At 40.9% G+C, this 254,893-nt stretch overlaps 1 protein-coding gene, 1 non-coding gene and 2 pseudogenes across 7 annotated transcripts; 2 read left to right on the top strand and 2 right to left on the bottom strand.

Annotated features, from left to right (window-relative positions):
- Positions 1–1,690: 1,690 nt before the first annotated feature.
- LOC141569124 (U6 spliceosomal RNA) lies at positions 1,691–1,802 on the bottom strand. The gene has a single exon (XR_012492516.2). It is a non-coding gene; the product is annotated as a U6 spliceosomal RNA (small nuclear RNA).
- Positions 1,803–11,397: 9,595 nt separating this feature from the next.
- SPECC1 (sperm antigen with calponin homology and coiled-coil domains 1) lies at positions 11,398–252,917 on the bottom strand. 6 transcript variants are annotated; one of them, XM_019757420.3, is made up of 15 exons: positions 252,799–252,917; positions 175,144–175,313; positions 165,539–165,677; positions 99,761–101,340; positions 86,018–86,225; positions 82,508–82,581; positions 81,961–82,139; positions 69,300–69,445; positions 67,686–67,786; positions 64,717–64,798; positions 61,464–61,620; positions 56,960–57,062; positions 28,588–28,704; positions 22,689–22,748; positions 11,398–14,930 (listed from the first exon to the last, which is right to left on the bottom strand). In XM_019757420.3, the coding sequence occupies exons 2-15, from the start codon at positions 175,288–175,290 to the stop codon at positions 14,841–14,843; spliced, it is 3,183 nt and encodes a 1,060-aa protein (XP_019612979.3). In that variant the 5' UTR covers positions 175,291–175,313; positions 252,799–252,917; the 3' UTR covers positions 11,398–14,840. The 6 variants fall into 6 exon arrangements, with proteins under 6 accessions (XP_019612979.3, XP_074175457.2, XP_088658022.1 ...); XM_074319356.2 differs by lacking the exon at positions 252,799–252,917 and adding an exon at positions 200,668–200,822; XM_088801895.1 differs by lacking the exon at positions 11,398–14,930 and adding an exon at positions 18,228–18,302.
- LOC141569128 (U6 spliceosomal RNA) lies at positions 156,552–156,646 on the top strand (annotated as a pseudogene).
- LOC109461301 (ras GTPase-activating protein-binding protein 1 pseudogene) lies at positions 238,820–240,168 on the top strand (annotated as a pseudogene).
- Positions 252,918–254,893: the final 1,976 nt, after the last annotated feature.

Here is a 254,893-nt window from a genome sequence, read left to right as displayed (position 1 = left end):
ATGGGACTTTGTACACACTATTCCCCAGCCCATCAGGCTCTGCCCCACATTTCCACATGACTTCCTTTCACATCTCAGATATCTATCCAAATTTGTCACCTACTCAAAAGAGACTTTCTCCAACTATCCTTCCTAGAATAGCACCTGGTCTCACTGGCACACTCAATTTGCTCTCCCTGCTCTGCTTTTCTTCTTGGCACTTATCAATACTTGTCATCTTGTATATCCGTTTCTGCCCCCTCCCCTACCAGAATGTGAGCTCCGAAAGGGCCCGGGCTGCGTCTGTCTTACTCAAGGCTGTAGCCCCGGCACCTGGCACACTGCCTGGCACAAAAGAGCTGTGTGGGATATTTGCAGAAGAGTCTTAGTGTTGCTCAGAAATGTGAGGCCGAAAGCACTGAAGTAGAGAAAACAAGCACTGGGTTGTCATTTATTCAGAGACAAATGTAGCCAGCTATTTCAAACAATAAGACTGTGGGAGTAGTTAGAAAAAAAAATGCTTTGGAGAAAAAAATAAGGAGTATCCCACTTCCATGTCTTACCCGCAAATTTGTTTGGTTTTTATACTTTTGAAAAGGGGATGATAATTACTAAATCAGGTCACTTATTGAAAAATGAAAAAAGACATTTTGAAAAGAGAGAAATGGAAGACAGTCAAATCCCAGTACCAGATGCCCGGTGAACAGTCTGTCAACACTGACAGATTTCACCGGCATTTGTATTCAAGGGTCTTGGGGGTGGAGGTGTAGCACTTAAATTTTCATGTAACATAACAACACAGCATGCTTAAAATAGATAAAGTGAATACAGAGCAGTGCAAGTTACTATTTATAAATATGGAGGTAAATATCAAAAGAAACTTTAGAGACTAGAAAGTGGCTAACAAGGTCTGGGGCGACAGTCAGAGCATAAGACTTCTTAAGTACAATTTGACTTTTTAACTATGAGCTTGTATTATTATACTATGGAAAAGAAGTAATATACTTATTAGAAAGTATATAAATCCATACCCCACATGCACACCATGAGAAATCCCAAATGTATCAAGGATTTAAAATAGAAGAATGAAAGTTGTAGAAGAAAACATTGGAACAGGGAAGGGCTTTCTAGTTTTGACTTAAAATCCAAAGGCATAAAGGAAAAAATAAAAATAAACCTTTGTGTGGCAAAAACAAACCAACCACTATAAGCAAAGACAACCAAATATCTGGGGAAACTATTTGCATCTCAAATTACAGATGTCATCTCTCTAATGTACGGAAAGCTTCAAGATAAGACTTCTAAACACTCAGTAAGAAATATAGGCAAAGGATACAAAAAGGCAATTCATAGGAAAAAGAACACAAATAGGATTTTAAAGCATATTCAGCCTCATTCATAACAAAATGCAAAAATTTTTAAATGCCTCTTTTTTCATTTATTTTTGTTCAATTACAGTTGACACTCAAGATTATTTTATATTAGTCTCAGGTGTCCAGCACAGTGGTTAGACATTTATATAATTTATGCAGTGATCCCCTGACTAGTGATTCCCCACCTGACATAATACATAGTTATTACAATATTACTGAGTATATTCCCTATGCTGTACTTTACATCCCTGTGACTATTTTGTAACTACCAATTTGTACTTCTTAATCCCTTCACCTTTTCCACCCAGCCCCCCATACCCTCTCCCATATGGCAACCAAAAAATATGGAGCACTTCACAAATTTTCGTGTCATCTTTGCTCAGGAGCCATGCTACTCTTCTCTGTATCACTCCAATTATAGTATAATATATGTGCTGTCAAAATGAGCACACAAAATGCAAATTAAAACTAAATTCAGATGCCACTTCTCACCTATCAGATGGGCAAAAATCCAAAGGTCTGATAACATGCTCTGTGGGTCAAGCTGTGGGAAAGAGATACCTTCATACGTTTCTGATGAGAGAACAAGTTAGTTCAACTCCCACAGAGGCAATGTGGCAGTTTCTATCCAAAGCACAAATGCACACACCCTTTGACCCAGCAATTATATGTTTGACACTTATGCAGATGAACCTATCCATACATGTGTACATTAATTACAATTCTGTTGTAATTGCAAAAGACTGGAGAGAACCCCAATGTTTATCACCCATGGAGTGTCCCTACATCCAGATTGCATGGGACAGTTTATACCTTTGTTCCAGTATAATTAATAATAGAGACCCTCACTTTCACACTTGAAAGTGTCCCAGTGTGGATGAGAGATCATATGGCCACCCCTATAGGGCACTAGATAAATCATTTTTGCTACCCACATACAATGGAATACCAGGCAGCAGAAACAAAAAGTGAGAATGTTCTATATGTATTGATAGGGAAATGTCTCCAAGATACAATGCTAAGGAAAAAGAAAGCAAACAAAACAAAACAAATGAAAAACAATATATAGACCTTTTGTGTTAAAAAGAGCAGAAGGATATTAATATTTACATTAGCTTGTAAATAAGACACTCTGGAAGAAAACACATCATAACTGATAACGTGGTCACCAATGTGCATGCATATGGGGAGGGCAGGGGAGAATGTGTGGATGGGGACTTTTCACTGTATATCTTTTCATAATTTTTTTTATTTTTGAACCAAGAAAAAATAAGTTTTTGAACATATTCAAAGAATTAAACTTTAACATGAAAAACTATGTCTATTGTCACAGAGCTTTCTAGATGCCTACACACTATTGATTTTTCTCTTCCTTTTAGTAACAGAATCCCAATTTTAAGCCAGCTTTACTGCTGTTCACCTAAAAGATTTCATTTCCCAGCCTCCTTTGCAGCTAAGTGTAGCCATAGGACTAAATTTTACCCAGTGAAATACAAATGAAAGTGTTATAAGGGCCTTCAAGGAAGTCTTAAAAGGGACAGACCACTCTTCATGCATCCTGTCACCTGGAACACAGTTATGACGACTAGAACTCTGTTAGTCATATTCAATCATGAGGACGACTACCACTCCCTCAGGGATGTCAGAGTGGAAAGGGGCCTGAATCCCTAATGATTTTATGACTCCAACATACCAGCTTGGACTTTCCACCTCTGGATTTTTGTGTGTGTGTGAGAAATAAATAAGTTTCTTGTCTTGCCTAAGACAGTATTTTTCAGGTCTCCATTCCTTGCAGCTTAAGCTAATCCTAACTGATACATAAATGTACTGATAAGATACTGACAGGATATTAATTTTGGTAATCCATTTTTGATGTGATGCCAAGAGAGTTTTATTTTCTTTGTCCTTTTTGATATTTTCTGTACTGAACATGTATTTTAATAACAACTATGACTTTAACACAATGATATTTACAGAATTACAGGCAATGGATCTTCCAGCTTCTAGTCTTGTGGTAGGAGAATTTCATTTTCAAAGATGATGGTGATAATGAGGGGGAATATCTCTCAAAGCCACTCACTGCAGCCCTCTTCTAACAGCAGAGACCCCACTGCCTCTCTGCTGTTGCAGGACCGGCATCGAGTCTGCAAGTGTAGGAAAAGCTGCCTGTTGCTTTAAATTATAAACGGGACCTAGAAGATGCTTGGAGCCAGGTCTGATCCAGATTTGCCAAATCCCCAGGCTCTGCTTGTCTGCTTTCTGCTGGGAAACAGGTTTCCATTGTCTACATACTGACGCAGGGGAGAAATCGTCCATGGCCTGGGGACATGAACAATGAAATTTCACGTGGGTTCCCGGCTGACTCAACCTGGGAGGACTGGAAGGCCAGCAAATGATCCTGGAATTCAATGTTGGTTTCCCATATTGCCATGTACAAACAATTCCAGACAGAGAACCTTTCCAGAAACGTGTTGAAAGGGGGTCTGAGGAGGCTGGTTACGACTGTGCTGATTTTTTATTCCCAGATACCTGCAGTTATACAATTTGTGATTCACCTTTTTGGCCTATTGCGGTGCTTCTCCAGCTGGGCTCACATCCCCTGAGAGGTCTGGCACTCCTGTGGGTTCTCAGCTCCACGGGCCATAGCTCTATGATGATGTGATGCAACTTCCTGGCATGTCGATTGTACTCAAAGGTATTTTGGTGGAAAAAGTCACCATTTTTATATTAAACTACCACTGATATGTTATGAAGAGAATATAGATCCTAAATATTTTTAAGACTTCAAATAAAAATTTTAAGCCTTTAGAAAAAAAGATCTCAAAAAGTCCTGTAGTGCACAGCTTTAAACTATGCTCTGAGACTCCTGAGGTGGCATCTGGGTGCGTTGGTCTAGGGGAAAAGGTCTACGACTCTGGCTTAAAGGATTTCAAGCTCAGATTAACTGAAAATGTCCCTGGCACTGTAATACAGCCAACCTTGTCTACACAAATTCACCCAATTCTTTCATAAAGAGAGGTGTTTATGTGAAGTGACTGGAGAAAGTGGGTCTTTCCTTTCTGTACATCCAACTAGCTGCCAACTAGCCTCCTTTGTTGCCCCCACCCCGCAGGCCTCTTTTCCCTTCCCATCCCTACCATCTCCAGTGTAATGCCTGCCGGCCACTTACTGACCTCGAGACTCTCAGCCCCTCCAGTGTGCCTGTCAGTGAGCTCCCAGGCACCCATTTCATGCTGAAGAGATGGTGCCAGGACAAAGCGGCAGACCAAAGAGTCATGTTCCCTGCCCTGGGATGACTTGTAGTCTACGGAGGTTGGGGACAGACTAATCCAAAAGTCACACCCATGGTTGGATAGTTACACATCTGACAGTGACCCTGGAGGAAAAGTGAAGGCTGCATTAAGAGGTTATTTAAGGGGGACACGATTTCATTGGGGTGGGAGGAATTGAGGGAGTGCTTCTCGAAGGCATCTTATTAAAGGTGACCCTACAGGTGAGCAAGAATCAGGCAGGTGGAGGATGGAGGCAGAACTGACTATGGTGGGATGAGGAGATGCACCTTCGAAAGCTTTGGCTGGACAGTTTGGGTCAAAAATCCCAACTGGCTCCAAATGTGGCCAGAACAGGTTGCTGTGCATTTAAAACAAGACACCTCCAGGCTCTACTGTGTTTGTAAGATAAAATGTTATGTTTTCCTTCCTGAGGAGGAGGAGCTGGGACAGCCACACTGCATTGAAATGCATGTGTTCATAGCTGCTGTCAGGTCTAGCTCAGCACCTGCATTAGCCGCCCAGATAACACAGAAGAAAATAATCTTCCCACTGAAGACCCGGAAGGGACACAAACTGGATGCCAGTGGTGGCCGAGGGCCCTATCTGGTTTGGCTAACTCTGGGTTTCTAATTCATTTAGGTGGAGTGTCTCCAGGCAGCGCGGGACCCTCCCTTCCCCGAGGTCTCAGCACTGCCAGGACCTCAGGTCACCTGTGGCCACACCTGCAGCCACCTGTCTGCCTGAGGCTCTTAGAGGGCTGCAGGACCAAGCAAATAAAACTGCAGGATAGCCAATGAAATTTGAATTTCAGATAAACAACAATAACATTTTAATATAAGTACGAGGTCCCAAATATTGCAGCAGATGTACTTATGCTAAAAAAATTATCCATTGTCTATCTGAAATTCAAATTTTACTGGGCATTCTGTATTTTATCTGGTAACTCTACTCGATCTACAGACCAGGCTGTCTAGGCCTTTCATCAGGGGACTGGCAGAAAACACTCTTTTGGAAGCCTCACCGTCCCTCGATGCCCCAGGCCTCACATCCATCTCAGAGGAGTGATGGAATGTGCACTGCAAGGCTCAAACTTGGTGTCCCCACCTGAGGACAGGTTTAAGCTAAGACTTTTAAGGGGCCAAAAGTGGCAGAAGAAACAGGTCCAGAGAGGAGACTGAAGAGATCCAGGAGAGTGTCTCAGCAAGGGGAGATGCAGATGGTGTGGGGCACGGCATGGGGGACCACGGAGAGCGAGAGCTGGGTTAGGGTTGAGGACCCACCATTGGCCTGTGCAATGGGGTGCTGGGAGCGCAGGTGGAGGAGGAGGTGGGCTGCTGCAGCGGCTCCTGCCATCTGCCCACACAGCTCTCCCTTGCTCTTTCTTGGGCTGGGGACAAGCCATCAGAAAGACCTGGAAAGAGAGGACTCAGGGCAGGAGTGCTGGTGGGCAACCAGGGCCCACTCACACCATCAAATGCCACCTTCTTCCCAATTCCTGTGGAAAAAGAGCAAAGTAATCCCCAAATAATAAGGGTACCCCCTCAGCACTGGCCTCCAGGGAAGATCGTCCAGGAAATGGAGACCCCTCTAGATGCAGCCGGTGTGGGCAGGCTGCCCCAGACCTCCTCCAGCTATCAGCGGGTTCCAGGATCCCTCGTCGGGAAGAGCCATTTCACACCTGATGTCCAAGTACCATCGAGAGGTCATCTCACTTCCGCCAGCTGTGGTGTTTGGTTTAGCTTGGCCAGCAGGCCCAGCAGGAGGACGCAGGAGCCCAGAGTGCGCAAGGGCCTCAGGTAGACCTGGCATCAACATTGTGGGCCAGCAAGGTACAGTCTATGGGAAGGTCGTTTGGCCCCTCTGGGACCCCTCTGAAAGTGCCCCCCACTTCTGGGGATGGTGAGGATTATAGGGACCATTCCTGTGCAGGCTTGGCCTGTACCTGGCAGGTGGGCCCTCAGACATAGCTGCTGTTCCTATTACTTGCATTTATATCTTTCCAGGAAGGCTGCTCCGTGGGAACTCCGAAGGACACAACCCTTGAGGATCTGAAGATGCTGAAAGGTATCACTCTCCCCACTAAGCATGCCGTCTTCTTGAGGAAAATCCCTGCAGTGATGTTGGCATGTTGTGACAGAAACCATTGATCACCCGCTTAGCACCCTCCAATATTCCAGGCTAACAGAACTCCAATTTTGTTGGGGTATGGGGTTCACTGTCAGGGAAGGTGGCCCCTCTCCCACCCGAGACAAGTCATGGCAGCTCACCCTGCACCCCTTTGTGACTGGTTGGGTGGGGAGATTTGACACCATCTTGGCCAATGAGATGGAATCTGAGGGGGTTGGAGGAGGGTTCTGGGGAGGGCTTTTGACCGTCCTTTGAACACAGATGTTCTGAACACAAATCTTGTGACCTTGTTTAGTTTGCCATTAGAAAAAGAAACCTACGCACAAACATCTTTTGGCTAAGATGCATCTGAGGTCTTGATGCACAATTTATTTCTAACCTTCACCAGACAGGAACATGCAGTTATTTTTCAAATAAGAAATTACAGCAACTGCATAAAAATGGCATTATCCCGAGGAGAAGCAACGCTCTCCAGCATGCTCTTCCTTCCCTGTAACAGGTGGCAGAGGGTGGAGTATTCAGTGGTGGCTGGACATGCAGGCTCTGGTGTCAGACTGCTTGAGTTCCAATTCTTGCTTTGCTTTCTCCAAGCTGAGTTACCTTCATCAAATTATTGAACCTTTCTGTAATTGTTTGCTTGTCTGTAAAATGGCCTAATATTTACCTCAGTCAGTGGTGTCCCACGCCCTTTGAATCAGGGACTTTTTCAGCTTCACGCTGGCGCTGGGTTTCCAGTTATAGTAGCAGAAGGCTGTCATCCATAAAGTCAGGCTAGTACAGCAGAAACCTGGTTTCCATCCCATGGAACACATCAGGGCATGGTCTTCCCCTGTCATCACTGCCTTTGGAGGGAGACAGCTCTAGTCTGCAAGAGGTTTGGCTAATTTTTGAGCAGGGTGGCTGTATTTTGGTATTACATGACACCCATCCCCGCTGACTGGTCAGGGATACGTCACCTGACCAAGGGTTGGTAACCATAGGCTGGTTAGTGACTTGCGAAAGAATCTCGTATGAAAAACAGTATCCAAACAGACAGGATGGGGAGGCCCAATCCTGCCTCTTTAGCTTGGTAATTATAAGTAGGATATAGGAAGGTTCCGTTGTTAATGGGAGGACATAGAAAAGATGACTGTGGTGGGTAGAATAACGGCTCCCAAAGACATCCACTCCCCACTCCCTGGAACCTTTGAATGGGTTACCTTACATAGCAAAAGGGACTCTGCAGCTGGGATTGAGGGTATGGGCCTTGAGATGGGGAGAATAGCCTGATTACCCAGCTAGACCCAATCTCATCACATGAGTCCTGAAATCAGAGCTCTTCCCAGCTGCAGAGAACCAGAGTGACACAGGACTGCAGAACAATGGCCAGAAACACGCAACAGTGCTGGCTTTGAAAATGAAGGAAAGAGGTCACAAGCCAAGGAAGGGGGGATGACCTCAAGCAACTGACAAAGTCAATGAAATGGATTCACCCATGGAGCCTCCAGAAAGGAATTCAGTTCTGCCAACACCTTGATTTTAACCCAATGAGATGAGTGTTGAACTTCGGACCCCAGAACTGTAAGATAATCCATTTGTGTTGTTCGAAGCCACTAAGCGTGTGGTCATTTGTTACAGCAGCAACGGGAGCCTGATACAGTAGGCATGTAGGACAGCAGCACTGGAGGAAGGACCCTCACCCCGGCCTTGGGAGGGGCATCAAAAAAGTGCTCCCTTGGGCCCCAACAGATCTGAACTTTGAAAGGTGCCTCTCTTTAAGGAGTTAGGACCTGAAATCAGTGTGGAAGTTTGAAACCTCTTTGTCAAAGTTACCCTTAAAAACGCCTTAAAAAATATACCATCTTGAACATTTACAAATTCTCTCTCAAATGAGCCCAACACGATCAAGTTGTCGTCCAGGGGTAGGTTGAGCATCAGATGAAGTAGTTGGCTTGCAGTTAGAAGCCACGTTGTACCCCAAACATAGCTTTAAACACTGAAATCACGTGTTTCAAGTGTGATTTCAGTGTCATAAGACATTCACACAATGACTGACCTGTAGGAATGGAGGCAGTTGGAGGGGAAAACACACATCTACCTCATGCTTGCTCTGGGGCACAAGATCGTGGGCTGGAATGGCAGGTGGCAATAGTCATACTTTGTTTTTAGCTATTTTTTTTCTGCAAACCTAAGTGGTTGACTGTGGGAGTTAAATGTGAGTTTGAAATGCCTCCCCAGGACTGGGTATGACTTGTCTTCGTCTACCCCATGCCTGGAACACTGTCTGGGGTTGTTCCTGGCAACTGGAAGAGGCCAGTGAGGTGCTAACAGCCCAAGAAGTTCTGAAACTGCCTCGGTCCTGCTGGATGTGTCTTCTAGGATAAGACTTCTCAAGATACGGCCAAGCCTCCTGAGGTCACATGCAACAGAAAAGAGAGGCTGTGGCTTTCCTATGTTCCCTTTTCTGTTTTGCTTCATTTTCCTGATACGAGGATAATGATACGGTTTAAGGAGTGGTATAAATAGTGTCCCAGATGGATGAGTGGGAGGTGGGTCAGGGCTCCTTGACCAACCCTGCTAGATGTCCAGGCCAAATGTTTTTATGGCTTATTTTTCATAATCCAGAAAAATTTCACTGAGGTTTTGGTAGGGCAAGTGAGTTAAGTTAGACTGAACTCATTTGAAGAGTTTGGGAGGTTGAGATTCTGCTCAGAAATGTGCCATTTTACTCATGATGACAGAAGTAATGTTAACAAAGAAAGAAAGAAAAGTGATGACATCAGGCCACCAGGTTTCAAGTTTCTCCCAGGGGTCTTTCTGGGATTTTTACCATCAAGTAGAAAATGCTGGAAATGGCTGTGCACAAGCCTGCCCTCAGCAGTGAGATCAGGCTGGATGCTGAGGTGTCTGTTCTTCGGAACTCAGTGGGAAATTCCAAGTTGGAACGAGAGTTGTAGTTGCTGGATGTTTCCACCAATTAAGCAAAAATGATGTATCCAGTAACAATTCCGCAGAAGGTGGAGGCGTCGTTGAGCAAATGAGTATGTGGCTCTGCCTTCAGGGAGCGAAGTGTGGCGTGGGAAGAGCGGCAGCACCCCGTGCACTGAGAGAAGGGGGAGCTGGCTGTGCACCCAGGGAGCCCGGCGGCCGAGGGCATGGCCTGCAGGTAGTCCTGTCGTCTGTGGCAGCAGATGGCCACTGACCTCATGACAACAGACGCTACAGCGAGCACTCCCCGCGCATCAGGCTCCAGAGGGAACCTCTTGCTGACAACACATATGGGCCGATATTCCCAACAAATATCTGGGGATGTGCTTCTCTCACAGAGGGGTCCAGGCCTGCAGAACAGGGACTTCCCTGATGGGCCCCAGACAACGGGAAACTCTAGAAGGGATTGATTTGCAAGTGCAGAGACACTGGCTGTTCATCAAATGCCCATGCGTGTGTACATATGTGTGTGCAGACTGAGCAGCTGAGCACGGCTGCAGGTAATCAGATGTTTCTTCCCCCCACTTCTTCCGCCTCCCCCCGCACTGTCCCCCCCCCCCCCCCCCCCGCAAGCTGTTGTTTCTCAGTCTAGTTGTGTAGGACACAGCTCCCTGACCCATGCTGGTATTATGAGCCTTGTGCTCCCCCTGGCTGAGGCAGTCGGTTGCCGGTCGGCCGCTCACAGCAGCTCATGGCAGCTCTCGCCGGCTGCTGACCGCTAATGATAGCTGCCGGCCACTCACATTGGCCACTGGCTGCTCATGGTGGCACACGGCAGCTTATGCCAAAACTCCGGCTGCTCACAGCAGCCCAGCTCCAGGGAGAGCCATTGTTCACAATCTTAGTTGTAGAGGGCGCAGCTCACTGGCCGATGTGGGAATCGAACCAGCAACTTCTCAGCGTTAGCAGCAAGGAGCTCCAACCACCTCAGCCACCAGGCCTCGTGGGTGCAGTCCCGTCATCTGTCCACAGAGGAAAGTGAGTGGTGGCTGGTGTCCTGGCTCAGCATCTGTTAGGCTCTTATCACAGACTGTGGCATTCTGAGAAGATGGAGAGTCCCTCAGGAGAAAAAGACCAGTGACAGTGGAGCTTCCCTGGAGGAGGGGGAAATGATTCTAGGATGGGCAGCCTCCTTTCTTCTTTCCTGTGGGCAGCACTGGGTACCTAAGATATCAGTGAAAGTGGCCTCCAAGTGATACCTGAACAGCACGCACAACACACTGGTATCAGAACACAGCTGCATCCCCTGTCCATTAAAGTTCCTGTTAACTCTGCCTCCATGATCTTCGCATAATCCCCTCCTGCTTACCACCACCTAGCGTGTGCTTTCCAAGACTTCAGTTAGCATTCAGTCACAGCACACATGCTGAGTGGGGGCAGCCTGTGGCATGGGCGCCTATCGTGTGCACATGTGAACAGCTCTGTAGCATCCTGCCCGGGATCTGAAGGGTGATTTTCACAGGAGACCATAGTCACAGCAAGAGAACTGCGAAAGGGAGGAGCCAGCAGGACTGGATCTCAATCGTCACCAGTAACTTCCAGTAATGCCAGCCAATGGCAGCTGCAGTGCGGATCACAGTCCAACAAGAAATAAGGACATAAGGATGCTTGTTTGAAAACACTGAACGTAAACTTGGCACTTTGAGAAAATGTTAATAAATATCACTGGGAAAAATTCATAATCAGACAGAAACAAAATATATTTATTAGAAATCTTATAGTCACACATCACACACTTTCGTGTTCATAGTTCAGCACCACTCTGTTGGCACATCATGTCCTGACAACGCTCGGTACCCTGGTGTGCTCTGTACACAAATGAGGCGACAGATGTATCAACTGCATTCGACTAGTGTAGTTCAAGTTAGTAGCTACTCAGGATGGAACAGCCAACTCTAACCTGGGTCAGAGAAGTGAAACATCCAGGGAACCTGGGCAACTGAAATATTAAAAATACTTCAAAAAAAGTTGCTAGGTTACATGCTTTACTGCATATCATTGGTAGTTCATTTCAAAATGGCACTCAGGCTTTGGAATGGGAAGAACTGCTGGATTTGGCAAATAGGTTTGTGTTTACCGACTAGGGTCCTCTATGTCCACACTCCAGTGAAATGCCTGCCCTCCCCTCAGTGGGGAAGTGGGAGTGAGGAGATTGAGAGAGTCCGGCCAATCTTTCTGCGGGGAGAGAACACCACAGACATTCGTCACGCCAGGTGGCTGCTCACTTTGGGAAGTGTGTTTTGTGTCACACCTGCGGCATCTATTTTGGATGTTGTCAATAAAAGCTGTAAAACAACAGAATGAAGAACGAAAACCAAAGGCTAACGTGGTTTCTGAAGTGAGAAAGGACGAGGACCAGAGAAGTGTGAATGTGCTTGGTTCCTCAGAACGCTAACCCGGTGGGACAGGGCCCATGGCAGAATTATCCATCGATTAAATTTCAAGTCCACGAAACAACTCACAATGCAGAGAACCATGTCTCTTTATGTCTTTCAAAAACTCCTCCACTCTCTTGGGTCTTGAATTTTGCACAAGTATTTTACATAATAAAAATAACACATGAAAAAAAAAGGCTCTGCAGGACAACCATATAATCCTAAATGTCTGAGTACTGACCGAAGGAAGATGGGAAGAAACATGGATAGTGTAGCTTCTGAAAACCTCAGGACAGAAAACTGGGACTAATACAACTTGTTGATGCTACCTTGTTTTCTAAGTTTATCAATTTTCCACATTCGCCGTGTTCTCTGACCTCTCCAATTAAAAATGGATCTAAGATCTCCACTGTGTGGCCCCACCTGGGTTGGCACAGCGTCCCCCCAGGCCCTGCGGTGCTGGGAGTCTGACCTTGCTCCCCAGCTGCCTTCAGTCCCTCTCCCAGGACCCCGCAGGGCCAGACAAACCTGTGTTTCTCTGAATAGGACACACTTCCTCTCCATCCACGCCCACTGGCAAAGAAAATGGTAGTCAAGGAACTTCCTTGAATTATAAAACTAAATTGTCACATGGCCTTTCTTTTGTATGACATTTGTTTCCTTTTTAACCTGAAGGGAATGGTCCCCAACACAGAGAGAGACTGCTTTGCCCAGAGCTCATGCTGAATCATTTATCACCAAAACAGGGCGCTGGTAATGCTAAACACCCCCTCCAGGTATCCCAAGACCTCAATGCCTCTCCCCCATAAAGCCCAGTATAATCCCCGCTTAAACACAATCACCAACAGCCCAACACAACTACTTGGCATGTCACTTTCCCCCACCGTAAAGGTGAGCAAGGCAGAAGCACAGGAGAAAATGAAAGCCAATCAGTTATGTCAACAAAACACAGATGCATGAAGCAACACAAGTAATAACTTTCAATTGTTCATCAGGAAGGAGTGAGGAGAATTAGATCAGACTGTGCCTCTACCTCCCAACTGAGAACAAAGGGCCAGTTATGAAATCACTGTCACCACGCTGCTCAGAGCTCGCTGCCCTGCGGGCTGATGGAGGCGGCTTGCCCCTCAGTGGATCTCGGCAACTCCAACGACACATAGAACACATCCCTGGTCCCATCCCAGATATCTGGGTTCCACTGATGGGGCAGGTGGGCAGTTGAGTTTTTAACCAGCTCCCCAGGATTGTGATGTACAGCCACAGAGGAGAATCACTGGCAGGGCAGCATGGCAGCCTGAGGAGGACAGATGGGCCCGCAGAGCCGAGCGGCCAGCTCCACACAGGTGAGTACAGGGAGGCCCCGCTCACAGCCACTAGGCCCCCAGCTGTGAGCAAGGGCCTGACCAGCCATCAGAGATTTTCTTTAAGCAATGAAAGCCGTATTGTAGCTCTCAGTGACGTATGGTAAGGATGACCCTTTGTCTGAGGGGCACTAACACAGAGCTAAGGGCACCTCGATCAGCAAGGGATGGGTACTGACGAAGTCACCTCAGATTTACCTGTGTGAACCGCACCCCTTTACTATGCCACGCACCTTTATTTGCCCGACAAGAATACCAAAGAGCCACCAGGTGGTTACCTGCACAGAGGACTTCTGAGGCGACCGGGGCCACTCCAGGTGACCGCAGGATAGCAGAGAAACAGAATTTTCCTTTGTTTAATTATAAACAGACCCATCTCTGCCCATCCCTGAGGGCTTCCTTTGGCCATGCGAACATAAAGGCCTCATGAGGTACTAAAAACTAAGCCTAAAGTGGAAGTATTGTTTAAACTCGTTGTCTGCCCAGTATCCTAAGAAATACACATCTTCAGACTGTTTCATTGTGCAAATACCCAAAGACCCTGGCAGTCACAAGCCATTTTACACGAGTAGCTCTCTGTCAAGTTCTGCACATGGAACAAATATGTGTGGGTGTGAATGGGAGTGTGACTAAATGGGAGGGCAGATGGAGGAGGCGGACAGTTACTGAGGTTCCCTTTCTGCATTCCGGTGCTGGCTGAGCACCGGGAGCCGTGTCCTAGCACATAGCTGCCTGGGACAGTGCACACTGCTCTCCGTAGGACACCCAAAGGGACAGTGCAGCAAACTACCCTTTATTATTCTCACATTTTATCTTCCATCCACAGAATCAAATGAGTGATAACGAGGTCTAAAAAATGTAATCAAGTTCTAGGTGTTAAAATCATTACCTCGAATGTAAGCATATTTCCCCAAAAGGCAGGATTTGTGTGTTTCCAGACCGCTTGAGAGGAAATGTTTCTTTGTCTTTTGTTGGGTGTTTTTTGGAGGAGGGTGCGGGGTAGCAAGGGCAAAGTTTTCATAAAAGTAGAAGCCAGGAGTTTTAATAAAAAGATGACTGATTTAGAAGTGCTGTTTGTTGTGAATCTCAGTGCAGCTCAAGTAAGAAGTCACGTGGTGTGACTGGGGTCTCTTGGGTCTGGAAGGAGGAAGGCCCTGGGAGAGCAACGCTTCCCCAACTTACACTCCAAACGTGTCTGGATTCAAGGTGGGTGCATGATGGAAGCCAGCTCTGTTTCTTATTTGCATGTTGGATCCCCCGCATTGAACCTTCCTTTGAAATCCAGACGGCCAAGCTGTGGACAGGCGGAGCAGGGCCTGTGGAAAGTGACCAGGTGCTTCCAGGACAAACCGCAGGCGGCAGTGGCTGCTGTCAGGCCCTCCAGGTTTATGTCTCAAAGTACTTGTAGATCTGGGCCACGTACTGCATGACGCTCTGCCAGTCGGGCCGGTCTGTGTACAGCATCTCACTGAGCTCCTGCAGCAGAAGGGAAGAGGTCACGGGGGCACGCCACAGGCCCCTTTCCCACAGGGGCTAAGGTCCAGGTCAGACCCTGTGCTGCTTAGAAACCCTCCCCCAGGGACGGACAGTGCAGGCAACACCGAGATGGTGTGAATTGTGATTATTTAAAAGAAAAGCTTTTTCTCCCTATTTACTCAGGAGATACTGTCCCTTTTAAAAAACATTAGATGTGACCTCCCGCCCCGCTCATCTTTTAACATGACAGCATCAAAACAAAGTTTTGGAAAGAGAAAGTCACTTATAATTCCATTATCATAAAAGGATTTCTACTTCTCTAAACTACATTTGAATGTACACCTGTTTCCCCACATATGCTTCCAGCACAGTGGACACACTATTGTGTGCTCCGTGCTTTTCTTATATAACATTTTTCATTCACCATTTCCCACTGTTGCACTGTGTCATTGGCTGTCTTTTTAGTGGATACGCTCTGTCCAAGGGAACTGCTGTCCCATCACTGACATGACCACCTCCTAGCGGTCAATGTGTAGTTTGTGTTCACTTCTTCGTATTACAGACTTTGCAATAAGCATCTTTGTCTGGTATTGTTCCCTTCTGTTGAATTAGTGCCTTAAGATATAGTCCCAAAAATGGGATTACCACAAAAGCCAATTTAAAATGCAACCACTGGTTTTACCAAAATTAAGTGTCACTATTCAATGTTTTTGGTTCCCCTGCTCCCCAATTTAGTAGGCAACATGCAAGCAGAAAGTAGAGGCTGGGAAGTGCCTGTCACAGGGCTAGTGCCCTAGAGACGTGGAACACTTGGTCAAGCTTTCCTGAGATCTGTGCCACTTAACGTGTTTAATATTCACTTGGGATTGAATTTGGATTCTTTTGTGGTCACAACAAAATAGTAGGAAGGGACCCTAATGTAAAGCCAAAAACAGAAATGCTGCAGAAAAATTAGGCGGAACTTACTTAGCACATCTGTTCCGGGGTGGTAAGCCCTGGGCTGGCTAACCCCTGTAATCAGTCATTTATGCTCTGTTTCAACAATATCTAAATATATTTTATCGATTTTGCTCCCTGGTTATACTAAAAAATCATCAGCATATCACTGGTCGTGAGAAAGAGGTGGAGAAGGAATAAGTGGAACGTACCACACAGATACACCTAGAAAAATTGACAAAGAAACAGTTTTCACAGAATACAAGGATAAAAAGTCTCCTTCTACCTAAAATACTGCAGTTATGACTGTGCACACAGACTGATGCATGAAAAGCTAAAATTCTTATAGCAGGAGGATTGTTAATAGGACAATAAATACAAAGAAGAAGTAATCAAGAATTGAGCATGCTATTTAGGAGATAAGCAAGTTCTGAGAAATGAAGGAATGCCTACAAATGCATGAGAGACGGCAAACTTTCCTGTACATGATGGGAAGGATGTGTCTTCCATCCCAGAGAGGATTCACAAGTCTGATCAATATTCACAGTTTTACTCAGACTATCTCACATGACTGAACCTAACAATAATTAAATTAAAAATGTTTTGGTACATCGTCAACATCAGATTTAATGAAAGAATTTAGCACATTTCAGGAAAAGAGAGAGTATGCTGCATTAATAAAAATCTGATAATGTATACAATTTATTTCAATTAGCAGTTAAAAACCTGCCAAGAAAGAAAACACCAGGCCCAGGTGGTTTTACTGGTTAATGATACCAAATACTTAAGGAACAAATAATACCAATTCTACACAATTTCTTCCAGGAAATAGAAGAGGAGGAACAACTTCCTAATTCTATGAAGTCAGCACTATCCTAATACCAAAAACAACCAAACACATTGCAAGAAAACTACAGATCAATTTCTTACATTAACATAGACACAAAAATCCTTAGCAAATATTAGCAAACTGTATCGTGATCAAGTGAGGTTCATCCTAAATATGCAAGGCTGGTTCAGCGTCCATAAATCAATCAACGTAATTCATGTTAACAGACTAAATAAAAAAACAAACATATGATCGTATCAACAGACGCAGAAAAAACATTACATAAAATTCAACAACCATTCATGATAAAAACTCTAAAAACAAGTGGGAATAGAAGGGAATTTCTTTTACCTAATATAGGATATATACCAAAACCCAAAAGTTGACATCATACTTAATGGTAAGAGGCTGAAAACTTTTCCCCTAAGATCAGGAAAAAGGAACAAAGCAAGGTTGTCCTCTCTCACCTTTCCTATTCAACACTGCACCAGAATTTCTAGCTAGTGCAACAAGGCAAGAAAAAACAACAGGCATACAGATGGGACAGGAAGAAATAAAACTGTCTTTATTTACTGAAGAGATGATGGTCTACGAAGAAAACTACAAAGAGTCTACAATAAAACTTCTTGGAACTAATATTCAAGTTTAGTCAAGTTTGAGGATACAAAGCCAATATCCAAAAGTCAATTGCTTTCCTATGTACCCAGCAATGAACTGGATTTGTAACAAACAAACAAACAAACAAACAAACAAACAAACAAACCATTTAAAAAGGAAGGAGAAGAAGAAGAAAAAGGAGGAGGTGGAGATGGTGACAGAGGAGGACGCAGAGGAGGAGGAGGAGAACAACAACAGTATAAATCTAAAAAATCTGTGCAGGTTCTATATGCAGAAAACTACAAACCACTGATAAAATAAATTAAAAATCTAAATAACGGAGATGTATTCCATGATTATGGATTGGAAGACTGACTATCATTAAAATGCCAATTCTTCCCAATCTGATCTATAGCTACAACACAATCCCAGTCAAAATCCCAACAAGTTTTTTTGGTAGATATCGACAAACCGATTCTAAAATCTATAAATGCAAAGGTACTAGAACAGCCAAAACAATTCTGAAAAGAATAAACTTGGAAGATTCGATTTCACGATTTAGAAAGCTATATGAATCAAGATAGTGTGGTATTGGCCAAGAAACAGACACTTGGATCATGTTATTTGTATCTTACCACAGGGGTGAAAAATTGAAAAAAAAAGAGAGAAGCTTTCTTGCCCTTAAGAGCTCACGGTCTTGGGGCGGGGGGAGATGGAGATAAACCCTATAATGAGATAAATTACAACAACAACACAGCATGTCATATATGAGTGTGTGTGTGTGTGTGTGTGTGTGTGTGTGTGTGTACTGTGAATAAATTGTGCTCTAATAGTCCAAGGGTGGCTCAGCTGTCCTGGATACAGGCTCACTGAGAAGCTAAGACACCGGCTTTGGAGTCACCCCACCTGCCTGGACTCCTGCCTTTGCTACTCACCAGCCATGTCATCTTTCATTGAATTGCATGTGCTGTACTGGCCCACACATAAGGAGCGTCTACCTCACAGGACTTCTGGGAGCGCCCAATGAGTCAATACACGGATAATGCCCAGCATATAGTAAACATGAAACACTTGAATTAGCTCTTTAAGTATCTTTTATAAAGTTTATACTACAGCGTAGGCTCAGTTATGCCTAAGAAATCATTTCGATATCCTCATAAAATCCTGATTTGCAATCACCTCCCTCCACAGGTGACCTGAAGAACCTAACCTGTGTGTGTGGTACCGTGTTCCCCGAAAATAAGACCAGGCCGGACCATCAGCTCTAATGCTCTAATGAGTCTTTTGGAGCAAAAATTAATATAAGACCTGGTCTTATTTTAGTATAAGACTGGGTATAATATAATATAATATAATATAATATAATATAATATAATATAATATAATATAATATACTGGGTCTTATATTAATTTTTGCTCCAAAAGACGCATTAGAGCTGATGGTCCGGCTAGGTCTTATTTTCAGGGAAACACGGTAACTGTTCTGGTGCACACACTGGCTTACTCAGTAAGCGACACCTGCACTGACTATATGACCCAGGGTGGGAGTGTCCCCCTCACCAGGATACAAACACATCAACCCTCGGAGGACACACATTCTGGCTGTTTTTACAGTAATAACAATGATGTCACATATCCTCTCCCACCTATTCTTTCTATGAGCAGTTGCTCACAGGTGTCACATGGCAGGCTAAAACTGCACTGTAGCTGAAGAGGAATGCTTGCTAAAATTTGTAGAACACGGTAGAGCTTTCACTTTTTAAAAGTATCATTCTTGCTGATATGTTACAGCCAGAAACCTATATTTACTTGAATATACACATACAAGTGAATATTTTCCCTGACTAATTTAACAATAGAACTTGATAAAAAACTTGGGATTATTACTGCTGCCAATTCTGATTGGACATATTTTAAAAGTATCATGTGTAATTAAATATATTATTTTTCAATCCACACCAAGATATCGAAAAGCAAATTTAATAAAACAGGATGGCATAAACTGTTGATGGCATAAACTGGTTAAATGTTTGCTCACAAACATTCCTAAATGCTTTTGAAATTAATTATTATGTTTGTCAGTAGTTGCTCACAGACATCTGTACAAATGAAATCGCTGGCTCTGACAATTAGGTCAACAAGATGATTTCATTCGCTTCCCAGCTTTCCCAACTTCTGAAGTACATTAGATAAAAATTAGAAAAAAATGTTAAGTTAAAAAGAAGCAAATATTAACTATAACACAAAAAGAAAAATGTATTCTTGTATATAATACGATCTTCCAACAAGTTCTCATTGTATCTTTGATTCCTTACATAAACTATCTGTTGTTACTTGTTAGTTGAGTGTTTCAGAAGGGAAGATAAATCAGGTTCCTGTTACTCCACCCTGGCCAGCGGTGTAAGTAGGTCCCCTCATTACTTTTTAAATTCTCTAGACTCAGATATACATGATAGGAATATCTGTTTCTTAAGGGTTTAGTAGAATTTGTGCTTACTGGATCTTTTGTTTGTATCTTTGTGTGTGTGACTACATTTTAAACAATAACTTCAACTTCTTTTACGGTTAAAGTTCTATTTATTTTTGAGTAAGTTTTGAAAAAATATTTACATTTACTATTTGAAGAAATAAATTTATATTTCTTTAGAAAACTGTCCATTCTGTTTCAAACATGTTGGCATAACACTGTTCACAGTACTAAAACTTCTATGATAGTTATACTTTCACTTTTTCACTTCTCAGATTCTCTACATCCTTTGAGGGTTATGGAAAAGTATGTCACTGTTATTTCAACTTAGATTTTCTTGATCATTAATAAGACCAAACATCTTTTTAAACGTTCACTGGCCATTTGTGAGTTGCCTATTCTAGACTTTGACAATTTCCTATTAGGTTGTCTTTTTTTTTAAATTATTGGTAAACGGAAATGATTTGTAGATTATCTGTCTTTACTTTGTTTTTCTGCAGTTTTGCTATGATTGGTCTGAATGAATATTTTGCTTTATTTGTCCTGTTTGGGAATAATTAGGAATCTTTGGTTTTTCATCATTCTGGAAAAATTTCAGGCACCATTTCTTCAAATATTGTCTCTCTCCCATCCTTTTTGTCTTATTTTGGAATTCCCACTTGACATGGGATAGTCACTGTCTGATTTTATCTTTCATTGCTCTTAAGCTCCTAAGCTCTGTGATAAATACTATCAGTTGGTTAACCCAACAGTCATTCCCAACCTCTTTCTCCCTTGCAGGCTTCCTACTAAAAAGGCTGAAAATGTCACATGCTCACTTTCCCAAATTCCATTTCAGCTAGGGTGACCATGAAACAGAGAAGTGCCAATGAGCTGGAGGGAATCTGGGAAGTATTGATTTCCTTATTAAAGGAGAAAGATGTGAGGCACTTGCTCTATCCCTTCCACCTCCTTCCTGACCTGCAGATGAAAGTGGTATTTGGAGCTTGGCAGCCACATTTGCCCATAGAAGAACAAGTGGCCAAGTAGTGAAGAAAAAGCCAACAGATTAAAATGGTGCAGTATAGAGGAGAAACACTCTAGGGTTTTAGTTTGTTTGTTTGTTTGTTTTTTATAGATTTTATTGGGGAAGGGGAACAGGACTTTATTGGGGAATAGTGTGTACTTCCAGGACTTTTTTCCAAGTTGTTGTCCTTTCAATCTTAGTTGTGGAGGGTGCTGTTCAGCTTCAAGTTGTTGTCCTTTCGGTCTTAGTTGTGGAGGGCGCAGCTCAACTCCAGGTCCAGTTGCCGTTTCTAGTTGCAGGGGGCACAGCCTACCATCCCTTGCGGGAGTCGAACCGGCAACCCTGTGGTTGAGAGGACACGCTCCAACCCACTGAGCCATCTGGGAGTTCAGCAGCAGCTCAGCTCAAGGTGCCATGTTCAATTTTAGTTGCAGGGGGCACTGCCCACCATCCCTTGCGGGAGTCGAGGAATTGAACTGGCAATTTTGTGGTTGAGAGCCCACTGGCCCATGGGGGACTCGAACTGGCAGCCTTCAGAATTAGGAGCACGGAGCTCTAACCGCCTGAGCCACCAGGCTGGCCCCACTGTAGGGTTTTTGATTACAACATTGAACAGTGAATCAATCCTGAAACTACTTCTGGATCTCTTGTTTTAAAAAAATAACATGTTTATGGTTTAAACAACTGTTAGTTGGGTTTTCCATTTCTTGAAGTTGAATATGTATTAACTAATAAAACTGTCTATTATATCTTTCATTTTTAAATGTTTCTCTTTTATATTCTGGGTAATTTCCTTACATCTATTTTCCAGTTTAGTAGTTCTCTCTTCTTCTGCATCTAATCACTTTTTCAACCCAACTGGTGTTAATCAATTCCAAATTTTACTTTCTAGCAGTTTTACTTGATTTTTTCCCCATTTTAAAAAATAACATGTTCCTTCCTTATTACTTCTATTCCTTTTATCTCTTTAATATGTTTAAACATAGTCTTTTATAGTCTCTTATTGTTGTTTATTATCTCAAGTTCTGACAGATGATTCTCTTGTTTGTTGTATCTGCTGACAAGTTCAAATAGATCATTTTTTTAGTGTTTTGTACTTTTGGCTTGTGAGCATATTTTCAGCAGCCATTGTACTACTAGCCACAGAGCTTCCTGCACCAGAGACAGTATAGGGGCTTCTTGCAATACAGATATTACAAATTTGGACTCCAAACTTCATCTGGCCATTTTCATTACTTATAGGAGATATCCCCCCTTTTTTGGCCTCAAAAAATCTGAGGAGGGACCAAACTTCCTTATCACTTCCCTGGACTGGCAGGTGGAGTTTTTTTTTTATCCTCTTTCACCAAGAAGAGTAGCATTTTGTGAGCCCTAGTTTTGTGCTCAGTACTAACGCTGTGTTTATGGGAGCTCAAGGCTTTGTCTCTTGTTCCTGTGTGCATTAAATAATATCCATTAGCTACCCATTATTATGAGACCTCTACCATTACCCCCAGACCCACCCCTGGCGATTGCCACAGTCTCGGCTCATGCCTCATGCTCTGGTTTTTATTTCTCTTTTAATTTCTGGCATCTGGTTATTTCCCAGTCTTTCTTTAGAGCTCAGCTATGTATTGACATTTTAAAAATTACATTTTATTCAGATTTCTAGGTGACTTAAACAAGAAGGTTTTAATGATAATTCAGTTCACTGTGGTTCCAGAACTGAAATATATCCACAATGAATCTTATTTGGAAAAAAACTCTAAATCATGTGGTCAGACCAATTGGATAATTTTATATTAGGGGTCATGAGTAACAAATCGTCAGCAAATGGATTTCTATGTTCTGTAACAAATTGTCATGGTATAAAGAAAATGGCATAAAGTTCTTTCTCATATAATTGGACTAAAGTATGACAAAGATACAAAACAGGATACTTACCAGGCTGGGTTTGATGCCTACACTTTCGGCTGCTTCAAATGCCAACAAGAGATTCCTTTTCTAAGTTAAAAAGACAAAGACACTAGAATTATCAACTAAAAATATATAGCTTTTACTAGGAAAGAAAACCAACTGACACTCCATATAATCTATAAAACACCGAAAATTTTAAGTCAAATATGCAAATGATAGTCTCAGTTTAAGGAAAAGATTAACAGTTACAATTGTCACTAAAAATGAAACTATTGGTTGACGCCTTACTATCAATTTTTTGTTAGTCTGGTTATTTTTACTTTGTCAAGATTCATGACACACACTTCTGCTGTGCATTAAGTTGTTTGTTTAATGATAGTGCTACATCAAAAAATTATCAAAGTAATATGTGCACAGTTAAAAAGAATCAAATGAAAAAACTGTCCCTTCCCCCAATCCTGGCTCCTTTGAGAGAACCACTTTTATTTTCTCTCTTTAGTTCTTCTGCTGATTACAACCGTATCTCTGTAATATGCTCATGCTACTGTTTTTTGATTTCTAAAACATTACCTACTAATTTCCTCCCAGAATAAATGAGGACTCGGGTATCATGCACTTCTCTCTCTTCTTCCTTATAGCTATATGGTTAATTTTAGTTATTTTATTAGTTATGTTTGTGACTTTAAATAATATGCTTATTTCTCCATTTCTTGTTTCATGGACAGCATTTCCTAACTCCATTTTGTATGATCAGGAAGAAGTTTCTCTCATCTTTCCTCCACCTTGTCAACTTTCACTCTTAAATGATTAAAACTTATAAATTTAGCTTTCTTTTCTATTTAAGTCTTCTGCCTCTCTTGTAAGGATTCTGAAAACTGCAAACAATAAACAGCATTTACCAGTAGTGTACTACAATTACATTTCCTTCTCTATAGTTCCAGTCATGGTGGTGTGCCACTCAAAACATTTTTTCGAAAGGATTTTCATCTTTGTGACTCAACCCTTCAGCCCTAGAGTCCTTCAGAACCCCATGTCAATTTTTGGATAATATCTCTGTTCTACTACTTTCATAGGTTTCCTTCTTAAGAAAGGATGTGAGAGAGATACATGTTCTGAAAGCATTCATATATAAAAATTTCTCTTCTGTACCATCACACTTAATTAATAATTTGGCTGAAAAAAAATAATAATTTGGCTGTATATAGAAATCTAGGTTGAAAATAATTATCCCTAGAATTTAAAGGTACTGCTCAACAATCATCTATCCCTAATTTGTTGCTTCTTTTAGAGATTCTTTCTGGTTGTTCTCTGATGTTTCTTCATCTGGATGAATTTAAGAATCATTTGGTCATGCCTCTTCCGCTCCCGCTCCATAATACGTTTGAAAGTCATTAGGATTATATTAAAACGTAATTAAGTTGATAAATTAAATATGACTGAGACAAGTCTTTCTGTACATATTCATGTTTTATGCTCCTCAGTAGAATTTTGTCATTTTATACATTTAGAGTTTATACACTATTTTATAAATTTTCCCATTTCCCCATGGCTTCAACCCTCTGTCTTTGCCTGTACATCTGGTGCCTGACTATTAAAGGGTTTGCCCTGACACTGAAACAAACCTTCTGCTCAAGGTACCAGGTTACAGAAAAACACTAAGATGTGGCTATGTACATTTTCTTCTCGTCTGTGGTCAAGGCCTTGGAAAGCTGTTGATCTGTGGTCATCTTGCCCAAGCTGCCAACCTTCTTCCTCCACATTAAGGGAAATTAATGGCGATGGACTGGAAACCTTGCACATGTTTCCACAACACTACTCTCTGTTCTGTTAAGAGGGGAGCTGTAAAGTGGTTCCTAGCTTGTTTCACTTAGCCCAAACTATTGACAGCAATCTCCTATTTGGTGCTAATGAGGCCTTAGTCTTTATTTTTAAAGTCCTTTGGGTTAGTTTTGTGGAGGAGGGGTTTTATAAGCCAGTTTTTAGGCTACCCGTTATTCCAGAAGTCAAGATACACATATTTTTATGGCTTGATACATAATGCCAAATTGCTTTCTAAAATGTTACACCAATTTTCAATTCCAGCAATAATGTATGAGTGTCCATGTTCTCATACCCTTACCTGCATAGAATATTATGATTTTCAAAAGTCTCTGCCAAATGTGACAGGCTAAAAATAATATTTTGTTTTAATTTGTATTCTTTGATTACTAGCAAGGTCTAAGGAAAAGGCATTTCGAAACCCAAGGTGTTATACAGCCCTCCCCCAAGACCCTCTAGCCTGATTCTAATGACACTGCTGGTGTTTTCTAAGCAGATACTCAACAAACAAGGAATGGTTTACACAGAAAAACTGTCTCAAAATTGAACCAGTGTACAGTATGACATGGAATGTTATAGAGAGACAGGTGGTTTTGGTTCATAAAAATGAGTTTTATTCACTTTGGCAGCAGCAGGACAACAGTGACCAGCACCATTATCCTAATTCTTTCTCACTGTCACAGTCACTGCGAGAAGACACCACTCCTGGGGAGCAAACGAGAGTTGTGCTTAGGGCAGAAGGGCCTCACTGCCCTGCACCTGCAGCTGTGCCCACAGAGGCCAGGCCAGGGTGAGAAGGGAGCCCTGCTTCAGTCTGTGCCCTGGCTGGGGGACAACTGTAGGCCGGGAACCTCCTGTTTTCCGGATGGTGAAAGTCCTCAACCCACGGAAGAACACCACCACAGGCTGGGCTAGAAGGGAATCCAACTGAAATCGATGAGAGAAAGAATCCCAAGTCCAGAGTTTCTCTCACATTAATATTTCATTTCAAACACTGACATATGCACACTTCATTCTATCATCTGAATCTGTTTAGCATAAGTGGAAGTGTTATAGAATGATAGATGGATACGCTTTTTATTGAAAAAATGCCCAAACCTTCCATTGACTGTAACTCGCATCCCGTGTTTGTGTGCCTCTGATGTCTTAGAGGAAGAAATTCCCTACTTAATACAGATGTCAAACTCACTTGGTTTAATTATGTCCATCTAGGTAGGAATAGCTCATGATTTCTGAACTTTCTGGGCTATCAACGGCAATATCATTTTTAGTAGATTTTTACAAACACAGGCCTCTCTTGGTGCCCTTTTTGATGTATGTGTATATTCAAACCCCCCAAAACCACCCAACACTGAGAGCTCACCAGAACAAGGCTCTAGGTTAGGACTGGACTTCGTTCATCTGAATGATGTACGTTTCATTCAAATTACCTTGTACCCTTTGAAATGCAACTTCAAAGATGCCTCTTTTAAGAAAACCCTCCCTGCTTTTATCCCTGTCTCTCCTTGAGTCAGATCACCCCCATGCTAACTCTACTCTCACACGTGCTCAGTGTTATACTGTGTTGAATGCCTGTGTTGACGTGTCATTTGGAAAACCCTCATCAGTAACTGTAATACGTATGGATTTCTCTCACCAAACTGACCAAGCAAACTGGAGCATGCTTGTCACACACCAGGTAGTGGTGAAAACTGTCACTTCACCCACAGTGTATCTACATAGGGGCATTTGGAAAGCAGGAAGCCAGATGTTCCTTTAGAGAGTGGTGGGCAGGCGGTGACCAGCAAACAAGAGTCCTAGGCTCTAGGACACAGAGCCACCTCTATCTTGGACAAGGAAGCTGTGAAGCCACACAGACCTTTAGATGAAAATTCCAGCTTCTGGATCTGACTCCTTCATCTCCTCGCAGACCTGCAGTCTCACAATCTGACTATGTGCTCCCCGATGACAGTATTACAGATCACAAAGAAGAATTTCAACCCTACATGTGGAAAATATGGGCGCTGTACCATAAGGACAACGGAAAGTGAGTAAACTGTGACGTCTGTTTGTTTTCCTGAACATTTTCATTCTGCAGCAGGTATCGGGCACCTGGCTGTGCAGCGCGCGGGAATCACCGGGCATCCAGAGCCAGACAATGCAAGTTCAGTCACCAGGAAGTGTGCTCATGAATTCAAAGTGTGAAAGCAAACACTTTTAGGCTCAATTTACCACAGATCCTTATTGAGTCGAGGACAAAGAGCTAAGGTGTGTTTGCATGACGGCAAACATTTCACACTTTCAGGAAGATACCTGTTTTAGACAGTGTGTGTAGACTTAGACTTACACTTACTAGAGTTTTAGTAAGGCCTTCTGATTATTTTGAATTGTTTTATGCCCACTATCCATGACTAAATTAAATCACTTTGTTCATTTATTCTCACCATCAGTGCCATAACCATTCTTTCAACTTTATATCTTGATGTATGATAATCAAAATATATTTATTCCTTCCACATCTCAGAAGATGGGAGATGGGGAAGCTGGTTCTGTCAAGCTGGACACACAGGGTCGTCTTTGACTCTTTCCTCTTCTCTCTCATACAACCAACCACTCACTAAGTCCAGTTGATTCTATATCTAAGATGTATTTCAAATCCCTTTACATCTTTCCACCTACATCGCCACCACCCTAGTCCCAGCTAATGGGTGAAACCAGGGAAACTGAGCTCTCATAGCGACCACTGCAACAACCTCCCAACTGGCTCCTGTTTCATTCTTGTTCCTTTTCCAATTCATTTTTTTCACGTAAAAGCCAAAGAGATTGTTTAAAAACATGAATAATGTCTCTCCACTGTTTACACTCCTTCAGGGACTTCCCGCTATGTTTGGAGCAAAATGTAAACTTCTAACCAGGGCCATTGTGGAAGGCCTGCAGGATCTGGCGCTGGCATCACCACAGGCCACCCTGCCCCTCTCACTGCACTCCAGCTAGCTGGCCTGCCTCTGTTCCTTGGTGGCACCAAAGTGTTTTCTTTCTCTGGCTGCTCCCTCACCTTGGAAAAGTCCCCTGAGCCCTTTGCATTGCTGGCTCCTTCATGTTCTTTATTCAGACGTCAGCTTGAATAGCGCCTCCTTGGAAAGACCTTCTCAGCCTTCCTGATCTCAACTGGATCCCCCACTGTTCACTCTCACAGCCCTTCCACAGTTTATAATCATTTATTTATATTACATGTAGGTCCACTCGCTTGTTGATTGCCTGTCTACCTCATAAGGGCAGAGGACACGTCCACACTGTTCACTGCTGTCTTTATTACTTTATGTTCATGATGTGTGGCAAGAAATACTTGTTGAGTGAATGAGTGCATTTTCCAAAGTACGCTCTGTGGAATATAATTTTGTAGGCTATTCTAGGTCAGCATTTAGCAAACTACAGCCTGGAGGCTGCATAGGGCCTGCAGCCTGTTTTTATAAATAATGTTTTATTGGAACACAGCATGTGCCAATCACCAATGGCCACTTGGGCAGTCCAGTGGTAGAGCTGAATGGCTATGACAGAGACCCACAGACTCACAGAGTCTACCATTTGGCCCTTAACAGCAAAAGTTTGCCAATTCTTCTTACAGGTAGTTAAAAGAAAAAGGTTCTGTGGATCTGATATATGTTGGCTTAAATGGAGTTAAACAGGTTTCTTTAATGAAGGATTTGAAATGTTTACTGTGCTAATGAGCACTGTGAATCTCTAAAAATGTGATATGATATACCATTACCCAAGCTTATTTGAGCAGGAAACTCTTTGGTGAAGTTTGTTGGTTCTTTGGAAAAGACTTTGAAAAAAGGTGGCCAAGGTCTCCACACCATGAAGGTGAGATTCCATCAGGACTTTCTCTGGAAAATGTGTAACAATGGATCTATATCTAGAAGGGAAACTGAGAAGTATTTACTGAGAGTGGGATTCTATGATGTAGTTACACTAGCAGTTATCTATGTCTGGTACCAAATCCTAGTTTTCACTTCAAGTCTATAAACCCCACCCCAGTGAGACGTATTCATATAATAAGGGATCCCCCCAGCCCCAACCCTGCACGTTATAACCTAGATGACAACCAGGGTGAGGGGCAGGGACTTACTTTCTCCTGATTGTTCAGCTCCTGGTACGGGATGTGAGCAGGCAGGTAGGTGTGGAGGAGAGCACAGAAGGCCAAGCCATCACTCCAGCTGCTGCTGAAATTGGTGATATCAATGTTCTGTGGGGGGAAGCAGCGTTAATCACCAAACTGCAGTCACAGAGTATGAATGAGATTGTGGTAAGATGGGGAGCCATCTCTGGGTTTGCTGTAGGCAAAGTAAGAAACTACTCAAGTCTGCGCACATTTAATTCTGATACCAGCTATTGCCCAGATCCATTCACAGAACAGCATGAAGAAAAAGGTGTCAGAGCTCAAGCCACTAGGGAATTTCTGTCTGCCTCTGGTATGTTACAGGCTCTGAAACATCTTATTCTCAAATTTACCCACCCGAGTAGCTCTGTACATCCCAGCATTTCCTGGCCTTATTTGGTCAAGGAAGACTCACTATCATCACGTACAACCCCCTTTAACAACAGCTGGACCAAGCACGACAAAACGAGAAGATCTGAAAGCCCCACAGGGCTGGTCCCGCGGCCCGCTACTGTGGTACACTCTTCTCCCCACAGCGTGAAGGGCTTCTGAGCAAGAGAAAACCCCTCGTGCTCCAGTCTCCCTGCTAGCACACCAAACGCCAGGGGTATTGGGGCTTCACGGGAGAGAAAGGAGCGCCTCCTTCAGGATGGGTGGTGACCCTGGCAGCCACTAGGTAACCAGTGATAAGGACACCCAGCTCCAACTTTACATGGCAGCCCAGAGATGATGGCTTCTGACGGCTCCCAGGCAGGTCCCCTGGGTTCCTAGTAGCTCCAGTGTAACTCCACCTTTTAGAGCCTCATACCTGTAACCTACCTGCTTCTTTCCCCCGGACTGTACTCATCCTAACAGGGGTTTTCCCCAATGAAATCTCACGTTCCAAAGCCAACGAATCCGTGACTGCTCAGGCTGACTGAGGTAGCGGCTGCTTAAATGTACTGAGATAGTCCGTGAAAGGGGACTGCAGAAGCGGCACACATGTAGGACTGTGTTCTAAGCACTTCTGCTGTGATCAGAGGACTCAGGCAAGTGTGGCGCTCCTGCCTGCGATCTCCTCACAGCCACTGCACGCTGGGGAGGCAGTGAGGTGTTCTTCCTCCCCAGGACACCCCATCCTGGAAAGCAGGAGGCCAGCGAAGGTGAGGAGGGGTGGTGAACAGCTAACTGGCTCATTCTGGACGAGTGGACACTCACGACTTGTCGACCTCCCTCTGCCTGAGCCAAACACAGAACTCCCGCAGTAAAACCCTCACTGCCCTGTAGGGTGTTTCCACTAGGAGCAATGGCAATTTAAAAGGAGTGGAGGCGTGAAGAGGAGCAAGACATGAAGTTAAACTGGAATGGGGGAGGGAGACAAGATGGAATTTTTCTCAAAATGTGTAAAGAAGTTTTTAAGAACATATGCAGATGGAAATGTGTAATGAAATATGGTACAATATGTTTCCTGTGGTTTCCTAAGGGTTTTGGAAGCAAATGGCCTATAATCTCATTTGAGCTTTTTAATCTAGACATTTCCAGCATTAGTTTGAACTAGTTTGGTTCTGAGTGATGGGGTAAGTTAAAGGCCTCATTTTACAGTTAAGAAACTCAGTAAAGGCCAGAGGAGGTGGTATTGCAATTTGCACACGTAGTTCACCTGAAAAACGGACACACCAGGAACCCCAGTCCCCAGCTTAAGGTCCTTTCCATCAAGCCTCTTCTGTCTTCTAGCCAGAGTCCAGGATGATCCTGGTGGACAACAGAACTTAGCTCAAAACAGCAGCTTTCAGGAATATGGCCCGTTCTCCAGTTTGCTTTGCAATTACGTTTACCCAGGGAAGGCTATCTGGCAGAAAGCAACGCACAACCATAATAATGTCTCTTCGTTCTAGTTTGCATGACTCAAGCACACCAAATTTTAAGAGTTGCTAAGCATCAGTGTTACATAAAAGTCTGAGAATGCTCCTGTTGCAAGGGGCCCCGGCTCAGTTTCCAGAGTGAATATGCAATAGCTGGGACTCCTGGTAAGCTGAACGTTTGGATTTTTGGCTTCCTAAAGTCTCTTTGGGTCCAACAGCTACCTGATAAGGCCTGGACGCTGCTTTAAAAATGGGAAACACTTTGGTTTTATATTTTCTGGAGAGGTTTGCATGTTAAAAAAGCAGAGGAAGTAACTGTAACCCATCCAGTTCACAAAGTCTCAAGCATTGAAACCAGACGTTGTGGACATCAGACCTTGCGAAGGGGACATAAGGAGCAGGGCCAGGCCAGCCTGAGGAAATCAGGCATTACAGCTCTTATCAAGATCAAATCCCCTTCCTTCCTTTCTTTGCCCTGCAGAGGTACTCTGAGAACCCGTCTCCAAACCTATCTCTACCGTGCCTGTGACGTGGTGGAAGGAAAGCCAGACTTGATTTCCGGGGACCACCTGTTTATGGTTTTTGTTCATGATGAGTCCGGAGGCATCTGCACAAATGGGACAGGTGCGACCTGACAGGCAGCGTCCTTCTCGACAGGCAATGTTGCCATGTATGCTACAGTTTCCAAGAAAGAGGCCCCATTTTAAACAGAAAGGCAAATGCTCTGTGGTCAAGATGAAAGTCCCTTAAATAAGGGTCCCTTAAATGTCACACTCCAAAAATGGTGGCAGTGGTAAAGGTGGTGGTGACATTTGTCGAGTGTCTATGATATGCTTGTCACGGTGCATTTTCTCATTTAATTCTCAGAACAACCACACACAGTAAGTGATGTTGTACATATTTTGTAGACGAGACAGCTGAAGCAAAAAGAAATGTTGTTAGTCTCAGTGCCAGGATTGGACCCCAGTTCCTTCAGACCGCAAAGCACATGTCCTGTTCGCTGTGCTTCCTTCCTTCTTTTTTCTTTCTTTTCTCTCTATCTCCCTCCACCGCTTTCCCCTCCCTCCTTGCCTTCCTTCCTTTCCAAATTTACTTTACATGTAAAGCTTTTAATACTTGACAAATCCTCTTTTCCTAAAACATGAGAATACTTTACATACGTATCTCTTGTACTATGTGTTATAGGAAACATCATTTTCCTTCATCGGCACCATCTTCAGAAACATTTTAAGAGACCAAACGGATCCCAAGGAGCACTGAGTATTTCAGTTATCTGAATGCCATCTAAGAACAGTTTTGGATCTGTAAGTTTGACTAATAGGTCAAGACTATTCTCTAGGATATAAAATCTGGTGGGAACAAAACCACAGTTGAAAAAATCAATCAGAATGACTTACAAGCTCAGGAGAGCTTCAGACAGCCTGACACTTCAGGACAGACTGCAGCTCGTGGGCCTCCCGGAACATGAGACACACCGTAATGCAGACCCTTGCCTCAGAAGCAAAACCATGCAAAAACTATGTAAGAAAAAGGAGGCAGTGTCCTGTCTTTCAAAAAAAAAAGGAATGACGGAAATTCCAAATTTACTCAGGTCATCAAATCCAACATCTAGGTCAGGAAATACTCTTACATGTAACTTCTATTCGCTATGTCTCAGACTGTCTTCATTCTAAGAACAACACACTATCAGGTAAAAACTTTACCCTTCTTTCTTCTGAGTGGAACAACCCCAATTCTAGTTCAATGCCATTTGAAATTATCTGTAATTCTATTTGAATGCAAGAGTATCGACAATTCCCAACTCAACATAGCTGGCAGAACCATTAAAACGTGTGTACACTTACAATATCTCAAATACAGTGATGAAGACCAACCTGCAAAGCATTATACAGATCTCAGCGGTTGCTTTGTTGCTATCATTATTATACAAGTGGGGCGCTGCTGCTCACTGAGGTATATTTTTGGGATCTATAAGGTATGCTTCAGTGACCGAGGAGTGAGCTGCTGTGGCAGCACAATTGTATAACGCTCAACGTTTTTCACACGAATCACAGAAAAGAGAAGAATTAACTTATGCTTCATCAGATCTCGCCCAGATTTCATTTTGGAAAAGCCACACCACTTGAATTACTGTTAAGGGAAGGGAAGGAAGGGAAGGGAAAGGGAGGAAAGGGAAAGGAAGGAAAAGGAAAGGAAGGGAAGGAGAGAGGGAAGAAGGGAGGAAGGAAAGCAGAAAAGAAAGGCAGACCTACCCTGATCATCTTAAGGGACTGAATTGTGGCCGTTAAAAAGAATGCCAACATTTTGGAACTCATGTACTGTAAGATTTACTGGGAAGAAAAAGAGTGACAACAAAAAGAAACGTGCTGATTATTTTCCCAAGGGAAATGATAATTACTGAAAAGTATCTTTAACTTTCTCTAGGATATAAATACCTTAGAGATATTTCTGAGTGAGAGAAAATTCTGGGGAAAGGAAGTCTCAGATATAAAAAAAGGTAACATTCCAAGCATCTCCAAAATAGGTTAAGTTTCTAAGAGTGCTTAGAAGAAAACTTTGTAAAATACAGAATTTTGTCCTCTGGTGCAGCAAAATCATGTGAGAAGAGTGAATACACTGAAAAGCTAAATCCACATGGGAAACTAAAACCCTAACTTTAGTGACTATCCAAGAATAGTCTTTTAGAAAGATTGAGATTGTAGACAAATAAAGCTCTATAAGGATGAATGTAGAGGCAGGACTCTTAACTAACACCATGGGACAGAAGCAAAGCAAAACCAAACCATCCACATTTACTTCTAGAGGGTTGATTTCATTTGCTTTTTGTTGCCTGGAAACACCAGCATTTGGTGAAAACATTAACCACTGGGGAGAGAAGCTGCAGAGCACACACTGAAAAGGGGCCTGTGCTGAATCCCACCAAGGACACAGCTGGATTCTGCAGCTGTTTGACCTCATTCCCACCACTTCTTCAACTTCCCTGGTAATCTCTAGGTTCCTCTATTAGATTTCTATGAATGGGTTGATTCTGTGTGCACTAAGTGTAAAAGTTAAAAAAAACAAGTTAAAAAGAAAAAAGCAAAGCTTCTGGGAAGAAGGCAGGAGACTAATTAGAAAATGCAGTCTTTTTACTTCTGCAGGAACTCGCTGTCTTAGACCTAAACATTCTCACTCTCAGGACGTCTCTGGGGCTTTTCTTGATAGGTCTTTATTGTCACAGCTGTGGAATCAGACCGAGCTTTTTATTTTTGGGGAAAATGTAACAATTTAAAGATCACAGAGGATAAAAGCAGCTCATTCCTCACTAAGGTTTAGCATGTGTAGGAAGAGTCCTGGGAAGACCAAACTTACTTTGAAGATTTGGTGAGAAAAAATGCAGAGCATACGAGTATACACATATAAGTGGGTTCATGTGAAATTTCAACAAATGCTGCCTACATTCCCTTCCCTGCACATGGATTCGGTGTTTCATGTTTCTTATCTCTTTGTTGAAGTTCGCCCTGAGCTCACTGAGCATCCTTATAACCAGTGTTTGGAACTCTACATCTGGTAGGTTATTTATCTCAGTCTTTTTTTTAATTTTTATAATATTAGTTTCAGGTGTACAAAACAACACAATCATTAGACATTTACACCCGTCTTCATTTTGTTTAGTTGTTTTTCTGGAGCTTTGTTCTGTTCTTTTATTTGGGACATGTTTCTTTGTCTCCCCATTTTGGCTGCCGCCCTGTGTTTGTTTCTATGTATTAGGTAGGGCTGCTATGTCTCTGGATCTTAGTAGAGAGGCCTTATGTAGTAGGTGTCCTGTGGGGCCTAATGGTGCAGTTGCCCTGGTGACCTGAGATGGGTGCTCCAGGTGTATTTCTTGTGTGGTTGTGTGTGCTCTCCTATTGTAGTTGAGCCTTGGTTGCTGTTTGCACATCAGTGGGAGGGACTGACCCTCGGGCTGATTGGTTGTAAGGACTGACCACATTGGTTGTGAGGAGCTATGGTGCAGGGGCTGACCATACAGAGCAATGTGTGCGTAGCAGGGCTCTGGTGCCTGCCCCACCTTTCCTTTGGCTGTGTCATCCTTGGAGGTGGCTGGATGATGCTCTGGCCCAGTCTGAAGCCGGCCACTGGGGCTGCCAGTCCTGGAGCCTTCTGGGAGGGGACCCCACTGCAGGCTAAGTCAGACGCAGTCTGTGCCCTGCCTAGGGCCACCTGGCATGAATCACAAAGCAATCCAGAGATGGTCACCACCTGCGCTATGCTTGGAGGTGCTTTGAGAGGCCAAGCCGAAAACTGAGTCTGGCTGTGGCTAGTACTGGCCTTAAGGCTGCTCAGCCAGAGGTATGGGGCATACCGAAGCCAAATGCTGCTTGTTTGGGTTTTGTGAACTTTTGAGAGATTTTAGGAAAGTCTACAGCATGAGCCAAGGCAGGCCGTTTATACAGAAAAGCCACTGGAAGCAGCTTGGCTGTGCCCAAAAGTTAGATGGGGTGGGATGTGAGGGAATCATCAGGGTGGGGCAGATGAAAGACAATAGCCAGTTCGATGGAGACTCAGATATGGTGTCTGCCTGTATCTGCACACTGGGATCGGGGGAGGGCTCAAGAAACAATGGCTTCCACCAGTTCCTCCATGTGGGAGAAAGCTGACCCTCCAGCCCTTACCCTGAAGCCAGATAATTCGATTCCTCCCCGTAAGTCCCTGGCACCTTCTGAGCGGCTGTCCCAGTGCTGGAGCTCAGAGTGAGTGAGTCCATCAGCGAGTAAGTCCATGTGTAGGCTCTTCAAGAGGAGCATCTAGGACTGTAGCCACCCTCTGTCTCGTTCAGCCAGAATCTCTGCTGGTTTTCACAGCCAGGAGTTATGGAGACTTTTCTCCCTGGCATTGGAAACCTGGGCTGGTCTGGGGCTGGGACCCCTCATTCCACCAGGGGCAGGGGACCTCTGCAGCCAAGATACCCCTCCTGATTTTGAATGGTCACATGCAGGGGTGGGACCAACCCCTTCCAGTCTCTGTCCCTCCTAGCAGTCTTGAGGTGGCTTCTTCTGTATGTTCTTAGTTGTAGGGCTTTGGTTCAGCTAGACTTCATAGTCTCAATAATGGCTGTTCTATGCTTTAGGTGTAATTGATGTGGTCCTGAGAGGAGGTGAGCACAGTGTTTACCTACTCTGCTATCTTGACTGAAAATCTCCCATGTGAATTTTTAACATGTTGTGTGCGGATCACGAGAATCTTCATGAGGGATTTAAACCCCGCCGTATGCAATGTGTTAATTAAGTTCAAGAATTAATAAAAAAAAACTCTCTTGGGATTTTAATTGGAATTGAATTAAATTTAGAGATTAATTTGTAATAATGTACTTTTTAAAAATGATTCTTCCTACTCTTTATCCCTGTTGAAGGAATTGAGGGTTTGAAACCTGGAAAAGAGTAGGTCAGAAGGCCATGGTTGGACAACTCTAGGACGGGCCACCCTTTGCTTTACATGGTGAGGACCAAAGGAGTCCTCAAGGGATAAGAGTCCTTACAAGTCCTCACAAGGGATAAGAGAGCAGAAATATCCTCTGTGGATGAGGGCTTTCTGATGACAAAAGGGCTACTCTGTCTCCAGAGATATGTAGGCAGAAGACACTGCACAACCTCTCCCTAGAGATAGAATCAAAAGGATATTGACATCAGAAGAGTGGCTGGAGCGATATCTTTCTTGCTTCCTTCTTTTTCATTTAACAAACACTAGGGAGTCCCCACCCACGATGTTTCCTCCCCGAGGGCCTCTGGCTGTGGCATGGTGACACTTGGGTCTAGTTTCACTGCAAGGGTTCTGCTGCCTAACACTTCCTGAACCATCTAGCTGGGTCCACACCCATGCCAGTGCCCCACCTCCTTCTCCTGCCCAGCTGCTCAAATAGCAGGGCTGGCCTTGCACAGCCAACACCATCAAAAGAAGATGAAATGCCATGGCTCAGTATGGGAACTTTGTGTCTTTACAGCTTCCTGTGAGCAGGCTTTCTCTCTAGCCCTCAGCTTGGCTCCAAAGAGATTCTTTGCAATGTTCTATCCCCAGGCCCTGACCATGTTGAGATCTCTGGACAAACATTCTTCTGCAATTTTCTTCCTCTCCTTTCCTCTATTGCAGGGGTGTCCAAACTTTTTTCAATGGTTTTTACCAAGGGCCATATGCGGTAAAACACACAAACAGCCGGGCCATTCACTCGAGGTGAAGTACGTATTGCCTCACCTGGTTTATTTAAGTAAACTAAATATATTTTTGGAATTTGCTGCGAGCCAATTAACAATGGATTGCAGACCACAGTTGGCCCGCAGGCCGCAGTTTTGACACCCCTGCTCTATTGCCTTTCTGTTGAGTTGATTACCTCATTTTCATTAATTTCACCTGTCTTCTTGGCGTACTTTTTCTTAAAAAAAGGTCAAGATTTGCAGCTCTGCTGGTTTCACTCATCCTAGAATACCTCCATTAACCACTTTCTAGGCTCAGTAATCTGTTAACACCCCTAAATCCCATCTTTCTCCTAGCTGAAAGCTTATCTGTATCCACCAGTCGCCCAAGGAAATATTCAAGAAACCTTCTTATGAACCATCTGCACAAATGGGTCAACTCTCCCAACTGGAAGTAGAGGCCAACACATGGCTCTTAATAAGTAGCTGTATGACTGTGACTTTAGGCAGATGACGCAACTTTTCTGGCTCGTAGTTTCCTCATCTCTCAAATGAAGCGGTAGGATTATATTCGTGATTTAGAAATGATTAGCTATGGAACCTGTCCTTCCAATTAAAGTTTCTGCAGAGCTTTTTCTACAGTAGAGTTTGAAAATCACAAGATTAAATGATCTCTTACCAGCTTGTTTTGCATTCTTCCATATATATTCTATCCTGCATTGCCTAATACAATAGCCACTAGTCTTTAAATTATTTAAATCAAATGAAATTTAAAATTCCGTTTCCCAATCACATTAGCCACCTTTTAAGTGCTCAGGAGCCACATGTGGCTAGTGGCTACCATATTGAACAGTGCAGATCTAGAACATTCCAATAACCACTGAAAGTCCTATTTGACAGCACTGCTGTACACTTATATAAACATGTATATTTATATATATACCTCCCCTCTTTTTATGCAGATGGTAGCATGTTATGCATACTGTTCTGCATCTTGCTTTTTCCCCCACTTACTAAGATCTATAGCGATAGGTCCTTTTACAACATACAGAGAAACAGTTACAGTATAGAGACTAAGAGATTGGATTTGAAGCCAGACAGCAAGAGTTAAATCCTGGCTGGTCACTTACTAGTTGTACAACTGTAAGCAATTGCTTAAACTCTTTATGCCTTAGTTTTCTCATCCTTAGACTGGGTATGGATTCGATACCTCATAGGATTGCAATGCAGATTACATGCACAAACAACAGGTAAAGCACTTAGAGCAATGTCTGCCATATGGTAAATATTAATAAATACTAGCTCACTTTTCAAATGGCTATCTGTAGGTCCATCATGTGGATGGATACAGCAGCCTGTTTAGGTTGTTTCCAACCTTTTGTAATTACTCTGCACACATGTGGAATAAATTATGCTGGATTCTACCAAATTGCCCTCAAAGAGATTTTTCCACATCATACTCCCCCTCACCCCAACATGAATGACTACTTACTTCCCTACAGATTCATAAAAGAATCCACAAAGTTTCAGAGAACATGATTTTTTTCCACACTATGATGCTCTAGCACTCCAAATAGAATATGTTTAGTAAGGGAAACCCTTTTTTAAAAGGGAAATAGCACTTCTATATTTTTGGATATACTTACTAAGAAAATAATATGTAATAACTAAACAATTTGTTCTAAGGAATTTAGTTCCAAGACCAAGTTCAATTTATACTAGACAATCTTCAACCCAATCTTCACTTCCTACCCTGCCCCTCCTCAGAAAGACTGAAATCATAAGCTTCTTGTGGCTAAACTACTTCTTTTTCCCAAATGAACATTTCATGAATAAGAGAATGGAAAAAATATTCTGCAGATTCACTTGGGACTATAATTGTCTAAACAGACTTATATTGTGTCCTGCGGGACAGAGAGAGAATGGCGGCGAACATTAAGGCCTCGTTTTTCTAAGTGATGGCAAGATGATAGCTTTTGGTGTTGGATGGTGCCGTGCTCCAGTACCAGCTGCTGGCATATTTGATCTACAAAGGCTCTCGCCCCGGACCAATGATCCACAAAGAGGAGAGAGGACAAAGGCACTTTAAATCAACCTCAGCCCACAGAAGGAGAAAACATTTTTTTTTTTAAGGTTTTATTTTGAAAATCCTGTTTTTACTTCCTAAAGTTGGCAGGACATCTAACATTTCTATACATAGGAAAAATGTGTGCACTGGCAAGGTCTGGATGCAGATGTTTCCTTTAAATGACCCTTTTGAGCCAGAAGAATCTGCTAACTCATGTCAATAGCCTTTCAGTGGACTCTAGTTCTCTAAAAGCCTGCCTGATTTTGCCCCCTCATTTTCTCCTGCATTTCGTAGGAATTCTGCAGGTTGCAACAAGCAGGAGTGGGTCCCTCAGCCTACAGGGTTGCTGAGCTGAGCCCTGCGCTTGGGATTCTGGTCTTCCCAGATGCACCTGGTAGCCGGGCCTTTGAGCAGTGGCCGCTCCATAACGGCTTGTAGGTCCCTGCTCTTCTTCCCAACCCACGTCCAGCCTCTACCCCAACCCTCTCTCTCTTCTCTCTACCCTCTTATCTGTTACCCTCTTATCGCTAGTTCTTCAACACAGACCTTTATGACTTACAGAACTCTGGAGCCCAAATCCTTGGTGACCAAAACACGCTTTCCTTTTCCGTAAGGACGTGGAGGATTTAATCTCCCAGCCTTTCTAGTAGGCGGTGGTGATTGGCGGTGGGGGTGTACTACATTCCACACCTCTGAGAAAAGGGCGGAAAAACAAAGCAGCTAAATATCCACGTTAGAAAGGCTGATCCTCCCACACAGGCTACAAATATGGGTCTAATTCAGTCTACAGAGCCGTTAAGGGTTTTAAAGCCCTGGGGGATGTGGCCTCCAGAGCGGTGGTTCTGGGAGACTGAAGTCTCCTGGATATGAGTTCACCCGTGAGGAAGACGATGGCCGCAAGGCAGACTGGATGACATGTGCTGCGACACAGATGAACCTTGAAGACATGATGCTAAGTGAAAGAATCCAGTTACAGAAGGACAGATGCTCTATGATTCCACTTCTATAAGATACCTGAAATCGGTAAATTCATAGAGACAGAGTAGAAGAGAGGTTGTCGTGGGCTGGGGGAGGGACATGGGGAGTTGGTGTTGAATGGGGACAGTTTCAGTTTGGGAAAATGAAAAAGCTCTGTGTATGGGTGGTGGGAATGACGGCACAGCAATGTACTTAATGCCAGTGAACTAACTATACACGTAAAAATAGTTAAAATGGTAAATTTTACATTATATATATTTTATCACAATGAAAAAAAAAAAGAGATCAAGGACCACAAGAACAACAGAGCAGATGGGACAAGTCACATTCCATCTTCCCACAAACAATAAAATAGAGAAGTGGCTTTCATTTGACAACGAACCCTCCCTGTGTAATTAAGAGTACTTTCAAGAATATCCTGCCCTGATTAGCAAACTGCTAAGTAATCTTGCCCAAACTGAATGAAAAGTTCCCAAGTGTTCCTTTAAATTGCTGTTCAGTTCTGTTTGGCTGTGTTGCTGTTGTTCTGTCCTATGGAACCCCAGAGCTGCGAGGTGCTCTGCCCAGGCTTGCAGAAGCATCACAGCCCCACTCAGCACCGTGCATGACGGGAATCTGACACCACAAGATGTAGAGCACCGACTCTGGGTCTGGTCCATCTGCTCCTTCTCTCCTGCCCCAGCTTTCTCACTACCCTAACCCTCCCAGGATGCTGTCTGATCCCATCTTCTCCAGCGCACAATGCTCTGTATTTGTTCCTGGGTCTTGCAAGTCTCTCTTTCTCCCAGGCACAACTCTGGCTTTGGACTGATCCCCTGGTAAGTGACCTGTGTGCTCGGCCTGTGCATGGAGCCCTCCCTGTGATGGGCCTGCCAAGGGCAGCTGGGCCTATGCCCTGACTCCACCTCTGACTTCTGACCCCCGTAGGGCTTGCTAAACCATTTCTTATTAATTCAACTGGCTTTTTTTAGCTCTACATCTTAAAACTAATTTGGATGGAAAAAGGACTATTTATTTTACGCAAATTTGGTAAGAACTGACTTTAGCTTTAAACTTCACATGATTACCCCGTTACGCTACTCAGATTCTCAGGCAAGAATGCTGAGCGTTTCCCACCTTTTCAACCCACATGCCTCACCATGGGTGCTGTTCGGTGACTGGAAATCAGGAAAAAGAAAACCAGTTAGAAAAGTATACAAAAACATAAAATAAGATATCTGGAATAAGACTAAATACACACAAATAAGCTATAAGAAATGTGAACAGATTAAATTTCCCTACTAGAGGAACTTTCAGATTACACATAAAGCTATTTATAAGAAATACAAAGAGGGCGGCCGGATGGCTCAGTTGTTAGAGTGCGAGCAAGCTCTTAACAACAAGGTTGCCGGTTCAATTTCCACATGGGCCAGTGAGCTGCGCCCTCCACAACTAGATTGAAACACAAAGGCTTGAACTTGGAGTTGAGCTGCCGGTGGGCGGCTGGTTGGCTCAGTGGTTAGAAGTGCTCATAACTCCAAGGTTGCCGGTTTGAGTCCCACATGGGCCAGTGAGGAGCAACGGCTTGAGCTTGGAGCTGGGCCAACGGTGGCCAGCCGGTTGGCTCAGTGGTTAGAGGAAGGTGCTCATAACGCCAAGGTCGTTAGTTGGAGACCCACATGGGCCAGTGAGCTGCGCCCTCCACAACTAGATTGAAAACAACGACTTGCCATCCTGGAAAAACACAGTGTTCTCCAATATCCCCCCTCCCCGCCCCACACACACAAAAAGGAAATACAAAGCAAGCAACCAAGGAAAGGTTGAAAATGAAGGAAGTACAAAGATACATCACTCAAATAAAAGCTGAACAGAAATGGGAACAGTAATATTAGTATCATAACATGTAAACTTTTAGATCAAAAGGTTTAACTGAAATAAAAGGTACAACCTCCCGAGAAAATGTAAGAGCTACAAACCCTTAAGTCTAGTTTCAAAATATCTGAAGCAGAAACTCTTAGAAATCAAATTTTTGACAAAAACCACAAGACTTCAATGCACCCACCTCAGAACTCAATGGATCAGCTGGCCACACACTGGGAGATGCCGCCTGGTGAGCACAGTGAGACCCACGACCACCGAACCACCGATGGTGACTCAGAGCCATTCACACTGGCTCCCCTGAGAACAAGTGGTGGGACTTACTTTCCATTTATGTAACTATATATATAAGGTCCTTGCAAGGACTTTTGTCAGTAGAAAAGAGCATCCAGTCCTAAGGAAAATTTAAGCCTTTACTTCTAGAGAACAGGGGAAATCAAAACTTCTAAATGAGAGGTTTCCCAAATTCTACTCAACAAAACTTCAGAAAACTTGGGTTTTCATTTGTCAAAAGCAGTGTCAGAGTCTTGTAAGGATCTTTCCTGTACCCCAAAGTATATAATCTGTTCCTTCTGGCAAAGAATTAATTCTGTCACCAATCCTACTGGAGAAGGCAGTGAAATAGTGCATATTTTGACCACATACATGTGATAGAGTTTTTCTGCTGGCTAACTTCGTAACAAAAATCAGGTCTTATTAACACAAAACTTCATTTATACCTAAACCAAACAACAAGCCAAACATCCCTTTATTACTAACAGGATATAAAAAGCAATATACTTTGTATTAAAGAATAACCATAAGCAGATGTTTTCCCCCAGGAATAAATACCATGTTAAGTAGCACATACCATGACCGAGTTGGAATTTTGCCCCCAGTAATATAAGAATGTTTCTCCTCTTAGAAAAAAAAGGTACAATACAGTCAAAGGTTACCACGCTAAAAATATAGTAGTATTCTATGTTAAAATAAGACACTATAGTATTATTACCGATAAAGTTTTACCTTAGCACTTGAATAGTCAGTTATTGGCATAGACCATCCTTTGTACTTTACCAGCATAAAATTACAATAAAAGACTGAATTGCAAAAAAAAAAAAAAAAAAAAAGTTTCTCCTGCTAGAAAATTAACATACAATGTAATACATACATATTAGTTACATAAATGGGCTAAAAGAGAAAACACCTTACAGTTTGCTCAACAAATGCCAAAAAGGAATTTGATACAATTGTTACCTATTTTGGGATTAAAAAAAAAACTCTCAGTAAACTCAGAACAGAAGTTTCCATTAGTTGATAGATAACAGAATACAATACAAAATCACATTTAAAGGCTAGATATTACTGTGAATGGAAAACAAGACAGGAATATCCACCATCAACAGAATTCAACATTTTCTGGACTTTCATGTAGGCAATAAAAAAAGTATAAGAGGCATAAATACTGGAAAGAAGGAAAAAAGTTATTATTTGTAATAGCCTAGCTTGAAAACTCTATAAAATCAACAAATATAACCAAATAATGAAAAATGTTGAGATGCAAAATGTTAACAAGAGATATTGCTAACGAGAGCTAACATTTAGGGAGCCCTTCCGTGGTAAGCACACCGGCAAGTGCCTACTGGTCACCTTCTCACTTTTCTGCACAGCAGCAGTCTGTGGCAGAGGACCAGACTAACAGGTCAGTAGTAGCAATTAGAAAGTCCAGACACCTACTGAATTCCCATTTATGCCTGGATCTATCAAGTGGTTAAACAAAGACTGTTAAATAAATGATGCCCAAACAAATGGCTATCCATTCAGGAAAAAAGTTACTATACTATCTAGTAAAATAAACACAAATTGCAAAAAAAGAAAAGGTTTAAATATTCAAAAAAGAATACCTGGAACCTCATGACAGATGAAGGTTAATATTTTTAAGGTGTAACAAGCCCTGAGACTTCCAGGTAAAGATAGCAGATTGAACACATGAACTTATTTTCATTCCCTCTTGAAGCCCCACCAAAACCATAGAAAGATTTCTTCCTTCCCAAAGGCATGAAGTGATGGGGGAAAAGGGAACAAAATTCTGGCAGCTGAAAAGCAGATGAACCAAAAATGACTAACATAACAGACCAAAGAAAACTAAATTTCAAGCCAGCAGTGGAGAAGAGCAGAGACCCAACCTGATTTTACTGCAAAATCTTCCAAAAGCTCAGGAGGTGGGTCTGAGGTGGTTAAAAAGAGGAGGACGGGGTTGGAAATCTGTTTACAAAGTGGTCAGGGCTGCAGATGCTTTCTCTTTTCTGCACAGAGGATGGCCCTTCCCTTCCTCTGGAGCCTGGAGCGTAAAATAGGGCCTCTGGACAGGGGGATATTAAGCACAATTCTTATCTACTTCTGTATTTAAAAACAAATTCTCAGTAAACTCAAAACAAAATAAGCTTCTTTTAGTTACTATTTATCAGAAAACAATACAAAAATCGCATTTCAATGTGAGGCATGAATGATGTCCTGAAAACAGGGGAATCAGAGGAGGTTGCTGGGTACTGAGGTAGTCAATGGCCCTCCCACTCCTAGTTCTCTTCTCTGACTTGCTCCCCAAACCTTGGCTGCCAGGCTGACACCCACTGGCAGGAGACTGAAAGGTCCGTCTCTGGAAAATCTGACCAGCCCAAGAGAAAAGACCTGAAGACGCTGATATGTGTCTGGCAAGGACATGGCACAGGCACCATGCTCTACACTGAAGACCACAGTCACAAGCCTCACACACTGGTCAGCTTTGTGGAGCCCCCCACTTAAATGTCAACGGACAGTCAAGGACCACTAGTCTTCTGACAAAGCCTCTAGCACACAGACAGAGACCAGGTGATACCAAGAGAAGAAAGGAACCTGTAGGAAAGAATCTAGGCAGGGAGAAGATTTAGGGATAAAAACAACCTACCATTCTCAGCAAGATTAACTGATGATATTACATCAGCGAAAAAAGAACAGGATGCTATAAAAAATTCAGGTCCAAAAAAGAACTCCGAGAACTTAAAAATATGATAGCAGATACATACAATGGAATATTATTCAGCCTCAAAAAGGAAGGAAATTCTGACATGTGCTACAACATGGATTGAGTACATTATGCTGAGTGAAATAAGCAAGTCACAAAAGGACAAATACTGTATGATTCTACTTTATGAGGTCCCTAAAGTAGTCAAATTCATAGAAACAGAAAGCAGAATGGTGGTTGACAGGGACTGCAGGAAAAGAGGGGTGGGGAGCTGTTACTTAAGGGGTACAGAGTGTCAGTTATGCAAGATGAAAAAATTCCAGAGATTGTTGTACAGCAATGTGAAAATACTTAAAACTAGTGAATTGTACACTTAAAATGGTTAAGATGGTAAATTTTGTTACGTCTATTTTACCATAATTAAAGATTTAAGAAATTGAAATTATATAAAAAATATGATAGCAGAAATGAAACATTTAATAGACTTTGGAAGATAAAGTTAAGGAAGTGTCTTAGAAAAGAAAACTGTGAAACAAATAGATGGAAAAAGTTGAAAAGAGATATGATATCATTAAGGGACCAGGCTAGGAGTTTCAGAGAAAGAAAACAAAGAAGAAGAAATTACCAAAGAAATAATGTAAGAAAATTAGGTCATGAGTTGCCTTTTTGAAAAGGTACAGTGTGTGCCCAGTACAATAGAAAGAAAAAGATACACATCAATACACACACCGTGAAATTTTAGAATGCTGAAACACCCAGAAGCTCCTACAAACTTCTGGAGGTGATAAACATTACATACAAATGATTGAAATTATTTTGTTCTCACTGCAACACTGGAAACTAAAAGACAATACGGCAATGCCTACAAAATTATGAAGGAAAATATTTTATGACCTAAAATTTTATATCCAACGAAAACGATCAAGGGTCAGGGTAAAGTAAGGATGCTAAGTCATAAAATTTTACCTTCCATGAGCCCTTTCTCAGGAAGATACTAGAGGAACCAAAACCAGAAAAGAAAAGAAAAGAAAGGAAAGGAAAGGAAAGGAAAGGAAAGGGAAAGGGAAAGGGAAAGGGAAAGGGAAAGGGAAGGAAAGGAAAAGGAAAAGGAAAAGGAAAGGAAAGGAAAAGGAAAAGGAAAAGGAAAAGGAAAAGGAAAAGGAAAAGGAAAAGGAAAGGAAAGGAAAGGAAAGGAAAGAAAAGAAAAGAAAAGAGAAAAGAAAAGGACATGAAACACAGAGGATCAAAAAAAGGGAGAATAGAAGATATTGTAGTGAAGGGAGACCTCAGTTTGGCAGCTGTGCACCAGCACAGAGGACAAGCCATGTTGGAGGAGGCCAGACGCTCCAGGAGAGACTTCCTCAAGGTGAGACTGGTAGAATCCCTGACATGTATGATGTATGGAGACATTTCATAAGGGTCTGGGATTGAATTGGTGATACGTGCCTAGCATGTGTCAGAAATCCAGACTCCGAGAAGGAAAGCGGGTGTTCAGCAGAAACCACAGTATTTGCACCACCTGTTTAGGCACAGAGACTCTTTTATCAGTTCTGGGAATGGTGGGAACCCTCCAGATATCCAAGTTACCAGACGTCAGTCAAGGGCCAACCTTGCAGACAGCCTTTGTGAGGATAGCCACAGGCCTGTTAGTCATTCTTTCCCACACAATGGCTAAAACATGGCTGCCAACAGCACTTGAATTCTGTATTCTAGAGTAATATTTCTTTCAGTTCTATTTCTGAAACTCCTGAGAAGAGGCTGACTGGCTCAGCTCAAATTGGGTGCCCTCCCTTGGACCCATCAGCAGTGATCAGGGTGGTCATGGTTGCTTCGTTGTCAACCATGTACATCAGATGAAGGTGGGAGGTTCCACCCCAGCTGCCGTGTAAACAATCACTGGTATCTATACTCTTTAATTTGATATTTTTTTCATACGTACACAGACAACTGAGAGTGGGAAAGGGAGCGTCTAAGCATGAGATAAAACCAACTGGAAATGTGGATTGCCAAGAGTTGATCTTATGCCTACGACAACCTGGGAAATACAGCCTTTCATCCTAATAAATTCTACTTGCCTCAGAATGTAAGACAATACCTGGTGCCATTTAAAAGGTCTACACAAATCACTGCATTTCATAAACAGCTGCAGAAACCAAGACACGGGGCGAAGAAGGGCCTCAAGAGAGTAGAGGCCAATAATGACATTCATTTTCTATTGAGAATCTGTCTTTATAATGAAGTCAGGAAAAGAACAACTTTAACGACCATAAATAAATCAAAGCGTTTTCATCCTATGAGTTGTGCATGTAGCCCTCAAAAAACCTGTCTCAAAAAAGAAAACAACAACTAGAGCCCCAAATGGCCTGATACAGCTTGCTATTGGACAAGCATGTGTTAGTGCTTGTCTGTGGGAACTCAGAGACAGAAAAACAGAACTTGCCGGCAACGTGGGTGTTCTTTCTAGATGCAAAATAAGGTTTGTTTTGAACAATACAAAGACTGCTTTTTTTCTCTAACAGAGAAGAATATGTAGCTCCTAGCTACTAGGTTAAAAACAGGCTCAAAGATAACTTACTTGTGCCTTTGTGAGGGCACAGCTATGCCCTGCTAGCGGAACTCGTGCAATACAAATTTGGAAACTGAACAGATTCAGATAAATTTTCAAGTAAGTCTCTTCCTATGTGAACACTTTTTCTTGCTGAGATGCAAGAAATAAACATGATTTGAATAACAGGAGATATTTGTGTACATCTTTATCTAAGGGAGGGGTCAGCCGACTTCTGTAAAGGGCAGACAGTAAATTTTGGTTTTGTAGGTCATATAGCCAAAAGGTCTCTGCTGCAACGACTCAACTCTGCAGCTGTAGTACAAAAGCAGCTACAGGCAATATGTAAATGATTGGGTGTGACTGTGTTCCAATAAAATTTTACTTATAGAAAATGTGTGATGGGCTAGGTTTGCCTCCTGAACCATGGTTGGCTAAACTCTGATCTGAGTTGAGATTTAAATCTAGTGTAACAGGATCAGACCTATATTATTATTATTTCAAATGGCAAACGCTTTGCTATAAAATGTTTACTTTTACTGTCTTAAAAAAACAAGATGGGGCCAGGCCAAAATGAAAAAATTCTCAGTTATAGTATGTGAAATTTGGGGTAAAGACATTTTAGGCATATCACCTGGAAAAATGCCAATTTTCTGAAAAATGTTTTACCAGTCTTTTGTTTATATTTTAATTAAAGAGATGCAGGTTAAAAAACTGACTTAACTGTTGCATGGCTTTGCAGTGGCACAGCAGCCATGGGAATGGAGCCCAACCCTGCACGTGCGCCCAAGCCCATTCTTTATACTGGAATTCCTTCGTGCCCAGTTCTTCCACTTTAAACATTTTCTCAGAAAGGATCTGGTTTAATTATTGACTATAATACTCCTTTGTGGCCTTTTCCCTCAGACTTTTGCCCCGAAGTTATATGTATACCATAATAACATTTGATACAAATAATATATTTGGGCTCTAAATCATAAAAATAAAGTGACTACTTGTGAATTCCACCTCCCAAATAAAAACAAAGTATAATACCTTGCATCTCTCCCTTTTACTTTGTTTTATTTAAATTATTTTTTATTATACAAAGAAACACACGGGTATGTTTAAAGTTATAGTTTGATAAGATTTATATTTAAATAGCAGTTTCTACCCCATGTACCCCTAATCTAGTTCCATGATCCCCCTACGTAAGCTCTTCTAACTGCCTTTAAAGAAAATAAAAGCTTTATATAGAATTCACCATAAAGTTTACCCTTTTAAAATGTATAATTCAGTAGTTTTTAGTTCATTTACAAGGTTGTGCAACCAACACCCCTATCTAATTCCAGAACACTTTTATCCCCCCCAAGAGAAACCCTGTACCCAGTCACTCTCTAAACTCCCTCCCGCAGTCCCTGGCAACCACTAATCTACTTTCTGACTATGAATTTGCATACTCTGGACAGAATATGCAAATATTGTTTATATTCTGAATATGTTTATGTTTCATATCAACAGAATCATATAATGTGTGACCTACATTTGGCTTTCCTTTAAAAAAGATGCAATTTAAAAAATATTTTTGTTAAAAATATACATGTTCAATGCAGAAAATGAAAAATACACAGGAAAGCATGAATAAATTCTTAGTACTCATCCAGTGGTTACACTGTTAACATTTGTATAACATTTATATACATTTATTTCTACAGAATTGCAGTCATATTGTGTAGACTCTTTTAAAATCTAACTTTTGACTTAATGTAGTGTGAACACTTTTTCTAGTTCCCAAATATATTTGCACAAAGCATGATTTTTAAGTTTGATTCCCCTATTAGAAATTTGTATCATTTCCAGTTCTTTTAAAATAATTTTAAATAAATATATAAAACTATAATAAACTTGCTTTAAATTATGTCTTCATAGGCATTCATGAATATTTTCTTGAAATAAATACCTAGAACATATTTTTGTGTTAAAGTTTACACTCATTTTTGAGATTCCTCAAACACCGCTATACTTCCCTCCCAAAAGGCAGTATTCACGTACACTCCCACCAATAGTGGAGTAGAATTCTCATTTTGACTATTTCATCATTTAAAACAAAAATCTTCCAGTATAATAAGCAAAGAAAGGGCCTCTCATTTTTTCATTTGTATTTCTTTGATTACAAGTGAGATTGAACAATTTTAATGCTTAGTTTAAAAAACAACTTTAATATTTTTGGATATTTATAACAATCTGTAATGCCTGTGGGTGATTAAAAGAATATTTTAATTTACACGGGATTCACTATAATGAGCTCAAGGATCTATAGCCACAGATGGCTGTCAGAGCCTGAGCTACAGAGAAGATATCCAAAACGCTGGAAGGCAGAATTATCACTTTAAGTTTCTCGGACACAAATGAGGAACGCAATGGAACCCAAGTGTGAAGATGTGCTGACCTTCGGTGCTGTCACTCTCCAGCTGGGACATGGCAAAAGCCAAGTTACCATCACTCTAATGAGCTTGAACTGCCCCCCCAGAAGCCTTGAGTCCCACTGTCACTTGGAAATAAACCTATGATCCAAATATTCAACTCTCTAGTCTTGTCCCAACGCACTCTGTACCTTGCCCAACATTGTTCCCGGCCACACAGGCCTTGTTCCATCCCTCTAGCACAAGGGGTTTGTGTCCCAACCCCTTGCATGAACTGTTCCCTGTGCCTGGTCCTCCTTCCACCCTATCGCCACAGGGGTGCTCTTCCCGTCACTCTGACAGGCCTTCCCCACTGAGACTGTCCCGTCACCACTGCACCCTCCTGCTTAATTCTTGCAAGGCTCTTGGGCCTAGTCCCCTGCCCTTCTCTTTTCTTTCTTTGTTGTCTGTTCCACTACCTTTGACCCACCCACTTCCTGGAGGTCTAGACCTGGCTGCTGAGCACAGTATCCAGCAGCTGTTCAGTATATATTTGTTAAGTGCATATATGTGTGTATGAATAAAATTTGTTTGGTGACTGCACCCCAACCTTGAACTAAAACTAGTTTGGTCATTCCACAATCAACTCACCTAAGTGACTGTCTCAGGTCAGGGTTGGAAGTATCCCTGAGATGTTCCCCCAGAAACTGCCCTGAATCAGAACTGCTGGGGGCCCCTCCTGACGCTGCTGGCCTCAGCCTCCTGCCGCACTGCTCCTAAGGCGACAGTCACCGCTGTCTCCAGCTTCACCCAAGTGCCCACCAGTACTCTGCATCTTCATTCCTCTGGCCTCAGTGCTTGTGAAATAAAATGACAGAGCCCTCAAACTTTGATTCAGCCTTGGTTAAAATTAGGAGATAAAATGTGAATCACAATTCTATGTGATGGGATGATTTGGGAAGAAATAATCTTGTTGACAATTAAATTTTCTTACTAAATTACCTTACTTAAATTATCTTACTAATGGAAAGATAAGGAAGAGATGGTTAGAGGACATTTATGTACCAGTGACTACAGAAGCTCTGTGAAGAAAAACACTAGCCAGGAGGGCAAAGGTCTTATTTGAATTTAAACTATGGAGCTTCTGTTACTTGTCACAAGTCACAGTTATTCTGTTTAAAGGTTCATAAGAAGGAGCAAGGAGCTCCCTGGACTATTCAACTATTGAACACATTTTTGGTTTAATCTTTCAGGAATGATGCCTTTAACTATGAAGCATAGTATGGCCACAAAGCTTATAAAACAGGTTTGTTCCAGGAAATAGCATTTATTTACTAATATGTAGAATATATTACAAGAAAATCAATGTGCACTTAAGTGGTAAATGAACTCAAGTGTCTTGAGATAAATAACCCATTGCTTTCTCTCTCCATATATAGATGTGTGTGTGGTGTACGGCTTTTAAGTTTATCAGCAAGCTTCAGAACCATTAAGTCTAGCCTTGCAGAATGTTTGAAATAAGCAGTGCTGTTAGCATAGCGGCACCCCCTTATCCTTGGTTTCAGTTACCCACAGCCAACCACGGTCCAAGAATATTACACGGAAAATTCCAGAAACAAACAATTCGTAAGTTTTAAATTGTGCGCCATTCTGAGTAGCATGATAATATCTCGGGTTCCTGCTCCGTCTTGCCTGGGACCTGAATCATCCCTTCGCCTAGTGTATCCACACCGTATAAACTGCCAGTTCCTTAATCGCTTAGTAGCCACCCCAGTTAACAGATCTACTCACCCGGTATCGCAGTGCTTGAGTTCAAGTCACCCTCATTTTACTTAATAATGGACCCAAAGTGCAAGAGTAGTGATGTGGCAATTCAGATAGGCCAAAGAGAAGCTGTAAAGTGCTTCCCTTAGGTGAAAAGGTAAAAACTTCTCAACTTAATAAGGTATTTTGTCACCTCACATCATCACAAGAAGGGTGAGTACAGTACAATAAGATATTTTGAGAGAGACCACATTCATATAACTTTTATTACTGTATACTGTTATAATTTTCTACTTTGTTATTGCTATTAATCTACTGTGCCTAATTTATAAATTAAACTTTATCATACTAGGTATGAATGTATAGGAGAAACATAGTATATACAGGGTTTGGTACTACCTGCGGTTTCAGACACCTGCTAGGGGTCTTTGAACGTATCCTTGTGGAAAACGGGGGAGAGGGAAACACTAAATCCAAACCCAACTAGTACGGAATCTCCTTCTCCGTGGTGTCTGCGGACTAACTGGGACTTTCGTAGCACTAACACTTTAGTGCGGAGGTCCTGCCAATACCCAGGAGACGCCATGCGGGGCGCTCTGCAGTTTTGAAGTTGATGTCCACATAGGTGGTGCTGCAGGGTCCTTGTCATTTCTCTCCCTGTCCTCATGCCGTCAGATCTCAGCTAGGCTAAGGATGGTCACTTTGCCTGGTCTCCTGCCTTCCCTTAGCTGAGGGACGCTGGCCTGTAACACACTCTGATGAATGGGTGGAATTAGCTCCGAATCTCTGCAGAGTCCTGGTACCTCCCAGGAAGCATGACTAGGTGGGGCCACCGCACACCTTTACAGGTGGCACCTTGGCTGTGTGCCTAGGGCCTGCCATTTCTGGACTATGTGGCCACACCGGTGATTCAGTTAAGGTCACAGGGCAAATTTAAAAGGGTGAGTTCAGCCAACGCCCTGAGTGAACTTCGAAGCTTGGAAGTAGATTCTTCCCTAGAGCCTCTAGGTGGAAATGCCATTCAGGTGACACCTTCATTTCAGCCTGCAGGACCCTGAGCTGAGAGCCCGGCCATGCCAGGCGGGACTCTGACCTGTAAGAACTATGAGCTCATAAGCAGGTATTTGTTTTAAGTCAATGAGTCTGTGGTAATTTATTACACAGCAAAACAACAAAAAAACGCTAAGATAGTGACTTAAGATGAAAACAATAAAAAATACTTGCCCATTTCCAGCCAAACTATTTTCAAATTACGCTTCCCATAAGAATGAACTTGGGTATCATCTTACATATTTCTTTCTTTCTACTGCAGTACTGCTCTAATGTTCTAATTTTTTTTTTTAAAGATTTTATTGGGGAAGGGGAACAGGACTTTATTGGGGAACAGTGTATATACTTCCAGACCTTTTTGTTTTTCCAAGTCAAGTTGTTGTCCTTTCAGTCTTAGTTGCGGAGGGTGCAGCTCAGCTCCAGGTCCAGTAGATGTTTTCTAGTTGCAGGGGGTGCAGCCCACCGTCCTTTGCGGGACTCGAGGAATTGAACCGGCAACCTTGTGGTTGAGAGCCCACTGGCCCATGTGGGAATTGAACCAGCAGCCTTCGGAGTTAGGAGAATGGAGCTCTAATCACCTGAGCCACCGGGCTGGCCCTAATGTTCTAATTTTGACATTTGAAATCTGAGGCCTCTAAAACTTTAAAACTCAGCCTGTTAGAACTTGCTATAAGTTATGGATTCTAGCTACGAAGAGCTAAGTGAGATGTTAGATAATCCCTACCTATGCCCTCGACCAAATAAATCACCGGTGTGGCCACATAGTCCAGAAACAGCAGGCCCTAGGCACACAGCCAAGGTGCCACCTGTAAAGGTGTGCGGTGGCCCCACCTAGTCATGCTTCCTGGGAGGTACCAGGACTCTGCAGAGATTCAGAGCTAATTCCACCCATGCAGAGTGTGTTACAGGCCAGCGTCCCTCAGCTAAGGGAAGACAGGAGACCAGGCAAAGTGACCATCCTCAGCCTAGCTGAGATCTAACGGCATGAGGACAGGGAGAGAAATGACAAGGACCCTGCAGCAGCGCACTTGCCATTGTCAACTTCAAAACTGCAGAGCGTCCCCCATGGCATCCCCTGGATATTGGGAGGACCTCAGCACTAAAGCGTTAGTGCTAGAAAGTTGAGGTTTCCTGTCAGCCAGGGACCTCCTGGCTCACGTGCTCCCCCCAACTCCAAACCCACCAACACTGCCCTGAGTCCCTTTTATGCTTCAGAGAAAACTTTCAGCTTTTAATAGGTTCATGTGTTAGGTCTGCCCAGATAAGTTCCCTTTTGCCATGTGCAGGGAGGAAATACAAGGGCGAGGGTCACTTGGGGGTCTCAGAATTCTGCCTGTCATATCAACCACCTTGGCTTTCTGCCCTTTCAGAACCCACAGTGGTATTTACATTCAAGGTGGAAATTTCTCTGTCGTAACCTCTATAAGAGGACAAAAAAGGGATATGTAGGGGACCCAGGGGTCAGGTCTACCCCAGTTTGGGATATAGCTAACAGGTATTTAACAAGCACCAAGCCCGGGACTGAGTGTAATTTGCAGGGCCTTCCTGGAAATCTGGCTATTTCCAAAAAATATCCAATGAAATCTGAGATGAGCAGCATGTCTGGAAGGTCTCCTCTGCGATGAGCGCCACTCAGTGAGTGCATGATGATCACGTTCTTTCACGCGATCTAACTCTTAAGACACCAGAAAGCTGAACAAGGACTCAGTATGTGGGTCTGGCCTGCTATGCTAACTCCTCTGTGCTGCTAAATGGGAGAGGCCACCTTGTGTTACTTAAATTTCAACTGATACAGTTGCTAAAGTGATGATATCCTTATTCTGACCTTCCAAGCCTAGCACTTGGTATGCGATAAGCCTTGATGAAAATACAAAAGTCTCCAGCTCCTTCAGGTGAGGTGAGCCAGCGCTCAACTGTCCCGTCCTCGACCTTTTCATTAAAATTGTATCTGCCACCCAATATTCCCAGACCCTGCTTTATTTTTCTCCGTAGTACATACCACCTTCTAATACAGTACATATTTTACTTTTTTATTTTAATTAATTGACACCCCCCCACCGAGAATGTAAATTCCATGAGAGCAGAGATTTTGCCCATTTCCTTCAACACTGATTTTCCAGCACCTGATTTATTATCTGACACTGAATAAGCCCCTCAATAAAAATTTGTCAAATTAATATACGGAGAGTTTTGACATGACCTATCACACTATATATTGGTGGAGTAAGAAGAAAGTTATTTTAAGTAGAAATGCACATGGCTACTGATTTCCAAAAAGATTGTGAACCATCTGAGTTTTCTACAATTTATTTTTGGGTTCCTAAGTCTGAGAGAACAAGATTTAGAAGGCTTATGACGCATCTTGGACAAACAGGTCTAGACAGAGGATATTTTATGAAGAGTAGGTAAGTCAAATACATATGATTTATATTTCTCTCTAAATTTACAGATTTAACAATGAATGAAAAATACTCTCCAGGCAAAATGAATTTTGGGTTTCATCAAATGTAAAACACTTTCAAAAACTAGTTTAAGATATTCACGAAAGAAAACAAAAAACTCATGACAACTGGAAATATTCTGTTAGACTAGAAATATCTTACCATATAATTCCTCCTTGCAATGTAATTATAACATTATATGTTAATGGGCCAATTCCTCCTGGAAATTTTAATCGCCTTTTCATACCTATTCTAACACTTCTCTCAATCGGTTTCTGTGGCATGGGGAAATGACGGTGTCGTCAACCCTCAGTGGTGCCAAGTGGTTCAGCCAGTTAAGACTTCATCCCTGGCTGACAGCTCTTTCTCATCTTCAATTTTCTGTTACCATTCCTACTTCTTTTTCCTTCCTGGAATCAGCTTTCTCTCCCTAACTTCTTATTATTTTCCATTTCCTTGGTGGCATGGCGGGCATGCGGGGTGGGGGGATGTTGTTATTGTGATGGCCTCCCTTTTGGGATGGTTTCAACCCTGAGAATGGGACTGAGTGAGGAGAAGGGAGTAGGAGCTGGCAATTTTAAAGAGGGTGTCTATTTAATGAGAAAGGTAAAATAAGCCAACTTCTAGAGGAAAACACAGAAAAATATTTTCATGACCTTGAAATAGACAAATATTTCTTAAACAGGACACAAAAATCACTAACCATTAGAGAAGAGACTGATAAATTAGACTTAATTAAAATTAACACCTTTGTTCAACAAAAAAGCAAAAATTCAAGCCACACTGGGAGAAGATATTTGCAATAATATCTACTTAACAAAGGACTTATATCCAGAACATATCAAGAACTCCTGAAAGCAATAAGGAAAAGAAAGACAACCTGATTTAAAAAATGGACAGAAGACCTGAGCAGGCACATCCCCAAAGAGACTACCCGAATGTTTAGCATATGAAAAGGCGCTCAACCTCCTTAGCCAGCAGAGAAATGCAAATCACAACCACAACCACTACACACTCATCCAACGACCAAAAGTAAAAACGCTGACAACACCAAGTATTGGTGAGAATGTAGGGAAATAGATCTCTCATACATTGCTGTTGGGAGGTAAACTGTACAACTACTTCAGAAATCTGTTTGGCACTATCTACCATACTCGAATACAAGCATACCCTATGGCTCAGTTATTTGATCAATTATGGATCCAGAAAGAATGGGCACATGTGTTCCAAAAGACATGAACAAGAACATACCAGCACTTTTTATAATAGTGCCAGCCTAGAAATAACACATCTGTCCATAAATAATACAATGGATAAATAAATAATGGTAGGATCACACAGTAGGTTACTAAATGGTGAAGAAAATTAACAAACTACAGCTATATGCAACATGAATATGGATAAATCTATAAGTTTATATGGACATGCATAAAACTAAAGCTATACACAACGAGCTATATGGATAAATCTTAATACTGTGTGAAAAAAGCCAGATGCAAGTATTATTTTTTACTCCATTTTATAGAGTTCAAATGTAGGCAAAACTAACATAGCACTGAGGGAAGCATATTTTTGTAGAAAACTATAAGGAAAATGGAGGATAACAGCTATCGTTGGGAGTAGGGAGTGGTTATGATTAGAAAGTCACATGAAAGGTTTGGGGGACCTGGCAGCGCTGTATTTCTGGATGTGAGTAGTGACTGCATGGGTTTTCACTTCATAATTCATGGAACTAATTTATGTTTGATGCACTTTTATCTTTGTTATGATATTCATAATGAAAAAGCTTACACTTCTGTCAGGTATTACTTTCTTGTCTAACTTTTCACAGAAAACAAATACTCTTCTGGTAAACTGAAACTCCTAAACTAAATATAAACAACTGTTAAAGTAATAGAGTCACTTTGAAGGCTCAGCTATGTGTGACCTTTGTGTGAATTAGGAAAAGAAGCAGTGTTGGGTGCACTGCTTGGGGAGTTTCCATCTCCTCTGTGCAAAGAAAAGGTAGCCCTGCCCACGGGAGACGTAGGTCCACCCTGAGGTACATGGCTTGTTGAATGGAGTGCAGACTGGCTTTCAGTCCCTCTCGCCTCTTTGTCTGGGTGGTACCTCTGCGCAGCACATTGCCTGCCAGCCCTGCCTAGGAAACTAGAAAGATGGCAATAACACGCACATTGGCCCATCCAAGCACATGAACACACAAAACACATACCGGCACAGGACGACTAATGCCCAGAGCTGGCTGGACACTGGCTGACATTGTCGCTTACCGCATAACCTTCTGTCTTCTTCTGGCACCATTTTAGTAGAGCATTGCGCTTGGAGCCGCCATATTCCCGGGCCAAGGCAGCCAGAGGGTCTCTTCTTTCCACACTAATTAGAAAGAAGGGTACACAGTAAAGAGAAGGTGCTAATTTTCAGAACCCTCAAATATATAAGAAACAAATAAGTAGATTAGAAAAGCAAAAGTCTAGGTCATTCCAGTGAGGCTCTAAGGAATAACAACCAAATCAGTCACATTAACAATACATTTTTATGATGTCTCATGGTATAAAAGAAAAATTAAATTGTTTCTTGGATATCAGAGGTCTAGGGAGAGTTTTTTTGTTTTGTTTGTTTTGAATCCACCTGTTGCTCTATCCATTTTGCCTTTTGTTTGTTTACTTTAAGTATCATTTTAATTAAAGACATCTATAGTAAAAAATACTCTCTATGTTTCAAGGCTATACCTATACTTACATATATAAAAGGTAGGTCAGAAGGACATTTTAAAAACACAGATTGTCCGCTTATGGGGAGGTGATGAGATGGGAGATAAAAGGTGAAAATGACTCAAAAGAAGGGCTTTGCACACTCCAGAGGTGATACTCATACTGCTCAGTTCACGACACATTAACTCAATTCTGAGCTCCCAAAGGAGGAGATTTTACTTAATATCATGGCATTCCAAGAGCAAGAGTTTAAGTGCCCCATCCTCAGTTTTCTATAAATATCTATGATCATTTTTATGCTATCTAAAATTATCCAAATACTAAAAAGGGATTTAAGATCAGTTTCTGTTATGATGGATGTCATGAAATGGGAATGATATCCCTGTTGCATTTTGAACAGTACTATATCCCTGCCCCTTGTACAAGAGCGCAGGAACAGAGCAAGAAGAACAGAGGGCGGGCACCTCTGGAGTACCAACAATAGCAGGCAACAATTAAGAGTAACAGGATTTACTCCTAGATGTATATACCTCATCAGGGCACAAATACAAGAATGTTCACAGCAGCTTTTCACAATAGCAAAAATTGGAAAAAAAACAAATGTGCATTATCAGGAAAATGAATAAACTGTGATATATTTATACAATGGAATATACTATGTAGCAATAAAAACTAATGAATTACAGATGTATGAGGTCTGACAATGAAGTTCACGAACTCATCCTAGACAAAGCGCTGTATCCCTCATTGCTGAATATCACTAAGGTCACCTTCGAAGTACTCCCCATGGGAAGCTATGCACTAATGCCAGCACCTAGTCCACTCTTCAAAGCAATTTTGGAACTCTTTCTGGAATGGCCATCAGAGCTGTCGTCTTATTACCCTTGATGTCCTGAATGTGATCAAAATGTCTTCTGTTCAATATTTCCTTTATCTTTGGGTAAAGAAAGAAGTCATTGGGGCCAGATCAGGTGAGTAGTGAAAGTGTTTCAATACAGTTATTTGTTTCCTGGCTAAAAACTCCTCACAGACAGTGCCGTGTGAGCTGGTGCATTGTTGTGATGCAAGAGACATGAATTGTTGGCGAAAAGTTCAGGTTATCTAACTTTTTTACGCAGCCTTTTCAGCACTTCCAAATAGTAAACTTGGTTAACTGTTTGTCCAGTTGGTAAAATTCATAAGGAATAGTCCCTCTGATATCAAAAAAGGTGACCAACATTATTGCAACAAGTTCACAAACTTAATTGTCAGTCCTTGTATGCAATAACTTGAATGAAAGGCAGGAACAATTTTTAATTAAAAAAACACAATGTTTCCATGTATACAAAATTCTAAATATGCAATTTAAATAATATACTGTTTGGGTAAACAAAACACATGGTGAAACTGTAAAGAAAAACAAGGAAAGACATGTAAAGAATTCAGAATGGTGGTGACCTTGGAGGGAGGCAAGGGAGGGGTATGGAGGTGATATAAATGAAAGGGGCTAATAGGAAATTTCAAAGGTAATAATAATTTTCTCTTCCTTAAACTGGAAGGTGGGGTATCCAGGTAGATCTCCATTGTGTTGATATTCTTTATACCTTACACATATCTTATTATTTTGTTTTTATCCATCCAACACTAAATAAAAATATTTTAAATGAATTAAAAAGGAGTAGTAGACCTTAGCAATATGAATCAAGGTGGAGAGATTTTAAGAAAAACTTTATACTTGAATGAAAATTTTTCTTGTATAATCTGATGGCTGCTTTTCCTTGTATCTGGCATATGTGTAAACTCAAGTCCATGAGCTTCTGTGGTCACAGTCGCTGTTAACAATGACGTTATGATGACTTTGCCTGTGTTTACCATGCCTGGCCTCATTTCATTTCTTGGAGCTGAATTTCTAGGCCTGACAAATTAGGGAAGACAGAAATAAAGGTTTGGAAAAGAGTTTCTGTATAAATGGATGACTAAAACATTTACCAAACAGTTTTCTTTGGAAAAACAGAGCTAACTAGGTACGAGTTCAAAAAAATAAAAAAATTAATAATAGGATGAGAATTTCCAAAGTAATTTCTATCCTGTCACTGGTTTGTCTCAATAACATGAATATAAAAATAAATAACAAATTAATTTCACAAATTTAAGCTTTCATGATTAAGGTTACAATATAAATAGCATATTAATATACACATGGCCTTTTGTATGCATTTCTGGCATAAAGAAAAGAGCAGTTTCAGAAGAGCACTAATTTGGGTCCTTAAAACCTGTTTTAATTATTTAAATCTCTTGCACATAAACAAGACTGACATGTAATATCTTGGGCTTTAAATTAAACCTCTGTATGATATGACTTCATCTATTTGGTTTCAAATATAGGCTACACCCAAAGATCTGACAAGAGCTGAACTTATTCAAACTTTTATAAAACCCTCTTATAATACTCATTATGGTAGTTGTGATGTCTGTGAAAAAGCCATTATTCCTAAAGTAGCCAATTCTGTATAGTCATCTATCTACCTATTCATCAGTATTTACTAAGTGAAATGCTAAGTATGTTGTACAACACAAGGGGTTGAGAATATCAAAATGTAAGATTAAGTCCTTACTGTGTACTAAATTACAGTCTAAATGAGGGCAAAGGCATGTACACTATGCAACAGTGAACTAAATATCCAAATGAGGGTAAGACATGAAAGGCAAAGAAAGGGGAGGTTGATCTACCAGGGTAGTTAGATAAAACCTCATGGGAGGTTTGATCTCGAAGGAGAAGTGGTATTTAGGAGTATGAAAGGACAAAAGGAAGACAATTCAGGCCAGAACCTTGCAAACAGTCAGAAATGCTTACATTATGTTGCAAAAGCAGAGAATAAAACAGGCTTTGATGGAGTGAAGGGCTGGGACATTCTGGCAGGTGAACTGGGGTGGACCCAAGTTGTGGAGAATCTAGAAGACTGGGCTAAGAAGTGTGCACTGAAGTGTGGATAACAGAGTCACGGGAGGTTTCTGAGAGGGTCTGCACAGTATGCACTCAGTGTTTTAGAAGACTGACTCAACGTGGAGGAGCAGGAAAGTGACTGGAGGGTGAGGAAGTAGTTGAAAGAGATTTGCGTGGCCTGGGTGACCAGGAGGATTAAAAAGGGAGGAGGTGGCAGAGGTGTGACAGCAAAGACAGGCCCTTGGTGACGAGGCCTGGCAGGCCTGGCAGTCTCTGTCCTCTCCATGTCCACTTCATCCCTCACATCGCCGCTGAAGTACTCTCTAAACACTGATTTTGAAATGTTTCTCCAATCCTTCTTACATGCCACTGTTTACCGTATCACTACCACTACTCAGAATAAAAGAAAAATACATTCCACAATCTTAATGGTTCCCTACGCTTTACCAAAATGAGTTCAAACCTCTCACCTTGGCAATGAAGACCATTTGCAATATGGCTCCAACCTTCCTTTTCAGCTGTGACATTCTAACCATCTATCTACCTCCCAGCCAACACGGGCAGCCTACCATACGTATGTCAGGGGCCCTCACGAAGCCCACAGTCTCGTCTTACCAAACGAAACCACCCACTGTTCCCTGAACATTGTACCAGGCCTCCTCACAATGAGACTTTCAGGCCCCCTGGCAAAAATGCCACTTCCATATAGTTGATGGCATGATAATAGCTATAAACAATGTCAGAGGGGTAGTAGACTGGGGGGGGGGTTATCACTTTGTGAGGGGTGTAAATGTCTAATTATGTTGTTTTGTACACCTGAAACTAAAAAAACAGCTAATGAAAAAAAAAAAAAAACTTAAAAAATAATGCCACTTCCTCTCTCCAGACTCCTTGATCCAACCAACAAGCACCCAAGGACTCTCTGCTTACACTTCTTTTTCTGCACCCCTTGATTTCACTGTGTACAGTACTTCTGTCCAGTGCCCTTCTCTCTTGCTGAAGCCAGGCACTGTGTCTTAATTATTTTCATTCAGGAAATATTTGTAGAAGTAAATTGACTGTACGGGATAAAACAGAAGGAAGAATACAAGGTTATCAGTCCAGTGCTTTTCTGATTTCTCACTGTTGAAAACATGATACCTGAGTTTGCTTTGTGGTTTCAGGCCCCCAGTGGAAGCGCTCAGCAGTCTAGTGTTCCCAAAGCCCAGAGAAGGTGGTCTGCTCAGTGACTCAAGCGAGGGACTCTTACGGAGATAAGGGTCTGGTTTCAGGTCCTCAGCCCTTCCCTTTAGAAGATCTGCATGAACAACAACATAATCATCTATTCCTGGAGAAGAGAAATTTGACTGGTCATCACGCTTTTTCTCTCAAGTACAATACAATTCTCATTTTATTCCCTAGTACAAATAGCCAATAGATATAGATATAGTTTGTGGATTAAAATGCAAGATATAGTTTATGGATTAAAATGCAAATAGGGGCATGGTATTTTCTAGAAGGGATTCTCCAGGCAGGACTGACTACGTAACTCAAAGGGACTAATGCCAAATTAGCCCCTTATTCAAAACTTATTATGAATTTCAAGATGGCACCAGCAGAGCACTGAACCAGGCCCTTTTGAAGAGCCCTGTGCCAAATGCCCAGGCTGCATGCCCACGAAGCAGCGCAGTCCTCAAGTCAAGTACTCTGTTTTAATCGATGGGCACCTGAGAGAGGGCTGACAAGAAGAAGCCTAACGTGATTATCATGTCACAGATGGCAGCAGGCAAAAAGCTGGGAACTAAGAATGAGACTATTTTACAAGAGAAAAAGCCATTCCAATCATAGGCCCTGGCTCACTAAAAATAAGTAAAAATAATTCTTTCAAGGCTCCTCTCTGCCATATTAGTCATATTAGTCTGAGTCAAAACAGGTAATGAAACAGCCTGAATCCTCCAGAAGATATATTTTTTTTTAACTTTAATTTTTTTTAATTAAATTTATTGAGGTGACAATTGTTAGTAAAATTACATAGATTTCAGGTGTACAATTCTGTATTACATCATCTATAAATCCCATTGTGTGTTCATCACCCAGAGTCAGTTCTCCTTCCATCACCATATATTCGATCCCCCTTACCCTCATCTCCCACCCCCCACCCCCCTTACCCTCTGGCAACCACCAAACCATTGTCTGTGTCTATGATATTTCTTAATGGACTACAAAAGTATCGACAGGCTGGTGACCAGGCTGAGCCCACAGTCACATCCTAGGATACCATAAATAGCCACAGGAGAAAACAGTACTTTCACAGCTAATAGCCACCAATTATGGGTAGTAAAATTGAGAGTGAGGCTAATTAGCTTGGAAGAGCAGAGAAAAACAGTGTTTACATCACTAAAGAGAACAACAAAAACAGTGCATTAATCCCCTTCTGCAGCTTCTGATGACCTCAATGTTGGCAAGGGGAGCCTGAAAGCAAGCAATTTTCACCGTGTAAACAGAATCATCTGGCAGACAGGTGCCCAGTGGGGCAAAGCCGGTGGTGTCAACAATGAACTATTTACTTCAGGGCAATAGCTATTGTGGTCTCAGCTCAGTATTTACCTTGTCAATTAAAAGAATGGTTTCTCTAAACAAAAGAAATTTTTAAAGCTGGAGGAACAGAGAAGACACAAGTACTATGTCCAAAAGCTCACCTAATAGACTTGACAATAATACATTTTATGACAGATATTTTACCACAATGAAAAAAAAGCTCGCCTAGATGCACAGCGCTACGCATATAATCAAGTTATTCCCCATTTTACACTATAGAGCACGTGTGGAGAACACAAATCAGGCAGGTTTTCAATACTGTTTTGACCTCCCCTGCATCTTTAGTAAAGATCACTACAAAAGGACCTGCTCTAGGGACTCACTCAGCCCTTCTGTGTTTTCTCTTGTTCTCCTGACCTTAGACACCCACTGGTCTTTGGCCACCATCTCCTTCTTCCTGCAGGTCAGTACCATGACTTGGAGTCCTATGTAAACCTTTATTTATGAAGCTCAGCAATCAGAGCTTATTTAATCAGAGCAATCACCAGCTTCATGACCAAAAGGCCACAGGGTAGAAAGAATCAGGAAAAATCCTATCCTTTTTAAAATCAGTGTGGCTGTTGTAAATCATTTAGCCTCTTTAGGGCTTGAATCTCTCACATGTGAACTACAGGGAATAGGCCCATGTAATCTTTAAATTCTCAGTGTCAGTGTTTATCTAAGTCTAAAATCCTTATTAATTCCTTGAAAAAGATAACAAAATTTGGAAGGGAAAAAAATAAGGTGGTAAGGTAAAAAAATTTACAACCAGAGTGACACTTACCTCATAGGAACTATTTTAAGAATAAACCTGACCACATTTGACCGTGATCTAAAAGAAGTTCAGTGCCAATTTCTTTTAATTCACACCATGTTATAGAAATTTTGTCTTATATTTAAAAACAAAGGACTTCTATCTATGCAATTTAGATTTTTGGCTTTCTCTCTTTCCTATAGGCACCAGTAAATAATCATTTGGTGTCCTTCTTATCTTCTTTGTTTCATTGTGACAGTGACCACACAGACACACACATAAATTGCCAAGTATATATTACGGACAACCTTAACATTCTAATGTCTCTTTGTTCTGGCGCGAACTGTGGATAAGGTGATAACAGCCAAGACTTTTACAGCACTCACCCCGCCCCAGGCCATGTCCACTCAACCCTGGAAGCAATCCTGTGAGGTAGACACCATTATTTCTGGTTTAGAGATGAGGGAACCACAGTACAGAGAGGAAGAATAACGGGGTCAAAGCCAGACTGCAGGTGGCAGTGCCAAGATTCAAACCCAAGCAGTCGCACTGTGTGTCCCCCGCTTCACCGCTCCCTCACAGCAGCCTTCAGCATGGGAGGCGCAGCAGGAGGGAAGATGTGACACTATGAAGACTGCATATTACAACCACCACTTCATCATCAAGATGTGAATTTTAAAAATATATGGTATAACAGGCAGAGGATTAGACTCAAAGACAAAGATATCTCAAAAGACATACGTGTCTTTTAGGAATTATAGAATCAACAGACCTTTGGAATCAGATAAGATTTTTTTTTCTTATAATACTTTTAAAGATTTTAAGATATTCTCCTAAGATTCAGGAAAAAACAAACAAAAAAACCCCCAAAGTTTGACATTTCTGCCCAATATATGCACACTGAGAAGTGCAACTAGTCGGAGACAGTTAGAATCTAATGTTCATAAGACATATACATTCAGAGTCTGAAATCGTTTGGAATAAATGCCACTGATTATTTTTCTAAGCTCTGTTTTATGCAAAGATTAAAAGTTAACTCCACAAAAATGTAAGTCAAAGTACTTCATATTTAAGGTGATTTACCTGAGAGGGGAAGGTCTGGAAGATCCAAGCGCTGAGTTGCTCCTTTGCTGGCTGGCCGAACACTGGTGTAAGTTGAATGCCTCTAAAAAACCAAAGGGCACACCAGCACGGGTGAACTTGTGACATCAGGTCCAGCACAAACAAGTATGCATGCATGTATGTACAACAGTTCTCAAGCTCCTTAGAATCAGCAGCAAGAGCTTTTAAAGCCACTTATTTATTTGTATAGACAATAAATGTAATTGGCACGATCCTCAAAAGGAACAGAAAGGACATATAGTGAAAAGAAAGTCAGCCTTTCACTCCCATCACCCAGTGCTTCTCCAGGGGGGTGGTCATTATTAATCAGCTTTATGAATATCTTCCTGCAATACTCTATGTATCTTCAAGGATATGTGTAAAAATATTGTTTTTTAATGGCCATCAGGTAAATGAAGATACTCAACATCACTAATCATCAGGAAAATGTAAATCAAAACTACAATGAGATATCACCTCACATCTGTTAGGATGGTCATTATATAAAAACAAAAAAACAAAACCCAGAAAATAACAAGGGTTGGGGAGGATGTGGAAAAATTGGAACCCTTGTACACTGATAGTGGGTATGTAAAATGGTGCAGCCACTATGGAAAAAAGTAGGGAGGTTCCTCAAAAAATTAAAAATAGAACTATTGTATGAACCAGCAATCCCACTCCTGGGTATTTATCCGAAAGAATTGAAAACAGGATCTTGAAGAGATACCTGCATGGCCATGTTCATGGCAGCATTATTCACAAGAGCCAAGAGATGGAAACAATCTGACTATCCATCAACAGATGCGTGGATAAAGAAAATGTGGTATTTACACACAATGAAATATTTTCAATCTTAAGAGAGAAGACAATCCTGTCACATGCTACAACATGAATGAACCTTTAGAACATTATTTGTAAAAGCAGTTTCATTGTATTGTTTTTATAATAAGTTTAATCCAAAACAACCTAAATGCCCATCAACAGAGGAGTAGTTAAATAAATCACTACACGTGATGTGATTTAAAATGAATTATTTCTCCAAATACTGACATTTAAAGATGTCTCTGATATATTCCTTCATTCAACAAATATTTATTGAGTTTCTACTACATGACTGTGCCAGTCACTGCTCTAGACAACAGACGTAACAGCAAGCAAAACAGATAACAATCTCTGTCCTCAACATTCCAATGAAAAAGTGAAATGAGACAGTGTCTGAATAATATGTAGTGTGATCCAATTTATAAAATTTTCTCTCCCTCCACACACACACACACACACACACACACACATTTTTAAACTACAGAAAAAAATCTAGAAGGTTACACAATAAGCCATAGACAGTGGTTATTCCTGAGGCTAGGAAGCAAGGGAGATTTTTAACTTTTTCCCTTTTAAACTGAAACTTTTGGGAAAAGATACTTTTAAAATTAACACAAGAGTAAAAAACTGACAATGATCTGAAAGTCAACCATCAGTAGAATGGATACACTGTGGTATATTTATGCAAAGAAACTGCTGCAACAACATGAATGAATGAATCTCACAGACATAAGTTGAGCAAAATAATCTAGTCACAAAAGATACTATATGATCCTACTTATATGAAGTCCAAGATCACACAAAACTAACCTATGGTAATAGAGTCAGAATAATGGTTACTTCTAAGGAGTTACAGACTGGGTGGTGGCATGAGAGGGCCTTTTGAGGTGATGGAAATGCTATCTTGATTTTGGCTGCACAGGTGTATGCATATGGCAACATTCAAGCGACATATTTAAGAGACGTGTATTTTACTGTACATGAATTACAGCCAGTGGTGTGCTGCTGCCAGCTGGTGTGTACCTACTCATAAATAAGGGCCAATTGTTAAATCTTCAGGAATTTTGAAAGCTAGTTGTTAAACACAGCCATTATTAAAATTAAACTTATTAAAAGCAAAAGTAATAAATACTCAAAACTCATTGCTTCCTAATTCTTTTCCTATAGTTTACTATTGAGGTTATTTATACCTACTGTCTCTGCACTGTAGAAATGCTATATAGTGCACATCTCAACTCCATGTTCACTGATGTCATGGCGATAGTTTGAAATAGGCAATGGGGAGAATATTCATACCACAGAAATTGGTAAACAGTACAAATCAGGGTCCCCTCACCAAAGAGGCAGTTGTTAAACATTTACAGCAAAACTAGTATTTATAGCTCAATAAAAATAAGTAAAAATGAAGCATGACCTGTTTGTTTTATTAAATAAATTTGATGATTATCATAAAATAAATAATTGTTTTATTAGGTTTTACATATAAGGTGGTAGAAGATACCTTCAAGGGCAAAATTGTAAACTTAAAATATCCCAAACAATATACACAGCTACAAAGGACACCAGAAAATGACACTTATTAATAATAACATCAATCTTAGCTCAGGAGAAGCAATATGCTGAATATGATTAATAACATCAAAGCCTAGTCTGAGAAAATGCCACGAAGTTTGGTCCAAAACCTCCAGAAGGTGGTGAAGGTGACAGGTTGCATCCAGTGAACTCTAAGAATTTATAAGTTATAAACATTCTCTCTCTCTGGGGGCATTTTTAAAAAAAAACAATTCTTTGAGGAAAACATCTAATTCAATGCGCATTTGTAGTAAAAATTGCAATCTTCATTTAACTGAAAACTTCGAAAGTGTCATCTTACGGGAAACAAAGAAAGAGTTATTAATAAAATTGTATGACGTTTACAATGTCTCTCCTGTATCTTTATTAGGCATCAAAAAGTGTAATTTCTAATGAAGGTTAAACTATTCTTATTTTAGGCCTTATTAAAAATAGTGTTCGACGTGCCTCAAAAAATAAACAAATTGGTTTTCACTTCCCTTTGTGCTTTTGTAGAAGACACTGTTATAATATCGTGACACTGACCACCACCCACACACGCAAGGCTCTTCCAATACCTGCATTGGAGAAACTGCCACAGCGGGGGCAGTCCTCACTGGTATTCCACTCAGAGGACTTCTGGGGGCCTTATGGACAGAAACATTCTGTCCAGCTCCACCTGCCAAGAAAAGAGATGGGAACATTTATATGTTGTTCAGTTCAAAATGGTAAATAATGGTTCCTGATTTGTTATTTTTTGGCGACTCAAAAAAGTATCCTGTGATGCTTATAAAGTGTAACATTTACTCTTTTCTCCTTTTCTTTTCTGCACTAGTGCTGAATTGGGGAATGAGGGGAGGAATCAACTAAATGGGGTTGATCTTAGATGCAGGACACACCTAGAACAACAAAATGTGTAAGGAGCCACCAACAGCAATAACAGGAATTTTTTTTTCTTCTTTCCCCTCCTATACTGTACTTTACATCCTGCAACTATATATTTGACTATAGTTGACGTTCAATATTATTCTACTTCAGCTTCAGTGTACAGCGCAGTGGTCAGGCATCTACACAGTCTATGACGTGATCCCCTGGAAAGTCCAGTACCCATCTGGCACCCTTATGATCTTGACAACATTATTGATTATATCCCCCAAACTGTATTTCACATCCCCATGCTATACTGTGACTACCAATTTGTACTTTCTAATCCCTTTACCTTCTCCCCCATCCCCATCTCCCTCCCATCTAGCAACCATCAGTTGTTTCCCCCCTCCTGTATCTCTGAGTCTATTCGTGTTTTGCTTCCTCATTTATTCTGAGGAACAGGAAAATTCTTACACAAACCATTATTGTTGATTCATTTCCCATCTTCATAGACTGAATGTAGTCACTAGGCCTTCATATCTTTCAATATTTGTAGTCTGATCTTAATCTAAGTTTGCTGAAAATTATTTTAGCAGAGAAAACCAGGTATATCCTAAGGGTAGCTGTTACTACAGTCTTCCAATACAACAAGCATATTTGTTGTAGTCAAGGGAAGAAATACACTGTCATTTTTAATAGATGCACATTCATTTTCTTCTATTTACTATGGTTATGTGCATAGAGTAGAAGTATGAGTTTTTCTCATATATGTAGATAACAGTGAATAAAGGTGACTTGTGAGTCAACCAGACATTTCCAGAAAAAGGCAGGACTATACCAAGATCAAGAATGACAGACCAGTACAAGTAGTCACACACAAGACAAGATCAGGTGAGACGAGTGTATCCACATGTTGCAAGATGAGGAGACCACAGGTACCAACAAGAGAGGTGAATGCGGACTCAACTCCTCATTTCCTGGAAGATGAAGCCTCTGGCTGATCCTGCTCATTCTCATAGGACAGTAAGAAAGCAGAGAGTAGGGAGCTGAATTTAACGGGCACAGAGGCAGAAAAGGATGGTGACAAAGCAGAAATTGGAGGCAAAGAAGAGATGGACAGAAAGAGGAGACTGTATAATATGTGAACCAGACTCCCCATCATCATCTCACTGAAGCTTCCAGCTGGGTAGCAAGTCTCTGTGTACAGTGGCTACATGTGGGGTGATCTAGGAAGAACCCTTGTGGCTGCAACAATTTGAGGCCAGTGTACAGCAGGGACAGCCCTGATATTTGGGCTTTGTTTATGAAATAAAACGCTTAAATACCTGGACATCCCAAGTCAAATGACTTGATAAGGGACTTAACGGTGGCTGCAGACTCGGAAGGTGTTGGCGACGTTCTGTTCACATAGACACCATGCCACCGACCAGGAGCATCGACCTCAGGGGGCGCGGGCTCTTCATGCACAGGTCTGCACAGTAAAGAGCAAATCAAATTGAAAAGGTGGAGGATGTTTCATGGGGGAAAAGATGGACGGAAACAGAACCAGCGTGGAGAAATCAATCTAGAAGGAGAATCCCAAATTTAAAATCCTGTTTTCTGTATCAGCTTTGCATCTTTAGGAAATAATGTAGGTGCGGCTCTCAGTATTTATCAGAGATGCTTTCTTGGGAATGGCCAGAAATAGTATTTTGATATGTAGGGACATTAGCTCTAAATAAAAAGGATGTGAGCCTACTCTGCAAACTGTAAAAAACAAAAAATAACCGCAAATGTTATTTATCATATTTAATTTACTGTCCATGGTGAAAACAATGGATTATCTTGTCAGTATGTATTCCAACCCCTGTCTGGCATGCAGTGGTTGGAAAGATGACAGCTCAGGACTCCACTTCAAGAATTTCGGATGTGATTCAGGTTCCACCCATCAGAGAAGACGTGGGCGGGACCTGGGGCGGGGCAGGGAGGCGGGGCACAGGGTGTTCACTCTGTGGAGACACACTGTGGTAGAGGCTAGATGCTCCTAATAACTGTTCTACTTGGGCAGGCTGCTCCCTGGTGTTAAGGCTCAGGCTCGTGGCAGAGGCCGCAGGTCCCTGGGTAGCCCAGTCCGGTGTTGTAACTTTGGGAGTCGTTCCTGGAAGCTCAGCCTAGATCTGTTTCTTTAGCCCTCCCAACAATCCTGCAAGCCACTTAATACCTTTCCACTTAAACCAACCAGACCACGATCTATTATGTACAACAGAATCCCAACGCATACTGTTTGCCCTGCAAGGGTGAGCACGGTAATAGTATTCTAGAATAAGTAACATGGCAACTCTGCATAAGGCAAAGCTTCTACTCTCACCCAAACTTTCCTGCCAAGTTCTTACTGTGGTTTCTAAATTCGAGCACAGACTCATTGAAGAGTCTTTTAAAGACAAATCATCTGATTCAATCCTGCATGGCTTCCTCATCCAGGGGACTGTACAGCATGTCATTTAATCTCCCTGTGAATGAGCCAAGACAAGATTCCCCCAATCTTCTGATATTTTAAGTCACTGCTCTTTTTATTGTATCAAATTGCAACCGCTGTTTTCCAAGAAGATGACTAATTTATGAGAATGGCTCAAACAGAATATTTCTGGCAGTATATTTTAATAAGGTCAGTGGAAGTTTAAAATATTTATTTACTGATCTTTTTGAAATGAATCTAGCTACTCATAAGCTTCTGTGGTGGAATTTACTTGTTCTTAATTCTCAACGCTTTCTTCTGCAGATCTGTAATCAATGTGAATAGAATAAATTTAAGTGAAACAGAACTTACAACACTTAGATCACATAGCTCTACACTTTTGTCTCCACAGCCCTTCTTTTGAGTGAAAAAAAAAATATCAGTAAACTGATGACTTCTTTGGAAGACAATATTTAGGCATTCAGGAACTGGTAGGAGGATGGGTTTAAAACGTTTTCTGTTTTGTTATTTTTAATGGGCTTGGTTTTTGTATTTTCCCCATTGTGTTACATAGTATAAAATCAGGAAGTGTATATAAAGAAAGAGAATAAAGTCAGGTTATCTACAAGCAGAAAAAGTATATATTTCTGTCCCAGCCATTTTCAGGAAGGTCAGAAACAAGTAAGGCAGGCCACCTTCTTACCAGTCCATTTAAATAACTTGTTACCAAAGAGCCTGTAGAAACTTAGGGCACCCCTCAAAGGAAGCTCATTTTTAAAAATTTGTCATTTCGTTCCTTGATAATTTAATAAGAATAAAATGGAGACTCTTACATTCTACTGAGGTATTCCCTTTAATTATCTAAGTTTCTCTGTGATTCAGAACATCAAATGATAAATAGGAAGACTCCATAAAAAAATTGCAAGGTTGCAGGAACCAACTCCCAGTCCTGCTGCTTTCAGAGAGCCAAAGACAGCATTTCAAATGATCGAGCTGCTTGGCTACAATAATGAAAAAGAGTCAGTATGAGAAAACGCTGCAGGTTGTTTAAGATTAGAGAAGTTACTGGACTAAATACCATGTTATATAGCAGTGGTGTGTGTGTGTGTACACAAAACAAACCCTGAATTGAACCACCATAGCAAACAGTTATTAAGAGTGTTATACCAGCCTGTCTTAGAATTGTTTGGGACCAACCAGTAACAACCCCAGCAATAAATGAAGTACAGTTGACTGTTGAACAACATGGGTTTGAACCACGCCAGTACACTTATATGTTGATTTTTTCCCAATAAATGTGTAAAGTAAGTACAGAGGAAAAAAATGTATTTTCTGTTCCTTATGATTTTCTTAACATTTTCTTTTCTCTAGCTTACTTCATTGTAAGAATTCAGTATATAATACATATAACACACAAAATATGTTATATGTGATATATTATGTTATCGGTAAGGTTTCCAGTCAACAGTAGCCTACTAGTAGTTAAGTTTGGGAGGAGTCAAAACTTACACGTGGATTAGTCATAATAACTTTAACCATAAGCAGACTTGAAATTCCTTATACAAGCCTGTCTTAGAATTGCTTGGGAACAACCAGTAACAACGTCAGCAATAAATGAAGTACCCTCATGTTGTTCAAGGGTCAACTGTATTACATTTCCTCTGTTCCAAGGGAGAATAAGAACTCTGTGTTCTATAAAGGATATTAAGAAATATTTAAGCACTTAAGCAAGTGTATTGTAGCAAATTCATTAAATAAAGGAAAAACTGCAAGGTAGTACTATCAGGTAAACATTTGTGCAAGACTAGCTATTACTGGCTCCTAAGACAAACGTTAGGTTCTAAGGTCAATCCAAATCACCCAAAAATACAAATAGCTTACATAGTTTTTGTAGGTTGGTGCAAAAGTAATTGCAGTTTAAAAGGTTAATAATTGCAAAAACTGCAATTACTTTTGCACCAACCCAATGAATACAAATGCAGCATCTTTCAATAAGCCTAATACATTCATTTTTCCTACAGCGTTTAATAGTTTGCTCTTTCTTCAGATGTATCTCAGAGGAAAGAGCTGCCTTGTGTCTAGGAGCCATGTTTAAAACAACAACAAACATGAGGCATGTTTTCCTTCTGCTCCCAGCATGTAAAACTATGATAATGAATCATTCCCACAAGAATATGTGTATGATAGCACTTCACAGTAAGTATCATGTGTCTTAAAAACATTATCTAATTGAATTTTCCACAAAAACTCTTGTTACTTTAAATGAAAAATTTGACAAAAATCACATGGCTCATAAGTGGTGAATCTGGTATGCAAATCCAGCTGTTTGACCATGCCTTTCTCAAATTTTTGATCCTGCATGGGTGTTCTATGAGAGGCATACAAGAGTTCTAAAAAAAAAAAAAATGCTGATGGTATTTCTTGTTAAAATTTATTTAACATATATTTAAGAAAAACACTAATATTAATTTCATTGCTCTTATTTTTATGCAATAATATGTTCTTAGAAAGTGGCCACCCATGCCTGAGAATGACAGACAATGGTAGGTGAATTGACAAATGCACATAGGACAGGAGAATTCCCAGGGACCATGTCATCTACTTACTGACTGCTGGTCTACCTTACATATCTTTCATTATAATTTAAACATATTATGCACATGTCTGTAATTTTTAAAAATGTTATCTAACCTGAATCATCGCTTTCCTCATTCAGTTATAGACCAGGGTCTGCAAATGTTGATTTTCTACAGCACTTACTTCATCAGACAGACCACAACTTTGCACTGTTGTGTATTTTGATCTAAGAACTTGTGAGCTCTTGTAAGTAATTCTTTTTAAAGTCCTCGCAGGTTAACGACATTTAGAAAACGTCACATTATGCCACTGCTACCTTCACAATTGGCAGATTAATGTTTGTAAAGCAGACCAGTCATGTCAACCACATGCTCACAAGTTCTTTCCTGAACAACGGAATGAAGCCCAGCTCCAGGCCTTTCCGGGTACTACACACCCTTACGTCCTATGACTCCCCTCCACCGTCCAGCTTTCAGACTGTACAAGACACCCGAAGGTCTGTTTTTTTATGTCCTGCCTCTGTGCCTTTGCTCATTCTATGCCCTTACCTGAATTGTAATTTTCTCAAAATATTTCTTATTGTCATGCACGAAACAAATCTAAAAGGACTTTGTAGCTCTAGAGTGAGGCAGAAATTAGTAAGTATTCTGTCGCTCAGATGTCAAACAGTGTCTTCTGAGTTTCACTTTGAATTTCAATATAAGCATACATACGACAAAAAAAGACCAACAGGGTAAAACGGTGATTTGAACATAAGCATCTTAATCTCCAAATTTCAACAGCAAGAAACAAAGAAACATCACAAAGATCCTGCATCAGTACTGGAAACTATAGAAAGATATTATCTACTTGCCTTAGACTTTGAAGAATTTCTGCTACAAAAAGAATAAAGCGGGGGGTGGGGGGACGGAAAGACAATACTACAGGTTTATCCCCAATTCCTTTTCAAAGAAAATGAAGCTATGGGAAAACCCGTTAGTATCACCTATACTGGCAGGCGGGCTGGGAGGGGCACAGGCTGCCCGGGGAGCATACAGAGCGTCTTTCCTGCAAAGCATCAGTGACATTAACATATGGCTGTCCAAGGAGGCCCGGCCAGGGGTGGTTTATCCCAGGCACAAAGGACAGTAGCAAAAAGCGGCAGATCAGGAAAAGCTACAGCACACACCTAAAATAAGACAATGGGACAAGTAAAACTAGACCTGGAAAGCTGCCCTCCTTCCCCCTCCTCTCCCCAGGCCCCCAGTCCAGTTTCAGCAAACAGAGAAGAAATTGGACATAGGTGAATTTCCCCCACTAGTGTCTCTGACAGGTAACATGAATTTACCTTAAAGAGCGAGCCTTCCTTTTAGTTTAAGATCCAAGAATATATTTAAAAGTAGTCAGGCAAAGTGGGAATAGGTCTAAGCAGAGTCTACAGACACTGATCTTGGGCAAATATCAGGCCCTGACACACATTATCTGTTTAAGCAAAATAAGTGATGGGCTAAAACATGCCCTGACCTATTACTATATTTCATAACATAAAATGAATAGAATAATTGCACTCAAGGGAGAAGACATTTGTAAATTTAAGACAGGAAACAGAATTGGACACTTGATAACAATCTGCCTTGAGACCACAGTAAAATTAAAAAAAATAATATAATTTATGAAAGGTGACAACTTAAAATGAAAGGATGAAATTGAAAAATGGTATGAGTAATCTAATAATTCCATTAAAATATTTTAAAGCAGGACCACCTCAAGAGAAAAAGAAATGAAGACATATTGGAAAAGTCTCTCTGAGTATAGACAAAATGAACAATGTAAAGGTGGAATTTCAAGTCAGTGGGCAAAGGATGGTTTTGGTAATAAATGGTGCAGGCCTGGCTATCACACGGAAGAAAAAGACCCATCCCTCACACCAGACTAAATAAGGAGGATCAACTATGACAGAGAGAGGAAAACAGATGAATACAACGGAATAGCCTATTTATACAAGATTAGGGTTGGGGAAAATCTTAAACAAAAACAAAACACCCAGAAGCAGTAAAGAAAAATGCTAACAGTTGTATTACATAACAATACAAAATTTCCATGACAAAGATGATAAAGCCAAAACACCCAAAATATACTGTGATAAATACACATCCCAAATAAAATACTATATATTTATAAACTGATAAGAGAAAAACAATCAGCTCAAGTGCTAAACTAGCAAGTCTCAGAAAAGAAAATGCTAATGGTTAACATATAATAAAAATATGCTCAGGGAAATGCAAATTGAAATATTAATGATATAGCATTTTTTGCTTACCCTATTGGCAAAAATTAAGATTAATACTATCTGCAGCTACGAAGGCTGTGTATAGACAGGCACTGTCATTAAGAGTAAAATGTCCCGGGGCGGCCGGATGGCTCAGTTGGTTAGAGCACGAGCTCTGAACAGGGTTGCTGGTTCGATTCCCACATGGGCCAGTGAGCTGTGCCCTCCACAACTAGATTGAAGACAACAAGCTACCGCTGACCTTCCGGAGGGGAGACCAGATGGCTCAGTTGGTTAGAGGGCGAGCTCTTAACAACAAAGTTGCTGGTTCAATTCCCGCGTGGGATGGTGGGCTGCGCCCCCTGCAACTAAAGATTGAAAATGGTGCCTGGACTTGGAGCTGAGCTGCGCCTTCCACAACCAGATTGAAGGACGAACGACTTGGAGCTGATGAGCCTTGGAGAAACACACTGTTTTCCAATATTCCCCAATAAAGTTTAAAAAAAAAAAAAAGTAAAATGTCCCAAGACTTAGTTAAGTGATCTGGCGATATGTATTAAAATTAAAAGCATGCATATTCTCTAATGTAATAATCACTGAGAACATTGATTACCTTACAGGGTGGTCCTAGAGGGGAAGAAAGATTAATACTTTTTAATATTTTTCTTTATACATCTCCATTTTGTTTCCAATAGACCTAAATATTATTTCATAATTATGAAGAAATCTAAGACATTAAATCATCAAATGATCTACATATTTTTAAATTTCAACAAGACAAATCTAGACTTCAAATTCCATGTGATATATTTTCTGATACTTTAATTTCCTTTAAAAATTAATTTATGCATAATTAGTAATTTTGCTATTTGCCCTCTTGTTCTAATAATCATGTAAAAAAATGACATTCATATTGAAAATCAACTTCCTATCTACAACTTGTAAGTCCAGCTTGTTTCTACCTCAAATTCTAATTATTTGACATGGCTTTAAAGTTCTAACACTATATGCACTAGAAAATTGAGAACAAATGACACAAAGGCCCTGCAGAAACGTGGCCAGTGATAAAAAAAAAAAATCAGGCAATAGACTTTTCTAAATAATATTTATTTAGCACTTCATAAACACTTACATATAAAAATATCCAACAGTCCCCAGAGTAAAGACAGATCAAAATATGGGGTGCAAATACAGCTGTGAAGTTTAAATTGAGGTTGTACTTTCTTATTGTTTATATTAGAAAACACCCAGCAAATGAATTTCGTATCATTCTAATAATTCTCAATCTGAAGTAAAAACCAGTATATAAATTTCTATCCTAGTAGGACAGTTCCAGCAAGTGTCTAAACTACTTTTACAGAGAAGACATCAACCTCTCTTCTTTCTAATGCCAGCCAAATTTTTCTAGTGATTCAGTGCCCTCCAGTGTGACACCGACAACGTCCTCCTGAGTTAAAGAGCATTCCTGTTCCTAACTTTCCTTGGATCGGACAGTAACTCTTGTCTTATCCTTCGGATAACACAGCTGCCAACGACCTGACGCTGTCTGGACTATACACTCACATGCGAGCTGCAGGACGACTTGCTGAACTAGATACAGATCTTCACAAACGTATGTAATTCCAAAAGTTTAAAATCACACTTTGAACTTTATGCTTCTGGATTTAAAGTCTTTAAGTTTCCAGTGTAAGTTTTATTCATGAGGCTTTGGTTGTAGTTCTTGTTCATTAGTTTTCTTGTTCATTAGTTTCATAAACTTACCTGGTTTAACTACATCCTTTATCAACCAAATACCTACTATGTTGAGCCCAACAGAAATTTTTAGAAATCAACCCAACTCAGTGGGTGGCTTGTTTCAGATGAGGAAATGAAGTTAGATCCCAGCTTGAGCACGCTCAATCAAGCCTTGATATAAAGGAAAAAGAACTTTCTAACTTCTTCAGAATGAGACGTTACACAGATAACTTCCTATTTTGCCTTAAATAGTGTTAATTCCAAGATTATCAGATACTGTATTCAAAAGGAAGCATGAAAATAAACTCCAAAAAGTAACACAAAAGCATGGGTTGCATTCACCAGCACTCTGAGTTTGCTATGCCACCGCTCTCTCTGAACATTCTAGTTGCATGTCAAAATGTTTTTCAGAAGACTTGTACTTTGCTTTTTTTTTTTTTCAGAACAATTTATTTCATTTTATGCTCCAAATAAAAGACTGCTGAATCTTCTGAGAATACGAAAAAGAGGGAAGGATCATCTGTGTGCAACGAGTTGATTCCAAAATGTAGAAAAAAGGCAAAGAGACTTGATTGCAATGACTGTGTGTGAAACAGTGGATTTTATTATAAGGAGACAATTTGACTCTCTATAAAGAGGTAATATTCTCCTCTACGTTATTCCCCCTTTCATATAGAAATGGCTGTAGTTTCCCATCATGGCAAGGGCTGAGCTGTCTTTCTTCCATCAAATGCTCTGCTAGCTGACAGAGACCATGGAGCTGTGAAAATAGAAATGGGAGGGGAAAAGCTGGTAAAGGAGTTACTTAATGCAGTGATCGTAATGATCTTAGTCTACAAACATAAGAATTAACAGCTGACACTGTCCCACAGGGAAAAGCTAATACCCAGAATAGGACCAACATGTTTGAAATCCTATTGTTCTAATTTTCTTGGATGTCAAATGTCTTCAGAGAGAAAAAATGCCAAAGGCTTCAAAAGGCCACTACCAGGCTCCTCCACCAGTCCTTCACCACCAGACAACCGGGTGGGTGAAGTGGAGATACCCAGGAGGAACAAATCAGGCTCTCTGTAAGTTACAGAGTAGCTCGTGCTTCCCTCTACTGCCCAGAAGTCAAAGCCACAAAAAAGAAGATTTATTATTACGGCATAAAAATCCTCAAGGCCTAAGGGAAGCTCCTGTCCACACTTTTCAAAGCCAATCTGTAAAGCTGGGGCTTGCGGAGCAGGGAAGGAAACAGAGCTCCTTAGAATTACAGGCTATGTATCTAATGCCATAAAGGCAAATTTAAGCTATGAAAAAATAAGTAATATGAAAGTGAAAGAATTAAGCTTGTTGGGATACCAGAGGACCAGTTTTTACATCAAGGGCCAAATAAAATGCATGGGCCCCCAACAGTCATGGTGCTAATGTGAAGTCTGCTCAGAAACTGCTTAGGAATCCCCATGAGAACTGGACCCCTTCCACCAGGGCCAGGGCTGCTGTATCAAAGCACCCACAGAGACCCGGAAAAGACAACTTAGTGACTCAAGAGGCTGTACCTCCAGCTTCTATACTTTCCCTTGCAGTGACTGCCCCAGAATCTCAGTGAGCAGAGGTGACGCATTACAGCTCTAAGAACAACACAGAGGGTGGCACAGGCACATGACTGACATCAGGGCAGAACACATTTGTGCACACACAGAGTTAAAAGCCAATTCCAGAGAGTCTGGCAGTGAGATGCAGCCATGCCACTTACTTCAGAGGTGACAACGCGAGAACCAGTGGTACAAGCTAAACACAGTTTGAATCTTAAGACATTCTGTCTTAGAAGCTGATACAGTTAATTAAGCACAGATGTTTATAGAGTTTTTAACAATCTCTTTTTTGAGATGTTTTCCACGGGTGCTTATTGGTGTCATATCATAAACACAGTAAAAATCGAGTAAGTCACCCTAAAACTAATGGTCTTTACTGTTTCTGAGTAAGAGGAAAAGCACATAGGTCTTTCCCTACTACTGTTTGAGAAGCCTGTGTCATATACCGCTCATCGACAGTGACTTTCTTTAGAAAGGCTGCGTGTGGCCCATCAAATCACCAAGTCGAGCTGCATGTGTGTTCTCTGCGTCTGCCAGGCCCAACGAGTCAACTTTCAGGAAAAAGAGCTGATGTTTTCATTTCTATGGATGTTTTCATTTCAATGTCTTTCTCTTAATGGTTCAAAATTAGAAGAAGCCAGAGTTGAAAAAATGTATTCATTATCCTTTCATTTATTAATTTGAACATGTCCAGTAAAACATATCACTTTCAGGTCCATAAAAACTACATTGGCTTGTTCAAATTTCTGGAAGAGAAAGATGAGGTCCACAGCCCAGCTAAAATATGGAAATGCTATCGTGTCAAGGAGATTCTAAGGATTGCATTGGAAAGATGGTACTGCTGGCACGTGAGCTCCTGACTCTGCCATCAGAGAAAGGCCAGCTGACCAGCTGGTCTCAGAGAACAGCAGAGCTTACAGTGGCCTTAAAACCCAACTTTCATCTCCTCATTTAAGAGAGGAAGGAGCTAGGTCTGGGAAGGAAACCTTACCAGTAGGTCGCAAAAGTGAGACTACAGCCTCATTTTCCCATATATATTAAAATCAGTTTTCAGATTCCAAAATAAAAATATCTTTGAAAACAAAACAGGACTGATGATCGCTAATTAGCTAACTTTTTAAATTATCTAAAATACTAAGTTAAATAATGTTCCACTTCATTTCAGCTATTGAGTTCTTGGTCACGAATGCTAACTTCATTTGCCCTCTTACTAGCCTAACTATATTCCTTCAAATGCCCACGTATGCAAAATGAGAGTCTGAATCAGTTACTCCCGTGTAACAATCAAGGTGCTTTTCAGATGCTCTTACCTTCTCTCGGTTGTACTTGGAGGACCTCATCAGAGATTTTTCTGCAAGTTCTTTGGCTGTGCCTGAACCAAGAATGACTTTTGAGTTCTCATTATATGACTGTCAAGGTCAAATTGAGTTTCAGTCAAGAACCCATTCAGCCAAGATGGAAACACTACGTCGCTTCAGGACCTTTGAGGGTATGAGCTGGTTTCAGGTCTTGATCATGAGGTAAGTTCAGGAAGTGGCTGAGCCATCAGCTAGCAGTTACTTTCAAATGGTCAACTCTTTAGAAGGTGCAGTTTGCCCTAGAAGTGCAGAATCAGACAAGACACCGGTCCTGGCAGTTGTCTGAAGTCCTGCCCAGTGCAATGATAGGCAAGAAACACACTGAAGCCTACAGGGTTTCAGCAACATGCCATATTCTGGATTGGTGTCAGGTCTAGAATTTGAAATGTTTTGTGACCAGGGATTAAACTGCTGGATTTGGGAGGTAGGTTTGCAAATCACTGCAAAATCAAAAGAGAAACATATTGTGTTAAAAAAAAAAAATGACCCTAAGTGTGAAGATGTAGGATAGAACATATGGAATCCTAAATTGTCAAGATGCATGCAAAGATTTCCTATGATATCAGGGTTCAAGTTGTATAATTGGGCCTGTATCTTAGAATCGAAGAAATGCAGCGTCTCATACAATAACTTGTTCAGTGCCACCAGATAAACTCAAGACTTGCTTTTACCATTTATCTTTAAAGTAACATATAAACAAAGCAACACAGGTTATGATTTGTGTCTTCCAAAGACACACAATATAAAAGCAAGACAAATGGACAAATGAAAGCAGATACAAAAGCAAACAAGAATGGCCTCACAATCATTTTAATAGGGAACACGATCAAATCTAGTTTTCTTATTCTCCTTCTTCCTTAACTTAAAATTCACATGTTTTGGTGGGCAGGGGGTATAGGTGTGACTATAAAATAATGACCTTGATTTTTAAGAGTGAATTGTGGAATCAGCTCCACATCTTATCTTAGGCTGTTTTATATAAAAATCACAAACAAAAAAATGAGGGATTGATTGAAATTTGGTAAGAGAATCAAAACAATTCTGAGAAGAAATCTACTCTTTCCAATGTCATGAAATTCATGGTAATACAAAAGACCCAAAGGCTCGGAATCTAGCCAGTGAACAACCTTCCTGCTCTTGGAAAACATGTAAAAAGGGCAAACTGTACAAATCAGCATTCAGAACCTACTAAATCTGATTTCAAAATACCATTTTGTATTTGAGAGACATCTGGAAATTCAAGATAATTTCCTAATACTCAAGAATCTCAAAGGTAAGGATATTTATTCCTGATTGGGGAAGGATAACACTGCATTAGTTAAAGCCTACAACACTGTTTATAATCTTGTTTGTAAACCATTTGAGTTTTAAATAATAATTAACTTTGAAGTCACTGTGGGAGCACCTCCCTCCGAAACTCTGCTGTTGAGAAAGCTTCCGGGGGCCATCCATACCTTGTTTGTTTCCCTCCCTCAAGAACAGACGAGAAAGTCACATATCAGCCAAAAGTAGGTTTTCCATGCTCATCCTTTTTAACAAAGCGGGTTATTTGAAGGGTTTCCTGAGGTAGCCTACAGGTGCTTCCAGTAAAGAAGCATGTCCCTGGGCCAGAAGGAACGAGCCCTTTATCTAAGGGCAATGCCCACGGGGTCGCATCCTGCTTTGCCTGCTGCTTGAGCGACGTGCGCACCTCTGCAGGTGTGGCTGCTGTCTGCCACAGCGTGCGCCTCCCTGCACTAATAAACACGATGATTTAAGGAGCATCCTAGACATGGCATCTAGTCTTTCAACCCAGGTGACACCTGGCTAGAGCTTTTGTACATATGTAAGTGCAGACTTTTCTCGTCCCCTTAGGCCAGAGGACGGCAGTGACCGGCACTGGATGGACTATTCCTAGTTGTGCAATGGCAGCAGCGGCAGAGAGAGCCTAGAAAAGGGTAAAGATTCGGCACAGAGACACAAAAGCATCACAGAAGGCCATGCGTGGTGACTGAGGGAGAAGCCAAGCACCGTGCAGGAGCCCTCAGCCTCGCAAGGCATGGCTCCGCTGTGACCCACCTGCTGAGGCCCTGCATGTCCCCCAGCTCCTTCTGCAGCCTGGCAGTCTTCTCCTCCTCCTCCAGCAGCCGCCTCTTCACGCTGCGCAGCTCCTGCTGGGCCTCACATTTGATGTCGTTGGCTACCACGACTGCGGTCTGCAGGTCCGCCTGGAACCGCCTCCACTCCTCAGTCTCCTCCTGTAAACGCCAGAGTGCACGCCATAGTCAGACGCCACGGAGGCTGGCGCTGGGGCAGGGGCTGCAGGGTCCCCAGCGCCCATCACCAGGAAAGACTGGCTGGGCAGTACTTAGCGAAGCACCGTAAAAGGCACAGGTGGGCATGACAACTTCGTGTCATGACAGTTCTCTATCCTGAAACTGAATGGTTGCTTTCATTTTACTTCTTGCCAGTACTAACTGGTGGTTCCAGGGCCCGGGCCATGGAAATGTACTATGAGAAAACAGTCGAGAGAGAGTCAGCAGGGTATTTTTCAAAGGTCTCCAAACCTAAGAGGGGGACACATCCAGTAAAAGGATGCCCATCCCCTGCTGTAACCGCATCTCACCTTTATCTGCTTAGTCAGAGTCTTCAGCTGCCTCTCCAGGTCTGATTTCTGTTCCTCCAGCTTTATCACACTGCCTAGAAACAAACAAGTCAGACAGGAATTAGAAGAGGTGTGAGACTGTTGGGAGAAGGTCAGCTAGGCAGCAAAGGAGCAGCTCCAGATTTGGCAGTAGGTTTTCAAATCCATCCATCCTACTATAAATTCCATTCTTAGCCCTGAAAACTGGATGCCAGGAGCAGGCGGTTCTCCCACGTCAGACAATGGGATGAGTTGGAAACAAGTGGTGTTTCCTTAGGTTAGATGACAGGCTGCAGAACTATGAGGCACCATGGGAAGAGACCTCCACAGCCACTCACACCATTACACATGCTCTCGGCCTCCCCAACATTGGCACACGTCATCCTGAATGTCCTTTCATCGCTGTGAGGTAGGGGGCCTCTGTGTAACAGAGGACGTGACTGGTTATTACTATTGCGACTTCTAGGCCCATTTCTAGAGTCACAGTTCTTACTCACAGTTAAACCTCAGAATCACATGCGAAGCTTTTCAAAAACACAGATGTTCAGGCCCCAGACACTGATCCATGAAATCGGAACCTCCAAGGGCAGAGGGGACATGATGTGTGCACTTTAACAGCTCATGGGTGACCTGACTCTCTCTCCCTAATTAAGACCATCTTCAGGCCCTCCTCCTCTCTGTCTCCTGTTCTCTCCAGGTTGCTATCAGTCATTTCTATTTACACCTGATCAGATCCATTACCTAGTTAAAATTCTTCAATGCTTCCTCACGATCCATTTCAGAGCAGAAGCTGTCTATTAAGGATATGGATCAGAATTGTCAGAGAAGCTTCGCAAAAAACCCACAGGGTCAGGTCCTACCCCAGCAGTTCTAATTCAGCACGTGGGGCCTGAGAATTTGTGTTTGGGGTCAATACTGCAGAATGAGAAAATGCTCCTTAATTTTTTATTTTTTTGTCCATTTCTTTCAAGGATCTTATAGGGAGGAGTGACTGTCTCAGGCTAGATTTGTGTGTCCCAGGCCTCCTAGTTGAAGACATCTTAATAACACCTTATTATCCCTGACAGAAGTTGAAAAGCTTCCTAAGAGGCAGCCGATGGCTCAGTTGGTTAGGCTCAGTTGGTTACAGCGTGAGCTCTGAACAACAGGGTTGCCGGTTCAGTTCCTGCATGGGAGGGTGGGCTGCACCCTCTACAACTAGATGAAGGACAACGACTTGGAGCTGATGGGCCTTGGAGAAACACATTGTTCCCTAATATCCCTCAATAAAATTAAAAAAAAAAGGCTTCGATAGGGAGTAGGTTTGACATCTGCTCTGGACTTTAATTATATGCTTCTTTCATAGTGTGTCCATGCTGACTTTTAAGGGTTTGGGGACAACCAAATTCTCAATAGCAACATATCACTAAGAGAAAAACAAAACAAAACTGGACTTCTCTTCTTTGCTTTATACTTTGCAAGTATGGTGCTGTGATTGTAAACACACTGACAATGGCAGCTAGTTTTTTGTTGTATTCTCTAGCACGACTACCAAGAACAGTCTGAATGACACGGACATTGAAAGCCCATCTGCTACAGCTCTAACACCTATCAGGTCTAATGAAGAATGGAGCCTCTGTACTACAATTAATCAAGGTGAAGAATATAGTCAACTCTCATTATTTGTGTGAGTTACATAAACTTGCCATGCACACCGAATTAGCGAACACTAAACTATTGTTCTCACGGGAAATACTGCATTAGGTCCTGGGAACCTCTGGTCACAACATCTTTGTCAAACAAAACCCTATTTACGTTAATATAGGTTCATTTGCCAATGTCCTTTTAAAAATCACCCATCCCATCAGTGCTGGAAACCTGCTGGCCCACATAAACCTTTTCCAACATAACAGTCAACAGGTATGTTAAAAATTCTTCCGTAGCCTCCTGATCTGCAGAACCTGCCTCACGAGCTTCAAGTTTTTAACTTTTTCCACAAGCATGTGGCCTTTTAAACCATGGGAGCCAGCCAGCACTAGCTGAGAAGGGTTTAACACTTTCCCAGCCCTGGGAAATGTGACCGTAAATTTCTTTGGGTTTTGGCTTCACAACAATGCTGTTCAGCACGTTTTTTTTTTTGTTTGTTTGTCTGTTTTTGTTTTTTGGGTTTTTTTTATTGGCTGTCATCACATGAAGCCACAAATTTAGCTGCTTTACCATCTTTTCCACAGTTTCATCACACATCACAGATGTTACTTTAGCACTTTCTGGAGCCGTCTCATATATAGATTGGTGAACTTCCTCTTCCTGTATCTGGAAGTTTTAGTTGACATTGAACGATTCAATGAACACTGTTGATTCATTAACTTTGAACTCATGGCCACCAGCACTATAACTCGTGCTTCAACAAAGCTTATCCAACACACATATTTTCTCCACAAGGCACATCACAGTTTTTTTGCACTTAGGAACACTAAGAAGCATTCTGAGACTACACTTGGGGGTCACTTCAAGTGTTTCAAACAGTCAAATCACCAACAAAAAGCACAAAATGCAAACAGAAAACATGGTACCAAATAAACCATGAAAAGGACACTGGTTTACAGTGTCGGCGCTGAAACAGAAGGTGGAGTATCACGGTGTTTGACCTGCAGTGGGAATGCACTTTGGGAGACTCACATTTTCACCGCTCTGCACACGTCTGCGAATGACTGAAAGTGTGGAATGTACTGATTTTGAGATTATAAATACATTTTAGCTAACAGGGGAATTTGCAAATATGGATTCCATGAATAATCAGGATGAACTGGGCATGTTGAGAAACTTCTCAGGCAACTGACTATGCTATTTCTAGCAATGGTTAGTGTCAGTAAAAGCTCTGTGTATTAATTCTTTTGTTACAAAAGCAAAACACATTAGATGTGGTCATTTCATAAGGCTTATTTGGATAAAGCAGGCAATGTTTAACTAATCTCTTTGTAAATGCCTTTCCCTATTCAAAGAAAACAATGAGTTCATAAATAAGCCACACATTGGTGCCTCTTCAGTAGCAAAGTGGTCAACTTTAAACATTATTTGATATCCTACTGTCAAGGGGACACAAGCTGGAATTCACGTTCAACACCTTTTCTTCTACACCACCCAGTTTTCAACTTAGTTCAAAAGATTAATTACTCTGTTTTTCTTAATTGCCAGTCTTCCTAGGAGATTATAGAATACTCGAAAGACTTTTCATAAACATTCTTACATACCCTCCCACAGTCACTGGTTTCTTTTGTATTCTAATCACTCACCATATTTTTAAATTAAATTTATTTATTTAAGTGTGTTTTTCCAGGACCCATCAGCTCCAAGTCAAGTAGTTGTTCCAATCTAGTTGTGGAGGGCGCAGCTCACAGTGGCCCATGTGGGGATCGAACCAGCAACCTTGTTGTTAAGAGCACCACGCTCTAACCACCTGAGCCATCTGGCCGCCCTTCACACCACATTTTACAAGGGATGAATTTCACTTACTTTCTAGCTCACTGATGAGTTGATTATTATGTAACTTGACAGCTCGATGCTGTTCTACTTGATCTTCCAATTCAAATATGGTTTCCTTCATGTCTTTAATCTCCGCGTCACTCTCTGATGCTTTCTCTTGCAGTTTTAGGCTGGTTCTGCTCAGCTGTTCTGCTTGATGCTCACATACCTCCTTCAAGTAAGAATAATCCTTTTCTGCCTAGAATAAAAGGGAGGTTCCCTGGTCAATTTAACAGGAAAGAGTTTGCCACACATCAGCATCAGGCTCATGGACGCAGCAGCAAAGGAAGCTCCTGGAACATGCCACACCTGGCATCATTTCTATACTCTTAGCCTCAGAAATAGCCAAGGCTATAAATATTCAGAGAAATGTGATGTGTAAATAGACAAATGGGTGGATTGTGTGCCCCTTCCTACCACTTTACTCCTAGCACATTGGGAGGCGGGGTCCTGCACTAGGAGAGCTGGCTGGCTGTGCCTGCCTCACCTCACATCTGTTATGGAGCAGCTCCCTCTGTCGGTCAACCAAGAACAACGCCCCTTACGAACCCCAAATCTCTCTAACCATAAAATGTGGTTACAGTGTTTCTTTAGAGGAATACAACATTAATGTGATAGAGAACATCAGTTGAAGGCATAGAACATAGAACATAGAAAACGCATGCGCTGGAAACAAAAGTGGCACAGTACAAAAACTCACTGTAAAAAAAAGATTAAAAAAAACCTCATTGCACCTTTTCAATTTTTAATCACTAAACATTTAAAACAGAGAAGAGCACCAAAAAACTGAGGAGATAACCATGCATCCACAGACTTAACGATGGTTAAATTTTGCACGTTTGTTTAATTTTTTTTACTTTAACTAGGTTTGAAAAAGTCTCAACTTCCTTCCCACTCTAGAGAGTAATATGTATTATCCTAAAATTGGTGTGTGGTCATTCCTTGAATGGTTTTTACACATATAATTTTTACACAAATGATATTATACTATATTATGCTTTTGCCATGTACTGTATTATACTGCATTGTACTATATGCTAACATGCTTTTGATTATGCTTTTGTAACTTGTTTTTAAGATGTATCCATATTAATACACATCGCTCTAGGTCATTATTTTAAACGGTGCATAGCATTCTATTGTCTGAATATACTAATGATTTTATTATTATGAACTATGTCCCTTTTCTATAGTCCTTTCATTAATGTTACTAAATAGTTGTATATTTAGTAGGTAATGTAAGTTTGATATCTAATAGATCTCTTCCTGGATTTGGAGGGGTTTCCATATACAATAGATGTTTTTTCCAATTGCATTTCATGTGCAAAACCTTCTGTCTGTATGCTCTACGGGGACAGGGACTCTGTGTGCTTTTCTCCCCTTGAACCCCAGGTACCTACACAGTGTCAGACACATGGGAGGCCCAAATGAGTATCTGATGAGTGAACCAAGAGTGGAAGGCAGTATTGCACTGTTTTTCAATTGGGAGATCATGATACAGAAGGAAGGAAGGGAAGGAGGGAGGGAATAAGTGTGGGGAAGAACCAGGATACACTGCCTATGTTAAGGGAGAGCGTTGTTCTGTGAAACTAGTACAAAGCTGTGTGGCTCTGTGTTACAAATTAAATATTGTCACTGAAGGTTATGGTCCTAAGTTTGAAAGCTGCATCACAGTGCACCAAAATGGCTAAGGGTGAGAACCTGGAGCCGGACTTCCAGTTTAAAACCCCAATTCTACCAAACCAAGCCCTGTATTCTTTAATCACTCTGTCTGGGTTTCCTCATCTGAACAATTAAACGAAATAATGCACTTAAAGAGCCTGCCGCAGTACCTCGCACATGATAAGCACGCCGTAAGTTATTGTTTCTCTCATAATTGCCTTATGTCTTAGTGTATACAATATTAGACAATAATATAATACAGGTCCAAGGAAATTACAACACATGTCACAGACCCAAAGTTTTTTATCTGATAGCTGCTGTAATAAACAGAAGACGGCTTTTAAGGAGAAAAGGGGCACTGCGTTTTAGATACTAGAAGGCTTGACGGCAGTTGCAAAGCAGCCTTTGAGGCTTGCGTCCTGAGTCAGACCCTGCTTTTATGCAGGGCTGGCCAGCTTGTGTCATGGACCTTCAGACTCAGGGCTACTCACCTGGAGCCTAGAAACACACACATTACTTGGTTGGGACTGCTGTGGGGTGTGTGTAAACCCTGAGGGTGTAACCAGGTAACCGAAAGGTTGAGAGCCCTGAGGAGGGTCTCTGCATGCAGCTGGGGCTGCTGCTGGCCTCTCAGAGGCTCCTACCTCCCTTTATACCCTATGTGTTGGCTCCTGGTGATCACAGAACCAAACGGTAAGCACAAGGGTGGGCGGGGCCACCGCGACGTGCTGCTGACTGCTGGGGTCGGTAAACCGATGAGGTAAACCTACAAATTTCAAATTACAGACATCATTCTTCCATTTAGTCTCAAGCTTAGCAATGTATTCCAGAAAGACATTTTATTAAAAAAAAAAAAAAAAAGCAAATCCTTAAGAAGCTTCACAACTTCTTCCCTAGGAGCTTGCTAGGTAATAACAGGCAGGTATTTTTATAATATATTCATTTTACAAATTAACATGGAGACGGGGAGAAATTAAATCAATTTAAAAAGAACAATCCAATTTACCAAGTAGGTAAGCAGATGAGACCAACTTCCTGTGCTCTGATGACTGTTACCACGTTTTCCTGAAAATAAGACCTAGCCGGACCATCAGCTATAATGCATCTTTTGGAGCAAAAATTAATATAAGACTCGATATTATATTATATTACATTATATATTATATTATTTTTTATATTATATTATGTTGTATTATATTATATATTATACTGGGTCTTATATTAATTTTTGCTCCAAAAGATGCATTAGAGCTGATGGTCTGGCTAGGTCTTATTTTCGGGGAAACAGGGTAAGAGTTCTAGGTTGCCGTCTATTTCACCAGCCTTTCTGCAGGCTAATTCTTTTGAGTCTAGTTTCTCCAGTTCAAAAATCACACTATCAGACACCCAGCAATGTGATTTTCAATGTTTCCCTTTAAAAAAGGAAATCCCTTTCACGCATTCCAAGCACTTCTCATCTTCAAAAATCAACTTTCTTTAGAAATGGGGTGTGCAGAATTGCATTACAAATAGATTCAAACAAATTTCCTGAGAGAACTAGTCCTGCTTGGAGATGGGGCCAGCAGACCCTATCCTTGCCGCTCTGACAGCCACCAAAGGCAGATGGCAGCAGAGATCACTGAGGACTCCCTGGTAGGACTCAGCCTCGTCACGCACCTTCTAGGAGCTTGGGATGCAAGGGCAGGCAGAGCAGCTCTGAGGTACACTGGGCTACAGTCTCAGAAAGTGTCACAACCTTTCCTCGGGCTTGTCAGACACAGAAATTGAGGAAAAGGCATTGTCACAGGTTTGGTTCCCAGGGAAATGGACTGAGCTGGGGATGTGCACATAAGAAGTTTGTAGGAGAGTGTTCTGCAGGAGTGAAGGAAGCTAGTTGGGGCAGAAAAGAAGGGAACTGCAAGGCAGCCACAGCAAGGGGAGCTCCACACCTAGGATGCCCTTCAGAGCTGCTCCAAATTGAAGTGAGGGCCTGGGCCTCCCCCCACCCAATGGACTGCCCTGGTGCAGCTGTCCTGGGGAAGGGGCAGCCCTGGGGCAAGGCAGCCCTCCTGGCAGGGGGCAAGCCTGGAGAGGGTCTTCAGCTGGGCAGTCAGCAGCCATCACTGCCCCACAGCTGGGGGAAGGAGTGTTCCAGTCTGGGGATCTGGGGGTGCAGTCGCACCCACTGCAGACATAATAGAGCATTCCTGTGTTGGCCACAGAGGTACCACAGACACATCTAGGTTTTCTTCTAGGGAAAGTGAACAAACGGCCATGATGGTTTGACCACTAAATGATCTACAAGGGCAGAGGCTGGTAAAAAAGAAGTTAAGAATCCCACCTACCCATCCTCAACAACATGTCTTCCTCTGATGGGCTTGAGACTCTTTGCAAACCTCAGCAAATATAAAATGCATAGTAGGAGAACATGCTGGTGATACATAGGTTTACTGCTTCTAAAGATACTAAGGGGCAGAGGGAGACCTCAGGCACAAGAGAGGTGGCTCCCGGGTCTGGGGGCACGTTTGGCCTCAGGACCTGTTTGGGGCTGCCTGGCAGGTTCTGAGAGCAGCCTAGTTTGCAGGCCTGGGCATCCTTTCTGGCTGTTTACACGTCCAGTCGCTGACAAGGGTCCCTCCTCAAACCTGCTCCATCTTCTATGATTCCTCACTAGTAAGCAGCAAAACCACATATTCTGTCACACAAGCCAGAGATCTGAGTGAACTGAACCCCTCTTCCCTGCACACATGCAGTATCAAGTCACCAAACCCCACTGAGCCTACACCTTCTAAATGTCTTTCCAGACCACGTCCTCCTGCCTAATCCCTCCCCCCTCCCCCGTTCAGTCCTTCATTCTTGCTCACCTGATTGGGGCCAAAGTAATCTTTCTAAACTGCAAATGTGATCCTGTAACTCCCATTTAAATTTCTTCAGACCAAAAGCACAAGTGACCAAGATAAACGAAAAAAAAAGACAGGTAAATTGGACTTCATCAAAATTAAAAATTTTGTGCCTCAAAGGACACTATCAATACACTGAAAAGATAATCCAACGAATGGGAGAAAATATTTGCAAATCATGTATCTGATAAGAATATATAAAGAATTCCTACAACTCAACAATACTAACACAATACAATTTAAAAAAATAGGCAAAGGATCTAAATAGGTATTTTTCCAAAGACATACATATGGCCAACAAGCACATGAAAAAGTGCGTGATGTCGTTAGTCACTGGAGAAACGCAAATCAAAAGCACAACGAGACACCATGTCAACACCTAATAGGATGGTGACAATATGTTTTTAAATGGAAAATAACAATGTTGGCAAGGATGGGGAAATATTGTGGGACCCGTATACATTGTTGGTGGGAATGTAAAATGGTGTGGGAAACAGCCGGGCAGTTCTTCAGAGAGTTAAATATAGAATTAATGTATGACCCAGCAATTCCACTCCTGGGCATATAACCAAGAGACACGAAAACACATATTCACACAAAAATCTGCACACAAATGTTCATGGCAACATTATTCATAATGACCAAAAAGTAGAAACAACCCAACTGTCCATCAACTGATGAATGGATAAACAAAATGTGGTGTATTCACACAATGGAATATTAGTCACCTATAAGTAGGAATGAATTACTGATTCATGCTACCACGTGAATGAACCTCAAAAACATTATGCAAAGTGAAAGAATCCAGATGCTAAAGGCCCATGTATTATATGATCCCATTTGATGAAATGTATAGAATAGGCAAATCCATAGGGACAAAAAGTAGATTAGTGGTTGCCAGGGGCTAGGAGGGAGGGGTATTGGGGAGTGACATGGTTGCTTTACGGGGTGATAAAAATGTTCTATAATTGATTGTGGTGATGGCCACCCAACTGTGAACATATGAAAGATCACTACTTGTATACTTTATGTAAATTATATCTCAATAAAGCTGTAATTAAAAAAAAAGTCTTCAGTGACTCCACTTGAGGATAAAACGCATTCTGCACGAGTGGGAGGCCCCCTCCTGACACTTCAGGGAAGCACCCTGTGTACTCCAGCAGTTACACACTATTTGCTATTTGCATGGCTTCCTTGATCAGGCCAAGCTTTCTGGCCTGAGAACTTGTTGTTCTCTTCCTGCAACATTCCCACTGTCCCCACCCTCGACCAACTCACCTGGTTAACTCCCATTCCCCTCAAGACTCAGGTTATAAATCAAACAAAAGGAGAAGTCTTGATGATCCAGGTTTTCTCTGTGAATTTCTCTACTGTGTTATAATCAAGTAAAATTCTCGTAGTGCATCGAGACTTGGAAGGGTGCTTTCTTCAAACCAAAAGGTTTTGGCCTTAAGACAACAGTGTATTAGAGGCCTTAGGTCTGCTTTAAATGTCTTCCTATTTCTTCTTTATTTTCATGTAACCAGGAAACAGTGTAAGTTAGTAATTAAGAGTAAGAGTTCTGGGGTCAGACCCAACTTTGAATCCCAGCCTTCATCAATTAATGAATTAGCCTAATAATTTAATCATTCTCTGCTTCAGTTTCCTCAACTGAAAAAAATTAGATGACAGTATCGACACCATAAAATTATGATGATTAAATGAGATTAAATGATCTAAAGGCTCTGAGTACCCAGCACATATAAAGCACTAAAACATTAGTTCCTATTATTAAAATATGATAAACTGAACTTTTTAACATATTGATATAATTATAACAGCCTCTCTCCTAATTCTGTTGCAAGTTTCTCTGACATTCAGTCATTCATTCAACAGGTATTTACTGGATACCTAAGATATGAAAGAAGTCACAATGTTAAAATTATATATAGTATAAAAGTGAATAAACTTGGACTGATTGCGTGAGTAACTTGACCATGAGTAAGAATGTGTTATTTTTGTTGTGTTTGTTTCCACATCTAACTTGGCTACTCTAAACGCCTTCTGCTTAATTCTTGGCCCTGTTCTGAATAGGTACTGGTGATGAAGAGCCACGTTTCATTCATACTGGCCTAAATTCAAACATTTCTCCCCCATTATCTCTATGCCAAGATGGAGGAAAATATGCTAGTTTAGTTTATACTTTTGTTACAGAAAAAGAAAAATGGCTATGGAAAACTAAAAGAAGGTAAAAATCTGTATTTCACTCTGGGAACTCTCTAGGAGACATTTCGTGCTCACCAAGCTGCTCCCCAAGCACCCAAGAGAGACAAATGCTGGAGAGACACCAGGCTCAGAGACAAGTCCTAAGGTCAAGTTAAAGAAAGAGAAAGGTACTCGGCTTCACGAAAGGTATTATCACATCTAAAGAGAAAAACAGGTCCCTCAGGAGAGAAGGGGGAGGTCAGCCAGGGAAACCCAGAAAGGGAGAGGTGACACTGGGTCCACGGGAGACGCCATGGCCTGCTCTTGCGAATTACAGGGGAGCTCCGGGAACGCGGCACAGATTCTGTGGTTCTGGCCCCACTCGCAAGACCACCCTGACTCAAATATCAGATCTCCCTTCATCAAACCCTCAGGTTGAGCTCCCACCTCTCTTCACCTGGTTTCAAGAGCAGAGCCCTGCGGGAGTGGGGGTGGGGGAGATCCAATAGTCGTGCCAACACATGAGTGTCATATCTGACCTAACAAAGGATGAACAGGCACTCTGGCTTTACAGATGATTCTTCCTAAGCTTCAGCTCCTGTGCACAGCAGGCTTCAGGCTTTGCACAAGGTTGGGGCCTGTGGCATGTTTCCTGAGGCCACGGCCCACCCTGAAGGTTCCCCGAAGAGCCTGCAGGCCTTTCCCCAGCTGCCTCCCTGGGCCTCCTCCTCCTGACTTCCACGGCAGCGCAGGAAGACAGGCTCTGTTCACACAGGTTCCTTACATGCCTTCTTCCCAGCATGAAGTCACTGGGTTCTGTTTCACCAAGAGGGCTGATGTATCGTCACCAGCCAAAGATACTGGAGAGAGTGGGGGAAACTTTCTGAACTGAAAATCACTGACATTTCCATGTTTGCGCTGAAACAACTCTCCCAACAGTATCCAGTCCATGATTCGTGGGGACGTGATCCCTAGGTTCCCCTCAACTCTACCAAAGAGATTCACCGACACTTCTGAGCTCCTCTGAGGTGCTGGGCTTGGGCAAGAGTCTTTCACACAAGTCATCCGAGCTGATCCAGACCTGGCAGCCTGCTGAGTCCACAAGACAATGGTCTCACAGAACTGAAGGCCTCTGTGAAGAAGTGACACCATAGTTGAGACCTAAACTTTAAGACAAGACCAGGCAGGTGAAGAATAGGGACTGGACCAGGGAAACAAAGAGAGGCAAGAGCACTTCTGGCAATGACAGCCCTCACCTGCTTCACCTGGTGTTAGGACAAGACCTTGGCCTGGCTGGACCTGGGCAGGGAGGGCGGTGGTGGGACAGAGGCTGGAGGTGTAAGCAGGTGACCCCAGGGCTTCGTGCAGGGTGGAGAGTTTGGTGCAAAGGGAAACTGCTGAAGGCATTACACACTCGGGAGATCCCTGTGAGTGCTTCGTGGAGAACGAACAGGAGTGGAGAAGAGTGAACGTGTGGAGGGAGTCCTGTTGGAGGCTGTGACAACGGTGCCCTTCTCTACCCCAAAAGCCCTTCTCCCTTTTCTTCTCACAAAGAATCCCAACTTTGTTCAAGAGTCAGGATGTGATCTTGTGATTTCAAGAAGGGAGGAGCGGGGAAGGGTGTGTGACCCAGTTCTGACCATATATAAAGGGAAAGCTGCTGAGGTGGCTGCTGGGGAGACATGTTCTCCTGATAGGACTGGGGTGCCTGAGGACCTGCCAAGCCTCCTGCCTGCTGGGACCATAGGGATGAGATGCTGGAGACGCTGCGTTCTCTGCACCCTCCGCAGGAAGGCGGGGGAATCATGGAGCTGCCAACTCAGAGCCTGGACATTATGCAACCCCTGGACCACAGCTACCAACTGCCTATGTCCTGACGTCTGACAACATAAGCACAGTGAATGTGTGCTGACTTAGGCCACTGACAACAGGGGTCCCTGTTCCTTACAGTACAAAGCATCACCTGGGCATTCTGGTGGACCACCTGCTATGCAGGCCAGGTTCCAGGATCTCCTCGGTCCTTCAGAGAGTCTTGTTCTAAAGTCATGGCCACAGGACCGTCTCCTTGCCACATCTTTCTCTCAAGTTCTGGTTTTGCCCTTTATGGCGAGTGGTTACCCTAGTTTGGCCTGGTGACCAACACGGCTCACACAATGATCTTTTCACCTCTAGTTTTCTCTGACCTTTCAAAGCAAGTGTTTCTTTATAACCTCCTTACTCTTCTGGAAAAGACCTGAGTTACTGCAGAAAGAACTAGATTTCTAAGGATATATCACTGATAAGCTTTCAACCTCAGGGGGAAGAAATCAGTAGTTTCTTTTAAAACTTCTAGGTGTCAAGTCTGGGTAAAAATTCTTTAACTTGAAACCAAGATTCCAAACAACTTAAAACTTGAAAGTCAAAAAAATGTGAACCTGAGTTGCACTGTAACCTGGAAAAACAATAATCCCACGTGACTACATGCTGCGTGTTGGTTCGGGCAGGCGCGTGGGGCTTACAGGAGGTCGGCACTTCAGGATTCTGTGGGATTAGGCCCTTCCTTAAGGTCGTACAGAGATATGTTATAGAATCACACATTAAGCTGCCAGCAAAATGTACACGGTGGGTATCAGAGAAGCTGAAAGAATGGAGAGATATCAGCAAATAATAGCTGAAGACAAAGCAACGAGGGAAAAAAAGCCTATAAAACAGTCACACAATTACTGTAAACATCCTACCAACTTTCCATTTATTGTATGAGAACAGACCAACCAATACAAAAAAATTTACACTTTAAGGATTTTCAGAGACTCTTCTAACAGTGTCTGAGTCACTCAAGTAACTTATCTAAACTGGAAATGTATATAGATTTACTAAATCTCTTACACCATGGGATGGTTTGGCATTGCCTTTCCTCTTTGTAAATAGGCTATTTTGTTCTTTTCTCCTAATATTCACCTTCTGCCATAAATGAGAGTGGATGAATGTAGAGCTCAAGGGTAAAAGTCCATCCCTTGTGGTTCGCCTGGCAATTTACATGACAGTCACTCTGACACCTGCTTAAGGTGGTTATGTCTGAAAGTTCTACGCAAGAATGGCAAGTGAGGCAACTGAGAACTGAAGAATCAAAGTTTACCCCAGGAACGCAAAGGTGATTTAACACTAGATTACATTAGAAAATCTGTTATTGTAATTCACCTCAGCAACAAATTAAAGGAGAAAAACATCATTATTACATAAAAACTGTAAGATCATAGTAGATGTCCAAAATATACGGTATAGATCTTACAGATGTATAAGATCTACAGTAGATGTAGAAAAATTCAATTTCCATCTTTTTTTTTAAAAAATAATAAGCAAACAGGGAGACTGGTTGGCTCAGTTGGTTAGAGCTCAGTGCTTGTAACACCAAGGTTGCCAGTTTGATCCCCACATGGGCCAGTGAGCTGTGTGCTCCACAACGAGATTGAAAACAACGACTTGACTTGGAACTGACGGGTCCTGGAAAAACACACTGTTCCCCAATAAAAATTAAAAAATAAAATAAACAAACAAAACATTTCTTAGCAAAATACTTGCATAACTCAATAAAAGGTATACATCAAATGCCCACAACAGTCCTTAATGATGAAATTGTTCAATGCACTCCCTTGAAAGCAGGAACAGGATCCCTCCACCATCACACTTCTTTTCAACACTGATAATCACATTTCTAGTCAACACTGATAACGGAAAGGTGCCTGCCTGAGGCCGCAAAATTAACCCTTAGCCACATCAGAAGGACCCAGGCTTTCCACCTCTCGGTCCAGCACTTTATATCCTTCATTAAGTTTTGTGCTACATCCTTCGGGCATGAGTCTCTTCTGCCTTATTTGAATTCATGGTTGCTGGTGGATTAGTTGACCTTCTGCAGTGGGGCTACAATATGCTGTTAAGTCTGCCTAAGAGGTCTCGGTTTTTCTACAGTAATAGAAAAGTGCAGAAAGATTAGTAGAAGATACAACATCACTGCAATTACAGATCGACGTCCCTGTACACATAAGACAGCACAAAAGCATAGGACCTTGATACCTATAAAATAAATTCTATGTGACACCATGCCTCACACCTTTTACTTATGACTCTTACCTCAAAATACTAGCTAAACCTTTTCCGTCCTAATGTCATGTATTTGATCATTTTAATCAGCAAGCAATGCATAAAGATATGAATGAAATACATGTACATGAATAATATAATTAACAGCTTGATTTAAAACACTTTGTACCTAAATGTCATATGATTTCACTTATATGTGAAATCTAAAGAATAAAATAAATGAATACACAAAACAAAAACAAACTCATAGATACAGAGAACATTTTGATGGCTGCCAGATAGGAGAGGGGTTAGGTGTAGGTGAAAAAGGGGAAGGGATTAAGAAGTAGAAATTGGTTGTTACAAAGTAGTTATGGGTATGTAGGGTACAGCATAAGGACTATAGTCAATAATATTGTAGTAACTATGTATGGTGTCATATTACTAGATTTGTTGGGGTGATGGATGAGAGGGGTTGTGGGCAGGGTGAAAAAGACGAAGGGATTAAGAAGGACAAGTTGGTAGTTATAAGATAGTGATGGGGGTATAAAGTAAAGCATAGGGAATATAGTCAATAATATTCTAATAACTATGTATGGTGCCAAGTGGGTACTAGACTAGTCAGGGGGAATCACTTCATAAGTTATATAAATGTCTAATCACTACGTTGTACACCTTTTAAAAAAAGGAAAAAAAGTATGTTGGACCTTGTACTCTACAGAGAATGTAAATGTTTTTCCCTTTTCTCCAAAGTAGACTTAGTTTATCCCAGAAAATTCTAGATTTTATTATCTTCCTTTAGCCAAAGCTGTAATAATAAAGGACAGAGTTATACCTTTAAATGCTTTCATTATTAACCAAGTAAGGACAAACTTAAACAAAGAATTTTACTCAAAAAACTAAGAAAAAAAACAAAGGAATGTACAAAAAGCAGGATAAAAGAATTGATTAATTAGAAACAAATTATTCAGAAATAGATAAACAGTAGAATTGATAAGCTAATCCAACTGGGTTTTATCTTCATAAAACGTGGAGTGACATACTCCACTCTTTTAAACAGGAAGATTAAACATTGTAAGTATACTGATACCAGTTTGTATGCATGTCCAAAAGTGCATAACCTGGGAAACGTTTGAAAAGACATATAGCAAAATGTTAGTAGTGTTTTTCTCCAAGCAGGGAGATTAAAGGTAGTGTTTATTTTCTTCTTTATACTTTTCTGTATGCTCTAAACCTTCTGTAATGAGTATTAATTTTATGATCAGAAAAGCTATTGTTTTAAGGTGACACATTTTTCATTGACACACATATTTAATGTGATACCAATCAAAATACCACAGAAACAGATGAGGGACTTGACAGAGGACTTTGAGAAGGTCACTAGGGAGATTAAACATTTTGCAATAGAGTAATGGAGGGGGGAACTTATTCCACAGATATTAGAACTTAACGTAAAGCTACAATTACCAACCTACAGTTCAAATGGACCCCCGGCTAGTACCTTCAATGGAATTGCTTTCACAGTTTCAACAAAATGCTGTGAATTTAGGACACAGGCAATGATAAAAGTACCAACACTACCAACACTCAGATCATCAGACAACCCAATGCCAGAATCAGTTTGCAACTCACTTAACTTAAAGGTAGACGAAGCCGTAGAGAAAAAATCCCCTTGGAAGCTCATGGCTAATTTGTTTCTTAAAACAGTCATAACCCCTGAAATGTTTTCAACCTCTCTCACCAAGGAACCCCTAAATCACAGACCCAGAGCTTAGAGGAAATTCGAAACAAGAAGCCACCTGTTTACACCTTTCCAGCACTGCTCTGTGAGTGGGAAGAATATTATACAATTACCAGCCATCTTCATTACATAACAAAGTTCCAGACTAATTAAAGGATTATTTTTTAAAATGAAAGAAGTGATTTATTTAATTTGATCTTGGGTTGGGGAAGATCTTTCAAAGTGAAGAAGGGGAGGGGGGAAAAAAGTAAAGAAGACAAGATTTGAATGATCCAACAACTTGATGCCAACTGTTGGCAAGTGCTTATGATCTGCTGGTGGGAACGGACTGGAATAGCATTTCTGTAGGGCAATCAACCTGGCTAAACGTATTGAAAGACTTTAAAATGGTCACACTCTGACACAACAAGTCAATGTAGAAATCTTGCCTAAGGAAATAATGACAGATCTAAAAAATGTATTTACAACATCAAAAGACTGGAAAAGAACATAAATGTTTGACAATAGGTGACAGGTAAGGTACATATGACATACTGATATAATAAAATACTATCTGGTCTTCAAAGTCATGTTTAAAAGAATAATAATGAGAATATGCCCAGAAAATATTAAATTTTAAAAAGTTAACAATATGTACAGGGTGATTCTGAAAAAAAATTTGTCAAACTTGTGGGACACATACACACACACATATCTGAGTATCTGGAAGAAAACACCAAAATAATGGTTATATCATTAACTTGGTGGAGAAATTTGGGGTGATTTTAATTTTCTGTTATCAGTAGCCCAAAGCATGCTAACCGATAGACATGGATAACTCCCGTGCATTCTTCAAGACTCAGCTTATTGCCTCCTCTTTCAAGAAGTCCTCCTGCACTACTCCCCTTATCCCATGTGTTCTAAGTGCTCCTCTTTCCCACAGGAGTTTGGGCTGCCCTCTATGACATACATTCTTTATCCCTGCATCTTTATCCCCTCACTGATTCCATTCACTATATCCCCACCATAGTTTGAAGAGCCTATAGTCAGAAATCGGGATGTTTCATTTTTGTATCCCCAATCTGCCTGGAATCTAACAGAGCTTCAAGCTGGAATGCTGGATTCATGAATGAAATTGACTAAGCAAAAGATTCTCTGTGTTGTTAATTTAAAGGTCAAGGAGGGAAATGTTGACAAGGATGAGCAAATAGTAGTCAAGAGCTATCTCCTTACCTTGGCTAGTAGGCTGGAGACATGTTTAATTTCACCATGTGCCTTTAGTAATTCTTGTTTGAGCTCAGTGCAAGACAGTTCCAGCTGATCTTTCTCAGCTCGAGCTACTTTCAACATTTCTTGAATTTCACAGCCCTCCACCATCTGCCCCAGGGGACTGGTCTCTCCAGCTCTTTGCTTCTCGTTCTCCAACTGAGCCTTCAAAGACCCATTTTCAATCTTCAGCCCTTCCAGTGTAGCTTTACACTCTTCCAGAGTTTTGGCCATCACACTGTTATTGTGCTGTTCCAGTTCGAGAAACCCATTCAGTTTTTCATTTTCTTCCTTCAGGTGTTTAATAACGTCTAAAGATCCTTGGTTCTCTTCCTCCACCTTCCGTAAACTGCAGGTCAGCTGCTGCTGAATGTGGAGCAGTTGCTCTCTTTCAAAGCGACCCTGTTCAAGGATCTCTGCACACTTCTGCTCCAGTTCTAGGCGTTTGCCTTCTTGGGTGCTGGGCTCTTCATTCTTCACTCGCTCTTGTAAAAGATGTATCAGCTTCTCATTTTCTTGACTTAGCTGCTCTGCTCTCTCTCGATGCTGGTGAAAGGAAGTTTCCAAAATCGTCTTCTCATCCACCAGCTTCTCATTTTCAGCTGTCAGCTCCTGCACCATTTGTTGCTGGTCTGACAATTCTTGTAGCGTAGCCTGCAGTTCTTCGGCGGTGCTGTGGTGATTTTCTTCCATCTTTTGTATCTTCTCCGTCAGAGAAGCCAGGGACAGTTCACTCACATTGTTAGGGGAGCTCCCAGTGGTGGAACACTTGGAACTCTTAAAAGGGTTGCTTGTTGAAGACAGGGGCCGAGAAGGGGTGTCTGCTGTGATGTGCTCAAAATCGGAGGCATCCGGTGACAAAGAAGCTTTGGTAACATCACTACTCGAAGAACCCGACGTCCGTAATGCATTTCCATGACGGCTGTTTTTATACTCGTCGATTTCACCAGACAACTGATTTCCAGTTGGGCTTCCGAAGCTTGACTCTTGGGTTATGGATGTTGGGCAGCTGCTGTCACCAGTGTGACTTGCTCCACCTTCTGAATTTGGTGAATGCTCAAAATCAGTCAGTTTCTCCTTCAAGGTCCGGTTTTCTTCCTGCAGGTCAGCAAGCTCTTTCTGAAAATGCTTGTTCTTCTCCTCAAGAGCTCTTATCAACTGTTCTGAGTCACTTGCTGTGACTGAGGATCCATCTAACTTTGGGTCCAAAGCATCGGTTCCTTCAGTGTTCAGAGTCCTTTTCTCCTTGTATTTCTTAAGTTCACTTCGAAGCCTGTTAATTTCACTATCTTTAGCTTTGGCTTCTGCCAAAAGTTCCCGAACTTGGGACTCAAGCACGGCCTTTTCTCCACCTTCATTCTCTTGCTTGGGTCGTGTGGAAGTGGTCCTCAGATGCTTGGTAGGGGTGGGTGTGCTGGAAGAAGTTGGACTGGACACTGATTTCCTTGGGTTGGAGGGACCACGTGGCACAGTTCTGTCTCTTGAGACAGTTACTGAAAGTTCTCGAGGAGCTGGAATGCCTGTCCGTTTGGTCGTTGTCACAGCCCCTAAAGACAGAAGCAGAAACCAGTGAAACAAAGGAAGCACTTTTATAAATGAAACCCAAATGACTTCAAGGCATGGTGAACATGGTGGCTGTCGCCCTTCGTCCATTTCCTCCACCTCTAGATAATTATCCAGTTTTGGTTTTATTTCCCTTCTTCCGCCTCCGCCCCGCCTCCCACTCCGGTTCAAGCCATTGTTTCTCAGTCTAGTTGTGTAGGACACAGCTCCCTGGCCCACGCTGGTATTATGAGCCTTGCGCTCCCCTGGCTGAGGCAGTTGGTCGCCAGTCGATCGGTGGGCCACTCACAGTAGCTCCCGGCAGCTCTTGCTGCTGCCGGCCACACAAGCTGGATGCCGGCCGCTCCTGGCAGCACAGGGCAGCACACAGCAGCTCACACCGACCTCCAGCTGCTCACAGCTGCGCAGCTCCAGGGAGAGCCATTGTTCATAATCTTAGCTATAGAGGGCGCAGCTCACCGGCTCATGTGGGAATCGAACCGGCGACCTCGGCATTAGGGGCACGGCTCTCCAGTTCTGACTAGGGCTTCTGTACCTCCTTCCACAGCCCTGTATTTCTGGGGAGGCTGACTCCAAACCTGAGCTACTCAGCATAATCCTATCCTCAGCATGGGCACACCCCTTAACTAAGGTCAATGAAAGGTGTTCTGGGTGAGCTTCTAAAACAATACTGGACATGAATGAGAGCTCATGTAAGTCTGGGAATGACTGGCAACCATCTTGTCATCAAAAGAGGAAGGTGAAAAGCAGAGAACAGAGAAAGAAGGAAATCAAATTCTTAGTAGCATTGTAGATTTGCTAAATCAATCATCACTGAGGCTTGGCCTATTGCTGGCCTTCCCATTACACCAGCCAATAGAAGTCACCTTGAATCGGGTTTTCTGTAATTTGCAATTTAATACATCTGAACTGATAACCTTGGCAACTAAAAAAACAGCCTTTTGGCAAAATACAAGTTCATTATGAATTTCTCAATAAACACTTAAAAAATTCATCTGAACATATTTTGACTGAACACACATTTGATTAAGAAATCAGAAGACATAAATAATGCTAAGGAGATACTGATCTGATTCAATAACCTATTGTTGCTTTTAACGTAAGTGGAAATGGTGTACTCATTTGTATCTATAAAGAAACAAGAAAAAATGGGACAAGGACATATTGTATATATCTATGGTACAGCTTTAAATGTTTAAAGGATTTATATAACATGGAAATGATAAGGAATTTAGAATACTTACAATGGGAAATGTAAGGAATTGTTTTTTATACTACTATAATTATTTTTAAATTTTCATCTATGCTGTATTTTTCTTAAATTGTCAGTTATACTATTACTACGGATGATGTTAAAAAAAATTCTAGGGGTGAAAACCCAGACATGGATCTCCTATATGCTCTAGAAATGAAACCCACCTCAGAGGTTAGAGTGTAAATGAAAAAACCTGGACCTGTTTTACAAACTCAAAGACCATTAGATTAATCAAGGCTGATTGCTATGACTTACACAAGTATGCACCCGGGTTGGAGGGCACCCAACTCCAAGCCTCTACAGTGTGGGAAGGGTTGGGGGGCAGGGGATGCAGCCACAGACTGGCAGCAGCCCCCACATGGCACCGTAGCCAAGACTGTTACTAAGACATGAACAAACTGCATATCCTAACATCCTGAAATCTGAGGTGATGATCTTAGGTGACTTAACATCTGTTGCTAAGTCTCTGACAGTTGAGTGCTTTTAAAACTTTGACATAATAAAGGCTAAACTGTCATATTAATATACAGAACGGTTTTTATATTAACTTTTCCTATTAAGTTACTGGAAAGCTAAGAGTACTACAGCACACATGTAATGCTCTCGGGTGTCTAGAGGCCTCACTTGCATCACACTACATACACAGTGAAGAAAAAATGTATTTAATTATTCTTGTAAAATAAAGATTAAAATCACTAAGCAATGAAATGTGTTAGTAACAGCAGTTCTCTAGAGTGAAGTAATCTTGGCCAGGACCACAATAAAACTGCAAGATAACTAGACTTTCACCGTACCTATAGTCAGAACAGGCAAAGCTGAGAGTCCAGGACTGATTATCACGGGAGCATTGGCCATTCCTAATAATGCCACTAAAATTAAGGCTCCTTTTCAATTATTTGTTGGTTTTGAAGATGGAAAGATCTAAAAGAAGGCTGTAGATCAACTCAGTCATCATTGCCAGCTACAGTTTAACTTCTTCCTTTTGCTGCCAAATCTTAGTTTGTTCTCCACTTAGGTGTTACTTAAGCCTCATCCAAACTACTAGGAATTTTTTTTACATCAAACCAAAGTACATTTATGAAATATATCCAGTTGTGGATTATGAGACACGCAATCCAGTTGTATTTCTGACTACATCTGTTCTTTTCTGTTCTTGCCACTTCTTCATCCCTTGAAGAGAGTCCCTAGTTTGTTTTCAATTTTCTAAAAGGTTCTTCCCATTCTGTACACATTATTTCAGAAACTGCAATTAGCAGAGGTAAAATTTAGAGAGTTGTTAAAATTCATCATCAGACCACACTAAGGTTGGTGCTTGGCTGCTCGCTCCCCTATTTGTGCTCAAGTCTGCCACCCAGACACACCTCATCATGGGCACTGGTGGGCAAGAGTAAAGTGGTAAAAAGCATAGGTAACAATGTAATCACTAAGTGGGGTTCCACCCTCATTCTGCTTCAAGTACTGTTGGTTCAGCAGGCTCAATGCTGAACTGAACAATACCTCCTGGAACCCTGAAACTGGGCCTGCTGCTTAACAATGCACCACAGCAGGGGTGACAGCAGGGGTGGGGGAAGGCTGGGGCCAACGGCACAGGGACTGGCTCAGCTGGCACCCTTACTTCTTTTGTCTCCTTCCCATCCTCATTCCAGATCATCACCTATTCCTACTGAGGCTGGTTGTCTTAACTGCAAGAAGTGAAAAGAAAAGCAAGCTCCACCTAATAATTTATTTCTAAAAAACCATGCTTCATGTTACAATTTAAGAGTCCAAATGAAAAATGAATTTATACTGTGGCTGATCACAGGTGCATTAAACTATGTATTCATAGAGACACACACTAGGAAGGAACGTTGAGAATAGATGAGTATTAAGCTGGTTGGATGGTGAGAAATTTTCCTGTTTCTTTTTTACAGTCACATTTATGCAATACATTAAAAAAAACAAAAACAGGAGGTTTTCATAGAACAAAAAGCACGTTCAAAATAACAATAGAACGATCAGTTAAATCATAAATCAGGTGACTATTTTAAGTAGTGATTCTCATGAGCTGAAACTAAAATATTTTCAGTCCCTTTTTAATTTCCTCATCTTACCCAAAGAATATGCTACTGGGGTTGTTCTTTGGAAGGTCTTCTGTCTAACATGCACTGATGAAGGAAATGGTGACATTCTGAAATTAATCACTAAGCTTTCATTTATTCAACAAGAACTCATAGAGTACCCGTCTGTAGAAGAGACAGGTGGGATACACAAATGAAAGTTCACCATCTTCACATTCCGCACAATTGCTGCTTGGCTCATAAACACAAGAGAACTTGCTCATTCTAGTTTAAGAATCTAAACTACTAGGATATTTTTTACTATCACTCTGCATAAATTTTTTTTCAGAAGTTCCAGTAATTGCTTTATTGTCAAATCCAATTTTCCCCATTAATCTTCAATCTTTTCAACTTTTCAGTGGCAGCTAGCTTTCATTATCTGTTCCTTTTTCCCTTCATTCTTTTTATTCATGTCTGAGTGTGGCACCAATCATTTAAGGAACCTTAAAAACATATTTAAAACTTCCTTTCCCCCTTCGTTTTGTAACCAACCAGTCATTAAAATCTATTAACTGTTTTTGGAAATGTTTCCATGTTTTTTCCTTTCCTTTCAGTATGAATCTAGCTCAGAATGCTCCATCTAAATTTCTGAAACATTCTCACAGGTCTTCCTGCTTTTAGCCTCTGCTCACCTTTGAGATATTCTGGATCAAATCCCTTACATAAGCCATTCATTTTTCTGTTCAAGAATCTGGAAGTATTTCTTCTCACCAATGTCAAACTTCTTCCCTTGAATTTCAAGGTCTCACATAACCTCTAATCAACATACCCAATTTTATTTACCGTTTGGGTTTTTTTGCTTTCCGATACACCCATTTAACTCTAGCCAGTATCCTCAATGTCCCCAATATACTTGTGACTTATTGAAATATCATTCCCTTTCCTCTGTATCTTTCTGACTGGCATTTAAACAAGCTTAATTATCTTCAATTAAAAAAACAAAACACAAAAAAAAACAAAAAACAGGGCCGGCCCAGTGGCTCAGGTGGTTGGAGCACTGTGCTCCTAACGCTGAGGTCGCAGGTTTGATTCCCACATGGGCCAATGAGCTGCGCCCTCCACAGCTAAGATTGTGAACAACAGCTCTCCCTGGAGCTGGGCTGCCATGAGCAGCCAGAGGTTGGCCTGAGCAGCCAGAGGTTGGTGTGTACTGCGGCAGACTGCTGAGTGCTGCCACGGGCTACCGTGTGCTGCCATGAACAGCTGGTGGCCACCAGGAGCAGCCGGCAACCGGCGTGAGCTGCTGCGGGCTGCCATGGGCTGCTGTGTGCTGCCATGGGCTGCTTTGTGCTGCTGTGGGTTGCAGTGTGCCGCCATGAGCAGCTGGTGGCCCGTGTGAGTGGCCGGCAGCCGGCAAGAGCTGCCGTGAGCTGCTGTGAACAGCCGACCCACAACTGGGGACTGACTGCCTCAGCCGGGGGGAGCACAAGGCTCCTAATACCAGCATGGGCCAGGGAGCTGTGTCCTACACAACTAGACTGAGAAACAACAGCTTGAACTGAAGTGGGGGGGGGGGAGGCAGATGAAAGGGGAAAAAATTTTAAAAAGAAAAAAATTATATATATATATATATACGTACATATACATATACATATACATATACATATACATATACATATACGTATACATATACAAAACTGGAATCCACATCTTCCTCCAGGTAATATCTGATTTCTGTCTTCTCCCTCGCAGCAGAATCCTCCAAAGAATTATGTTCATTGGTTGTCTTCATTTCTTCCCCTCTCACTCACTCCTCTACCCACTCCCACTACTTACTGTCTGCTGAGGTCACCAATGACTTCCATGGGGTCCAATACAACGGACATTTTTTCATCCTCTCAGCAGAGCTGGAACAATTTCTTCCCTTTTGAAACATGTCTCTGATGATGTCACACTGTTCTAGTTTCTCTCTTACCTTAGCAGCTACCCTCTGTCTGTCTCCTTTGTGGGTCCCTCCTCTTCCTCCTCTCTCTACTCTCTACATATTAGAATTCTTCAGATCTACGTCCTGGGCCTTCTTTCTTCTCTTATTATAAGTGTTTTCCTGGTGATTCTACTCAACCCCATGCTCTTCAATACCACCCTATATACTGATGACTCCCAAATTAACTCTTACATGAACCTCTACTCTGAGCAATATCTGAATATTGAACTACTTACTTGATAAGCATAAATAAATTATCTCAAAAGTACCTCAAACTAGATAAAAGGGAGAAAGGCAGGTTAAAAAAGAGTGAACAGAATGTGCAAAGGCCCTAGAGTGCAGAGAACCATGGCAGGGAAGGGACTAGTGAGGAGGACGGCTAATTTATGCAGGGTACTCAAAGAAGATCTAACTCATTGAGATTCAAGGTGATATACATCCATTAAAACAAGACCAGAATGCTATGGAAAAATAAAAAAGAATAAAGGTAATATAAGAGAAAGCTCTCAAAAATTTTAAATATGCTTGTCAAATTAAAAGAGTCAATACAGGGAGGGAGCGCAAAATCAAGGAACTCAATATGTAGAACAAAACAAAGATAGAAATAGAAAAGATAAACACAGAGGGCCAACCAGCAAATCAAACAATCAATTAACAGAAGTTGCAGAAATATAGATCAGTGAAAACTGAGTGGAGGAAATTATCAAAGAACTGACACAAGAGAATTCCCCAAAGTTGAAGAACACGGGTCTCCAGAATTAATGTCAAGCAAAAGAAATGAAAAAAAAACCCACACAGAGATAGACACATCTTTTATGAAGTTTCAGAACACCAAGAATGCCTCAAAGTTTGGAGAAGGGGTGTGGACTGAGAATGAGACTGGCCATCATTATTCATTAACAATATTGAGCTCTAGAAAACAACAAAGTAAATGCCTTCAAAGTTCTGAGGGAAAATGATTTTCAACCTAGAATTCTATACCCAACCTAACTATAAATCAATCATAGAGGTAGAAAAAAACATTTTAAAACATGCAAGACTCAGAACATTAAACTGCCAACAGTCTTTCTGAGGAAGTTATTTGAGGTCGAGCTCCAGTAAAACAAGGAAGTAAACCAAAGAGGAAGAGGACCAGTGATCCAGGAAGCAGTTGGCTCTATTAGAGGAAAGCAGTCAAGGGAGGTCTCAAGAGAATACCTATTTATTATCTTGCAAATCAGGAGAATAAGTCCGGACTGGGTCGAGAGGACAAAGTGCCTCATAAAGGAGGGCTCTTTGACAGAACACATGATTGGATTAGGAGTATGAAAAAAAATTTAATGCTAGAATAAAAACAGTGAAAAAAACAAAAACCTCATAAAAATAAGAAGCTGCATAAGAAAGGTAACAAAATCATAATATGACTTTACTCTGCCGGGAAGAATATCTGTGTAGTCACAACATTAATACTATTTAAATTGACCTATACACAAAGTATGCAAGACTATTTTATAGAGCATTTGATATTATCATCCTTGCTAGCAAAAAAAGTTGAAGTGCTAATGAAAGAAACTGGGAGGTAGAAGACAAGGTAGAGAGGAGAGTAGTGACAATACCCATCCTCATCTTACAAATGGAGAGTCAAAGATACTGTATACAGCTGACAAAACAAGAAATAAAGATGAAATACATTATTAAAATAAAAGAAGTAACCAAGAAAGGAACTAAAAATAGTGATATTATGACATGGGGAGGGGATGAAAGGTTATGAGTTAAATCCTCATCTATCACAGTAGGAGTCAACAAAATGTCTAAATTTGAAAATAAAAAAACCCAGCAATGTCAGGAGAATGAGAAGACAAGCCACAGACTGGGAGAAAATATTTGCAAAAGACATCTGAAAAGGGACTGTTATCTAAAATATGCAAGAAACTAAACAATAAGAAAATGAACAACGCAATTAAAAAATGGGCAAAATACAGGTGGGTATTAGACTTATCAGGGGGATCATTCGTAAGTCATATAAATGTCTAACCACTATGCTGTACACCTGAAACTAATATATCGAATTTCAACTGTAAATGAAAAATAATTTTTTTAAGTGGGCAAAATATTTGAACAGACACCTCACCGAAGAACACATAAAGATGCAGCATATGAAAAGATGCTCAACATCATATGTCATTAGGGAATTGCAAAATAAAACAACTATGAGATACCACTGTACACCTACTAGAACGGCTAAAACCCAAAACACTGACAAGGCCAAATGCTGACAAGGATGTGGAGCAACAGGAACTCTCACACTTTGCTGATGGAAATGCAAAATGATAGTCACTTGGGAAGACAGATTGGAGGTTTCTTACAAAACTAAACATACTCTTGCCATATAACCCAGCAATAGCTCTCCTTGGTATTTACCCAAATGAGTTGAAAACTTATGTCCACACAAAAACCTACACATGGATATGCATAGCAGCTTGATTCAAAATTGTCCAAACTTGGAAGCAACCAAAACGTTCTTCAGTAGGTGAATGGATAAACTGTGGTAAATCCAGACAATGGAATATTATTCGGCGCTAAAAAGAAATGTGCTATCAAATGAAGAAAAGACATGGAGAAAATTAGACGCACATTATTAAGTGAAAAGCCAACTAGAAAAGGCTCCATACTGCATGATTCCAACTACTATATGACATTCGGGAAAAGGCAAAACTATGGAGACAGTGAAAAGATAAGCTGTCTGGGCTTTAAGTGTAGGGAGGGATGAGCACAGGCAGAGCACAGAGAATTTTTAGGGGAGTGAAACTATTCTGTATAATAGTTAAATGATGGATACATGTCATTATACGTTGTCCACACCCACTAAACGTACAACCCCAAGAGTGGGCCCTAAGGTAAACTCTGGACTCTGGGTGATGATGATGTCAGCATCCACTTCCCTGTGGTGAGGGACTTTGCTGGTGGATGAGGCTGGGGGGGCACATAGGGGGTGCTCTGCGCTTTCTGCTCCCTTGTGCTGCACCAAAGCTGCTCTAAAAGTCTGCTGACCAATAAGCCGGATAAGCATATGAAGAAGTGACCTCTGAGCAGCGGGACCGGAACGTGAAGGTGTAGGGCGGCTGCAGTCCTGCTTTTCAGAAAGGCCTTGTCCCATTTTGTTTTTTAGCCTGTGCATATCCTACTTGGACAGTAAGAATTATGAAAAAGAACTGTGAATGCTTGCAAATGCAGCGTGAAAGCAGGTAATCAGCAATCCGTTGGTTTTATAGGCAGCACTGATCCTTTGGACTTAGAACAAATGAGATAAAAGAAAAAAAGTTTACACAGCGAGCTGAAGAACTGCCACAAGGAACTAAGTCTGTTATGAAATCTAAGAGCCCCACCTTGCCTGTGGAAGAAAGTCATTTTTTTCCATAGCTGGACTGTCCTTTGGGGAGTTTCAATGAAGTGTTTTCTAGAGATCCATGAGTATCTCAGATGAAAGTTATTGGAAACACTTTGCAAACCAAATAGGAAAAAATCAGGCAAGAATTCTACACATACAAATGAACCAAATTACTGCTCATTTTGCTTCCTTTGTTAAAAGCAAATAGTAAGGTCCATGTTTAGAGGGTTTTTGTTAACAGGATAAATAAATGTTCTCTAGCTTATGTTCATTTTACTTTTTTTTCAGAATGCCAAATTAATTTTGCTCTCACTTCTCCTGCTTGGGAACTTGGGTTAGAGTTTAAAACACTTGTAAATCTGCATCCTTCTCTTTCCCAAATACTCATACTGTTCCACGGCCGCAGTGCTCCAGAACGAGGGCGTTTCTGAACAAAAGACCCCTCACATGCAGAAGGGGTTCTGGCCAGGGGAGGACACAGTGACCGCTCTGTGCGGGGTTAAAGATGAGATAAGGCAGGAGACAAAGCAGCAGTGTTACAAGAAGAGATAATGCTATGGTCTGACCAGCTTCTTGCAGGCGGGCCACACAGCCGGCTGCAGTTAGTCACCACCAGGAGAAGCCAAAATGCAAAACAGCTCAGGAAAGGCAGTTCCCTATGTGCCATGTGAAAAGTGTAAAGCAGGCAGGGACATCTGATTTCCATTGAAACCGAAGTGGCCAGAGGAACGGTTGGTCCCAGAATTCGCTCTGCACACTGGTTAGCCTCCTCGCCCATTGTGTGGGCCTAATGAAATCTTCATTACCTAACTCAGAGCTTGGCACCTCTGCATAGGAATCTCCCAGCACTCCCGTGGTCTCTAGGCAGCAAACAGTAAGAATGAGCAGGAGCTCAGGGTAGCAGGGCTTTAGTGAATTAAAAAAACCTGCCTCTCCATGTAGCCTTCTTTCAGTAGAGATGAGAAAAGACTGGCTTTCCAATTTGTGAGGCTTGATCAACTCAGAATGACCTACTCAATCACAATTTAGTTCTGACTCCCTAAAATTATACCCTTGGCTCAGTTATAGCTCTATCTCACAGTGATCACTGAGAAACTTCCAAGTTCTACCATTATAAGATATGAAATTCATCTGAATTTGTGATAGGAGCAATCAGAGAATTAGGTGGACTGGGCATGCTGAGTCCTATTTACTTGGATTAACATCACTTTTTTCTTTTTTTAAGCCACCCATAGGTCTTTAAGGAATTTGTCTACGTTCCTCAAAATGGAGTTCACACTGTAAGAAATGATAAGAGAACTTTACATTTGTGTAGTGCTTTGGTTTTCAAAGTATTTCATACACATTAATTTAAGGCTCACAAAAACCATTTGGAATAGTATTATCTATCTTCACTTTGCGCATAAAGAAACAGTCTGAGAGGCTCACAATTTACCCAAGGGTCACATAAGAAGTATATTTAGATACCTAAGAAGTACAAAATTGCATTATTTCAGAACTGGAAAAACAGAATAATGTAACCATACAAAGCAGTATCAATAGCATCCAACTTCTGTTGTTAGTTACTAAACTCTCATGTTCCAGTTACCAATGAATATTTCCAGTGAAGGAGAACCCAGCATTACAGTCCCTTCCGCTGCTGAGCAGCTCCAGTGGACAATCCTTTAAATTTGGCTGAATTCTATCTTCGTTAACATGGCACATGTTAGTTCCAGTTCTGAAACAATCTGGAACCACAAAGGACAAATGTATTGCTTTTCCCACACGACATCAGAGTATCTGAAGGCAGCTTTGTTTCCACTATTCTTTCAGCAAAACATTTCTAATCCTTCCCACCAGGCCTCACAGGGCCCAGTGTCATTTATTGGATGAACTGCCTCGAGATCCTTTACATTCAGCAAGGTCCCTCTGAACTGTTACCCAGAATCTCAAAAATGCTGCAGATGTGGTCACTATGAGTTAGGAATCTTTTGGTTGCAACACAGAAAACCCAACTCAAGCTTGCAACAATAAAAAGAGAAGTTTTTGGCTCGCCTAACTGAAAGTCTAGGAGCGGGTCCAACTTCAGGTCGAGCTCAATGGAGAGATGACTGTAGGGTCCATTTCTCTCCATGTCTTGCTCCTGCCGTCCTCAAAGGTCACCTTCATCAGTGATCCCAAACAAAAGAACTGGAAAAACTTTTCCCAAACAGCGCAATGCTTCTAGCAGCTGTAGGCCTCACATCTACACACCATCAACTCCAATGAAGAGAGCTAAGTCTCTCCCAGAAGCCCCTACAAATGCCTCCTCTCGTTTCATTCTGACTGGGTCTGTACTGCCTTTGATTCGTTGAGGTCAAGGCGATATGCTGATCCACTGAAAGTGGGGAAACAGTGAATTATCCAAGGAAAATTCCTGAAAGAAGGGGCAACATCAAATGAAGTGTTCATAATGTGGTCCGAACCAGTGCTGAGTTAGTTCCCTGGTACAGGACACTGGTGTAGTGATACAACACACAGAAAATGGTATCGTACACCAGGCGAAAACAAACAAAAAGACTTCAGACCCTCGAAGGGGATATTAGGCAATAATCAAAAATGAAAATTATGTATACTGTTTAGCATGCATATACATAATATATAATCACATGTACATAATACTTAAAACATAATGCTGAATGGAAAAAGACCAAAACGGGATACTGAATTTGAAGACTACTGTGAATTATAACTAGGCAAACATTTCTAATTTATGAGACCATTTATCTGCGTGCAATAAGTGGTTGGAACTGGCTCTATAAAGGCTCTTTGAACATGAGTGAAGGAACATCATCACAGGTAAGATGTTACTTACTAAACCCTCATGTTCAAGTTACCATTGTTTCAGGACAAGTTTCCCTATAAAGTCATACTTAAAACAGCCACTTTATTTTGCTCATGATTTTGCAGGTAAGGAATTTGGGAAAGGCATGGCCAGGCAGCTCGCACTTAGGTGTTCTCAGGTGGTTGCAGTTCAAGGATGGCTGGAGCTGCAGGCACTCGAGGACTTGCCGGCTGGGCCAGATGTCCCAGCGAGCTCACGGACTTGTCTGATGGTGATGCTGCTGGATGGGCGCTCAGGTGGGCTGTTGGTCCGAGCACTGTGGTCTGGCTTCTCCAGCATGACGGACTGGAGGTGGCTGGACTCGTTACAGAATGAATGGCTCAGGGCTCCAAGTGTATTTCTACAAACAAGGGCTGCTGCACAGCCTCTTATAACCCAGCCTCCACAGTCACACAGCGTCACCTTGTTTGTATTCCACTGGTTGAAGCAGTCTTAGCCTGCCCAGATTCAAGGTTCAGATTCCTTGATGGAGGAAGTGGCAAAGTCACACCGTGGAAGAGCATGTGGGGTGGGAAACAGAGTCACAGCCATCTCTGGAAAATATAATTCATCATGCCTCGGTGGGCTGAAGTCAGATTTTTATCTCAAAAAGCCATTAACTGGGTGCCTCTATTTCCCAAACTGATGTGTTCAGCATTGAAATGTCTAGACATGCGAGCCAATGTTAATTCTACCGTGTTGTCCTGAAAATAAGACCTAGCCAGACCATCAGCTCTAATGAGTCTTTTGGAGCAAAAATTAACATAAGACCTGGTCTATTATATAAGACCAGGTCTCATAGTAAAATAAGACCGGGTCTCCTATTAATTTTTGCTCCAAAAGATACATTAGAGCTGATAGTTCGGCTAGGTCTTATTTTCGGGGAAACACAGTACTGACAAATTGCCAGTTCCAAAGAGACAGTGGAGACAGTTGTGAAGTCTCTGGTAAATATAAGACTCGATGTTTTGCATTTTCTTGGGCAAACTGGTCCCACGTTTTCACTACAGTGCAAAGAAGCAAGGTCTAAGATTGATGAAAATAGGTTCAGCTAGCGCTTTACCACAAGAACAATAAACTTTCCCTAACCCTTGACTTACTTTATTAATATTTTTCATTGAAAAAAGAACAAAACAGTGCTCTCGTGTACAATTTATCCTTCATCCAATACTTTACATAAATTAACTCATTAAAACCCTACAGAGCAGGCACTGTTTTTATACATATTTTATCTCGCAGGAAATGGAGGTATAGATGGGTCCAGAAAACTTGACCAAGGTTGCGAAGCTTGATTTGGGATTCAAACCCAGGAAGTGTGGGCTCCAAAGTTCATACCCTTAATCACTAAACTCTCCCCTCTGCATACAGAAATAATAATGCTCTAAAACTGAAATAATCAAATTCCCCTACTTTGCTGAGATAACAATACAAAATATGAAAACAATGTGTTCTTCCATGTTGATACAAATAGGCTTAATCTTTTGTTTGAGATCATAACATTTGCATATATGACATGAGGCTGTAAACATTCCTTTTTGAATTCTATTTTATCACTTTAGAATACATTGTATTTATAAACTTCCAGGATAGTGGGAATAGATCTAACTTGTTCTTTTAATAATACAACATTTAGTAAGAATGATGTACTATTATTTATTCAACCAGTTCCCACTGAGGAACATTTGATTGTTCCTCAATTTGGGCTGCTACAAAAAAAGTACTGCAAGTAACAAACTTTTTCTACATTCACTACATACTTAAGTACTGGTGCTTGTGCCTGTTAGCTCAGCTGGTTAGCGCATGGTGCTAATAACACCAAGGTTGCCAGTTCAATCCCTGCATGGGCCACTGTGAACTGCGCCCTCCTTTAAAAAAAAAAAAAAAAAGTACTGGTTCTTCTATGTCTAGAGGACAGAATCCCCAAAATGAGATGGCTTTGTCAAAAGAATAGATGTTTTCAATCTCAATAGCTACTGATGGATTGCTTTCCAAAAAGACTGGAATCATTCACATGCCTCCAGCAATTTATGGGATTAATTGCTTCTCTACACCCTGACCAGAACTGGGAGTTCTTACTTTATGGGTGGAAAATGGGTTCTTCTGACTTCCATTTCTCTGATTACAATGATGTCCGGTATCTTCTATCTTCTTCTTTTCTTCTCCTGTTTTTTTTTTTTTTTTTTTGCCATTGAATTGGTTATCATACAATTGACCTGTACCACCCCCTCCTTTGGCATTTATAGTTTTTCCTCATTTGTTTATAGGTGTATCTCATATAGTCAGGATATTTTGTAATATAGTCCCCAGATTATTATATGTGTAAGCAGAGGTTGGTTGTACCCCAGTATTTCTTTTCTTTTTCTTCCTTAGTAATGTGCCTTTTTGTTGGGGATGTGGTTTTCAGAATAAGAATATTCTCCAGCCTCTTTTGCAGCAGGGGGTGGCTGGATGACCAGATTCTAGCCAACTGGATGAAGCATTTTCTGGAAGCTTTCCTGAACAAGCAGTGCTCACCGCTTTCCTCTATCCTGCTGCCTGAAATGCAAATGTCACATTTGGGACCATGAGGCCAGGGTCTCACATAGAGGGCCCAGAAATCACCAGCAGCCAAGGTCCCAGCACTACTGAGCCCAGGTGCAGGCCAGCCTGGACTACCTACCAGACTCATTTACATGAGAAGTAAACTTGTGTCTTTTTTAAGCCACTATTATTTGGAGGTTTTGTCACCTGCAGCTAAATTTAATCCTAATATAAGAGTGACTCTGAATATAAAGTGCTACCCATTTCCAAAAAGAGCAAAAAACAAAAACAAAACAAAATACAGGCTTCTTGATCAACCTGAGTAAGCTTTTATTCTACAAATAGTCAAATCCCTATTTTTAATTTATAGATTATTTATATGTAAATACAGTTGACTCTTGAATGATGCACGGTTAGGGGTACCAACCCCCCATGTAGTCAAACATCCTTGTATAACTTCTGACTCCCCCAAAACTTAACTACAGTCCTTTGGTATCCATGGGGGATTGGTTCCAGGACACCACCGTGGTCACGCACATCTGAGGTTGCTCAAGTCCCTTATATTAAAAAAATGGTGTAGAACAATGCATACAGTCAGCCCTCCACATCTGCAGATTCCCAACCTAGGACGGAAAATACTTTCTTTGAACCATAGTTGGTTGAATCTGTGAATGCGAAATCCACTGATACAGAGGGCCAACTATATACCTATTGAAAAACAAATCTGTGTATGAATCCGGGCAGTTCAAATTCTTGTTGTTCAAGGATCAACTGTATACATTTAATATGTAAATATGTGTTACATATTTACATATAAAATATGTACTTTAATAAATTACATCTTTATTTACATTATATATCAATGTTATAATTCTACATGCTTTATTGCATTATATACTGTATACTAATAAACTTATATTTATATGTACATATTTAAAATCACATTATATAAAACATTCATTCAGAAATATTGATACGTACTCATATTTCAAGAACATTTTTATCCAAATTCATCACCTGCAGTTTCTATATCACTGTCTGCATTTATTACTACAGCTACTTTTAAGCTGTCTATTCCAATTTGCCAGAGAACCATCTAAGCTGTTCAAGATTCGCACTTTTTGAATACAGTGACAATAGCATGCAGTCACCGAAAATTTACCATGTCACAAATACATATTTACGTATTAGGTCACTTAAAAAAATTCTCCCTGTGGGTATATATTTGTGATCCCTACACCCTCTTATTGTACTGTCATATAATCTTTCAACACCTCAATTCAACAACATGTAACACCCCATGGAATAAATACTAAATTTGTTTTAAATTTGTCTCCCTTTTCCTAAATCAACTCTGTCAGGTGGCTTCTATAAAACTAAAATTAAAAGAGATTGAGGTTATTTTAGTTTGTCTTCCCCAAATATTACTTTGTTATGCAGAATCAATTAATTAAGAACATGCCCAATTAAAAATGTCACTTTGTAAGGATTGAATGTAAGGAGTTTCCTTTTTCCCTAAGAAATAATTCTGGGGAAAAATTAGTGTCATATCCATCCAGGCATGTAACTTGAGAAGGATTAGTAATTTTATAATATTAAATCTCACCATCCTGGAATGCCTTATAGTTTCTCCATTATTTCAAATCTTGTTTTATAAACCACAATGAGATGTAATACTTTTTATCTTATGTCCTATAATATTCTAGTTAAAATGATTCCTAGATATTCTATGGCATCTGTGAATTTGATTTTTTTTTTCAATTTCCAGTGTTAACCAGTTATTCCTAGTATAGAAAAAAAAGCTATTGTTCTTTTTATATTTATCTTATACATATAAATCACGTATACATTCCCTTATTTGGGGGTTTGTTTTTTCTTTTCAAGATTTAAACCAAAAGATGTTTTTGCCTTATTGCATTAACATCAACATAATGTTGAATAATAGTGACAATACTTCTGTCTCCTCCAGTTTTTCAAATTGTTACAGACTGTATTTTTAATTTCTTTCATACTTTTAACAATAGATTCTTACTCATTTTTAATATTCCCCCTTTTATTTTAATCAGATAATTTCCATCGCTTGCCTTTTCAAAGAACTAGTGTTCGGTCTTTTATCTTCTTTACCATTTTACGTTTTCTATTTCATTTATTTCAGTTTTTATCATTAATTTATTTCTCTTTCATTTTTCTTTCCGTTTCATAAGCTGAATATTTCACTCATATATTTTTCAGTCTTTCTTGTCTTACACTAATAAAAGCATCTATGATTATACATTTTCTTCTGAGTATAGTCCACACATTTTGCTACAAAATTTTCCTTTCTTTGTCTATTTCTAGATTATTTATAATTTCTGCTTTGGGTGCAGAGATTATTTAAAAAGTGTCTCTGAATTCCAAAGTAGTTTTTTTATAATCTTTTTTTTCCCACCACTAATGCCACTGGATTAAGATGACAGATTACATGTAAAATCCTAATTTTTATATTTTACTTTTTGTTTTCCGTAACAAAGTATATGATCAATTACTGTAAACAATTCCTAGGTCTAGAGTAACAATGTCTGTTCCCTGTTGTATAAAGTTGTTGAATGTGTTATTTATAACCTCTGTAATTTTGCTGTTTTTACTTGTTTGTTTCAAAGGTTGAAAACCGGCAGCCTGCAAGCTACAGATATATTTTGTTTGGTTGGCAAAGTGCTTTAAAATGCATGAATCTCAATGCCTTTAGGTAAGGCATGCATTCTCTAGTTTACTGCATCGTCTCTGCTGTCGTATACCCAGTAATTCACATATTCACGCTGCCCAACTGGTCCCCGTGGGCATCCAAGTTGGCAATCGCATTTCCCTGACCTGTCAAATTAGGGAAGACAATTTACATCTCCTAGTATAGTATGGATTTTTAGAAAATTAAATTCTTTTATTTCCAGCTTTTGTTCTATATATTTTGTTGCTTCAAGATTAAAAACGGTTACGTATTTTTGGTTGTTATCAGTACATAATATCCCTCTTTGTTCAATTCAATGTTTTTGTTCTTGCATTCTGCTTTGTCCAATACTAATATTTCTGATCTTTGTTTTTACATAGGTGAATTTAGCTTAAGAATATTTATTGTGGGGCTATTTGGCTTTATTGCTTGTACTTCATTTTGTTTACTGTTTATTTACTCTTGTTTCACCTTTTTTCCTCTCCTCACTTTTGCTGATTTGATATTGCTTTTCTTTATTCCTTTCTGACTTGTTTATCCCTCATTGTTTTGGGAATATTATGTATGCTCTTCTATTACATTTGTGGTTACTGATAGTAGGAACCACAATAATCTTAACCAAATAACTATGTTGTCCCCCAACCCCTTGCCAACAAAGACAATATTAATTTTAGAGTACTTTTACATCTCAATGCCTTGAATGCCCCTATCCACAATCCTTGGTTTTGCTGAGATAATCTAGAATTTTTAGTTCTGGGCTATTTCCTAGATTTTCTCTAAACGTATGATCCTTCTTTTCAAGAATACATTATGAATTTCAGCCATATTAGCTTCCTCTATGTATACAATGTTTCATGCTACAAGATTCACTGCTCACCAGTGTCTTATATTTCTTCAGCTGCCTATAGCTGGACATTTGAATATTTGCTCAAGTAGGATATATAAATCCTTCAGGTCTAAAAATGTCCTTCTTTTGCTCTGATTCATTGAATGATATTTTGGCAGGAGAATTTGTATCTGGTATTCTTTCTGACTACCTAGCTTTTCAACCCTTCTTTTCTATGCTTGGGGATTTCCCCACTCTATGCGTCTAGGTTAAAGGTGGGGTCCACCTCCTATTAAATAAGCTGAAAATGTCAGCTATTTGCTTTCTTACCCCCACGCTCCTTTGTAGCAAGGCCGCAGCTTGGCCTTGACATTACTGATACCTGACCGGACTCTGACTCAGGAACTAGGCTGCAAAGCAAGGACTATGATGGGAAATGCTAACTGGAGCTATGGCAGTTGTAGCAAGATCAAGATCCTGGCGAGCAGTGGTCCAGGTGCCCGCTGTCAGCTCCAGTGCCAGTGTGCACAGGGCAGCAGTGTCCAGCCTGAGCCAATTCTGTGTGAGATTTTGGACAGTGTTTCTGGCTGCATAGTCTCCAAGCCTCACTCTCCAGCCCTTCTGACAATTCCATAGCAACTCAATATCCTTGAAAATTGGATTTTTCTTCCTAAATCAACCAAAATCAGCTTCTGTGGCCTGCAAGTAAGAATCCAGGCCAATATGGCTGGGTACAGAAGACTTACAGTTCTTTAGGGTTAATAGTCCCTACAGACACTATTGTAGCTTCTAGTGCATGAGCATTAGATGCCATCCTATTCTCCTCAAAACTGACCTATCTTCCTGTCAAGAAGTTGGTTGATTTTTGTCTTTATTGCTACAGTCTAACAATTACGTCTTTTCCCAGACTTCCTTGAGTCCTTTTATCTGAAGTCTAAAATTTTCTTCAGCTTAGAAGGTTTTCTCCTTTTATTTACCTATTATGTCTTCTCCATCTGTTCCTTTTTCCCCCTTCTAGGAATCCTTTGTTCAATTACTAGGTTTCCTAGATTGGGCCCTCAAGCATCTTACCTTTTTCACCTCATGATATTGATATCTTTGTATTTTATAAGATACTCCTTACAGAAAACTAATTCAGTTCTCAGGGGCTGTTATCCTTTGTATTTCATCTAGTAAAAGTTCCAAATCAGGAAATAACTCTGAGTTACTACTTTTTCTGGTAAATGCTTTCTTCTGTCTCTGTCATTTACACATAGTTATGTTTGTTCTGAATGTTCAGCTTGAGCTCTCTATCTCAAGTTCTTAAAAGTGGATCACACTTTTTCTTTGCTAAATATGGGTCTGGCCCTTGGCACCCAAACATATCAACAACTTCTTGGGCATTGGCAGATCATCACGCAGAGGACACCATGGAAGTTTTCATTCTAGAACCCAGCAGGGAATGGATCGGTACCCTGGGACCTCCACCATCTAGCCACAGGAAACATGTCTGTCTGATCTCACATCTCTGAGAAAACACAGAGGGGAAGCACTCCTTCCCAACTGCCAGCTCCTTCCCACTCCAGGCTCCTGGGATCTGCAGTATCTGGCGCCCCTTTAAGGACTGAAAGCAGGAAGAGAAAAGGAAGCTGACATACCTGACACACTGTGGCTTTTACTGTGTTAAAAATCAATTCTGTCATAAGCAGTGGCCAAAAGATGGGACCAGGCCTGAGCTACACCATCTCTACAGACTCCTGAGCTAAGGTATGCCAGAGATGAACAGGGCAGGGGGATTACTGACGACTCTTCTCGTTCTGCTCCCTTTTTTCATAATCCGCTTCTAAAGATTCAAATAGCCACTCATATAAATGATTCTAAAATATGAATCTCTAGCTATAAGATTTCCAACCGTCTGTTTACTCTCTCAGTCTCTATGTCCTGGCATGAATATAGTTCAGATTATTTGCATTTTCAAACCTTTCCTAAATATCTTATATGTGCTAAGTACACTGGTATAAAGTATTGATGTAGGAATGTATATAGCAGACACACAAGGAGATGGCTTCAATACAGTGCAGTAAAAGGAATGGAAAGAGTAAACATGGAGCCTTGGAGCACATTAGGACACTGGGTCCAGCCCAGAGGGCCAGAGAAGGTGGTCAAGGAAGGGCTCACAACTGAGTTGGGTCTTAAAGGTAGACCAGTAAGACTGGTGAGGACAGTCACTCCGACAGAGATGGTGGACTTGTGGACGAAGAAAATGGAGCAGACAGATGAACCCACAAACCCAACAAAATAAACAACATGTAATAAAACAACAAAGAGTTACTAAACAACAAAGCTTGGCTAAAATTAGGGAGAAGCCAATCTCACCCTATAATCTTGAAAAGTATTATCCTGAGAGAGAACAATTTAAGAGGATAAAACTCAGAAAAGACTCCAGAAAGACTGAGGACAGTGCAGCAGAGAAAACAGCACGAGTAGAAGTGTGTGTGTGTGTGTGTGTGTGTGTGTGTGTGTGTGTGTGATATAACTGCTTGACTCCTCCTATAGGAAAGGAAGTGTCCTGGTAGAAGGATAGATATTGAGCCTAATAAAAAAATACAGAACATCCCCATTGACCAACAACCACTTTCCCCACTACAAATCAATATCAGCTCAATAGAAGATGGAGGACCACTCAGATGTGCCTGAGGGCTAAAACTCAAAATTTCTAAAAGTGAATTTTGTATGTTGCCTCTCAAATTCTCTTCCTGACTTTCCTGGTGTCTGTCTCTCTGTCTCTGCCTCAATGATATCACCATTTTCCCAATCATCCAATTTTCGTACATAGCCTTTAACGTATTTCTCCCTTTACAGAGAGTTTAAAATTTTACTAGAGAATATGGATGAAAACATTTATCACATTCCTAGAAGGAAAGGCGCAATACTGGAAAATGTGTTGATTCTCCCCTAAAGTACCAATGAAATTTAACCAGAATTCAAATTAAATTTTTTGGAAATCAGATAAAGTAACTCAAAGAATAAACAAGAAAAAATAGTAAAAGTAAAAATTACAATGAAGAAAACTTGATTTACCCCATTCTAAAATATTACATGGCTACAACAATTAAAATCATGTAATCAATGGAGCAGAATAAATATAGAGAACAGCAAACATATCCAAGAATATATAAGTAACATAAGATTTAAAAAATAGCACATTCAAATCAGTGAGGAAAAGAAATCTTGCTCAGTAAATGCTGATTTGCCAAAAGTTTTAAATGTATTTTCTTATGTCATAAACCAAAGTACATTCTAAATGGATTAAAGACATAAATATTTTTAAAAAATGGAATATGAAACCCAAAAACATCTGACCTTAGGGCGAGAAAAATCTTTCTAAGCCTAGAAACAACGTCAGAAATCACAACGGAAAAAATAAATCTGTATCATAACAGTTTCAGACTTCTGTATTTTAAGAACACATAGTAATTAATAAGCTAACCACCCCCCCAAAAAAAACCTGCAGAAATTATCTGCAACAGTATAACAGAAATGAATTTATAATGTTAATATACCAAAAAATAAACAAGAATAACATTAAAACCCCAATGGAACATTGAGGAAAGGAATAGACAAATCCCAGGAGAAATGACCAATAAATACATGCAATTCAGTAGACATGCAAATTAAAACAATGAAGTACTTTTTTTGCCCACCAAATTAGGGATAATTACTTAGCAACAAAATGATACCGTAAAACCAACACTTCTATATCGCTATGTGTATTTTATAATACTTCTAGAAAGAACACAGAAATACATATTAACTATTTTATAAACAATCTTACAGTTTAGCCAAGTACACACCTATCTAGGAATTTCGCCTAAGGATATATTCAGAACTTTAAACATGAATTTATGTATTAGAATTACTTAAAATAGAGAAAAATATTGGATCCAACAATAGGAGGATTAAATAAATCACAGTAATATATAGAATAGAATATTATGAACATGTTAAGAATATTTGGGAATATTGAATGACATGAAGAAATCTCTTGATACTCTGTTGAAGTCAAGATATGAATTTGAATGTATAATATGATTTAACTATGTGAAAGTACACATACACACATGGCTCAATAACCACACCACACAAAAATGTCAAGAGTTATTATTTCTGAGTGATTTGTATTTCCTGCATATATTTCTTTAGTTTCTTCATTTTCTATAAACTGAACATGTATTACTTACACAATCAGACAAAACATGTATACTTATAAAAACCCACCAGAACAGCTCCACTGGTTCCCTTCTCTTCACAGGAGACATTCCATATCCATTATCACAGCACACTCTAGTTTGAACACATTTCTTTGCCTACCATCCCTCCTGAATGTTCTGAGGGATCAAAGACCCAACTAGCCCTCAAAACTGCTGGATCCTTTCACAAGTCCATTGCTTGGCAAGAGCTGTTTCCTCTGCCTAAAACCCTTCCACCCCAGCAAACGCTTCGTCAGCCTTCAGGCTGGGCTTGAACGTCCCTCTTCTGTGTAACCTTTCCCAGGAAAACCCCAGGAAAAAAGACTGCTTCCTGGTCCGAGGGCCCCACCTCTCTGCTTAGGGCATCATGTGGAGTGAGTATGCTGTAAGGTTTATTACCTATCTTCCTCCCTGTGGTACGTAGACTGAATAATTCCCTCTACAGATGTCGGATCACAATCCCTGGAACCTGTGAATATGGCAAAGGAATTTTGCAGGTTATGATTAAGTTAAGGGTCTTGATTTGAGATTATCTTGGATTATCTGGTAGGCTCAATGTAATCACAAGGGTCTTATGATTAGGAGGGAGGAGGCAGGAGGGTCAAAGACAGAAAAAGGAGACATGATGAGAGAACCACAGGCTGGAGTGATGAACTTTGAAGATGGAGGGAAAATGCTCGTTGCCTTTAGAAATTGGAAAAGGTAAGGAACCAGATTCATCCTGAAGTCTCCAGAAGGAACCAGCCCTGCTGACACCTTCATTTGAGACTTCTAATCTCTAGGACTGTAAGAAAATAAATGTGTTGTTTTAAACCAGTAAATTTATGCTAATTTGTTATAGCAACAATAGGAAACTAATATGCTCCCTGACTATACCGAGAGCACCTTGGGGCAGGCATGGGGGGTGAGGGGAGCTGTGGGACACGGAGGCGGGGGGAGCACTGTCAGCATTTCGTGGTAAACGAAATGGTGCTTATCTCAAGGAAAATGCCTGAAAATAAGGCAGGAGGAAGGAAAAAAAAGAGGAGCTAACACGCTGTTAATTTGTTAACATTCATTAATACTTTTGACACATTACCCTCTAGACACTACTCTGAGAACGGCTTTAAGGAAGTGCTCTTATTCCCATTTTACAGAGGAGGAAAACAAAGCAAGCAATTAAGAAACCAGCCCACAATCCCACAGCTTAGTAAAAAGGGAAGCCAGGATAAAAATGCAGGAATTCTAGCTCCTATGCTGTTACATGTTAAGAAGAAAAGGCTTACACATTGAGGGATTTGCTGGAATTTGCACATTTACATAAGCTAAGGGGACTAAATATTGTTCAGAGCAGGCTGAATTTATTAAAGGAATGTTTTCTATTCGATGTGCCATGTTCTGTGTGGTTCTGTTTTCTGTATAGTCTAATTCCCACCTGGATTCAAATCCCTTGGCAGGATGCAGAGGGGGAGCTTAAAGGCTGTGGGAACACTGCCCTGCAGCCTACCCTTCATGTGTATCCAACACAAACTCCCAACCCCATCCTGCAGAGGCCCAGAGGAGGCCGCACAAAGACCTGAGCTAGACAGTGGGGAGAGAACGCCCAGGACCTACAAAAAGCACCCACGTGTTCCTTCTGGTCAGGAATGCTAGTGGGAGAGAAGTGGGTGACCACAGGCCGGCAGCAGCACTGAACTCCCGGGACCAATCAGTCATGGCTCCCAAATTACTCAGCAAGGCCAGTGTGGTAAACAGATCTGTAGAAAGTCTCCCATCCATATTTTCAATTAGATTTGAGAGGAAAACACCTTCATTAAAAGGGGAAACTTGGCATCAGGAAAGGTTGCTTTCACATGCAAAATCTGATAGCCAGCAATATGAACACTATAGAAAATCGAGTCAGTGAATTAGAAGATCAACTAAGGAAATTCACTCAGAACTCTGAGAAAAAGGATAATGAGAATACAGTGTTTTGTTTTGTTTGTTAATAAGAGACAGGAAGGAAGAATGGAAAGATCCAATGTAAGTGTAACAGGAAAGCCAGATGGTAAGAAGAAAGCAATGGGACAAAATTAACCTGAGGTAAGAAAAGGGTAAGACTTAAAGGGCATCACCAACTAATAGGCAAAATTAATGGAGAGGGATTCACATCCAGACATATGACCAAACCCCAGGCTGACTTAGAGCAGATGTTCTCCGACCAGAGGCTGGAGGTGAGGGGTCTGACAGTCTGATGATGGTTTTAGGGGCAGGAGCCCAGGAATGCCCAGGTCCTGTCTGGGGGCTCAACCTTCCTCTCCATGGGGCTCCAGACCGTAGGTGCTGCACCTACAGTGAGTAAGTCGCACCGGAAGAAGCAGGTGTCAGGCCTCTTTTGCCAAAGCTGGGAGGCTCAAGACCTTGACGAGGCCTAAGAAAACAAACTGTTTTTCTCCACTGTACTCACACCAACGTCTGACACCAAAGGTATGGGTTTTCCAAATACTGACCAATTCTCCAACTCTCCAGACACCGACTGGGTGCCCCATGATTCAGTTCTGACACTACTAACTACCCAGAGTTAACACAGACCCCACAGGTTGACTCAGTCCCACGAGTCCCTGGTGGTCACCTGTACTTCTAGGAAACACCTGTTTCCTAGACTGTGAAAAATGAAGTAATGCTATCTACCAGCTATAAATCGGGAGGTTCCTACACCTCTGCCCGAGGTTTGATCATTTGCTATGACTCACAGAACTCAGGAAGCAGTTTACTTACTAGATGACCAGTTAAGCATACAACTCAGGAACAGCCAGATGGAAGAGATGCATGGGGCAAGGTATGGGTATGTGTGGGGGCAGCACGGAGTTTCCATGCCTGCTCCGGTGTGCCGCCCTCCCAGCATCCTGAAGTGCTTGCTCAGCAACTCGGAAGCTCTCCAAATCCCACTGTTCAGGATTTTTATGGAGGTGACATTATGTAAGCATGACTGATTAGATCATTGGCCCCTGGCGGTTAAACTCAATCTCCAAACCCCTCTCCCTTCCCCAGAGGTGCGGGGGTGGGGCTGAAGGTTCCAACCCTCTAATCACATGGTTGGTTCCTCTGACAACCAGCCCCCATTCTCCAAGAGCATAAATTCAAGTATGTTGAAAGGGGTTTATTATGAATAACAAAAGACGCCCCCTTACCCTTATCACTCAGAAATTCCAAGGGTTTTCTGAGCTCTGTGCCAGTAACTGGGGACCAAATATATATTTCTTACGTATCACATCACAAGGTCTCATCCTCCACTCTGCAGGGCAAGCAGTGTGCAAGCCTCCCCACGGGCCACAGGCACAAAGGCGGTGGTTATGAGGTCCTGGCCAGATGTCTTGGGGGAACAGGCCCTGACAAGGGCGGCAAGAAGTGAGTCAGGCCTGGGTGCTGACCTCCTGAGTCAGCCAGGCCGTGTGCGGGCAGGACCTGTGGTCAGCCATGGAGCCAATTCCCTGCAAGTGCACTTTTTAAGGGAGAAAATACTGGGTGAATGTTTATTTGCTTTCAGGATATCAGAACGCCCACTTCAGGGCAGAATTCATAGAGGAAATGAAAGACTGCTGGAAAAAGCAAGGAAGCAGATTCTCCCCTGAAGCCTTCCCATGGCCCCTGTGGGGGAGGTACAAAGGTTTGACCACCTGGTCTTAATTTGGGACAACTGTGGAGGACCATCCTAGCTCAAGCTCCCCTGGGGACAGACAGACAGCTGCTGCGATAGCATCATCTTTCCACTTCTCCCTCTGCCTTCACCCTTCCATAGGTATTGTTTCCATGGGCATCGCCCATAAACTTTCTGCACACAAATCGGCATCAAGGCCTATTTCTCTGGGAAGCAACCAAGACAATTCATTACAACCTCATTTTACATTTGTACTATATTAATTATTTTAATTAATCTGAAAATAATCTTTATTTTAATTTAGTCTTATTTAAGTTTTAATTACTCTTATTATTTGTTTAATCAGAGGACAAAAATTCAACTGCCTACAGAGCCAGACAGGTAAATAAATGTCTGTGAAATGCAAAGTGAAGATGCAAAGGATGTGGTAGGAAATGTGACACGCCAGAGCTCAGGCCCTGAAAACTTGTTTACTCAAAAACTTTAAGACACCCATGGATAAATTAAGTTCCCAATTTGTGTCCTCTGGACTACATTTTTACAAAGATTTCATTAGTATACACTCACTTTTGCATTTGGCTGTGTTCATTCACCTCTATATCAAACATTTCTCATCCTTGGGTGTAATCCCAACAATTCCAATTTGGTGGCAGTCTGTGTACTATCTAATGAATCAAATCACCCTAATTACTGAACCATTCTTTTATGTTTAGATGGCTAAATTGTTGGGAGGTGACCTAGCAATGTCTGTGATAGTATTGAATACGGGTGTTTATTGAATGTCTACCATAATGTGACCCGAGATTAATTTTTCTAAATTTAGCTTTTAAGCACTGCTCTTGGTACATATACAATTAAGCATGGCAGTTTTATATAGATAAAAGTGACCACAGCATTCTCAAGGATAATATAATCATCTCAGTATTACACAAATATCTTAAAAGTCTGAAGAGAAACTTCTTTGGGAATAATGGGCAAAGCTGACCATTTCACCTAAATATGAAATAAAACAGAAACCTTTAGGTCAGTTAACAGTCTGCATTCTTCTCATGCCAGGGCAAAGGCTAGACTTGTATTTTAGTTATTGTTTCCCTTTGTTTCCCAGAGTAGCTCATGCATCCTTATTTGGAAGTTTTCCTTTCTGGCCTGCAATTGGGAAAAAAACATTCTGTAGAAATTCAAAATGCTTTCTAGTCTGGCCTCTCCAAAGCATATGAGAGAATCACACTTCTAGAAGGTGGAAGAGACATTATAGATATTACTCAAGCCTTTTGCCTTCATGAAAACCCATGGGGTGGGGGGGGAACGAATCTTGAATGTCTGTCTCTGATTCCAGGGTTTTGTTTAATATTCCAACCTGTCACCTAGGGAAAACGGAGTTTGCTTCATCTAATCCGTTTATAATCAAGCCTCACCAGAAGTCGCCCTCTGTGCCGGTCCCCTTCAAGGCTAATCGCTCATAATGTCTCATTTCTAACACACTCAAGTCTCACTCTTACAGACTTGAGGGATAGAGTAGATGAAAATTTCTCGAGGGAGGATGTACACAGTAATATTAGTAAGCCGTCCTATAAATCCAAGTCCACAGCTCTTTCCCACATTTCCTCTTTCCTTCTCGCTTTATCTCCCCTTCCCCTCACAAGTCCCTCCCCTGAACATCCTTCCCCAACCCCCCTAGCCCAGTGGCTCTCCTCTCTCAGTCCCTCCCAGTCTAGTCCTGCTTGGGTCCTCATGCCTGAAGAGGCCTAAATTTCTCTGCTTCTCACCAACCCTGGCTCAGCACAACCAAGCCTTGGGGTTACTCAGCAGTCCCAGCAAACAACGGATCTTACCCCGGTGGGTGAAGGGTAAGCCTACCTGGTGGGCAAAAGGTCTACCTAGGGAGGTGACATCTGAGCTGAGGAGGCCTGAAAGGATGAGGAGTAAGTAGGATGAAGTATAATTTATCTTTCAAATGGTGGCACTTTGAAAGTAAAAATAATAGGCATACACTGACCCGCAATGGAAGTTAACTGGGACTATCCTGGACAAAATGGGACTTACAGTCAAGCTACGGAGGAATTAGCTGTGAAGTTCTGTGAGAGGAGCATCCCTGCAAAGGGCAGGAGGAGAGCCTCGTGTGGTTCACGGGAAACAGGAGGCCCGAGCATCTCAGGGGAGCGTCCGGGCACAGTGGACCGCCATTCAGCACCTGAGATATTGTCATTAACCGGAAGTTTACCTCCAGAGAAGTAAAAAATGTCTATGCCCTAAACTTCACACTCTTGTATTATTAGGAGAAGCACTCTGGCTTGGACACAGTTCTGGCAGCTTTCATTACTACTGGTTTCCAGGCACATGGGAACAGGTAGAGGCAGCAGGTGTAAGTGAGGGAAGTCCAGAATGTGGACAAATATACAACCCTGGTGTGGACATCGAGAAGCCCCCAGGGCACCCCAGAGTCAAGGCTGGTAATAGAATTGACATTGACAGTGATGACCTGAGTAATGGGAAAATAGTAAATAAAAGGAGACGATTGTACATGAAATGGTTAGCACAAGACTCTGGATACAAGAAGTTATTATAAAGAGCTCATTTTAATGTACAGTTTACATTAACATGTAATCACTGCTCCAATTACTATCATCTCTTGATTTTCATTCTTCTTTCTTAATCACAATTACTGATTAAAAATCCCTACCAAGGCATAAAGCACAAAAGTAGAAGCCACAGAAGGTGAGGATGTCGGGGAAGTTGTAAGGGACACGCATGCAGCAATACAAATGCCTGTGCAAACAAAACTACACACACGCACACTTTGTTAACCTGCAGAGACTGTTTTACCACTTCTTTGGTCCAGTCTGCAAGCATATGATTCCATGTAACTTTGGTACAATGTAATGTATTCAGATTGAAAGGAAAGCAGAAGAGACCAAAAATAAAAACTATACACATAATTTTCATAATAGTTCTATGACCACTATGAATAGGCTCTTTGTTTATCTGTTGATAAATCAGAAGGTTAGACTGCTGATAATTTAACCTTTCAGGATTTTTTTTTACATTTGGCTGCTTGTGCTAGAAAGAAAAGCAGGACCATTTAGAGGAAGAAGATGAATTCTTTGGCAGATAAAACAAAGGGTATTTTCAAGGGCTCTGGAAGTTTTTGGCACTAGTTCTTTATTGGATATAGTTGTAGGTCAAAATTTATGACTCTACTATTCCAGGTTTATCATAACCCCTAATCTTAACACTTATCCATAACTAGGTTCAATTTGGAACAAGTCGCTGGAAATTAGAGCAAAATAAAGAGTGAAGGAGAAAAAGACTAATTTTTCTTAAGTAACAGAGCAAGGGTTAAAAAAAATAAGCAGAGGCAGTGATATTGGTAACAGAAAATTTAGGAATAGGTATGAGTTGCGAAAAACAGAAGGAAATGGGGGGATGGTGGGCTGTGTTCAGTCTCTCTAATAGTGATGAAAGGAAAGAGTGGGTGGGCAAGTTCCCTGTGCCACCCGCTACCCCCACCCTGCCCCCTGCAACCTCCCCACCCGGTACTCCTCCCAGGATATCTGGGTTATCTTTGTAGTGATGTGGCATGTGGACAAACACTTCCTGCGAAACAAACTTTTCTGAAATTCGTAACATTAAATGATTTTTTAAATCTCAATTTTAAATATTTGGCCAATGACATTAATTTTGTAATATCAAACCTACTTTCTTCTGAGAATTCAAAAATTTCTTAGAAATACAAAGGACAGCTTCCATCAATTCAATAAAACCTTTCTTTTTGCTAGGGCCTCCAAGGAGTGTTAGGGGCCATGGGGACGAGTAAGACCCACAAGGGTTCTTCTCAAGCGGTTCTTACTCAGTTGGAGTAGGATGTACAGTGTCCATGTGAAGGGGGACACCAGAGGGCCTTGATGGCTGAATGGGAAGGTGGCAAACAAACAAGGGAGAGGGCATCTCACGAAGAGGAAGAGGAAGGATAAAGATGCGCCAACCAGTTGGAACTGGTTGGAGGATTTTCCCGGAGGAAGTGCCTTGCAAAGGGAAGGCAAAGTCTTCAAAAGGACACTGAAACTTTCAAAATCCTCAGTGTTTTCATGCTAGGGTACTACAAACAGGCTGGTCTTTTCTGACTGGAGCCATATACACACATTTTTTACACGTAAACAAAATTCAACAGGGAAATCTCACACTTATAGCACATTTGGTCACCACACTCAACAGATGAAATCCAGTCTCCTCCATTCTCAAACACTTCTGAGTTAGAAAAGTCACAGAATGTTAAAGTTAGCAGGGACTTTAGAGCTAACGTTGTGCTCATACACCTTTTCTTATACATAGGCAACAGGGAAACAATAAAAACGTATGCTGCTAATTCACCTTCCATATTAAAAAAAAAAATTCCAATAGGATGATTTAGAAAACCTTGAATTAAAATTTCAGGGTGGCTGGTTAGATCAGTTGGTTGGAGTGTGGTGCTAGTAGCACCAAGGTTGCTGGTTCGGACCCCCTATGGGCCACTGCGAGCTGCGCCCTCCTTTAAAAATTAATTAATTAATTAACTAATTAAATTAAAAATTATTATAAGGTAAAAATTTTCAAATTCATCAAATCATTATTTCTAAAAAGAAAAATCAAACATCAGGATAGATGCCCAAAAGGCGTTTCACAAAATTCAGCAACTATTTCTGACTTTAAAACCTATAATGTATAGGATAATTCCTCCATGTAACAGAGGGCATCTATTTCATCATCACTAGAGTCTACTCTCTGAGTACAGAATTTACAGTTTATCACAAAGGCTTTGCACACTCCTTATTTCTCCCCCAGGTTTTACACACTTTGCTCATGCTGTGACCTTTTAATAAACTTTTGTTTCTGATTATTATTAACACAAAGAAAGCTACTGTTATATATACATCTACGTATACACATATATGCATATTATGCATATTCATACACATATGAATATATACAGAGGGTGCCAAAAAAATGTATACACATTTTAAGAAAGGAAAAAACTGTGTTAATTCTAATACTCAATATATACCGATAACAAAAGATAAATACAAGTCATGTTTACTTCTGCAATTGCAAGAGGTGATCAAAGTGGTTACCATCAGGGTCCAGACACTTCTGATTATGGCAAACTACTGCTTGAGCATAGAGAACATCTCTTAAAATGTGCATACATTTTCTTGGCACCCCTGGTATATGCATTTCCAAGCTGGATACCTTACTGAATTCTCCTTACTTCTAACAGTTTTTCAGTTGATCATGTTGGCTATTCTAATAAGAGAATTACAGTACCTACAAATAATGCTAATTTTGTCTCATTTTTAATAAACTTAAAAAAAAAATCTTACTGTTTTGGCTAGTTTATGTGAAAACAATGTCCTGTAATGGCACCACTGTTTTTTTTCCTGACCTTTATAGGAATATTTTCAGTTTCCTGTTAAGCATGGTGTGTGTGGCTTTCAGACCATTTTATTTATTATCTTAGAAAGGATCCATTTCTTTCTTTTAAATGTATTTATGGTAGATGTTAAATTTTATTAAATGCATTATTGACATAGAGTAAGATGAAATTTTTTTTCTCTTTAAATTTACTGATGTCAAACACATATTAAATTAATTATACAATAATGTTATTTCATTCTTGAAATGAACTAGTTTTACAGTGGTTTAATATTTTAAAATATATGGTTGGGTTAAATTTGGCTTATGTTCCAGTTAGGACTTGTACATCTATACTAGTGAACATGAACTCTCACTTTGTTAGTTCTATCTTTGAAAGGCTTTGGTATCAGAAATAGCATTAATAGTATTAGTACTACTTTTGTTAAAATAAATTGGAATGCGTTCCATCTTTTGTGTACGTCACAATATTTTTCAAGTGTCTACTATCGCCTTGACAATTTTGGCTATATTTGCACTTCCCTGTCTACATATATTTAATTTTTTCTGCATAAGCTCAATATTGAGTTACTTTTTTTTTAAACCTAACTTCTTCCTAGACAACAGACACAGATTCAATGTACTAGTTACAATTTTACTAGCACGTTTAAAACTAAAATGACAAATAGTCATCTGCATATACCTTAAAGCATTATCTGTACCCTCTGTAATATAGTAGTCTTTGGGAAACAATGCATTAGATGACTTTAAATGGCACAGAATTTACATTTTTCTTATATTTGAAAAACTTTACCTATAAAACCATCTGGGTTTAGAATTATTTTTGGAGCTATTTTGTCACTTTGTGATGTCTTCCAAGATTTTTCTGTCCAAGTATTTCATTTCTTCCTGAATTGATTTTCATAGTTTCGTTTTCCGGGAAAATTTCAATTTCATCAAAATTTTCTGTTTTGTTCTTTTTTCAAACCTTCATATCTCTGATTATATACTTTCTTACATTGCTAATTTGGGGTATTTTTGTTACCTTTTTTTTTTTTCCTTTGCCCATGGGTTTTTTTTCAGTCTCGATGTGGCCTCTTTTTTATATCCTTACTTACAGGGGTTCTGTTCAGCTATCTTCAGATGATTCTTGAGGTTGATTGTTCTATAATTTTTTTGTAATTTTGGTGTGATCCTGGGAGGCAGTAGGCATAGCATTTATCTAATCCGCCATCCTTTTCAAGGAAGAGCTCACTTCATCACGTTCTACACTACATTTCAGCAATGGAATCCTTTTTCTTAATTAGTCCAACTACAGCTTTACCTACTTCACAGTTTTAACAAAGAAACTACTCTGAAATTTTTTTTAATTCCAGTGTTTTTTCTTTTTTATTCATTAATTCAATAAATATTTGCTAAGTGCCTACCATTTGTCAGGTGATATGCTAGGTGCTGAAGGTAAGAGAAGAGTGAAACAGACACAGTCAAAATGCTCTTCTTATTAGTCTGCCCTTTTAAAAAACTCCCACCTATCTTCCCAGATTTCTTTGATTTTTTCTAATTTTCTGTGTATAGTAATTACTCCATTTATTTTCATGCTTTTTTTTATTACAAAAGCTTTCAAGGAATGAATTTACTTATTATTTGTAACTTTATGAAGTACTTCAGAATTACTTTCTAATTATTTTTCTATAATTATAGTTTTCAGTTCCTATTTGGGTCAAAATTTCCAAATGGATTAAGTTTTTTTAAATTTTCACTTTTATTACCTACAATTTTATTGCATTATGATAAAAAAGTAACCAGTAAAATTTCCCTTAAGAGATTATAATGAGGTTGGTTTTCTTTCTGTCTAGAACAGATCAATGTTTTAACCATTCCATGAACAGTTAGAAAAATTATTTGTGTAAGACACGTTGTTGAATTTTCTCATTTTACTTGTGAGTTTTTCAATATATTTCTAATAGATTTGCTTTAGTCACTTCCAGTGTTTTGCTAGTTAGTGTATGGGATTTTGTAACTCCTACCTTTTCTTCTTGAATTGTACTTTTATCAAGATAGAGGGTCCTGTCTGATATAAGGTGCTTTGTGGTATTTGTGTGTGCGCGCGCACCCGTGTGTCTTGAACATTGTTTCAGTAGACTGACCTTGTAAGTCAGACAAAGCCATGAGAGATAGTCACAATTAAATCACATTTCATTTTACTATCAAGAAAGATACCATATAATATTTTAGGTTAGCTATATTTTAATAAAAATCTTTAAAAAAATAATCACTATGCTTATGAGAATCAGTACGAAATTTCTAAGACTTAAACTGGACTTGTCAGTCAGCCTAACTAGAATCTAAATACATTTAACCGAAAAACAATTTAAAATACTTAAAACTTATTAACTAAGTTTGTAAATGGAACTGAACATTAATCAAAGATTCCCCTTAATTAATGATAATTAAATTTTACTGGACTTATAAATAAAATAACACGATACTGAACTTGATAGCCTAAAGACCTAGTTTTTTTATTCACAACTTTAACTGACTTAATTTTTAAAATCAAAGTATCACCTGAGTACGTATAGTTTTCTGCAGCATATATATTTTATTTTCTGTCTTAATTTAGAGGAAGGGGCTCTTTTTTAATGGAGAGCTAAACTCATTCACATTTATTACAGTAACAAATATATCTGATATTACTTTCTACCTTTTTATTATTTGTTATCATAGATCATATGTGTATATCTATAAATCCAAAAAGGGCACATTTTCCAAAGTATGTCTCTCAGAACACTAATTCCACTCTGAAATTCTCCTATAGAACAAAATACATTTGAGAAAAATGCGTACTATATTTTCCTTTGTGACTACTGTAAAAATTCTAATGAATTCTTGAAATCTAAAACTAATAGGCAACAGAAGCCACTAACTCACCGGCTCAAGCCCTCCAGCCAACTCCAACCCCTCCCCACTAACTTAACCCCAAATTGATATAAATAAGAATAAAACAGAAGACAAACAAATATTCTGGAAATAGAAAATTTAGTTGATGAAAACTTAGAAGTCAATAGGAAAACCGAAAGAAAAAGTTGAATATAGAGATGATAAAATATATAAAAGTTTGGCAACATAGACGATCATTGGAAATACTCCAGCTAAAGCAAAGGGAATGCAAAAATGGAAAAAGGATCCAAGAAGTAGTGAGCTAACCTGAGACTGAGAAAGGACCAGAAGGCAACCCCAAACTATGATCTAACCCCAAACTAAAACATAAAGTTGGAAGGAAGTCTAGGAATAGTAACAACTATAGCTTACCAGGCACTTTCCATGCGAGCCTATCTGAACCCTTCACCTTTTTTCACCAATTAATCACAACAACCCTATGAGGTATGATATATTACCATCCCCTTTTCAAGATGAAGAAATTGAGGCTCAAACACTTGCCCAGTCTCAGAGCTACAAACTAACAAAAGTAGGATTATGAACAGGCAGGCTGACTCCAAAGCCCAAACTCTTAATCATCGTGTTTTCTATCTTGAAGAATAAAATGAATTCTCTGTAACAATCTGTAAAATCAAGAAGCTGGCTAATAAGATAAAAGCATTTTAAGATACTCTGAAAACTAAATAATTATAATACTTGTACGAATTCCTTTCCAATCTCCTTACCCTTCTATTTTCTTTTAAAGTAATATTTTCTGTCACAGATTACAAGTTAAGCAATGTAAGATTACATTTCCTCCTCTGTAAACCTAAATGCACTACCCGATTCTCCAGTTAATAATACCTATGGGATCCTAATACTTTAAATGCTGATTGGTTTTTGATTTTTAGAATCAATCTGTAAATAATGCACAGAATATTTAATAATCCTAATTACAAAACAAAATGTTCTGAGCCATGTAAAGGTTGAGATGCAGACCAGAAATAAGGTACGGAGGATGCTGGGGAAAAAGCAGAAGAAATACAGGAATAGCATATCTTCATTTAACTAGACAAGGACACTGTTAGTCAAGAAATAGATTTCCTTAGAATTTTTAAGTTTTTTAAATAAAAATTTCATATAGCAAACTTGAAAAAATTTTACAGTGAATGGTATATACATCACCTATATTCCACCATTTGCATTTTACTATACTAATAAGAAAGTTAGAACACTTAAGTATGACTTGCAGAAATGGGTGAGGAGAGGAATATAGTAGTAAAAATTCTTAATTCCTCAACTTTTAGAGTAAGGTTAGCAGATAGCCTCGAAAGCTAATGAATCAAGGAATAGTATAGGTAGAGCATATAATGTATAATTATAGAGATAACCATTTCTTTGAAATGCATAAAAATAAGATGGGATGACGGATGCAGAGAGGGACAAATAGATGGATAGAAATATGAACAAAGCAAATGTAGCAAAATGTTCATTGCAGAATCTAGGTAGTGAGTATATGGGTGTTTACTAGACATGTCTTTCAATTTTTCTGATTAAAATTTTTGTAATAAAATATTGACACAGATGTGGTTGAGAGTAGTCAACAAGACTGGAAGGAGACCACTAGTATTCACCAGCATCCATGCTGTCCTCTGGGCGGCACTCGCAGAGACGTTTTCTAACCTCTTAGCATCCAGGTGGGGTTTGGGTAGAAGCCATGTGCACAACTTCCAGGCCATACCCCTAAAGCCTCTGGCAGTACCCCCCTCCATGTGCCTGCTCTCTTCTCCTGACGGCTGGCAGATCCAGCGCAACTTGGAAGCCAGGCATTGAAAATCGACATTCACCAGCCTGAGTCTCTAGCGTGTAACTCCCCAGACTGCCCCAACTCACATTAGACTATGACGTGAGGGAGAAATCAACTTTTAATGGCTATTTTGGGATTCCTCTTTAACCCAAGTTACCATTAACTATTACTATAACTAATACAGAGTAGGACCTGAGGGGGTATGGAAAGAAGCTTTTTCTTTTGTTCTATATCATTTAAAATCATTGTTTAAACACATACTTGCAAATTTAAAGCAAATAGTAAGCAGCTAGCAGTGATAGTGGGGAAAGCCTTCTAGCTCACCTTCTATAATACTGCCTCCTTTAGCCTATGGAGCACCTTTGTGTGAATATAAAAAGGCAAAATTGCAAAATGGCACCCATTCCTCTGGACTGACACAACCCCAACTGGGCCCACTCATTCCTTTTCCCAGATGCCTTTGAACAGTGCACAACCTACACAACTACACCCAGCAGCCCTCTCTGACAATGCAAGCACTGACAACCCAGTTGGAAGGACTGTTAACTGGGACCTTCTAAGAAGTAAGAGCTGTGGTCATCAACATGTTGATTCGAGCTGCCCTCACTTAGCAAATGTTCACATTTTTTAATCCATTTCTCTTGTCCATTCTGCAATCCCACAATAAATCACAATGACCCAACTCAGGATCACAAGAATCACAAAAGAGGAATCTTGCTGCAACCACAGTCAATTCCAGGGCTAGAAAAGAAATGGCACTTGAGAACCTGCCTTCTGCCTGAGGTGTGCCCCAGAGGGGATGAGGAGCTTCCACCTGGAAGGGATAGGACAATTCCAGCCCTTTTAAGTAAGATGAGGTGGGGGAGGACTGAGATAGAGATTTCACATCATTTACCCTTTAAACGGGCCACTCCCACCCTTGCCCAAGCAACTGAGGTCCTGTGGCCAGCCATGAGGTGTGCCACTTGGATCTCTAGCTGATTAAGAACGTGGCATTTAGATGCAAGGACTGCAGTTGGCTGACACATCCAGCTGTTAATGCCACCAGGATCCCAGAACTCAACTTGGCTTTACACCTGAAGGCACATTCTTTCTAGACAGCCTTCAGCAGTGACAGCTACGCAAGAGGACTAGGGACTGGCCATCTTTTCCCAACTTGGGACTCCTTTAATAGGTAGTCTGCTCTGGAGCTCCCCAATCAGTTGGCCAAGACTTCATCACATCTACCTAGTTACCTGAGGCTCTCCCTGACCAAACCTTCTCCTCCCCCTTTTCCTTTCTTAAGTGTTGGATCTGCATCGCAGTTTAAAGCTTCCGTGGCCCAATTCTGCTTCCCACTCCTTTTCTCTTTCTTAGGTGTCACTCTCTAATAAACCTGTTCATTCCTAATTCTATTTAAGGGTCTGTGTCTCAAAGGACAAAACTGACACAATACAGAAACTGTAAAAATCAGACGGGTACTGCTCTCACCTCGCCCAGCTTCCCTCTATTTTCTCCTTACCTCTACCACGAATCTTTAGGCCCCTTGTTCTGGTGACGCATTGAAGCAGTAGTTCTGATTCTAGTCCAATGCCCAACTGCCAGTGGGAAGGCACTCTGGGATTAGGGACTCTGCCTAATCCCAGTCCCCATGGTAAAGCAGGTTGAAGATAAATTAATCTTTAAGAAAACTCTAATTTCCAGGATCTCAATGATGCATTCTATAGCATTTCATCACAGCATTAAGAGAGCATTTAAAATTATACTCACACTTTCAGCCAACTATAGTCCAGCATTTAAAGTCTTTCCTAAGATTTTCTAATTGGGTATCTTACTTGCGGCAAATCAGACTAAATTCCCATTTTGAAATTATATACACTCTTTGAAAAATGCAATAAAATAAGTCACTGGCATACAAGTGTCCTTTTTCCTATCCATTAGAGTGCTTTAAAAAGCAAGGTCACTTAGAAATTGGAACACAAGCACCCAAGTAAAACTCTTAAAAGCTCTAATAAGGGGGACAGTCTCTTCACAATTTTGACACAAAGGAAATCATACACAGGGGTTTTCACAATACCTGGGCAGTTGTATACTAATGAGAGGTGTTCTTTAAAATATTACATATCCTTTACCTAACAGTTTATCACAGAGCTGTGTATGACAAAGACGTTATTTTGCAAATATTGGTAATTCTGCCCAAAGAAGTTTGGATAAGTGCTGTGCAATTTTGAGAGTAACCCCTATGTAATCTTTGCAGTAACTCCATCTCCAAAACTTTTCTTCACAGTATTCCCATGTGGCAAAGTTTATGATCCTGGTAGTACCAGTCCAATGTACCACAGCTGACAGGGTGGCACCCATCTCAGTCCTGCCCCAAGGATATGGCCTAAGCTTGACTGGCCTCCCTGCCAACACAGGCAGCTGAGACAGGCAGAAGAGCTGAGGCTAAGCAGACCAATGTCTTAATCACAAAACTGCTCCCAATTCAAGGAATAAGTCACTTGGACAAGTCGCTCCACCTCTCAAAACTTCAATTTCCTCATTCAAGTTCAAATTTAAAAGTTACTCCCTTGGAATTTTTTAAAAATCTGGCTGTCACAGAAATAGATACTCATCACCTGCCACCCAGGACTCCACCATCTCTCCCCAATCAGCCAAGACGCAATTTCTGAGGCTAAATTAAATACCATCTGCTTCATGTGACAGTATAAAAACGTTCTGTTTTGTTTTTAAATGCAACCCCGTGGTTATCTGCATCTAAATCTGTGACAGAGGCCAGGAAGATCCACCAGAAGATGAAAACTAGAGCCCAGCTGACTCTCCAACAAGATCGCTTAATTCCTTAAATAAGAATTTTATAAACTGAAGAAGTTCTCGGTGTCCCAGAATAAGCACAGGCTATTTTGCGTAAGAAACAGTCACAATCAAGCCCTTGGTCTGACCATGAGCAACAGATCTGCTGACGGGTTACCACCTTCCACGGGACTCCAGAAAGTGTGTGATATGCAAATGATGCACTGCAAAATGGACAATGAACCAGAAAAATGACTGCCAAGTCACACTTTCCGTTGCAAATGCCTAGAAAGTCTGCAAGAATTGCCTACACACAGAATAGGCGGCAGACAAGAGGGGCAAGTCGGTTTCCACGGGGAAATCTGTACACAAGACACCCACCGCGCCCCCAGACCCCTCTCCATCCGCCGGGCCTGCATGCTCCCCGCCACGGAACCAAGCTCCTTCCCGCCCCACTTGCTGAGTCCGGACGGACCCAGGGTTTCCAGGTAAGTGATTATAGTGAGTGGCATTTCCTTGTCGCGGAGCAGGCACAGGTAATTTCATAACCTCATGAGCGCATTCCAAAGGCAAGAATCACATCCCAGGAACTTCACCTTTCCACTAGCTCCCCCGGCGCCCGCCAGCAGCGCGGCTGCCGCTGGCCCGGGTGGAGGGTGGGGGAAGGGCGCGCGGCCGGGGAGGGGGCGCGGCGCGACCCCCACCAACCGCACAGACCTGGTTCGGGATCCTCAGGCCGCCCAGAGTGGTTGCCCATTCTCAGCCGACTCGGGCAGCGGCCGGCTGGCCGGCTTCGAACACGGTGTCCACCCTGCAGCAGCTCGCGCCGGCTCCTGCTGGCGAGGCAGCTGCGTCCGGCGGTCCGCTCCAGTCAAAGAAAGGGCCGGGCGCCTTCAATTCCCGGCGGCCGCCGGCGGAGCGGCTCTTCCACCGCGCGGGAGGGCCCTGCTCACTCATCTGCATACCTCCCGCCCACCTCGATCCACACAGCGTGCCTGGTGCGGCCTGCCCATCTCATCTGCATACTACCCACCCTCTTCATTTGCATATCGCACTTGAGCGTCCAAAGGGTCCTTCCGGCGGGGGAGGGGGGAGAGGGACGCACTTCTGACCGACTTCAGGCCTCTAGGGGCAGACGCTGAGAACTGCAGCTGGACCAGGTAAGTTGGAAAAACCCCACCGCAGGGAGACTGAATCCAAGTGCCACCGGAAAGGCAAAATCCTGCGGGCAATAAATTATATCTTCTATCAGAGGTTGGCATGGGACAGGGGCCAATAAGAATTTTTGAGGGTAAATGAATGAATGGACGAATAAGCAACTCTTGAGGAGGTGAAGAAAAAGAACGCTTTAACAAAGACTTGCCCATTAACCAAGATGACTACTACCCCTAATAAAACTGCATACCAATCCTAAGTGGTAACTGTTTTGCTGCTATCAGAAATGACTAACTTATGGAAATTACCCCGAACAACTTTCATAGTTAATTTTACAGTGAAAACACTAAGAACTAACGAAATCTCGCAGCGAAAAATACTTAGAACTAATAAAATCATGAGTGGAATGACTGGTTCTATCTCCTGCATCACTTGACTATGGTCCATTCTCAGTTCTCATCCTACCTATCAACATCTTAAGTCATTAATGATCACTCAGCTCCTCAAAACAGTTTATTCATCTGGCTTCTAGGACACCACGATCTCCTAGTTTTTTGTCCATATCCCTGGCACCTCTTCTCAGTCCTCTTTATGGGTTTCTCCTCATCTCGACCTCTAGACCCTCGAGTACCCTAAAGCGCTATCCAAGTTGGTCAGCTCTTCTTTGTCTAACTTGGCCATTACAACCAACTTATGGCTTTTAAATACCATCTATATATCGTCAGTGCTCTCTTCTGAACTCCAGACTCATTTATCCAACTACCTTTTTAACACCTCCACTTAGATATCTTAATAGGCATCTCTAATTTAACTGGAACAAAATCAAATTCTTAATTTTTCTTTCACAGATGTCTCATATAGTCTTCTCCATCTCCATAAACGGAATATGTCAGACTATATATCATAAATGCCACCATAGGGCCAGCCCCCTGGCTCAGGAGGTTGGAGCCCGGTGCTCAGAACGCCAAGGTCAGGGCTTTGATTCCCACATGGGCCAGTGAGCTGCGCCCTCTACAGCTAAGATTGTGAACAACGGCTCTCCGTGGAGTTGGGCGGCCATGAGCAGCCAGAGGTCGGCCTCTGGGGCGGGGCAGAAGGGGGGGGCGGGAAATGCCACCATATCTCAGCACTTCTCACCACTTCCACTGCTACCACCTCATTTAATGTGGTCATCTCCTACCAGGACTACTGCAACTGCCTTCTAACCAGTCTCCCTTCTTCTGCCCCCACCTCTCTATAAAATAGAGTCTAATCTTCACATAAAAACTGATGCTTCTAAAACCTAGGTCGAATCATATCACAACTCCACTTACAGTGCTCCAATGGCTTTCTGTCTCATTGGGAGGAAAACCCAAAGCCTTTACAAGGGCCTCCAAGGCCCTGAATAACCTCCCCCACCGCCACCCTCCTTCAGTGGACTCTCTCCCCCTCACACTGCTTTTGCTACAGTGGCCAACTCGCTGCTCCTCAAACAAGTCAAGCATGCTCTCACCCAAAGGCCTTTTCACTTGCTGTTCCTTCTGTCTGGACCGCTCCTCCCTCACATTCCTACCTTACACAGACCATATGGTTCATGCTCTCACTTCCGATGTCTCTGATCAAACATCGTTCTACTAGGAGGGGCTTCTCTTGTCTCACCACATTAAATAGTAAATGCACACACTTCGCTGCTTTGTTGACCTCCGTGACACTTACCACCACTTAGTATACTATATATTTACTTGTTTATTGGTTTATATTGTCTCTCCATTAGAGTACAAGCTTCATGAGAGCTACAAGCCTCCTCTCAAGGACTTGTTATGTGTGGCTTGGATTCCTACGGCAACCAAAGCTGCCTCCCCAGCTTGGCAACAATATCAATAGCTGTCTTTATAGCTGTATCACTGCTGAAAGAGATGTTTGCAAAGATAATCACCATCGATTGTTTAACACTGGTTGCTTCTGAGAGTTGGCATTCTGGATCATGCTTTAACTTTCTTTGTACTTTTCTTCATTATAAAAAATTTTTAAGCTATCAAATTTCAATCATTCTAATAAAAACAATGCCATTTTTCTTACCGAAAACTATTTATTACTAAAAATAGTAACTAAAGTGGCTTTATGTGCACTATACTAAATATAACAGGAGATGAAATTTTTCCATTCCTTAGAGGGGCTTAGATTGCTTTATTCAATGAATAATATTGAGTATCTGTTTTGTACATGACACTATTCAAGTTTTCCATATTCTAAAGGAGGGGGAAACCTCAACTTTCTTAATAAGCCACAGGCCAACTTGCTAAACAGGGACTAGGTTCACATAAAGAAAACTAAAAGAAACTTCAACATAGGGAGAAAGAATAAAAGAGAGGGTAACAAAGTTTAGTAACTGAATCAGAAGAAAAGTTCCTCAGGCAAATAGCATGTATATTGGTCCAAAAAACACTCCAATGCAGAAAAGGTGGCAGGGAAAGTTAAGGAAAGATCTATAAAGACAGAAAGGAGATTAATGGTTGCCTGGAGTTGGGGGTGAAACAGGCATTGGCTGGAAATGGAACAAGTGATCTTTATGGGGTGACAGAAATGTTCTAAAACTTAGCTGGGGTGGATAGTTGTAACTCAGGAAATTTGCTAAGAATCATTATATTGAACATTTTAAATGGGTGAATTTTATGATACATAAATTATACATCAATAAAGCTGTTTGCTTTAAGTCAAGAGAGATGAATGGATGAGGCTTCAAGACTCCATGTATTATTCCTACTGAAAAGAGCCCCGTCCTCACTCTGCATTGATTAGCATGACTGAAGTCTGGGGGTGCCAGGCTGCCAGGAATAAAGGCCAGAAAGACACGACTTTGAAGAAGATGAAATAAAGGGGAAAAAGAAAGGTACCACCCATACTTAGGATGTATTGCTTATTCCATGTGCTGCCCGCAGGTCCAATAAACTGGGTTCCACTTAAAGCAACAGAGAATTTTTAAGTCAGGAAAGAGAAAAAGTACAAGGCAGGATATGGTGTCTGAACAGATATACAAATGCAGAGCTACAGATGTAAAAAAGAGAAAAAGCACATTCCGTCGTGACATCAAGAACGGCTTTATGAAGGAGGTGCTGCTTTGAGTGGGTCCTTTCCCACTGTCCAGTGTGGCAGGAGGAGGCAAGGGGCAGCGGGAGGGAGGTGCCTGGCATGGACATGCGCATCCTGGACAAGCAGGCCCCAGCAGCAGAGCCTCGTCTTTGTTCATGAGAGTGAACAAAGGCTAGATTGTGGAAAGGTCCTGAGTGTTCAAAGGACAAGCCATCCTGTGGCCTGGGGCTGGAGCTCAAGGCACAAACAGGGGACTGAGATAAGGCTGCAATGGGATCTCAATGAATCAAGGCAGAAAGGTTGTCCTTCGTTCCTTACCCAGTGAGGAGTGCAGAAGGTGTGGGAGCAAACAAGCGGTCTGAGGAAAGCGGTTCTTCGGAAAAATTAGTAATACAAAACCTGCTCTCTTATACACCTTCTACCTACTATTTTACAGATAACCAATTCACCAAAATAACCAACACACTCCATTTTAACAAGACATACTAACTAATGCTCTGGGCTAGATGAATACTGTTGGTTGGTAGGCTCCTCTCCAGAACAACGATGCACTTCTGCTCCCAGCATTTGGGTTGTCTGCATACTACTAAGAGTCAGGTGTATTGTTGCAAACCTGTTTATACTGGTTGTCCTCATGATTTTATTTACATAACTTAATTATTATGTAAATCAATGAAATACAAGTGCAAAGAGAGAGGCGTTATTTCTTCAAAAGGCTCGCTGAATGCTTTGAAAAGATTCAGTGAAGGTGAGTCCTTAAAAAATGCCTGAAGCAACTATAAAAAATTAGGGGAATACTTGTAAACATGTGAAAGGATTCTGCATACCGTCTTCTTCTGAAGTCCATAAGTTCTTGCTCCTATTTAAAGAAACTAAAACTGGAAATCGTGGAAAGATGTAAAAGAATTCCAATCAACAGGTCTGCTCTAAGAAAATGCCTTGGCACTATGACAAGATCAGTGAATACACACTTGTATGTTTTAAGTGAAAATAAAATGTTTAAAGTATATGTGTTACATTTTTTAGGATTCCCTGATTTAACTGACTTTGTCAATTAATTGACCCAAACTGATTCCAATCTCACAGGACAAAAAAGTATGGAATGAGCATTAATAGCAGTACATCTCCAACCAGGAAGCCTCTGTGCTTTAGGTGAGAGATGCTATGCTGGGTGGGGTCAGGGTAACCCACAGGAAATGAAAAGAAGTGGAAAAGATGCGGCTGACAAAGACAATTACACATTAAAGGAAAGGACGCTAACAAAGGTGACAAGAGAATTTATCTGGGTGACGGGAACTGGCACTGCAGCCATGCCGAGTCCAGATGCCGAAAGGAAGCAGTTAAGCAACCCTTGCAATGAGGGTGGTGAGTTTCATTTAGACAAATTCAATGAGAACACAATGTAAAATCCAGGAGAGCTGGGGCTTCCATTGTTTTGTTACTTGCTGCATCCAGAAAGACGCTTGGAAACAGCAGACACTCTAAATATTTGTTAAAGGAATGAATGGATGGATACACATGCAGAACATCCACGACGTGTTTCCAGCAAACAGCTGGAGTGTTTCCAGAATGCAGGGCACAAGTTGGAGCCAAGATGCAGGTTTGGGAGCCATCAGGGACCTTGTCTGTCTTGTAATCCTAGGGCCTGGAATAGTGTCTTCCACATGGAAGGAGACAAGAGAAGATCTGTAAGAAATGGTCTTTGGCCTTAATAGGCAACACCTTCAGGGTTGGGAAGGACTTTAATGAAAATCTAATCACCCTACATCTCCACTAAGGACTTGTTCAGATAGAATGAAAGCCTCTCTAGCAATAACAGGGAATTCTTTCTTTCCTCTACAACACACCCTCTGAACTTCTGTGGCTATTAGAATAGTCTTCCATATATTAAGTCAAACCCTGGCCCTAATTTTACTGCTTGTAACCAAAAGGAAAAACTTGATTTTGACCAGAAAAAGAATTAGTTGACAAAAGGCAAATGATGGTAACTTTGCAAGAAAAAAACATGTCATGTTAGTAAAGCAAAGCTGAAAGAGTCTGGGCAAGATGCCCCAGAGTAAGACAACTGCATTTTTTTTTTTAATTGCCATAACTCCTACATAGGAGATTCTGTAAGTAGGATGGTTTGAGAGGGAAATCACATTTTATAGAAGTATCTACATTTCAGGTTCTGCTCTTGGTTCCTCACATACTCGTATGCCATTTCATTTCATCCTCACAGATGAGATGGGTGTGATTAATCTCGTTTTAGAGATAAAGAAACACACTCAGAGAGGCTAAGCACGCAGCTTTCCAAAGTCACACACGATGCTTCTCCAAAGGTGAGATTCTGACCCCCAATGAATAATGGATACTGAAGACAAAAGGGGGAGGTTCCCAAAGCAACCAGTGTGATTGCACAGGTTGTCCTCCACGTGCTCAGGCAAACTTGAGGGCATGTATAAAACCTGAAAAATAGGACACAGCCTTGGGTGAATATGAGGTTGGCTGAAACCTATCAGAAAATTGTCTGGAAGGCTAACCCTGAAAAGGACCTGAGGTTTGTTGAAAACGTAAGGCCAAAACCCACTCACCCAGAAATGCTCTGCCTGTGTATACACGTCAAAATGGTCTATGCCCTATAAAGAGTAGATCAAACCTTAGTAAGAGGAAACTGGAGTCCCAGAAAACCACCTAATGAGCTTAAATTTCCTGGCCCAGGGACATTACAACCCACGATGCTGAGATAACTGGGGAATGAGGTCATGAACTGCTATCAGTAACCTCTGAGAAACGATGAAACAATGCCAGAGAGATGTAAACCAGAATGAGGAGGCTCTTTGATATAGAATGGTCTCCAAAATGCACTGTTCATAGAAAAAGCACACATGCAGAACGGTGTGTCTGTTTATGTCACATGTGTGTACAAACAGGGAGAGGACATACATTTGCTTCCACACACACTGGGTATCTCTAGAAGGGCAGCAGATTGCCAGACAATGCCGAACAGGGTAGGCTGCACAAAGGGTTACCAGCAAAACTTTTCACTGCACCCTGTGCACCCTGACCCAGGTGAATTGTATTCCTTATTCAAAAGATAAATAAAGTTAAAAAAGTTTTTACCTGATGGAAGACTAGAATTTGGTAGAACAGATTTTTAAAGAAGTGGTTTCTCCTGAAAGGAGACAGAGATCACCAGGAGTCAGTATGGATTAACCAGGAAAAAAATCACTGAGAATAAGCCAAACTGCTCGAGGTCCCTTTCCACTTGCTTTCACTTCAAAATCCACAGACTTGGCTACTCCCAATAGCAGGAGTGGTCGTGGTGGTAGATTGATTAAGGACACACAGCTAGGATGCAGCAAGAAGGACAAAACAAAGCTGTCTGTGTGTTCCTAAGAGACTTTTCTTACGGTCTTGTTTTCACTACATTGACTGCGTTCAAGTCTTGTTTTCCATTTCTCTGGCATCAACCCCACATATAGTTCCTAATGTAATAGCCTGCTGTTGAAACTGACATCTTAAGACGCTTAACCATAGATCTGGGAGGACTATGGGTGGAGCTGGGCCCCCCTGTTGACACTCTAGTCTTGACTTCCTGTTGACCTCTGTGGTGACCTCTGGGGGGAGGGATGTGAATAAAGGGGGAGGCATGTTGGGCTACTCTCGTCTTTCCACGTGGGCTGCGGAGGACAGTCCGGTTGCCGAGTGTGCTTGCACTCTTTGGTGGTTCCAGTTCTTTTTCTTTTTCCGAATAAACCATTTTCTTTTGATGGATTATCTGGAGAATTATTTGGCCAGAAGACACTGCACATAGATTATCAAATATATATTGATTTAATTTATTATAAATCTCTTGACTTAATGTTCCAAAACTTATTCCCACATCATAAAACCACCACAACTGGGCTGTCTTTTGGGATTGATCAAACAAGGATAAATATCCCATCCAAACAGCATTAAGAAAATATGAGCAAATTCAGTTGGAGGGAGGGAAAGTAACAACAGTACATACGTCTACTCTATCTGTACTGTAATTTGCTTAGGAAAAATACTCTCCACAGTATTAAACTGATTTTTGACATAGAAATCTACATGCAAACGAAGAGACTTCAATGGCAAGCTCAGTCATCCAAATATTCAGGAAGAGCGAATACAACACTGAAAATCTACTGTGTGTTGGCAGCCAGGAAAAGCAGCCTAAGAGAGCAGATCTGATCATGTTTTCCATTGAGGGACTTGAACATTTCAGAAGGTCACGGCCAAGTTCAAGGACTGGAACTTTAATATTCCATGAATTCAGTGGAAAGACCTCCAGTTTCCCTTCCATCCAACATGATGATTACACAGAACCAGAAAAACAGACCTTTCTTCTGGAACATAAAACTTGTTCTACGGTGGGACCCTACATTTCCTCCCCTTTTCTCCTCTTCCATAATGAAGCCTGGGGTGCTGGTACAAGGCCGCATCATTCTGACCATGAACCAGCTCGAACTAAAGGAACAACATCCATGATCCTTCTCTTAGAAAAAATTAATTAACACACACATTGAGAAAAAGAAGTTGATCCTATTAAAGGACTTCAGCCACAATATTCTAACAGGAGGACAGTCACAGTGGAAAATGTCTTCATCCTCCAGCTTCTGTGCTACAGTCATATAACACTTGAGTTTTTACACAAACCCCTGCCATATTTATTCACAGTGCATCCTCTACATTTCATTTAGTAGACACCAATCGATTATTAACATAAACATCCATCACTGATAACATAATATCACCATCCCTGAAGTGTATTGACGTATTATTACTCTAACAGATAATCCAATCCTCTTTCTTGGCCCAGGCATAACTTTAAGTACACCGAAATCTAGCAGTAATGTTGTGTTTTTGATTAAATACTGTAGAGAGAATTTATATGTATGAATTGTTTTAATAGTAATAAAGGGGAAAACATTAACATATTGGGTGCTAGTGGGGTGTTCAGCCATATTTTATTTGCTCTATATAGTGACTTTCTTGATTTTATAATATTGAATCCCTTGCGTCCTTCGGTTCCTAAAGAAGACTTTATTTTTTTATGTTTCAGTCCCAGGAACAGTTGTGTGTTTCATCAATAACTGGCTTCTTTTCATCTTGTCACCACAAATCAGGTTTCCCTCTTCCCTCTGGTTTCTAAGATAGTCAGTGCCAAAGACACAGCCCACCCAGTGCACTTTACTTGTGTACCAGCTTTATGTCTAGCTTTTGATTTTTCTATTTTTCCCCCATTTTCTCATTATTTTTTTTTTATATTCTTGCATTTATGTCTGTAAGACTTCTTAAATTCTTTCATACAACAAGAAAGGGTATAATTTTGAAAAATTAAAAAATTAAACTCTTCACTTTTCTTAACAAGTATTTCAAAAAATGTTCTCTCAACCATCTACATTTAAAAAATGTAAATCTAGCTGATCAATGTGTTGAATGTTTGCTGGTCTGCTTTCTGCGTGATAGCTGTGTGCAGTGTAAAATCCACAAGGATAGCGTGCAGGAAATTGGTAGGACGGGTGCTCATTACCTCCACGCTATCCTACGTGCTGACTCTTCCCAGCTAGCTGATTGCGCCCTGGTTGCAGCAGAAGTGACAGGGTAGGTAGACAGGTAGAAATGAGTGGAGAAGGAGGGAACTAGCCTGTAAGGAGGCTCCTTGCAGTTGCTCTCACTTGGGGCGCAAACACCTTGCTTGCTCAGCAGGATACTGGGAACAAGATTACGTCATCGTTGTTAGAAGAAGGAAAAATGCCAGAGAGGGAGGGAAACCATCCACTTATCACAATATACATCCTGCTTTTCAGGACCATTGTAATGAGCTTCTCAAATAAATAATGGGAAATTGACAGGTTCATGCTTACGCCCTGAAAAACAACCTTGAGAACCAGAAGGAAGGACCGCACACCTCAGCAGAGAGAAAGGAAGATAATAGTGAGCGAGAGGGGGAGACAATTCTACCCATGTAGATAAAAATCCTCACACAATGTTGGGTCAGCCCGCTCCATGTCTCAGAGTGTACTCGCTTTTACTAATGAACTTCTTGCTGTCCTATGCTGCACAAACTCTCTGTATCTTGACTGAATTCTTTCTGTCAAGAAGACAAGAACTGAGGTACAAATGTCCTTCCCGGTAACAGAAGCAGTGGGCCCACCTAGTCCTTCAGAGTCACCCCAGAGAACATCTCACACAACTTTCCTTGATCATTCAATATTTCAACAATTTTAGGCAACCAGAAGAACTCTTTTTCATCAAAGAAGGTTGGAGATCCTCTTTTTTGATAGTGCAAACAACTGGAAGTAAGAACCATATTTAATTGACTTTATAATGTACTAAATTAAGAAATCTCCTAGTGAAATAAAAAGAAAGAAAGCTCATGGGCCCATCTTTCCTCCCCTTCCCAGAGCAGAGGAGTTAGCATGGTAGTGAAAGGAGGTTAGGAAGCCATGCAGGGTTGGTGGGCCTGGGGGACAGAAGGTGGAGGCTGGGGAGTTGAGTGGAGGTAGCAGAGAATGATTTCAGACATTGGCTACATTGAGTAAATAAGTAAATAAATTGAGGATAATGAGAGCCATGTTTCTCACTACCAGAGATGTTAGTTACAAACACAGAAAGGAAGAAGGCTAGAAAGAACCCTGAGATGTTGGATTGAAGTATGTAACATGTATAAATATTCTATATAAGTATATGTAACATATAAACATATGTAATGTAATATGTTGTATTAAGTACATGTACACACAGTGAGACTTGTAACCCTAACCATCCATTGGTATGAATGCCACCATTTGGGCCCCTGGAAAACACTTCCCCACATCTCTTTTCCATGTCCTTGAAAGAAAAAGGACTGTGTTTAAATGCTGTGAAATTTTGTGGGGTGTACTGTTGCCCACAATGGAAATGGAACCTGATTTGGAGTGCAGAGTGCAAAGCCAGGAAGGGCATTCATAAGACATAACACAAGTGATTAACTTGTTAAATCCGTCATTTCAGATAGGATGAATCCAAGAGATTATCACACTTGGCCAGAGGTGTCAAGTGTCCATTTTCCATTTTCTGTCTTTAACTCATGTCCCAACAGGTGTTTCTGGAGTACTCATGAATTCCCAGTTTTTGCAATGGTTGCTATTATCTTAAGAAAGCAAAGCCTGAATCTCTGGGTAAGATATTACAGGCATTAGTGCAAGTCGAGTTTTTGTATGCTTGTTTGTTTTACTGTCATAACTCCTAAGTAGGAGGTTCCATTAAGGAAGATAGTTTGAGGGATGAAAGAATTACATTTTGTAAAAATATCTATATTTCAGGTTCTACTCTAGGTTCTTACATATCATTTCACTAAATTCTCATAACTCTATAAGATGGGTAAGATTTGCTTCATTTTACAAATAAGGAAATAATAAAGAGAAAAAATGAGTGAGATTGAAAACAAAAATTACAGAGAATGATTAAACAAAATCAATAAACTGCTAACAAGATGACAAAGTAAAAAAAAAGAGAGAAAATACAGATTACCAATATGGAATGAAATGGGATATCATTACAGACCCTCCATCTCAGAAGGATAAAAGGGAATACTACAAATAACTCTACCTACATAAATTTGACAACTTAGAAGAAATGAATACAACTTAAAAAACACAACTCATCCAATATGAAATAGATCATTTCAATAGCCCTATAACTATCAATTTAAATTTGTAATTAAAAAAAAAACTCTCTCCCCTGAAAAAAATCCCCAAGCACAGAATATTTCATTTAAGAATTCTACCAAATGTTCAATGAATAATTAACACCAACTTTACACAATTTCTTCCAGATATGAGAATAGTTCAGACACTTCCCAAATCACTTTATGAAGTAGTAGTATTCTTTTTTAACCTTTAAAAAAAAATTTTTTTTAGTTATAGTTGATATTCAATATTATTTGTTATTAGTTTCATGTGTACAGAATAGTGCAGTAGTAGTATTCTGATACCTAAAACAGACAACAGTACCAAAAAGAAAACTACAGAACCTCATGAATATAGATACAAAAATCTTTAATAAAAGATTAGCAATATGTAAAAAGAATTATACACCATGATTAAGTGGGATTTAACAGATGCAAGGCAAGTTCAATATGTGAAAAATCAATCAAAGTAATCCACCATATGAACAGGCTGAAAAAGAAAAATGCCATGATCATATCAATCAATGCAGAAAAAGCATTCAACAAAACACAACACCCATTCCTGATAAACACTGGAATAGAGGGAAATTCCTCAGAAAATATTAGAAAAACTGAAATAGAGGGGAAATTCCTCAACTTGATAAAGAACATCTACAAAAAACTGACAGCTAACATTATACTTAATGGTGAAAAATTGAATGCTTTCCCCCTAGGATTAAAACAAGGCAAATATGTCCACTCTCAGAGCTTTCATTCAACATTGTGTTGGAAGATGTAGACAGTGAAATAAGGCAAGAAAAGGAAATAAAAGGCACAGAGATCAGAAATGAAGAATTAAAACTATCCCTACTTGTAGATGACATGTTTGTCTACATAGAAAATCCCAAAGAATCTAAAGAAAAGAAACTCCTAGAACTAGAATGTGAGCTCAGCAAGTTCATAAGATACAAGATAGACACAGAAAAATCAATTGCACTTCAATATTCTAGCAATGAATACCAAAATTAAAAATATAATAACATAATATTTACAATCGCTAAAAACAACAGGTATAAATCTAACAAAACAATAGATACAGGATTCGTATGCTGAAAACTACAAACTGCTAATGAAAGAAATAAAAAATCTTAATAAATGGAGAGACATACCATGTTTGTGTATTGGAAAACTCAATATAGTTAAATACATCAATTCCCAGAAGATTTTTTTTTGTTTATGTAGATGAGATTATTCTAAAATTTATATGGAAGGTCAAAGGAACTAGACTAAATAAAACAACGTTGGAAAAGAAGAATAATGTTGAAGAATCAATGTACTTGAGTTCAAAGACTTATTATACAGCTACAATAATCAAGACTATTGGCAGAGGTACTGGCAGAGGGATAGACCCACAGACCAATGGTACAAAATAGAAAACTCAGAAATAAACCCACACAAATATGTCCAACTGATTCTTAACAAAGGTGCAAAAATGATCCAATGGAGGAAGGATACTCTTTTCAACAAATGGAGCTGGAGCACCTGGACATCCATAGCAAAAAAGTGAACCTCAATCCAAGTCTAACAAATTATAGAAAAATTCACTCAAATGGATCAAATGATTAAATGCAAAATGTAAAACAGTAACACTTTTAGATAAAAAACACAGGAGAAAATGTTCAGGATCTAGGGCTAGGCAAAGAGCTCTTAAACTTATCTTCAAAAGCATGATCCATAAAAGGAAAAACTGGTAAACTAGACCATCAAAATTAAAGACTTTTGCTCTGTGAAAACCCTGTTATGAGGATAAAAAGGTAGAGACTGGGAGAAAATATTTGCAAACCACATATCCAATAAAGAACTAGTATCTAGAACATATAAATAAGTCACAGAACTCAACAGTAGAAAGAAAGAAAGAAAAAAAGAAAGAAAGAAAGAAAGAATCCAAATTAAAAAAAAATGAATGGCATGAACAAACTGAAGAAGACATACAGATGACAAATAAGCACACGAAAAGATGTTCAACGTCATTAGCCATCAGGGAAATACACATTAAAACTATAATGAAATATCACTACACACCTATCCCAATGGCTAAAATTAAAAAGTGACAACACCTCATGCTTGCAAGGATATGGTGAAACTGCATCACTCATACATTGCTCGTGGGAATGTAAAATGGTACAGTCACTCTGGGAACACATTTTGGCAGTGTCTTAAAATTTAACATGCAATTACCTTATGACCTAGCAATTGCACTGCTGGGCATTTTTCCCAGAGAAGCGCTTCCACAAAATATTTACACCAAAACCTGTACATGAATGTTCATAACAGCTTTAATCATGATAGCAAAAAACTAGTAACAACCCAGATTTGTAGGTGAATAGTTAAACTGTGGTACATCCATACCATGAAATACAGTGAAAAAAAAAAAAAAAAAGGAATAAACTCTGATACACGCAACCTAGATTAGTGACCAGAGAATCATGCTGAGTAAAAAAAGCCAGTCCCGAAAGCTTACATACAGTATGATTCCATTTATATAACATTCTTGAAATAATGAAATTGTAGACATGGAAAACAGAGTAGTGGTTGCCAGGAGTTAAGGAGTGTGTGGGGATAGAGGGAAGTGAGTGTGACTATAAGAGGGCCGCAGGAGGGATCCTTATGATGATGAAATGTTCTGTCACCAGACTGTGTCAATATCAATACTAGCTTGTGACATGGTGCAATCTTTTTGTGAGATGTTACCATTGGGGAAAACAGGTAAAGGGGCAGGGGAATCGTTTTCTATAATTTCTTAAAATGCATGTGAATCTTTAATTATTAAGAGGGGGAAGGAGGTCAAATATATGGTGATGAAAGGAGAACTGACTCTGGGTGGTGAGCACACAATGTGAGGTATTGTATTAATTTTAAAAATTATTGAAAAATTAAAAGTTTAATTAAAACATGAAATACATGTTCAACCTTTATACTGTATTGACTTTAATTTACATTTTGTTGAAAATTTACATAAAAACTATACACTTTGAATATCATCACAGTTTTCTTTTTTACTCTTTGAGAATGATTACAAATCACGAAGGGATAGAAATTAGAAAATACTAACATGGAACTCAGGAAAAAAAGCTAAAAAGAAAAAAGAAATTTTGCCACACAAAATTCACCCATTACTGATAAAAACAATGAAAATGAGCGAGAAAATTATTCTCATCAAATCCACAACCTAATAGGTCATGCAAAAATCCCTGAAACTTTGTATTCTTTAGTAGGATATTTAATTACTGATTAGAACATTGAGAACAAATAGTGGGCCCTCATTTGTATTCTTGCCCTAGGTCTTGCAAATGTCAGGGGTGTGCCTGCTTCCTACACCCCACTCTCCTTTCTTAGGATATGCCAGCATTCCTGAAGTTGAAAAAAACTGTTTATAATGATCTGAGTCCAGAATCTAAGCCTACTTTACATAGAAACACAAAAACCAGTTTTTACACAATGTTATTATTATTCACTGAATTTTCAAAGAATGCAACTAACATGTAAATTAAGGGAAGATAGTGCTTTATATTGTTTAGAAGTTTACCCTGAGCTGTCAGCATTATAGAAAGTCACTGGTGTTGGCACCGCCCCTGGTATGTGAACCTGACACTGGGTCCCCTCCTATTTGTAGCATCTATCCTCTGCACTGATAGACAAACATCTGTCTTCTAGTGCAGTCAGCCTCCAGCATTCATACTGGTATGTATATTGAAACAATGTGTTATTTTATTAGAACTTCTTTTTCCTTTTATTTCTACTCTACGTTTATAGGTAGGACATTAAATTGATTTTCTTTTCCTCTTTTCTTCATGACTGCACTTCACTTGGAAAGCCATGGATGAGGAAATAACACCAACAACCAGCTAACAACAACAACAAAAGCCACAGCCCTAATAGCACAGCTAATAGCAAGGGCAGTCATGCAAGCAGAAGGAAAGGATAACGGAACCTTTAGACATTCACCGAAACAACAACAAAAACCAAAGAAAAAATGGCAAAACTTACCTAAGGCTTTATTGCCCTCCCCAATCTCATTCTGGCTGATGCAAACTTTGTTTCCTGCTTCCTTCAATTGGACATAAAATATATGACCTGATATCCTCAATGGAATCCTCTACAATGAAATTTCTTTCAATTTTTCAATTCTGGACAAACACAGACTGCCCTGTGTAAAGATGGACGATCCTAGAAAAATCACTGGATCTACATGGAAGTTTGAGCAGGGGAACCATCTGAGGAATCCAGGTAAACATGCATGTATGAAACAAAGTTACTAGAAGAAACAGGAAATTTTTGAAAATCTCTAATCTGCATCATCATTAAAATTCAAGGAGCTTTTATAGCTATGAAGCCAGAGCAAGAAGTCATGAAGAAGAAACAATCTGAGGTCAGAGAAATTAGACTAAAGTTGAAATAAAGAAACACAAAGCAAAGCATATTAGATGTTAAACTTAAAAAAGTCAGAGGATGAATTAAAGTAATCAAAAGAGTCAAAGAATATATGAGATATAGTAGAAGGCATACCCAAGAGACCAAACATACACATATAATAGTTGAATTTCCTGAAGGAGACTGCAAAGTAAAAAGAAAAGCAATAATCAAAGTAATACCAAAATGAGTAGAGGGTTTTTAATAACTCTATCACCCAATACTAGTAACAACTCTGAGCAAAATAGGAAGGGAAGAACTGAACATGCAAAGCAATATCTCAGCCCAACTTTCTGCATCCTATTTTATGGTGAAACACCAAAAACACTCAGAGTAAACTGAGAACAAGTATATCACTAGCACTTCACACAACTTTTTGTGGGTCACCACTCAATACTAAAGGAATCAGAAATAAAAGGCACAAATACTGGAATGGAGGACACAAAAAGCATTGTTATCTGCAGCGGATATAATTGTCCACTTGGAAAACTCATGAGAATCAGATGAAAACCATTAGCATTAAGAAAACCGTTAGTACTAGTAGGGAAGTGAGTCAGTTACAAATTAAATATTAAAAAAATACAATGAGTGCTCACTTTAGCAGCACATATTCTAAAATTGGAATGACAGAGAAGATTAGCATAGAGGATGACATACAAATTCATGAAGCATTGCATATTTTTAAGAAAAAAGAAAAAAAATGCAATGACCAAGAAATCCCATCCACAATAGCAGTAAAACTCTAAAGTCTAGGCATAATTTCGAACAAAAAGAAGGAGGGAGAGGAAAGCAAACTTTAGGGAAAGACAAAAAAGAAGACTCAGAGAACAGGAGAGACCGCCAGGTTTCTAGATGGAAAGACTGCAAAAATGTCAGTACTCTTGGGGGATATACAGGAAGTGCTCCCTCCACCGGGCCCAGGGACAACCCAGAAGAGCCTCCAAACCCCAACCAGCGCCCTGCCCTGTGCCTCTGCAAAAAGTCAGAGAAAACCCTTGGTGCTGCTCCAAACGCCTGACTGACCGCTAAGCACTCCTGGGAAGTGCAGGCTCTGACACCACTGCAGGTATCGTTGAGCTAAGAATCCAGGACTTTATTAACATTAGTACCAAGTTCAAAACCTCCTCATGTCAGGATTACCCCCAGACACCCAAAATTAAAACTCATTCCTGGCCCATCACTGGTGACGGGATAAAGATAATGTGGTATTTACATACCATAGAATATTATTCAGCCTTTAAAGGAAGGGGATTCTACACGCGTTACAATATGGATGAATCTGGAGGACACTAAACCAATTACAGAAGGACAAATAGTATATGACTCTACTTATATGAGGTCCCTAAAATAGTGAAGCTCTTCTCTGCATAGAAACAGAATAGAATGGTGGCTACCCGGGACCTGGGGAAATGGGGAGTTGCTGTTCAATGGGCATAGAGCTCGTCATGTCAGGATCTGAGGTACAACATTTGTCTACAGTTAACAGCACTGTGTTAGATGCTTAAAAAACTGTTAAGAGGGTAGATCTCATGTTAAGTACACATACCACACTAAAAATAAAATAAATGTAGAAAAAATACAAGAAAAATGAAAATACTGAATCTAAAATGTTATTTTTTTTTACCGTAAAATGTATACATCAATAAAGGAACCATGTAAACTTATGAAAAAAAACAAAACACTTCATTCCTAGCATTCTGTGACTTTGCAGGTCCTCATCTTCAAATGCACTCAGCACCCCCACCTCTGTCCTCAACAACCACAGGGCCATGGATAAATCATAGCTGAAATCGGCACACCCTGTGTTGTGAGCCTCATCTGTGACTGCCCCCTCACTTCCCTGCCGTTTGCGGCCAGTCTGTTTCTCTTGTCATGTTTCCTGAACCTGTGTGCTAGGAGCTGGTGGAAGTGTCCTTCCCACTCCAACTTTCACTTTCCAACTGTCTCTCTTCCACTCACTAAATGAACACTCTCCATCTCTGAAGCTCATGCTCTAAGCCCTGGCATCCTCTTCCTTCCCTGTTGTTGTCATCTACTGACCCCCACCCCAATCTCTCAATTCCCTCACACTCCTGGCTCACTCCTCCCTCAGCAGCACCCATGAGACTGATCCAGACATCTTCTGGACTCTCAGTTCCAAGACCTCCAACCTCTTTTCCCTTCCCTCTCATGCTGGCAAGCCAACCCAAAACATGGTTTTCTCTCAGCCTCAGGTTCCTAAAAGGCAAGTCTTGGTCCCAATACTTGAGAGGCATGGACTTGAATAGTCTACTTACTCTCTTTATACCTCAGTCTTCTGATCTATAAAATGGGAAGGATAATAATGATCCTATGTCACAGGGTTGTTGTAAAGACTAAAGGAGATAATACTTAGTAAGTACTTAGAACAGTGGTTAGCACATAGTTAGTATGCAAAGAATGCTAACGACTGGTAGTAGTAATTCCATTAATAGTCGAAGATGATGGGGAAGAAAAGGAGTCTCCCTCCCTCTGCAGCAAACAGTGTAGCAGAGGAAAGAATTCTTGGAGTCACACTGGGTTTAACTTTGGGAACACCACCTAATCAACTTGCGCCTGCTTCTTCACATGTGCCTTCACATGTCGAAGAGGACAAGTGTCTTAGGTTGGAGCCTAAGATAGCACCGGGTCTCATGTGTGTAACTGGAGACTGGACTGGCAAGTGTGCCGCCGAGGACACGGATACCATCTTGGAAGTGAGCCTGCTTTCAAGTTGGAATCACAGCTGCTTTGTCCTCTGAGGTATCTGAGATCTGTGAGCATTAATGTGGAGTTTGGCCAATGTGCAACTGGCATTGAACATTCATTCTATTTAACTTTTAGAAAACACTGGGATATCAGTTTAAAATAGTGACATTTAAAAAAAATCTCACATGTGCTACATATAGAATAATCTAAGTGAGCACTTTTGTGTATCGCTGGTTTTCATAACGTTCATCTGTGTGGCTACAGGAAGCTCCTCCTGGCCCAGTGCTGTCTCTAAAAGGGACTGGTATTCAGCCCTCATCCCCTGGCTACCCATCAGCTCTCATCTCACCTGCCCCACTGCTAATGGGAGCAGAAAGCTGACCCTACATCTACCTCAAACCCATTGAAGACGATCTGGCAATCCCACTCTTCTGAGGTACCGTGTTTCCCCAAAAATAAGACCTCGCCGGACAATCAGCTCTAATGTGTCTTTTGGAGCAAAAATTAATATAAGACCCGGCTTTATATTATATTATGTTAGATGAAACCCAGTCTTATAGTAAAATAGATGCTTAATGGTAATTTTCATGTCATGTGTATGTTACCACAATTTAAAAAAAAAATCCACAGCAGTGATCAGAACCATTGACTTTCCCCTTCAAAATATACCCAGAACCCGACTACTGTTCCCAGCTCCACAGCTACAACCCAGGCCAGCGATAGCCTCTGATCTGCCTCCTCACTCCATTCGTCCACTCGTAACAAGGAGCCAAAGTTCCTCATTTCAAAATGAAGCCAGGTCATCTCTCTCCTCTGTTCTCTCAGTCCCCCTCGCCTCGTCTTTCTGCCCTCCCTCCGCTCCCACTGCTCTCCTCCTCCTTGCTCACTTGGCTGCAGCCACACTGGCTTCTTACTGTTGGCTGGATGGGTCAGCGCGTCGTCTGCCTGGCAGCCTCCTCCCCTCTTCCATGCGGTGTTCATGTAGCTCCATGAATGCAGATATTTTTGTCCTGTTCCCTGATGATCCCTATTTCCTAGGATAGTGCCGGGCACACAGTAGTCACTCCAAAATATTTGTTGAATGAAGGCATGAGTAAAAGGAGGGTTGTTTCTAGTCTGGTCATTAACCCATTCTTCAGAACCAGGACTCACGGTGAAAAAGCACAGCAGTGTTTTTGATAAGGCTGCCATCTAGTGGCTGGATTCCCTCACAGCTTTGTGGGGACTCAACATTTTGCATGACTCAGCTGAGCAGTTAATGGGGTAAGCCAGGAGGACAACAGCCTATGCAGAAGGGACCACGCCATTCTCTAAAATCTACACCTATCGGGTAAGATGAGATATACACAAAGAGCACCTTAGAGAGAAAAGGAGAAGAACCTATCTGGGCTGTAATGCAGATAGGCTAATAACATTGATTTAAAAAAATCAGAGGAGTGGATGTTGAGTGTGGCAACATGGGGTGGGCATGGGAGATGCAAAGCCAAACTAATTTGAACTTTATGAAGCCACGTTTCCTGATCTCGATAAAACACCACGTTCTTCTTAAGGCTGTTGTAACAATGAAGTAGGGTAACAGACAGATGCCAGCAGAGTGGCGGGCCATGAAGTAGGGCTCGAGAAATGGCAACAGCTGCTCCCTTTGAGACCTTTGCTGCTGCTGTGATCCTGTTATTGCTGAAGCCAATCAACTTTGGCAGAGTCCCAGGGGACAGTGTAAAGCCTGGATATCAGAACCTGGAAACAGCCTGGAAAAAGCTTCCGGAAAGTTCATGCACCCCCATTCAAGCAGTCACTTCCTGTGTTAGATGGTAAACTAGCAGTATCTACAAGTGTGAGCAACCATATAATTGTTATTATCAAAAGACTGAGAATTTTTTGCTGGTACTGGGTTTGAGGGATTCTCTCTGAGGACAGATCAATTCCCAGGAAAGTGTGCAATACAGGCTGATTATAGGTTTAATGATGGTAAGGTTAAAACCACAATTCCTGTATTGTATTATAATTTCATGACAAGATCCTTTTCAAAATTACTAATATAGTTGAAAGGAAACACATACATTACATGTAATATCTGTGTATATAACCATGAATTACAGAAAACTTATCACAAAGCCAAAAGTTCAAAAATTAAGACTTGAGGGCGATAAAGAGAATTCTGTCCCCTTAGAGTCAATATATAATTTACAATCACATCTTTCCTTTAAGAGGAAATCAACTATATATGGCTAGCATTTTCTTCATTTTCTTTAATTTTCTTTCTTTTCTTTACAGCTAAATGTGTAGAGAAGAGATATTAAGTCCAGTGAGCATCCAATGGAGTGTCCTTTCTAACATGAAATCATTTCCATCTTTGTCTCAACAGTACTGAGATTTTAAAACCCACTTATTACTAGTACCAGCACTTTTATTTCCCTGTTTTCCGTGCATATAATATAAAGCCAAAATGTGATGAATATTTGTGTGAACACCTAACTCTATTGTACAACCACAAAAGTCGTGGCACCTACTATAGAGAAGCCCTGGATGATGGACAGAATTGCCACGCAGGCCACTGCTCCTAACAGCTGGCTCATCAGCTGATGCGGGATTCAAATTCACCATAAATGAGGCAGTTTGGGGATACAGGACAATGCATAAAACTGCCAGCTGTCCAAAGCTGATACAAAAGTATTAAGGACTACTTACATTTAGAAATAAAAGTTCCAGAGACAAAAACGTAATTTTCTAATTCAACTCTATATAAAGCAGGTGGCAAAATGAATTTCTATGGTAACTGTAGGAATGAGAACTGCATCTTACATTCCAACAGCCCATTAGAGTTTACGAAGAATTCACAGATCTTTGTCTTGACATTATCACTGTGTAATAGATATAGGTATTTCCTTAATTTGACAAATAAGGACACTAATGCCCCAGGGGGTGTGGGAAGGTGCTCATTTTAGGAGCCAGTATTAAACTGAAGTCTTTCTTTAGACTCCTGACCAAAAGAAGCACATATTGTGATCAAACAATTAAATGACTTACCAACAAATGGTAAAGAAACATCACAAAACGCAAGTCAAAGAGGAAGGATTTGGATAAAGCAAAAAAAAAAAAAAAAAAAATTTCAGGTTTTGACTTATATTTATTGTTTTTAATTTATAAAGCATTTTATGTACCTGTTTTAAAAATCTCAAACAGTATAGAAAGATCTAAAATGAAAAGTCTTTTTCCACACCACTTTTATTTCTGGTAACTCTCCTCAAAGATAACCATTCTTACAACCTTCCTGGAAAAAAGTTATGATTTCAAAAATTAAATTAACATATACTTTAAAAAATTAAAACAAATGAGATCATATTCTATGTACCATGTTATTTTCCCCACTTAGTAATAACTCTGATCTCTCCGTTTTGGTACCTACAAATCTACTGTGTCCATTTTCATGGCTGCATATTATTCCCCTGGACCAAAATCTCATTGTACAACCAGCTCTGTACTGATATACACTTAAGTGTTTTCAATATTTCGCTAATATAATAATGCCACAACTGAACATCTTGTTCATATATATCAACATCCTCTTTCAAGTAAATCAGTATGTTAAATGCTCGATATCCTTGGTGAAAGAATGTACATATTTCAATGTAGCTAAATATTACCAAATTGTCCTTGTACATCAACTATAGGTGGTGTGCTAGCTCCCAATACCCTTAATGACAGTAGAAGTTATCAACTGTTTTAATTTTATCACTCTGTCAGGAGAAATAGTATATCTAGTTATTGTTTTGATTTACATTTCTTTACCTATATAAGAGACAGCATCTTTCTATTGGCTGTCTTTACTTTTTGTAATGTGAACTACTCATTTTTCTACTGTATTATTTTTCTTTCTTATTCATTTATATAAACTTTTTGTAAATAAGCCCTTTGCTACATGTATTGCAAATAATTTTCTCTTTTCACAAAGCAGTTTTGTACATTTATATGATATTTCACCTTTTCCTGTCATGATTTCTACCCATGCTTTCTGTGTTTGTTCCTACCGTGTTTCCCCAAAAATAAGACTTAACTGAAAACTAAGCCATAACATGATTTTTCAGGATGACATCCCCTGAACACAAGTCCTAATGCGTCTTTTGGAGCAAACCTTAATATGACACCCGGTCTTATTTTTGGGGAAACACGGTACTTAGAAGGGCCCTTCCAAGGTCAAGACTACAAATTGATTCTTTGTTTTTTTTTCTTTGTACTTTCATGGTTTCATTTTTTAATACTTAAATCTTCAAGCCACTGAAATTTATTTTGATAGAGGAATGAGATGGGGATCTAGCTTTATTTTTTCCTAAAGACCTAATCAGTCATTATTTTTGAATGAATTATCCATCTTCATATACAATGCCAATTTTACCCTATGCTATATCTTCTGGTGTATTCTGGACTTTCTCTACTGTTCCACTGGATTGCCTATTTCTTCTCCAGTTCCAACGTGTTTAAGGTTAGTTCCTTGATTTCTATTTTTCAGAAATCTCCTGGTTATTCTAGAACATTTATTCTTCTAATCAGGGTAAATCAACAGCAGCACTATTGACGTTTTGGGCTGGATAATTCTTTATTGGGGAGTGGGCTGGCTGTCCTGTGCATTGTAGGATGCTCAGCAGCATCCCTGACCTCTACCCACTAGAGGTCAGTAGCACACCCCTAGTTATGACAACCAAACATGCAGACATTGCCCATTATTTATTTCCTGGGTTGGGGAGAGGGCAAAATCACTTGACTGAGAACCACCATTTTAGATAAACCCAGTATCATTTTATCAGTGTATCCACATCCAAATTCCCAGTGATATTTTAATTGAAATTAAAATGAATTCATATAATAATTTATATATATTTTTATATATATTATACTTATTAAATTTAATCTTTGGTATATTTAATCTTCTTATCCAAGAACCATATATATCCTTCTACTTATTTATGTCTTCTTTTATGTCCTTAAAAGAGTTTTAAGATTTTTAAAATATAGGCTTTTACACTTTAAGTTTACTCCTCGTAATTTTACTTTTCTCATTCCTTTATAAATGAGATCATTTCTTATGTTATCTTTTCCAACTAGTCACTGATAAGAAAGCTATTGATATTTTATATTCTACAACCAACCATATACTGAACTCTTACTGTACCTAATAGATTTTCAGAACATTCTAAGATTTTTTTCTAATGATATAATTTTCAGGAAATTCTAAGCATTTTTCTAAGTATACAATGTTATTATATGCATAAAATCATCATTTTGTTTCCTCATTTCCAATGGATATAGCTGTAGCTCTCCTGTCTCACTGCTTTGATTAATACTTGCAGACGAATTTAAATGACAGTGGTGATAGTAGGCAACCTTGAATCATTCTTGATTTTAATGGGACTACTTCTAGGATTTCACCACTGAGCATAAAGCTTCTTTCAGATACACACATTTTATATCACGAAAGAAGTATTCATATATTCAGTCTACCAAGAGTTTGTTTTTAAATCAGAAAGACTGTTCATTTTGTCAAATGCATCTTCCACCCTTACTGAGATGACCATATGGTTCTTCTTCCTTAGTCTATTAATATTGTGTGATAGATTATATACCTAGATTTCCTAATTAAATCTACTTGGTTATGATGTGCACTATTGTTCTTTTAATTTCTTGTTGAAGTCTATTTGCTAATATTTTGAGCTCACATTTTTGCATCATTATTTGACAGTGAGATCATTCTGTCATTTTTTAGTGGTGCTTTGTTAACTTTTGGAATTATTGTTAGGTGGATTGGTAAAACTAAACTGTACTTTCATTTGTTGTATTTTAAAACCAAATCTGTGTATTTAGTATGAAACCAGTCTTTAAAATAGTAAAACCATTGTATAGAAACACCACGCCATTTCCCCTATTTTAAAACCAAATCTGTGTATTTAGTATGAAACCAGTCTTTAAAATACTAAAACCATTGTATAGAAACACCAGGCCATTTCCCCTACATCCCAAAAAAGGCTACATATACTCTTCATAGATTCAACTTTTTGAAAACTGAATAAATTAAAATATACCCATGGAAAGCTAATCTGGATTGTGATATTTTATGTAAAGAGTGCAAAAATCATAAGTATGCTACTAGTTAACCCTATTATAAATTAATAATGACATATTTCAGCTATTTTCCCATCTCACACAATTTAGCGATACATAGAGAGCTGCATTATAAGACTAAAACCATGGAAAGCTTAGCTTTCTTATTTATGTGCTCCAAAAGAAAGTTAAATACATTGATGTTTGAAGTTTCCCATGCTCTGAACTCAAATATAATGTTTAAAAAAACCTTTTCTATTTCTCAAAAAAAAAAAAAAGTAACACTGAGAAAGTTCACAGTTTCAATGGCCACTGCCATCTACGTGATTCCAAGTAGTGTTTATGTGAGAATCGTCCTAGTTTTCCACACAATGTTATTATACACCCACCTCCGCGTGGGACCTACAGGGTTCATTCACTCATCTAATGTACTTTGCACCAAGATGAATCCAGAACATACACCATCTTGCCTGGATTTCACACACTCCTGGTGACAGATGGACAACTAGAAGGACAGTGGGAACCACAACCCTGTTACCTTTTTGTTTCTCATCTGTCTCCCCACTAGATGCAAACTCCCTGTGGGCAGGATGTTGTTATCTAAAACAGTTCCTGGCCCAGAGTAAGTACTCAGTACATATCTGATGAAGGAAAGGGATGCACCAATCACTGAAGGACCCTCCTGCCTGGGTCCCTCCTACCTGGGTCCCTCCTGCCTGGGTCCCTCCTGCCTGGGTCCCTCCTGCCTGGGTCCCTCCTGCCTGGGTCCCTCCTACCTGGGTTGCTTCTCAGGCGGCTCTCAGTGAGCTCGGAGATGGCTCCTGCTGTCGAAGTCTTTTTCAGTCGAACTACCCCAGAAGCGATGGTGGTACTTCCTGGTTTGTTGAGCATGTCTTCACTACTGGCCCTCTTGAGCTAAGAGAGAAGTAGAGGGAAAGAGAGAGGAGGAAGAGATACGTTTTCAGTAAGGAGTGCTACAAACCAAGAAAGCATCTGCGCAGAACCACCTGCCTGGTGGGTACGACACAGTAATGGCACGCTGAGGAGCACGACAGTGCAAAGTGGACAAGTGAAAAGCTAGACACACCTGTATGTATAATTTACAGGTCTGAGTATGATCTCCCACTACTGTTTCAAAGAATATTATACGATTATGGGTGAATATTACCCATCATGTCACTTCAAATAATGAATTTTTTTTTAAAACCCTGCTTTGTTGGTTAAAAAGAAAAATTTAAAGAATGAGAGCTGAAGAAAAAAGAACTGTGAGATGCACAAAAGGCAGGACAGGGCAATCAACAAAAAAACTCAAGGACAACAAAATTAACTTTAAAATACATGACTGGAGGAAGTAGAGGAAAGAGATACAAAAGACCCGAATATCTACGATGTGCGCAACACCAAGCACTCTATATGATCTTGTAGAGAGAACGTGTTCAAAAGGAAGAAAGGAACTTTTTCGGAGGCCAGAACACTGTTAATGAGTGACCCCTCACTCTTCTTCTGCTTTCTTCTCTGTCACGAAAGGGGTGAACAAACAGTTTTTGAAAGGAATTGAAGTCTAAGAGGGAGGCCCCTAAATGATCTTACACTTCTGGTCCAGGTAAGTTACATTCAAGGTTAATGAGAAAAGTGCAAATAAGTTCCCTCAACCATTGTAAGTCTTCTTTAAAGAACAATGTTGAAGAGGAATAGTTCTAGAAGACTGGAGATAGGGAGATGCCCAGAGCCATCATGAATATACCTAACATTTGGAGAAAACAATATGAAAAAGCCTTCAAAGCAACAGAGACATGGAACAGGCAGCCCCTGCCCAGCACACTGGCTGAGGGCCAGGAGGCCGGCTCCACTCCACGCCACTAGCTTCACGGTCATTTACTGAGGATTAGGGGTTTAAAGATTTGCACAATTAAATTTTCCCCCCACTTTTGCATAGTTTAAATTTCAGGGTATTACACACCCCAGAATGGCTTGAAAGAGCAAAAAATGCCAATATCAAGTGTCAGTGAGATGGCAGAACACCCAGAACTCTCATCTCTGCTGGTGACCGCTTTGGGAAATTGGCAGCTGAATATCTGCAGCCTGTGATTCAGCAAGCCTACTCCTAGATCTATGGCCAAGAGAAGGGGTACACAGGTCCATCAAAAGAATCTTCACAGCAGCTGTATTTATAACAGCCCCAAACTATGACAACCCAAATGTTCTTCAACAGGAGAAGGGGTATATTAAATAGTGGTAGAGGATACAATAGAAGAGTACACACACACACACACACACACACACACACACACACACAAGAATTATGAATACACTAACAAATGGATTGATCTCAGAGACATTATCCTAAATGAAAGAAATCAGACATAAAACTGTATATACTGCCTGATTCCATTTATATGAAGTTAGGATCAGCAAAACTAAACGATGGTGATAGAAGTCAAAACAGCAGTTATCTCTAGGGGAGTTATTGATTAGGAAGGAACCTTCTGGAATGTTCTACATCTTGACTGGGAGTGATTAAACAGATATAAACATGTGTAAAAATTCAATGAGCTGTACAGTTGAGACTCAGATTAATGCACTTTACATTTTTTATTGTAAATATGCCATGCCTCAATAAAAAAGAAAATGAGGGGTGTTATAATTTGGGCAAAGCTTTGGTTCTACCCCTTCAAATGCCAGTCTACTTTTTTTTCATTCCCCCCCCACTGTTATTTAAATTTTTTTATTGTGGTAGAATATACATAACATAAAATTTACCATTTTAATCATTTTAAGTGTGTAGTTCAGTAGCATTAAGTAGATTCATATTGTTGTGCAATCATCAACCGCCATCCATCTCCAGAATTTTTTCATCGTCCCAAACTGAAACTCTACACTTTAAACAGTAATTTCCTATATCCTATTTTCTAAGAGGGAAGATGGTAAAAGTCTTAATATTAGTCAAGCAATCTTGGTCAATATCTTTAAACAAATTATTAATTTAAAAAACAAATAGCTAACATTGAAAGGATGATTTGCATGCACTTCCAGTTACTAGATGGGAATATAACCACGTTTTCTAGCCAACAACATACCCCTAGTTTAACAACAGGACTAAATATGACTCTTGGGTTGACAAAGAAGTCACTCAATTGCCCTTACAGGGACTCCAGACTGTTTTTCCACTTTCCGTGTCAGAGTAATAAGAGTTCCTGCACCCAAGCTCTCCAACCTCTCAAATTATCCATCAGGTCACCAGTGTAATATTTTTCATACTAAATGATAATAGTTCATGTCAGCAACCTTTTCTCAACACACAAAAAAACTATTATTCACTCTGCCTAGAAGCATGCCCAGGTACATCCCTGGGTCCCAAAGGAAAATCAATTGTGATTTTAGACTTTGAAAATTCTCTAGACAACATCTCAAAAAAAAAAAAAAAAAAAAAAAGGAAATCATTTCAGTTAGGGAATTCTTAATGCAATAATGCAAATGATATGCACTTAGTTCTGCTTTCCTCTATCTTATTCTCCATTGTTACTAAGATCAGTAAATCTGACCCACAAAGTGCAAATTAGCAAACTCTGCATCGAAAGGTCCAGTGTGCAAACAAAGGCTCAGTCCGTAAGCCAGAACAAGGAATCCAACGAATGAGAGGACAGTTGGGGCCAGAGGTGAAGTTGCCTCTGCAATCCCACCGCAGCCTCCACCCCAGTGGTGCCAGAGGGTAGACGTTGCCCCCGCCCTCCCCTCCACAAGAGGTTGGTTCTTGGTGAAATATCAGGCAGAGGCAACAGAGGACAGGGGGACCAGAGTCGGCAAGCAGTGAGAAGGCTTCCCACTCCACGGTCCCAGGCTGTATTATACACAGATCCTGTCCTATCTAGGCAAAAGGTTAATTAAGACGTCCTACAGGCCAGTCGTGTGCCATCTGCTTACCAGCACGGGGAGTTCAGGTGGCAGCAAAGCTTTCATGGGGAGCACTTCACTTCCCTTGTACCTTCCACCAGGAATTCCATTTGAGAAAGATTTATTGCTTAGAAGCTTTTGCAGGAAGCAGGACATAAAGACTAAGAACTGATTCTCCCTGTCCTAAGCCAACAGCTGGAGCTACTCTTCCTCTATGATTATTTTTTAGACACAACATCAGATACAGAAAGCTACTAGCCTCAGTTATTATTTTTCTATTCATGGCTGCATTTTTGGCTTGGTTTCCTGGTCGTCAAACGCAGCTTCAGTACCACTTGAGATTGCTGGTTTGTGATAGAAGATCCCTATGAAGGTACCCGCTTCGGTGTTGCTTTGGTATGTTTAGTAAGTCTTTTCACTGACTCTTTCACTGGTATTTAAGCTGCCAAGCACCTGCACAGGAAAGCTTACGAAAGGAAAATGTTTAAGTAGCTCACAGATAAAGTAACTAAGAATTTCTTTTCAATACCACAAAAAGAGTAGGGGAAATCCAAAACCCTAAAATCATCACACACAACAATCATCCAGTCTTTAAAGGTAATGTTACGGTTGGAGCAGTGGTTCTCAAACTTGAGTGTGCATCAGACTCCTTGGAGGGTTTGTTAAAATGCACCCTGCTGTCTACACCCAAGCCCCAGTGTACCCACCACCACCACCACCGAGTTTCTGATTCCCTAGATCTGGTGTGGGGGAAGGAGGCAGGGCTGAGATTCTGCGTTTCGAACATGTTCCATTCCTGGGTGATGCTGATGCTGCTGGTCTGGGTCCGCAATTTGAGAACCAATGGTTTAGAGCAACACTGTCAATGGAAATAAAATACAAGCCACATACAGAATTGTATACTGTCTAGGAGTCACATTATAAAACTAAAACAAAACAGGTGAAATTAATTTTAAGAATATATTTTCTTAACCCAACATATTCAAAATATTATCAATCAATGTAAAATACCTCAGTGAGGCATTTTATGGTTTTTTTTGTACTAACTCTTCAAGCTCTGGTGTGTATTTCACATGTACAGCACATCTCAGTTTGGATTAGCCACATTTCAAGGGCTTAGTTGCAACGCATGGCTGTGGGTCCTGGGTGGGCAGTGCAGGTTTAGAGCACTCCAGCAGAATGGGTATGTAATTCTGACTGGGTCCCCAAGACTTACACAGAACATGCCTAAACTCTAAGTCTCTGCTTTCTGGCATGGGGGGCCCTGGAACCCTGGCAACAAGAGACTGGGCAGGGTCAGTACAGGACTCATGCCTGACCCAGCAGACTTTTCCCAATTTTTTTTACTTGATTTTTAAAAAAGCAAGTCAGAAGTAAGCAAAGCAGCAGCCAGGCCTTCCAAGGGAAGTGAGAGGCTTGGGCATGATGGCATCCAGGCTTCATACCACACACTGAAGAAGACGGGATGTCAGCAGGTGACAGAGAAGCAGGGGCAGGCGGAGATAAGCAACAGAGAGAGTCCTGGGTGTTCCAGTCCCTGGTCCCTGCCTCTCTGGGCTCCAGGTTTGTACCTTTGTCCTGCACAGTGACATGGGAACCTTAGGATTTATTCAGTAAATTTCCTTTCTGCTGAAGCTAGCTTAAGCCATCTGCAACCAAGAAGGTCCTGACTAATAGACTTGGGCCTTACAAACGGCCAGAATGAAGCGGCCTGCCTGCCTCAGAGCACTCTGGGAGGTAGCCTCTCCTGGACTGGGCTTGACAGCACAAGGAAGATGTACCCCCATCCCATCTGGCTCCTGTTCCACTTTGTTCTTTCACTGCTCCTTCAGATCAGGCCAGTACGTGAAGCTGGGCATTTCAACCTACTTTGGTGGATTTGTTTCAGTTTTCCTGTATTTGACCAGTTAAAACATATCTATCCATCTCATATGTATCCATTTACTACAAAGCAAATATAACAATATGTTCATGGTATAATTCAACCTCCCCGCACGCTTGGGCTCTGCAGGCCTAAGTGTATAAGAGAGACCGACAGGGTTTGAGGGAGGAATCGGCAGGAGGAGCCTGCACTATTCTAGCTCTTGTCATGTCCCTCTGTTTTGACCATTCTCTCCTGTCCACCTGCAGTTGTGAGCTCTGAACAACAGGGTTGCCAGTTCAATTCCCACATGGGCCAGTGAGGTGCACCCTCCACCACCAGATTGAAGACAATGAGCTGCCGCTGAGCTTCCGGAGGGGCGGTCAGATGGCTCAGTTGGTTACAGTGTGAGCGCTCAACAACAGGGTTGCCGGTTCAATTCCTGCATGGGATGGTGGGCTGCGCCCCTGCAACTGATTGAAAACGGCGATTGGAAACTACCGCTTGAAATCGATGACTGGTCTTGGAGCTGAGCTGCGCCCTCCACAACTAGATTGAAGTACGACTTGGAGCTGATGGGCCCTGGAGAGACACACTGTTCTCCAATATTCCCCAATAAATCTTAAAAAAAAAGAAAAGAAAAGAAATGGGAGCAGAAAGTCTCTAACATGAGTATTTACTTTTTTCCTGTGGAACAAGTTTCCAAAATGCTTACCTATCAATGACAGAAGTGACCAACATTTCATTGTCCTCGGGCAACTCCTGAGCTTCAGACTTTTATTTTTTTAAACACTGCTTTAAAAAATATTGTAACATATTCCAGAAGCTCTCCTGGTATGTTACTGGGGGAATGTATGTATTCATTTAAAATTTAAAGATGTCTCCCAAATGTGCTATAGGTCAAAGACAATAAAAACAAAAATCATGGAAATTATGGTCAAGTCCAGTATAATAGAATAATCAACAAATTTATGTGCAGGACATTTTATCCACATTTACTGTTCTCTCAGAGCTCAGGACAGCTACATAACCTGCTTGGGGTTTCACAGCTAGAAGGAGCAGAGCCAGGGTCCCCACTCTCAGCCAGGTCTGACCCACTCCAAGCTCAAGCTGCTCCTGTTCCAACACCCCGTCTTACCACCCCGGCCGGAAGAACTGGTGGACTCCGGCATTCAGTAAACCCCAAATGCTTGCCAGGTAGCAGGTGATTTCTAAGCAAGAGGGACAGAGCTGTACAACAACCAGAAAAGTCCTCATGGGGCTTACATTCTAGTCATGGGGAGACAGACACTAAACAAGTAGGTGGGTGTGTGATGGTAGTAAGAGCTGAGAAGGAAAACCAGGCAGGGTGAGGAGGGTGTATGGAGGTCAAGGTACTTTACATAGTGAGGTCAGGAGTGATGTCCGATAACGTGACACACTAGCATACATTTAAAGCAGGAGAAGTGGCAGATGTGTGGGAGGGAGGAATGCTCCAGGCAGAGGGAGCAGCAGACATGTAGGGACTGCTGCAGGAGTGTGCCTGGCTCACGGAGGGGCACACCACCGAGCACCACCGTGTGGCCCATGCTCAGGGAGCCAGGGAGAGGGGAGGGAACACCGCACATAGTGTCTGAGAGGGACTGGAGCTGAGTCTCCAGGGTATCACTGGTCATTCAAGGACTTTGTTTTCCACTCTGAGTGACTGGGGAGAGCCTCTAAGGGTTTGACGCAGAGAAGTGATGTGATACATGTTAAAAGGACCACTGTGACTTCTGTTGAGAATGGACTGTAGGGTGCAAAGACAAAAGCAGGGAGATCATTTGGGAAGCTCGTGCAACGAAGGGGGTGGCATGATCTAGGTGGTCCCAGGGAAAGCAGTGGGAGTTGCTTGGAGTCGACAATTTAATTTTAAGGTAGAAGTGATTGCATCTTGCTGACGGACTATAGGATATGAGAAAAGACGTGTTCAAGGATGATGCCATGGGCTCTGGCCTGAGCGACCAAAAGGATAGAGTTGCTATTGACTCAAAAGAAGATTCAGGAAGAGCAGGTTTGGGGGGACTGAGACATCAATGGGAAGGAATCAAGATTCAGCTTTGGCCATGTTACATTAGGGGTACCTTTTAGGCATCCCAGAGGTGATGTCACAAAGGCAGATGGAGGGGTCCTGGTTAGAGACACAAATTTGGACGTCAGACATATATGGTATTCATGGGAATAGATGCTATGACCTACAACAATTGGTCTCAGTAGGGACTGTGCTGTCTCTCAAGGAGTGTGCTGGAAATTTGTGGGGACATTTTTAGTTGTCACCATGATTGGAGGTGCTACTGATACTTAATAGGTGGGAGGACAAGGAACCTAGATGTCCTATGATGAATGTGTCAATCCTGCATAAAGAATTATCCCACATCCCACACAATTTTCACATATTCCACAGACATGCACATAGGTGGAACACTTTATTATTATCCAAGCCTATAGGGTCTCTTCATTTTATATACAAAAACAATGTACTTCTTTTTTTAAATTTTTATTCAATTTATTAGGATGACATTGGTTAGCAAAATTATATAGGTTTCAAGTGTACATTTCTATAATACATCATCTACCTATTGCATTGTGTGTTCACCACCCAGAGTCATTTCTCCTTCTGTCACCATACATTTTACCCCCTTTACCCTCTTCTACCAACACCCTCTACCCTCTGGTAACTACTACACTGTTGTCTGTGTTTATGAGTTTTAAAAACAATATACTTCTCACACAGCTTGAAGATATGAAGGTCTGACAATTAAGTTTAAGAATTTGTTGCAACGATATTGCTAATCTTTTTCGATATCAGAGGGTGTGGGGACAGAGCCCCAGAAAGTAGTTTACAGGCTCTCGGCCTCACGTGGAGGGGTGCTGGCTCGGGTAGTAGATGGCCGTCAGCTGTGGCTGATTGGCCGTCAGCTGTAGCCAGTTAGCCAATTAGCCGCCAATATAACTGCTGCGGCTACGGAGGAGAGAGGGAGGAGAGAGAAAGAATGGGGGCTAGCAAGGAGATGGCGGCTGGGCTGGCAAGCGTGGATGGCGGTTTGCGGACAGTGTTGATCCAGCCTCCAGTGAGAGTATAGTGCCGCCAGAGAGAATATAGTGGTATGACTCCCCTACCTATGGCTCCGTGGGTGTTCCTTTTCGGCCTCACCATATCCTGCGTTCTTGTATGGGGAGCGGGAGCAGAGACCCCGCAGGCCTCCCTGCATGACAAATGGCGCAGCGAGCAGGGTCCCCCGCATGACAGAGGGATTATTCATTATGAATTTGTACCAACTGGACAAATAGTTAACCAAGTTTACTACTTGGAAGTGTTGAAAAGGCTGCGTGAAAAAGTTAGATGACCTTAACTTTTTGCCAACAATTCATGGCTCTTGCATCACGACAATGCACCAGCTCACATGGCACTGTCTGTGAGGGAGTTTTTAGCCAGTAAACAAATAACTGTACTGGAACACCCTCCCTACTCACCTGATCTGGCCCCCAATGACTTCTTTACCCAAAGATAAGGGAAAAATTGACAGGAAGACATTTTGATGACATTCAGGACATCAAGGGTAATACGATGATATCTCTAGTGGCCGTTCCAGAAAAAGAGTTCCAAAATTGCTTTGAAAGATGGACTAGGCACTGGCGTTGGTGCATAGCCTCCCAAGGGCGAGTACTTCGAAGATGACCTTAGTGATATTCAGCAATGAGGTATGTAGCACTTTTTCTAGGATGAGTTCGCGAACTTAATTGTGTGACCGTGTACACTGAACTTTCTAAGAATAACTAGGGAAGACTGCAGTTTGGTTCAGAACTTTACCAAGTGTGTTCAACGATCACATCACTCCCTCAATGTCCTTTACGGTATTTGAGTCACAGATACAACCCTGAATCACTACATCATAGCTGTCACATGCATGGTGCCCCAAGGAGAGTCTTAGGTCCTTTGGCATAGCCATGTGGAGGCACTTGCGAATGGAAATACGGGTTATTTAACTATAAGCTATTTTCCTTTGTCGCTGGGATATTATATCGATTTTTCAAAAGTGTGTATGAAAGTAGGTTATACTATCTCTGATTTCATGTCGGGCTAGTAAAGGAGATGTTGGGTGTGATACAGTAGCTAGAAAAAAGCCGGGGGCCCCAGGACTATGCCCTGTGCCCAGGCGACATTAGGGGTCACAGGGAGATTCCAAGGTGCTGCCTGGGAGGGAGGAGACAACTGAGAGGAGAAGGTTATTCCAGACACAGAGCCTGATCAACAGTGTGAACTCTGCAGACGGTCAGTGAGACGAGGATGGAGAACTGCCCTCTGATTACCAGGATCACTGGTGATGCTGACCCCGTCTAGTGGGACGCTCGAAGCAAAACTCTCCAGGGCAGGAGATCGGAATTACTGTTACACATTTGGCAGATTTCCTTCCTCGACCCCTGGTACCCCTGCTACGCCCTCTTGGCTCTGTTTCTTTAGGTCAAGATACGCTGGTTCTCCCAGGACCCCCCTTGGAGCCTCTGTCCCAGCCCTGGGAGGCCACTAGCTTTGCTTACTGCCCTCATTAGTCCTCCTGAGCAGGGACACTGGAAACCCAGCTGCCTGGCCCTGTGCGATTCAGTCTATACCTTGCTGAGTCGGGACTCAAAAGCCAGCGAGGTCGAAGATTTGGAACTCTTCATGCCGGAAGAGGCTGTGGGCAGGGGCCGTGCACGGTCGATCCCATGGCTCCCTGCTTTGGTGACTGGGCTCCAGGGCTTGGCTGCGCTCCTCATGCTTGTTAAATGGCTCTGTTTTTCTGTAGAAAGAGGAAGAAAAAAACATGTGTGTCCACAACTTGAGCCTGCTGAGTGACATACATTACAGGGCTTTACCCCCATATACCATGTCCAGCACTGTTAGAACCAGCACCTGTGATTGGCCTGCAAATAGGGTTCTATTCCTAAAATGATACCTTTGCACTAGGCTAATTTTTACAACTTCGTAATAGCTGTTACCAAACTATGAAAATATATGCACAATATTATTGATGTTCTAACATTACTATTCAGCAAATGATGGCTTCTTCTTAGTCAGGGACACTTAACACAGTATTACTATCCACATACACTATTTCTCCATATGAAACAGGTCAGCTTGAGTCAAGACGTACTATGTCCATGAGCCTTGCAGCTTTCAGGCTGACAATGGAACAATCTACCTAATTTTTAAATAGACATAATGAATTACTTGAAAATTAGATTGCGCAGAAACACAACTTTTTTTCTTCTTTTGGACAAAAATGGATATCACTTAAAAATTAATAGAGCATATTTTAATTGGTCAGACCTGGGACAGAGTTACTGCCCTAACTGAAATATTTCATGAAAGCAAAATTGTTCAAAGCAGCAGGCTGCAGTTAAGACCTGTGGGGAAAATCCACATACGGAGACCTGGGAGGCAGCCTGACCGCTGAGATCAGCAATCAGCGTTGTCATTCGTGAGTGAGGTCGGCCACCGTCTCTGCACCTCTCTGAGCCTGTTTCTTCCATCACTACTAGCACAATGGGAGTGGATTAAATGCCCTCTAGGGTCTCATCCAGCCTCAATCCTAACTCTGCCTGTCCCCATGGACTCTAATGACCAGGAGAGTGAGACAGATTACCAAAACCACAGATAATGTTCCATTTTTTCAAAGAAACAAATTGGAAAATGCACTTTAAAAAACACCAAAAGGTGACAGATAACTCCAGCGACCATTGTCATAGGACCCAGGGGTCTAATTAACTGTCCCTGAGGGATGGTGGCTGGTGTTAAGCAGTCCTGGGCCTCTTCACCCATCATGGCATCCCAGTGCACCCCATTAGCCACCTACGAGAAAAATGACAGTCTCCCAGCCTAGCTCGGGCTGTGAGCGCCTCCTGTTCTTGTCTCCTTTTCCTGGTCAGAGGAGACCATTTCAACTGCCGAGTCTCAGCAAGGGCCACCCAGTTCCTATTCCTACTTAAAGCGATTAGCTGGTGGCACGTGTCCACAAAACTACCTGGAACTCATTCCCGCTGCACTGCTGTCCTAGCAGCGGTGTGAATGTGGCTACAGGTGAAAATAATTTTTTAAATACTCTGCAGTTTGTTTTCTATAATGTTTCTGAGAAAAATTCTTCATGATTTCAGGTATATGATTAGTTCAGAATCCTGTTAGTCTCAGCTTGGTTCCAGGTATCATGATTATTTTAATCTGTATTTATTTTTTTTTAAAACTTACTTCTTATATATTTTCCTAACGTTTAGCACCAACTTTTTTTTCTTGATCCACAATTTTTAATGCTGGTTTCTACAGCAACAATGAAAGAATTCCTAGGCTAAAACCTATACAGTAAAACCTTCATTAGGACTCCCAATATAAAAAAATTAATATATCTTGAGTGATTTTTGAAGAGAATTACTAAAGAATTTTACCAATTACTACAGAACCAATCAGTAACATGTCTGACTCATGGAGATGACTTAAATAAAATATCTATTTAATCAAGGCACCTTTTATGTTATGATTACAACTATTTAGAAATAACTATTACAGGGTTTACTTTATGAAAACATAAGGTGAGTCTGCAATGCATCTACATTTTCCAAAATATGCCCAGGTTACCCCTGAAATGAAATGCCTCTTATTTATTCTCCAAAAGAAAGATAAGAATATGAAGATGAAAAGCAGCAGGAAGAGGATAGAAATTTTCCTTGACATCTTTTCCCCAATGTTTCAAGTAATCTAAGACCTTGGTTAAAAACAAAAACAAAAAAAACCAGCCATCTCAGTCCACATCTAAATTCCTCCCTTAACCTCTGGCAACAAATATGACAATATTTTGGACAGTGCATCTGAAAAATGTTCAACCATTTTTCAGACGGTTAAGCTGCATGCTCTGAGGCAGAATTCTCAGGGTGGCCTCATTTCACACCCTTTTAATTCTCCTAGAACCTTCTGGACCTGATCAAATTATTCCCAAATGAATGTACCCAGAGACCTTTTCCCATCTGGACCCCCTCTTATTTACCATGTATCTTCTCTTAGCTCCCTTTACTCTTTTTTTCCATTCTTTTCCCCAGAGTAGGATTTCTAACTGGTAACCATCCATCAGCGTGATTCTTCTCTTCAAATTCCCCCTTCTTTCAGAATCCAAAATACACAGAAATGAAATTATTAATATCCCACTCACTTGAACCAGGAGGAAAACCCTAGAGGTAGGGAAAATGCTGGGATGAGAGGCTTGGAGTGGTCTCCAGGATGGACAAGAGGGTGAGAGCAGGTGCGAAGGAGAATGCTCCAGCCAGACTCATGTCAGCTTTGCACTCTGCTGTCCACGCTCCATGTTTTAGGACATTATTCAAAATCACACGCCCTTCACCCCCAGCCTGAACCTGTCTTCTTCTGGAGGCTGCTCCTCTCCCTTGCTGTGTCCCGCCGTGCCCCTGGGACAGACTCAGAAAGGTTCATCCTCAGAACTAGCTGTCTCCCCACAATACTCAGCTGCTTTGGTCCTGCTCTCTGTCCACTTCCAGGAATGCCTCCTGCGGGGAAGCAGAGCAGGTGCCCCTAGGCCCACTCCTAGCTTTCTGCGCACTTTCACTCAATCTGCTTCCCACCACTTCTTCTACGACCCTCCTCTCAGCCCTCACCCTGGCTGTCTGACATAGGGAAGCAGTCCATTGAATAAGCACTGTTGTGACTAAGACTGGCCACACTAACCACTCTGAGCCTGGCAAAGCACTGCTCCATGCTTTATGTGGGTGTCTCATTAAATCTTCACTGTAACCCTATGAGATAAGTGTCACCCCCCAATTTACAAAAGGGGAAACTTCATTTGGCTTAGGGAGGTTAAGCAACTTGCTAAATCACAGTGCATGATAAAGCCTGGATTCATACACAGTTTCAACTGGCTTTAAATACCAGGGATGGATATAGCCTCTCTGAACCATCTTGGCTCCCATGAGAAAGCACAAGGGCTTCTGGATCCCATGCTCCAAATCCAGCTCCACTGTTGGCTGTGTGAACTTGGGCATGTTTTTTGAACACCGTGATTCTCAACCTCTTCCCCAATAAAATGGAATTATTAATGCCTGCCTCACAAAACTGTGAAGAAGGAAGGAGAACATGGACATCAAGGGCAGGGCACACAGAAGGCACTCAGCAAATGTTAGCTCCTTTCCCAGCAAACACTGTTAACTGTGTTCAGTGGAGGGCCGCTCCACTTTACCAGCTCAACAATACACGGTGATGGATGAGTAAATCAATGCTCAGCGGAAGGACATGCCAGAGTTAAGGGAAGTGCTCTTCCTATACACAGAGCAGCTCTTTTCATCAGGAAACGTGCAAGAGGGAAAGTAGAGAGGAAAATAAACACTGAGAATAGACACCTTACAGTCATTAGAACCGGCACCAGCCTTAATACGTTCTAGCTGCTGAAAGATAAACACAGATGTGAATGCTGGATGAATAATGCTCTCCTAATGGATGTGAATTAGTAACAGAAACTTAAATGGATGGGCTCTAGCCAAGTCCAAAACAATGAAAACATAAAGGTTTTGATGATTAATTCCCTGGTTTCTGAAAATCTTCCTACACCATCTCAAAGGATCAAACTGATCGAGAAATTACAGTTAAATCTAGGAACCCACTCCCACGGTGGGGCAAGGGTCTTTCCAGGGATCTTTAAGTTTTCAAATATTTTATTTTGTTACCAAGCTCCTTTCCTCTCCAGAATAGCATAAGACTTACATTTAAACCGTAACTCACAAATTGTATGGCATAAAGTGGAAAAGGAAGAAAAGAGGGAGGGAAGGAGGAAAGAGGGAACAGGTATTTTAGGAATACGATGAGGTGTTTGGGCCCATGCGGTGGTCTCCTGCTCCCTCGGGGCAGGTTCCTTTGCTACTTAATCGCTGCCTTCAGAACCTGTGTTGGATGCGATGTTTTGGGGCCTCAGCTTTATTACCCTTTTAAGGCAAGAAAACAGAAAGGCGACTGGGAAACCCTTCTGAACCATCACAAAATAATGAGTCCTTGGAAGTGGGAGAGGGCACTGAAGTCTCGACTACAAGTACAATAAGCGCCAGGAAGCGGAAACCTAAAGCATTCAAGTCAGAGAACTAACAAAATAAGAATGTTCACATAGCTAAATTACCAGGGGACTCGGCAGGAAATAGAATGTAAGTGAGCAACATGTTGAAAATATCTAGCTAGAGCTTTTTAGAACATGTGCCTAGTTTGCTTTTGACCTCTTCCACAGTAGTGGTTCTAAACTGGGGGTGGGTGGGTGGATGATTCTGCCCCAGGGGCCATTTGGCAATGTGTGGAGATGTTTTGGTTATAACAACTTTGAGGGTGCTACTGCATAGAGCCAGAGACGCTGCTAGGCATCCTACGACCCAAAGGGCAGTCCCACAATAAAGAAGCATTCTGGACTAAAATGTCAGTAGCCGAGGTTGAGAAACTCAGTTCTACAGGAAGAATGAGAGTCCTGGGTCATTGGTTCTTAGACCCGCACCTGGTTCATTTCCTAACACTGAAATGCTAATGCTGAAAATCTGGTTTAGGAATAGCCGAGGGAATCCCAGACTTCAGCTGGAGGCCATAGGAAACATTTCAAAGCTTATTATTTCCTGTGGTCTTGAGATGAAAAATCATCCCATTAGTCTTAGATTCCTTCCTGGTAAATAAGGAAGAGAACAGATTTCTACACAGCAGCAGAAGAAAAACAGCAAACTAAAATTCATGTATCCCATCAGCAGAAGTCATTTAAAGAAAACAAGAACCAAGAAGTGATAAAACAAAAACTAAATGGAAAAGAACATTTGTACATCACTAACCATACCATCAAATCTGTGAACAAACTTTGAAAACGGAATAAGAAGTTGCAGAAACTATGAAACGCTGCCACAAATAGGGTGTAAGCTGGAATAAGAAACAGAGGAGGAGTCGGGTCACTAAATATGAAATGTAGACCCTAGAGAGAAGCTCTAATCTGGGAGCTATACTGAGACCACACGCTCAGAATCACTGCCCCAGGCCATCATTCTGTCTCCAAAGCTGAACCAACAAGCCAGCATCCCACAGAGCTTGATGGCCACTAATCAGTAGTTATTTCCTTACCTATAATGTGGCTTCACATCAAAGAATCAAAAGTGAATGAGCCAAGGCAGTAGAAAAGGGGATAGAAATAAAACCCTTCAAGAGCTTTTTCTATAGGAATAGTTTGAAAAGACCTATTGAAAAGTAACTAAGAATAAAAACTTTACTGTAGTGCCAAGACCATTCAATGGGGAAGGACAGTCTTTTCAACAAATGGTGCTAAGAAAACTGGATATCCACAAGCAAAACAATGAAGTTGGACCCTACTTTACACCTTAGATAAAAATTAACTCAAAGTGGATCAAAGACCTAAATGTAAGAGGTAAAAACTGTAAAGCTCTTTGAAGAAAACACAGTGGGAAAACCTGCATGAGTTTGGATTTAGCAATGAATTCTTAGATATGACACCAAAAGCACCAGACACACACACACACACACACACACACACACACACTCACACACTCACACACTCACACACTCACACAAAGATAAACTGGAACACATCAAAATTAAAAACTTTTGTGAATCAAAGGACATAATCAACAAGAGGGAACAGGCAACTCACAGAATGGGAGAAAATTTTGCAAAGGGGTTTGCTGTAGATCTAACTGTGTCTCTCCTCCCCCACCCCACCCCATTCATACGTTGAAGCCCTAATCCCCAATGTGATTGTATTTGGACATAGGGCTTTTAGGAGGTAAATTAAGGTTAAATGAAGTCATAAGGGTCGGTCCTAATCTGAACAGACCCTAGAAGAGAAAGAGAGATCTTTCTCCTGTGCACACACCAAGGAAAGGCCATGTGAGGACACAGTGAGAAGGCAGCCACCTACAAGCCAGCGAGCAGGCCCTCACCAAGAACCATATCAGCCAGCACCTTGATCTTGGACTTCCCAGCCTCTAGAACTATGAGAAATAAATTCTCCTGTTTAAGCTACTCAGTACATAATATTTTGTTAAAATAGTCCGACTGAGCAGATGAAGACTGGATTAATATCCAGAATATATTTTTTTTAAAAACTCCTACAACTCAACAACAAAAGCGAACTTGATATAAAAATGGACAAAGGACTTAGACATTTCGCTGAAGAAGATATACAAATGGCCAATAAGTACATGAAAAGATGCTCAACATCATTAATCAGTAGGGAAATGCAAATCAAACCCACAATGAGATACCACATCACATCCATTATGATGGTTATTATAAAAAAACAAGAACAGAAAACAAGTGCTGGTGAGGATGTGGAGAAATTGGAACCCTTGTGTAATGCTTCTGGGAATGTAAAATAGTGCAGTCACTATGGAAAACAGTATGAAAAAGTTCCTCAAAATACCAAAAATCAAATTACCATATGGTCCAGTAATTCCACCTCTGGGTATATTCCCAAAAAACTGAAAGAAGGGTCTCAAAGAGATACCTGTACATCCATGTTCATAGCAGCATTATTCACAATAGCCATAGACTGGAAGTAACCCAAGTGCCCACTGATGGATGAATAGACAGACAAATTGTGGTCTGTACACCCAGTGAAATATTATTCAGCCTTAAAAAGGAAGGAAATTCTGACACATGCTACAGCGTGGGTGAACCTTGAGGACATTATGCTAATTGGTGAGAAAAAGATAAATACTGTATGATTCCACTTACATGAGGTATCTGAAGTAGTTAAGTTCATAGAGACAGAAAGTAGAACGGTGGTTGCCAGGGGCTGGGGGAAGGAGAATTGGGAGTTATTGTTTAATAGGTACAGAATTTCAGTTTTGTAATATGAAAAAAGTCCTGTGGAGGGATGGTCACACAACAATGTAAATGTACTTAATGCCACTGAATTGTACCCTTAAAACTGTGTTTAAGATGGTAAATTTTATACTGTGTATTTTACCATAATTTAAAAAAAAGTGACAAGAAAAACAAAACAAAAACTATAGGGTAGAAGGGTTCTGGAGGCTTTCATATCTGTTTAGGTGGAAGCAGCTTGAGCCATAATATTCAGTCTCAGTTCTGGGCCCCTGTACCTGCCCCTGCCTGTCTGGGACACCAGCTGTGAAACTGAGGAGCGCTCAGAAAGGAACCATTTACAACGGTGGGGGCAGGGTTTGGAGGAGCAGTCGGGAAGGTATAGAAACCCGGGCTAGGACCTAGGACCATCATCACCCCTACGCCTTCAGGGGTCAGAGGAGGACGCAGGTGGAACCCAGAGAGAGCTGGAATGAGAGACAGAAGCTGGGTCCTTCAATAGAGGAAATGCCACCAATTCATGGAGACTCAGTTGGGTGGGAGCTGGGGAAAGAAAGGCCTCAAACTCATTCTCACCTTTCCTCCAACCTGCACATTACTGGCTCACAGGGAAGCCCACTGATGTGGTATCTAGGAGCTGGTGGAGAGAGATGGAGAGGAGATGTGGAGGGGCAAACAGAGGAAGCTCAGGACACCCGCCCTGCCGCCTTGGCCTGGCTGCCTTCAACGCCACCTTCCGAAGGGAACTCAAGAGTGTCCCCACTCTGGAAACTTCTCCTCATCTAGGAGGGCTTCATGAGGGCTCCTAGACTTGTGTGGGGATGTACCTATTGCACAGCTGGCCTGTGGACCCTTCCCAGGGGGCAGCCTCCTGGCATCTGCCCGTGTGCCCAGCACAGACCCTGAATAACCAGCTTTCCCCCTAACTTCCCATTTCTATTACTGCCATGGCCTTTCTCTCACTCTCCCAGACCTGAAACCTCAGGGGCATCTTGGGCTCCTCCCTGGAGTTTCCATTTCTCAAAACCACCGTTGCCCTGACTGGGAACTTAGACTCTGCAATGTTTCCTGCGAGAGCCTGGCTTTTCTCCCCAGCAAAGACCTGGGTGGCAGCTGTCACTTTTCCCCTTCGGAAGTTCCTCTCGAAGCTCATGCCTTCCCTGATTCCTGACATACTTCCCACGTTCAGCTGGGATTGGTCACTCCCTGCCCAAGACCTCTTGTTTTAACTTCTTTTTTTTTTCTTTCTCCCCTCCTTTTTCTGCCTCCTCCCACCCCCACTCCGGTTCAAGCCGTTGTTGTGTAGGACTCAGTCTAGTTGTGTAGGACACAGCTCCCTGGCCCACGCTGGTATTATAAGCCTTGTGCTCCTCCCGGGCTGAGGCAGTGGGTCGCTGGTCCTCGGTGGGCTGCTCACAGCCCCAGGGAGAGCTGTTGTTCACAATCTTAGCTGTAGAGGGCGCAGCTCACTGGCCCATGCGGGAATTGAACTGGCGACCTCGGCGTTAGGAGCATGGCGCTCCAACCGCCTGAGCCACCGGGCCGGCACTTAACTTATTTTTAAGCTAACATTTGTCAGTACCAACAACAAGCCAGGCCACCAGAGTGATTTTCTTTAATGCTCCCAAATGCCCACAAAGCAGTTGTCATCATGCCTTACCATCGGTGACACTCACACTGGGTTTGCTAACTTCCCTCACAGGGACCACTTCAGGCAAGCACCCAAACCTGAGCCCAAATGAAAGGGCTGCCCAGCTGACCTCGGCCATGCCACGCTCATCACCTACCCTATTGTGTGGCCAAACCCGATTCTTCTCCACTCAGCCTCATGTTGGGGCCCCCAAGACCCTCCTCTGAGACCTCCCGCAATGAATGTTCTTTTCCCTCTTTCGAGGTCAGTCAAGGCTTTCTTACAGGCTTTTCTGACACTCCCACCTCTAAACCTCCAGAAAGCGTGTGGCTCTCCGGCACACCAGTGTCCCTGCTGTCTCCTGTCTGTTACCGGCAGAGCCACTGCTGCCTCCCGCCTGGAGCCGCAGCATCCTGACCATTTCTCTGCCTCTGCTCTTGCCCCGTTTTGCCCACTGCAATTAATGCCCACTTGACAGCCAGGTGTTTTTTTTTAAAAAACAAACAAACAAAAAATCATAAAAAATGGCAAGGATGGTAAATTTTATGTTGTATGCTTTTTACCATGATTAAAATATTTTTAATTATTAAGAATATTTAAAAACACAAATCGGATCCCATCACTCCCTAAGAAGAAGCCTCTGATGGCTTCTCACTGCATTTAGAATGACAAGCCAAACTCTGTCATGACTCCCAGAATCCTAGGCTATTGGGCGCCCCCCCTCACTCGCCTCAGTCCCAAAGCTCCCTCCTGCTCGCTATACTGTGGTCATGTGGTCATGCGAGCTGCTTCCAGCTGCTTGAATATGCCCAGTTAGTCGCCAAAGAAGAGCTTACTTCTGGAATGCCCCCCCAGCTCTTCACACAGTGGAGTCCTTTCCCCTCAGTTGGTTTCTGCTCAGGAGTACATCCACTGAGGCCTTTTCCTTTCACTCTCTAGAGTAGCTCTCCCACCCCACCCCACAGCCCCTGTTCATTTCTTCAGAGCCTTTATAACCAAACTAAAGCTGTCAGCTTCATTGATGATCTATCATTGAACATCGGCAGATAATCTTTCACCACCAGGGAAGCTCTGTGTCAGCAGGGCCTTACCTCTCTTGTTCATCATGGTGTTCCTGGCGCTTCCACTGTGCCTGGTATATAGTAAATGCTCAATAAATATTATGTAATGAATATTTAGATTCTGCTTTTCATTGAAGAAATGTGTACAGGTATCTCCCTACCCCTCCCTCGTTAGTCAGGCACAAAGGCCCCAGCATTGGGCCCTGAAAATGACAGGCATTCACTAAGTAGGTGCTGAATTAATGGGTGAATATAAAATGGAACTACAAAGCAATGACAATGCTTTTCCTGTAAGACTTATAAAATGTCTCTAAACAATTGCAAAAAAAAAAAAAATCCCAAAATTGCTTTCAGGATGAGATACATATAGATACAGAACCTTCCAGCGTTATTACCTTCAAATAATATTCATGTTGTTGTATAAGCATTAGGGTTATAAAAATTAACCTCATTTACTTATAAAATGCTTGAGAAAAGAGTTCCTAAAATTACTCAACACCGAATCTCTAAAATCATCTACTGCTTCATCTCATTTCCTGAATTTATTCCTGAAGGATGGCTTTTTAACTTTTTGGTAAACATCCTAGTTTCACAGTAATAGTAAATAATACTTTACATTTTTATGCTTTAAAATTTAAAACATCTTAATTGAAACATAATAATAAATAAATTTATGTTAGATGCTTTGAAAAGTGATAGCTGACTATGACCACAGATTTAGGGACCCAATAATTCTAAGTATCCAGTCTAAGAACGTCATCTTTTACCCAATCTCTTCTGTTTTTTTTCCTTCTTAACTGGGGCCCCTAAGTCAGGTGGGACAAGGGGCAAAGCCCTATGATGTCAGTGGCACAGCTTCCAAGGCAACAGGCAGGCCAGTCTGACTCATTCTGTTTTATTTCCTCCAGGAACAATGCAAGAACTGCAGCGCAGGCTGCCCCACCCACCCAGCAAAATCCTGATGTCCTCCACCAACACACTGCAGTGCACTGAGATCCAGAGAGGAGGGGACAAGTCCTCTCCCCCAGCACTGCTGAGCAGAGATGCAAAAGGGGACCTCCCATGACAAGAACCCCTGTCCCTGGTGCAGAGGTGGGGCCCCTCGCCACACCCACGGCCTCCCCTTGCTCACTATACTTTAGCCACACTGGCTTTCCGGCCAAAGATAAATGTAAGCAAGAAGCACCAGCTCTGCAAACAGGAGAGGCAGCCTCTGTGTGTCACAAACCTCCGCGTGCTGCATGATGTATATCACAAATGGGACTCACCCAGAGAAACCATAGAGGGTCATCTCACAAGTCCCCTTGCTGAGAAAGTGGCTGAACAACTCAAGAGTTGTGGTGGAAGAATCCCACCCACATCCCCACTTCCAACTCAGAGGTGAGAGCACTGCAATCCAGTTGTCTACACCATCACAGTAACAACTCTCCAGCCAGCGCTGTCCATGAGTTACGTGGTGGGACTTCCTCAAATGCTTCGTTTCCCCATCAGTACTCTAATCACGACTACTTAATTTCTCTTCCTCCTGAAAGACATGTGCTCATCCCCACTGGTTCCTCACCACTCATCTGCATCTCACATCAGAGACAGGGTGTCCTCAGGATAGCACAGGAGTGGTCACCTGACAAATACCCAAGCTGTCTGAACTTGTTTCTGACAGCGTGCATGTGTGTGGGGTGTGGGAACAACCAAATTAATAACTAAAGTAAATTTTCAGCTTGGCAAAATATAGAATTTATATATGGAAAAAACAAGACTGGAGTCTGGTTCCTGTCTTGCTCTCACTCAAAGACGGCAGTCTTCTCCTCTGTTATGGTACCTTCTGAGGCCTATGGCTTCTGACAGACTCACAAAGGACACCTGCCAGGTAGAAGTGGCTTGTCTATGACAGTCATCTGAAAAGACAGCCCTAAGTCATGAAGCTTGAAGAGTTCAGAGCAGCAGGGTCTCAGCTGGATCCCGACTGAGATGCTGCAGCCCAGGTATGTCGGGAGGCCAGATGGGGAGGGCCTGGCAGTCTGCCTGTCTGCGGAACTAAAGAACCTCCTGGGAGAACTCTGATTGTTAAGTGCTGTAAGGGGTGCTGTGGAAGGGGACGAGGGAGGCAGGCAGGAATTGGGCCATCAACATAACACTGAAAGAGCTCTTTCCTCAAGAAATTCTGAGGTCCCCCACTGTATCCATTGCATCTTCCGGGATGTATAGAGACTTGGCTCTCTGGCATGTGCCAGTTACAAAGAAACCATGGTGGTGGTGGAAGGGCAGCAGTGTACCGGGGCTACTGTGGTCCCAGGAGCTGTGAAGTGTCTGCAGCATGGTGGGCAGGGAGGCCTTGGGTGTAGTGGACAGCCACTCTGGAAAGTGCCCTGGTGGGGGAACGGGGGGGGGGGGGCAGACGAGAGAGGCCACACAGCAGCTGAGCCTGTTAGTCTGTGTTGACTCCTGGGACCACCGGGAAGAAATGAGGGGAAGATAGAACTTCCCTGGAGCTTCTGCAGCACAGAGGGTTCAGGGACCTAAACTTTCGCCTGCATTGTCCTCTGGTTGCCCCAGCGTCATGGTAGATACCCTGCTGAGTAACTGGCAAAGCCTGTGAGAATGTGCCATTGCTCTGGATTTCCTTATTGTTACCGGATTAAGTTAAATCACTGAATGCAGCTGATTTCTTTTTTGTTTTTGTATTCCTAAAATATTCCTTTCCAACCCACAGGCTTTAGCAATTTTCCTGTAGTGCCAGCTGGCTAATGAAAGCAACTGCTGCGCTTTGCAGGGTTAGTTTATTCAGAGCCTGGAACATGCCCTATCTTTCCCGGGCATAAAATGCTTCTAGTATTGTGTTTTAAATATACACAATAGCCACAAATATGAGGGATAATGTTGCAGGCTGTTCCTGGGGTTACCTCATCATCATTACGTGTCCACTGCATGGTCCTTGGGAGTAAACCCACAAGGAACCGCAGTACAGCAACCGCTCTGTGATCCGTGCCTCTGGTGGGAGTGGGAGACAATAAGGAACAGCCCCCTAAGGATGGGCTCTTTGTGATACAAATGTGTCTGACTTTCGGTGACAAAAGACAGTCCCCTAGTCCCTAAAAGAACACAGCAGAGCCATGTCATCAAGTCACCCCCACCTTCTCTTTGTTTCAGGGTAGGGCACACAGCATGCTTTGCCCACTCCTGCCAGGCACCTTCCACTCCAACCCCAGCACCTCTATCCTCCAGTCTCCAGGCCTCTCCAGGGCCCCTCCACGCCCAGAACAAAGGGCTTCCCACTCCTGATTCCTACTTTCAACCTAACTCCTACTGTCCTGTAAAACTCAGTTCCTGGCCCCCTTGTGCAGGGAACAGCCAGCTTTTCCACCACAATGAGCGTCCACAGCACCCCTTACACCAGCCTAACATTCTGTTGATGTGTTTGTCTCCCGTTCCCGCTCCCCAGTGCAGATGAAACTTGAGCAAAGCACGCTCTCATTCCTCTGCGGTTCCACAGCTCTGGGCCCAGTATCTGGTCCGTGAGAAATGTTAAAGATGGATCATAGATCTAAACATGAAACCTAAAGAAAACCAGAAAACTGCTAGGAGAAAATCTTTGTGACTTTGAGTTAGGCACAGATTTCTTAGATAAAACACCAAAAGCATGATTCATAAAATAAACTTTTTTAAAAAAACTGATAAATTGGACTTCACCAAAATTTAAAACTTCTATTCTTCAAAAGACATTGTCAAGAAAACAAAAAGACAAGGCACAGACTGGAAGGGAAGCATCTGCAAAACACAAAACTAATAAACGAATTGATTTTTGGATTTATAAAGAACTCGTAAAACTCAATAATGACAAAATACACAACTCAATAGAAAATGGTCAAAGATTTAAACACTTCGAAAAGATGATATTCAGATGGCAAGTAAACACTTGAAAAGATGCTCACCATCATTAGTCATTATGAAAATGCAAATTAAAACCACATGAAACATTACTACACACTTATTAGAATGGCTAGAAGTGAAAAGAAGACAGTGTCAGGGCTGGCTGGCAAGCAGAGGGAGCACCTGAACCCCATTCCCTACTGGTGGAAAGGCAAAGTGGTATAGCTGCTCTGCAAAACGTGTAGCATTTCTTATAAAATTAAACATGCACTTACCATATAATCCAAAAATCCCACCCTTCAGTATTTTTCCAAGAAAAGTGAAAATTTGTTTTCACACAAACGTCCATAATGCAAGTTTTCATAATAGCTTAATGCTTAGGCTTGGTTCATAACAGCAAAAACTGAAAACAACCTAACTGTCCTTCCACAGTGAGTGGATAAACAAACTGGTATGTCCATACTATGAAATACTAGCTAGTATTTCAGTAAAAAAAGAATAAACTACTGGTACATGGCAAAAAAAAAAAAAAAAAGATGAATTTTAAATGCATTGTGCTAACTGAAAGGAGCCCAACTCAAAAGGCTACCTACTATATGATTGCATTTATGTGACCTTCTGGAAAAGGCAAGACTATAGGGACACTATTGAAAACAGAAAACAGATCAGTGGTCACCAGGTCCTGGGAGTGGGAGGAAGGGCTGTGGTATAATAAGAAATATATTTGGTCTTTGTCCATGGTTCCTGGCGCAGAGCTCCTAAACGGAATTCGGAATTTCACTTGGAATTTCTTGAGTGATAGGAGTGTCTTTTGTCATTCCTAAGGAGCCCCTTTTAAGCACACCTGAGTTTTGGCTAATGAGGTGACTTAGGGTAGGGACCTAGATAGCCTCTAGGTGGGACTGGTCACCAAAAAGACCAAGTGATTAGAGGCTTGGAACTTTCAGCCCCCACCCAGTGAAGGGGAAAAAAAGGGCTTCAAATTAAGTAAAAAGCCTCTGACAACAAGATTTGATGAGCGTCTGGATAGGTGAACACATCCACGTGCCAGGAGGGTGACACAGCCCAGTTCCACAGGGACAGAAGCTCCTGTACTCAGGACCCTTCTGGACCTTGCCCTATGTGTCTCTCCATCTGGCTGTTCATCTGTATCCTTTATAATACCCTTTATAACAAATTGGTAAATGTTTCTCTGAGGAGCAAATTAATCAAACCCAAGGAGGGAGCCGTGGGAACATCCGATATATAGCCAGTTGGTCAGAAGCACAGGTGACAACCTTGTCTGAAGTGGGGGCAATGTCGTGAGACTAAGCCCTTAACCTCTGGGGTCTGATGCGAACTCCAGATAGACAGTGTCAGAATTAAGTTAATTTCTTGGTGTTGTTGGAAAGCACACCTCAGAGGGGCTGATTATAACGAGGTGTGAGGAATCTGGGGTGCCAGAAGTGTTGTAAGTCTGTGGTGGTGAGTGCACATAGGACATGGTCACTCAGCTCAGCTGGGCTGAGTGAATGCAATCTCTCCTTGCTCCAGCCCAAGCCCACCTTTCCAACCCTCCTTTTCCCTTTTATTCTCTCCATGCTCCAGTCAAGCTGGGCTTCCACGGCCCCAGCAGCAAAGGACTTGCCCCCTCCATGCCTTTCTTCTTGTTTTCCCCATGTTCCCTCTGCCTGGACTGTCTTTCCCACACTCACTCCCCTTATGCATAAATCTCATCCATCCTTCAAATCCCAGATCAAATGTTACTTCTTCCCTGTCACTTTGTCTGACTGCCATCTCCCCACACTCACAAAAAGCTGGAAATTGTCTGGTGTGTCTGTAAATTCCAATCCTTTTATCTATGCGTCTCTTACATTTATTGCCTCTTCTTGTATGACTATGTATGTTAATATCATGTCTCTCCAACTAATTGTAAGCCCAAATCTCATTTGCTTCTGTATATACGCAGTGTCTACATCAATTGATGCCTTACTTGTGGTAAGTGATCAGAAATTTTCTGTTGGATAAATTAATGAAAAAGTAAATGGCCAGGGTGACTGGTAGCAGGGCAAGTCTGTGTGGCCAGCATGCCGAAAGAATGATGTCACCCAGGAGTTTGGACTAGATGGTCTCTTAGTGATAAGCAAACATGTCCAGGGAGGTTATAACTCCAGAGCTATTGTTCTCTGGTAATAACCTAGAGCAGCAGTTCCCCAACCTGGCTGATCAAAATTACCTGCAAGGCTGATTAAAAACACACATGCCTGGGATTCACTCCCGAGAATCCTGATTCAGCCCATCAAGGGTGAGTCCTGCTTTAAAATTTTTAATAAGCTCCTAGAGTGACTCTGAGCAGCCAAGCTTGGGACTTACTTTCCTAAATGTCCAGAAGGCCATCCACAGGTAGCTGATACACACACACACTCACACACACACACACACACACACACACACACACACACACGTGAATGGATCATCAAATTGTAATACACTTATACCTGGCAAAATACTACATAGTATATGGTTCCATGGATATAAAAGTCTAGAAGAGTGAAAAATAATGCAGAGTGACAGAAGGCTAGCTGATGAGTATTGGCCCAGGGCTAGGGGGTGGAGGGTGGTGATGTCTGAGAAAGGGACTTTCTGTAAAGGGGCACAAAGGGAACTTTTTGGGGTAATGGAAATGTTCAATACCTTGACTGTAGTGGCGGTTCTGTGGGTATAGACATTTAGCAAAAGTCACTGAATTGCACATTCAAAATGGGGCATTCACTGAGACTCAGAATCTAGTAAACTAATGATGACCCCGTGTGGGGACAGAGCCAGGAGTGCAGTTTCCAGGCTCTCGGCTTCACGTGGAAAGGTGCTGGCTCAGGTAGTAAATGGCCATCAACTGTGATTGGATGGCCATCAGCTATGGCTAGTTGGCCGTCAGCTGTAACCAGTGAGCCATTGGCCACTAATATAACTGCAATAGCTACACTAGCAGAAAATGGGGGGCTAGCAAGAAGATGGTGGCTAAGCTAGCAAGAGCGGATTGCAGTTAGGATGGCGGGTTGCGGACAGTGTGGATCCAGCCTCCAGTGAGACTATAGTGCCGCCAGCGAGAATATAGTGGTATGACTCTCCCATCTATGGCTCCGTGGGTGTTCCTTTTGGCCTCACGATGTCCTGCGTTCTTATGTGGGGAGCGGGAGCTGAGACCCCGCAGGCCGCCCCGCACGACACCCCGTCTCTGTCCTTCACCCCCTCTATATCTAGCCAGTCACCAAGTCCTGTCACTGATTCCAAAATCGCTCCTGGATCTTCCTCTGTTCTTTATTTCCAATGCTCACATCATACTGTGATTAGAATTACAGTTGGTTTCCCTACCTAAGCCAGGGCTACAGCCACGTCTGCCACCACGCTGTTAGTAGGCTTTCTAAAACACATACGCACCCATGTCCCTGCCCTGCCTAAAAACCTTCCACCCTCAGCCCCCTTTTCAGGATGAAGACCCAGTTCCACGAGCCAGGCTTCTCACGACTCGTGCCTACCCCACAGACCCACTTCTTACCACTCTCTCTCACACCCAGTGCCGCACTGGACTGTTTGCTCCCTGAAAGCACCACGATGCCTCGCAATTCCAGGCCTTCACGCATGGCACCCTCTGGCTGCAGACTTCTCCTCACTCCCTCAGCCCTTTGGATGTTCGGCATCAAGCAGATCCCCGACACACGGAGGTGCTCAGTATGTGCTTCTGGGTGTTTCAGATGAGTTAATAAATGAATACCACAGCACAGAGTGTTAGTCCACTAAAGGGCTCTGATTCATGAGAAGAGGGAGGTGCTGGAGGATAAAGTGGTATTTGAGCTAGAGTCTGATTATGGGCTGGACTGTGTCCACCCCACCACCCCACCCCCAATTCATATGTTGAAGCCCTAACCCCAGCACCGCAGAATGTGACTGTATTTGGTGACAGGGCCTTTAAAGAGGCAATTAAGGTAAAATGAGGTCATGTGGGTGGGCCCTCATCCAATGACTGGTGTCACAAGAAGAGGAGATTGGGACACAGACACACAGAGAGAAGACCATGTAAAGACACAGGGAGAAGACGGTCATCTACAAATCATGGAGAGAGGCCTCAGAAGGAACCAACCCTGCCCACACCTTGATCTTGGACTTTTAGCCTCCAGAACTGTGAGAAAAGAAATTTCCATTGTTTACGCCATTCAGTCTGTGGTACTTTGCTATGGTAGCCCCAGCAAACTCTACATCTCAGAAGGATGAGGAGAAGTTGATAGATGGACACTGGAAGAAAGGGCCGTCAAGGTGAGCAGCACACCCACAGGCAGAGAAGGTGCGATTCCAGGGCGTGTGCGTGGGAGTGGCTTAGCAGCAGTGGCTGAGCGCGTGGGAAGCAGTGCAAAGCAGCACGGGAAGAAAGGTTGGCAGCGGTTGTAGAGGACCTGAAATCCAGGTTAAAGAGTTCAGACGTTACTCTGTAGGCCAGAGTGCCTCCTCCTTGTGTGACTGTTGGCAACTAGGTATTGCCTGTGACTGAAGGAAGCAGCGGGTTGGCAGGACCAAGTGTTCCCCAGGCAGGTTCCATGGGGAATGACTAAGTCACAGGGCACTGCACATCCTTAACTGTGCAAAAGAGCCATGGGGCACCAAAAATTTGTTAATTTAAAAGTTCTACAAGTAATGTTAGTATGAGAAACTCAGGACCACGCATCATGGCTCTCTGACCAGAGCCACAAACAAATAATGGGATCCTGACGACTGGAAGGGCCATATGCCGTCTGCTCTATGTGCAGGCTGCACTGCTAATCCACCCAGATCTTCTTCCAACCTTGGCTCACCCCTCCGGAGCCACAGCGCTCCCTTTAAAACAAAGGTCGGATCCTGTCACTCCTTTGCTCAAAATCTTCCAGTGGGTCCCCATAGCTAATAAAATCCAAGGCCCACACCTGGTTCACACGTCCCCATGCACGTATCCATGACTTCAGCCTCTCCATCTCCTGCCCTTCGCTGCATTGGGCATAGGAAAGCCAGGCCCAAAAGGGATTGTAGGGAATTGCTCGTTAATACATTCCAATAGCTGAGGATGGTTTCATTTATCTGTTCCGTCAACAGGCCCTCCTAAGGCACCTGGAGTGTCTCGGGCACTGCGAAGGTGCCACAGGCAGGAATAAGCAAACACAAACCCCGTTCACCTGGGGTTCATTGTCCAGAGTAGGCAACAATCAAATAGTCCTGAAAACACAAGATTTCAACTGGGAAAAACTACTAAAGAGATGGGGTGATCAGAGCTTGTCCTTAGGGAAGTATGGTCAAGTCAGGGAGGAAAGCCTGAGAAGGTTCCATGAGGAAAAGACATTCCCAGGATTGTGGGCATTAACTAGATGAAAGGGGGAGAACACCACAGGCAGAGATAACAGAAAGGCAACGGAAAGACATACTGTGGCAGGAGCTGCATGGATGAGGGCAAGGTGGCACACGAACAGCCCTTGCAGACCACCTCTCACTGCCCTGAACCTGTCAGGTGCCCCCCACATCCTGGAGATGCCCAGTTGTCAGCAGCCCACACCATTCACAAAAGCTGCTGTAGCGTTTCCCAGGGCTCGGGCTCCTCCTGTGCAGCCAAGACTCCAGGTGAAGCCAGGACTCTGGAAAGCCTTCCTTTACTGGTGCTCAGACCTCATCAATGGGACCCAGGGCAGTTCCTGACAGGTAGTGGGTACCAGGGAGGTTCTCAAGCTCCCAGGCTCATTAAAGACTTTTATTTACAACCCAGACCTTCACCCTAGGGTCTCATCCTCTATCTACTTTATCTACTGCATAAGCCCCTCCCCAACTCCTCTGTTGACTCCCTAAGAGGCCACTCATTAGGCCGCTTCCTTCAGGCTCTCATTACTGCAGCACCAGGTATGGCTCCAAGGGCTGTCTCTGAAGGCCCCGTCTCCCTGGTTGCCACGTGTTCCCAGTTTACCTCTCTCTGTGATTGTACAAAATCCGGTCTCCAGTTATTTCCAGCAGCATCCTCCCTGCATTCACTGACAAGAGAGTGATTTTCTACCAGCTGAATGTCTAATCCTAACACATTTTCTTCCATAAGTAGCATCCCTTTGTGACCAGAGCAACCCTGTAGGCCTTACAGACCATGTTACGGAGGTCTGCCTTCATGGCTGATAACTTTTTATTTTAACTTTTAAATTTAGCATTGTTTCATTTCCATTGTCTCTCATTTACAGTACATCCCAAAGTTTCCTTTTAAAATATGTTAATAATGTAAGTCAGCTTTAGGAATTTTAATGAGTAAGTGATGGTACTTGGCTATGGCGAGAACTGTGGAAAGAGGAAGTAAATGTCTAAAATCTGGGAAACAGTGGTCCCAGTGAAAGGAATGAAGAAATGGCAGTGGGGGTGAAACTCGAGAGCCTGGAGTGAGGTTCCAAGTGGTGGGATGTGGCCAAAGGGGCGGGGCCTCAAAGAGAATGCTGATGTCCCACCCATGCTTTTCTCAGAATAATCTCTGTCGGGCTGCCCTCTCCGCAGCACCCATCCACAGGAACTCTTGTCTATTATTCTCCACCACAACCCCTAGTTGGCAGCTTCATAGCAATGCTCACAATCAACCCAGTAGTGTGTCTGCTGCTCCACAGGATGGCACATTCTCTCTCCGGTGCACCATTGTCTCCCAGGGCCTAGAGGGCTGCCTGGCTACAACCAGGCTCTAAATGTCTGCTAGGTGAATAACTGCACGAATGGCTATTTTGAAAGCTGGCTGATGGCTTTTAAAAATAGAGATAAGAAACATATCTGAAAAGGAAAGTGAAGAGCACAGTGCATCAGGGATAGTGTCTACAAGCCACGCGTCAAAATAGGGACGGGAGCTGTTTAGAGGTCACTGCTCATCAATGAAACAGTTTTTCCTCTATGGCTCGCAGACTGAGTTTTCTCAACAAGTTCCTTGTTTCTTTTCCTGAAATGTAAGTTAAAACCTGTAAGGAATGTTAAAACACTGACAGCCAAATGTTCGCTCGTCCTAAAATTTATCATGTACTTTCCCAACCCTGAGCCTCTACACCTAGGGTACTGGCCTCTAGAATTTTCTTACCTCTGGGCCTGGAAAAACATCTATTCATTTATTTACACAAGTACTAGACAAATACAGACTCATAAAAAATTCAAACACAGAAGCGTATCTAGCAAAAGGTGAAAGAGAGAGATGTGATACATATGTACAATGGAATATTCCTCGACCATAAAAAAGAATGAAGTTTTACCATCTGCAACAAGGATGGACCTAAAGTGTATTGTGTTAAGTGAAATACGTCAGAGAGAAAAAGACAAATACCATATGATTCCATTTATATGTGGAATCTAACAAAACAAAATAAACTAACAAGCAAGTTGGAAGCAAACTCATAGATATAGAGAACAAATTGATGCTTGCCAGATGGGAGGTTGTTGGGAACCTGAGTGAAAAAGGTGAAGGGATAAAGAAGTACAAATTGGTAGTTACAAAATAGTCACAGGGATGTAAAGTATAGCATAGGGAATAATGTCAATAATATTGTAGTAACTATATGTAGTGCCAGGGGTACTAGACTAGTCAGGGGGATCACTTTGTAAAATATATATATATATATATATATATATATATATATATATATATATATATATAACATATAACTACATGCATATATAATATATACATACATATATACATAAAATCACTATGCTGTACACCTGAAACTAATATAAAATAATACTGAATGTCAGCTGTAATTGAAAAATAGAAGTAAAATTTAAAAAAAATTTTTTTAAGGCGAAAGAGACCTTGCCCTAACTCTACTTCCTTCTCTAGAGGTAACATAGTAAACAACTTGATATTACATATCTAGTACTTTTAAAAAATGAATTTTTATATACATACAAATAAAAATATATAGTTTAGATTTCTTAATATAAATAATGAAATTTTTAATGTATAGATTACATGCTTACTTGAAAACATGTACAGTATTTTTCTAAGACACATGAAAGGTATATATATTTTACATTTTAGTAGATTTTGTAAAATTGCCATATAAAAGCTTTACTAATTCTTGTTCCTATTAGTTGTGATTGCCAGTGCCAAGCTCCACATGTTCTCTTTGACACTGGATGTTGTTTATGTTTTCATTTTTTGCAGGTCTGCTTCAGGGAAAATGATACTTAATTAGTACTTGAATTTACATATCCATGAGCCTTACTGAGATTAAATATTATATGTTTACTGGCCATCTGCATTTCTTCTGTTTATAAAAATAAATATAAATTGCCTGTTTATAAATTGCTTTTGCCCATTTTTCCTTTGTGTGTCTTTTAAAATTGATTTGTGGGAATTCTTCTTTTATAACGGATAGTAGTCCTCTGTGGTATGTATATTGCGTATATTTCTGTCTGTCACTTGCCTGTCTTTCAATATACCAAGTTTTTTAATGTATATAGTCAAATGTGTCATTCTTTTTCTGTCTCCCAAGATTACCCATGAAAGGTTATCTTAGGCCATAAATGGAAAGAATGACACATTTGACTTTATATGAAAAATACATAATGTACATTTATGTATATAAAATGCACACACATATATACACATCAAATACTCTCTATACATATCTCTATACATCAAATACTTTTTCAGTGTTTTCTTTTTAATTTAGATTTTATTTCTTTACCCCTACAACCCATGGAGTAGACACTATTACTATGCCCATTTTACAAATAATAAGACTAAGGGACACAAGTTAAGACAGCAATCTGCCCCCAGAGCCTATGCTCTTAAGCGAAATGCTATTTACATATTATAAAACAACAAAAATTAATACAGTATGATAACAGCACAGCAATAATTTGCTCCTATAAATAAAACAGATAATTCAGAAATATCATTTAGCATATAAAAGGACAAAATTATAAAATATTAGAGAACAAAGATTGCTCATAAATGATGCTGGAAAAACTGTTTAGCATTATTTTTAAATCAGTTTAAATCCACTTTGCACATCATCCACCAGAGTAAAAACCAGAAGGAAAAATCCCTTAAAAGAGGATAATTTATATCTCTAAAGTAAGAAGAATTAGGGGAAAAAAAGGATATATTTGGATATGTAAAAATGTTAAATGGCTGCATGTTTCTAAAAAACTTACTTTAAAATGTATATAATAGTCTGCAGAAAATATGGCAAATGAATCTTATTAAAAACCCATATAAATTAGCAAAAAATTAAAAAAGGCATTAAGATCCTAACAAAGAAATGAGCAAAAGAGAAAGTACAACTTGTAAACAAACGTGTGGAAAAAATGTTCAGCCTAACTATATTAAAAAAAGCAAAATTACAAAAAAGGGCTTCTGTTTTGCCTATTTTTTTATGACACTGTCATTGGTGGAATGGATAAAATTAAGCTGATACTCTCACACAGAGTGTTGATAGAAAGCAATTTAGAAACATGTACCAATCACCATTAAAATATTCATGTCCCTTTTATTTAGTAATCCCATGTTTGAGACTCTATTCTACAGATATAATCCAAAAACATGGGGAAAATTATATGTATATGATAATTACTGAAGTATTATTTATAATAGAAAAAAAAAAAAGAAGAAGAAGAATACCAAACCCAAAAAAGAAAAGCAGCCCAATTTTCAAAAACATGGAATAAATACTTAAGTAATTTATGGAACAATGACTTACTAGAACATTATGCACTCTTAAAAATAATTGTGAAACCAAAAATATAAATAACCTTATGCTATAATATCTAGTTATATAGATAGCAATATAGAAATTTTAAGTTGTTTTAGAGCATAGGATTGAGTCACTATTTTCTCTAATTTCTAAATTTACTTTGGGTTTAAAAAACCCCAAGTTCCAATCCCAGCTGTACCACTCCACCCACCAGTCAGTCTGACCTTGACCAAGTTATATCACCTTTCTGTGCCTCAGTTTTCTCACCTATAAAGTGAAGACCATAAATGTAACCGCCTCATGGAACTACTGTGAAAATCAAATGAGATAATGTTTGTGTAAAACTTGACTGCTGTATCTGTCACACAGTAAACACTCAAAAATGCTACTTTTATCATTAAAAACATTTAACGTGTTTTAAAAATAAAATTGAAACGGGGGAAAAAGATACTTCACATGGAGTGATGTGGGGACAGAGTCCCAGAGAGCAGTTTCCAGGCTCTCAGCTTCACGTGGAAAGGTGCTGGCTCGGGTAGCAGATGGTCATCAGCTGTGACTAGTTGGCCATCAGCTGTTACTGGTTAGCCATTAGCCACTGATATAACTGCTGTGGCTAAGCTAGCAAGAGTGGATTTGTGGATTGCGGATTACAGTTAGCAAGAGAGGTTGGTTGGCAGAGAAGCAGACGGCGGGTTGCGGATCGTGTGGCTCCTGCTTCCTGTGTCTCCAACCCAGTCACCAGCGAGACTATAGTGGTATGACTCCCCTATCTATGGCTCCATGGGTGTTCCTTTTTGGCCTCACCATGTCCTGCGTTCTTATGTGGGGAGAGGGACCAGAGACCCCACATGACACCCTGCATGACAAGTGGGTTCTTTTTCAACTGCAAGTTTAGTATGGTTAATTTTGACTTCCTCTATTTTTGTGGGCTTCTCCTGCTAAGAACAGACAGCACTTACATGTAAACTCACTTGGCAAAGGAAAGATTAAAGGAAGTGAAATGGCTACTCAAAACTAGAGCCATATGAAAATAAATAGTCTGTGAAGTTGATTGTAAAGGAACAAACAGAGCCATATCAATGAGGACTAAAGTAAAAACAGCAAATGTATGTCATTACTTTTGCCTTCTAATGGGGGAGCGGGGGGAAATCACATTTCTCAAGTAAACTTAAAATATGGATTTCCTAAACTACTAAGCTAAACGTTTTATTCTAATAAGAAATTAAGTCAGTGGAAAACGGAAATAAAAACCCAAAACTTAATTTCTAGAAAATAGACTGGTGAAAAGACATTTCAAAGTAGTCTGAGACCCTTACAGGGGTGGGGTGTGGGAAGAAGGGTGGGACAAAATACTGCCTAAACAGAAACCATAAAATGAGTAACTTCCTAGAAAAGCCTCTATCTTTGTCATATCTTTGAAATTCAGCCATCAAGGCCTCATAAGTACAATGTTTGGCCCAGATATCGAGCACAAGGACGTTATCAGGCCCTCTGCAAGATGGGAAGGTGAACTCCGAAGTGCTGGTCTTTGAGGGGAGAATGCTCTAGCACCTTCCAGTGGGCTAAGAAACAGTCCAGTGGGCAATTCTCTCCACAGGACTTTAGACTTCCCACATTTGGGGAAAAGAATGCACAGAAACAGCCCTATTCACCTTGGTTGGGAAAAGCAAATCTTCACACTGCTAGTAATTAGTACCCATAGAGAGGATTTCTTTTCCAAAGAACTTTACACAGTTAACTTGAAGTTAGCATGAATTATCTACTTTGCAAGATGAAAAAAATAACAGGTAGTGAAAACAAAATAGTTTTTCAAGATGTCAGAAGATGAATTTCAAATTCATATTTAGCCCCTCAAACATGCATGTAGTGTTAGCTGATCCAGTCCACGAACCACCAGCGAATGTATTAATAATAATGCCTTAGTCCTAGCAAGATTCACTGGGTACGTTTGACAGTATACCTAAAGCCGAAGAACCTCTTCCCCCAGATAGAGCTTTTCATCTAAGATTTTCCATCCTCATCTTAAATAATAACCAACTATGTACTTACTGCAAAGCCTTTTGCTTCTTGTGCTTCTTGGGAGCCGCTGACCTCAATCAGCAAGTCAGCGCACTATTCTGGGGTTCCGTGCTGGCCAGGGAGGAAAACCACAAGAGGCCGAGGCAGTGAGCATTTGAGCAATGCTTCACTCAGGAAGCAGGCGGGCTCTGCTCTCCAGGGCCTCTGACGGCCTCTCCCTCTGTCTCTCACAATCTCTCTCTCTCTCTCTCTCTCTCTCTCTCTCTCTCTCTCTCTCTCTCTCTCACACACACACATACACACACACACACACACACACACACACACTGCAAAATCATTTCTATCCTACCCGGCTCCTGAATACTTAAATGTATCTCTCTAAAACATAAGGATTTAAGATGTACACTGCCTAGTTTCTTGCTGATTGCTCCCTGAGATATCAAACAGAAAAAAGAAAAAAAAAAGCCAGTCTGTTCTTCAGAGGCGAGTCTGCCCTGAAGCCTCAGGGCCCCTTGCTTGCCTTTGCCTGTGAGTTGTTCTAGGTGAGATGGGGAAGCCAGGTAACAATCAGGAAGCATTTTAATGCAGGTAGTTCTGATAAACTGACTCAAGGGATCTTGGAGGTAAGGCATCGGATCTCCAATGCTTTGGTAATTTGTTGCGATTTTTTTTTCCATTCTAAATAAATATTTTTGTACCTAATTTTGAATTCCAAGAGCTCCAAAATTACAGGAGCACGCTCACAAAACCTGGGGTCCATGTCCCCTGCCACTACACGTGGCCTACAAGCCCCAGTGACCATGAGATCGCCTGCAACAGGGAGCAAACACGTTGCACAGAAAAAAAAAAAAGAAGAAATTTTGTGCAGGTAAACAAGCTACATGTGTTATATCCACGCTCACCAAAAACTGGCATTATCAGGGCTAGGCTGAGCTTAGTCATGGCCATATGTTGGATTTTAATTGCTCTTTTACTGGATAATAGGTGTGAAAAGCAGACAAGTAGCTCTTACATGGCGGAGAGTTCTTAGCAGACAGTGTGAGTTTGCAAAGCCTCAGTGACACTGAATGCCTGGTGTTCACTGTAGTTCCATCCCCCATGTGCGGACTCTGCCATTCTAATCACAGACCATAGTAAGGAGCTGTCCTCACACAGCCTAGTGCCGGCCTGTCCCTGCCAGGGGAGTTATTACAACTGTGGCCCGCTGGCTCCCTGGCAAGTGCTCCCACCTTTGGTGGCCCTCCCTCTTTGCCTTAAAGACAGCAGAGGCATAAGCATGGGATTTGCTCTCATTGAGGAGTATCCACCCTCTTGGGGGTCAGGGGTATTCAGGGACCTAACTTGTCTGGGTGTTCCTCCAGTGTGTGGCAGCATGGCACAGACACTGGAGCTCGTAGTGGCCGGGACTCTGCAAGTGACAGAACTCCAACTCAACTTTGCTTAAGAAAAATAGTAAACTTATTGGCTTGACTAACTGGAAAGTCTAGGGATGAATTCAAGCTGGCTTTAAGCCAGCTAGACCTAGAGGTTCAAATGTCATTGAAAATCTGTTTTTCATTATCTCTCAGCTCTGCTTCCCTAGATTCACTTAATTCAAACACAGGGGCTCTTGGGATGGGAAAGCCTTCCCCAGGAGCATTCCAGGATTAGAGGTATTTAGAATTCAAGACCTCAGAAAAAGGGAGACACACCTCAGAAAAGAACCCCAGAGTGATACATTGCCCAACCCAGTGACCAAGCAGAAGGAACTGGGTGATTGGTACCCTACTAATTATGAGAAGAACAGTTCCCAAAAGCAAAACAATGCTGGATAGACAAGAAAGTACAAGCTAGTAACCCACTGCTGCCTTGGATTATTAAGCCTTTCATGTGATCATGTCTTACTTCTCCAACTGGACTGTAAATCTATTAATAGAAGGATATATACAAAATGTTAACAGTGGTTATCTCTGGAATTGTGTCATTTATTTTTTAAATTCACATTGTAGCTTCTAAACAGGTAGATATTAAATTGTATAATAAAATAATACAATTAAAGAAGTTATTTCATGCTAAACAAATCCTATATACAAAGCAAATATATACATATGTATATATATACATATACATATATATACATATATATAGTCTGACAATTAAGTTCACAAACTCATCCTAGAAAAAGTGCAACATACCTCATTGCTGAATATCACTATGGTCACCTTCAAAGTACTCCCCTTGGGAAGCTATGCACCAACGCTAGCACCTAGTCCACCCTTCAAAGCAATTTTGGGACTTTTTCTGGAGTGGCCATCAGAGCTGTCATCGTGTTACCCTTGATGTCCTGAATGTCATCAAAATGTCTTCCTTCAAATATTTCCTTTATCTTCAGGTAAAGAAAGAAGTCGTTGGGGGCCAGATCAGGTGAGTAGGGAGGGTGTTCCAATACAGTTATTTGTTTACTGGCTAAAAACTCCCTCACAGACAGTGCCCTGTGAACTGGTGCATTGTTGTGATGCAAGAGCCATGAATTGTTGGCAAAAATTCAGGTCGTTTAACTTTTTCACGCAGCATTTTCAGCATTTCCAAATAGTAAACTTGGTTAACTGTTTGTCCAGTTGGTACAAATTCATAATGAATAATCCCTCTGATATCAAAAAAGGTCAGCAATATCATTTTGACTCTTGATTTGGGCTGATGGAACTTTTTGGGTCGTGGAGAATTGGCTGACTTCCATTGTGCACTTTGATGCGCATGTTAAATCACCAGTGATAACATGGCCTGAAACATCGTCTTGCATCCCAAATGGTCTTGTCAAACTTCGATTCTCCTTTGCTTTGTCATCAGTGAGCTCCTTTGGGACCATTTTTGCACACACCTTTCTCAAGCCAAGATTTTAAGTTAAGATTTTCCTAACTGTTTCTCTAGCAATGTTTACTTGGTCTGTTATGCTTCTCACAGTCAGCCAATGATTTTGACGCACAATTTGATGAATTTTTGCAATGTTTTTATCAGTTCTGCTCGTTACTGGCCACCCTGACCTCTCTTCATCAGTGACGTGTTCTCTCCCCTCAGAAAAATGTTCAATCCATTTGTACACTGCCGTCTCTGGCGTTATCCCCATAAACGTGGACTAACATGTCCCTGATTTCACTTCCACTTCCACAGTTTAACAAGAAATGTAATGTTTGTTCATTGCTCTAATTTAAGCTCAGACATTCTCACGACAGCACATAAAAATATGCAACAACAATAATGAATGGCATTCAGCAAGACACTACCACACGTCGACACAAACACAGCTGTGAGACACTGATATACCGAGATTATGAAACCTTACTGAACTGTTCGTATAGTGCTGCCAATGTAAGTGCACTGTGGCAAGTTCGCGAACTTAATTGTCATACCTCGTGTGTGTGTGTGTGTGTGTACACATACATATATACACACACATAGATATACATAATATCTATGAGTATATATAATTGCTATGAATAAACCTGGTAAGAAAATTGCAGTCACCCTCAAAAAAATCTATAACATTTTACCAAACAACAAAAAAGAAGACTGGATGAAAAAAACATATCATGTCCTTCCAATTAGATATTCATTCTTTACAAAAATAATTTTCTATGTTATAATTTCAATAAAAATTATAATAGGACTAGAAGTGTGAAGAAAATTCTTCATAAAATTATCCTAAAATTCACCTGGTAAAATAATTAATTCATCTCTGTAGAAGAAAATTCTTGAGAAAAAAAAAAGAAGAAAGTGGATTTTACTGCAAGATATTAAAATAGACCAGAAAAACAAAATAATTACAATGGTATGGTTCAGGAATAGAAAGATCATCAGTAGATCATAATAAAGACCCATAATAAGAATTTAGGTTATGATAAAGATGGTATTACTAATCTGAGGATAACAAATAGATTGTTTTTTAAAATGGCATTGGAACAATTAGCTAATCATTTGCAAAAACCAAAAAGACCCCTATCTCACACCACGTACCCAAATTAATTCTGATGGAATAAAGATTTAAGTGGAGCTAAAAAGAAGCATTATACTAAGAACTAGAAGAAAACAGAGATTATATATCTGAACAAGGTGAGAAAGGCTTCTCTGAACCCACATGCAAAGGCAGAATACTTAAAGAAAAACAGATTTGACTACTTGAAAATCAAAACCCTCTGCAAATAAAAAAATACTATAAACAAAATGCAAATACCATTGATAAGATCAGACAAACATCTGAACATAACCTTTGGTTCAGCTATTCCATTTTTAGGATCGTATCCTATAAACATAATCATGAATGAATACAAAGCTATATGTGCAAGAGTTATGAGCTTATCTTTCATTATAACAATGACAACAATAAAGGAAATAATTAAAAGTCTAATTGGTTAAATTATGGTATAGCCACATAATTAAAGATTATGCAGCCATTAAAAGTGACACTATATCAATATTCCTTTTGATATAGATGCAAAAATCCTGAACAGAATAACTACCAAACTAAATCTAGCAACATATATAAAGGATTATACACAATAACCAAGCAGGATTTATCCCAGGAATTTAAGGTTGGCCCAACATATGCCAATCAATGTAATATACCACATTAACATTTCAAGAGATGCAGAAACAGCGTCTCACAAAATCCAATGCACTTTCATGATAAAAACACTCAACAGGCCAGCCCGGTGGCTCAGGCAGTTGGAACTCCGTGCTCCTAACACCAAAGGCTGCCAGTTCGATTCCCACATGGGCCAGTGCCAGATGGCAGTTGGTTGGAGCGCATCCTCTCAACCACAAGGTTGCCGGTTTGACTCCTGCAAGGGATGGTGGGCTGTGCCCCCTGCAATTAACAATGGCAACTGGACCTGGAGCTGAGCTGCGCCCTCCACAACTAAGATTGAAAGGACAACAACTTGACTTGGAAAAAGTCCTGGAAGTACACACTGTTCCCCAATAAAGTCCTGTTCCCCCTTCCCCAATAAAAAAACAAACAAACAAATGAAACACTCAACAAACTAGGAATAAAGGGAAATTCTTCAGCTTGATAAAGGGCAACTACAAAATGCCCCAGCAACTAACATTGTACTTAATGGTAAAAATCTGAAAGCTTTCTCCTAAGATCAGGAACAAGATAAGGATGTCTCTGCTCTCACAACTTTTAGTCAAGATTATACTGGAGCCTTTAGCCAGGGGAATTAGGCAAGAAAAAGAAAGAAAGCGCATCCGATTGGTAAGAAAGTAAAAACATCTCTATTAACAGGTGACGTGGTCTTATATGTAGAAAATCCTAAAGAATCTAAAACAACAAAACAGAGCTAATGAACTTGTTCAACAAGGTTGTAGGATACAAAAATCAATTTTATTTCTATATACTTGCAATGAACAATCCAAATATACTAAGAAAACAATTCTATTTACAATAGCATCAAAAATAATAAAATACTTAGACATTTATCTAACAAAATACTTATAAGACTTGTACACAAAAACTACAAACAGTGAAAAAAACTGAGGAGGTCAAATAAATTGACAGACATCCCATGCTCATGTACTGTAAGACTTAAGATGACAATACCCCTCAAATTGATCTACAGATTCAACATAACCGATATCAAAATTCCAGCTGCTCTTTTTGCGGAAATTTACAAGCTAATTCTATAACTCCATGGAAATGCAAGGGACCCAGAACAATCAAAACAATCTTGAAAAAGAATAACAAAATGTAAATTAATTAAATGCTCCAATCAAAGGATATTGGGTGGCTGGGTGGATGGGTTGATAGGACCCTGGCATGTGCTGCCTGCAGAAGACTTACTTCGGATTGGACTAGGGGTGGGGGGGGAATGAAGAGGAATGTTTCATGAGGGTGGAGGCTTGGGGAAGCGCTGGGGTAGCAGTGCTTGTACTGGGCAAGATAGACTTCAGAATGGGGGCTGTGACAAGAGACAAAGAATGACTCAGTAATTCCACTTCTCAGTATTTATCCAAAGAAACCCAACACACTAATAAAAAGACATGTGCATCCATATGTTCACTGCAACATTATTTATAATAGCCAAGATATGGAAGCAACTTAAGTGTCCATCAATAGATGAATGGATAAAGAAGAAATGTACATATATACAATGGAATATTACGCAGCCATAAAAAGAATGAAATCTTGCTATCTGCAACAACATGGATAGACCTAGAGGGTACTATCCTGAGTGAAATAAGTCAGACAGGGAAAGACAAATGCCACATGATTTCATTTATATGTGGAATCTAAATAACAAGATAAATGAACAAACAAAACAGAAACAAACTCATAGAGACAGAGAACATTTTGATGGTTGCCAGATGGGAGGAGAGTTGGGGGGATGGGTGAAAAAGGGGAAGGGATTCAGAAGTACAAATTGGTAGTTACAAAATAGTCATGGGGATGTAAACTATAGCATAGGAAATATAGTCAATAATGTTTTAATCATTATATATGGTGTCAGATGGGTACTAGATTTATCAGGATGATCACTTCATAAATTTTATAAATGTCTAATCACTATGCTGTACACCAGAAACTAACATAATATTATATGTCAACGTAATTTGGAAAAGAAAAATTATTTTAAAAATAGAAAAGGCAACCTACAGAATGGGAGAAAATATTTGCAAACCATATATCTGATAAGGAGTTAACCTCCAAAATATATAAAGAACTACTACAACTCAACAGTAAAAAGCAAAAAACAAAAAACCTGATTAAAAGATGGGCTAAGGACTTGAGTAGACATTTCTCCAAAGAATACATACAAATGGCCAATAGGTATATAAAAAAAGATCAATATCACTAATCATCAGAGAAATGCAAATCAAAACCACAATGAGCTATTACCTCACACCTGTCAAGGATGGCTATTATTTAAAAACAAAAACAAAAAAAACAAGCGTTAGTGAGGATGTGGAGAAATTGGAATCCTTGAACATTATTGGTGGGAATGTAAAATAGTGCAGACACTATGGAAAACAGAGGTATCTCAAAAATTTAAAAATAGAGCTACCATATGATCCAGCAATTCCACTTTTGGGTATTTATCCAAAAGAACTGAAATCAGAACCTCTAAGAGATATTAGCACTTCTCTGTTTGTTGCAGCACTATTCACAGTAGCCAAGATGTGGAAACAACATAAATGTCCACTGACAGATGAGTGGATAAAGAAGACATGGTATATACATACGATGGAATACTATTCAGCCTTTATAAAGCAGAAAATTCACAGTATGTGACAACATGATGCTAAATGAAGTAAAGCAGTCACAGAAAGACAAACACTGCATGATTTCACTTATGTGAGGTATCTAAAATAGTTAAATTTATAGAATCAAAGAGTAAAATGGTGTGCCAGGGGCTGGGGGAGGCAAAAATGAAGAGTTACTAATCAATGGATGTAAAGTTTTAGTCAAGCAAGATGAATAAGCTCTAGAGATTTGCTATGCAAGACTGTGCCTACAGTCAGTGGTAATGTATTCTACACTTAAAAACTTATTAAGATGGTAGATCTCCCGTTGTGTTCTTATTACAATAAAATAAAACTTCAAAAAATAAATTACTGCCCCCCTCCAAAAAAGGATAGTTATCTCTGGGTGGAGGGACGATGGGAAGTTTTAGTTTTCTCTATGCTTTTAAGATTTTTCTATACCAGTTGCAATGGACATGTAACAGTTTTATAATTTAAAAAATACTATTTAAGCATAACAACAATTATGTACCCTGAGAACATCAGACTCATTTTGTGACTTTGATGGTTTATACTGCAGGAAGCAGGTTCAATTTGACCCAAGGAAGGCTTTCCTAATTGTAGAAATAATTAAACCCCAGACAAGACTTCCTTCACAGGGAATATGAAATCTCTACTCGTGGATTCACTGAGAACAGAGTAAGATGAAGGACCACAATGGCACGTAGGGGTGTTCGTTTGCGTGGAGGCTGGGCAGTGTAAGTGTGGTCTCGCTCCAAGATCCAGATCACGAGTCCAGACCAAAGCTGACAGAAGCCTCCATGCGGCTAATCTCCAAAGTGCCTCAGTGGGAAACCTGCCAGCTCTCCACGGAACAGAATTTCCTAAACCTTAGCCAAAAATCAAAAGCCTAAAAATGCTCTGTTTTGCTCTTGGAAAACAAATTCAGCAAACCTAAAAATAACTAGGACAAAGCCAAAAGATGAAAGTGACTCTGGTTTCAAACAGATGTTTGACTGATTTTTGCAAAGACTGTCAGAGTAAGAGTCCTACATTACAGCAGAGAGGTACCCAAGAAAATCTGTTATGGAGCGGGGTGAAAGGGCACACCCTCAGGGGCAGAAAAGGGTGAAAATCTTCAAGGGTTTCTAAGTTTCATATAGCCCGCAACAGATCCAGTATTTATTACCAGAAAATGAGTATAAGTAGAAATTATCTCATGAGTTAGCAGGTCATAGTGAATATACTAATATACTGAATAAAATCCTAAATTTGACATAAGCATTGTAGTATAGAAATATATTGCTCTTTGTAAATATCTAGAAAATCTGACTATAAGCACTCACTCCTAAGAGGAACTTGACTTCTATGTTAACCAAACCATTTCTTAAGATCACTTTTTAATTTAGTTCTAAGCATAAACTTTCACTATAAGAAATTACACAGAGAAGAGAAATTACAGAGGGAGACACACCGCACCGGGAAAGTGGTGGTTAGGAAAGATGGCCTTCTCAGGAGCTGTGAGGCAAAGATCACCACGCCCTCCCTAAGAAAGCAGAACAGCAAGGCTCTTGTAAATGTAGGAAGGAACGAGAAGTTTGTCAGTTTACAAGTTACAATACACTGATGTATTTTCTTTTTAAAAAGCACTCAGCTTAGTGCCAGATGAATTCATACACCTAAAGGACCCTGAGAGGTATGTCTGCCTCCAGGGACGGACCCTCCCTGCTGTCCTCCCTCTGCTTCTAGTGCCAGACACCTGCCACCCACACTGCACTGTGAGCCACCCACCCTGGCTGTGTGAGGACACAGGCTATGCATGTGTTTGAATTTGTTTAATTAGCCAGGAATAGGAAAGCAGAGAACTCTTGGTTCAAAGCAGATGTTAAACTAATTTTGGGAAAGAACAAGAGGCCCATAGCATCTGAAGAATGACTCAGCCTCAGCAACCCCCCCCCCCACACACACACACACCAGTTCCGTCATATTTAGAGATGTGCTCAGCTACCTGACCTGACCTCCTGCCATCAAGATTCTGAATCTGAAAGACCCCTCTCTGACCTCCAGCTGTTCCTCTTTCAGCTACCCCACTGCCAAGCTCCCTCCCAGTCTGGTTTCTCCCACTCTCAGGTTCCTTCCCTCCCCTGCTAGATGCACAGGTCTCCCTGCCCATTTTGAACCCCAAGGTCACCTCCTTCCACCATGATGCCCACCAGCCCCCTAGATACCCTTACTCTAGCCCTGCTCAGCTGCCAACCAGGGACTGCCAAATCACACATTTTTCTTTGTTCATGACCTGGGTCTCCAAACGGAACTATACAGACTGAACTCCCCTGAGGCCATATGGCCCTCAGTGTCTCTGAGCAACCGATTTATTTAACTCTAACTGGCTTTTTGTTGAACCTTCCAAAAAGCATTTATTCTAAGAACTTCTCAGTCAAGTTTAACTTAGAAAGTGAAGGTCCTTAGCCTGACTGTGATCACAGGTCAAGCATTTTCACTATTAACAAAGCTAACATCCAGTCTCTCATTCTGATTCCTGACTCTTGTTTCTTCACTGATTATGAACTGTCTGTATTTGTGATGGTGTGTGAGTTGAGAATGATGTTGATGATTATTTTCCCAACTCCCAACAACCACCTTTGAACCTCTGCTTCCACCTTCATCTATATACAGGAAGGGTCTTTCCTAAATCCACAGAAAGTAGAAGGAAGAAATGAATAAATATAAAAGCAGCAATTAATGAAACAGAAAACATTTTTTAGAATAGTTTTGAAGATTAATAAAATGCAAAGCTGATGTCTTGAAAGGACTAACAAGATAGAACCTCTGACAAACTTAATCAAGGAAGAAAAAAGAAGGCACCCAAAATAGAAACAAAAAAGAAGACATAATTACATATATGGATTTGTAAACTAGGCAAAACAGATAATTTTCTAGGAAAATATAGATTACCAAAATTAACTTAAGAAGAAACAGCTCCACAGAAAAAAGGCAAAGGATAGGAACAGGCAGTTCACAAAAGGAAAAACTCTAATAAATATATGAAAAGATGCGAAACCTACCTAGTATCCAAGAAACATGAACTTTACTTATAAGTGTCACTATAAATAGCAGTGAGATATTTTTTAGTAAGATATTTTTAAGCCCATCATATGGACTAATATTTTTAAAAGGGATAACAGTGCTAGCAAAAATGTAGGAAGTAGGCACTGTCATACACCTGTGTCTATAGCTTTTGAAAGGCAGGTAGAGTGGAAGTTGTAAAGGGAGACTTTTCATATTTTACTCTATATTTCTGTATTTGAATTAGTATAAGAATGTGTTTTCGTATTATACCTGAAATTTTAAAAATGGAATTTCTAAGTTTGTATACTCAAGGATTAGTACCATAATTGTTTACTCATGTTTCAGATTAGAGAATAAAATAATTTGAAATGAGGACATAGACTTAAAATACTTTACAGATCTGAAACATAATAGGTAAGAAAAAGGAGAAATAGAAAAACAAGCAGCAAAGTACAGGCTGATATGCTACAGAAGAAAACCATACATGCAAAAACATCAGCTACTTGAGGACAGAACCTCTGCGCTATTTGCTGCATATCTCTCCACCCCTTGCAGTGCCCAGCACAGGGCACCTAGTAAATGTTTGTTGAATAAATAAAAGAAAAATGGCACTAAAGTACATGAAAATGTACTCTGGGAATTTCAATTTCAAAATAAACAAGGGAAACAGTTTTATTCACAAATATGAAATAAAAATTATTTTCGCTGAAATCCCATTATACTCTTAAGATAATCATTAAGTTTGGAATTTATACTTGCACTGGTCAGTTTTCTGCAGCTAACCTACAGTTAAAAGGATGTGGTTTATCTTGCTTAGTCTGGTACTGTATTTTCACAATAATTTTCATAATATCTGTGTGCTGGTGTTTATTTATATTTGTTAAAATTCACGGTTTTCATCTTTTTTTCCTCCCTTCTTCCGCCTCCCCGGCCCCCACACTCCGGTTCAAGCCGTTATTTCTCAGTCTAGCTGTGTAGGACACAGCTCCCTGGCCCATACTGGTGTTATGAGCCTTGCGCTACCCCCTGGCTGAGGCAGTCGGTCAGCTGGTGGCCACTCAAACTGGCTGCCGGCCACTCATGGCAGCAGACGGCAGGCGTTAAGAGCACAGCGCTCCAACCACCTGAGCCACCAGGCCAGCTCCATCTTTTTCTATTTTGTAACATTATGTCAGTTCAGAAAAATTGATAGAGTAAAGTGGTTTAATGAAATATAAAAGTCAGGTTGAAAGCAATATAAATGAGACTCTTAACAATTATAAGGATCGCTACTGAACAGGATTAAAATGGAGAGATGCAGGCCCTGTATGACAAGTGAGATGCCACACAGGCAGTAAAGCAGAGAAGGAAAAGAGTAACTAACAATGGTGAATATTGAAAAATTGGAATTTATTGGACCATTGATCCATTTGCTCCTAAGGCTAGAATGTTTTATTGTTCTTATGAAGCTTCTGATATTGGCAGAAAATCATGTACACCTTCCACGTCACTTTCAAACAAAGTACAGGGGCCTCTTTGGTAAACCAACCAAGCTCTTCCTCAAACTCAAAGTAATGTTTCTCAGTGCAAAACCGATGCATTTCATCACGAAAGGAAAAGGCCAAAACAGTAGTGGCATCATTTAAAGTTACACTCCTCAGAGATAAAAACACGTACAGAACACACACTAATGGATATTTTTTAGAATAGCCTCAAAGTTAATGATACCTGTTTTGGTAAGAAAGAAAACAGAACATGATATTAGCAAAATTCTTCTATCAAATAACACTCTGAACATTAAGAAATACCAGTGACATGCCACATGGAAGAGGGATTGCTAGCACATGTGCAGGCCAGCAGATAATTTCAATTTAGCATTGAATGAAACCTCTGTGCAGGAAATGAAGGTGCTGACCTTTCATGTTCGAGGTTCATATTCAAGGGCCAAGGTTCACAGTGGAGAAGGAGCCCAGGGATCTGATGGAGGACCTATTATGTGTGCCCCAGGAAGAAAAAGAGCTGCTACATAGAATAAAAGATGCTGCACTTAATGCCAATCTACACCACTACTGTTTTTCTCAGAGAAGAGTTGATGATCTAAATAAATCATCTGATCTTCAATCAGTACTGAAAAAGGGATAAACATTATGAATCAAACTACAGTCATGGACAATCTGTCTTCTCAATATGCCCTATGGACAGTGAGTACCAGCATTTGCTTTCCACTCTGGACTATACTGGCTGTTAAGGGCAAAAGCACTCATGTGAATATTTAAAATGAAGCATGATATAAAAGTGTTTCTTCACGACATTGATAAAGCCAATAAAGATCATTTCTATGATCTCAGGTGACTTGCTTACGTAGAATATCTCAGTAATCAATATTTGGAGCAGTTTGAATTTTAGCCAAAATATCGTGATTTTTAAAGCTAAGATGTTATGATACCTTGATATGACCAAACTGCAATGTAGGCAGCTAAGTCTCCAAGAGTTTGACTCTCCCAGTAGTTGACAGTTTTCTTTAGAAATTAAATACAATTTTCATACAGTTTGCATATTTAAAAACTACACTGAAATGCTACAACGCAATACCATGTTTTCCCGAAAATAAGACCTAGCCGGACAATCAGTTCTAATGTGTTTTTTGGAGCAAAAATTAATATAAAACCTGCTCTTATTTTACTATAATATAAGACTGAGTCTAATATAATATAATATAATATAATATAATATAATATAATATAATATAATATAATACCAGGTATTATATTAATTTTTGCTCTAAAAGATGCATTAGAGCTGATTGTTTGGCTAGGTCTTATTTCGGGGAAACAGGGTATAAATACCATTTTTGTGATGGCTAAACTCTCTCCTGCATGAGAGACAGGAGATGAATCTGGAAAACAAGACAGGGATCAAACCTCAAATGGCTTTACCTGCATTGCTAAGGTGTTTGGACTTGATAACCCGTACTCAGTGAGTACAGTTTAAGCAAAGAAGACAATCAAATTCACATTTTAGAATAAATTCTTTGATGGCAGAGAGGAGAACAGATAGATTATAATGGAGTGAAGCTGGGAGCAAGAAACCATTAAGAAGCCATTTAAACAGTCTAGATGAGAAATAATAAACTAAGAGAATGACAGTAAAGTTCTGAAGAGGCTGAATCAATAGATACTGAAATAGAAATAACTGGACATGATCACCAGATGTATTTGGGGGAGAGGGAGGAGCTTCATGCTTTGGGGACAATTTGCTGTGGTTGGAAAAACAGAAGGTTTGCCATGTGTATTGGTTATTTATAGCTGTGTAACAAATTACCCACAAAATGTAGTAGCTTAAAACAATGAATATTTATTACCTCACAGTTTCTGTGGGTAAGGATTCTAGGAAAGGTTTAACTTGCTTGTTCTAGTTCAGGATCTGTTATGAGGTGGCAGTCAAGATGTCAGCTGGGGCTGCATCATCTGAAGGCTTGATCGAGGCTGGAGTTCTAAGGAGTCCCCTCACATGTCTGGCAAGTAAGTGCTGATTTTTGGCAGGAGATTTCAGTTCCTTTCCAAGTGAACCTCCCTATAGAGTTGCTTAAATATCCTTCCATATGGCACTTGGCTTCCCTCAGTCCAAGTGATCCACGAAAGAGAGAACAAGGAGGAGGCCACAATGTCTTAAAGACCTAGAAGTCTCACACCATCACTTCAGCCTTATTCCATTCTTTAGAAGGGAGTCACTCATCCCAGCTCACATTCAAGAAGAGGGGAATTAAGCTTCACCTCTTGAAAGGAAAAGTATAAAGAATATGTGGATATATTTTTAAAATCATCACACTACAGAAGTAGATAATGAGTTCAATTCATGCTGAAATTGAGATGTTTAAGACATTTGGTTGGAAGTATCCAGCAGGCAGATGAACATACCCCGAGATGGTCATTGCTGAATTTAGCAAGAACAAAGTCGACAGAATGACAGAAGCAAAGTCACAGAATTAAGGAGGAGAGGAAAGATAAAGGAAGTGGAGTCAGGCTACTCCTAAAAACTTAGCAATGAAAGGAAGTCAACAGCAGTCATAGTAGGGGATTTCGGGGGACAAAGTTGACAAAGGTCTTGGTGGAATCCCTGTCCATTGACTTGGGACAGAGGAGGGACCTCTTCACTTTAGAGAGAAGAAGGAAGAATGAGTGCTATTTAATGTGGCCCTGTCTCTAGGGCAAATAGATATTCAATAATGTGTGTGAAGAATACAGATGCAACCCCACGTTAAGAAAACCACCTCAAATTGTTTAGCTGCTACGTGAACCTTCCTACCTTCTTTTGTATGCAGACACCTGCTACATCTCCCTGGCCTGTTCTAAGTTTTGTCATTCTGACTTACCTGCTTTCCTGTTTCCCAGCCTCTTATAACCCCTACTCCTCCCTGGGATGGCATTTGATTAGGCTGCCTATTTAAGAAGTGATGGCTTCAAACCTGGCCTCAGAACCTCCTCTATGGAACTTACCCATCAGCAGCCCTGACAGACTTGGTTACTTGGGGCCCTTGCCTGCTCCCAGTCTGTGGCCTAGTAGGATCTCAGCCTAGATTCCTAGTAGTATGTATGGATGAAGTATTAAAACATCTTCAAATCATAGTCTCTCATATTCCTTCATGTGGAACAGATGAAGGTGTGCTAGTGCTGTTTCTGTACTAGAACTCTGATGGGGGGGGCGTGAGACTGTTAAATATAAATGTAGTTCCCTTCCTGTTATTTATGACCTCAACAAAATTTGACCAACAGCAGATGAACATTAAACTATAACCATTCATGAAAATGAACAACCTGATACCAGCAAATCCCCATCTTAGCAGTTACCATAGTGAATCTTTGAAACATCTTATTAGGCACAAGATATTAAAACTAATGAAATTATGAGGACATTTTTCATTTTTGAAATTCTAATGAAATAGGTGATTAGGCTAATAATATTTTAGCTACTATTTTTTTTTTTAAGATTTTATTGGGGAAGGGGAACAGGACTTTATTGGGGAACAATGTGTACTTCCAGGCCTTTTTTCCAAGTCAAGTTGTTGTCCTTTCAATCTTAGTTGTGGAGGGTGCCATTCAGCTTCAAGTTGTTGTCCTTTCAGTCTTAGTTGTGGAGGGCGCAGCTCAGTTCCAGGTCCAGTTGCCATTTCTAGTTGCAGGGGGCGGAGCCCACCATCCCTTGCGGGACTCGAGGAGTTGAACCGGCAACCTTGTGGTTGACAGCCCACTGGCCCATGTGGGAATTGAACCGGCAGCCTTCGGAGTTAGGAGCATGGAGTTCTAACTGCCTGAGCTACCGGCCGGCCCTTAGCTACTATTTTTAAAGCAACTATTACAGGACCCTTTTCTAGGTTTTTTTTCCTTAAGTTATCACATCTAATTCTCAAAAAGCTACTATGGGCTGGTTATTACTTTTCCCCTTCAGGGCAGCTGAGGAAACTGGGGATCTGAGAGGTTATGTAATTTGCTCAAATTCACACAACTTGTGTAGAAAATCTGAGATTTGCACAGGATCCTATCTAACTTTAAAGTCCATGCTTTTTCCATTCTCCCACAATGTTCTCTAATAAATGGTAACACATTTTAAAGTATAACTACATTGACCTCTTAACAGATATTACCTCCAAGGTCGTTCACTATCATGCCACCCTCCATTATTTTTTCCGTAATAACTGATCACAACCTGAAATTTTCTTATTTATTGCCGATCTCCTCACTAGATTATAAATTCAAGGAGAGTGGGGTCCTTGTTTGTTTCATTCTCTGTTAATCATCAACACCTAGAGCATTATTTATCGTAGAGCAGATAATCAATAAATCTTTGTTGAATTAACGAATGAAAAGTTCAAAAGAAAAAAAAAGCACTAAAGCAAATGCTTACATAAATATACATCTTACAAGAAAGTATTTGATGAGTTCAGGACAGAATTTAAATCATGACTTTTTTAAAAAGAAATACCCCTGTGCTTATTTGCGACATACTGTGCTATATTTTTCCATGTGCTGTTTCAGTAAAGCAGTTAGGAAACTTGCAAGATCACAACAAAGACGTGCTTCTATAACTCTGAAATTGTGCCTGGAAAAGTCCCAGTTTACCAGTTCATGCATACATCCATCTAAAAATAATAGTAATATTTTTGTTCTTGGAGAACATCGGTGATCAGTTTGACTAGAAGAGGATGCTTACTAAAGTGAAGCTACCAAGTATGAGTCTAAATTGTGTCACTATATTCCTGAACAACAACAACAAAAATCCTAATTTCTTCTACACTCATTTCCTGTATCACTAGGGAACCAGGGTAAGAGAATGTAAAATGACCAACCAAAAGTCCTTATTTATATCAGCAAAATCAATTCAAAGCAAGTAAATAAACGTATGTCCTAACAATGAGCATTCCCAGAAGAATCATCTAAAACATCACTGTAAAGATACTATAAAAATCTTCCAACATGACTTCTCTCCAAAATACTTTTTTAAATTAGTATTTTTAAAAAAATATTATAAGCCTAGATTTTTAAAACTTTTGATACTGGTACATGAACACACAAATCAACAACAGACTCGACAAAACAAGAATTGGGTCCAAACACATAGAGGAATTTAATATTTGATAAAGCTGGTATTCCAAAGGAAAGGATGGATGGATTCAATAAATGGTCTGAGACAGCTAAATAGGCATCTGGAAAAGGTATACTTGAGCACCCTACTTTAATCCTGTTACCAAAAGTGACTCCAGCAGTACCACATACCGTGTTTCCCTGAAAATAAGACCTAACCAGAAAATAAGCTGTAGCATGATTTTTCAGGATACTTGTAATATAAAATAAGCCCTGGGAAATAAGACCGGGTCTTATATTAATTTTTGCTCCAAAAGACGCATTAAGGCTTATTTTATATTACGAGTATCCTGAAAAATCATGCTATGGCTTATTTTCCGGTTAGGTCTTATTTTCGGGGAAACACGGTATTTCAAAGAAAAAAACGAAAATAATCAGAAGAAGAAAACACAGGAGAATCTTTAGAGTCAGAATGGGGAAGGCCTTTCTGTTTATATGAAAACTCAGAAGCTATTAAAGAAAAAATAAAGTCAATTACATACAAACCAAATCTTTCTGAAGATTTAAACACAGCACAAACACAGTTAAACAAACATCATTGAATAAACTGAGAAAAAGCATGGTGTGCTCACATCCAGACAAAGAGTTAATTTTCCTATACATAAAGGGTGCTGACAAGCCTGCTGCAAATACCAGTAACCCAAAATAAAAATGTGCAAAGGTAATAAACAGTTCACAGAAAATACAAATGGCTCTTCAACACATAAGTTGCTCAGTTGCTCAACCTCACTTTTAATAAAGAAAATACAAATTAAAACTGTAAATATATTTTACCTATCAGCATGACAAAATTTTGAGAAGTTTGATACATTATCATATTGATGAGAGAATGAGAAAATTAGCATGCTCATTTTTTGCTAGTAAGATATTATTAGTAACATCTCTGGAGGGCAATTTGGAATAGCTATTAAACTTACAAATACATATATTCTTTGACAAAAGCAACTTCATTCTAGGAATTTATTCTATAGATCAGTTCTTTCCAGGGCTGGGAACTGGGGATTAGGGAACAAAGGCAGAAGAGAAACTTCTTTTCCCCCATATCTCTTTTTGAACATGTTGAATTTTGTATATCGTCACATTACTTTTTTCAGAAAATGCACTTTTTAAGCCAGATGTCTATGAATTCTTATAAAAGGAGACATATTTATTCACTTTCCCCTTCAGTTAAAGTAAAAATAGATAAGGAAATTTGACCTATGAAGAAAGTAGAGAATGGTCTCAATTCTGAGCAGCAGTTACAAAGACATCTTCTAGAGACAGGAATTCACTGAACAAAATTGAGAGAGAATTACAGGAATTAATAGACACTTCTTTAGATCTTGAGCAAGTTACAGATTTCTCTAAATTAAGTGAGAGGCAGGAGCAAGGAACATCCCACTGAGGGCTCTGATTCCCACTGAAAAAAGACACAGGAGAAATATGAATCATCACAGAGAAGCTAATAAAACAACAGTAGGAGAGAAAAGGATGCACGTGAAGGAAAATAGTAACACATTTATATGATGAATGTTACATGAGGAACTTTAAGGAGTGAAACTGAAATGCTGAAAAAGTCAGTGAAATAGAAGACTCATTTCAGAAAATGGAATAGAGGATTAAAAGGATGAAAGTGATTAGAAAGATGTTAGATATGGAAAACAAAGATGTGATATACACAAAATTGCTAATTCTGAAGAATGGAGCAAAACCAATGATATAGGAAAAGAAATTAAATATATAAGAGATTACGTCATCAAAATGGTGGCGTGAGGTGAGCCTCTTGAAATCTCCCCTGGAATTTAAAACACATTGAACAACTATAATTCCACAAAGGACTCCCTGCGCAGCAGACAGGCAAGACTGAGAGCCGCATAACTGAAATCACCTAAAGGTGGTCAAATTTGGTGAATGGGGGAGTAGGGAAGTGGGAAGTGCGGAGATGCGGGCTGCGCAGGCACAGGACGCAGACCTAGCTCGGTGCTCCGAGCTCGCTGCATTCCGGAACTACCGCAGCCACGGGAGAGGGAAGAACTCGGACTGCTAGTGCTCCGCTTATGGCCCACAGTCCCATCTGAGGGATCAGTATATAACACAACTGAGCCCAATGTTCATAGCAGAGACCTCGGAGCAAAGACTGATGGAAGAAGGCTGAAAACGGTAGTTTAAGCCCTCAATGCTAAGCTGAGAATGGAAGCCTTAGGCACTGAGCCTAGCCACCCCTTCCATCCCCTCCCAGAGCTCTCCCGGCCCCCATCTGCCCAGTGCTACAGGTGGAACAGTAGCAGTGTCAGATCCAAAGAACAGAACATTTGCAGTTCTGAGAACTGTGGTCCGCAGACATGGACTCACAGCCCAACTAGTTCCGGCAAAGGGGAGGGAGCCATGGAAACAGGACTGGCTGTGGTGGTGGCTGCTGCCATTGGTCTGGGCCACCTCTCATAACCCAACCCACCCCTGTCCCCACCTATCTGGGTGGATCCCTGCAGGAGTAGACAGAGCTGCTGAAACATACAGGCTCTGAATCTGGTGCAGAAACAGCTTTGGAACTTAAGAAGCTCTCCACATCCCCCCACGAAGACAGTGCCCTGTGACCCAGGTGAACTATTCACAGAGGAGAAGCCCACCTTCCAGGGAATCCCCTCATTGTGTGTGAGAAGCCAGAACAGTGCAGAGAAAATATAACTCTACAGTGTGAGAGAGAATAAAAGGCTGCAGTCAGAGAGAAAATAAAACATTCTACCAATTCCTACTGGAAAACAAAGGAAAAACCTCCTTCTATCAACCTGTTGCAGAACCCACTCCTGTAAATGCCTAGGAAGAGAAATAATTCATTAATTGCCATGGATAACCGAGGTAACAAAACAGCTCAGAAAGAAAATGAAAAGTCTCCAGAAAATGAACTTAAAGACATGGAAATATGTGACTTACATGACAAAGAATTCAGGATTGCAATTCTTGAAAAACTCAATGAGAAGCAAGAAAACACAGACAGGCAGTTTAATGAACTCAGAAACACAATCAAAGAACAAAATGAACATTTTACCAAAAAGATTGAAATTTAAAAAAAGAACCAAATAGAATTTCTGGAGATTAAGAACTCAATAAAAGAAATGAAGAATGAAAATAGCCAGCTTAGGGAGTAGAGTTGACCAGATGGAGGAAAGAATAAGTGACATCAAAGATAGAAATCTGGAAGTGACACAGATGGAAGAAGGGAGAGACTTGAGACTTAAAAGAAATGAAACAACTCTACAAGAACTTTCTGACTCTATCAGAAAGAACAATATAAGAATAATGGGCATCCCAGAAGAAGAAGAAAGAGAGAAGGGAACAGAGAGTATATTCAAACAAATAGTCGATGAGAACTTCCCAAGCTTGTGGAAAGAACTGGATCCTCAAATCCAAGAAGCAAAAAATCATCAGATTTGTTTGGAACTACAAAAGACCCCAAATAGCCAAAGCAATCTTAAGAAAAAAGAACAATGCTGGAGGTATCAAACTCCCTCACTTCAGCTTGTACTACAGGACAACAATAATCAAAACAGTATGGTATTGTCAGAAAAACAGACACACAGACCAATGGAATTGAGAACCCAGAAATAAACCCACATAAATGTGGACAGACAATTTTTGACAAAGAAGCCAAAAAGATACAATGGAGAAAAGACAGCCGATTCAATAAATGGTGCTGGGAGAATTGGATAGCCACGTGCAAAAGAATGAAACTAGGCTGCTATCTGTCACCGTGTACCAAAATTAATTCAAAATGGAATAAAGACCTAAACATAAGACCTGAAACAGTAAACTGCATAGAAGAAAACACAGGTACTAAACTTATGGACCTTGGGTTCAAAGAACATCTTATGAAGTTGACTCCAAAGGCAAGGAAAGTAAAAGCTAAAATAAATGAATGGGACTATATCAAACTAAAAAGCTTCTGCACAGCAAAAGAAAACATCAACAAAACAAAGGGGCAATCAGCAGAATGGGAGAAGATGTTTGCAAACAATGCCTCTGATAAGGGGCTAATATCCAAAATATATAAGGAACTCATACAACTCAACAACAACAAAAAAACAAACCAATCCAATTGAAAAATGGGCAGAGGACCTGAAGAGACATTTCTCCAAAGAGGACATACAAATGGCAAATAGACATATGAAAAAATGCTCAACATCACTAATCATCAGAGAAATGCAAATCAAAACCACAATGAGATATCACCTCACCCCAGTTAGAATGGCGATCATCAACAAGCCAAATAGTAGTAACGAGTGTTGGAGAAGCTGTAAAGAAAAAGGAACCCTCATACACTGTCGGTGGGAACGCAGATTGGTGCAGCTGCTATGGAAGGCAGTGTGGAGGCTCCTCAAAAAATTGAGAATAGAATTACCATATGACCCAGCAATCCCTCTCCAGGGTATCTACCCAAAAAATCTGAAAACATTTATCCATAAAGACACATGTGCTCCAAAGTTCATTGCAGTATTATTTATGGTGGCCAAGATATGGAAACAACCAAAGTGTCTTTCCATAGATGAATGGATAAAGAACTTGTGGCATATATACACAATGGAATACTATTTGGCCATAAGAAAAGATAAAATAGTACCATTTGCAACAACATGGATGGATCTTGGGATTATAATCCTAAGTGAAATAAGTCAAACAGAAAAAGTAGAAAACCATATGATTTCAGTGATACATGATATATAAAACTGAAAACAACAAAAGAACAAAACAAACAAATGAAGAAACAAAAACTCATAGACATAGACAATAGTTTAGTGGTTGCCAGAGGGTAAGGGGGAGGGGGGTTCTAGAAGAGGATAAACGGGGTCAAATACATGGTGATGGAAGGAGAACTGACTCTGGGTGATGAACACATCATGTGAGATATAGATGATGCATTACAGAATTGTACACCAGAAATTTATGTAGGTTTACTAACAATTGTCAAGCCAATAAACTTTAATTAAAAAAAAAGATATAACAGAGGAAAGTTTCACTGTATACCAAGAAAAATCAGTAGAATGCAATCAAGACAGGATATATCCTAGCAAAGTTAACTGGTGCTCAAAGATGAAGAAATAACCTGCCAAAATGAAGCAGAAGCAGATCATCCATAACAGAGAAACAAGTTAGACTCCACAATCTCACTAGTCTTCTCCACAACATTAGATATCGGGGGGGGGGGGGGGAGAGCAATGCAATGGAGTGTTGAGGGAAAGAAGGGACCCAAGAATTCTTTACCAAGTTAGAATGTCACTTATATTTAAAGGAGAAAAGAAGCCAATTTAAAATATGAAAGAATTCAAAGATTATAAAACTCAAGAATCATTTAGAAAAATGTAGTCATAATCCAGCCAATTAAAAGTTAAACATAAACAATGAGCTCATTAATGGAAAGTTCACAGCATGAAACCACCCTGGTCCCATCTAACAACATGGCATGCATGGTTTTCCTGCAGTAAGCCAACTCATCTCCCTCCTTCCACTTGACACTGCAGTTTACTCTCAACATGGCAGACAGAGTGACCATGTCAACACCTACGGCAGAACCCACCAATGGCTCCCCATCTCATTCTGGGTGAAACTGCAGTTCATGCACTGGTCTACAAGGCACCTGCACATGCCCTCTTGACCCTTATAACCTTGTCTCCTACCTTGCCCTGCCCCCCAGGGCCTCCTTGCTGCCCTCCCACATATCAGGCATGCTCCTCATCTGGGTCTTCGCTCCACTGTTTCTTGCACCTGGAATGATTTACCTCCTTCTCCTACTCTAGGGCTTTGCTCAAAGGTCACCTTCTCAGTGAGGCCCTCCATGACCACCCTATTTAAAATCCTAACCCATCCCTCCCAGCACCCTGGATCTCACTTACCCAATTCTGTGTTTATCTCTATATGAGCCACTTGTTACCTGTTAACATACTATTTGATTTACTCATTGATTAGGTTTTTTGTTTGTTGCCTCCTCTCAGACATACACTTCAGGGGGCAGGGATTTCTGTCCTGTTCACTTACATATCCCAAGCACCCAGAACAGTGTGTGGTTCAGGGTATTCATTATCAACAATCAATGAGTTAGCTGTACCACTGAATCCAGTTAATCACAGAATTAAATCTAACTAGAATTAAATCTAAATAATCTGTTAACTATGGTTACCGAACAGAATACAATTTTAAGAAGTCTAGAAAAAAAGCTAACAGTGTAAAAATAATATTAATTCAAAAATAACAAAAATTCTGAAAGGGTCACAAAAATTGGAGATAAAGGGATACTGGAAGTCCCAACTATTTTTTCAGAATGGTATGTCAAGAGATTTCTTCCTCAAGTTGAGAAATTTAGAAAGATGTTTGAAGCATATTGTTTAAGGGGATAAAGGTAACAAACAGGGGAATCAAAAACATACAGGCCTATCTTCCAATTAAGAAAGGAGCAGAAGAGAAAAACCAGGCCATGTAGCAGAAGACATAAGTCTATTTTTAACGGAAAATGAGTGAGTAGGAGTTATTTTGCTTTACCCTTTCCTGTGACCAAACAACATTACTAATGACAGATAGGGGAGAAATGCATCATCTCAGGTAAAGTAGAAAAACTGCCATAGTCCTAAACCACAAGTGATGAACACACATGTCCAATTCTGCCAAGCCTGGATAGAGCTGGAGGAACATGCTGAGAGCTGGCATGTGCCAGTTTAGACATCCTGCAGGATACAGATGTCCCTGGAAGGTGGGGTCACCATCCCAAAGGGCACCTCCAGTGCCACTACATTTGAGCAATGGACCACTGTGGGAGAATTGCAGGAGGCAGCCTGAAGGAGGCTTGGTCCACCCTGCACAGGGATGGGGAAGAGAAGGGAGACTAACAGAGAAACATGGCTACCAGCTTATTACTGTCTGGGGCCCTATGAGCCCTAGGAGAGCAACAGAAAGGAAGTATGATCAAATCCCACACAAACGTATGATAAAAGGAGCACACTGAGCAGACTAACGTCCCTACAGGAAATGAAGGCATACCAGAGAGACTACATATTGAAAACTACATATTGAAAAAATATATTGAAAAGGTTCACTGTGTACTTGGAAAAGTCAACTCAAAATGGCTAACACTGAAATATTGCTAGTAAAACTTCTAGACTTTAAAGAAAAACAAACAAACCTTTTGAGCATCTAGACAAAAATAACCAAGTTGCGTGTAAGGGGAAAAATATCCAATTGTCATCAGACTTTGACAGCAGGCAGTAGAGTAATAAATTGAAGATACTCAAAGAATAAAACATAAGCCAATGATTTTATAACCAACCAAACAGATTCTCAAGTATAAAAGTCATAGATAAATAGTTTGGAACGTGGGAGAACTCAGGTAATGCTATTCCTGTGGATCCTGCCTGAGGAATCTCCCAGAGAACAACAGTATCGAAGCAAAAAATCTACAGAGACTTCAGCATGAGGATAGGTACCAAGAATTAAATATATATTTACCCAGAAAACTATGGCAAAATGATTATTATAAGGTAAACAGTAGAGTGAAAAATGGTTATGTGTTTTGACAATGTAGATTCAGTATAACTATCAAAAATTACCAGATGAAAATCTAAAGCCATAGAGTTGGAAACACCATTCAACACATGGCATGAAATCCACAGCCATAAAAAAGAGACTTATAATTTTACTACATAAAAATTTAAAACTTGTATGTGGCCTAAAACACCATAAATTCAAAAGACAAGCAACAAAACAGATAAAAAATACATGCAAACTGCTAGTATTACAATGAAATATAAGGAGCTCTTTTAATCAATAATAAAACAGTCCAATTGAAAAATGAGAAAAACACAGAATATAAGTGGTTATAAATATATGTGAAAGATTGTTCACACTTATTAATTTAAAAATATACAGTAAAGTAATTACCTATGATATATTTGTCAGACTGGCAAACTTTGATAATACCAAGTGTTGGCAGTATGTGAGTAAATATTTATTGAGTATACATTAAATGTAAGGAATTATGCTGGATGCTAGAAATACAAATATAAATATTATAGAAACAGTGTTCCTATTCACACAAAACATACATTTTTAAAGGGTGAATAAGGGGAGGGAAAGGAATTTTTTAAATGAGTACATAATTATTTAAATGCAATTCTGACATGTGCTACAGTAGAAATACAGGGTGCTTTGAGAGTGTAGAAAAGAGAGAACCTGATGTAGTTTGGGGGGAGGTATTCTCAGCCACTGTAAATTGATCAACTCTTTAGGAGAACAACTGGCAAAATCTCAAATATCCACAACTTTTGTCTCAGTAATTCTACTCCTGGCAAAACACAATACTAGCAAAATACATAAATTTTAGCAAAATATAATACTGGGCAAATATAAACACACAATGATGTTTACTGAAGCATTATTTACAACAGGAAAAAAAGAAATAGTCCAAATGTCCATCAACAGGATAGTGACTAAATGAGGGTACATCCACAGAATTCAAATACCAGTTTTCTCATATTTTGACATCTAAGACACACACGGAATAGCTTTAACTCTGCCAATGGTGACGGAATAAAAGTTTTCTTCCTAATCATAAAAAAAATACATACACACCCTTTACTTGATAAATATGGTGTTTAACGTTTTAATCTTTCCTTTTAGGTTCTGTTCCTTCATTCAAAATACAGGTTATAAATAAATCTACTTTACATGTGCCTTGTACCAAAACCCATTTAAAGCGAACTGAAAAAGGCTTATAGTCCCATTATCATTATAGTCTCAAAGCTAGACTCAACCTACAACTACCCTTTCATTTGGAACTCTTGTTAAAATACCGAACTACAACTCCTTTAAATAAAAACAATCCCTAGGATAGGACATTAGGCTTCCTTTGCTGCTACTTATTATGACTAAGTTCTGTGCTTATACAACATCTTTCATTTAATTACTACATATCAAAGGCGTTTATATGTTTTTCTCATTATATCTTGATTCAATTTATTTAGGATACTGTCACACTCTTTTCCAGATGAAAATGAGAAAGAGAATTTGAGCAACTGACCTAAATGTCATAAAATAATATAGTAGGGGTGTTAGTCAGCAATAGAAAAACCCTAAGTCTCTTATATAGAGGCTGAATACCAGTCGTATACTATTCACCTCTAGGGTGAGCTATAAAGATTTGAAAGTCACCTTCAGCAATCATTCAAAGTGAGTCATGTCCCACTGCCTTACTATTACCTAGTAAGAACAGCCTCACATCTTATTATAGCCGTTTTACTATGGTGAAGCCAATAAAATGCTTGCCATTCAGCAAGAGAAACAAGTTCTGAAACATTTATTAATTTGTTCACAGCTGATGAACCTTTCCATTGCAACTTCTTTCCAGATCCTTTACTATTCTCTACAGAGTCAGAAAATTAGAAAAATACTTGAATTATAAGATGAATAGTTTATGAGTTCAGTTAGCACAACATAAGTCCAAATATTTATTAAGTGACCCTTCTGTTCCAGAAACCATGCTAAACACTATGAATATTAAAATGGAAAAGATACTGGCTGGTCCCCAAGAAATCCAGTCTCGTAGGGGAGACACAGTTCACAAATTATCATACTGAAATTCTACCTCCCCAATTTTGAATGAACACCAAAATCATCCAGAAAATAGAAACAATTATGGCTATGAATTACTGTTTTAATTCAGTACATTATCTTCCCACCCTTCTCCCCTAGAAACTTATCAATATTTCTAAACACCATTCCCTAAAAGGAAGCAGGGCTCTTTGTAGAAATAGCTGATTCCAGGTATGGAGTATGAAATGAACAAGATGAATCTGGGACATCTTATTGTGCCCAGAAATCAAAGCAGTGCCCAAAGACTAATGGGATCATGCCAAATGGACAATAGGAATGAACCTGAAGGAGCTCAATTTGGTATAATTTAACAAAAAATATAATGAGAGTAATGAATTACAAAACATTAATTAAAACACTTATTGGTACTAAAAGAAGAATAAGAGAACAAGGTAGATAAAGCTCTTCTTTACAGAATAATACTGTTAATAAATGTAAAGGAAATGACGGAATTGGGGGGGGGGAATCACTATTTTGTAAACCTTAACATATTCACTAAAACTATTGAGTAAAAGGTTGTTGGGGAAGAGGACATTCACATGATATCAGAGTTTCACCCCACAGACAATTTATCAATTACAAAAAGGAAGACAAAAGTGATCACGCTTACTATGACCACCTGGTGGACAATGTGACATTGTATATCTCCTCAGGTGATGCAATAAGAGACACACAGCATCACTTATGTAGCCCTCTTGCCAAAACTCTTTGAAATTAATCATGAGATAGAATTAGACAAATTCAGAATGTGAGACACTCTATTGGACAACTTGCCTGTTAATAGAAAATTCACTTTCATAAAAAGCAAAACTAATTTTTTTTAAAAAGCACAAGGCACAGACTTGGGCATTGGGGGAGGCGGACTAGAAGTACTTTTCTCTATTCTTCCTACTAATTACAGCTAAAATCCCTGGACATTAGATATAAAATAAACATAAGGAAATGGAGAGAAGAAAACAGACTGTTTAGGGAATTCAGCGCCCAACACAGAGGCAAGTTCCTTGAATTTTCTTTTTGCCTCATATATTAGACTTGGAGCTAAAGAAACAGGTAACCTGGAAACACTGAAGGGTACAGACATAAAAGCCCCAAGAAAAGCCTGCTCTCTAGCCAAAAGACCAGTAAAGGGGCAGTCTAACAAGACAAAACATTTAGACAATAAATGCTGTACCCCAGCCAGAAGAAATAACAATGAACATAAAACAACAGAAATTAAAAGAACAGAGCTTCAGAGACCTGTGAGACTATAATAAAACATCTAACACTCATGTCACCAGTGTTCAGGAAAGAGACAAAGAGGGTGGGAGCAGAAAGAGTATTGAAAAATAATAACTGAAAACTTTCCAAGTTTGGCAAAAGACATAAATCTACAGATTGAAAAAGCTGAATCCCAAACTGAGAAGCCCAAAGAAATCCACATCAAGACATATCATAGTCAAACTTATTAAAGACTAAAAGACAAAGAAAAAATCTTGAAAGTGAGAGAAATGAAATTTACCTACCAGATAATATAATTCAAATAACAGCACATTCCTCATCAGTAACCATGGTGGCTGAAAGAAAAGAACTGTCATCCCAAAATCCTATATTCAGAGAAAATATCCTTGAGGAATCAAAGGGAAATCAAACATTTTCAGATAAAGGTTAAGCAAGAGAATTTGTTGATAGCAGACTTATCTCAAAAGAATGGTTAAAGTATGTTCTCTCAACAGAAAAGAAATGATAAAAGAAGAAATCTAGGAACATCAGGAAAAAATAACAAAAATGTAACTACAGTAAAATTTCTGTCTTCTCTTAAGACTTCTTGGGCAGCTGTCCTGAATTGATTCAAAATGTTTACCTTTTATGATCATTTTGACCTTGGGGAAGAGCCAAAAGTCACACGGTGCCAGATCTAGTGAATAAGGTGGATGAGGACACACCGTAATGTTTTTATTTGACAGAAATTGCCATACCAGAAGTGATGTGTGACATGGAGCCTTTCCATTGTGATCACAAAATACAGTGAATGCTGCTGCCAAGTGTCGTCCAACGAAAAGGCAGGGATCTTCAATATGGGAAACAGCGCCTCGAACCTTAGTAACAATGTGTAACAAGTTTCAACTGTTCGGTGCAGTCAGTCGGGTGTGAGCTACGGTTGAGAGAAGGTGAGTTTTAAAGTGTGCCGTCAATTATCCTCCATCGTGACGATGCTCCGTGTCACTCATCGCTTCTGGTACATGGCAATTTCTGTCAAATAAAAACATTATGTCCTCATCCACCTTATTCACTGGATCTGGTACCAGGTGATTTCTGACTCTTCCCCAAAGTCAAAATGATTTGGGACATGGAGGTAGCCACGAAAGCGCAACTAAAGACACTCACGAAAGAGGACTTCCAGAACTGCTTCAGAAAGTGGCAAGAACAATGGGTAAGTGTGTTCGAAGCAAGGGGGAGTATTTTTAGGGGAATTAATGGCAATGTGTCTTTTACTGTAATAATTTTCCCCCTTCTTCCGCCTCACCCCCCAATCTAGTTCAAGCTGTTGTTTCTCAGTCTAGTTATGTAGGACACAGCTCCCTGACCCATGCTGGTATTATGAGCCTTGCGCTCTCCCCCGGCTGAGGCAGTCAGTCGCTGGTCGGCCGCTCACAGCAGCTCTTGCCAGCTGCCGGCCACTCATGCTGGCCACTGGCCACTCATGGCAGCACAGGGTAGCCCATGGCAGCACACAGCAGCTCATGGCAGCTCATGCCAACCTCTGGCGGCTCACGCCAACATCCAGCTTCTCACAGCGGCCCAGCTCCAGGGAGAGCTGTTGTTTACAATCTTAGCTATAGAGGTGTAGCTCACTGGCCTATGTGGGAATCAAACCAGTGACCTTAGCATTAGGAGCACGGGGCTCCAACCACCTGAGCCACCAGGCTGGCCCCCAATTTTTTAAATTTAAGCATTCACCTTATTATTTGATCACACTTTGTATATATAGTCATGGGATATGAAGTACAGCATAGGGACTATAGTCAGGGTATCCTGGTGGCTGTGTGCAGTGTCAGATGGGTGGTGGACTACTTGGGGTTGTCACTTTGTGAGGTGTGTAGGTGCCTGGTCATTGTGTTGTTTTGTACACCTGAAACTAATAATAATAAAAAATTATAATGAATACAAGAGAGTGAGACTCTCCTATGAGCAATGGTAACAAAGAAATACACCTGAAAGTAATGAATATATTTTTGTTTGATGTATTCTTGTTTGTCAAGTTAAAAGAGAATAGAGTATCTGTGTCTGCAAGTATCTGGTTATTCCATAACATGAGACGGATAGTGACCTATATCTAAATTGACATAAAAAGGTGTAGAAGGTTTGTAGAAAGGGATTTTTTTATTTGCTTTGAGTCTGAAAGATGCAATAAAATGTATTAAATTTTTCCTCAAAAAAGATCCAAATAAATGGGAAAGCAACCTATGTCCATGGATTGGAATACTTAATATTGTTAAGATGGCAATACTCTCCAAATTGATCTACAGATTCAATATAATCCCTATCAAAATTCCAGGTGATTTCTTTGTTGAAATTGACAAGCTGATTCTAAAATTCATATACAATTGCAAGGGCCTAGGACTGCCAAAACAATCTCGAAAATAAGAACAAAAACTCACACTTCCCATTTTCAAAACTGACTACGTAGCAACACTACTCAAGACAGTATGGTACTAGCACAAGGACAGATCAATGAAATAGAATTGCGAGTCCAGAAATAAACCTAAACCTCCAGGGTAAATTGATTTTCAAAACAGGCGCCAAGACCATTCAACAAGAAAAGAATAGTCTTTTTAACAAATGGTGTTGAGACAACCAGATAGACACATGTAAAAGATAAAGCTGGACAGTTACCACACACCATACACAAAAATTAATTCAAAATGGATCAAAGATTTAAATGTAAGAGCTAAAACTATAAAACTCTTAAAAGAAAATATAGGGGTAAATCCTAAAAACCTTAGATTTGGTAAAGAACTCTTAACAAAAGCACAACAAAAATAGATAAATTGGACTACATCAGAATTAAAAACTTTTCTGCTTAAAAGAATGCCATCAAGAAAGTGAAAAGACAACCTTCAGAATGGGGGAAACTACTTGCAAATCGTATATCTATAAGGGTTTAATATCCAGATTATATAAACAACTCCTACAAAAAAAACCCACTTAAAAATGGGCAAAGAACTTGAATATCTTTGTCTAAAAAAGATATAAAAATGGCCAATAAGGACATGAAAAGGTGTTTAATATCACTTGTCATCAGGGAAATAGAAATCAAAACCACAAAGAGATTCCATGGTACACTCACCAGGATGGCTAGAACAAAAAAGTCAGATAACAAGTGGTGACGAGGATGTGGAAAAATCAGAACCCTCATCTCCTGCTGGTGGGAATGTAAAATGATGCAGCGCTTTAGAAAACAGTCTGCTAGTTTTTCAAATGATTAAACACAATTCCACTGCTAGGTATATACCCAAGAGAAATGAAAATGTGTCCATATAAAAACTTGTACATGGGCCTTTATAGCAGCATTATTCATAATAGCAAAGGTAGTAACAACCCAAATGCACATAAACTGATGAATAGATACAAAAACATGTGGTATATTCATAAATTAGAATATTATTTGTCCATTAAAGGGAATGATGTACTGCTACATGCTACCACACGGATGAACCTTGAAAACCTTATGCAAAGGGAGGGAAGTCAGTTACAAAGGACCATATATTGTATGATCCCACCCATATGGCATGTCTAGAATGGGGAAATCTGTAGAGACAGAATGTAGCCTAGTGGCTGCTTAGGGCTGGGCAGTCAGGGGACTGGGAGTACATTAGTTTGCTAGTACACAAACTAGATGGCTTAACAATAACAAAGCACCATAAACTGGGCAGCTTAAACAATAAAAATTTATTTTCTCACAGCTCTGAAAGCCAGAAGTCTGAGATCAAGGTGTCAGCAGGGTTGGTTCCTTATGAGAGCCATGAGGGAAGGATCTGTTCCAGGCGTCTTCCCTTGGCTTGTAGATGGCTGTATTCTCCCTGTGTCTTCACATCATCTTCCCTGTGTGTGTGTCTGTGTCCAGATTTCTTCCTCTTATAAGGACACCAGTCATATTGAACTAGGGTCCTTCCTAATGAACTTATTTTAACTTAAGTACCTCTGTAAAGACCCTCTCTCCAAATACGGTTATATTCTGAGTTCAACATGGATTTGGGAGGTTAGGACTTCAACATGAATTTTTTGTGGGGACACAATTCTGTCCATAACAGGGAGATAGGGATTGGGTTGCTAAAGGGTACAGGATTTCTTTTAGAGGTGTTAAAAAATGTTTGTAAGTTAACTGTGGTGTTGGTTTTACATATCTGTGAATATATTATACTAAAAACCACTGAATTGTACTTTTTCCATAGGTGACCTGCATGGTACATGAATTATATCTCAATAAAGCTGTTATTCTTTTTTAAGTTAAGGGGACATGCAGTACAGTGAGGGATACTTTGTTCATCATAGGGCAGGAACTGGAATGAATAGGAAAAAGTCCACTGAGGATTTGATGGGAGCCTGGGTTTGGCCTCCCCATTGGGACACACAGAACACTGCAGTTGCTGGTCTCCAGGAAGAGAATGTTGCCTCTCTTATGCCAGCAAGGGGAAAAGGAAGAAACCCCCCAAAGAGAAAAGAATCTGGGAAGGTTACCAAATAAAATCCACCCACATCACAAATCGTGTCAGTAGTTAATCCTGAGAGGAGCTAACAATGCATCCTCCACTAAGGGAAAGCAGAACAAATTAACCTTCACTTACCATCCTTGCTCCTTCCCTTCCACACTCAGAACAGAGCTTCTGGTTTAAGGCCAGTCCTGCTCCTACTCTCCCCACCCTCCACTCCACTTAAATTATTTCCTCTCCTTTCTACTGGTTCCTTTCCATTCTCTCTGACCCATTCCAGTCCTGTAGAATCTTCTTCTTATTCCTCCTTTTAAAGGTTACGGTTCCCCAGGAATCTAGGCTCAGTTCTCTTCTCCACCTACCTCTTCCCAGGCAATCTCACCCACTCTCATGGTTTCGACTTCCAAGAACAGACTCAGATTCCCAAATCCGTATCTACGTTAAACCAGAGACCTAGATTTCCAATTGTATAACAGATCCATCCATGTGGATACCACACCTAAAATGGATCATTTTCTCCAGACTCTGTCTTAGTTTGGGTTCCCCCAAACTTATCCCCTTAAGATACAGATTTGACAGCAAACTATTTATTTGGGAGGTGACACCAAAAACCTCGGGTAGAGTGAGAAGATGAGACAGGAAATGAAAGGCAGCCGATAAAGTGTGCTTCATCAAGCAAGTCACCACTGTGGGTACCTGAAGCTTAATAACCCACTGGGGAAGGCGGGGACCCTGCACCTAAAATCTGTGACTCAGCATTCTCCCACTGGAGCATTGACGTGGGGCAGTCACTCGCTAATGCCATTATCCTAGTTGAGGGGTTCTGGGAGCTGGCAGGGTGTTACTTCCCTGGGACTTCAACTCGGTTCTGGGTTGTAAAATGGGCATCATGTTGGTTCCATAAACAAACCAAGGCCTTGGGCAAAGAAATGAAGGTGCTGACAGTTGGAAGTCAGGAGAGCGTTCACAGAAGTAGTGAGGGGAAGGGCATATGGGCAAGGTAGCTACACTTCTGCTATCCATCCAAACCTGGAGTTCCTCTTGGATTCCCTATTCCAGTGGATATCATCCAAGCCAGAGAAATATGGTGTCAAAACCAGCTCTTTCCCTCTTTCTTCTCTTTCACCCCAATAGCCAGGACTTGGGATTCTATACCCTTTCTTGTCAGCACCACTACCAAAGCCTTGGCCTCACGCATCATCTCAGTTCCTAACTGGCTTCCCTACATTTGGCTTTGTTCACCTCTTGCTTATCCTCTAAAAAGCTGTCAATGTAAACGTTCTAAAATGGAGATCCATTTACACATCATGTTAAAAATACTTCAATGGTTTGCATGAGGTACCTGGAATAGTCAAACTCATAGAAACAGAAAGTAAAAGGGTGGTTGCCATGGAGAGAGGGGTGGGGAGTTAGTGTTGACCAGGTACAGAGTTTCAGTTTGGGAAGATAAAAAAGTTCTGGAAATGGATGGTGGAGATGGTTCACAATAATATGAATGTTCTTACTGACACTGAACAGTACACTGAACGTGGTCAGGATGGTAGGTCTCATGTTATGTATATTTTACCACAATAAAAAAATTTTAATACTTCAATGGTTCCCGCTGCATAAAGAATAGAGTCCAGGCATCTTAACATGACACTTGGCCCCTGTCCTCTAGCCCTTCCCATCCCTCCAGCTTCATTCCCTACATCTCAGCTTTGAGCTTCACCTCCCAGCATTTCCAACTACATGTAGTTTCCAGGACACATCTTGCTTTTCCATACCTGTTTGCCTTTGCACCTTCTGGGTTCTCTTCCTGGAGTGCCATTCCACCCTGCCTGTGAGCAATTTCTCCTCATTCCTCAAAACTCATTAATTCATTTGTTCAACAGTGATTTACTGGGTCTATGATTCCCACCTTAGGAAACAGAAAGTGGTAAGAAAGATAACGTGGGGACAAGTAACTTGAAGTATGTGTGTGCACAGGGTCCTTGGGAGGCATCTAAGAGGAGGGTCTCACCTCGCCTGGGAAAGTCAAGGGAGCCAAAGCTTAAATATCTCCTCTATAGGGAACCTCTGACAGTTAGTGTCTCTCTCCTGGATGCTACTTCTGAGCCTGGTATGTACTTTTAATTTTTGCACCTATAACACTATTTATCATCATTTTATAAGCTTCTGTATTATTCATGATTCTCTAGGTTGCAAGTGACATTAAACTGAACTAGCATAAAATCTGACATAAAAACTGGCTCAGGTGGTTGGAGCACTGTGCTCCTAACGCCAAGGTCACCGGTTCCATTCCCACGTGGGTCAGTGAGCTGCGTCCTCCACAGCTAAGATTGTGAACAACAGCTCTCCCTGGAGCTGGGCTGCCGTGAGCAGCCAGAGGTTGGCGTGAGCTGCTGCTGGCTTCCGAGTGCTGCCATGAGCTGCTGTGACCAATGACTGGCGATCCACTGCCTCAGCCAGGGGTGGGGGGAACAAGGCTCATAACACCAGCATGGCCCAGGGAGCTGTGTCCTACACAACTAGACTGAGAGACAACGGCTTGAAGGGGGGGAAGGGAAGAATGGGGGAATAAAAAACTGAACTGGCATAAAATCAGACAAAAGAAAAGAGGGGAGGGACCACCAGCTTCCATAAACAAACCATGGAAAGCACAGAGATGGATGCGGCCTATGGAATAACTGGGTCTTGGAACACCCACTCTCTCTTTCGGCATGTTGCCTTCATTCTCTCAGGGAGTTATTATGCGTTCAGACAGCATCATTCGGTTCATTAGATTAATTCATTGCACAAATACCACAGTCCATCAATTCTAAGACATACATTTTTCTATCCCTGGAATCAGCATGCCTCCAGCAGTTGCTATTGGCTCCTCAATGTTTGCATGTGTGCAAATTCGGTCAGTTAAAGAATAAGTTGATAAATAAATAAATAAATAAATAAATAAATAAATAAATAAGAGTATGTTCATCAAAAAGCATACTGACTTGACTTGCATTCCAGGTAGCCTCGATAACTGTACTCTGTAATATTTCAGCCTACAAACCAAGTAAGGACAATCAAAGGAGTCCTGGTTGTTTTATCAACACCTTCTGTTGATATCTTCAGTTAAGAACAAGGAAATGCCAGCATAAAATTTGAAGAATGGATGTCACAAGCTTAAAAAAAAAAGGAAAAAAGGAAAAGAAAAGAAAAAAGAATAAAAAATCCTGGCGGCAACCAACGAGCACTTTTACAACCAGCACATTACCAGTGTTCTTGATGGCAGAGGGGACATTATCTGTGAAAAATCAGACATAAATGACTTGGAGTCAAAAAGTGGTTCAAAAGGAAAACTCCAAATGAGAAGTTTTAGAAATATCTTAACTCATTTATTTCACTTTATATTTTCCTTTTCCAAAAATAGTATATAAATTTATGTCTAAATAAGTCTACAAGATCTTTTGATATGTCTAAAATTAAAAGTGTACATAATAAAAAGTACTGTGTCATAGTTCAATGGACAGCATTATTTTCTTTTTTAGTGAAACAAAATACATGTTTTAAAATTGATGGCATCTTAGGTTTTATGAAATAGTATTTATTGGGCACTGGGGACATACATTGTACAAAAGACAGACCAAGCTCCTGGGGGGTTCATACATCCTTATAACTCCAGAGAACAAAGGGGCTTCTCACTCTACTGGCTCCACTGCGAACAATCAAAGTGATTAGCCTAGTTTGGGCAATGTAATTACCCTTAGAAAAATCTTTGTGAACAGAGAGGGCGAAGTTGTATGATTGTCTCAATTTGAGTCATGGTCAATCCCTTTGCCCAAAGTGAAGACTACTTCCAGAAGATGGGAGGAAGGAACATTGAACAGACAAAGATTATGGTTGTCTTAAGGTCTGTTTATCCTATAAGACTTGGGCACACAGAAGTAGGGTTCTTGTCTCCTTGGGGCAGCGTCCAATCAGGAAAACAGAATTCAAGAGAAGTAGTTCAATAGAGGGAATTTAATATGGGAACTAATTATAAGGTTTTAGGAAGGGCTAAAAAGCCAAATGGGATGGATGGTGAGCCAACTCAGAGATTAGCAGCAGTGGGAAACTTCAAGTACGCTGAAGTCTGAAGGGATAATAAAAGAAGGAGATGGTATGGTCAGAGGCAAGTGTCACACAGCCAGAGCTGGAACCACCCCACAGACATTGTCCAGAACAGAAAACAGAGGACAAATCCCTGGCCTCTCCCTTCCTCTCACCTTCCAATCTCCCATTAGTGCCTCCCACTAGCCACCTTAGCCAGAGGCAGTTGACAAGGGAGCCTGCAAAATGAAGCTGGTAGGAATCGGCTCCCTCTCACATAGACAAGAGCAGGAGAAGGGTATGCAAGGAGTCTGAGGGTGAAGAGGCAAGTAACCTAATTTATCTCTGCATTTCCAGTCCCTAACCACAGTACCTGGCTCCGATAGAAGGAAATCAACTGAGAATTACAGATGAAATGCAAGAATAGATATATGAATAGTGTTACTGTGCTGGAGAGAAGAAAATAACTTATTCCACATCGAGGACACAAGAAAGGGTTCACAAAGGACATGATGAGTGAAAAGTTATATGAAGATTAAATAAGCATTTGCCAGAGAAATAAAAAGGTGAGAAAGCCAGGTAGGGAGACTGCACAAGTTGAAGGTAGGGCACATGAAAGCTTTTCAAAGGATGACAAGATTCAAAGTCAAATTCTATTAAGCACTGTTTCAGTATCTCTCAAGGTGATTATATAGCTTTCTTCTTTTATTTTTTTAACATAATGTATTAAACTAACATACATCCTAATACCAAACCATTCTTGAATTCCTAGAATAAAATTTATTTAGACAAAGTTTATTACTCTTTTAATTCTGCTGAATTAATTTTGCTATTTTATTTAGGATATTTGCCCACATACCACATGTAACCTTGGTCTATAGTTCACTTTTGTGGAGTTCCACTGTCTCTATCAGGGTTATTTTAATGTTATGAAATTACTTGTAGAGGTTCTATGTTTTCTTATTTTCTGACACATTTTAATAGCATGGGAGTTGCCACCATCAAGTTTTGATTATTTAAGCAGTCATGATTTTGTATGTGGGTTTTTTACTCAGTCTCTTTCTTGTCATTGCTGCTACCCACTTTTTGGCTGCTTACCATCCTACTGTACCTAGCCTGACTCCCCTGTTCCTTGCCACAACAAAACCCTAGTCTCTACTTTCCAGTTATATTGAGCTATCACCTCATGGATTTTGCAGATGAAATGGAGGCCCTTACCTCCTGTCCTGCCTAATTCCTCTCCTCCTTCATTTTAATATCTCCTTCTTATAGAAAGTCTTACTTGATATGCCCCACCCTAAACCCCAATACCCGACCCTGTGCTCACCCCATCCCTGACTGTTATCCTCACTTGTCTGTTCCAACCCAGACGTTAAGTTTAAAGAGTGATTTGGTGTCTTATCCATCACTATAATCTCGGCACTGGCACATAGTAGGTCTTGCTGTATAGAAATTAAGTGGCTGTTACAAGGCACCTGTGAGAACAGCCACGTAGGGTGAGAGTGAGCGGCAGCCGCCTTCCGGGACCAGGGTGATCTCTGGGGCCTGGGGTCCCACGGGACCTGCTGGCCAGCTCATCCCGTCTGCCGGCCCCCACACGCCAGCTGAGTCGCGTGGGGAGCTTTAGCTCGGCCCCGATCAGATGAAACTTTTATTTAGGAGTGGGACGAAAAGGAAAGTACAATAAGAATTTTTGACCCGGGAAGCAAAAGTGCTGCTCCGGGATTTTATAGGGAGTAAAAGGGGACGGGAGCAGCGAGCGCACGGGTAATGAGTGATAACAATTTTTCCAAACCCTCATTGAGTGCCAGGTACTGTGCTGAGCACCTTGTGTGCCTCTCGTTTACTCCCACAGTGACCCGATGAGGTTCCCATCCTGTATTCCCCTGAGATGACCTTTCATCTTTCCAGGCTATTCTATTGGTTGAATTGACCAAAGCAATGATTATGAAGAAGCCTAGTCCCCTGTTCGTTGGGCAGGAATTACACACTGCTGCACCAGGCCCTAGACACGTGACACAGATTTTATGGAAAGAACTCTTCTTATGTCCATGGGAGCTTGGATTCAAATGGAAAACCAGCAAGTACAGTCTACTGACAGAAAGTGATGTCACAAAACTTCACCGATAGCCACACTGAGATTTGCCACGTTGATGCTCATGCCACTCTGGGTGATGGTGTGGTGGTCCAGGGGATAGGGTTGCTCTCTGATAACAACCAGGCTTTGAGGAGATCCATGCATTCATTCTTGCTCCTGGGGGCTCTATTGCAAGTAAGTTCTATGTTCACAATATCTTCAGATACCAAGCTGAGGTCTTTTGTCTTTGTCACTGAGCCTCAGGAGGAATCTGAAGAAGTGGAGGACCTGAAGAAAGACAGCGGACACCTGAGGTGGTACCTGATGATTCTGGAACTTTCTATGATCAGACTGTCAGCAATGACTTGGAAGAACATTTAGAAAAAATTGTTGCTGATCCTGAACCCGAACTGGAGCAAGAACCTGTATCTGAAATCCAAGAGGAAAAGTCTGAGCCAGTATTGGAAGAGTACTGGCTCCTGAGGATGCTCAGACGAGTTCTTCTCCAGCACCTAGACAGCTCAGACAGTGCAGGAAGACTTGACGACATTTTCCTGGGCATCTGTGACCAGTAAGAACCTTCCACCCAGCGGAGCTGTTCCAGTTACTGGGATACTACCTCATGCTGTTCAAGTACCAGCCTCACAGCCTCACCCGGAGTCTGAGCCTGAATCTCAGATTCCACCACAGAGGCCTCAGAGGGATCAAAGAGTGCGAGAACAATGAATAAGTATTCCTCCTCAGAGGGGACCTAGACCAATCCGTGAGGCTGGTGAGCAAGCTGATGCCGAACCTTGAAGAACTGTGACACCCTGACAGTCACCATCTCTTACTGGCAATCTACCTCATGAGGGGGACAAGGCAGAGCTTAAAGATTTCTTTCAGAAATATGGGAATGGGGTTGAGCTGAGCATTAACAGTGGTGGGAAATTACCCAATTTTGGTTTTGTTGTGTTTGATGATTCTGAGCCTGTTCAGAAGGTACTTAGCAACAGGCCCCTCATGTTCAGAGGTGAGGTCCGTCTGAATGTGGAAGAGAAGACTCCAGCTACCCGGGGAAGGGGACCAGCGAGATAAGCGCTTGCAGGGACCCAGAGGCCCTCAAGGTGGGCTGGGTAGTGGAATGAGAGGCCCTCTCCTCGAAGGCATGGTACAGAAACCAGGATTTGGAGTGGGAAGGGGGATTGCTCCAAGGCAGTGAATTGCTCTTCACTGATCTTCATGCAGCAGTACAAACCCCCACTCCTGCAAAATGGTGAATTTCTTCAACCATCTTTTGGTATCTTGCAGTATGACCCCATTCTCTTATAAACTGCTTAAGTTCGCACAATTTCACTTTTTGTGTTAATGGTGTGTTTTCTCTCCCACTGTCTTCCTTCTCACCTTTTAGTCCTTTAATTCCAACTTTGTGGACTGATATTTTAGGAAAAATGGATTTTTAAAGAAGAAAGAAAAAGACTGAATTTCCTTGCTTTACTTTGCATATACAGACTAGATTTTTTTAAACAGCCATTCTCTCTCCCATCTCCCCCCAAAATAATAACATTGCATCTTAGAAACAAGAGGAGAAAGAAAAACTTAAGTCAGACAACTATTGCCTGTGAACCAAATCCAGATCAAAGGAACGGCCCACGTTCACATACATATTATCTATGGCTGCTTTCAAGCTGAAGGGGTCAAGGTGAGTAGCAGTGAGAGCCCTGAATATTCACTGTCTAAAATATTCACTGTCTGGCTCTTCATAGGAAAAGTTTTCAGAGCCCTGGGTTAGAGTTTTCGTTCATACACAGATTCCAGTAAGGCAAGGACTTTTCTGTGCATCAAAATAAGAGACAATCCAGACAAGGTTTGGCACGTTCCGTCAGTCTGTTTTCTATTACTATATTGACATTCATTTGATGTCATGAGATACAGCAACCACTACTGTGCTCTCAATTCCAAGTCCACTTCACCCCATAATCACGCTAATTTAATAGCTTTATGAATATTATCACCATGCTTGGTTATTTCAATACACATATTCACATACAGCAGGGGCTGGTCATCAAGTCAAATAACTACAGGGACCAGGAGGTCAAGAGAATGAGTGAGGCTCTCACCAACACTGAAACACCTTCCACTTTCCCAACAGAGGCGAGATAGCTGGATTTTTATGTGAAATGTCTTGATTATTAAAATGCTGTAAATCAACATATTGAAAGATAAAACTAAATAAGTTTTTAGAAAAATGTAGTACTTATATTGTGATCTGGGGGCCGACTGGTTGTTTTGATTATAGAACTAAGGATTTCTGTTCAACAACGATACCAACAACAAAGTTAACAGATACATAACATGTCGGGAGACACTATTTGCATTGTCTAAAAATCAACAAGTGGCTAATATCTAAAATATTCTAGTCGGAAATCCCAATTGAAAAATGGGGAAAAGACATGAACAGGCAATTTATGGTAAAGAAAACTCAAAAAAAAAAGTGTCTAAAAAGATAGTCTTAAACTCAATAGTAATCAAAGAAACACAAGTAAGAAGAGTGATACTGCCCAAAATGAGAAAAAACACCAAGTGTTTGCAGAGATAAGAGTCTTTGGAATCCTGTGCACAGCTGGGGAAATGTGGGGTGATGCAGATGCTCTGAAGAGCAATCTGGGGGGTACTTGGTTCTAGGAAGGATAGGCACACACTATGACCAGACTAAATCCCAAAGAGATTCTGAAGTCCATGTGGGGACGTATACGAGTTTCATTCAGCATTGTTTGTAGTCTGGGTGTAGGAATCAATGTGGGTGTCCATCACCAGGAGAACAAATAGGCAAGATGTGGTGGATACACAGACCAGATAGTCACATAGCAACAGGGATGGGCCATAAACCATGGTGGTGAGTGATAACACTAAGGCCTCTAATATGACATTTATGTAAATTAAAAATACATATTTTTATGATGTACGGGGGACATGAAATACAGTATGAAGAATATAATCAACAATGTTGTAAAGATTATGTAAGATGCCAGATGGGCACTGGACTTATCAAGGGGATCACTTCATAGACTGTGTAGATGCCTGACCACTGCACTGTACACCTGAAGCTGAAGTACAATAATACTGTATGTCAACTATAAGTAAATATATATATGTGTGTGTGTGTATACATACACACACACACATATGTATATATATATATGATCATGGGAGGTGGAGTACAGCATAAGGAAGATAGTCAATGATATTGTAACAGCTACATACGATGTCAGAGGGGTAGTAGCTTTGGTGGAGGGGGATATCACTTTGTGAAGGGTGTAAATGTCTAACTATTATGTTGCTTTGCACACCTGAAACTGATTAAAAAAGATACATGCACACAAAATAGTACACATACAACAAAGTATACATACAACAAAAAGGGTAGATATTAAACACATTAGAATAGCTGGCTATGGGGGGAAGAGAATAAGAGTGGGGTACACAGAATAAAAAGGAATGAATAAAATAACCAACAAATACATGAACAAGTAAACAAAAAAAGAGAGGGGCTTGCATGGTCCAATAATGATAAAGTCCTAAGAATGGGAATAGGACTAATTCAATTCCCCACACGAGAGGTATAAAAACATGGAGAGATGGAAGAAACAGATCTACAACAAGACACAGCTCCTTAGAGTTAGATAGAAAAGATGGTTTGACAATCTAAGCCCACATGCAGGTTCAATGACTTCAAAAAGCCTTTCAAACTAAAACACTTAATTATACCATCTGCTGCTTGGGAAGACAGAACTCAAACAGACAACCCAAGCAGTTAATGCCAGCTTGGGCTTTACACAGCATCCTCAGCGCAGAACAAGAGACAGCTATGTGTTAAGCAAGGAGTAGAGTGAAGAGACTGCTTCCTGCTTTTCTGTAGCTGTTCTTTCAACAGGCATTAATTGGCACCAACTATAAGCATGTCACTGCTAGGGCAGTATAGGGTATTTAAGAATGACTTACTGTTCAGTCCTCGGGGAATTTTCAATCTTGCAGGAGATTAAAATCAGACAGACATAAAGTGAAGCAATAAAAACTATCTAATCCAGCCACAGAAGATAATTAACTGAAGCGATGCCCATGAGCAGAGCCATGGCCAGAGTTTGTGGAATAGAAACTAACATGAAGTGGAGCAGAATGGTTGTGTTGAAAAGGTGTAAAGTCAGCGGAAGACTGCTGTGTTTCATGATGAGCGGCCTATCTATCATCTTGAAGTGACTGAAGCCCACTTGTTGAGTGGTCCCCCCATGCTCTGCCACTGGTATCTCTTCAAGGCCGCTTGGCATGCACCATACTTTGGCTTCTTCCAAAGTCAGGAAACAGTTCTTTACCCACCATTTGCATCTTAATACTCAAAAATGCTGCTCTCTCCTGAGAGAGAACATAAAACACTCAATAATCTTGCAGAGAGAAGTCATTTCCAGGTATAGTATCCATCTTTTTCTGTGGAAAATAGGAAGGAAATTTTGCAGAAAAGAGTTAACATAGCAGACCTGAGACTGCTATTCTTTAAAAGGCCTGCTTGCCAGGCTGGCTCTTGGCTGGCATCTGGGAACTTAGATTTCAGGAGAGTTCCTAACATTTGCAGAACCTGTAAGAGAGGATCGCTGTGCCCCAACTATTTGTATAAACACTGTGGTTTATGCTGAACACCTGACTTCCTTCTGGGAGCCTGGTATTTTGGTACGTACTAGGCAAAGGATGCCTACATGACCAGCCCCCAGTAAAACCGTGGGGCCTGAGTCTCCAGTGAGCTTCCCTGGTAGACAACCTTTCACACAGGTTCTTGCAACTCGTTGCCAGGGGAATTTGCACATCCTGTGAAATTCCACTGGGAAAAGACTCTTGGAAACTTGAGCCTAGTGTCCTCTGGACTTGGCCCTATGAGCCTTTTCCCTTTGCTGATTTTGCTTTGTATCCTCCCACTATAATAAATCACAGCTCTGAGTATGACAATATGCTAAGTCCTATGAGACCTCCTGGCGATTCACCGAATCTGGGGGTTGTCTTGGGGATCCCCGACCCAGAAATAAATTCAAGATAAAAGATAATATTGGAGATTGGAACAAGATAATGAACTAAACACATACTTTTGCCTTCCAGGTGTCCTAAAAATCTTTGGAATGGCAGAAATATTATTTTTAAAACACTAAATCAGTAAGAGACTTGGTAAACAAGAGACAGTACCTCTAGCCAACCAGAACACCTAAGAAATTTCTGGAAGATACAGACTACATACTCAGAATCAGATTGCCTGAGCATACCCCAGCTTGATACAAGCTTCGGAAGAAATGCAATGGAAAATGGCAATGGGTTCCAGGCTCCAAATCAGCAAAGAGAAAGAGGGGCAGGGATGGAATGCGACAAAGTGATGAACCAGGGACCTGCAGTCAGAGTGGCCAGGGCTGTTGGAGCCTTTCCACAAACACCAAGCAGACCACCACAAACAACCCCTTATACTCCACTCAGCAGCTCCTCCCAAATTAACAGTCCCCAGAGGGGTCCTACAGCAAATAGGACACAGGAAAACAGGAATTCTCACTCAAACACTAGCACACAAAGGAAGAATCTCAAAGTTTTTTTTTTTTCTTTTCAATTTTATTGGGGAACAGTGTGTTTCTCCAGGGCCCATCAGCTCCAAGTCATTGTCCTTCAATCTAGTTGTGGAGGGTGCAGCTCAGCTCCAAGTCCAGTCGCCGTTTTCAATCTTTAGTTGCAGGGGGCGCAGCCCACCAGCCCATATGGGAATTGAACCAGCAACCTTGTTGTTGAGAGCTCACGCTCTAACCAACTGAGCCATCCGGCCACCCTTCTGGAAGCTTAGCGGCAGCTCATTGTCTTCAACCTAGTTGTGGAGGGCGCAGCTCACTGGCCCATGTGGGAATAGAACCGGCAACCCTATTGTTCAGAGCTCATGCTCTAACCAACTGAGCCATCCAGCCGCCCCAGAATCTCTGAGTTTTCATTCAACATCATGAAAGGGGAACACCAAATCAACAGGAGAATATATATATGTATCTCCAAGGAAAGAGAGGTAATAGGGCACATAGAAGAAATTATTAGATATCCCTGGGAAGATTTGAGGGGACACTCCACCTATGAAAAGCAAGCAGCTAACTGATAGGTAAATAGGAAAGGGATGGTGGGGAGACCTTTCACTTATATCTTTTGAACACAGTATGAGTTTTGAACACTGAGTATCTTATTCCAAAAATTAAATTTAAAAAGTGGAGACCTTGAAATTAAATATATGACAATCAACATTGAAAAACACTCAATAGATGGGCTAAAGAGTTGACTGGATAAAGCCAAACACGAGATTAGTGAATTGGCAAATCAAACCAAAGAATCTCCCAGAATGCAGTCCATAAAGAGACATAACATTTTAAAGAAATGTCAAGACACATGAAATATAAATTGAGAAATTCTAATACCTATTTAACGATAATTCCAGAAGCAGAAAGTAAAGAGAATGGAGGCAAGAAAATACTCAAAGAGAAACTACCCCCGTGCCAAAGATGTGTATTAATCTTTAGAATGAAAGGGACCACTAAGCACTGGGTGGGAAGAACAAAAAATATCTACCCCAAGAAGAATTGTGAGATTTTAGAACACCTAGGAAAAGGAAAAAATTATAAAGTTTCTGGGGAGAAAAAAAGGTTAACTACAAAGAAAAGGGAACCAGACTGCACGGACTTCTCATCAACCACACTAGGTATCAGCAGTTAATGGAGAATGATCTTCAAAATTCAGAGGCTTTAAACCTAGAATCCCATACCCAGCAAAGAGAGTATACATGTGGAAAGGCAAAATTTAAACAAAGGTGTGCGGGGAATCAATTAAAAATTTCTGATTCTAAGTGCCCTATTTTGTCATTTGGTAGCTTTTTAGATATTTTAGGCAAAATGACCAAGGTGTATTTCTCCAAATAAATTCAGGTGAGATAATATTGCCGAAGTCAAATAATTATATCCTAAAGACAAGTTTATACAATACTAAATTCATATACCAATTTGGAGCATGAAACTTAAAAATAAAACTTTCTCTCCCCCAACGAAAAATAGTTTTAAACATGCAAGGAATGGCTCAGAAAGTTTAGCACCCATAGAATCTCTGGGGAAAGAAATTACTTAAGGACTCATTTAAGCAAAGCAAATAATGACTCCAAAAAGAAAAACGAGATAAAAGAATCAATGATGAACAAATAATTGATAAAATTTATACTTTATTTAAATAATTGTTTATGCATAATGTACAAAACCCCAAAATCTCATATGATGTTAATATGGGACAGAATTAAAATCATGTTAAGGTTCTTTCTTGCTTTGCTCATGAAGAGTTCATATATACAGATTATCCTTAAACATCAAGAGAAAAAATATTAAGAAATGTGTGGGCCAGCCAGTGGGTCAGGTGGTTGGAGATCTATGCTCCTAACGCCGAGATCACCGGTTCGATTCCCACATGGGCCAGTGAGCACCCTCTACAGCTAAGATTGTGAACAACGGTTCTCCCTGGAGCTGGGCTGCCATGAGCAGCTTGAGATTGGCGTAGGCTGCTGAGTGCTGCCGCAGGCTACGGGTAGCCAGTGAGAGTGGCCTGCAAAGGGTGAGAGCTGCTGCCGACCAGCTACCAACTGCCTCAGCCAGGGGAAGCGCAAGACTCATAATACCAGCATTACCAGCATGGGCCAGGGAGCTGTGTCCTACACAACTAGATGGAGAATCAGTGGCTTGAACAGGAGGAGGGAGGTGGAAGGGGGGGAAGCGGAAGGGGGGGTAAGAAATGTGTGATAACTTACAGATACAAAAGGAGCTCAATTTCATTTATCATCATAGAAATCCAAATTAAAACCCATGCGATACCCACCAGACTTACTTAAATGGAAAAGATAGAAATTAACAAGAGTTGACAGGATGTGTTGAGAGTTGACAGGATGTGTTGACAGAATGTGCAGCAACCATATATGCTTCTTGGGTATATAAGTTGGTGCAACCACTATTGAAAACTGGCAGTATCTACTAAAACTGAACATATGCACACCTATGACCAAGCTATTCCACTACTAGATATATACTTAACAGAAATGCACATATTCATTCAACAAAAGATACATACTAGAATGTTCACAGCAGCACTCTTCATGATAGCCCCAAACTGCAAGGAACCTACATACCAATCAAGGTAGAATGGATATCTACATTGTGGATATACACAAATTGGAATATATATAGCAGTGAAAATGGATGAATCACAATTACACTCAAGAATGTAGACAAATCTCACAAATGTAATGTCTAGATATAAAAGAGTACACACTATATGATTCTATTGATATAAAGTAGAAAAGCAGGCAAAACTAATCTATTGTGTTAGAAATCAGGACAGCGGTTACCCTTGGTAGTGAGCCTACAAGGGCAGATTCTGGAGTGCTGGAAAAATTTCTTGTTCTGAGTGCTGGCTACATGTGTGTTCAGTTTGTCAAAGTTCATCGAGCCACACATATAGATGTATCTTTATACATTTATGTTATACTTCAATAACAAGTTTCCCCAAAATTTAAGGCTACCTACCACAAGCAGAGTGTGAATAATATTTGCATCTTTCATGTCTTGAGAGGGATAAAATAAAACCAGAAAAATTCAGTCAATCCAATAAAAAGTAGGAAAGGGGTGGTGGAAGCTGGCAGGAAGTAAGCATAAGAAATAGAAAACATAAAATAAGATGGCAGAAATAAGACCCAAAATATCAGTAATCAAAGTAAATATAAATAGGTTAAAACTGTCTATTGAAAGACAAAGATTTCACAACCATTAGGATGGCAAGAAAGAAAGAAAAGAAAAGAAAAGAAAAGAAAAGAAAAGAAAAGAAAAGAAAAGAAAAGAAAAGAAAAGAAAGAAAAGAAAAGAAAGTGTTGGAGAGGATGTAGAGAGTTTGGAACCCTGTGCACTGCTGGTGGGAATATAAAATGGTACAGCCACTGTGGAAAACGGTACAGTGGTTCCTCCAAAAATTAAAAATAAAATTACCGTATGATTCAGCAATTTCACATCTGGGTATATAACTGAAAGCACTGAAAGCAGGGTCTGGAAGAGCTCATTGTACATCCATGTTCATAGAAGCATTATTCACAATAGTTAAAATGTGGAAGCAAGCAAGAGATGAACACATAAGCAAAATGTGGCATATACATACAATGGGGTATTATTTAGCCTCAAAAAGAAAGGGAATTATGACACATGCTACAACATGGATGAGCCTTGAGACATTATGCTAAGTGAAATATGCCAACCAGAAAAAGACAAATACTGTATGATTCCACATATATGAGGTTCTTAGTCTATGTCATAAAGACAGAAAGTTGAATAGTGATTGCCAGGGACTGGGGGTAAAGGGGAATGAATAGTTGTTATTTCATGGGTATAGGGTTCCAGTTCTGCAAGATGAAAAAGTGCTGGAGATTGGCTGCAAAACAACATGATTACACTTAACACTAATGAACTTAAAAATGATTAAGATGATAAATTTTATATTACATGCATTTTGCCACACTTAAAAAAAATAAGAAAACAAAATCTACCTTATAAGCTAATCACAAGAGTTACAACTAAAACAAAACAGAAGACTGAAAATAAATGAATGAAAAAAGATATGCCAGATAAATGTCAACAAAATAAAGCAGGTGTAGCAATATTGATATCAAACAAAGCAGAATTAAAAGCAAAAATATTAAATAAGAAAAGATGACTATTGTATTCCCAAAAGGTACAGTTCACCAAGAAGACATGAAAACGTTGACACTTTAAGCATATAAAAACATAGCATCAATATACATATATTGCAAAAACTGACAGAAGTAGAACAAAAGAAACCCACTCAGAATCATAATGGAAGTCTTTAACACAATTCTCAAAATCAACAGTTCAAACAGAGAAAAAAATAAGTTAAAGATACAGAGAACATAAATTATAATTAATAAATGTGAGATAAATACAGAAGTTTGTGCCCAATATACTAAGGGTCCAGGGAAAGGTCACAAAAACTGACAGTTCATTAAGCTACAAATTTATTTCTGTTTTTAATCTTCATCTTTCTTTCAGCAATATGGCAGAATAGAGATCCCCAAGCCTACCGTCTATAAAAACATCTTTTTAAAATGCTAGAAAAATGTAAAAATAACTTTGAAATCAATGGACAGACAAAAACTAGTAAAATCAAAATTCAAGAATGTGGGAAAAATAAAGGCTTTTTCAGTTATTATAAGAACAGAGAATTTATCATCACTGAAGGGCCTTCTAAAGAATGTTCTTCACGGAGAGGAAAATTATCCAAAGAAGAGTATCTGTGATCAAGAAGGAATGAAGAAAATGGTAAACAGCTAAATAAATCTAATAAATATTGACCCAGAAAACAATATAATAACAGAGCAATAATGTCTGATTTGAAGAGTTAAAGTAATGACAGAGCTAAGCCAAACAGGAGGCGACTGAAATGAAAGAATTAGAAGTCTTTCCTTGTCTTGCTTTGGAGGAGGACTGACTGATTACAGAAATGATCTAAGTTTTGAATTCGAAAGGCTAGAACTCGAATAAAATAAACTCAGATTAATTGAAATGAAGACAAAGATTAATAACCAAAATTAACGACATAGAAAAATAAAAATCAGTAGGATTAACCAATAAATCCAAAAGCTGGTTCTTTGACAATACTAATAAAATAAGCATGCATTAAGCAAGTCTGACCAATAAAAAGAGGAAAGTTACCAAAAAAAAAGTATGAATAAGAAAGAACATATCACACATATGGAAGAGTTTATTTTCTTACAACAGAATACTACATATAACAATATACTAATATACATCAAATTTCAATAATGTTAATGATTTTCTAGGAAGATATAAAATATTAGATTGACTTTGAAGAAACAGAAACACCTGAGAAAAATCAATGACCATGGAAAATATTGAAAAGTAAGTTAAATATTGATATCAACTTCTTTAAAAAACACCAGCAGCAGCCCAGGTAGTCTGCAGTCAGATTCTGTCAAACTTCAAGGAACAAATACTTGTGCTCCAGAGTGTAGAAAATAATGGACAGTTTCCCAACTTAATCAGTGAGGACAGCATAACTCTGCTTATGAACTCAGGCAAAAATGGGCCAGAAGGAAAAGTATGTTCCAATCTCACTTATAAATATGGATACCAAAACCCTAAATAAAATGTTAGCTAGTTGAATCAGTCAAACAACCCAAAAGGGCATTTTAAATTATCCCAGGATTTTAGAAACAGAAAATCTAGCAACATAATCACCGATGTTAACAATTTTAAGAAGAAAACTACGTGGTCCTAACAAAGCATGCTATGCAAAAGCATTTTAGGGGCAAAAATCAACACCTATCCTGACTTTTTAAATGCTTAGCAATTAGACATAAAGGGAAACTTTATGATAATATGATAAAGGAAATATTTAATTAAAATACAGTGGAAGCCTTCCCTTAAAACCAATCCTCAAACAAAAATGTACTATTTAACCTTAATATTCAGAGACAGGGTGGTCAATGAAGACAAGTAATAAGAAGTACAGTGCAGCCGCTATGGAAAAAAGGTTCCCCACAAAATTAAAACTAGAACTATATAATACCTTATGACCCAGCAATTCCACTTCTGAGTATTTATTCAAAGTCCAAAACACTAATTTGAAAAGATATATGCACCCCTATGTTTATTGCAGTGCTATTCACAATGGCCAAGATATGGAAACAACTGAAATGCCCATCGACAGACAATTGGATAAAGAAACTGTGCTACATTTATACAATGGAGTATTACTCTGCCATAAAAAGAATGAAATCTTACCATTTGCAACAACATGGATGGACCTAGAGAATATTATGCTAAGTGAAATAAGTCAGACTAAGAAAGACAAATACCATATGATCTCACTTATATGTGGAATCCAAAAAACAGAATAAATGAGCAAACAAAACAAAAACAGACTCAGAGATACAGAGAAAAAAACTGATGGTTGCTAAATGGGAGGGGGGTTGGGGGATAGGGGAGAAGGCAAAGGGATCAGGAAGCACAAATTGGTAGTCACAAAATAGTCACGGGGATGTGAAGTACAGTATGGGGAATATAATCAATAATGTTGTAAAGATCATGTAGGGTGCCAGATGGGTACTGGACTTATTGGGGGGAATCACTTCATAGATTGTGTAGATGCCTGACCACTGTGCTGTACATCTGACGCTGAAGTAGAATAATATTGAATGTCAACTATAATTAAATATATATATATTTATATATCAAATAAATACATTTATATATATTATATATATGGTCACGGGATGTAAAATACAACATAGAGAATATAGCCAGTGGTATTGTAACAGCTATATACGATGTCGGTGGGGGGGATAGCGCTTTGTGACGGGTGTAAATGTCTAATCATTATGTTGTTTGGTACACCTGAAACTAATATAAAAATATATAAAATTAAATAAAAAAATAAGAAGTACAAACATTAGAAAGAGACACCTATTGTTTCTTAACAGGATAGGGCTGTCTACTTAAAACAGCCAAACAAATCAATTGACAAACTATTAAAACCGATGGATTTTAGTACGGAGGCTCACTTCAGAGCTAGTTTTAGCTAACAAATTAAAGGTGCTTGCTTTGAGAGTGAATCATGCAAAGGTATTTTCTGTAGCGCAAGATATTAGGATTGACAAGCTTTTGCTCCCTCCCTCCTCCCCCATCTTAAACGCCGAAATAACATCGTGTTTGAAACTGGGTAACAAAAATCTTCTGAAACCAAAATTTGTTCTGAAGGGCTGAGTTGTGACTCTTCTCAAAAACACTTATCTCCTGCCTCCAGCTACCGCAGTCACTAAGGGATAAGCATGTCAACCAGTCCAACGTAATTCTTCCGATAGAGGGCAAGGAAGAGCACCTTCACAGTAACGTTTTCAAACCATATACTGCTCATTACATAAACTTACGTGCCGGCAAATGGCGCTCCCCCAAATAAAAACAAGATATTCAGAGTCAAACTTCCTTTTAAAAAATAAACACATAAGAGTAATTTTATTTTAAAGATATATGGGAAGGAAGTTGTTCCTGTTGCACTCCTGACAGCTCTGCATCACGGGGCCACCCTAACCATCCAAATGGTCCCCCAGGGCGCAGCAGGTGCACTGCGCTGTGACACCGCCAGCTGACCAGAGAGACGAGCAGCCCGCGCCCTTACCGGGTCAGCCCAGGGCAGGAAGAGTGCCGGGGGTCTGTGGATGCCGTGATGGCCAAGGACTACTCGATCTCCGGTATCACACAGGACCCCAGGACAGCCCCAGGGAGGGCGCGGGAGGCTCCGGGGGGCCGGGGAACCCCGGGCCCGGCGTGCCCCCGCACCTGTCCCACCGCTGCAAGGGCTGGGGCGCGCCTTCTAGCGCCGCAATCGTCGGGAGTCCCCCGGCCCTCTGTCCTGGGCTCCTGCGCCAACCCCCGGGCCGGGAGGGGAGGGGGCGGCCACCTGCCGCTGCCACCTGCGGCACCGGTCTCGCCGCTCGCGAGCTGAATGGGCAGGACAGGGCAGGACCTCCGTCCGAGTCTGGAGGCGGTACCTGCCGGGCGGAGGGGGACTCGGGCCACCGCGGAGACGACTGCAGCGCTTTTGGCGTCTCAGGGGGGCAGTCAGTCCTGCGCCCCCGCGCCGGGACCTCCGGTCCACCCGACCCCTGCGCTCGCCCGCCCCCCCGGAAAGACCACGCGGCTGAGGCGCAGAGCAGCCGGCGGCCAGCGCGGCTCCTACTCACCGGCCCCGCTCGGCTCCTTCGGCGACTCCGTAGCCCGCAGCCGCCGCGACTCCCGGCGCTCACCGATGCTCAGCGAGAGGTCCCCGGTATGCTACCGGCGCCTCCCCAGCAGCCTCCAGGGGGCGGGCGCGAGCCGGCGCAGGGCAACCTGGGAGTTGTAGTCCTGGTGCCGCTGCATCTTCAACCTTGGCCTCTCTCCATCAGCAGGCTGGTGGAGTCTTCTGTTTCTCCGTGCTTCCTCTGTCTTTCTCAAGGGTTCACCTCCGCTCCCGGCTTAATAAATGTTGGAGCATCCCAGCTGAGCCCTGGCTACCCTCTCCTTACTCTAGATCAGTGGTTCTCAAAGTATGGTACTCAGACCTATAGCTTCGATATTATCTGAGAACTAGGTAGAATTGCAAATTATCCATCCCACCGAGGCTATTCAGTTTTTACTGTACTAAAAACTCTGGGGATGGAGCCCGGAAATCTGCATTTTTCAAGCCTTTCACGTGATTCTGAAGTACCATAAAGTTTGAGAATAACTGCTCTAGACAGCCTCGCCCCCTTTCCAAGGGACTTCATCACACCTAAGGCATTGTTACACACATACACACAAACCTACACACATATCCGTATGCCCCTAGGAACACTGCCAGAGGCCCAGACGTTTGTGTCCCAGCCTAGAGATACCCTCTCACTCCAGCCCTCTTTGCCCAATACCCACCCAACATTTCTTCTAGAATGCCTCTGGGACCCCTGAAACTCAACAGGGTCAAGACCAAACTCGGGAGTTTCACTTCCCTCACCTTGGTTCTCATCTGGTGTGCCTTATGTCCATGGACTGGAAAATGTCCACTTCATTTATTGACATGGAAGTCAGTTAAACTATAGGGGCAGAAGGACTGGAGTCATATTTGAAGGAGTGAGGATCAAATGGGAAGGCGGAATGGAGGCAAGGAGAATAATGAACTTTTGCAAGATGTGGTGGGGAGGAGAGGTACTGGTCGCTGAGGGTAGAAGTGCTGAGGGAGGATTTTTTTTTTGTTAAGATGGGAAAAACTTCAGCATGTTTAAATATTTGAAAAGAATCCCGTTGAGAAGGAGCTGCTGACTATACAGGAGAGAAAAAGATATTTCATATTGTATGATTCCTGAGAAGATTGTACATATGTGAAGGGGAGGTAGAGTGTCAGGCACACGTAGAGGAATGAACCTAGACTAGTGGTTCTCAGTCAGGGACGATTTGTCCCCCCTACTCCCACCAAGGCACATTTGGCAATACCTGGAGACATTTTTGGTTGTTGCAACTGGGGTTGCTGCTGGCATCTAATGGGTAGAGACCAGAGATGCTGTTAAACACCTTGCAATGCATACGGCTGCCCCCACAGCAAAGAGTAATCCTAGCCCCAAAATGTCAATAGTGCTGATATTAAGAAACCCTGGCCTACACAGCGACAAGCCCTCTGTTGTAAGGAGAGAGAAGAAAGAAGAGGGGCAAAGGTTTGGTTTGGTGGCGATAAGTCAAAGTGGTTTTCTCTGGAAAGGAAGAGAGGAAACTGTCTGTGAGGACAGACAGGTGTGTGTGTGTGTGTGTGTGTGTGTGTGTGTGTGTGAGAGAGAGAGAGAGAGAGAGAGAGAGAGAGAGAGAGAGAGAGAGAGAGGAAAATGCTGCATCATGGGATCTAGGCTGAGTAATAAGTAAAGGAAAGAGAGAGCTGAATGGTTGGGAGGATGTATTAAGTTCAGCACACTGGGAGTTTTGATGGGGGTCAGAGATTTACTTATCTTATTGGAGTAATTGGAAAACCAAGCTGGAGATGAGCTTCTGGTCAGGGAATAGGGATGATTGATGATGAGCAGTTCAGGATGTGAGAATGGATGGCTACCATGGAGTAGAGGCGGGGCCACTGAGTACCCTTATGTGGATTGTACAGCCCTATGTTGAGGAGTGGAGTGAACAGAAAAGCCAAGGTCATGTACATGGATGTGGAAGCCACTCATACACATGGCAGGACATTTTTTGCATCACTGGGAATAATGGCTTCAATGAATAAGAAAGTAGAGTGATATGGGGGTTGGGGTAAAGTCAAATGATTGAAACCTTAAGGAAGCA

The sequence above is a fragment of the Rhinolophus sinicus genome, chromosome 12 (genome assembly GCF_057876585.1).
Source record: "Rhinolophus sinicus isolate RSI-liver-muscle chromosome 12, RSI-T2T, whole genome shotgun sequence".
Classification (NCBI taxonomy): Eukaryota; Metazoa; Chordata; class Mammalia; order Chiroptera; family Rhinolophidae; genus Rhinolophus; species Rhinolophus sinicus.
Note: the sequence above shows the minus strand (reverse complement) of the source record. Positions and strands in the feature narration are given on the sequence as shown.

Excerpts from the sequence above, each read along its gene's own strand:
- SPECC1 (XM_019757420.3), bottom strand. The coding sequence starts at position 175,290 with ATGAGGAGCGCAGCCAAGCCCTGGAGCCCAGTCACCAAAGCAGGGAGC. Across the intron at positions 67,787-69,299 it reads ATTTGACTTGGGATGTCCAG|GTGGAGCTGGACAGAATGTT; the intron begins GTATTTAAGCGT and ends TTTTCTTGGCAG. Across the intron at positions 28,705-56,959 it reads AGAAGACAGAAGGTTATGCG|AACATTGATATCACCAATTT; the intron begins GTAAGCGACAAT and ends TTCCCCCCACAG.